A 264,872-nucleotide genomic window follows, 5' to 3' on the forward strand; every position below is an offset into this window, starting at 1 on the left:
TATTCAAAGAGGAGACGGCAATTCCGCTGATAGTATCTGCCCAGATACAACGTTGGACCGTTCTGTTGGCGATCGACGAGTATGCGGATCACACACGCGGACGCGTTGATCTGACTCCCATTGCAGACATGCCCCCCACCATTCCCCGCCAGTGAGTGACAAAGGCCTTACATTTTGTGAATACCTTGCCGGTCACCACCCCACAGGTTTGCGACTGGACGCAGAAGGAACCGGTCTTGGAAAAGTTACGCCATGTCGTCTTACATGGGGATTGGCAAGGAAAACTGCCTGTGGAGCTGCGGGATTTTGAGACCAAGCAGCAAGAGTGCAACACGAGCTCCAGTGGGGGACTCACATTGTGATTCCGATTCAGGGCAGGACGTCTAGACTTCATGAGCTGCACAATGGAGAGCTGCGTGTGTCGCAGATGAAAATGCTCGCCACGAGCTACGTCTGGTGGCCAGGTTTGGATGGCATCATCAAGCGGATGGCATAGCAATGTACCATATGTTAGGAACATCAGAAGCTCCCACCAGTCCCACCACTCTACAGAATGGCCCGGCCGATCTTGGGTCTGACTGCATGCGGACTTCCCTGGACCTTTTCAAGGCTTGATGTTTGTTGTGTTATGTAATTTGGAATAACACAAGCTGCCACTTGATGCAGTTTTGTGTAAAAGGTGCTCCAGACTTTGAAGTGAGTTCAATGTGTTTTATTGAACTATTAGCACAGTTCTCAATGAGTTCGACTCTCTGCTAATCTAAATGTAGTAACTCAGTCTAACTGAACCAGCCTTGCTCTAAGCCACGTGCTGGGGTGTGATGCTGAGGATACACCCTGTCTCACTCTGTAGATGTTGGTCTGTGGAAAGAGACGGGGTGTGAGTGCCTCATCCCTTTTATAGTGAGATACCACCCCTTAGTGTCCTGACTGCTCATTGGTCGTGTCCTATTCTATGTGTTCATTAGCTGCATGTTTGCAGATCATGACATCGCCCCTTTTTTTTATGTTTTGTTGGCGTATGTGAATGTATTTACATGTGAATGAGTCTGTCTAATGTGACTGACGGAGGACAACAGAACAGAGCAAACAAAACAAACATTCATAAATCCAGTCTCTGAGGCTTCCTGAGGAGGTATAGGCGCTGTTGTGCTTTCTTGGTGGTAGCGCGACGTGGGTGGATCAGGACAGATTTTTGGGCAGGGCTATGATGCCCATGCCACCGATCTAGCCGTGCTATCCCCGGCAGACACTGTCAGGATCAAGATACCGGGTGGTGCGTGGTTTGCCCCGGCTGTCGTTGTTCGCGCCCCACTCTTATGTTGTACGTATGGCTGATGGCGCCATCGTGCAAAGGAATTGACGGGCATTGCGCAAAGTTGCCTGCCCGTAACCACTTTCTCCTCCATTTCCATATGTTGAATTGCCACCTCCTGATACCTCGCACATGAGGCCACCAGTCAGGCTTGCATCCCGCCTGTGAGGCTTGCGTCTGATCCTGGTCGACCGCCGGAGAGGTGGCGGAGGGGACAACAGCACCTTGACAGGCGGGATGCAAGCCTGACTGGTGCGACATAGAAAGCATCCTATCTGGCTGCATCACAGCCTGGTATGGCAACTGCTCGGCCCAGGACCGCAAGAAACTTCAGAGAGTCGTGAACACAGCCCAGTCCATCACACAAACCTGCCTCCATCCATTGACTCCATCTACACCTCCCGCTGCCTGGGGAAAGCGGGCAGTATAATCAAAGATCCCTCCCACCCGGCTTACTCACTCTTCCAACTTCTTCCATCGGGCAGGAGATACAGAAGTCTGAGAACATGCACGAACAGACTCAAAAACAGCTTCATCCCCACTGTCACCAGACTCCTAAATGACCCTCTGATGGACTGACCTCATTAACACTACACCCTGTATGCTTCATCCGATGCCAGTGCTTATGTAGTTACATTGTATATGTGGTGTTGCCCTATTATGTATTTTCTTTTATTCCCCTTTCTTCCCATGTAGTTAATGATCTGTTGAGCTGCTCGCAGAAAAATACTTTTCACTGTACCTCGGTACACGTGACAATAAACAAATCCAATCCAATCCAATCCTTTTGACGGTCTCTGAGCTGCTGCAGTTTCTGCAGCACCGGGAGGTGATTCAGGTTGGGCAGGTGCATGGCTGGCAGCGTCGTCCGCCAGTGGACAATGGAGTCGCCCTGTACGCGAGCAGTGCAAGGTGTATGTCGGAAGCAGAGTCCACAGCCATGCAGATGAGCTGTTTCACAATGTGCACCCCTTTCTCGACTTTTCCATTGGACTGCGGATAGTGCGGACTGGAGGTGACATGCTGGAAATTGTATGACCCGGCAAATGTGGACCATTCTCGACTGCTAAAGCACGGGCCATTGTCGCTCATGACGGTGATTGGGATGCCATGCCTTGAGAACGCCTCCTTACAGGCTTTGATGACGGTCCGAGAGGGGCGGTCCGGGAGCTTCAGCACCTCAGGATAATTCGAGAAATAGTCGATGATCAATATGTAGTTGCGACCATTCGCATGAAAGCGGTCGATGCCAGCCTTGGACCACAGAGAGGTCACTATGTCATGCTGTTTGGGCATCTCCTTGCTCTGCGCTGGCTGGAACCGCTGACAGGTAGCACAGTTCTGGACTATGGTCGTGATGTCCTGGCTGATGCCGGGCCAGTAGACAGCTTGCCTGGCTCTGCGTCTGCACTTCTCGATGCCCCAGGTGTCCCTCATGAATCTGGCGCAGCACCAAGCTCTACAGACTGAGCGGAATGACAATCCTGTCCAGCTTGAGGAGGATACCATCAATCACCTTCAGGTCATCCTTCACATTGTAAAATTGTGGGCACTGCCCTTTCTGCCAGCCATTGGTGAGGTTGTGGATGATGCGCTGCAAGAGGGGGTCTTTGGCTGTCTCATCACGGATGAGAACTACCTTCTCATCTGTCGCCGGGAGCGTGCTAGCACACAGCTGCACCTGCGATTCGATGTGCTGGATGATCTCCAGCGGCTCACTGGGCGAGGTGACGGAGCGGGACAATGTATCAGCGATGATGAGCTCCTTGCCAGGTGTGTGCACCAAGTTGAAGTCATACCTCCTAAGTTTAAGCAGGATTCTCTGCAACCGAGGCATCATGTCGTTCAGGTCCTTGTGGATGATGTGGACCAGAGGCCTATGATCCGTCTCGACAGTGAATGTCGGTAGGCCGTAGACATAATCATGAAATTTGAGGATCCCGGTGAGAAGACCCAAGCACTCCTTCTCAATCTGTGCATATTTGGTTTCAGTGGGCGTCATCGCCCTTGATGCGTAGGCTATTGGTGCCCAGGATGATGTGTCATCTCGTTGAAGCAACACCGCAACGATGCCATCCTGACTCGCATCTGTGGATATCTTTGTCTCCCAGTCCGGGTCGAAGAATGCCAGGTCTGGTTCAGTGGTGAGCTTGGCTTTCAGCTCCAGCCACTCTGTCTGGTGTGCCACCTTCCACTCAAAGGCAGTTGACTTTTTCACCAGGTTGCTTAGGGACGTTGTGTATGTGGCCATGTTTGGAATGAGCTTGCCCAGATAATTTGCCATACCCAAGAAGTGCAGCACCCACCGCCTTTTTGTCCTCAGGGACCTTCATCACCTCGATGGCCTTGATTTTGTCTGTGTCCGGGCGCACACTATGCTGTGAGTTCTGGTCGCCTAGGAACTTGAGCGTCGATGTGCCAAAACAACATTTGGACCTGTTTAACTTTAGGCCGCTGGCGGAATACCTTCTGGAGATGGGACACATGTTCTTCAGGGGTCGTGGACTATATGATGATGTCGTCTACGTACACACGAACCCCTTCAATGCCTTCCATCATCTACTCCATGATGCGATGGAATATCTCCAATGCCGAAATGATGCCAAATGGCATGCGATTGTAGCAGTATCTGCCAAAAAGCGTGTTGAAGGTGCAGAGCCTTCTCCTGGACTCTTTCAGCTGGATTTGCCAAAATCCCTGTGATGCATCCAATTTGGTGAAGAAACACACGTGTGCCATCTCACTCGTGAGTTCCTCCCACTTCGGGATGGGGTAGTGTTCCCGCATGATATTCATATTGAGATCCTTGGGATCAATGCAGATGCGCAGGTCCCCCGAAGGCTTCTTTACGCACACCATCGAGCTGACCCAGTCAGTCGGTGTCATGTGAGAGTACCTTTAAGAAATGGGTGTTTAAGAAATGTGCCTTTAAGAAATGGAACTGCTGATGTTACTGAAGTGATGTCAGAGTGTGGGGGGAGCTGAGCTGTACTTCTGCTTTTTTAGTTTCAGTTTGAGAGAGCAGCTTGGGTGTGTCTGCGTGTTTCCAGTGAGCTGCATGAAGAAAACAAAGGGGCTGCAGCTGAAGTAACCAAAAGCAGCAGCACGGCTGAACCCTTTCTCACTATATATATTGAATGTAACCTAATGTGCTCCTGTTTGAAGGTTGGTTAAGTCTTTTGGATGTTAAAAGGACAGCTGAAACGATGACTTAGTCTTTGGGGGTTATCTTTGAATTAATGGGTGTTAAGATATTCAATGGTTGTTTTAAAAAGGTTAACTTGAGTTGATAGAATAAACATTGTTTTGTTTTAAAAAACACTTGTCCATTTATGCTGTATCACACCTTTAGCGTGTGCCGTGTGCGCCCCACACCACAATCTATTAAAAGTTGTGGGTCAGTTGAACTCCATGCCACACTTTGGGGTTGTCCAGGGGTAGGCGTTGTCCAGGCATACATCATCTGGATCCATTGCACTGTCGGGATCAGAATCCTGTTGGCGTTGTTGCACACTCGGGATGCGCCGTCGTCGGAATTGGGAGCGCTGGCTCCTGACTGGTGGTGCAGATCTGCACAGGGCTGCATAGTGGCCTGGCTTCCCACAGTTTAAACAGTGTCTGCCTCTTGCAGAGCAGTGTTTCTTTAAATGGCCGATGACTGTTCGAACACGTCATGACGTCGGCGTCCTGAAGCTTCGTGCGTCGTTGCACATGCGCAATGCGGTTCTCAGAAGTCTGTGCCTGCACAGTGGGGGTTTCGGCCACTTCATTATCCTGTTCGCATCACGCATGCGTCAGGCCCCGGGAAGAGCGCGCAAAATGGCCGCTTTCGTCAATGTTGAGGCGCTGCATCTGGGAGATGACCTGCACACTCACTGACTCCGTTCATTAGCTGCATGTTTGCAAATCATGACAATGGGAGGCTAGTCTATCATTTTGTGCCGTTTTGTACTGGGAATAGCGATTTTCAGCGTGCTCATGCACTGTGCATGTTTTAATCGCGACTGGCCGGGTCATATGCTTGATCGTCAGTAACTGCTCTCTCAGTGGATCAGAGTGAACTCCAAAAACGATTTGGTCTCTGATCAATAAGTCAGTGATATCACCGAAGTTGCAGGATTGTGCTAGCAGTCTAAGGTTAGTCAAATATAAGGTGAAGGATTCGTCTTTACCTTGCAATCGCTACTTAAATATGCAGCGCTTAAAGATTTTGTTGGTGTCCACCTCACAGTGGCTGTCAAACTTGTCCAGGATGGTCTGAAACTTTGTCTTGTCCTAGTCTTCGGCGAAGTGAAAGGAGTTCAATATTTCCAAGGCTTGATCACCCGCTGTGGTGAAGAAAAGAGCTGTCTTCCGTGCATCAGATACACCATTGAGGTCTGTTGCTTCGACGTAAAGCTGAAATTTCTGCTTGAATGTCCGCCAGTTGGCACTGAGATTGCCGGAGGTCCTGAACTGGTGAGGAGCCGGAATCTTTTCCATTGTATACATTCGCTGGTCATCATGGATCTTGCTGAGTTGAACTAACTAGATTGAACAGACTCCTGGTATCATGTTGTGTTATGTAATTTGGAATAACACAAGCTGCCACTTGATGCAGTTTTGAGTAAAAGATGCTCCAGACTTTGAAGTGAGTTCAATGTGTTTTATTGAACTATTAGCACAGTTCTCAATGAGTTCGACTCTCTGCTAATCTAAATGTAGTAACTCAGTCTAACTGAACCAGCCTTGCTCTAAGCCACATGCTGGGGTGTGATGCTGAGGATACACCCTGTCTCACTCTGTAGATGCTGGTCTGTGGAAAGAGACGGGGTGTGAGTGCCTCATCTCTTTTATAGTGAGATACCACCCCTGAGTGTCCTGACTGCTCATTGGTCGTGTCCTATTCTATGTGTTCATTTGCTGCATGTTTGCATATCATGACAATGTTCTTGCTGATTGTGAACCATGTGACACATAATGACCGAAGTGGCATCGGTGGAAGAGGGAAGGGGGGGGGGGGGCTCTGTGTGTGTGGGGGTGGCGGGGGGGTGGGGGGAGATCTGTGGAGGAGGTCTCTTTAGGCAGGGGGCCCTTGTGAGGGGTCCGGCTATTACAGGGGTTCCTGGTGGATCCCCCTATTACAGGAGTCCGTGTGAGGTGTCTCCCTATTATAGGAGATCCTGTGGGGTCTCTTTATTCCAGGGGCCCCTGAGGGGGGTCTCCCTATTATAGGGATCCCTGTGATTCTTCTCTTCCGATGAGGCAAGTTCCCGATGGCGCGATACACTTGTGCTTTTAAAAGTCATGAAACCAGCGTGGTGCCTGCTGAGGGAGAGAGAGAGGTGGTAGGACACAGAGTGGAGTGACTGTGGGCTGCTGGACCAGACACTGCTCGGGCTGTCTGGGGTTAGTGGGGCCTTGCAAGGCAGCCACCTTGCTGCGCACCCAACGGGCCACCCACCCTGGCCTATGGTTCTGCAGAGTGACAACGACTGAATGGGTGCCCCCAACCCTGTACACCACACCCCGCTATACCCAACACCATGCTAACATGTCGACCTTACACCCACTGCAGACAATGGATATTGGGATTCAACCAGCATGGTGGCCTTCCTGCTAGTCGCGCAGTCCCGGGGCTGTACGAGCTGGCGCTGCCCGAAGAGGAGAAGGAAGCTGCAGCAGCTGGGCAGGCAGCAGTGGAGCGGGCAGCAGAGGGGTATGTGGCAGCCACGCAGGTTGAAGGCCCGACTGCCAACAGAGGAGGAGGAGGTGCCAAGGAGGCGCCACATGAAGCCTCGTGTGTACTGGCAGCGTCTGTCATTCGAGCACCTGCCGGACTGGGCATGCCAAAGACTCCAGCTGAGCAGGGAGACAATGCGACATATCTGGCAGATGATGGCGCACCTGGCACCGCGGGGATATGGGGAGGACACCCGCTCCCGGTTGCCGTCAAGGTGACAGTCGCCCTGAACCTTTATGCAACAGGGTCCTTCCAGGCACTGAGGGGGAGTTGTCCTGGATTTCACAGAACTCGGTGCACAGGTGCATCCACGCCATCACGGAGGGCCTATATGCACAGGCATCTCAGTACATCCATTTCAATGTGAACCGAGCCCACCAGGAGGCACGAGCAGCAGGAGTTCGACATCAACGACAGGATGCGCCGAATCCAGGGGGTGATCGAAGGGATGCATGTCCCCCTCTGGGTACTTGTGGATAACAGGCCGCTGTACACAAACCAAAAGGGGTTGCAGTCGATGAATGTGCAGCTGATATGTGACCATCAGCTGCGCATCATACACGTCTGTGCCCGGTAACCGGGCAATATGCATGACGCCTTCATCCTGGCACACTCAACGATTCCTGACATGTTCAAGACTCCCCCCGGGCTGGGGGGTTGGTTCTTGGGTGATAGAGGTTACCCGTTGCGGTTATTGCCGATGATGGATATCTGGAGGCCACAGGACAATGTGGAGACCCGCTACCAGGAGTGTGATTGAGCGGTGCTTTGGCATCCTAAAGATGCAGTTCAGGTGCCTGGAGAATTCCAGCGCCTCCCCTGTGGGAGTCACCGCACGGGCCCCATCACCTCCTCCTCCCTTAGGGTGCCCGATGGTCCCCGGGCTACTCCCTAGAATGGTGGTGTGAGGGGAGCTATCCCCTGAGGCTCTCCCACCACCTGACACTGCCAGTACTGGAGGCCCGCTCTGATCTCAACCAGGATCTGCATGCCCGCAGTCATGGAGCACAGGGAGTGAACCATCTCCGTCTGGAACTGCGCCACATTACACTGTGACTGTGCCACCACCTTCTCGGTCTGTTCGGCCACCTCCCTCCATGCCTGCGCCACGTCGGCCAGTGCCTGGGCAATGCCACCGACGTTCCCAGCCATGGCCAGCTGTGACTGGGACGCGCTCATGAACACTGCCACGATTTCCAGGTGGTTCTGGGACTTGGTGGCCTGTGAGGAGGCAACCCTGTCCTGGGCCTCGACCTGCCTGCACAGAATGTTCCAGGCCTTGGACATGCTGATCCATAGCCGAAACCGTCGCCCACAGTGCCTACACCGCGGACGCCACCCGTGCGGTGTTGGCCTAGGTGGTATGCATTGGCGGCACCACCTCCTGCTCCTGCAGGCAGTTGGACTCCTCAGCTGCACCAGCAGGTGCTGGATGCTCGCCGACAACCCCTCACGCAGTCCCTGGCTCGGCGACTGCATCTCCATGATTGATGGGACTGTCCGTTCCAGAAGCCCGAGACCCGTCTGGACGGCTGCTAGTCCCAGGAATTGGCCTGCCCTCCGACCGTCCACCCCTCGCGTGTTCCTACCTCCACCTGCTGTACCGGGCCAACTGTGTGGTGCGCACCAGATAGTGTCCCAGGAGCCTCTTCACTAAAGTGGTGCCCAACCGAGGTGATAGTCTGAGATGGTGGAGGGTGTTGGAGACAGCTGCGGCGGGAAGTCACTGTCATCCTCAGACTCGAGCTCCGAGATCTCCTGAGCCTCGGACGGAGGGCTGGCGTCAGTGCTCAGCTCATGGGGGGGCTCTGGCTGTGACACTGGCTGGGGGCGGGGACACCAGATGGACCCGCCCCATCTCCAGCAGCTCCTGCAAGACACAAGACGAGATGCATGATTAGACGCCAGGCCAGGGGGAGAGTGGGGCTCGGGGGTAGTGGTGTTGGCGTGATGGTGGTGTGGGGTGAGGTGGTGTGGGGGTGTGGTGGTATGGGGGTGGGGGTGGTGCGGAGGTTGGGGGGAGGGGTTTGGCACACATGTCAAACCCCTCTGCACTGTAAATTCTATTATTTAAAAAAATGTCATGTGGAACCGCAATTAAGCAGGGTCTCACTTCCTAGCCTGTGGCCGAGCTCCACCTCGGTGACCTCCCTTTCCTCCGGGCCGCAGAGTACATCTAGAGCCCTCTGCTCAGTCATGGTGAGGGACTGCAGGCCCGGCGGTCCACCTCCTGTCTTCGCCCACTCCTGGCAGTTGTGCGCGGCCTTCTCCTGTGGGGGGGGAACAGAAAACGGCAGTGTTAGTCAGACCGACGCATGCAGCCGAAAGGGTGGGTAGCTGGTGACCTCAGTGGCCAAGGTACCCGGCCAGGGCGGCCGGTATGGGTACCAGTATGTGGGGCAAGGTGGGGGTTCAGCCATCCTCCTGGTGAGGGGGGAGGGGGGGGGGGGTCGGGTTATGGGTGTGTCGGACGCGTGTTACTGCCAGGGACACAGTGCTGCCTCCTCATGCTCGCCGCACTGAGGAGAACGTGCAGAATCCCTTCCAACGCCCAAATCGGGGGCAGCGCTGGTTTGACTTTGGTTTTCTATTCTCCGCCCCCTCCGAAATGGCGTCATCGCGCCCCACACTGTTGGAATGACATTGGTGCATCATCAGAAGGCCCTCTCCCGATGCTCCACCCCCGGTGGGCCGTGTTCCCGACAGCGCGGGGGACCCTGCGTGGCAGCAGCGGACTATGTCCAGCGGCGCCACAGTCGGCCTGGAGCAGCGCTGCTGGCCGGGGGGGGCTTCCACAAGGGCTGGGGGGACTGGTAGGTGTGGTCAGGGTGTGGCCAAGGGGACAGTATTTGGCAGGTCGGGTCCACGCACAGTCGGAGCCATGTTTTACTGCGCGATTGCTGCAGGTCGACGCCGAGCGCATGCGCAGCCATGGACCCGGCCATTCTCCAGTGTTTTTGTCGTGTGAGCCTGGAGCCTGGAGCCCCTCATCAGTCCCAGAATCGGTGAGGGTTCAGCGCCGACTTTGGCGTCATAAAATGCCACAGTTCCCACACTGGCATCGGCACTTAGCCTCAATATTGGAGAATCCAGCCCTTCGTCTCCGAAACGGAAAATCCTGCCCATTGTCTCCCAAATGGAGAATCCAGCCCAAGATCTCCAGATGCAATACAGCAGCAGACGGACAGAGGATAGAGGTTTTTGACTGGGGGACATGGTATACGTATGGAACTTCGGCGATGGTGCCTGATGGATACTCGGGACCATGGTGGAATGGACTGGACTGGTGTCATACACGGTAAAAACACAAGAACAGATGGTGCGAAAGGAAGTGGGTCACTTCCAGAGCAGGGAGCCTACGTCAGGACTGGCCCCACCATATTAGTCATCTTTTCGTCCCGCGTGCCTGACACCCAAGGGCCATTTGGCAACACCTCCTAGGAGCCTAGACACAGAGATGCGTGATGTGCAAGACTCAGGGTCCGACTCAAGTGTCCATGGTTTCAGATAGCATCCTAGCCATTGGTGCTCCCAGATGATCGGCGCGAAAACAATGTTCCCCAAAAAGTTATACACCCCCTCGACCCAGCCCCGCAACAGCCAGAGCTGCAACCACGTGAAAGCAGAGAAGGAGGCCTCCTCCACCCTGTACGATGGGATGTAGGGATGTTGTAACCTCCACGAGATCCATGGGAACGACACGATTGATCTCCTTGTGAGGCTCATGAATACAGGCTTGCCCGTTGAGGGGTAGAGGCTCAACAGTGGGGCTTGTTAATTTCACCAAATAAAAACCAGCCCATAAGGGAACTGACATAATTGATGGTGTTGGCTGGGACCAGCTCTCAGTCGCTGTGCTAGAAAATAAACGTCTTAGACTTACCTTTACGGGACTCCTTGTGATTACTTCACATTCTCTGATCTTATATGAATCTATAATGTTGCACTTCTTCAAAGGCTTTTCGGAAATCTAGGTAAATTACATCATTAAATTACATCTACATAAATTACATTATCCTTAACTGGCACTGCTACCGTTTAAAATAATTCAATGAGGTTGATCAAGCAAGACCTTCCTATTAAAATATACGCTCGCTAGTTATTATTATATTTTTGTCTTTGAGATATTTTTCTATTTTCTCCTTTGGTAGGTGTTCTATTTTTCCTACCACTGATGTTAAACTGATTTATATTTCACTGAAGATGCTCTATCTCCCTTCTTAAATATAATTATACTTTCATGCTTTGCAGAGGGTGAGGCCACTTTTGGTTCTTTGGTAACAGGCAACCTCTTGATGAACGAGCACACACAGGGAAACGACAAGTCGGATGTCATCAACTCCTCACTGGAACTCGCTGTAGCACCGTGGGAGAACACAGCCAGAACACCTTTCACCAAAGCAGCGGTTCCGGTATACTATGTTACAAAATACTCCAATGCCTCGTGGCCCTGCAGCCATCACACAAGTATTGAGGACATACAGTTAAATGTCACTGTTAGGACAGTGTCAGTGATGCTTTAATGAGTAGCTCTTGACTCTGCCTCACAATGGCCCAACTGCCATTTGCCACAACATCATTGTTCTTGACATGATGGAAAAAGTCATGGACAACAGCAGCCTTCCCATTCACAAAGGTCTGAAAAACCTACCAAGAAATCACCTAAAGTTGCACTGGCCAAATGGGAAACAGCAACTAATACTTTTATAGCTGTTACCAACACACTGTCCAGAATGGATGGAATGGTGGAACACATGCAGCATGGAAAAAGCAGCACCTCATAGAGCACAAGAGCAGATGTTCCTGAATTTGACCTTGCTCAAAGACAGTGGAGAACACTCAAGCCAAAGTGCACAGACCATGGACAATTTTGCCGTCTGCTCTGTAGGTGAAAGATGAGGGATGACCCATAGCGTGATTGTGATCACTAATCCCAGACCATGAAACACATTATATTAATCTACCCATTAAAATCTGTCACAGATGGCACCTTAATTCTCGACTCAGCACCGCAAGAAACCACTGAATATATATTCAAACTAGATGTCACATTATCAGCTTTCCCTTAAATGATAGTAATAATAACATAAGTATAATGCCAGCTATCTGCCAGTCCTCTGGCACTACACTTTTTCTCTGATGAATTAATAAATATGCGTAATAGTGCCGCTGCTATGTATTCCTTTTAATCTTTTAAACTGCGTGGATGCAAGCCATCCAGACCAGGGGGTTTATCCTCCATTGAGTTTGCTTTGTACATCTCCTTTATATTTTAAATGTGTTATTTCAGTTGTCAAATCATTTTCTGATACAATGTCAATCTGATTTGTTTTCCTGCAAAGTAAGGAAGTAAAATAATTAATAAATTTTTCTGAGATTTCACTACTGTTGTTATGTGTAATTTTATTTTGTTCATCCCTTATTGACCGTATTTCCTTTGGAATTTCCTTTTTCTGTTTATGTTGTCCATGTATTTAATGTAAGCCTCTTTATTTAGTCTTCGGTTGGGATTTTCCAGCCAAGCCGTGGCAGGACCCGCCGTGGAGAGAGGGCTAGCCCAAAGCCCATCGACTTTCAGCAGGAGTGGATGATCCCGGTGGTGGGCGGGACCAGAGCGTCCTGGCGGCACAGTGGTTAGTACTGTTGCTTCACAGCTCCAGGGTCCCAAGTTCGATTCCCAGCTTGGTCACTGTCTATTTGGAGTTCTCCGGGTGTTCCGGTTTCCTCCCATAAGTCCCAAAAGATGTGCTGTTAGATAATTTGGACATTCTGAATTCTTCCTCCGTGTGCCCGCACAGGCGCTGGAGTGTGGCGACTAGGACCTTTTTACAGTAATTTCATTACAGTGTTAATGTAAGCTTACTTGTGACAATAAAGATTATTATTATTCATCCATGGTGTCTCAAAACTATCCAATTTGTTCTTGTTTTTTGAGGAAAATATTTTTTTTTCCTGGATTCTGTTAAGCAGTGCTTTAAAGGTTCCCTATTACTGTTCTACATTATTGATAATTGATATATAGTGGTCATTTTATTTTCTCAAGCTCTATTCTCAGACCCTCAAAATTGAGTTATCTCCAATCTATTACCTAGGCCATAATTCCCTTGTTATTCTCTTTTCACACCGGCAGTGTGCCTCCAACATCTTTCCCAGCGGCATGGGGTGGCTTCAATTGGAAATCCCATAGACAAGCGGTGGGAGTAGGGAATCCCACCGCCAGCGAATGGAGCACAGCTGAGAAATGTGGCTGGGGGACTGGAGAATCCCACCTCTGATCTTTGTCGTGCATATGGCTTTCTCAATTATTATCTCAAAGTATGTTATATTATGGTCACTATTGCCTAAATGTTCCCTATTTTGACTTCTCTTATCTACTTGGGATCCCCTTTGGATTTCAGCGGCAGCGGTGCGCAGGGGCCTTCTTGGAGGTGAGTAGTGAATTTAAAAAGCCTTACCTTTACAGGAGCAGCCCTTTGGATTTCGGCGGCAGCGGTGCACAGGGGCCTTCTGGGAGGTGAGTACTTACTTTAAAAAGTCTTGCCTTTACAGGAGCAGCCCTTTGGATTTCGGCGGCAGCGGTGCGCAGGTGCCTTCTTGGAGGTGAGTAGTGAATTTAAAAAGCCTTACCTTTACAGGAGAAGCCCTTTGGATTTCGGCGGCAGCGGTGCGCAGGGGCCTTCTGGGAGGTGAGTACTTACTTTAAAAAGCCTTGCCTTTACAGGAGAAGCCCTTTGGATTTCGGCGGCAGCGGTGCGCAGGGGCCTTCTTGGAGGTGAGTAGTGAATTTAAAAAGCCTTGCCTGGTCCCGTGTCTGTTCTTCTTTTCTGTTTTATTTGTTTTTATATAAGGCGAGAACCGGAAGTTCGACCCGCGGACCTCTGGCAAGTCCCCCCCCCTCCAACCAATAAATTCTGGTGGAGAGGTAACCCGAGACACTATACGTGTAGTGTCTCCCACCCGCCCTCCTCCTCTAACCTAATAATAAGACCCATTGGTGTAAGGTAAGTGCCATATTATATTATTAGCATTGTGCAGGTCAAGGTTCGGATGTGGAGGAGCAGTCTCTGTCAGCGAGAGAACCTGAGAACATCGAAGACACTCAGAAGGTAAGAAGGTAAGTAAGTGATTTTTACTTATTTTTACTTTTATACCTTTTTTCAAATTGTGTGTGTCGGGGGGAAACTGAAGTGAGATCACAGAAAAGCTGTGGCCAGAGTGGCTGGTTGGGATTCTAACCTAAATTTGAAAAAAATTGAGTATTTGGTAACTAATTAAACATAATAACTTAATTATAATTTAGAGGATATTTAAGCCAGAGATCGGGGAGTATTATAGTTAGCTATCGCATTTCTATTAGAAATCTAGTGCTAGGAAACAGATAGTTGACAGTAACTTTGAAATTTTAAAAAAAGTATTTAAAAAAAAGACAAATTTTAATTTTAATTAATTGACGCAATGTCAGTTAGAGGGGTGCTGTGCTCTGACTGTGAGATGTGGCAGGTCCGGGAGGCTTCCAGCATCCCGGATGGCTTCATCTGCAGAAAGTGCACCCAACTGGAGCTCCTCACAGACCGCATGGTTCGGTTGGAGCAGCAATTGGATGCACTTAGGAGCATGCAGGTGGCGGAAAGCGTCATAGATCGCAGTTATGTAAATGTGGTCACACCCAAGGTGCAGGCAGAGAAATGGGTGACCACCAGAAAGGGCAGGTAGTCAGTGCAGGAATCCCCTGTGGTTGTCCCCCTCTCGAACAGATATACCCCTTTGGATACTGTCGGGGGGGATAGCCTATCAGGGGAAAACAGCAGCAGCCAGAGCAGTGGCACCACGGCTGGCTCTGATGTTCAGAAGGGAGGGTCAAAGCGCAGAAGAGTAATAGTAATAGGGGACTCTATAGTCAGGGGCACAGATAGGCGCTTCTGTGGACGTGAAAGAGACTCCAGGATGGTATGTTGCCTCCCTGGTGCCAGGGTCCAGGATGTCTCCGAACGGGTAGAGGGAATCCTGAAGGGGGAGGGCAAACAGGCAGAGGTCGTTGTACATATTGGTACTAACGACATAGGCAGGAAGGGGCATGAGGTCCTGCAGCAGGAGTTCAGGGAGCTAGGCAGAAAGTTAAAAGACAGGACCTCGAGGGCTGTAATCTCGGGATTACTCCCTGTGCCACGTGCCAGTGAGGCTAGAAATAGGAAGATAGAGCAGATAAACACGTGGCTAAACAGCTGGTGTAGGAGGGAGGGTTTCCGTTATCTGGACCACTGGGAGCTCTTCCGGGGCAGGTGTGACCTGTATAAGAAGGACGGGTTGCATCTAAACCGGAGAGGCATAAATATCCTGGCCGAGAGGTTTGCTAGTGTCACACGGGAGGGTTTAAACTAGTATGGCAGGGGGGTGGGCACGGGAGCAATAGGTCAGAAGGTGAGAGCATTGAGGGAGAACTAGGGAATAGGGACAGTGTGGCTCTGAGGCAGAGCAGACGGGGAGAAGTTGCTGAACACAGCGGGTCTGGTGGCCTGAAGTGCATATGTTTTAATGCAAGGAGCATTACGGGTAAGGCAGATGAACTTAGAGCTTGGATTAGTACTTGGAACTATGATGTTGCCATTACAGAGACCTGGTTGAGGGAAGGGCAGGATTGGCAGCTAAACGTTCCAGGATTTAGATGTTTCAGGCGGGATAGAGGGGGATGTAAAAGGGGAGGCGGAGTTGCGCTACTTGTTCGGGAGAATATCACAGCTATACTGCGAGAGGACACCTCATAAGGCAGTGAGGCTATATGGGTAGAGATCAGGAATAAGAAGGGCGCAGTCACAATGTTGGGGGTATACTACAGGCCTCCCAACAGCCAGCGGGAGATAGAGGAGCAGATAGGTAGACAGATTTTGGAAAAGAGTAAAAACAACAGGGTTGTGGTGATGGGAGACTTCAACTTCCCCAATATTGACTGGGACTCACTTAGTGCCAGGGGCTTAGACGGGGCGGAATTTGTAAGGAGCATCCAGGAGGGCTTCTTAAAACAATATGTAAACAGTCCAACTAGAGAAGGGGCGGTGCTGGACCGGGTATTGGGGAATGAGCCCGGCCAAGTGGTAGATGTTTCAGTAGGGGAGAATTTCGGTAACAGTGCCCACAATTCAGTAAGTTTTAAAGTACTGGTGGACAAGGATAAGAGTGGTCCAAGGATGAATGTGCTAAATTGGGGGAAGGCTAATTATAACAATATTAGGCGGGATCTGAAGAACATAGATTGGGGGCGGATGTTTGAGGGCAAATCAACATCTGACATGTGGGAGGCTTTCAAGTGTCAGTTGAAAGGAATACAGGACCGGCATGTACCTGTGAGGAAGAAAGATAAATACGGCAATTTTCGGGAACCTTGGATGACGAGTGATATTGTAGGCCTCGTCAAAAAGAAAAAGGAGGCATTTGTCAGGGCTAAAAGGCTGGGAACAGACGAAGCCTGTGTGGCATATAAGGAAAGTAGGAAGGAACTTAAGCAAGGAGTCAGGAGGGCTAGAAGGGGTCACGAAAAGTCATTGGCAAATAGGGTTAAGGAAAATCCCAAGGCTTTTTACACGTACATAAAATGCAAGAGGGTAGCCAGGGAAAGGGTTGGCCCACTGAAGGATAGGCAAGGGAATCTATGTGTGGAGCCAGAGGAAATGGGCGAGGTACTAAATGAATACTTTGCATCAGTATTCACCAAAGAGAAGGAATTGGTAGATGTTGAGTCTGGAGAAGGGGGTGTAGATAGCCTGGGTCACATTGTGATCCAAAAAGACGAGGTGTTGGGTCTCTTAAAAATATTAAGGTAGATAAGTCCCCAGGGCCTGATGGGATCTACCCCAGAATACTGAAGGAGGCTGGAGAGGAAATTGCTGAGGCCCTGACAGAAATCTTTGGATCCTCGCTGTCTTCAGGGAATGTCCCGGAGGACTGGAGAATAGCCAATGTTGTTCCTCTGTTTAAGAAGGGTAGCAAGGATAATCCCGAGAACTACAGGCCGGTGAGCCTTACTTCAGTGGTAGGGAAATTACTGGAGAGAATTCTTCGAGACAGGATCTACTCCCATTTGGAAGCAAATGGACGTATTGGTGAGAGGCAGCACGGTTTTGTGAAGGGGAGGTCGTGTCTCACTAACTTGATAGAGTTTTTCGAGGAGGTCACTAAGATGATTGATGCAGGTAGGGCAGTAGATGTTGTCTATATGGACTTCAGTAAGGCCTTTGACAAGGTCCCTCATGGTAGACTAGTACAAAAGGTGAAGTCACACGGGATCAGGGGTGAGCTGGCAAGGTGGATACAGAACTGGCTAGGCCATAGAAGGCAGAGAGTAGCAATGGAGGGATGCTTTTCTAATTGGAGGGCTGTGACAAGTGGTGTTCCACAGGGATCAGTGCTGAGACCTTTGCTCTTTGTAGTATATATAAATGATTTGGAGGAAAATGTAACTGGTCTGATTAGTAAGTTTGCAGACGACACAAAGGTTGGTGGAATTGCGGTAGCGATGAGGACTGTCTGAGGATACAGCAGGATTTAGATTGTCTGGAGACTTGGGCGGAGAGATGGCAGATGGAGTTTAATCCGGACAAATGTCAGGTAATGCATTTTGGAAGGTCTAATGCAGGTAGGGAATATACAGTGAATGGTAGAACCCTCAAGAGTATTGAAAGTCAAAGAGATCTAGGAGTACAGTTCCACAGGTCATTGAAAGGGGCAACACAGGTGGAGAAGGTAGTCAAGAAGGCATACGGCTTGCTTGCCTTCATTGGCCGGGGCATTGAGTATAAGAACTGGCAAGTCATCTTGCAGCTGTATAGAACCTTAGTTAGGCCACACTTGGAGTATAGTGTTCAATTCTGGTCACCACACTACCAGAAGGATGTGGAGGCTTTAGAGAGGGTGCAGAAGAGATTTACCAGAATGTTGCCTGGTATGGAGGGCATAAGCTATGAGGAGCGATTGAATAAACTCGGTTTGTTCTCACTGGAACGAAGGAGGTTGAGGGGAGACCTGATAGAGGTATACAAAATTATGAGGGGCATAGACAGAGTGGATAGTCAGAGGCTTTTCCCCAGGGTAGAGGGGTAAATTACTAGGGGGCATAGGTTTAAGGTGAGAGGGGCAAGGTTTAGAGTAGATGTACGAGGCAAGTTTTTTACGCAGAGGGTAGTGGGTGCCTGGAACTCGCTACCGGAGGGCCGAAGGGCCTGTTCCTGTGCTGTACATTTCTTTGTTCTCTTTGTTCTTTGTACTTAGGTTCATTCCCCATGATTAGGTCCAGCAATGAATCTTCTCTTGTTGAGTTGCTTACATACTGGATTAGAAAATAAACAGATTTGAAAAAAGAATGGCAACTCTATTCCCTCAACCCCCTGGGTCATCCCTCTAGGAAATCAATTGTGGGGTAGTTGAAATTCCCCATGATTATTCTTCTATGATTTTCTTTTACTGATTTCTCTGATGAGTCACATATTTATTCCTTCGCCTCCCTTTCACCACTGGGTGCCCTGTAGTCTGCCCCTCTCAATATAATCCACCGTTTATTATCTTCTATCTTGGTCCACATTTATTCTGGGGGGAATCTTTGCAAAAATTACTAAGTTTCATTTTGGGTGCAAAAACTGGTGGGGATTCCATTCGACAGTCCGGCATGAATCAGATCGCAATCTGCCCACACTTGGTGCAATAAATTAATTCCCATGAGAATCACACTAAATTGGAGTTCCCTGGCGTCTAATTCGCCCAAGCTGAGGCTCAGCTGTACTGTGTTAACAAGGGGAGCTGTATTTAAATGGAACCTCTGCACTCACTCTCAGTCAAGACAGAAGGATAGCTGCAAGCAGACCAGCTCCATGTTTTGTTGAGGCAGATCTCAACAGGCTGTTGGATGCAGTGGAGGAGAAGCCAGCCAGCCTCCCAACCCCCAACCCCCCCCACCCTTTCCCTCCCCTCCCCCCCACCCCCCCGTGGGTAGAAGACTCAGAACTAGGCAGGCTAATCCCATCTGGGATGTGGTGACAGCCTGACAAGGAGGACCGGAGTCTAATGTGGGAAAAAAAATCAATGACCTCATGCGCTCTGCAAGGGTGAGTTCCCACCTGTCTCCTCGTGGCATCAGTCCCATCTGTCACCCCTGGATTGTCACCACTAATCCACTCACTGCAACCAGTATCTGACCACCTGGCACTCTCAACACAACCCCTTCCTTTCTGGGCAGGTGTCCACATATGGCACTTGCTATAGACCCCACCCCGCGAGGTATACGGCTCACAATGTCCTCTTTGTGTCCTTTCAGGAGAAGATAGCTCATGATAAAGGGGAGAGGGAGAAGACAGGCAGAGGAATTCCCTTATTGAGAGCCCTCATCCCCTATGAGGAAAGGGCTCTACAGATTTTGAGAGAGAGCACAGACAAAGCCATGATGGACAGCGACGTTGGCCTGTGCCAGAGAAGTGAGGATCCTCTGCACCTTCATCTCGATGACCAGTCTCAAGTGAGTTGTCTATTTCCTAGACCTTTGTCCCTCCCATTTTCGGAACCCACATCCATTGTCTTGTAGGATGACCATCAGAGGAGACTGGGTCATCCGGAGTCACCACTACCCCTGCAAACCTGGAGAGCACTGGAGAGCACCTGGAGAACATAGAACATAGAACAGTACAGCACAGTACAGGCCCTTCAGCTCATGATGTGCCGTCCATTTATCCTAATCTAAGATCAACACAGCCTACACCACTTCAATTTACTGCTGTCCATGTGAATGTCTAAGAGTCACTTAAATCTCCCTAATGATTCTGACTCCACCACCTCCGCTGGCAGTGCATTCCACACACCCACGACTCTCTGTGTAAAGAACTGACCTCAGACATCTCCTCCATACCTTCCTCCAATCACCTTAAAATTATGTCACCCTCTTGACAGCCATTACCGCCCTGGGGAAAAGTCTTTGGCTAGCCACTCGATCCATGCCTATCATCATCTTGTACACCTCTATCAAGTCACCTCTCTGCCTTCGCTCCAGTGAGAAAAGCCCTAGCTCCCTCAACCTTTCTTCATAAGACATGCCGTCCAGTCCAGGTAGCATCCTGGTAAATCTCCTCTGCACCTTCTCCAAAGCATCCACATCCTTCCTATAATGAGGCGATCAGAACTGGACACAATATTCCAAGTGTGGTCTAACTAGGGTTTTATAAAAGCTGCAGCAAAACCTTGCAGCTCTTAAACTCAATCCCCCTGTTAATGAAACCCAACACACCATACGCCTTCCTAACAACCCTATCAACCTGGGTGGCAACTTTGAGGGATCTATGTATGTGGACCTCAAGATCCCTCTATTCCTCCACACTTCCAAGAATCCTGCCTTTAACCCTGTATACAGCATTCAAATTCAACCTTCCAAAATGAATCACTTCACATTTATCAAGGTTGAACTCCATCTGCCACTTCTCAGCCCAGCTCTGCATCCTGTCAATGTCCTGTTGTAAACTGCAACATCCCTCAACACTATCTACAACTCCCCCAACCTTCGTGTCATCGGCAAACTTACTAACCCACCCTTCCACTTCCTCACCCAAGTCATTCATAAAAACCACAAAGAGCTGAGGTCCCAGAACAGATCCCTGCGGACCCCAGTGGTCACCGACCTCCAGGTGGAATACTTTCCATCCGCTACCACTCGCTGTCTTCTTTCTCCTCCCTCGCTTCCCGTAGTAACCTTGGGTATATCCCATCAGGCCCAGCGGACTTATCTTTCCTGATACTTTTCAAAATTGCCAGCACATCCTCCTTCTTAATATCAACCTGTTTGAATCTATTAACCTGGTTCACACTGTTCTCATGAGCAACAAGGTCCCTCTCTCTAGTGAATACTGAAACAAAATATTCATTTAGGCCTCCCCCATCTCCTCAGACTCTAGGCACAAGTTCCCTCCACTATCCCTGATCGACCCTACTCTCACTCTGATCATCCTCTTATTTCTCACATAAGTGTAGAACGCCTTTTCCCTAATCCTTCCCGCCAGGGCTTTTTCATGCCCCATTCTACTCGCCTCAGTCCATTTTTGAGTTCCTTCCTGGTTACCTTGTAACCCTCTAGAGCCGAGTCCGATCCTTGCTTCCTCAACCTTACGTAAGCTTCCTTCTTCCTCTTGACTAGAAGCTCCACTTCTCTTGTCATCCAAGGCTCCATCACCTTACCATTTCTTCCGTGTCTCAGTGGGACAAAACACTTAGAGGAGAACTTGGAGGCGGACACCAATCAGTAATCACAGCCATCACCTGCATCATCCACCAGCCCAGAGACGTGCATCTCAGTTTTATTAGCAGACTGGCTTCTATGTCACTATCTGTTAACCACCACACAGCTGCTGATGCTCAACAGGTGGAGGCATGAACTTCCGAGGGATCGGGCAGCCGGAGGTCTGCAAGACCCCAGGAAACAGCTGCCCCCCAGCCAAGTGTCAAGCCTCTGGAAAGGTGTCTCCCAGAGCTGCTGGAGATATAAAGGCTTTGACACCATGGTGCGAGAGTTTCAGGCCTCCAGGACTAGCAGCAACAGGTGGCGCTGAGGCTTCTGGAACTCACTCGAGCTGCCCCACCCACCCATGGAGTAGCTCACACGTACCCTGACGGAGAAGGAAGCACTGATGTCTGTCCTGGGACCTTCCATGCAAGAGACCATGGCAATTCCAACCCTTCTGAATCCATACGTCCTCAGGGGCAGCCGGCAGAACAGCATGGCACGGCAGTACGAGTGGCACCCGAAAGTCAGCTGGGTCCCTCTAGGTCCAGTCCTTCCAGAGGATGTCCGTCAAAGGTATCAGAGGCTCACTTCCGGTGGCGGCTATGAAGGAGTAGGTCGCACATTTGGTGGCTCCTGCTCGGGTAGGAACTTTGGACCTTTTTCCCCGATTTTTTGTCGGATCTGATTTGGAAAATTGATGTTGGATGCACCTGTGATGACGAATCCTACATCAGTGCATGGAGAGGTGGACCAGGAGTGCTCGCAAAGGAAGAAACAGGCGAACGGAGAAGGCTTGGGCTGAAGCTGCAGCGGGACAAAGCATGGCGGATGACCGGAATTCTGGCTCGACGACCCAGCGGTCGATGGAGCAGCTGATGCAGTTCATACTGGAGGGCTTCGCCAAGCAGAAACAGGAATGCTTGGACCCGATTAAGGAATTGATTGCGCGGCTGGAACTCAGACTGGATGCTCAAGACCGGGCGATCCAGAAAGTGGAGAAGGCATTGATTGAGCAGGAGGAACACCAAGGTGCAGTGGAGTTGGAGGTGGGATGTCGTCAGACCAACAGAAAAGGCTTCAGGAGAAGGTGGAGGATCTAGAAAACAGGTCCCGCCGGCAGAACCTGAGAATTGTGGGTCTCCCGGAGGGATCCGATGGAACGGACGCAGGGGTATACATAGCGGGTATGTTCGAGAAGTTACTGGGGGAGGGGACGTTCACCCAACCCTTGGAGATGGTCAGTGCGCACAGAGCACTGGGGAAGAAGCCGCGTGTAGGTGACCCCCCAAGAACAATGGTGGTGAGATTCCACAGGTACCTGGACAAGGAGTGTATCCTATGGTGGGCCAAGCAGACATGGAGCTGTAAATGGGAGAACAGCATCCTGCGTATATATCAGGATCTGAGCGCAGACGTGGCCAGGAGAAGAGCAGGGTTCAACTAGATAAAATCCACCCTTTTTAAGAAGAAGGTTAAGTTTGGACTGCTGTATCCGGCCATCATTGGGTCACTCACGAAGAGCAGCATTTCTACTTCGCGTCGCCCGAGGAAGCGATGGACTTCGCTAGAAGAAAAGGGCTGGTAGCGGACTGAGGTGTTTGGACTGAACTTTGCTGCAGCATTCATGTTTTTAAAAGTTTTTGTTTTTGGACGTTATCTGTAATGCCTTCTGTATCGGTTTGGGGCCTGCGGATAAGCTGTGTGAGTTAAAGTTTGCATTTGCAGTGATGGGGGTTGGAGGTGTGAATGTTAGATGTTGGATCTTCTTTTTGATTTTCTTTGTGTTTCTTTTGGGCAATTGGGTTGGGATTGTTTTAATTTGCATATATGTGTCCCAGTGGGGGAGAGGGGGGTAGGGAACAATAGGTGGGAAAATGTCTGGCGCCATGCGTGGGGGCCACCAAGCTAGCTGGGTAGGCTAGCTCACGGAAGCACAGTGGGGGTTGAGCAGATGTTATGCTTGTTGAAGGGGGTTGTTTATATAGTGCTGTTACTGGGGGGGAGGGGGGGAATGTTCTGCTGATGGGGGACGGACATTTGCTGTGGGACAATAGGGAGGTCAGGGATGTAGGCTGTCTGGGGGCGGGCCTGTGGATGCTTGAGCCGCGGGCTGGAGACTGGCCCAAGAAAGGTGATGGCTGATCAGCGGAGGGGGGGCCAAGAAGCCCCCCAACCAGGTTGATCACATGGAACGTAAGAAGGCTAAATGGGCCGGTTAAGAGGGCACACGTGTTCGCACATTTGAGGGGACTGAAGGCGGACGTGGCAATGTTGCAGAAGGGCAGTTGGGTAAAGCCCCGGATCCCGACAGGTACCCAGTGGAGTTTTACAAAACGTTCTCTGGGATACTGGTGTCACTGCTGATGCGGAAATTTAATGAGGCAAGGGAGAGAGAGGGCCTTCCCCCGACGATGTCACAGGCCACTATCTCATTGATCCGGAAGCGGGTAGGGACCCGGAGCTATGCGGGTCCTACAGACCGATCTCCCTACTAAATGTAGACGGCAAACTGTTGGCTAAGATCCTGTTCTCAAGGATTAAAGACTGCGTTCCGGACGTGATTGGGGAAGACCCGACAGGATTTGTTCGGGGAGGCAGTTGGCGGCCAACGTAAGAAGGCTGTTGAATGTTATCATGATGCCCCCAGAGGGTAGGGACGTGGAGGTAGTGTTCGCAATGGACGCAGAGAAGGCATTTGATCGGGTGGAATGGGAATATCTGTGGGAGGTATTGGTGCTGTTTGGGTTTGGGCGGGGCTTCATTGACTGGGTCAGGCTGCTGTATCAGGCGCCTGTGGCGAGTGTTCGGATGAACAGGCTGACATGGGCTGTTTTAGGCTGCACCGGGGGACGAGGCAGGGATGCCCCCTCTCTCTACTGCTGTTTGCGCTGGCCATAGAGCCGCTGGCAATTGCGCTGAGAGCCTCAAGGAGCTGGAAGGGGCTGCTTCGAGGAGGAGTGGAACACAGATTCTCGCTATACGCAGACGATCTGCTCTTATATGTGTCGGATCCACTGGAAGGGATGGAAGAAATTATGAGGATTCTGGGGGATTTTGGCCGGTTTTCAGGTTATAAATTGAACATGGGGGAAAGTGAGATATTCGCGATCCAGGCAAGGGGGCAGGAGAGGCGATTGGGGGACCTGCCGTTTAGAGTGGTGGGGGAAGCTTCCGGTACCTAGGCATCCAGGTGGCACGGGAATGGAAACGGCTGCACAAGCTAAATCTGGCCTGACTAGTAGACCAAATAAAGGAGGATTTTTGAAGGTGGGATGTGCTCCCACTGTCAATAGCTGGGAGGGTACAGACAGTGAAAATGACGGTCCTCCCGAGATTCCTGTTTGTGTTTCAGTGTCTCCCCACCTTTATTCCACGGTCCTTCTTTAAACGGGTCAATAAGGTGATCTCAGGCTTTGTATGGGCGGGTAAGACCCCGCGAGCTAAAAAGTGGATGATGGAGCGCAGCTGGGGGGAGGGTGGGCTGGTGCTGCCAAACTTTAGTAATTATTATTGGGTGGCGAATATAGCCATGATTCGGAAGTGGATGGCGGTGGGGGGTCGATGTGGGAGCGGGTAGAGGTGCCATCGTGCAAAGGCACTAGTTTGGGGCATTGGTAACAGCACCTCTGCCATTCCCGCCAGCACGCTACTCCACCAGCCCTGTGGTGGTCGTGGCCCCGAGAGTCTGGGGGCAATGGAGGAGACATGCGGGAGCAGAGGGAGCATCGGTCTGGTCACCAATCTGCAATAATCACCGGTTATTATCACAGGCTAGATGGAAGATTCCAGGGATGGCAGAGAGCAGTGTTCGAGAGGATGGGCGATATGTTTATAGAGGGGAGCTTTCACAGCCTGAGGGAGTTGGAGGAGAAATTTGAATTGACGGGAGGGAACGAGTTTAGGTACCTGCAGGCGTGGGACTTCCTACGCAGGCAAGTCTCAACCTTCCCGCTCCTACCACCAAGGGGATACAGGGCAGAGTAGTTTCCAGAATGTGGCTGGGAAAAGGGAGGATTTTGGACATTAATAAGGAACTTATGATGTCAGAGGAATCGCAGATCGAGGAGCTGAATTACAAATGGGAAGAGGCGTTAGGAGAGATAAAGGACGGTCTCTGGGCGGACGCGTTGAGCAGAGTCAAAGCATCCGCATCATGTGCCAGGCTCAGCCTGATACAGTTCAAGGTCATTCACTGGGCCCACATGATAGTGGCCCGGATGAGCAGGTTCTTTGGGGTAGAAGATAGGTGCGCAAGATGTGCGGGAGGGCCAGCGAACCATGTCCACATGTTCTGGGCATGCCCGAAGCTCAGGGGATTCTGGCAGGGGATTGCAGATGTCATGTCCAAGGTGTTGAAAACAAGGGTGGCACTGAGTCCAGGGGTGGCGATTTTTGGGGTATCGGAAGATCCGGGAATCCAGGAGGAGAAAGAGGCAGACGTGCTGGCCTTTACCTCTCTGGAAGCCCGGAGACGCATATTATTAGCTTGGAGGGACTCAAAGCCCCCGAAGTCGGAGGCCTGGCTAACTGACATGGCTAGCTTTCTCTGTCGGGAGAACATCAAGTTCGCCCTGAGAGGGTCAATGTTAGGGTTCGTCCGGCGGTGGCGGCCATTCGTCGACTTCTTTGGGGAAAATTAACCATCAGCAGAAGGGGGGGAGGGTGGTTTAATTTAGTTTAGAGTAGGGTCTTTGAAAAGGTGGGACCTGTGAGGGAGGAAGATGGCTTTTGCACTATGTTTATATTTGTATGTACACTGTTTCTTCTGTTACTATAAAACCATAAATATCTCGATAAAATGTTTATTAAAAAAAAGGCATCAGAGGCTACAACGCACAGAAGGCAGCAGGCCACCTCCACCTCCGATGTGCATCCTGGGGAGGCACCCAGATGTAGCGCTGGACCTCATAAGGTGCAGCACCAAGTGGACATGGTTGAAAGCAGATGCCATCGATATCATTTCCTGCACCTAACGGATTTGGGACAACAGCCAGCAGCCTTGCGGTTGCTGGAATGCCACTGACATTTCCTCCTGAATTTGCCGGCTCTGCCTTTGCATGTCCAGCAGCTCTGGGAGACACCTTTCGACAGGCTCTCAAGGCTATGGGGCAAGTGTTGGCAAATGGGATTAGGTGGGCTTTTCCGGGCCTTTCATGAGTCGGTGCAGACTCGATGGGCCGAAGGGCCTCTTCTGTGCTGTAGTGTTTTGTGATTCTGTAATTTATAATTAGGGATAGGATAATTGTAACTAATCAACATGAAAGAACCGTGCAACTCAAAGCTGCAACTACTTTGTGTTTTATCCATTTCTCACAAGGCGCTCATCCCCCATCTAAACTGCAGACCATCTAAGCAATCCCAACTGTGAGGGCCCTTGATACCCAGTGATAGACATGCTGGAATGATAGCCTCATCACTCTCTGGACCCGAGGCCATGTCCCTCTTTCACCCTCAACCCTCCTCAGTCAGAAGCATCAATCCTTCCCACCTCCCCCCCCCCCCCCCCCCCCCCCACCCCCCACCCCACCCCCCCAACCCTCACCCATAAGAGAGGGAAATTCCTATTTGGGATCACCAATGACCCGCCCCCTGCGGACTCCCGTCAGGCACCAACTCTTTGCGGTGTCAATGCCAGAGTGACAGGGGGTAGAGCCAGGGTACTGTCCGGCTGTATCCCTGACCTCTGGGGGACTCCAAAGGCCTCCAAGCTCCCCGGCATGGTCATAATGCCTCTTCAGAGAAACAGTGGATTCGAGAAGGTCCTCTATGAGGACCCCTTGGAGTTTCTGAGTGGTGCCAGCTTCTTATTTGGCTGAAAACAATCTCCAGTACAAGCATGTTCTGGCATAAGAGGTTGAAAAATACCCATTATGAAAAAGAGAGCAGTCGGATTGAGGACCTGGTATTCCTAGGAAGGTCTTCAGAACAAAGGGAACCCCTGTTTTAAAAGACTGTGGCTAGAAACTACAGCAACTGAAATGTGCAAGTGCATACAAGTGTACATACAAATCAGATTGCATTGATAATGGAGAGCAATAAAAACAACCAAAGCTGGTCCCTTCTTTGAAACAGGGTGGACCTGACAATCAAATGGCTTGTAAAATATAATGAAGTGTGAAATTTAAAGTAAAAAGTACAGTTCAAAGCTTTTAGGCTGACCAGCATGGCCAGAGGCTTGAAAATGTTAAAGGGGAATACAATTGCATGTGAAATAAGCGCTGCAAACATTCCCACCACATCAGAGAGAAGCCTTTCATCTTTATCTGACAGATCTTTCAATTTGACATGCTGGGAGACATATCAAAGAGTTGTACGGTTACAAAGGGATGACTTGCCACACAACCCCCATGCCTTGGAAAAGACCCCCGACCTGAGTCCTTCCAGACAAGCCCGAGCGACCCTCCTCCACTCCCTCCCTTGAAGGACACCCCTAGGCACCCTGGAGATAAGTGTAAAGGGAGATATCAACCCAGTTCTCCCTCTCGGAGTCCATCGTGCCTGGTCTACACTTGTCAGGACAACTCGTAATCTCGCTGGTGGGCGGGAAAATTGTGTGAGGCCGGAGATCTGACTTTAAACTCGCTATTGATATTTGAATGTGTTCAAATACACACTAATCACCTTCTCACTCTCTATTGGTGTGATCCGGGTTCAAGCCGGCGGGAAGAGACCCGGCATGGTAGCACAGTGGTTAGCATTGTTGCTTCACAGAGCCTGGGTCCCAGGTTCGATTCCCGGCTTGGGTCACTGTCTGTGCGGAGCTGCACGTTCAAAAATGTTAATAAAAAGTGAAAGAAGGGGAAAGAAGGAGAACCTCCTTGATTTCCTTCCTTGTCCAGATTTGAAGGAGGCATTGCTAAATCTGGTGTTTGGGAAGAGGTGAGTCAAATGGACCAAGTGTCTGTGGGAGAACACTTGGGTAAGAGTGATCATTGTCTCCGAAGGATCTGAAAGTTATAATCCTGAATTTCGACATGTCAGGCTCATTGCAGAGACCTACTGGAGAAATGTGCAGCATCCCCTGATCATCACTGCATCAAAGTAATGAGTGATCCCCACTTCAGAAGGGCCAACCAGTACATGAAGTTTATTACCAGTGTAGACAGTCAGGCTGAGAGAGTCAGAGGCTTCAGCTCCATAGATGTATTCCCCCATGTGCTGGGTCTTATAGAGAGTATGCGTGTGGCCATTAGGGCTCCTGCCAGTGGCATTCATTAACAGAAAGCAATTTAATCCTCTCGATGTCTAACTCATCTTGAAGTGTTATCCTGGAGCAGTCATGAAGCTTACATTCTCTGGCACTGTTGGCTTTTCATAGCCGCTCTGCATCCTGCCCTTGCCCCCTTGCCCCCCCTCCCCCCACACCACACCCACCTCCAGACCTCACATTACTGCAAAGATGGAATCTCATCAATAAAGGTTACCCACTGAAGACCTGGCTGATGACACAGGTGAAGAACTTGAGAGATGAGGTAGAGGAGCGCTATAACACAAGCCACAAAAGTGACTAGTTGATGTCTTCAAAATGAAATTCAGCAACCTGAAGCAATCAGGTGCTGCTCTTCAATATGCCCCAGGTGTTCTGTTCTGCTTAACACAATCTGGCTGCAGAGGAGTGAGGCCCAGGCTTCTGAACACGTGGAGCACAACGCATCTTCAAACATCCCCAGTGTGCTATTTGACAGTTGAAGGGTGACAAGAGGCTAAAGAGGGGGTGATCTGAGGCAGACGAGGGAGTTGCCCGAGGCAGATGAGTGGGTGATCAAAGCCAGCGGAGGTGTTGCAGGTTCCTGTTGGTTGGGGAAGACGAAGGGGTGGCCTGAAGCTGAGGATCTGTTATCAAGAGCAACTTAGGTGTATTCTTCAACACATTTTAACACAAAATTCAAATAATCTTCTCCAGCTAAATGCTACCTCCTCCAGCCAACAACTTTAAAAAACAATAGGTGCTGTCTTTTAAAAAAGTTGCCTTCACCTTCTTCTAGGTCACAAAACACCCTCGCTGCTGCCTGTTATGACCCTAGTTGATGTTATAACTGGATGGGAAGATCGGATGGAACCCCGGCTGAAAAGGCCAGGATGGTAGCATGTGGTTAGCACTGCTGCCTCACAGCACCAGAGACTCAAGTTCAATTGCAGCCTTGGGTGACTGAGTGGAGTTTGCATTTCTCCCATGTCTGCATGGGTTTCCTCCGGGTGCTCCGGTTTCCTCCCACAGTCCAAAGATGTGCAGGTTAGGTGGATTGGCCATGCTAAATTGCTATTAGTGTCCAAAAAGGTTAGTTACTGGGTTACGGGGATAGGGTGGATGCATGGGCTTAAGTGGGGTGCTCTTTCCAAGGACCGGTGCAGACTCGATGGGCTGAATGGCCTACTTCTGCACTGTAAATTCTACCACTCATCTTAAAATTCTTTCTGTCCCAATTCCCTTGTTAGCTGGACTGTGACTTGTACATTAGGAAGCATGCCTTTTTGCTGGTCCAGTCTTTCTTCTGGTAGAGTTAAGAGATGTTCACTCCCCGATGTACTGTCTCCATCTGCAATCAAATTAGCTAAATAAAACTGAAAAGCTTATCTACCTTAGAAGGCCCTAGTTGCTAAGCAACCACTTCTGGCTTGTTTACCCTTCCCATCATAGTCCTCTCTACCACAGTGGAATCACAGTTGAAATTGAAACCAACCCACACAAACATCTTTGTCCAGCATGAATCTAACTATAGAAATTACTCTTCCAGGCACAGAAATATTAATTAAACTAAAAAGAAAAATTAAACCCACTTAAAATTATACCATATTTCTAACAATTACCAGTAAAATGAACCTTGCCGACTAGCTCCTGATTGTTTGGCCTGTGAGGGATTGTGATGGAAGTGGAAGTTGGAGAAGGAGAGGCTGCTTCTGCCCCCATTTCTTTGAATTACAGCCACTGTTGTGATGTACATAGATACATAGATACGTAGAAGATAGGAGCAGGAGGAGGCCTTTTGGCCCTTCGAGCCTGCTCCGCCATTCATCACGATCATTGCTGATCATCCAACTCAATAGCCTAATCCTGCTTTGTCCCCATAGCCTTTAATCCCATTCTCCTCAAGTGCAATATCTAGCCGCCTCTTGAATATATTCAGTGTTTCAGCATCAACTACTTCCTGTGGTAATGAATTCCACAGGTTCACTACTCTTTGTGTGAAGAAATGTCTCCTTATCTCTGTCCGAAATGGTTTACCCTGAATCTTCAGGCTGTGACCCCTGGTTCTGGACACACCCATCATTGGTAACATCTTCCCTGAATCTACCCTGTCTAGTCCTGTTTGAATTTTATAAGTATCTCGATAAGAAGCATATAAAAGAACAAAAGAACAAAGAAATGTACAGCACAGGAACAGGCCCTTCGGCCCTCCAAGCCCGTGCCGACCATACTGCCCGACTAAACTACAATCTTCTACACTTCCTGGGTCCGTATCCTTCTATTCCCATCCTATTCATATATTTGTCAAGATGCCCCTTAAATGTCCCTATCGTCCCTGCCTCCACTACCTCCTCCGGTAGTGAGTTCCAGGCACCCACTACCCTCTGCGTAAAAAACTTGCCTCGTACATCTACTCTAAACTTTGCCCCTCTCACCTTAAACCTATGCCCCCTAGTAATTGACCCCTCTACCCTGGGGAAAAGCCTCTGACTATCCACTCTGTCTATGCCCCTCATAATTTTGTATACCTCTATCAGGTCGCCCCTCAACCTCCTTCGTTCCAGTGAGAACAAACCGAGTTTATTCAATCGCTCCTCATAGCTTATGCCCTCCATACCAGGCAACATTCTGGTAAATCTCTTCTGCACCCTCTCTAAAGCCTCCACATCCTTCTGGTAGTGTGGCGACCAGAATTGAACACTATACTCCAAGTGTGGCCTAACTAAGGTTCGAGACAGCTGCAACATGACTTGCCAATTCTTATACTCAATGCCCCGGCCAATGAAGGCAAGCATGCCGTATGCCTTCTTGACTACCTTCTCCACCTGTGTAGCCCCTTTCAGTGATCTGTGGACCTGTACTCCTAGATCTCTTTGACTTTCAATACTCTTGAGGGTTCTACCATTCACTGTATATTCCCTCCCTGCATTAGCCCTTCCAAAATGCATTACCTCACATTTGTCCAGGTTAAACTCCATCTGCCATCTCTCCGCCCAAGTCTCCAGACAATCTATATCCTGCTGTATCCTCAGACAGTCCTCATCGCTATCCGCAATTCCACCAACCTTTGTGTCGTCTGCAAACTTACTAATCAGACCAGTTACATTTTCCTCCAAATCATTTATATATACTACAAAGAGCAAAGGTCCCAGCACTGATCCCTGTGGAACACCACTGGTCACAGCCCTCCAATTAGAAAAGCATCCCTCCATTGCTACCCTCTGCCTTCTATGGCCTAGCCAGTTCTGTATCCACCTTGCCAGTTCACCCCTGATCCCGTGTGACTTCACCTTTTGTACTAGTCTACCATGAGGGACCTTGTCAAAGGCCTTACTGAAGTCCATATAGACAACATCTACTGCCCTACCTGCATCAATCATCTTAGTGACCTCCTCGAAAAACTCTATCAAGTTAGTGAGACACGACCTCCCCTTCACAAAACCGTGCTGCCTCTCACTAATACGTCCATTTGCTTCCAAATGGGAGTAGATCCTGTCTCGAAGAATTCTCTCCAGTAATTTCCCTACCACTGAAGTAAGGCTCACCGGCCTGTAGTTCCCGGGATTATCCCTGCCACCCTTCTTAAACAGAGGAACAACATTGGCTATTCTCCAGTCCTCCGGGACATCCCCTGAAGACAGCGAGGATCCAAAGATTTCTGTCAAGGCCTCAGCAATTTCCTCTCCAGCCTCCTTCAGTATTCTGGGGTAGATCCCATCCGGGATAATATTCTCAAGGAAAATGACAAAATTCAGAGCCTGTGGACATTTAAAATTCACCTTACATCATAGACATAGATATAATTTAAAATTATTCAAAATAAATGATTCTGCATTTAATTTTGTACATTTGCTCTTAAAATATTTCTGAATGATAACTTAGACATTAATATGTTGAAAAACAGATTTCTACATTTCTTCCTAGTAATTTGATGATAACTTACTTTGTAATTTTGCTGGTGTACATTAAATCTCCTTGTGCCTTTTTGGGTCAGAAGAGTGTATCAAATTTGGACTTGGCATTTGAGAATAAAAGTCACCATAGTCACGAAGGAGCTGCTCTCTTTTGAGAGGGAGCTGGCTGGTGGTGATTTAACCTGAGGGTCATCACACCTCAGGCAAGGGGCAAGGTTAAGAAGGTGGGGCTTTCATGAAGAACCTCAAGCGGAACAGGAATTGAACTTGAATTGTTGGCATCGCTCCGCATTACAAATCAGCCAACTGAACTAACCAATTTACTTGCTATATACCATTCATTCGATGATTTTTTTTTAAAAACTGGGTCAAATTGGGGCCTTTTAATTATTGAAAGCTTCAGCCCATTAAATATTTTGTACAAAGATGCTAATATATTTTTAAACCATTTTTTGAACAAAACCATCTGCATTCCATGGCAGTATCTCAAATGTCAATCCTAACCTTACGGATCAGAATGGCTAACAGTGGCTTTAGACCTTCCAGAGGAATCTCCAATTCGAGTTTGACCATCCCCAAGAGCAATTAGGCAATTAGCCTTTTGGTGTATCTTTGGCATATGAATATAGAATTTACAGTGCAGAAGGAGGCCATTCGGCCCATCGAGTCTTCACCGGCTCTTGGAAAGAGCACCCTACCCAAGGTCAACACCTCCACCCTATCCCCATAACCCAGTAACCCCACCCACCACTAAGGGCAATTTTGGACACTAAGGGCAATTTATCATGGCCAATCCACCTAACCTGCGCATCTTTGGATTGTGGGAGGAAACTGGTGCACCCGGAAGAACCCACGCATATATGGGGAGGACGTGCAGACTCCGCACAGACAGTGACCCAAGCCAGAATCGAACCTGGGAGCTGTGAAGTAATTGTGCTATCCACAATGCTACTGTGCTGCCCATTGCAATATTTGGCATATGCAATATGACACGGAGAGCCTGCTACATGGCGACCATGGGTTGTAGTATACCTTGTTGATGTCCTTATAACTGGATCGCCAGAGGCCGAGCATCTAGCAAATGTAGAGGAGTATTAAAGTATTTCAAGAGGCTGTATATAGATACATAGAAGATAGGAGCAGGAGGAGGCCTTTTGGCCCTTCGAGCCTGCTCCGCCATTCATCACGATCATGGCTGATCATCCAACTCAATAGCCTATTCCTGCTTTCTCCCCATAGCCTTTGATCCCATTCTCCCCAAGAGCTATATTTAGCCGTCTCTTGAATATATTCAATGTTTTGACATCAACTACTTCCTGTGGTAATGAATTCCACAGGCTCACCACTCTTTGGGTGAAGAAATGTCTCCTTATATCTGTCCGAAATGGTTTACCCTGAATCCTCAGACTGTGATCCCTGGTTCTGGACACACCCTCCATAGGGAACATCTTACCTGCATCTACCCTGTCTAGTCACATTAAAATTTTATAAGTCTCTATGAGATTCCCCCTCATTCTTCTGAACTCCAGCGAGAACAATCCCAACCTAGTCAATCTCTCCTCATATCACAGTCCCGCCATCCCTGGAATCAGTCTGGTCAACCTTCGCTGCACTCCACCGAGAGCAAGAACATCCTTCCTTAGAAGAGGAGACCAAAATTGCACACAATACTCTGGGTGTGGCCTCACCAAGGCCTGTATAATTGCAGCCATGGGGACCAAATTCGCACCCCAATACGCCAACATCTTCATGCACAAGCTCAAACAAGACCTACTCACCACACAGGACCTTCAACCGACTTTATACACCAGATACATCAATGACATTTATTTCCTTTGGACCCACGGCTACACGATGACATCAATAAGTGCCATCCAACCATCAGACTCACCATGGACTACTCTCCAAAATCAGTTGCATTCTTGGACACACTCGTCTCCATCAAGGACGGTCACCTCAGCACTTTGCTTTAACGCAAACCCACAGATAACCTCACGATGCTCCACTTCTCCATTAAAGAAGCCATCCCCTATGGACAAGCTCTCCGTATACACAGGATCTGCTCAGACGAGGAGGAGCGTAACAGACATCTGCAGACGTTGAAAGATGCTCTCGTACGAATGGGATATAGCGCTCGACTCATCGATCGACGGTTCCAACGCGCCACAGCAAAAAACCGCACCGACCTCCTCAGGAGACAAACATGGGACACAACCGACAGAATATCCTTCGTCGTCAAGTACTTTCCCGGAGCGGAGAAACTACGACATCTTCTTCACAGCCTTCAACACGTCATCGATGAAGATGAACATCTTGCTAAGGTCATCCCCACACCCCCACTACTTGCCTTCAAACAACCGCGCAACCTCAAACAAACCACTGTTTGCAGCAAACAACCCAGCCTTCAGAACAGTGACCACGACACCACACAACCCTGTCATGGCAATCTCTGCAAAACGTGCCAGATCATCGACATGGATACCACCATTACACGTGAGAACACCACCCACCAGGTACGCGGTACATACTCGTGCGACTCGGCCAACGTTGTCTACCTCATACGCTGCAGGAAAGGATGTCCCGAAGCGTGGTACATTGGCGAGACCATGCAGACGCTGCGACAACGAATGAACGGGGAACACTTCAACAGTCAAGGGCATTCAGCCTCTGATCTACGGGTTAGCGTTTTCCAAGGCGGCCTTCAGGACGCGCGACAACGCAGAATCGCAGAGCAGAATCTTATAGCCAAGTTCCGCACACATGAGTGCGGCCTCAACCGGGACCTGGGATTCATGTTGCATTACATTCATCCCCCACCATCTGGCCTGCGAAATCCTACCAACTGTCCCGGCTTGACTCTATTCACACCTCTTTAACCTGGGGTTCCCCCATCTCTGGATCTGTAAAGACTTAATCACCTGCTAATGCTCGCATTCCAAGCATTGTCTGGCATCTTTGAATCCGTCTATATATATGTTTCTGGAACATACCCCTTCATTCACCTGAGGAAGGCGCAGCGCTCCGAAAGCTAGTGACATCGAAACAAACATAAGAACATAAGAACATAAGAACGAGGAGCAGGAGTAGGCCATCTGGCCCCTCGAGCCTGCTCCACCATTCAATGAGATCATGGCTGATCTTTTGTGGACTCAGCTCCACTTTCCGGTCCGAACACCATAACCCTTAATCCCTTTATTCTTCAAAAAACTATCTATCTTTATCTTTAAAACATTTAATGAAGGAGCCTCTACTGCTTCACTGGGCAAGGAATTCCATAGATTCACAACCCTTTGGGTGAAGAAGTTCCTCCTAAACTCAGTCCTAAATCTACTTCCCCTTATTTTGAGGCTATGCCCCCTAGTTCTGCTTTTACCCGCCAGTGGAAACAACCTGCCCGCATCTATCCTATCTATTCCCTTCATAATCTTATATGTTTCTATAAGATCCCCCCTCATCCTTCTAAATTCCAACGAGTACAGTCCCAGTCTACTCAACCTCTCCTCATAATCCAACCCCTTCAGCTCTGGGATTAACCTAGTGAATCTCCTCTGCACACCCTCCAGTGCCAGTACGTCCTTTCTCAAGTAAGGAGACCAAAACTGAACACAATACTCCAGGTGTGGCCTCACTAACACCTTAACACTAAAACCTGTTGGAATTTAACCTGGTGTTGTAAGACTTCTTACTGTATAATTGCAGCAACGCACCCCTGCTTCTATCCTCGAAACCTCTCGTAATGAAGGCCAGCATACCATTAGCCTTCTTTACCTTCAGCGACTGGTGCACAAGGACACCCAGGTCCCGCTGCACACTCCCATCTCCCAATTTCCAACCATTCAGGTAGTAATCTGCCCTCCTGTTTTTCCTTCCAAAGTGAATAACCTCACACTTATCCAAATTATACTGCATCTGTCATTGATTTGCCCACTCGCCCAACCTGTCCAGATCATGCTGTAGTATCCCTGCATCTTCCTCACAGTTCACCCTCCCCACCCAAATTGGTATCATCTGCAAACTTTGAGATGTTACATTTTGCTCCCTCATCCAAATCATTAATATATATTGTGAATAGCTGGGGTCTCTGCACCGATTCCTGTGGTACCCCACTAGTTACTGCCTGCCAATTTGAAAAGGACCCATTAATCCCTACTCTTTGTTTCCTCTCTGCCAACCAGTTTTCTATCCACCGCAATACATTTCCCCCAATCCCATGCACTTTCATTTTGCAGAATAATCTCTTATGCAGTACTTTGTCAAACGCCTTCTGGAAGTCCAAATATACCACATTGACTGACTCCCCCAGTAGTTCGCCTCAAGAAAGAGAAGTGCATCTTTCAAGCCACTGAGGTGACCTACCTAGGGCACCATGTAGATACACAGGGATTGCACCCAAAAGAAGACAATGCCAAGGCAATAGAGAAGGAGCCTGCTCCACAAACACAACTGAACTCAATTTTGGGGGAGGATGGTAAACAACTATGGATGTTTATCAAACTTATCAATAGTATTGACACCCTTGCATATTCTGCTGAAGATATACAATGTTAGACTTTGTAGGCTCACCAGGAGGAAGCTTTCAACAGTGTAAAGCAATTGCTGCATTCTTCAAACCTGTTAATACACTTATGAACTGATAGTGACCTGCAATACCTCTCCATATGGTGTTGGTGCGGTGTTGTCGCATGAGATGGACAACGGCTCTGAAAGGCCAATAGGTATGCATCAAGGGCTCTCTCAGAGACCGAAAAAGGCTACTCACAAATCAAGAAGAAAGGACTACCAAAGTCTTTGGTGTCAAGAAATGCCACAGTACTTACATAGTAGACACTTTACCATCGTTTCTGACCACAAACCGCTTTTGGGTCTTTTCAAAGAGGACAAGGTTATACTGTCGATCACCTTGGTAAGAATTCAACAATGGGCGATGTAGCCACCTAAATTGGCCAACTCCCGATTTAAAATGGCGAACAGCAAAGACTGATGGGAAAGTCAGCCAACACAGACAGAAACCAGCAGGTGCAGGTTTACTGTGTATTTAACTCTGCAAAAGCCCAGACAGCATCGATACCAGCGACCATCAGCATAACAATGTAGCAGCCATCTACATACTGATGAGCAATCCCCGGGAACAATAGCAACATTTGGGACACTCAAAACTAAGCCAGACTCCCCGGCGCCAGCAGGGGCAAACACAAAAGAGGTTAACGAACACCTCAAGACCGCCCATCGATCAGGGAACCGCTCCAGTATTGGAGAAATCGAACCAAGCAATTGGAACGAAGTCCAATCATCTAGAACCAGTTACAGGGTCCGCCGCGAAAGGCGGGAAGCCCCTGGGGACTATAAGAGTTAAGCCCCAAGTTCAAATCGCTCTCTTCGTCCTGCCCGGGTCACCCAGCAACGCAAACCAACCTTGACCGTGACCGGTGCAGTGACCACCAAAATAAGTAAGTCTTAATTCAACGCTCGCTATGAGATAGGCGCTCCTAGCTACCAACCGTACCAAATTCGAATCCCGCAGACTCAGAACCTGAACGAAAGGCCATTTGTTCCCCTGACCTGGTGGGCCAGTCCGAAGTTAAGTATAGGCCTGTTAGTTGTAGAAGTAGCTTAGACGTATAATTTGTGCATGAGTAGCGATTACTGTGTATAATAAATATGCTTTGATTTGAATCTTACTAATCGGTGTATTGAGTTATTGATAATTACTTGGACTTGAACCTCGTGGCAGTATCATAAAGATACCCGGCGACTATGGAAATGTGGAGCTTGTTCAAGGAACAGCTACTGCGTGTCCTTGATAAGTATGTACCTGTCAGGCAGGGAGGAAGTGGTCGAGCAAGGGAACCGTGGTTTACTAAGGCAGTCAAAACACTCGTCAAGAGGAAGAAGGAGGCTTATGTAAAGATGAGACATGAAGGTTCAGTTAGGGCGCTCGAGAGTTACAAGTTAGCGAGGAAGGACCTAAAGAGAGAGCTAAGAAGAGCCAGGAGCGGACATGAGAAGTCTTTGGCAGGTAGGATCAAGGATAACCTTAAAGCTTTCTATAAATATGTCAGGAATAAAAGAATGACTAGGGTAAGAGTTGGGCCAGTCATGGACAGCAGTGGGAAGTTGTGCTTGGAGTCCGAGGAGATAGGAGAGGTGCTAAATAAATATTTTTCATCAGTATTCACACAGGAGAAAGACAATGTTGTCGAGGAGAATACTGAGATTCAGGCTATTATAGACTAGAAGGGCTTGAGGTTCATAAGGAGAAGGTGTTAGCAATTCTGAAAAGTGTGAAAATAGATAAGTCCCCTAGGCCGGATGCAATTTATCCTAGGATTCTCTGGGAAGCTAGGGAGGAGATTGCTGAGCCTTTGGCTTTGATCTTTGAGTCACCTTTGTCTGCAGGAATAGTGCCAGAAGACTGGAGGATTGCAAATGTTGTCCCCTTGTTCAAGAAGGGGAGTAGAGACAACCCTGGTAACTATAGATCAGTGGGCCTTACTTCTGTTGTGGGCAAAATCTTGGAAAGGTTTATAAGAGATAGGGTGTATAATCATCTGGAAAGGAATAATTTGATTAGAGATAGTTAACACGGTTTTGTGAAGGGTAGGTCGTGCAGCACGGTAGCCTTGTGGATAGCTCAATTGCTTCACAGCTCCAGGGTCCAAGGTTCGATTCCGGCTTGGGTCACTGTCTGTGCGGAGTCTGCACATCCTCCCCGTGTGTGCGTGGATTTCCTCCGGGTGCTCCGGTTTCCTCCCACAGTCCAAAAATGTGCAGGTTAGGTGGATTGGCCATGATAAATTGCCCTTAGTGTCCAAAATTGCCCTTAGTGTTGGGTGGGGTTACTGGGTTATGGGGATCGGGTGGAGGTGTTGACCTTGAGTAGGGTGCTCTTTCCAAGAACTGGTGCAGACTCGATGGGCCGAATGGCCTCCTTCTGCACTGTAAATTCTATGATAATCTATGAAACCTTATTGAGTTCTTTGAGAAGGTGACAAAACAGGTGGGTGAGGGTAAAGCAGTTGATGTGGTGTATATGGATTTCAGTAAAGCATTTGATAAGGTTAGGCTACTGCAGAAAATACGGAAGCATGGGATTCAGGGAGATTTAGCAGTTTGGATCAGAAATTGGCTAGCTGGAAGAAGACAAAGGGTGGTGGTTGATGGGAAGTGTTCAGACTGGAGTCCAGTTACTAGTGGTGTGCCACAAGGATCTGTTTTGGGGCCACTGCTGTTTGTCATTTTTATAAATGACCTGGAGGAGGACATAGAAGGATGACTGAGAAAATTTGCAGATGACACTAAAGTCGGTGGAGTTGTGGACAGTGCGGAAGGATGTTACAAGTTACAGATGGACATAGATAAGCTGCAGCGCTGGGCTGAGAGGTGGCAAATGGAGTTTAATGCAGAAAAGTGTGAGGTGATTCATTTTGGAAGGAATAACAGGAAGACAGAGTACTGGGCTAATGGTAAGATTCTTGGCAGTGTGGATGAGCAGAGAGATCTCGGTGTCCATGTACATAGATCCCTGAAAATTGCCACTCCGGTTGAGAGGGTTGTTAAGAAGGTGTACGGTGTGTTAGCTTTTATTGGTAGAGGGATTGAGTGTCGGAGCCATGAGGTCATGTTGCAGCTGTACAAAACTCTGGTACGGCCGCATTTGGAGTATTGCGTGCAATTCTGGTCGCCGCATTATAGGAAGGATGTGGAAGCATTGGAAAGGGTGTAGAGGAGATTCACCAGAATGTTGCCTGGTATGGAGGGAAGATCTTATGAGGAAAGGCTGAGGGACCTGAAGCTGTTTTCATTAGAGAGAAGAAGATTAAGAGGTGACTTAATTGAGGCATATAAGATGATCAGAGAATTGGATAGGGTGGACAGTGAGAGCCTTTTTCCTCGGATGGTGATGTCTAGCACGAGGGGACATAGCTTTAAATTGAGGGGAGATAGATATAGGACAGATGTCAGAGGTAGGTTCTTTACTCAGAGAGTAGTAAGGGCGTGGAATTCCCTGCCTGCAACAGTAGTGGACTCGCCAACACTAAGGGCATTCAAATGGTCATTGGATAGACATATGGACGATAAGGGAAGAGTGTAGATGGGCTTTAGAGTGGTTTCACAGGTCGGCGCAACATCGGGGGCCGAAGGGCCTGTACTGCGCTGTTATGTTCTATGTTCTATGACTCGAGAGCAAAGGTAATAAAACAGAGCAATTGAACCAACTGGAAAGTTAGCAACAGCGAAAATTCTGTCCGCCAATGCAAGAAATGACCACCTTTACCCTGGTACAACAGGAAATCAGCACGGCATTAAATGTTTTAGACAAATTGCCAGTCTCTGTGAAGTAAATCAGGAACTGAACCCATTTAGATCTATTTCTGTGCAAAGTGAGAGACAAATACTTATAGGATGGATAAATGAGTTAGTTTTCGAAGAAATTTAACTATTCTGTTTCTTTAAAAAGGCCAGTCAGTGTCTGGTTTCAATTAGAAAACTAAAAGGGTTTGGAGTGAGTCAAGATGTTTTAGAGAAGAGTACTTTAACGTTCAACATTGCAGTCTGGTATGGTAACCTGAGTGTGAAATGCAAAAGTAAGCTGACCAGAATTGTCAACACTGCAGGTAAAATCACTGGTAGACAGCAGGCACAGCTCGATAATTTATTTAGCAGTTAAGAGGCAAGCTCAGACCATCATCAATGATCCTTCCCACTCTGGGTGGGATTCTCGTTCGACGATCGGCCGGAGAATCCACGTTGGTGCCGAAATCAGGACAGACGCCGCTTTTGCGATGCTCAGCCCCCTCCAAAACACGCTGTATGGACGGCCTCAGGACGTTACCTGAGGCCCTCCCCCTGATGCTCCGCACCCGATGGGCCGGGTTCCCGACTGCGTGGGTCTCGCGTGCCATTTTTTGTTGGGAATTCGGCCTGGCAGGCTGCGGACTGATTCCAGCACCACCACAGTCGGGGGAGAGCCGATCCGCGGGCAGGGGGGGCCTTGGCAGGGGCTGGGGGCACTGGTGGGGGTTGGTCCAGGGGCGGCGAGCCTGGCCTAAGGGGGACACTATTTGGCAGGCCGGATTCACGCACGGCCGGCGCCACGTTGCACGGCGCAACACCTGCAGGCCACCGCCGTGTGCATGCGCGACCACGGACCCGACAATTCTCCGGCCATATCGTCAGCTAGAGCTGGGTGCTCTACACTGCCTGCCTGCTCGCCCCCCACCATACAAGGGATCGGTGGCCGTTTTACGTCATTTTTTTTCGGTCGTCAGCACAGTCTCAGAATCTGAGAAACCAGCCCTCTATATTTCATCAATTTTAAAGGCTCTCTTCTGGCCGACACTTTAGAATACCTATTGCCAGGAAAAATATGTTCAAGTGGTCCTTTGTTCCCAGTGCCATAAGCTTACTAAATAACATAATGTGACTTCACTTGCTGTTTTTATTTATTTTTACTGCAGTAAATGCTTTAATGGCAGAGTGCAATATGATATGTTTGTATGGTATGGATGTATGATATATATGCACAAATGTATGAATGTAGATATTCATGAAGTATTTACTGTTTTTAACTCATGATTGTAAGTTTATATATTGTATTGCAGACAAAGCCAAAGTTCTATTCTTTTTTTTTAATTTAGAGTACCCAATTATTTTTTTCCAATTAAGGGGCAATTTAGCATGGCCAATCCACCCTGCACATCTTTGAGTTGTGGGGGTGAAACCCACGCAGACACGAGGAGAATGTGCAAACTCCACACGGACAGTGACCCAGGGCTGGGATTCGAACCTTGGTCCTCAGTGCCGTAGGCAGCAATGCTAACCATTGTGCCACATGCCGCCCCCAAAGTTCTATTCTTTACCTGCAAGAATGAATTGAGTTGCCAGGATGGCATCATACTCTGGAGAGCAAGAGTAGTCATTTCTCTACCAGACAGAGAGTTGCTCCTAACTGAATTATACAGCGCTCATCCTGGCATCTCTAAGATGAAGATGCTCACCAGGAGTTATGTGTGGTGGCCTGGTATTGATCCTGCTGTCGAGAAGCTAGTTAAGCACTGTCAACAGTGCCAATTGCGAAAAAGGTTGCCTGCTACAGCTCCACTGCAACCCTGGGGATAGCTTGACTGGCCATGGGTTTGAATCCATATCAATTATGTTGGTCCATTCCTGGGCACAATGCTTTTTCTCATGATTGATGCACGCTCTAAATGGATGGACATTGTAGAAATAAAGTCACCTACATTGCATGCTACCACCAAAAGATTATACCAATGCTTTTCAACTCACCGATTACCTGAAGTCATGATATCAGACAACGGAACCGTATTCACAAATGCTGAGTTTCAAATCTTCACCACTCTCAACATATTAAACATTGTGTCTTACCGCCCAGTATCACATGGCCCAGCTGAGAGAGTCATCCGAACTTTCAAGTCCAGCCTAAAGAAACTGTCAGGAAGAACCTTGGAGAACAAAATCTCATGATTCCTCCTTAGTTATCATACTACTCCAAATGCAACAATGGGGGTTCCACCAGCAGAACTGGTAATGAAACATCATCGCAGAACAAGACTGAGCCTTGTTTTTCCAAATTTGTCAGGGAGAGTTGAAGCCAGCTAAACTAATCAGAAAACAAGCTATGATTCACATAGTACAGCACAATCATTTATGGTAAATTAAACCGTATATGTGAGAAACTTCAGTAGTGGATCAAGTTGGATATCCAGAATTATTTTCTCTAAGGCTGTATCCTTTTTAGACCAAGTGGATGTGGAGGGATGGATTGTTCATAAACATGTGAACCACGTGAGGAGTAGAGATGCTCCAGCAGTCAGTGTTGCCATCAAGAAATGTTTTTGAACCCATCAGCATCAAAGTACCTGATGGACCTGTTATTGGCATAGGTCTCTGTGGAAGCTAATAGTGATGAATCGCCTGTGCTAGAAGAGGTACCCAATATTGCAGTTCCGGTTAATGTAAATCCTGTGGAAGGACTACAAAAGTACGCCACTCTGCATGGAACAGAAAACCCCCTCAAAGATTCGATATGTAGTTGCCCAACTCATGTACATAATGTTTAGTTAATATTTAGGACTGAGTAAACTAGTTATTGAAGATTGCACGGTGGCGCAATGGTTAGCACTGCTGCCTCACTGCGCTGAGGACCCGGGTTCAATTCCATCCCCGGGTCACTGTCCGTGTGAACTTTGCACATTCGCCCCGTGTTTGCGTGGGTCTCACCCTCACAATCCAAAGACGTGCAGGCCATGCTAAATCACCCTGTAATTGGAAAAAAATAATAATTGCATAATTTAATTTTTTTTTTAAAGGACTTAAAGGGGGAGGGATGTAGTGATTGTCCCTTTAAGGGCAACACAGCAGAGTAATGATCACATGGCCTGTGTAACCAATTGGCCCTCAGAGTGTGACATCAGTTCATGGTGAGAGAGGCTCCGAGGAAGAGACATTTTTGGAGAAAGCCACAGCCATGAGGCTGTTGAACATTTTAAATTAATTACTACCTTTCGTATTCACGAATGAAGTCTGTGAAAGTGCATCTTTACACCAGCGAAATCCATATCCCCTGAATGAATAAATAAATAAAAAGATCTTTATTGTCAGGAATCCAAGAAAAATGTTGAGAATATCATCAGGAACTCTTAATTGCATTCATCAACCTGACCAGTAAAATGAAAGGCTCGATTGTGTGGCCCCCTTCCTGTTGATTCCCTTAGTTCCTATTTCTTTCACATTGTCTTCATTGTATTTGTTCCATGGATCGTTAATGGAGACATACCTTTAATTCGAGCAGAGGAAGTAAGGAAATCAAAAGTGTCAAAATAGTACACTGTGTTATAAAGTTTTGTATTTTGGGCAGAATAACACAGACTTTACAGCACTCAAGGTATTGGGGGTGTTTGTTTCCATTGATTCGTTCGCAGCCAATGGATTGGCCAGGGACAGTATTCTGCCCGAGATAAAATCAAATGAATGCGGAAGCTAGAATTTGAAATACAAACGGAAAATACAGGATAATTTCAGCAGGTCTGACAGCATCTGTGGAGAGAGAATGGAGCTAATGTTTTGGGAATACTCATTGCCAAATCAAGAGAGAACTGGAAATGGGATAAGATTTTTACTATTGTGGGAGAAGGTGGGAGGGATGGAGTTTGGGGGCTGGGTAGAGGGCAAGCGATAGGTGGAGATTGACAAAGTTGTCATGGACAGAAAGACAAAGGGAATGGAAATGGCAATCACGGCTAAGGTGGGTACTGAAAGTGGCACATTAAGAGATCAGAATGTGTTAATGGCAGAACAAAGGTAAGCGGTGTGTCAAAGGACAACTAGGAACAAGGAACTGCTGGCTCAAGTGGGATGGGGATGGGGTAGGGGACAATGGTGAGGCAAAAATGGATTGATGGAAGAAATGAAAATAAATTGATTGAAATAAAAATGGGGTGAAGGTGGAGGAGAGAGTTCACAATCTGAAGTTGTTGAACTCAGTGTTCAGTCTGGAAGGCTGTAATATGCCTAATCGGAAGAGGAGTTGCTGTTCCTCCAGTTTCCTTTGAGTTTCACTGGAACATTGCAGCAGGCCAAGGACAGACATGTGAACATGAGAGCAGGACGGTGAATTAAACTGGCAAGCGACAGGACGGTCTGGGTTCTGCTTGCAGACGGACGGGAGGTGTTCTGCGCAGCGGTCACCTAGCCTGCATTTAGTCTCCAATGTAGAGTAAACCGCATTGGGAACAGCGAATGCAATAGGTCAGATTGAAGGAGGTGCACATGAAGAGCTGCCTCACCAGCAACCGACAGTGCCTGGTTCCTGTCAGGTGGGGTTTTTCGGAGAGAATCCGGGAGAAGCCCCTGGGCCCTCAAGGGGCCCTCAAGTTCTCGCTCTCTGCTGCCTACTGTCTGAAGGCAGAAACTTCTAGACCCTGAAAGAAGATGCTGTCTTTCTCTCTCTGGCCTGAATTCTTACGACCAGAAAGTCGGTGCCGCCCCTGCACCGATCCTCCTCCCGGTGGGGGGCTAGCAGTCGTACAGCGTAAAGCCCTCGGTTTTACCTGCGGATATGGCCACAGAATGGCTGGGTCCGTGGCCGCGCATGTGCACGGCAGCAGCCTGCGCGGCCATGCCGTTCAACATGGCACCGGCCATGTGTGTAGTGATCTGTACATCTGTACATACATCTGCACATACACCAAGGACTGCAGACAGATGTAACAGCCACAGCATCACTCGAGGGCATCGGAAATGGGTATAAAGGGTCGAGCCCAAGGTAGGATCCGCCTCTTTCAGAAGCACAGGGCTAGTGAGCAGCAGCAGACAGAGACAGCTCAGCATAGGCAGTTTACCTTAGCTTCACTGGTGACACCTCTTGACTGTATTATATCTAGTTAAGTTCTGGAAACAGAACAAACCCATTGAATAAAGTATTTGTGTTAACTGGAAGTCTACAATCTTTATTCAGACTTAGAGAATAACATATGATACCAGCAGTGATTTCAGAGAGTTAGCTACACATCAGCAAGAGAAGAGAAACTTAAACCGAATATTCGACTGTGGAAGACTTTGCAGCAAATGGATCCTCGACGACTAACTGATTCGATGGAACCTGTTGGAACTCCATGGCAGCTGGAAACAGCGGTTAATTTAAGTTATAACTGGAAAATGTTTGAACAGCTGTTCCAAATATTTATTACAGCTAATGATGTAAGCGCTGCCTCTGGCGCAACGAAAATAGCCCTACTGCTCTCAACAGGAGGACATGAAGCTAGAGAAATCTTATGGTAGTCGGTATTAGGGGTATTACGGTACCTAGGTTGAGGCTGCAAGATCATTGGTGTGGGAGGTACCTGAGACAGGAAGATCATTGGTGAAGCCTGCCTGCTGGTTCCGCCCAGTAAGGCGGAGTATAAGAGCCTGTGGCTCCCTAGCAGCTGCATTCTGTACCTGCACTGCTGGGGGAAACATCTAGTCCAAGAAAGCCTTCAATTGTCATCCAATCTCGCTTCTGGAGTCATTGACGGAGCATCAATTTATTGGACTAGATTTTAAAGAATGGAGCTCCGAATCAAGCAGGAGTGTCTGCAACTCAGCCCCCATGTGGCAAACTCAGCGGCAACCTTCAAACACTGGCTGCCGTGCTTCAAACGGCACCTCAGGACGGCCTCGACTGCACCCACGGAGGACCAGAAACTGCAAGTTCTCCACTCAAGGGTGAGCCCAGAGATCTACACCCTCATCGAAGATGCGGACGATTTCGAGGCCGCGATGGCCCTGTTGAAAGGGCACTACATTCGCCCAGTAAACCAGGTTTACGCCCGACATCTGCTAGCGACAAGGCGACAAATCCCAGGGGAGTCACTGGATGAATTCTACCGCGCGCTCCTGGTACTGGTTAGGAACTGTGACTGCCCGCAAGTTTCAGCCAGCGACCGCACAGAACTTTTAATCCGGGGCGCATTCGTTGCAGGTATGGTGTCCTCCCAAATCCATCAGCGGCTGCTGGAGAAAGAGACACTAGGCCTCAAGGAGGCACGGGCCCTTGCTAGGTCCCTGGATGTGGCCTCCCGAAACGCCCGCGCATACGTCCCCGACCGCGTGGCAACCCCTTGGGCAGCGTGGAACCCACCCGCGGCCTACCCCGATGCATCCCCCCACAAGCTTGTGCCGCGCTGCTACCAGGCAACCCCGGGGGGCCCCGCTGTTATTTTTGCGGGCAAGCCAAGCAATTCCGGCAGCGCTGCCCGGCCCGCTCCTCGACTTGCAAAGTTTGTGGCAAAAAGGGACATTTTGTGGCGGTATGCCAGGCCCGGGCGGTCGCCACTGTCTCCGGGGGCGAACCGGGGCCGCCACCACAACTCTCTCCATGGGCCACGTATGGGCTGCGGGCGCCGCCATCTTCATTTTCACAGCCATGCGCGGTCCCCGGCCGCCGCCATCTTGTTCCCCAGGGACCACGTGCGATGCATCGGCGCCGCCATCTTGCCCACCCCCAGCCATGTGCGACCCGTGGGCGCCGACATCTTGGCTGGAGTCTCAGGACCCCGATTCGGATGACCACACATCACCCGAGGAAAATCTTCAACTTTTGCCACAACTCGCCTTGGTGACTCTGGACCAGTCTCGGCCCCGAACGCTCTCAACCGCGACTATGACCGTGCTCATCAACGGGTGAAAAACATCCTGCCTGATCGACTCCGGGAGCACAGCGAGCTTCATACACCCCAACACGGAAATCCTCCTCCGGGACCACTTTCCCAACCTGGCTGGCAGCTCCTGGACCCATTCTGCTCCGCAAACACGTGTGGGTGCACAAGTCGGACCCATTGGTAGAGAGGGTCCACCTCCTTCACGCTAACCCTCAGTACGCCTACGTGGCGTACCCCGAAGGCCGGCAGGATACGGTCTCCCTACGGGACCTGGTGCCCGCTGGATCCCCACCCACACCCCCCACACCAACCCCACCCTCCCTCCCACCGGCGCACTCCATGGTTGCCCCCTTCCCAGGTGTATTGGTTCTTCCACTGGTCCCATCCAGGGATGATGAAGCTACCGAAGAAGCCAAAGTCATGCTCCCGGAGTCACAGATGCCCGAGCCGGCGCCTGCTTCACCGCTGAAACTACGATGATCACAGAGGATGACCAGGGCCCACGATCGACACACAGAGAGCACAGAATGACTCAGTTGAGAGAGCACAGATCGATTCTACAGTGAGAACACTGCACGACTCCACAAAGAGAGGGATGACAGACTCCACAGAGAGAGTGATGACAAACTCCACAGAGAGAGAGATGAAGGACTCCACAGAGAGCGCAATGAAGGACTCCACAGAGAGAGCGATGACAAACTCCACAGAGAGAGAGATGAAGGACTCCACAGAGAGAGAGATGAAGGACTCCACAGAGAGAGTGATGACAAACTCCACAGAGAGCGCGATGAAGGACTCCACAGAGAGAGCGATGACAAACTCCACAGAGAGAGAGATGAAGGACTCCACAGAGAGAGCGATGACAAACTCCACAGAGAGAGAGATGAAGGACTCCACAGAGAGCGCGATGAAGGACTCCACAGAGAGAGCGATGACAAACTCCACAGAGAGAGAGATGAAGGACTCCACAGAGAGAGCGATGAAGGACTCCACAAAGAGAGCGACACAAGCCTCCACAAAGAGAGCAATGCAAGCCTACACAAAGAGAGTGACGCAAGCCTCCACAGACAGCCCGGTGACAGACTCAAAAATGGAAGCAAGCAAACACTCCATAGCGAACGCCATGCATGTACAAGACCATGAATATCTATCAAGCTTATTTGAGCCACCAGAAGAAGACACTGAATGTCTACTCACTGTTTGTGAGACAAGTGACGAAGAGATCACAATTCCCATACAGGATGTTCAGGATCACAGCGAGACTGACATATCTCAGCTCGTCTGCACAGGCGTACTCAACAATCAGAGGACGGCCACCCATGAGTCCAGAGAGACCGCGTCAATTGAAATCTTGAAGATTTTGACTCCAGAAGAAGAGCACCAAGAGTCCAGAGAGACCACGTCAATAAAAATCCTGAAGATTTTGACTCCAGAAGAAGAACACCAAGAGTCCAGAAAGACCACGTCATTAGGAATCGTGAAGATTTTGACTCCAGAAGAAGAGCACCAAGAGTCCAGAAAGACTACGTCATTAGGAATCGTGAAAATTTTGACTCCAGAAGAGGAGCACTAAGAGTCCAGAGAGACCACGTCAATAAAAATCCTGAAGATTTTGACTCCAGAAAAGGAGCACAAAGAGATCACAGATTATTCAAATGAACCTGAAATTACTCTAAAAGAGAAGCACCAAGAAATCAATGATAATTCAAGTGACCCTGAAATGACTCCAAAAGAGGACTACCTAGAAATCAATGATGATTCAAGTGAACCAGAAATGACTCTAGAAGAGGAGTACCAAGTAGGCAAAGAAGAGGAATGGAATCCACCACAAATGACTGATGTCACCAACATCATGCAACATCAGATCATTCTCACAATTCTCAAGAAGAAACGCTCAATGTAGCAGATACCACAAAGGACACTGACACCAATAACTGTGACAATGACTCAAATCATCCACATGGCACACTCATTGAGCATAACAAGAACAACAAAAACCGCAAGAAGCACAGCAGAAACAAGAACAACAGCAACAACAAAAACAACATGCAGTGCAACAAGAACGACAAAAGCAACAAGAAGCATCCCAGAAACAACAAGCACGACAAGAAAAAGAACAAGAATAAAAGCGAAAACAACGAAAACAGAATCAACAAGCGCGACAAAAAGAACAACAAGAACGACAACAACAAGAACGACAACGAAAACAACAAAGACAGAAACAACAGAATCAACAATAATGAAACAACGACCTATATAACATGGTACAACTCTGCACGTGAAGGACAATGCCACAGCACACTGCAAAACAATGACAAGACTACAAACATGCCATGGCATGATAAAGAATCTCACAAATTCACATTGGCCCCAGAACAAACAAGCAAAACAGCTTTCACGAACGATGACATACAGAATCAATACCACAAACACAGGAAAAAGTCGAGGTCAGACAACGGTGTGACACAGAATCGCAACCCGCAATCAAATGGAACAGGGGAAAAAGGTGTCCACATCATTAAACGACTCATCAGCAAAGCAGCCGAGTCACGTTCCGACATCAGGACTGTCGCCACGCAAATGCTCTTCGGCAGAGACATCCGGACAACCCTACCGGCAAAGCAATTCCAAGACCCCGGCAACACCGGTTCTCGACGACATGCGGGCACTATGCTCCAAACAAAAACTATACTACGATCAACATGCGACCCCACTCAAGCCACTGACAATGGGTGACACCATCAGAATCATGGACCCAGAAGGCGGATGGTCTGAGTCAGCCACAGTGATCAGGCAGGTGCACCGCAGTCCTATATTGTCAGATCGTCTGCGGGAGTACTTTTTTGCTGTAATCACCGGGATCTACGAGAGATTCGACCTACAACGCCAGTATTTCCCACACTGGACCTGACTGAGTCCATTTGTCCACAGGACGTTCCTCGCCACACAACGCCAGACAGTACTCTGGATGACATCAAACCATCATCCCTACTACCACCGTTAAGACGTTCCAGCAGAAGCCGTAAGGCACCCGACCAGCTAGATTTGTGACAACACTTCAACACACGCACAAGACGAATATGGAAATTTCTCACGATGGACCCACAACACAGTTAATTGTTTCTGTATTAATTTTATCATTTTCACAGTGTGCAGGTTTGCATATTCTCAACACTTGTTATGTAAAGTTTTCTTGAGGCCAGTCTAGAAAACATGTCCAATAAAAGGGGGGGTGGATGTAGTGATCTGTACATCTGTACATACATCTGCACATACACCAGGGACTGCAGACAGATGTAACAGCCACAGCATCACTAGAGGGCATCAGAGACGGGTATAAAGGGTCCGGCCCAAGGTAGGATCCGCCTCTTTCAGAAGCACAGGGCTTGTGAGCAGCAGCACACAGAGACAGCTCAGCATAGGCAGTTTACCTTAGCTTCACTGGTGACTCCTCTTGACTGTATTATATCTAGTTAAGCTCTGGAAACAGAACAAACCCATTGACTAAAGTAATTGTGTTAACTGGAAGTCTACAAACTTTATTCAGACTTAGAGAATAACATAGCGCGCATTCGGCCTGTCGGAAACTGCCCCCCGTAACTCCCCTCGCCACCCCCAGACCACCACCCACCAGTGCCCCCAGCCCTCCCTGCCAGCGGAACAGCTCCCCCGTCTGTGGCAACGCTGGACACAGTCCACAGCCGCCATCCGAGATCCCCGAAGAGTGTGAGCACACATGAGTGACGCCGTCGGGGACTCGGCCCATCTGGGGCGGAGCATCGGGTGATGGCCTCAGGTGACGGTGGTGTGCGAGTACGCCATTTTTGAGGGGACGGGGCATTGCAAAAATGGCGCCGCCCCCGATTCCAGTGTAAAAGTGGATTCTCCGGACGATTTCGACATCGCCGATCAGAGAATCCAGCTCTCTCTCTCTCTCTCTCACATGCTGGCTGCCTGTCATTCCTGTGAGTCTACAGTGAAAACCATTACAAGCTGAAAGGAAAGATAACCTCCATCTGGAAGCCTTGACTGAAGAAGACGTCCATCTGAAACCAAGATTCTTATCCTTTTGCTTCCAACATCATTTTACACCCCTCTGTATTTGTTTGTCTGTGTGTGTGTGCAGTGAGTTAAAAGTGGTGGTGGTGGGGGGTGCTAGAGGTTAGATAGTATTTAACCAGTTGCACTTGTTGCCTATTAAATTATACTTACTGTTCATAATAAAACGTTAATTGTGTTTAAATTCGCAAACCTTGTGACCGTAGTTATTGGACAGCCGAAAACCTTGGGTATTTTAAAATAAAAATGAATTACAACCGTTTTGCAACTCAGGGTCAAGTGGGGCCAGAATTGGCTGCACACAGGCTCAAGGTGTCGTTACACTATGAACTGTGCTCCAAAAATTTAGATGTCAGACAAATTTCATCACAATTCTTCAATTGCTTCATGATGATATAACTGCAACTGTCTGAAGTGGGAGATCCGAAACAAGTGCCTTCGAAGTCCAGACTGGGATCATAAAAGACCGTGCGATATCTCCCATACTATTTACAATCTGTTTGAGAGCGGAAATTCACCTCCTCAAAGATCTGCCCTCTGGTGTCAGTATTAAATATTGTCTCATGGAACAAAATTTAATTTCAGTGCCAAAACTAAACTCACCACCACAGGCAAATGTGATCTGCAATTTGTCGATTATTTCAGCGTGGTCACCCAATCTGCACCAGATTTTCAAGCCACTCCCAATCTCTTCAATTCTGCATGCAAGAAACTCGTTTTTCCCTTGAATGTTGCCAAAATAAAACTCATTCATTAACCCACTAATTAATACATTAATCGAGTCAGCCAAATATTCCATCTCCCATATATGTTGAAGGAGAGACTCCAAAATATGTTAAGCACACCCCGTGCCTTGGCCAGATGCCTCTCAAGGCTGGCATTGATGAGGAGTTCAATATCAGATGAGCTTCATGAGCTCAGCCTCCTACAAACTACAGCAACTAGTGTTTGACAACAAAGACATCCGCAACAGGAGTCCTAATGTATAGAGCAGTTGTCATCACCACATTCCTGTGCTACTGGGAGATTGTATATCAGTAACACATTAGAATGCTAAAGATTTTCCATCAGCAATGCCAATGCACATCCTCCAGATTCAGTAGGACAGTCGAACACATGCCACTTTCCTTCTTGAAGTCAGCTCTGCAAGCATTCAGGCAAAAGGCCTGCAAAACTCAATTTCAATGGACTGGGCACTGTTTCTGAATGGCCAAAAAATGTCTTCCTGCTCGATCCGGTTTGTTCAACCTTCCAGAGACGGACTAAGAAGGGCTTCCAGGCCACTCTGAAGCTCCTCTTGAAGTATGGCAGCATTGACATTAGTGACTGGGTGGAACTTCTGTCCATTGTTCAGAATGATGACACTTGTCTATCTAGCTGCATCATCCTTCGAGTCTCAACATTTTAATGATGAGGCAGAGCAGCAGCAGCAATGAGGAAAAGGAAGCAAAGCCTGTGCTCCACAGCTCATTATTTTGTGGGAAATTCATCCCCATGTGCCCAAAGATGTGGGTTGAGAATTGGCCTGTTTATTCCCATGAAGACTCATTGCGCAAACCCTTGACCCAGAGAAGACGACATCCTCGAAACGAGTGGCAAATCCATTGCTGTCGTCAGAGACAGTAGTGGGCGCGATCCAATAGCCACACTGTGCCAGAAAACCAGAAAACCAGCGCAATGTGGCCAATGAAAGCCGGGAGATGCCGTTCAGGGGATCTACCCGGCTTGCTATGCCTTGCGAGATCCAATGCGATCTCATGAGATGTTGCGAAGTAAATCCCGCCCACAATGGGAGGATCACTTTTTGGCAAATCTGCATATTAAAGAGAGGCAGTTATTGCGGCTTTGGGATTTGACCCCTTCACCTCAGAGACCTTGGGCGGGTATTCTCCCGAATCCCCTGATGGCCCGATGGCGGCGTAAAAAAATGGCGGCAATCACTCCAGCGTCGGGCCAACCAGAAGTTGCGGAATCCTACACACCTCTGGGGGTTATGCCGGCGACGGAGGGGTTGCCGCCCGGCCAACCAGCGGCAAAGGGCCGGCGCTAGTTAGCGCATGCGCAGAACCGGTGGCATGGTTCCACGCATGCGCAGGCCGGCCGGCGTATTCTTGCGCATACACAGGGGGGTGTCTTCAACGCGACGGCCATGGCGGAGCCCTACAGAGGCCGGAGCGGAAGGAAGGAGCGCCCCCACGGCATAGGCCCGCCCGCAGATCGGTGGGCCCCGACTGCGGGCCAGGCCACTGTGGGGGCCCCCCAGGGTCGGATCCCCTATGTCCATTTCACGCCGGCGGGACTGGCCAGGAACCGACGGCCGCTCGGCCCATTGGGGCCCGGAGAATTGCCGGGGGGGCCGCTGCCAACGGCCACCGACTGGTGTGGCGTGTTCCCTGCCCTGCCTGAAAATCGGCGCACGAGAATACGTCAGCCAGGGTCGGAGCGGCGGTGCAGGATTCACGGCGCCCCCCCCCCGGGATTCTCTGACCCGGCGGGGGCTGGAGTATCTCACTTCTTGGGCGAGCGCCATTCAGCACTGGTCCCCACAAACGGGGACCAGACGGAACGGCACTCGTGGAGGTCTCCCAGGGGATCGGAGGTGCCAGGTTGCATGCACTTTGGGCAGGGTGGTGCCCTGGCACTGCTGGTGCAATCTGGGCACCCTGGCAGTGCCACCTGGGCACCTTGACAGTGCCAGCCTGGCACCTTGGCAGTGCTACCTGGGTGCCAGTCTGGCACTTCCACCTGGCATGGGAACTGCCAGGGTGCCAGGTTGCCTGTCGTGGGAGTTGGAGTGGGGGGTCGAGGACTCTTCCATAGTGCATTCAGGATTGGGCGGAAGTTGTGATTGTTTCAGGGGCCTTGGAGATCGGGACGCCATTTAAAAATGGTATCACGATCTCTTGCTACCATGGGGAGCTCCGGCGAGTGGAGCTACCCACTGTACAAGATGGGGTTATATGTGGCCTCAGCGAGTTGCGTTGAATAGCCATGTGCTTCTCGGCACTGCAAACACCAGGAAACATGCAGCTAAACATGCTCGTTGGTGACTTTATTCCCTTTCGGCAGAATCACGCCCATTTCCCTCAATATTCACTGGTCAGGGGTTGGGTATGTTGGAATGTTTTAAATCATCCAACCTGCCATGTGCACACCTGCTTCCATTTTTAGGTTGACAAGTTGTGAGACGTTTGTCTGTCTGGCCTTGGATTCCTCATTAATATAGTTAAATCAGGCTCCCATTGCATAGTTTGGAGTTCGATCATCACTCACCAACTGCCGGCTGGAATTTGCAGAGCATAAGGAGACTTAGCAACAAAAGGGTGGCTCCAACCACTTAGTGCTTTGCAGAGCACTTATTGAGGGCCGGGGGGCGCTGGCCTCCTCACCTCAGTCCCTGAAGGACGTTTTCAGGATCTATTCTGCTGATCCTGCCATTCCTCAATGTGGAAATCACACCTTTCCCCCAACACCCCCCCCGCACTCACAACCCCACCCCCACTGCAGATCAATCCTTGTTGCAAAGATCCGTCGCTAATGGTTCCTGGCTGTGTACTCCCATCACTGGTTGTCTGGCTGAACAATTAGTCATTCAGTTGATTTATCAGGTGGGAATTGGAAGAAGGAAAAGTTCAGGAGGTCCTGCTGTTACTATTAGCAGCACCTTGATGACTGCAAACTTTTCAACTTTTAGATGCATAACCCTGCACCCTCCCAATAAATATAGAGCGGGATTCTCCGCTTCTGAGACTAAGTGTTGACGCCAATACAGAATTTGTCGACTTTCATGACAGAAAAACTGGCTCCATACTGTGGAGGGGCTAGCACCAGCGCCATGTGGAACACAATTGATTCCAATGAGAAATGGTGCAACAGGTGATTAAGAAGGCTAATTGAGTTTTGTCTTTCATTGCTAGAGGGATGGAGTTCAAGACTAGGGAGGTTATGCTGCAATTGTATAAGGTGTTGGTGAGGCCACACCTGGAGTATTGTGTTCAGTTTTGGTCTCCTTACCTGAGAAAGGACATATTGGCACTGGAGGGAGTGCAGAGGAGATTCGCTAGGTTAATCCCAGAGTTGAGGGGATTAGATTATGATGAGAGGTTGAGTAGACTGGGACTGTACTCATTGGAGTTTCGAAGGATGCGGGGGGATCTTATTGAAACATATAAAATTATGAAGGGAATAGATAGGATAGATGCGGGCAGGTTGTTTCCACTGGTCGGAGAAAGCAGAACTAGGGGGCATAGCCTCAAAATAAGGGGAAGTAGATTTAGGACCGAGTTTAGGAGGAACTTCTTCACCCAAAGGGTTGTGAATCTCTGGAATTCCTTGCCCAGTGAAGCAGTTGAGGCTCCTTCTTTAAACGTTTTTAAGAAAAAAATAGATACCTTTCTAAAGAATAAAGGGATTCGGGGATATGGTGTACGGGCTGGAGAGTGGAGCTGAGTCCACAAAGATCAGCCATGATCTCATTGAATGGCGGAGCAGGCTCAAGGGGCCAGGTGGCCTACTCCTGTTCCTAGTTCTTATGTTCTTATGTAAATGGTGCGGAGATTCGCCGGGTCTGTGAGTGACACTTGGGAGGCTGACAAGCTGTAGCCGCAAATATACATTGCAATCCCCACACACACTATCCCAGCCAACAAGATGGCACTGGTGGCACTGGAGTGTGCCCATATAGCTGATGGGTCAGCTGGGGCCGGATGGCCCCCAGGGGGGTGCCCTGGTGGGACACCTATATGACCCATGGTACTAAGCTCACAGTGGGCTGTTAGCGGCGTGCACAGCTGCATGGCTGCATGGCTGCTTTGGCACCTACAGAAATGGTGTTCTGTGCCCGTCCACCCTGACCCCACAGCCCACCTCCTGGACACCCCCGTTACTCCCCCTCTGCCCTGGCAGAAGCCCCATGACCAGCAGCACAATTGTCTGCAAACTATGGCGATGTTGGATACTTTCCGTAACCCCTCTCCCTCCCTCAGCAGCCACCATGCCGGTTTCATAATTTTTAAAAGCGCAAGTGAAGCGCGCCATTGGGAACTCGGCCCATCAATGGTGAAGAATCATGGAGGCTCCGGAGAATCGGGTCAGGACCGCTAATGATATGCAAACCGTGTTTACTGTATGTGCTTTCCGGAATGCATTGACGCCACTGTCGAGGTGATGGAGAATTGCGATTTTGGCAAAACCAGAGAGCAGGGATTTGATGCCCTGTCAGTGACCTTGAGAAGTAGGAAGTATGGCACCTGTGAAAGCACTATATTGCATTGTCAAAGAACTGACCATAAGATCTCTACTAATTGAATCACTTGAATGGTTACAGCAACAGGTAAGCCTAGTTCATGAACTGAAAGTTTATGCAGTCACACCAAGTCCTTACTGGTGCTGTTACCTTAAACACCTGTATAACATGGTACTTTCTTCAAGTATTTTGTTTTTGAGGTGTTCAACAAGAATAGTTCCAGATATTGAATGATCTACAGTTGGATTTACAACTTATGGATCCTTTGCATGCAGTTTCTTTTCCATCATTTGTAAAGGGAGAGGTGGAAACATTAGGATTCTTTCTTTTCTGGGCTTTTCTTCTGTCTTGAGACAACAATGATCATTTGCAGCTCAGAAAACACAAGATTGGAAGGTATGGCTTACCAAGAAATTTCATAGAATTTACAGTGCAGAAGGAGGCCATTCGGCCCATCGAGTCTGCACCGGCTCTTGGAAAGAGCACCCTACCCAAGGTCCACACCTCCATCCTATCCCCATAACCCAGTAACCCCACCCAACACTAAGGGCAATTTTGGACACTAAAGGCAATTTATCATGGCCAATCCCACCTAACCTGCACATCTTTGGACTGTGGGAAGAAACCGGAGCACCCGGAGGAAACCCACACACACACGGGGGGGATGTGCAGACTCCGTACAGACAGTGACCCAAGCCGGAATCGAACCTGGGACCCAAGAGCTGTGAAGCAATTATGCTATCCACAATGCAGATAATTAAAGCAGATACATATAAAAAATAAAAACTACATAAAGCATTACCAGCTTTCCATGTGTGTTTACAAAGTTAACAATCCTGTGTAAATTTATGTGATGCCTCATGTTGCAGATAGTAGAATGCAAGAGCTGAATAAGACTCAAGTTCTCAGGCAGCTTCATGTATGTCAGAAAACAGCTCCACTGTCGTGCTGACCAATGCTTCAATCCCTCCATATTTGTCCACCTGAGGGGTTCATCAGCTGATTGAAGACACTAACCAGATGACCAACTCAATGGTCTCATTTAAATAAGGCCCAAAGCCAAATATCAATTGTACTTTGGGTTTACTTATTCCAGGGCCGAGATTTTTCCCTCATGTAGTTTGCAGCAGCTGGTCAGAGAAAACTTTCAATTCATTCCTGAAGAGGAAGGATTTTCTATGAGGAAGTACTTACAATTCTATTCATTTGCTTTATGCATACATCATTTATAAGATATTTATATTTTTAAAACTGTCTTAAGTGGGGCTTTCCCAGTGGTTCAGTAGAATAATGTAGCACATACTTTGTATTGGATAGTAAAGAACATGCAGATCCCAAGTTTAGTGAAAGCAGTATAATTGTTCTCCAAGCCATTGGACAGAAGAAGGGGAAATTTCTTAACATTACCCTGTTGGAAAATAGACACTACAAAGGATAGATGTGATGCAGCACTTTTGTTCCTATTAGAGCACACATCTGAAATATATCCACTGAGGCAGAGTGCTGGATGGCTGCAGGCATCTCAAAAATAATAAACAAGGTTACTTGTGAAAATAAGGGGCTGGACTCTCCGTTCTAATTGCTAAGTCCTCCTGCCAGTGACGACTCGCTACTAGTCGCCGCAGGAACTAGGAGCGGTGCCCAGATGTGATCCCCTCTCCTTGACCATGCTAATTTATGCATGGAGAAGAGTTTGCCTGATTTTGTCAGAATCCCGGTATTGGACCGTCATTTTGTGCGCGTGGCCCATTACTGAGGTCCAGCGGGGGGGGGGGGGGGGGGGGGGGGGGCTCGCCCCCACAATGCAAATCCTGCCTCCCACTGAGAAATAGAGGCATCCTCCCCCCCACCCCCACAACCATGCAACCCTCCCCACAAACGCCCTCCTTTCCTCCATCAGTACCTCCCATCTGACCCCCAACCCCCATCAAACCCCACTATCAGAGACCATCATCAGAGACCACATCACAAACCCCCAAAAGAAATCCCCATCAAAGACCCCCATCAGAAACCGCCCAATAAATGCCCATCAGGCCCCCCATCAGAAACTCTAACTGAGACTCCCATCAGAGACCCACATCAGATTTCGATTCAGAGACCTCCCAACCGAGACCCCTATCGGACCCATCAAAAGGGACACTCAAACAGAGACCCCCATCAGAGACTCCCCAACTAGGACCCCCATCAGTCGCCCCCTTCAGATTCCCCATCAGAGACCCCCATCGGAGACCTCCATCAGTCTCCTCTTCCTGAAACTGAAGAGCAGTCCAAGCAGTACAGTGAAAGATCATTGCATTTTCACTTACCCTTCCCTAATATCTACTATCGCAGACAAAAGTGCGCAAAGCAGCAGCTGTTACAAGTGTCAGAGGTTTCCTTGAAAGTCAAGTACACCTCAGAGGGCTTCAAATCCATTGAAATGCAAATCTTCCATTCAATTTCACACAATACATTGCAAAAAAATTAATTGGGTATTCTAAATTTAAAAAAAACAATACATTGTATTAGCCAGTGATTGACAGTTTTATTACTGCAGAGACAGATGCTTGGTGTATTGTTGATCTGTTTTCCCTTCATGTTTGAATGCATCTCAAGAACCCTGTTTTGATGCTGCCAACAATGTTTATAAGCATTCTCGCTGTGATTGACATCACATCAAAAGTATCCAAGTGCTTTCACTTCCTCTTTTTAACAGCAAAAAGCTCTTAGCTGCTTTTGATGTGGTGATGACAGGGGGAAACCCTGTTGACAGCGATGGGACCAGTTGATCCTGCCACCGGCAATGGCGAGCCGCCACTGAAAAACGTGGGAAATCCTGCCCTTTATGTGACTTTCTTTCTTCATCTGTCGAGCTACAGCTCACACACCCTCATTAATATTGGTTTCGCGTGAAGCCCAATTGAAGAGCAACTTTGTGGATCATGCAGCATGTTGCAAAGAAGGAGATCTTTCAAGGGAGAGGGTGGAAAAGTCAAAAACATCAAGCTTTTCCTATCGACCAATGGTAATCTGAAGTTCAGCATCAAGGTGCCACTCTTTGCCTGATGACCATTAGAACCTCTTCCCACTTATTTATTTTCACCCTTTAAACATATCCTTCTACTTTTTTCTCCCTCATGTACTTGCCTAACCTGAAGTGTAGATATTTATTTGCTTCAACCGCTCCATATGGTACCACGTTCCAAATTCTCATTACTCTCTGATTGAAGAAATTTCTCCTGAAATCCCAATTGTATTTCCGAGTGATTAACTTATATTCATAACCTCTAGTTTTGGACTCCCCATGAGTTCTCCATCAAACAGAATCACAGAATTGTTACGGTGTGGAAGGAGGCTCTTCGACCCATCATGTCTGCACCTGCTCCCCGAATGAGCATTATGACTTCATACCATTTTCCCGCCTTTTGCCAATACCTCTGCACATTGTTTCTATTCAAATAATCATCTTGCCCTATCGAATGCCTCATAGAATCATAGAATTATAGAATTTACAGTGCAGAAGGAGGCCTCGATTGAACCTGCCTTCACTACTCTTCCAGGCAGTGCATTCCAGACCTGAAACACTTGCAGCGGATTCTATATTCCTGAGACAAAGTGTTGATGCTAGGGCAGGATTAGTGGAGTTCCATGACAGCAAAACTGGCACCGCACCTGGACCACTTCATCGATTATTAAGGACTAGCAACGACGCCACGTGGAACACAATCGATTCCAATGAAAAAGGGTGCTGGATTCGGGATTGACTCTCAGGAGGCTGATAAGCTGCAGCCGCATATACACACTTCACTCCTCACACACATCACCTCAGCCAATCAAGATGGCAGCAAGATGCACGGCACCGGGATTTACCGACATGGAACTGGAGGCGCTGCTGGATGCCATGGAGGAGAGATAGGCAACCCTGTACCCTGGGGTGGAAAGGAGGCTACCAGCCACCGCCATTCACCGGGCCTGGGTGCAGGTGGCAGAGGTCGTCAGCACCATGGGCAACAGTACGAGGATTGGCCAGCAGTGCCGAAAGAAAGCGCACAACCTCCTCAGGATGGCCAGGGTGAGTAGGCATTACTGTGCCCCTGACACTAGCCCCCATCCCACTCACCCGTAACCCCATCTCCCCGCACATGTAGGATAGCCAAAACCCCACCCTGCACCACATGCCGCAATCCATACTGGCCGCCATGGCGGATGCCCTGGCCACTGAAGCTACCAGCTACCCACCCCTTGAGCTGCATGTGTCGGAATGTCTAACACTGTGCATTGTCTGTTCCCCACCACCCCTTCTTCCACCCGTCCCCAGGAGATGGCCGTACACAACCGCTGACAGTAGGAGAAGACTGGAGGGGAAACGCTGGGCCTGCGGCCCCTCACCGGAGCAGAACTGGGGGCACTGGACGTGGTCGGAAGGCCCGAGGAAAGGCAGTTGCCAGGACCCAGGTCGGCATCTGGTGAGGAGGTGGGACCCCACTGAGTTGCGGTTCCTCATGCCATGTGTGTCACTCCCCCCAACACCACCCCCACCATACCACCCCCCAAACCCCTCTCCACCACCACTCCTACATCCTCTCCCCACACATCCCCCCACCCCACCCCCCACCCCAGCCCGTGATGCAATCATGCGTCTTGCCTTGGGTCTTGCAGGAGCTGCTGGTGATGGCGCGGGCCCTTATGGTGTCCCCTGCCCTCGACCCCAGCCACAACCAGAACCCCGTATGTCGACCAGTGATGACGACGAAACCGACACGGACGGGAGCCCTCGACCCGCATCCCGAGACACCCCCGGAGCACCAGTCTGGGGATGACACTGACTTCCCATCACAGCTGACACCAACAACCTCCATCATCTCAGAGACACTCACCTTGGTTGGCCAATTTAGTGAAGGGGCTCATGGACACTATCTAGTGTGCACCACACACATGCCCCAGTACACAGGTGGAGATAGGAACACCTGAGGAGACAGAAGGTCAGAGGGTGGGCCGACCCCAGGAACTAGCTGCAGTCCAGATGGGCTTCTGGAACGGATGGTCCCATCGATTGTGGGACACGGTAAGCAACAGCCTGACATAATCATGCTCACAGAATCATACCTTACAGACAATGTCCCAGACACCACTTTCACCATTCCTGGGTATGTCCTGTTTCATGGTGGCACAGTGGGATACAGTCGGGAGGCAGTTACCCTGGGAGGCCTCAACATCGACTCTGTCCCATGAAGTCGATTGGCTTCAGGTTAAACATGGGCAAGGAAATCTCCTGCTGATTACCACGTACCATCCACCATCAACTGATGAATCACTACTCCTCCATGTTGAACAGCACTTGGAGGAAGGGCTGAGGGTGGCAAGGGCACAGAATATGCTCTGGGTGGGGGCCTTCAATGTCCATCACCAAGAGTGGCTCGATAGTACCACCACAGACCGAGCTAGCCGGGTCCTAAAGGATATAGCTGCTAGACTGGGACTGCAGCAGGTGGTGAGGGAACCAGCAAGAGGGAAAAACATACTTGACCTTATCCTCACCAACCTGCCTGCTGCAGATGCATCTGTCCATGACAGTATCAGTAGAAATGACCACCACACAGTCCTTGTGGAGACCAAGTCCTGTCTTCACATTGAGGATACCCTCTATTGTGTTGTGTGGCCCTACCACCATGGTAAATGGGATAGACTTCAGACAGATTTAGCAACTCAAGACTGAGCATCCATGAGGCGCTGGAACTGTCAGCAGCAGCAGAATTGTATTCACCCACAATCTGCAACCTCATGGCCCAGCATATATATATTTTTATTCATTAATGGGATGTGGGTGTCGCTGGTTATGCCAAAATGTATTGCTCATCCCTTGTTGCCCTCTAGAAGGTGGTGGTGAGTTGCTTTCTTAAACCGTTGCACTCCCTGAGGTGTAGGTATACCCATTGTGCTGTTAGGGAAGAATTTCACGGATGTTGCCTCAGCGACAGTGAAAGAACAGCGATATATTTACAAATCAGGGTGGTGAGTGCCTTAGAGGAGACCGCTATGTGGTGGGGGTCCGAGGTATCTGCTGCTCTTGTCCTTCTAGATGGTAGTAGTCGTAGGTTTGAAGGAGGTGTCGAAGGAATCTTGGTGGGTTACTGCAGTGTATCTTGTAGACGGTACACACGGCTGCCACTGTTTGGCGGTGGTGGAGGGATTGAATATTTGTGGAGGGGGAGCAATCAAGCGGCTGCTTTGCCCTGGGTGATGTTGAACTTCTTGAGTGTTGTTGGAGCTGCACTCATCCAGGCAAGCGGAGATTATTCCATTACACTCCTGACTTGTGCATTGTAGATAGTGGACAGGCTTCAGGAGGATCAGGAGGTGAGTTACTCGCTGTAGGAGTCCTAGCCTTTGACCTGCTCCGGTAGCCACAGTATTGATATCCAACCATGAATGGTGGTGGACAGTTTTTAAAAAAAATAACTTTTATTAAAGTTTTCGCAAAATATCAACAACAAAATGTAAAAGGAATCCAATAGACTTAAATACAAAACAAAACAAAACACCCCAGTGCCCCCCTCCCCCTATATATAAATAATAAATTAACACCCGCCGAAACACATAGCAAACATAGCAAATATATACACCCCCTCAGATCCCCCAGTATAGACAAACAAAAATATAATAGCAGCCCCCCCCCCCCCGGGTTGCTGCTGCTGCTAACCATTGTCTACCGTTCTGCCAGGAAGTCTAAGAACGGTTGCCACCGCCTGAAAACCCCTTGCACCGATCCCCTCTAGGCAAATTTCACCCTCTCCAACTTAATAAACCCCGTCATATCGTTGATCTAGGATTCCACGCTTGGGGGCCTTGCATCCTTCCACTGAAGAAGAATCCTTCGCCGGGCTTCCAGGGACGCAAAGGCCAGAATAATGGCCTCTTTCGCCCCCTGCACTCCCGGCTCCTCTGCAACACCAAATATTGCGAGCCCCCAGCCCGGTTTGACCCTGGATCCTACCACCCTCGACACTGTCCTCGCTACGTCCTTCCAAAATTCCTCCAGCGCTGGGCATACCCAGAACATATGGGTGTGATTTGTTGGGCTCCCTGAGCACCTAACACACCTGTCCTCACCCCCCAAAAAACGGCTCATCCTTGTCCCGGTCATGCGTGCCCTGTGCAGCACCTTAAACTGTATGAGGCTGAGCCTCACGCACAAAGAGGAAGAGTTCACCCTCCCTAGGGCATCTGCCCACGTCCTCTCCTTGATCTCCTCCCCCAACTCCTCCTCCCACTTACCTTTCAGCTCCTCCACCGAGGCCTCCTCCTCCTCCTGCATCACCTGGTATGTTGCCAAAATCTTCCCCTCTCCAACTCACCCCCCCGAGAGCACCCTGTCCTGTACCGTGCGTGGCGGCAGCAGCGGGAATTCCACCACTTGCCGCCTGGCAAACGCCCTTACCTGTAGATACCTAAAGGTGTTTCCCGGGGGGTGCCCGTACTTCTCCTCCAGCTCACCCAGGCTCGCGAAATTCCCGTCCATCAACAGGTCCTCCAATCTTCTTATCCCTGCCCTGTGCCACCCCGAAAACCCTCCATCTATTCTCCCTGGGACAAACCGGTGGTTCCCCCATATCGGGGTCCACACCGAGGCCCCCACTTCCCCGCTGTGCCGCCTCCATTGCCCCCAAATTTTGAGTGTAGCCGCCATCACCGGGCTCGTGGTATACCTCATTGGAGGGAGCGGCAGCGGCGCCGTTGCCAGCGCCTCCAGACTCGTACCCTCACAAGACACCATCTCCAACCTCTTCCATCATCCCCTCCCCGTCCATCACCCACTTGCGCACCATCGCCGCATTGGCGGCCTAGTAGTACCCACAGAGGTTGGGCATTGCCAGCCCCTCCCCCCCATTCCTACTCTGCTCCAGGAACTGCCTTCTCACCCTCGGAGTCCCTCGCGCCCACACAGACCCCGTTATGCTCCTGTTGACCCGCCTAAAGAAGGCATTCGGGATAAGAATGGGGAGGCACTGGAACAGGAACAAAATCCTTGGGAGCACCGTCATCTTGACAGACTGCACCCTACCCGCCAGGGACAGCGGCAACTCCTCCTCCATTTGCTCCACCAGCCTCGTGAAATTAAGTCTATGCAGGGCCCCCCAGATCCTGGCCACCTGGACCCCCAAATACCTGCCCTTTTTAGTGGAAGCTCGCCAATCCCCCTCTCCTGGTCCCCTGGGTGAACCACGAACAACTCGCTCTTCCCCATGTTGAGCTTGTACCCTGAGAAATCCCCGAACTCCCTGAGGATCCTCATTACCTTCGGCATTCCCCACACCGGGTCCGCCATATATAGCAGCAAGTCGTCCGCATAGAGCGACATCCTATGCTCCTCCCCACCCCGCACCAGCCCCCTCCAATTCCTCGACTCGCTCAATGCCATAGCCAGGGGTTCAATCGCCAGTGCGAAGAGCAGGGGGGACAGGGGACACCCCTGCCTCGTCCCTCGATGCAACCCGAAGTACAGGAGGGGACATGAGAAGTCTTTGGCAGGTAGGATCAAGGATAACCCTAAAGCTTTCTGTAGATATGTCAGGAATAAACGAATGACTAGGGTAAGAGTAGGGCCAGTCAAGGACAGTAGTGGGAAGTTGTGCTTGGAGTCCGAGGGGATAGGAGAGGTGCTAAATGAATATTTCTCGTCAGTATTCACACAGGAAAAATAAAATGTTGTGAAGGAGAATACTGAGATTCAGGCTACTAGACTAGAAGTGCTTGAGGTTCATAAGGAGGAGGTGTTAGCAATTCTGGAAAGTGTGAAAATAGATAAGTCCCCTGGCCAGATGGGATTTATCCTAGGATTCTCTGGGAAGCTAGGGAGGAAATTGCTGAGCCTTTGGCTTTGATCTTTAAGTCATCTTTGCCTACAGGAATAGTGCCAGAAGACTGGAGGATCGCAAATGTCCTCTTGTTCAAGAAGGGGAGTAGAGACAACCCCGGTAACTATAGACCAGTGAGCCTTACTTCTGTTGTGGGCAAAATCTTGGAAAGGTTTATAAGAGATAGGATGTATAATCATCCGGAAAGGAATAATTTGATTAGAGATAGTCAACACGGTTTTGTGAAGGGTAGGTCGTGCCTCACAAAGCTTATTGAGTTCTTTGAGAAGGTGACCAAACAGGTGGATGAGGGTAAAGCAGTTGGTGTGGTGTATATGGATTTCAGTAAAGCGTTTGATAAGGTTCCTCACGGTAGGCTACTGCACGGAGGCATGGGATTCAGGATGATTTAGCAGTTTGGATCAGAAATTGGCTAGCTGGAAGAAGACAAAAGGTGGTGGTTGATGGGAAATGTTCAGACTGGAGTCCATTTACTAGTGGTGTACCACAAGGATCTGTTTTGGGGCCACTGCTGTTTGTCATTTTTATAAATGACCTGGAGGAGGGCGTAGAAGGATGGGTGAGTAAATTTGCAGATGACACTAAAGTCGGTGGAGTTGTGGACAGTGCGGAAGGATGACACAAGTTACAGAGGGACATAGATAAGCTGTAGCGCTGGGCTGAGAGGTGGCAAATGGAGTTTAATGCAGAAAAGTGTGAGGTGATTCATTTTGGAAGGTATAACAGGAAGACAGAGTACTGGGCAAATGATAAGATTCTTGGCAGTGTGGATGAGCAGAGAGATCTCGGTGTCCATGTACATAGATCCCTGAAAGTTGCCACCCAGGTTGAGAGGGTTGTTAAGAAGGTGTACGGTGTGTTAGCCTTTATTGGTAGAGGGATTGAGTTTCGGAGCCATGAGGTCATGTTGCAGCTGTACAAAACTCTGGTGCGGCCGCATTTGGAGTATTGCGTGCAATTCTGGTCGCCGCATTATAGGAAGGATGTGGAAGCATTGGAAAGGGTGCAGAGGAGATTTACCAGAATGTTGCCTGGTATGGAGGGAAAATCTTATGAGGAAAGACTGAGGGACCTGAGGCTGTTTTCGTTAGAGAGAAGAAGATTAAGAGGTGACTTAATTGAGGCATACAAGATGATCAGAGGATTGGATAGGGTGGACAGTGAGAACCTTTTTCCTCAGATGGTGATGTCTAGCATGAGGGGACATAGCTTTAAATTGAGGGGAGATAGATATAGGACAGATGTCAGAGGTAGGTTCTTTACTCAGAGAGTAGTAAGGGCGTGGAATGCCCTGCCTGCAACAGTAGTGGACTCGCCAACACTAAGGGCATTCAAATGGTCATTGGATAGATATATGGACGATAAGGGAATAGTGCAGATGGGTTTTAGAGTGGTTTCACAGGTCGGCGCAACATCGAGGGCCGAAGGGCCTGTACTGCGCTGTAGTGTTCTATATGGTCTATATGTACTCAGACCTCCTCTTGTTCGTGGCCACACTCGCCCTCGGGACCTTGTACAACAGCCTAACCCACCTGACGAACCCCTCCCCAAACCCGAACCTCTTCAGCACCTCCCACAAGTATCCCCACTCTACCCTATCGAAGGCCTTCTCAGCAACCATCGCCGCCACTATCTCCGCCTCCCCATCCCTCGCCGGCATCATGATAACGTTCAGGAGCCTCCGCACATTCGCGATCAACTTCCTCCCCTTCCTGAACCCCGTCTGGTCTTCTTGGATGACCTGCGGCACCCCATCCTCAATTCTCGTGGCTAAGACCTTCGCTAGCACCTTGGCATCTACATTTAACAACAAAATCGGCCCGTAAGACCCACACTGCAGGCGATCCTTGTCCCGCTTCAGGATCAAGAAGATCAGTGCCCGGGACATCGTCGGGGGCAAAGCTCCCTCTCCCTTGCCCCATTCAAGGACCTAACCAGCAACGGGCCCAACAGGTCCACATATTTTTTGTAAAATTCGACCGGGAAACCGTCCGGCTCTGGTGCCTTCCCCGCCTGTATGCTCCCTATCCCTTTGGCCAGCTCCTCCAGCCCAAATGGGGCCCCTAATCCCACCACCAGTCCCTCCTTCACCTTCGGGAACCTCAGTTGGTCCAGAAAGCGGCCCATCCATCCCTCCTCCAGTGGGGGCTCGGACCGATACAATTCCTCATAAAAATTCCTGAAAACCCCATTGATGCCAACCCCACTCCGCACCACACTCCCTCCCCTATTCTTAACTGCCCCGATCTCGCTAGCTGCATCCCGCTTCCGAAGCTGATGCGCCAGCATCCGACTTGCCTTTTCCCCATATTCATAAATCGCCCCCTGGGCCTTCCTCCACTGCGCCTCCGCCTTCCTGGTGGTCAACAGGTCGAATTCGGCCTGGGGGCTACGCCTCTCCCTCAACAGTCCCTCCTCCGGCACCTCCGTGTACCTCCTGTCTACCCTTTCTACTCGCTCCAGCTCCCCCTTGACCATACCAGCAGGGTCCCCTGGAAGGACCCCGCTCCCATCAGCGAGTTTAGCATGGTGACCACATAGGCCCCCACGTCCGACCCCTCCAGCCCCTCCAGGAGGCCCAGGATCCGCAGATTCTCCCGCCTCGACCGATTCTCCATCTCCTCGAACCATTCCTGCCATTTCTTGTGGAGCGCCTCGGGCGCCTCCACCTTTACCGCCAGGCCTAAGATCTCATCCTCGTTATCTGAGATCTTTTGTCGGACCTCGCAGATCGCCACACCCTGGGCCGTCTGGGTCTCCAGCAGCTTATCAATAGAAGCCTTCATCGGCTCCAGCAGGTCCGCTTTGAGCTCCCTGAAGCAGCTCTGGATAACCTCCTGCTGCTCCTGCGCCCACTGCATCCATGCTGCCTGGTCCCTGCCTGCCGCCATCTTGCTCTTCTTCCCTCGCACTTTCTTTGGCTTCACCACCACTTGTTTAGTCGCCCCGCTCCTGGTCCAAGCCATACACCATCGAGGGAATGTTGCAGTCTTTTTCCCACACCGGGAAATGTCGGAAAAATGCCGTTGGGGGCCCTGAAAAGATCCCAAAAGTCCGTTCCAAGCGGGAGCTGCCGAACGTGTGACTTAGCTCTGCATAGCCGCAACCGGAAGTCCCGGTGGTGGACAGTCAAACAACTCACTGGAGGAGGAGGCTCTACAAATATCCCCATCCCCAATGATGGAGGAGCCCAGCACATATGTTCAGAAGACACGTCTGAAGCACTCGCAACAATCTTCAGCCAGAAGTGCCAAGTGGATGATCCATCTCGGTCTCCTCCAGAGGTTCCCAGGATCACAGATGTCAGCCATCAGCCAACACAATTCACTCCACATGATATCAAGAAACAGCTGAAGACGCTTGGTGCTGCAAAGTCTTTGTTCTTCACTGATAGCATGCTCTCCCACACCATGAACGTGAGTGTAACGTGAGTGTCCTTACCCAACCTATATGTGCATCTTTGAATGGCCTTTTCCCTTCCTCCGGTTTCTCTTCTGCCACATGACGTATTCAGGCTACTGTAACACAACACATTCGCTTATTCTCAAGTTAATTTTACAATCCTGTGTTGTCTCCACGCAAATCTAAAATGTTTGTTTGAAGTGATTGTTCTCCACATTCAGGAGTTGGGATGAAAATCCTCATCAGTGCCTTGCAGATGGGCAGAAGAATAAAGTCAGAATTTTGAGTGCACAACGAACGGAGATGATCAATGCTTGACACTGACAATTAACGTGCATTAACTGCAACACAGAGTAATTTCTTTCTGTGCATAAGTGTACTTAAAACATAATGTGGAATTGTACTTGCCTCTTCTTAAAATATCTTGGATATATATTGGCAATTTCTTCCTTCCCTTCCCTATTTAATCTGAGAGGCCTGAAAGAATATTAGCTTTTCTTCTTTGTAAGTATTTCAAAAGATGGCTGTACATTTCTACAATGATTAATGCCATATTTTCCTTACTAGAAACACTCACAATGCTGATTGCTGCTTCACCTGAAATGAAATGAAAAATGAATGAAATGAAATGAAAATCGCTTATTGTCACAAGTAGGCTTCAAATGAAGTTACTGTGAAAAGCCCCTAGTCGCCACATTCCGGCGCCTGTTCGGGGAGGCTAGTACCTGAGCCGAAGGACATCAAGGAGCATCAAAAAGAAATAACTGTATTCAGTCCAAGTAATTACTAGGTATTGTGGATTGACCTGCTTTTTAAAATTTAATTTGATACAAGTTTTAATCATCCTCTGATGGCTGTTTCCTTCAAAAACATGAAAGGAGCAAATTAGGCCACTAAATTCAGCTCTGTAGCATCATTAGTGCCATGTTCCAGAAGCTCTGAACCCAGGTTTGTTGGCCGGAATGCGTTCAGCTACTTCTGGTATGGCCCACTTGGTAGGGCCCGACGGAAAGGCCATGAGCATGAGTGTGCCGTGCATATGATGGAAGCATGCAGAATGGACAGCGAATTGTGACACCAAACAGTCTCCAATGCTGATTTGGCACACAATTTGCCATCTTGGATCACACAGACCCCCATTAATGGCCTCACTCCCAGCTGAAAATGTGATGAGCTGCACAAAGAACCTCCCACTAATGTCATTTACAGGCCCAATTATCCAAATTCCAGGTGAGGTGCTTCTGACTTGTATATTTTTTGGTTTGTATGTTCTGCATTATTGGAAATTTCTAAAGATGAGATTTTCAGGAAACGGTGCTGGATCTTAACGAGGAGATTCGAGGAGTTGAAAGGCCTGTCACGAGAAGGTCTACTTCAGTAATGAGGGCTATCATTGCAGTTCTCCTTGGACTGCAAGATGGTTTGAAAATGGAGAAATGGCAACAGGGGGGAAAACAGTGCACAGAAAGAGAAGGTGGCTCTCCACCCGGTGTCTTTATGGGACATTTCTCCTACTTCCATCTCCACCCTGAGCAGTGTCTGTGCCACCTGCATTTCACCAAGGAGTTACTGACTGAATTGTGCCACCTCCTACAACCCAACCTTCAGGGCCGGGCGAAGATGGTGTTGCGAGTGGCTGTCAAGGTGTGGTGAACCACTGTAATAGGAGATGTAAGGTAGGACCTGCACTACAGGTTCACTGGTAGCTCCTGCCAGCTGGCTCCGCCCACGGAGAACTGTATACATATGTATGACCTCCAGTGCCCTGCCATTTCGCCAGCTGCAACAGGAGGCCACACCTCTGACTGTAATAAAGCCACAGTTGTACCCAACTTTAGTCTTTGTGCAATTGATCGTGCATCAAATTATTACAGTCAGATTTCGCCAGCTGCAGCAGGAGGCCACACATCTGACTGTAAAAAATTGATGCACGATCAATTGCACAAAGACCACAGAATCGATATTCGAATTAAGCCCGATCACCTGCAGCTGGATCCGCACTCGCCCAATGGCAGGAAAGACTTTGCTCACTGGCTAGCATGTTTCGAGGTTTACATCAACGCGGCGGACCCCGCGCCAACGGAGGCTCAGAAGATAAATGTCCTGTACTCCAGACTGAGCGTGTTCCCATTGATCCAAGATGCCACGAATTACACAAAAGCAATGGAACTCCTCAAAGAACACTATGCGCAGAAGACGAACACGCTCTTCGCCAGGCATGTACTTGCCATCCGCTCGCAACTACCTGGTGAGTCCATCGAAGACTTCTGGCGGGCCCTAATCCCACTCATCCGGGACTGTGACTGCCAGGCCGTCACGGCCGCCGAACACTCGAATCTCCTCATGCGGGATGCCTTCGTGACGGGGATTGCGTCGGACCTCATCCGAGAGCGATTCCTGGAAGGGGCCACGCTCGAACTGGCGGAGACGAAAACCTTGGCGCTCTCCATGACGGTCGCATCCTGTAACGTACAATCGTACCTCTCCCGCCGCGCTGCCCACCTTTTTACTCCTTCCTGCCCCTCCTGGTCCCCGCCGATGACCTCCTCAGCAATTGACCTGATATCTGCCAACCATCAGCTCCCCATCTGGAAGTCGGACCGGCCATACACTGTCTTCGAGGTGGACGGTCGCCTCTACAACTTCCTTAGGGTCCCTTTCGGTGTCACAAATGGGGTCTCGGTCTTCCAAAGAGAGATGGACCGAATGATCGACCAGTACGGTTTGAGGACCACCTTTCTGTACTTAGATAATAGAACAAAGAACAAAGAAATGTACAGCACAGGAACAGGCCCTTCGGCCCTCCAAGCCCATGCCGACCATGCTGCCCGACTAAACTACAATCTTCTATACTTCCTGGGTCCGTATCCCTCTATTCCCATCCTATTCATGTATTTGTCAAGATGCCCCTTAAATGTCACTATCGTCCCTGCTTCCACCACCTCCTCCGGTAGCGAGTTCCAGGCACCCACTACCCTCTGCGTAAAAAACTTGCCTCGTACATCTACTCTAAACCTTGCCCCTCTCACCTTAAACCTATGCCCCCTAGTAATTGACCCCTCTACCCTGGGGAAAAGCCTCTGACTATCCACTCTGTCTATGCCCCTCATAATTTTGTATACCTCTATCAGGTCTCCCCTCAACCTCCTTCGTTCCAGTGAGAACAAACCGAGTTTATTCAACCGCTCCTCATAGCTAATGCCCTCCATACCAGGCAACATTCTGGTAAATCTCTTCTGCACCCTCTCTAAAGCCTCCACATCCTTCTGGTAGCGTGGCGACCAGAATTGAACACTATACTCGAAGTGTGGCCTAACTAAGGTTCTATACAGCTGCAACATGACTTGCCAATTCTTATACTCAATGCCCCGGCCAATGAAGGCAAGCATGCCGTATGCCTTCTTGACTACCTTCTCCACCTGTGTTGCCCCTTTCAATGACCTGTGGACCTGTACTCCTAGATCTCTTTGACTTTCAATACTCTTGAGGGTTCTACCATTCACTGTATATTCCCTACTTGCATTAGACCTTCCAAAATGCATTACCTCACATTTGTCCGGATTAAACTCCATCTGCCATCTCTCCGCCCAAGTCTCCAAACAATCTAAATCCTGCTGTATCCTCCAACAGTCCTCATCGCTATCCGCAATTCCACCAACCTTTGTGTCGTCTGCAAACTTACTAATCAGACCAGTTACATTTTCCTCCAAATCATTTATATATACTACAAAGAGCAAAGGTCCCAGCACTGATCCCTGTGGAACACCACTGGTCACAGCCCTCCAATGAGAAAAGCATCCTTCCATTGCTACTCTCTGCCTTCTATGGCCTAGCCAGTTCTGTATCCATCTTGCCAGCTCACCCCTGATCCCGTGTGACTTCACCTTTTGTACTAGTCTACCATGAGGGACCTTGTCAAAGGCCTTACTGAAGTCCATATAGACAACATCCACTGCCCTACCTGCATCAATCATCTTAGTGACCTCCTCGAAAAACTCTATCAAGTTAGTGAGACACGACCTCCCCTTCACAAAACCGTGCTGCCTCTCACTAATACGTCCATTTGCTTCCAAATGGGAGTAGATCCTGTCTCGAAGAATTCTCTCCAGTAATTTCCCTACCACTGAAGTAAGGCTCACCGGCCTGTAGTTCCCGGGATTATCCTTGCTACCCTTCTTAAACAGAGGAACAACATTGGCTATTCTCCAGTCCTACGTGACATCCCCTGAAGACAACGAGGATCCAAAGATTTCTGTCAAGGCCTCAGCAATTTCCGCTCCAACCTCCTTCAGTATTCTGGGGTAGATCCCATCAGGCCCTGGGGACTTATCTACCTTAATATTTTTTAAGACACCCAACACCTCGTCTTTTTGGATCTCAATGTGACCCAGGCTATCTGCACACCCTTCTCCAGACTCAACATCTACCAATTTCTTCTCTTTGGTGAATACTGATGCAAAGTATTCATTTAGTACCTCGCCCATTTCCTCTGGCTCCACACATAGATTCCCTTGCCTATCCTTCAGTGGGCCAACCCTTTCCCTGGCTACCCTCTTGCTTTTTATGTACGTGTAAAAAGCCTTGGGATTTTCCTTAACCCTATTTGCCAATGACTTTTCGTGACCCCTTCTAGCCCTCCTGACTCCTTGCTTAAGTTCCTTCCTACTTTCCTTATATTCCACGCAGGCTTCGTCTGTTCCCAGCCTTTTAGCCCTGACAAATGGCTCCTTTTTCTTTTTGACGAGGCCTACAATATCTCTTGTCATCCAAGGTTCCCGAAAATTGCCGTATTTATCCTTCTTCCTCACAGGAACATGCCGGTCCTGAATTCCTTTCAACTTCCACTTGAAAGCCTCCCACATGTCAGATGTTGATTTGCCCTCAAACATCCACCCCCAATCTATGTTCTTCAGTTCCCGCCTAATATTGTTATAATAAGCCTTCCCCCAATTTAGCACATTCATCCTAGGACCACTCTTATCCTTGGTCACCATCTGCGACCATGATCAGCAGGACCACGATGCCAACCTCGATAAATTCCTCCGCACTGCCACTCTTCTCAACCTGACCTACAACAAAGTGTGTCAGCACAACCCGGTTAGCCATTCTCGGCTATATAGTCCAAAACGGACTTCTCATGCCCGACCCCGAGCGCATGCGCCCCCTCATGGAACTTCCCCTCGCCCACTGCCCCAAGGCCCTCAAACGCTGCCTGGCGTTCTTTTCCTACTACGCTCATAGAACATAGAACATAGAACGATACAGCGCAGTACAGGCCCTTCGGCCCACGATGTTGCACCGAAACAAAAGCCATCTAACCTACACTATGCCATTATCATCCATATGCTTATCCAATAAACTTTTAAATGCCCTCAATGTTGGCGAGTTCACTACTGTTGCAGGTAGGGCATTCCACGGCCTCACCACTCTTTGTGTAAAGAACCTACCTCTGACCTCTGTCCTATATCTATTACCCCTCAGTTTAAAGCTATGTCCCCTCGTGCTAGCCATTTCCATCCGCGGGAGAAGGCTCTCACTGTCCACCCTATCTAACCCCCTGATCATTTTGTATGCCTCTATTAAGTCTCCTCTTAACCTTCTTCTCTCTAACGAAAACAACCTCAAGTCCATCAGCCTTTCCTCATAAGATTTTCCCTCCATACCCGGCAACATCCTGGTAAATCTCCTCTGCACCCGCTCCAAAGCTTCCACGTCCTTCCTATAATGCGGTGACCAGAACTGTACGCAATACTCCAAATGCGGCCGTACCAGAGTTCTGTACAGCTGCAACATGACCTCATGACTCCGGAACTCAATCCCTCTACCAATAAAGGCCAACACTCCATAGGCCTTCTTCACAACCCTATCAACCTGGGTGGCAACTTTCAGGGATCTATGTACATGGACACCTAGATCCCTCTGCTCATCCACACTTCCAAGAACTTTACCATTAGCCAAATATTCCGCATTCCTGTTATTCCTTCCAAAGTGAATCACCTCACACTTCTCTACATTAAACTCCATTTGCCACCTCTCAGCCCAGTTCTGCAGCTTATCTATGTCCCTCTGTAACCTGCTACATCCTTCCGCACTGTCGACAACACCACCGACTTTAGTGTCGTCTGCAAATTTACTCACCCATCCTTCTGCGCCCTCCTCTAGGTCATTGATAAAAATGACAAACAGCAACAGCCCCAGAACAGATCCTTGTGGTACGCCACTTTTAACTGAACTCCATTCTGAACATTTCCCATCAACCACCACCCTCTGTCTTCTTTCAGCTAGCCAATTTCTGATCCACATCTCTAAATCACCCTCAATCCCCAGCCTCCATATTTTCTGCAATAGCCTACCGTGGGGAACCTTATCAAACGCTTTACTGAAATCCATATACACCACATCAACTGCTCTACCCTCGTCTACCTGTTCAGTCACCTTCTCAAAGAACCCGATAAGGTTTGCTCAGTGGGGCCCAAATTATGCGGACAAGGCCCGCCCACTCATCCAGTCCACCCAATTCCCCCTTGCGGCCGAGGCACAACATGCTTTCGCCCGCATCAGAGCAGACATCGCCAAGGCCGGGATGCGCGCAGTGGACAAGTCACTGCCTTTCCAAGCAGTAAGCGACGCTTCAGACGTCACCCTTGCCAGCATTCTAAACCAGGCAGGCAGGCCCATGGCATTCTTTTCCCGCACCTTTCATGCCTCTGAAATTCAACTCTCATCCGTCGAGAAGGAGACCCAAGCTATCGTTGAAGCGGTGCGGCATTGGAGGCATTACCTGGCCGGTGAGAGATTCACTCTCCTTACGGACCAACGGTCGGTAGCCTTCATGTTCAATAACACACAGCGGGGCAAGATCAAAATGATAAAATCTTGCGGTGGAGAATCGACCACTCCACCTATAATTACGAAATCTTGTATCGCCCCGGTAAACTCAACGAGCCCCCAGACCCCCTCTCCCAAGGTACATGTGCCAGCGCACAAGTGGACCAACTCCTGACCCTACATGACAGGCTTTGTCACCCGGGGGTCACTCGATTGTACCATCTGGTCAAAGCTCGCAATCTGCCCTACTCCGTCGAGGAAGTAAGGACAGTCACCAGGGACTGCCAGGTCTGTGCGGAGTGCAAGCCGCACTTCTACCGGCCGGACCGTGCGCGCCTGGTGAAGGCTTCCTGCCCCTTTGAAAGCCTCAGCGTGGATTGCAAAGGGCCCCTCCCCTCCACCGACCGTAACACATACATTCTCAGTGTGGTCGATGAGTACTCCAGATTCCCCTTTGCCATCCCATGCCCCGATATGACGTCTGCCACCATCATCTAGGCCCTCAGCACCATCTTCGCTCTGTTCGGTTTCCCCGCCTACATCCACAGTGACAGGGGATCCTCATTCATGAGGGATCAGCTGCATCAGTTCCTGCTCAGCAGGGGTATAGCCTCCAGCAGGACGACTAGCTACAACCCCCGGGGAAACGGACAAGTAGAACGGGAGAATGGGACAGTTTGGAGGGCTGTCCAGCTGGCCCTACGGTCCACGAACCTCCCAGCCTCTCGCTGGCAAGAGGTCCTCCCTGACGCTCTACACTCCATCCAGTCACTACTGTGCACCGCCACTAATAACACACCCCATGAACATGTTTTTACCTTCCCCAGGAAGACAAATCCAGGGTGTCGCTCCCGACTTGGCTCGCTGCTCCAGGAACGGTCCTTCTCCGTAGGCACGTCCGACTCCACAAGGCGGACCCCTTGGTGGAGAGGGTTCACCTGCTCCACGCCAACCCTCAATATGCCTAACTTGAGTTCCCCGACGACCACCAAGATACTGTCTCACTCAGGGTCCTGGCACCGTCAGGTTCCACCCAACACACCCACCCAACCAATGCGCCCCCCCCCCCCCCACCTCCCACCACGCCGCCAATATTGACCCCATCAGGCCACCCCCCCCTCCCCTTTTCCGCACAAGAGGATGAAGAGGACTTCTGCACGCTCCCGGAGTTCCCCGATGACTGACCAACATCATCACCGCCACCACCGCCATCGGTGCCACCTCCACCACCGACTTCGCCACCACCATTATGCCGCTCCCAACGAAGCACCAAAGCACCGGACCGGCTGAACCTTTGACGGACTCCGGACCGTCAACATGGACTTTTCTTTCCCTACCACTGTACATAATTGCACTAATTGCATATAGTTTCACGTCACCCCCGCCGGATTCATTTTTAACAGGGAGCTGTTGCTAACTTTGGTTGGCTCTTAATTCGTTGCCCGTTGGGTCTTTACTGAATTTGCTCTGTTTCTATAACATTTGCTCTAGAGTCGCCAGGTATCTTTATGATACCGCCACGAGGTTCAAGTTCAAGTACTGATCAATAACTCAACACACCAATTAGTAAGATTAAAAATCAAAACACATTTATTATATACAGTAAATCACTACTCATACATAAACTCTACTTTCTAGACTATTCTCTATCACTAAAAGACCTCTACTTAGCTTCGGAAATGGCCCACCAGGTCAGGGGAACAAATGGCCTTTCATTCGATCTGAGTCTGCAGGATTCAAAAGCTGGTATGGACTGGTAGCTAGGAGCGCCTATCTCGTAGCGTGTGTTGACTGGAGACTTACTTGGTTGATGCGGCAGCTTAGGCAGTTCACTCTCAAGGGTTGATTCGGGTTGCTGAGTGACCCTGCCAAGAAGACCGATTTGTACTTGGGGGCTTTACTTTACAGTCCCCAGGGGCTTTGCGCCGTTCGGGGCGGAGCCCGTATCTGGTTCCAAGTGATTGGACTACGTTCCGATCACTTGGATCAATTTCTCCAATACTGGAGTTGTTCCCTGATCGCTGGGCGGTCCCTGAGTGTCCGTTGGCCTTCCTTTGTCTTGGCTCCTGCTGGCGCCGAGGTGTCTGGCTTGACCTTATTTTACTAAATGTTTCTAATTGTTCCCGGGGATCGGTCATTAGTATGCAGATGGCTGTGCGTTTCAGTGCTGTCTGGGCTTTTGCAAGTTCTAATACACAGGATTTCTGCACTTGCTAGTTTTTGTCTGTGTTGGCTGAATTTCCCTGTAGTCTTTGCGGACCTCCATTTTAAGTCGGGAAGTGGCCAACCCAGGTGGCTACACTTCCTCCTTGTGATCCCTAACGCGAAGCGTGAAGGATCACATAACTGCGTTGTTTCACTTCCTGACCCAGCGAGCACTCTTCCATGGTCTCGACACTGGCCATAACTATGTATGAAAATGTTTTTTTTTTATTAAATATTTTATTGAAAATTTTTGGTCAACCAACACAGTACATTGTGCATCCTTTACACAATATTATAACAACACAAATAACAATGACCTATTTTATAAACAAAAAATGAATAAATAATAAATAACAAAAATGAAAACTAGCCCTAATTGGCAACTGCCTTGTCACAAGTAACACTCTCCAAAAATATACTTTAACAGTCCAATATATAATTATCTGTAGCAACGACCTATACATACTATACAGTATATATTAACAACCCTGAGAGTCCTTCTGGTTCCTCCCCCCTCCCCCCCCCCCCCCCCCCGGTCCTGGGCTGCTGCTGCTGCCTTTTTCCCATTCCGTCTATCTTTCTGCGAGGTATTCGACGAACGGTTGCCACCGCCTGGTGAACCCTTGAGCCGACCCCCTTAGGACGAACTTAATCCGCTCTAGCTTTATAAACCCCGCCATGTCATTTATCCAGGTCTCCACCCCCGGGGGCTTGGCTTCTTTCCACATTAGCAATATCCTGCGCCGGGCTACTAGGGACGCAAAGGCCAAAACATCGGCCTCTCTCGCCTCCTGCACTCCCGGCTCTTGTGCAACCCCAAATATAGCCAACCCCCAGCTTGGTTCGACCCGGACTCCTACTACTTTTGAAAGCACCTTTGTCACCCCCATCCAAAACCCCTGTAGTGCCGGGCATGACCAAAACATATGGGTATGATTCGCTGGGCTTCTCGAGCACCTCGCACACCTACCCTCCACCCCAAAAAATTTACTGAGCCGTGCTCCAGTCATATGTGCCCTGTGTAATACCTTAAACTGAATCAGGCTTAGCCTGGCACACGAGGACGACGAGTTTACCCTGCTTAGGGCATCTGCCCACAGCCCCTCCTCGATCTCCTCCCCCAGCTCTTCTTCCCATTTCCCTTTTAGTTCATCTACCATAGTCTCCCCTTCGTCCCTCATTTCCCTATATATATCTGACACCTTACCATCCCCCACCCATGTCTTTGAGATCACTCTGTCCTGCACCTCTTGTGTCGGGAGCTGCGGGAATTCCCTCACCTGTTGCCTCGCAAAAGCCCTCAGTTGCATATACCTGAATGCATTCCCTTGGGGCAACCCATATTTCTCGGTCAGCGCTCCCAGACTCGCGAACTTCCCATCCACAAACAGATCTTTCAGTTGCGTTATTCCTGCTCTTTGCCACATTCCATATCCCCCATCCATTCCCCCCGGGGCAAACCTATGGTTGTTTCTTATCGGGGACCCCCCCAAGGCTCCAGTCTTTCCCCTATGCCGTCTCCACTGTCCCCAAATCTTCAGTGTAGCCACCACCACCGGGCTTGTGGTGTAGTTCCTCGGTGAGAACGGCAATGGGGCTGTCACCATAGCCTGTAGGCTAGTCCCCCTACAGGACGCCCTCTCTAATCTCTTCCACGCCGCTCCCTCCTCCTCTCCCATCCACTTACTCACCATTGAAATATTAGCGGCCCAATAATACTCACTTAGGCTCGGTAGTGCCCGCCCCCCCCTATCCCTGCTACGCTGTAAGAATCCCTTCCTCACTCTCGGGGTCTTCCCGGCCCACACAAAACCCATGATGCTCTTTTCAATCCTTTTAAAAAAAGCCTTCGTAATCACCACCGGGAGGCACTGAAACACAAAGAGGAATCTCGGGAGGACCACCATCTTAACCGCCTGCACCCTCCCTGCCATTGACAGGGATACCATATCCCATCTCTTGAAATCCTCCTCCATCTGTTCCACCAACCGCGTTAAATTTAACCTATGCAATGTGCCCCAATTCTTAGCTATCTGGATCCCCAGGTAACGAAAGTCCCTTGTTACCTTCCTCAACGGTAGGTCCTCTATTTCTCTACTCTGCTCCCCTGGATGCACCACAAACAACTCACTTTTCCCCATGTTCAATTTATACCCTGAAAAATCCCCAAACTCCCCAAGTATCCGCATTATTTCTGGCATCCCCTCCGCCGGGTCCGCCACGTATAGTAGCAAATCGTCCGCATACAAAGATACCCGGTGCTCTTCTCCTCCCCTAAGTACTCCCCTCCACTTCTTGGAACCCCTCAACGCTATCGCCAGGGGCTCAATCGCCAGTGCAAACAATAATGGGGACAGAGGGCATCCCTGCCTTGTCCCTCTATGGAGCCGAAAATATGCAGATCCCCGTCCATTCGTGACCACGCTCGCCACTGGGGCCCTATACAACAGCTGCACCCATCTAACATACCCCTCTCCAAAACCAAATCTCCTCAACACCTCCCACAAATAATCCCACTCCACTCTATCAAATGCTTTCTCGGCATCCATCGCCACTACTATCTCCGTTTCTCCCTCTGGTGGGGCCATCATCATTACCCCTAACAACCTCCGTATATTCGTCTTCAGCTGTCTCCCCTTCACAAACCCAGTTTGGTCCTCGTGGACCACCCCCGGGACACATTCCTCTATTCTCATTGCCATTACCTTGGCCAGGACCTTGGCATCTACATTTAGGAGGGAAATAGGTCTATAGGACCCGCATTGTAGCGGGTCCTTTTCCTTCTTTAAGAGAAGCGATATCGTTGCTTCAGACATAGTCGGGGGCAGTTGTCCCCTTTCCTTTGCCTCATTAAAGGTCCTCGTCAATACCGGGGCGAGCAAGTCCACATATTTTCTATAGAATTCGACTGGGAATCCATCCGGTCCCGGGGCCTTTCCCGCCTGCATGCTCCTAATTCCTTTCACCACTTCTTCTACCTCGATCTGTGCTCCCAGTCCCACCCTTTCCTGCTCTTCCACCTTGGGAAATTCCAGCCGATCCAAGAAGCCCATCATTCTCTCCCTCCCATCCGGGGGTTGAGCTTCATATAATTTTTTATAAAATGTCTTGAACACTCCATTCACTCTCTCCGCTCCCCGCTCCATCTCTCCTTCCTCATCCCTCACTCCCCCTATTTCCCTCGCTGCTCCCCTTTTCCTCAATTGGTGTGCCAGCAACCTGCTCGCCTTCTCCCCATATTCGTACTGTACACCCTGTGCCTTCCTCCATTGTGCCTCTGCAGTGCCTGTAGTCAGCAAGTCAAATTCTACATGTAGCCTTTGCCTTTCCCTGTACAGTCCCTCCTCCGGTGCTTCCGCATATTGTCTGTCCACCCTCAAAAGTTCTTGCAGCAACCGCTCCCGTTCCTTACTCTCCTGCTTCCCTTTATGTGCCCTTATTGATATCAGCTCCCCTCTAACCACCGCCTTCAACGCCTCCCAGACCACTCCCACCTGGACCTCCCCATTATCATTGAGTTCCAAGTACTTTTCAATGCACCCCCTCACCCTTAGACACACCCCCTCATCTGCCATTAGTCCCATGTCCATTCTCCAGGCTGGGCGCCCTCCTGTTTCCTCCCCTATCTCCAAGTCCACCCAGTGTGGAGCGTGATCCGAAATGGCTATAGCCGTATACTCCGTTCCCCTCACCTTCGGGATCAATGCCCTACCCAGCACAAAAAAGTCTATTCGCGAGTAGACTTTATGGACATAGGAGAAAAACGAGAACTCCTTACTCCTAGGTCTGCTAAATCTCCACGGGTCTACACCTCCCATCTGCTCCATAAAATCTTTAAGTACCTTGGCTGCTGCCGGCCTCCTTCCAGTCCTGGACTTCGACCTATCCAGCCCTGGTTCCAACACCGTATTAAAATCTCCCCCCATTATCAGCTTTCCCATCTCTAGGTCCGGAATGCGTCCTAGCATCCGCCTCATAAAATTGGCATCATCCCAGTTCGGGGCATATACGTTTACCAAAACCACCGTCTCCCCCTGTAGTTTGCCACTCACCATCACGTATCTGCCCCCGTTATCCGCCACTATAGTCTTTGCCTCGAACATTACCCGCTTCCCCACTAATATAGCCACCCCCCTGTTTTTCGCATCTAGCCCCGAATGAAACACCTGCCCCACCCATCCTTTGCGTAGCCTAACCTGGTCTATCAGTTTCAGGTGCGTTTCCTGTAACATAACCACACCTGCCTTAAGTTTCTTAAGGTGTGCGAGTACCCGTGCCCTCTTTATCGGCCCGTTCAGCCCTCTCACGTTCCACGTGATCAGCCGAGTTGGGGGGCTTCCTACCCCCCCCTCCTTGTCGATTAGCCATCACCTTTTTCCAGCTCCTCACCCGGTTCCCACGCAGCTGTATCTCCCCCAGGCGGTGCCCCCCCGCCCATCCTCTCCCATACCAGCTCCCCCCTCTCCCCAGCAGCAGCAACCCAGTAATTCCCCCCTCCCACCCCCCCCCGCTAGATCCCCCGCTAGCGTAATTACTCCCCCCATGTTGCTCCCAGAAGTCAGCAAACTCTGGCTGACCTCGGCTTCCCCCCGTGACCTCGGCTCGCACCGTGCGATGCCCCCTCCTTCCTGCTTCTCTATTCCCGCCATGATTATCATAGCGCGGGAACCAAGCCCGCGCTTCTCCCTTGGCCCCGCCCCCAATGGCCAACGCCCCATCTCCTCCACCTCCCCTCCTCCCCCCATCACCACCTGTGGGAGAGAGAAAAGTTACCACATCGCAGGATTAGTACATAAAACCCCTCTTTGCCCCCCACATTCTCCCCACCGCTTTGTTCGAACGTTCTTTTTAATAACCCGCTCATTCCAGTTTTTCTTCCACAATAAAAGTCCACGCTTCATCCGCCGTCTCAAAGTAGTGGTGCCTCTCTCGATATGTGACCCACAGTCTTGCCGGTTGCAGCATTCCAAATTTTATCTTCTTTTTATGAAGCACCGCCTTGGCCCGATTAAAGCTCGCCCTCCTTCTCGCCACCTCCGCACTCCAGTCTTGATAAACGCGGATCACCGCGTTCTCCCATTTACTGCTCCGAGTTTTCTTCGCCCATCTAAGGACCATTTCTCTATCCTTAAAACGGAGGAATCTCACCACTATGGCTCTGGGAATTTCTCCTGCTCTCGGTCCTCGCGCCATCACTCGGTATGCTCCCTCCACCTCCAACGGACCCGCCGGGGCCTCCGCTCCCATTAACGAGTGCAGCATCGTGCTCACATATGCCCCGACGTCCGCTCCCTCCACACCTTCAGGAAGACCAAGAATCCTCAGGTTGTTCCTCCTTGCGTTGTTTTCCAGTGCCTCCAACCTTTCCACACATCGTTTCTGATGTGCCTCCTGCGTCTCCGTCTTCACCACCAGGCCCTGTATATCGTCCTCATTCTCGGCTGCCTTTGCCTTCACGACCCGAAGCTCCCGCTCCTGGGTCTTTTGTTCCTCCTTTAGCCCTTCGATTGCCTGTAGTATCGGGGCCAACAGCTCTTTCTTCATTTCCTTTTTGATCTCTTCCACACAGCATTTCAAGAACTCTTGTTGTTCAGGGCCCCATGTTAAACTGCCACCTTCCGACGCCATCTTGGTTTTTGCTTGCCTTCCTTGCCGCTGTTCTAAAGGATCCACTGCAATCTGGCCACTTCCCTCTCCTTTTTCCATCCGTATCCAGGGGGGATTCCCTTCTGGTTTACCGCACAGTGTTTTTAGCCGTCAAAATTGCCGTTGGGGCTCCTATCAAGAGCCCAAAAGTCCGTTTCACAGGGAGCTGTCGAAACGTGCGACTCAGCTGGTCATCGCCGCACCCGGAAGTCCTATGAAAATGTTTTAACTAACAATTTTAAGTGGTGCTATGTCAGACCGGGACATGCATTACAACAAAAAAAACGGTACCTCTAACTATCTCTTTTTCACTACACTCACTCAAACATTCAATCATATTAACTTCCTAACAATACAAAAATAATAGCAGCATTCACATTTTTCCTCTGGCTTGGCAGTCAAGCACAGAGGTGTACAATATTTCTGTTGTAAACGAAACACATTTCTTAAACAAAACACATTTATTTACAAAAGATGCAACACAAATGTCCTTTATTGTAGATCAAGGGGTTCGGGGTCCTGGTGATAACCAAAAATAGGGGATCTTATCCTGTATACCGGGGTGCGAGAGCGGTAGGCTCTCCTTCGCCATTTCCTCATGCGGATAGTCTGCACGATGCTGCAGAGTATCGCCAATACTAGTAGGGATTCTATTACGTATGATAGTGAATACCAGGTTATGAACGTATCACACCATGATGGTGTGTCGGTGACTATCTCGGGGTTAACTATTTCAGGGTGTAGTGTATGGTAGGGGTGGGAATCATTCACGGCCTGTGTGGTAGGGGTCAGGGGGTTCGCATTCATGCGGAACCGGATACAAATTACAATAACGACGAAAAACACGTATGACATCTTCATTGTTGTCTTCTTTCCTTTTCGTCTCTTCCTTTCCGTTTCTTCTCTCTTCCTGGAGCTTCTGGAATTCTGTGGATCAAGCATAGTTTCTGTTACTATCTTGGTTAATATCTTGTGTGTTAGCATCTCTGGCTTGTAGTGCCAATTTCCCTTTATAATTTGTCACCGTGTGTGACTCCCTCATTTTTTTTTAAACGAAAATTTGGACTAGACATCTAAGAAAATACTGCCATACTGCGAGCCGTCTCGCAGCCTGTGTCATTTACCATCCGAGTGTTTGAGGATGTAAATAGCATAGGGCTGGCAACCTAAGGGTTGCCCGAAAACAAAACAAAACTTTTTGAACCAAGAGTGCCAAAATAAGGTGCGTATGGGCCGTGACGGGTAAGATTTGGATGGAATCCCCGGGTAGGACGGTGATCAATGCCGTATGTGCTCTACCCGAGTGTAGCTGACCAGAGGGGGGGATCCTCAGGCAGGGCGGAGACCAATGCCGTTTCTCCACTGCCTGAGCAACCGGCAAGAACGGGCAAAAAATGTAATCATCGGGGGGGGTTGCTGTAAAGGTTCTACCGTCGAACCAGAAGAGCAGTTATGAACGGGGGCTGGCGAGCTCTCAGCGGTTTCTGCCGAAAAGCGTGCTGGCAAGTTTTCACAGGTTTCTGCCGACAAATATAGCGTGTGGCCGTGGAACCTCCGAGTGTACAAACAACACTTAACAATAACACTAACAAACAACATTAAACAACATGCTGCAGGTTCCATCAGAAAGGATACCGTTTCTCCCAAGCGGTTCCTTTTTAAAACATCATCTGGACACCTCAGTTATCAGGTGAGAACAGGGTCGTAAAGGGGTTCTCGTTTTGGGAGTCAGACTCAAAGTCGTCCTCTTCTCCCGGATGCCATACTCTGGAATGGATAAGGGTTGATAAAGCTGCATGGTGCGATTTGGGGTCCATCTCGTCGTTTCGGGCGAGCCTGTATGAATTATCCTGGTGCCAAAAGGTGGCGTCTAATTCTGTGGGGATGGAGTCGGGGTCATCATCGTAGAGCGGTGGTCTTTGGTGGGGTTTGTTGAGGAATGTGATCAGGAAGGGATCACTAGAATCATATTCAGATTCACTGGGTGTGGGTCTTGTTGCATGGGGATAGTAGGGAGGCGAGCTGTGGCTATTGTCTGTGTCACAGTCACTGTCTCTGCTGCTGCTGTCTGTGGGCGTTCCGGGGCGGAGTCTAGAGTTCAGGGGTGGAGTCGAGGGCGAGTCCGTGGGTGGGTGGACGTGTTGGGGGAGGGGAGGGATACGTTGGGTGTGGGCGGGGTGTGGTCTGCTGTGTCGAGCATGACATGGTGTGTGTGGTTAGACTGTGGGCCATATGCCTTAAGCTGGTTAATATGGAACCACGCAGTCTTTCCATTGGGGTACTTAATTTTATACACGGAGGGGCTTACTTTGTCCGCAATGGAGTACGGACCCGAAGACTTCGGTGACAGGAATGTGCTGGGGTTGTAAATGGAGAGCATGACCTGCTGTGCTACTTCAAACTCAGTCGCATGCACTGTCTTGTCGAAACAGGCCTTGCTCTGTTTCTTTCTAGTGCCTAATCTTACTGCGGCTGCTAGCTGAGCCGTTTTTACATTTTCGACTAACTGTTTGACTGCATTCTCGTGTGTGAGGGCCGTCACTTCGGGGCTGGTCAAGTCAAGTCCTAATAAAAATTCTGTGCCTTTCATGGGGTGTCCGGTCATGAGAGTGTGTGGGGTGTATCCTGTGGATGTCGAAACAGTATTTCTCAAAAACATCAGCGCAAAAGGGAGGACTGAATCTCAAGTGGTGCTGTTTTGTTGGACCATTTTCCTGAGGGTTGCTTTTAGGGTCCGATTCATTCGCTCCACGATACCACTTGACTGGGGGTGGTATGCGATGTGGAACTTTTGGGTAATGCCAAATATCGTGAGGACGTTCTTCATGACACGTCCCGTAAAATGGGAACCTTGGTCGGATTCAATGCTGCGGGGGAGTCCCCATCTCGTAAAGATGTGGTGGGTTAAGATCTTGATGTGGTCTTTGCCGTGTTCGTTCTGGATGGGAATGCCTCTACCCATTTCGTAAAAGTGTCTATGACGACTAATACGTATTTGTAACCATTCCTGCAAGGGGGCAATGGTCCTATAAAATCGATCTGGAGGTTAGTCCAGGAGCCGTTAACGGGGTGGGTGTGGCTAAGCTGAGCTTTCTTTGCGTATCTGTCCGGATTGTTTTGGGCACAGATAAGGCAATTCTCAACGTAGTGCGTTACATCTTCTTTTAAACTTGGCCACCAGCAGAGCTGCCTGAGGTGGGCTGTGGTGGGATCAATTCCCTGATGCCCATGACTGTCATGGAACAAACAAATAAGCTGATTCCTGTCCTGTTCAGGAACCACATAAAGGGTGACTTTTAGCACCACACCGTCATGTGTGGTCAGTGCATTTTTAAATCTAACGTAAGGTGCTGGAAATTTTCCTTTCAAAATCTTCCTGAGATTGCTATCTTGCTTCTGGGCTTGCACTAAATCCTCGATATTAGTCTGTGAGACCTGAACTGCATTCACTGGGGCGCTTTTGGGGGGGTGTCCAAAAATATCCATGCCTGGAACCTGCTTTAGCCGGTGCGTTGGCTTTTACATTTCCAGGTTGGGAGGAACGGTGGTGACTTCGAACTTTAACAATTCCAAATGCCCTGTCCTGTGTTTTCTCTAAAATGTGGCAGAGCAATGGGGCTGAAGGGAGGGGTTTTCCGTCTGCGGAAACAAATCCTCTTGCTTTCCACAAGGGTAGGAATTCTTTAAGGCTGTTGCAGAGAGAGAGGCTGTCCGAGTATATGTCTGCTGGGCTGGGGAAGGAATCTGGGTGATCCACAATGTACGCAATAGCTGCTAGTTCTGCTGCCTGCGTGCCTAAGTGTCCTGGTCGTTTTCAGGAGATTTCTTCTAGGGCGCGCCCTGCACGTCCTCGACATAAATGCCGCATCCTGTAATGTGCTTCCCATCTAATACAGTGGAAGAACCACCCACATATATCCTGAAGGGTTCGCACGTGTCTGTGTGCTGGGGGCTCTGGGGTGAACTACCTATCTTTTTGGGGGGTGTTTTTGCGATCAAGGGGCCTGTGTTGTGGTGCGGTGAGATGATTTCACATTCTTGGCGGGTGCCTGGGTACTGAAGGTTGTCGGCTAGGAAAGTGTGGGTCTTGGTCTTTTTAACAGTGATGTCCCGTCCCTGCAAAAGAAGGGTCCATCTGGCTGCTCTAATCTGGCTTACTGTACCGTCCTTAAGTTGTCCTTCTAGTAAAAGTTGGGTGGGGGGGTGTTCTGTGAGGATTGTGATGGGGTTTAGTCCGGTTATGTAGGAAAAATACTGAACCGCCCAGAAAACTGCGAGCAGGTGCCTTTCACAGGCCGAAAATCCCTGCTCCACAGGATCTAAAAGTCTGGAGGCGTAAGCCATGGGTCTTAACTGTTTGTGCCGTTCCTGGAGGAGCACGGCCGAAAGGGTGCGGTCTGTGCTAGCTATCTCTATAGCATAGGGGGAAAGCGGGTCTTGAACCTGTAGTGCGGGGGCTGCAATGAGGGCTCTTTTCAAAGCATCCACAGCATCCGTATGCTGCGGAAGCCATTCCCAAAGGGCTCCTTTCTTTAGGAGTTCCGAGAGGGGTGCTGCTTTGGTGGCGAAACCGTCAATATGGTTTCGGCAGTAGCCAACCAGTCCTAAAAACGACCGGAGGGCTGAAACATTCTGGGGAAGGGGCAATTTGGCAATCAAGTCAATTCTTTTGTGCTCGATCTCGCGTTTACCATGCGTGACAATCATACCCAAATACATCACTTTGTTTTCCAAAATTTGGGCCTTTTTGGGGTTTACTTTGCATCCAATTTGCTGTAGGAGTTCCAGGAGTTCGGACAGAAGCAAGATGCGCTCTGCCTTTGTGTCTGTCTGCAGTAATAGGTTGTCCACATACTGGACCAGACATTCGGGGCGAGAAAATTTTGATAATCCATTTGCCAGCTGTCGGTGGAAAATGGAGGGGGAGTTGTGGAATCCTTGTGGAAGGCATGTCCACGTGTACTGCTGACCTTTAAAAGTGAAGGCAAATTTGTATTGGCACGCTTTTGCCAATGGAATGGACCAGAATCCGTTACTGACGTCCAAAACCGCAAAATATCGTGAGTTGAGTCCCTGTTTGAGCATGGTCTCGGGACTTGTGGCTACCGTGGGGGCTGCTGTAGGGGTGACTTTGTTGAGTTCCCGGTAATCGATGGTCAGTCACCATGTTCTATCGGACTTTCTCACTGGCCAAATCGGGGCATTATTAGTAGAGGCTACTGATCTAAGTATGCCCTGCTCTAATAAGCTATCGATAACTTTTGAGATTTCTCCCTCTGCCTCCTGGGGAAATCCGTATTGCTTTTGGGGTCGAGGGTCAGGTCCTGTGATTTGAACGGAACCAGTCATCCGGCCACAGTCGTGATTGTGGGTCACGAATGCTGTCCTGTGCTTCTGCAGAACTGCCCTAACCTGCTTGTCTGTGCTAATTGTGGTCGGGTCAAACCAGAAATCGCCGACTGCGCTAATCTTGTTTGCGTATTCACCTATTGTGAGCGTTGCGGGGGCTCTTGCGGATTTTGCCATTCTCCAAACGCATTGGTTTACCGGATCAAATGAAAGGTGGTGGGAGTTCATAAAATCAATGCCCAAAATGTGTCCTGCTGTGTGGGGTAGACCGACTAAAACTATGGGGTGTTTTGTTGTAATGTTGCCAATTTGAATGGGTCCAGGGGCTGTGATGTGTCCGTGCTGTGTGTGGCCTGTGAAGCTGCTGAGGGTGATTGTGGCTGTAGTGGGCCACGTATCTTTTTGGAACATGGTGGAGGAATTAATTGTGGTGCAGGACCCTCCTGTGTCACAGAGAAATTCGATGGGCTGCCCCCGTATCTTTGCTGCAACTACTGGTCGGCCGGACCTATCCCAAAGGGTGTCGCAGACCCAACTGGGGGAGCCCGAACACCGTCAGTCAGTTCCGTTCATGTCTGTCTGCTCTGAACGGGTGCTCACACTATGTGTGGGCTCTGTCCTATTCTTATTCAGAGTGCCTGTCTGCTGGGCTCTCTGTGGCTTTCGTGGGGCATTGCACTCTCGTGCAAAGTGACCTAATTGTCCACAGTTGTAACACTCCTGTGGTTTCTGTGGGGGGCTGTTCCTGCCTTTGTTCACCCATGCGGGGTTCTGGTGCATCGGAACTGCGTGGATATCCGCCACTGCCTGCTGTTATTCGGGTTTCTTAATTACGGGTTTGTTTTGGACAGATTGTTCCCAGGTGCGGGACAGTCCTTTTAAAACCCACTTTTCATTGTGCGCTTCTTCTGAGGGGTCATAGTTGGTACAGGCCTTTTGTCCTGCCTCTGTGGCATGGGAGATAAGGGTGTGGGTCCATTTGGCCATACCATCTTGGGACAAATGGGCGCATTCTAAGGTTCCAAAAACTGCTGTAAAATGAATCCACAGGCGTCCAGCAAACGCTGTGGGGTGTTCGGTTTTCTTCTGCCTGCACTTATTCAGGCCTTCTACTGGGTCACCTCTGTGGTAACCGATCGCGTCTAGGATCGCTGTCTGCATCTCTGCAAGGTTGCCTCCTCCTACATTCTGTGGATCGGGAAGGGCTGCTACGACCGAAGGGTCTAAACTCAAAACTGTGAGCTTCACTTGCTCACGCTCATCCAGGCCGTTCATGGTCGCCTGCTGCTTCACTCTAGCAAAGAAGTGGTGGGGGTCTGATGTGGGGAGGAACAGTGTGATCTTTTTGCACGTGTCCCATAATTGGGTCACGGTTAAGGTGGTGGTGTAAAGGAATTCTGCGTCTCCTTCTGATGTGACTGTGCAATGGGTCGTGACTGGATTCATGGGTGCCTGATCTATCTGCTCTGTGGGGGATTGGTGTGCTTTTCTCTTTTGGGGCTTTCCTTGCGCACATGTTCCCTGAACATACCTATGTGCGGTTTCATTTAATTCTTGCCAATCAGGTCCGTCTTCCTCATCTAATTGGGATCCAAAGGTGCTCTGAAACCCATTTCGCACTGAAAGCAAAGACTGCAGTTCCGCAATCTGCTTCCTGCATTTCGCATGATCTAATGAGCTTTGTCTGTGCTCCGTGGTGGCAGCATGGAGTGCTCTTAACGCTGCCTTTAAATCGCTGCACTGCCTTTGCAATGCCTCTACCTGTTTCTCTGTCTCTTCTCTTACCAGGACTGCACGTTGCGTGTCCTGATAGGCCTTTTCGTATTGGGTTTGGAAGCTGCTCAATTGTGCCAGACAAGACTGGTGTGCCCACTTAGCATCATTCACCTCTCCGTCCTTTGCTGCCAACTTCCTTCTTAATTCTATATTCTCTTTCTCGATCTCGCTAACATCGACCTTGCTCATTCGATGTGCCTCCTCTATCTCTTTGCGGAGCATCCGAACGACCTCCTCTGTGCCTCGCAATTGTGCCAAACAGGACATGATTGCCATCGGCTTGCGAGCTTTTACCAAGCTTTTCTTATGGATCTCTGACAAGTTCTTCCAGCAAGTATGTCCTATACTCCCGGGTCCTGTTTCCTTATTATCACAGAATTCACTCCAAAGGGGCCATCCCTTCCCTTTGAGATATTTCCTATCTCTTCTTCCCAAACGGGACACTGACCTACTCTCCTGCTGGTCGCTGCGACCACGAATTCTTCAGGGTTCATGAGGCGTTGCATTGCCTGCATTGGCCTCTTTTCTCTCTAAATACTCTCTTAAAATTTGGAACAAGGGGTACTAAGGCGGTGCTGTAATTACGGGTACGGCTTTCGCTATTTTCCGGAATACATTGTCGCAACAAAAATCTATCAGTTTTACCTTATAGCCCTGTTAGTTACGCATGCATTAACACACTTCCGAATTACGAGGATTGATCAGAACTGCTTGAACACTTGTGGTTTTCCTGTTCCCAATTGGATTCTAATTCAAATTTTGGGTTCTCCCGGAGTGGTTAGGCCACATCTAAGTCGGGTCCCGGCGGAGTCGCCAGTAATATGTTGGTAACTTTGGTTGGCTCTTAATTCGTTGCCCGTTGGGTCTTTACTGAATTTGCTCTGTTTCTATAACCTTTGCTCTAGAGTCACGAGGTATCTTTATGATACTGCCACAAGGTTCAAGTTCAAGTACTGATCAATAACTCAACACACCAAATTAGTAAGATTCAAATCAAAGCACATTTATTATACACAGTAAATCACTACTCATGCATAAACTCTACCTTCTAGACTATTCTCTATCACTAAAAGGCCTATACTTAGCTTCGGAACTGGCCCATCAGGTCAGGGGAACAAATGGCCTTTCATTCAATCTGAGTTTGCAGGATTCAAAACCTGGTATGGACTGGTAGCTGAGAGCGCCTATCTCGTAGTGTGTGTTGACGGGAGACTTACTTGGTTGATGCGGCAGCTAGGCAGGTCACTGTCAAGGGTTGTTTCACGCTGCTGAGTGACCCTGCCAAGAAGACCGATTTGAACTTGGGTGCTTTACTTTATAGTCCCCAGGGGCTTTGCGTCGTTCGGGGCGGTGCCCGTATCGGGTTCCAAGTGTTTGGACTACGCTCCGATCACTTGGATCGATTTCTCCAATACTCGAATTGTTCCCTGATCGCTGGGCGGTCCCTGAGTGTCCTTTGGCCTTCCTTTGTCTTGACTCCTGCTGGCGCCGAGGAGTCTGGCTTGACCTTGTTTTACTAAATGTTTCTAATTGTACCCGGGGATCGCTCATTAGTATGCAGATGGCTGTGAGTTTCAGTGCTGTCTGGGCTTTTGCAAGTTCCAATACACAGGATTTCTGCACTTGCTAGTTTTTGCCTGTGTTGGCTGAATTTCCCTGTAGTCTTTGAGGATCTCCATTTTAAGTCGGGAAGTGGCCAACCCAGGTGGCTACAGGGTGAATGTGGTGAACCACTGTATTAGGAGATGTAAGGTAGGACCTGCACTACAGGTTCACCGGTAGCTCCTGCCGGCTGGCTCCGCCCAGGGAGAACTGTATAAATATGTATGACCTCCAGTGCCCTGCCATTTCGCCAGCTGCAGCAGGAGGCCACACATCTGACTGCAATAAAGCCACAGTTGTACCTAACTTTAGTCTTTGTGCAATTGATCGTGCATCACAAGGTCACTGTGGTCTCAAACTTCTTCAATAGTTGATTCTTCCAGGTGCAGGCCGGTGACATCAGCAACATCTCACAGTTTGCTGTCCATCACTGCATAAGGGATATGAAAGAAGCCTCTTCCTGGAGAGGGGACTTCATTGTTTTCTTGCTGATCAGAAAGAAGCAGGAGGAGGGAGCACCATGGATTTCCAAGCCTGGTGCTGGTATCGAGTGCAATGGACTGCACGCAAGTAGCTAGGTGGTCTCCACATGTTAACAGGGTGGTGTTCCATAACCATGCAGCAACAGTTGGCATGTGACCATTCCTCTTGGCAAATGCTCACTATCTTGGCAGTGGCCACAATGTAATTATCCTGCACTAGTTAGCCATACCTGCCATCTTTAGTCCCCATCGGAGTTGACTGCTGGGTAACAAGGAATATTCACTGTACACCTGGCTCATGGCTCTCCTCTGTCACCTGTTATGAAGCTGTGTGTATGTCAAAAACTGATTTTTAATTCACTGGCTAGAAACAGGAAAGGTGCTTCTAAAAAGACAGACGGTGGGATTCCCCATTTCTGAGACAAGGGCTGGATTCGCCGTCGGCCGAGGCCGAAATCGCAAAACCCGATTGGACGGAGAATTGCTCTGATGCCAAAATCGTGGTAGGCGCTGGTCTGATGCCAAATCGGGATCTTTTGGCATCCCGAAAATGGCGTAAATGTGTCATCGGCACGTGGCGTTCAAGCACCGTTGGCATATCATTAACGGGCTTGACCCTCTATTCTCCGGTGCCTCTGCGATTCACTGCTGCCGATGGACTGAGCTCCTCAAGGCGTGCTTCACTTGTGGTCTCAGTTGCTGGGAATCGGCGTGGCGGCTGCGGACGGTGTCCAGCGGCGCCACAGCCAGCCGGGAGCTGTGCTACTGGCCAGGGAGGCTTCCGCAAGGGCTGGGGGACTGGTGGGGGGAGGCCAGGGGGCGGCCAGGGGGGCAGTTTTTGGCAGATCGGGTCCGCGCACGGCTGGCGCCATGTTTTATGCGTGACCGCTGCTGGTTGTTGTCGTGCGCAGGCGCGGCCATGGACCTGGCCATTCTCCAGCCGTTTTTGTCATGGGAGCTGCGAGTTTTACTCAGCACGGCTGCTAGCCCCTCATCGGTTGCAGGATCGGCCAGGGTTCGGTGCCAATTTTTCCATCGTAAAACGCCACAGTTCCCACGCCGGCGTTAGCCTCCAAATCGGTGAATCCAGCCTGAAGTGTTGATGCCAATGCAGAATTCGTGGACAACAGAAAAACTGGCATCTCACCTGGACTGATTGAGCGACCGTTAAGGGGCTAGCACCAACGCCACATGGAACACAATCGATTCCAATGAGAAATGGTACCGGATTCGCCGGTTTCACGATTAACACTCAGGAGGTTGACAAGCTGCAGCCGCATCTCCACACACCCCACACACACCATCCCAGCCAACAAGATGGCAGCGAGGAAAGCAGCCTCGAGGTTTACGGATGCCCGAGCTGGAGAATCTCTTGGACGCGGTGGAGGAGCGGCGGATGACCCTGTACCCTGGCCCGGGAAGGAAGCTGCCAGATGCTGCCATTCGCCATGCCTGGGCATGGGTGGCTGAGGCTGTGAGTGCCATGGGCAACACTGTCCTGACCGGCCACCAGTGCCGCAAAAATCTGTGCAACCTCCTCAGGGTGAGTCGGCAGCACCGTGCCTCTGGCCATGTCCCACACACCCGTAACCCCCCCCAATCCGGAAGCAGACTAATGCACTGGTTCAATAAGAAGTGCACCAGGTATACTATTAATGCAGTATCACTCTGGTGAAGTTACAACACAGGGCCACATGGTGAGGTTGTTGATGAGCGAGCAGTTATTGTTTAAAATTAAGGGGTTTCCCATTTAAAAGATGAAGCGTGTCTTTGGAACTCTCTTCGTGAAAAGGTGGTGAAAGCAGATACTTGAAATGAAATGAAATGAAAATTGCTTATTGTCACAAGTAGGCTTCAATGAAGTAACTGTGAAAAGCCCCTAGTCGCCACATTCCGGCGCCTGTTTGGGGAGGCTGGTACGGGAATCGAACCGTGCTGCTGGCCTGCCTTGAAAGCCAGCGATTTAGCCCAGTGTGCTAAACCAGCCCCTTGAATATTTTAAAGTAGATGTGAATAGATTCTTGGTTAGCGAGGGGCGACAGATTATCAGGGGTTATCAGGGGTAGGCAGGATGCAGATTTGAGGTTACTGTCAGATCAGCCACGCTCTTAATAAATTGTGGAGCAGGCTCAAAGGGCTGAATAGCCGGCTCCTGCTCTTTCTTTCGATGTTTGTATGTGTGATGAATGGTTACTGCCTTATCATCATGTAAGGTGATGTCCCCTTTAAGTCCGGGCTTGTAACCCTGGGGACTCCGCCTCTGGCTCCGCCCATCTGGGAGCCATACATAAGGGCTACCTCATGGTCTGTAACAGTCAGCTCTCGTCTCTAGCTCTAGCATAGTTATTAGTCTAATAAAGCCTTCTTTACAGTTTAATCTCTAAGTGTCATTATTGAGGGTACCTCAGTATGTTAAACAGCAGAAGTGGCCTGAGATAAACACCGGGCTAAGGGATCCCGCAACCAATGAATCAGATCAAAGCTCAGCAGTCCCCCATGTCCAACCATGTTTGGAGCTGGACAATGAAACTAACTGGAGGTGGGGACTCCACAAATATCCCCATCATCAAAGATGGTGGATCTCAGCACCATCTTCAGTCAGATCCCTCGTGGCCTCCCCCTGAGGTTCCCAGTATCACAGATACTAGTGATATCAAGAAATTACTGAAGGCACTAGATACAGCAAACGCTGTGGGTCCTGACAACATCCCGGCTGTTGCACTGAAGGCTTGTGCTCCAGAACTTGCCCCACCCCTAACCAAGCTGTTCCAGTACAGCTACAACACTGGCATCCACTCAGCAATGTGAAATATTGCCCGGGTATGTCCTGTCCACAAAAAGCAGGACAAATCCAACCCGGCCAACTACCACCTCATCAGCCTACTCTTGACCATCAGCAAAGTGATGGAAATTGTCATTGACGGTGCTATCAAATGGCACTTACTCAGAAATAACCTGCTTACCGTTGCTCCGTTTGATTTCTGCCAGGGCCACACAGCTCCAGAGCTCATTACAGCCGGTCGAAAGATGGACAAAAGTACTTCATTTGAGATTTAAGGTGAAAGTGTCTGCCCTTGACACAGGCAACATTTGACTGGGCGAAGCATCAAGGAACACTAACAAAATTGATGCAATGGAAATTGTGGGAAAACTTTCCACATTGGAGCCATGCCCAGCACAAAGGAAGGTCGTAATGGTAATTAGAGTCCAATCATCTCAGCCCCGGGAAATTGCTGCAAGAATTGCTCAGGGTAGGGTTCCAATGCTAAAGAATTGAAAACTTCAGAAACATGTATTCGGTCGTGTGATGTGGGCATGCTGGCAAAGCCAGAATTGATGGCACACCCCTAACTGCTTTGAGCAGGTGGTGGTGAGCCACCCCTGCAGTGAGCTTCCTTTCAACATTAGGTCAGAAGTGGAGATGTTCGCTGATGATTGCAGTGTTCAGTATCATTCACTTCGTCTCAGATACGGTATCAGTATCCGCATGCAACAAGGCTGGAGCTGAAAAGTGACATGAATCATTCATGCAAAAATGACCATCTCCACCAAGCGGGAATCTAACCATCTCCCCTTCACATTCGACAATATTATCATCATTGAATGCTCCCTATCAACATCCTGAGAGCCGCCATTCACCAGAAATTTAACTGAACCAGCCTTACGAAGACTGTGACTCTGGGCTAGAGAATTCCAAAGTTTTACCACCCTTTGACTGAAGAAATTCTTCTCACCCCGTCCTAAAGGGCCTATCTCTTCTTGAAAGACTGTGTTCCCTGGTTCTAGACTGCCCCCTGCATCTTCACCCACCAGGGCAAACCAGCCTAGGAAGCCAGGACCTCATTTTATGGTGTCAGGCAGTTATGAGAATTAAGATTGCAGTTATGGGTATCTCACTCGATTAGCTCTTTGTGAACAGCCTGGCTAGAATTGGACAGTCTTAGTTGTCTTCTCTTTCCTCCACTCCCTTTTCTCCCACAGGCTCCTGCTCCTCAGCCCCTCACAGTAGAGCTGGCTCCTCGTGAAGGCGAGGTTGTGAAGCTTGCATCTGACCATCATGAATCTTGATGCCTATTCTGCTGGGTACTGCATGGTTCCTATTGAATAGTCAAGATAGAGAAAGCATGCCAATAGTCTACTCTGTCATCTTTCATGTGGCAGCATTGCTTTCATTGTATGCTTGTAATGGACATGTACATTTGAACATATGAATTAGGATCAGGAGTACGCCATTCGGCCCCTCGAGCCTACTCCGCCATTCAAAAGATCATGGCTGATCTGATTGTGACCTCAACTCCATACCGGTCTCCGTTAACCTTTGATTCCTTGTTAATCAAGAATCTACCTACCTCTGCCTTAAAAATGTTCCCAGCTTTCACCACTCTCCAGAGCAGAGAGTTCAAAGACTCAACCACCTGAGAGAAAAAAATCTTCCCATCTCTATCTGAAGTGTGGAGACCTCTTCGGAGGAATTCTCCATTCGTAAGGCTGTGCTGATGCCGGGGCAGGATTCGTGGAGTTCTACGACAGCAAAACTGGACCGATTCAATGACCGTGAAGGAGCTAGCACCGGCGTCACATGGGACACAATCGTTTCCAATGGGAAATGGTGCCGGATTCGCCAGTTTCACGATTGATGCTCAGGAGGCTGACAAGCTGCAGTCGCATTTACACACTTCAATCCCCACACACACCAGCCCAGCCGACAAGATGGCAGCGAGGAGAGTACCCCCCCCCGTTTTATGGACGGTGAGCACAAGACCCTGCTCGATGCCGTGGAAGATAGGTGGGCGACCCTGTACCCCAGCCCAGGAAGGAGGCTGCCAGCTGCCGCCATTTGTCATGCCTGGGTGCAGTGACAGAGGTCGTCAGCGCTGTGAGCAACACAGACCCGACCTGCCTGCGGTGCAGTAAAGAACAGCATGACCTCCTCAGGGCGACCAGGGTGAGTAGTCAGCACTGTGCCCCGAGCACCAATCCCTGACCCACACATGTAACCACAACCCACCATCCCTCCTCCACACAGAGGGCAGCTGAACCTGCACCACATGCCGGCACCACCCATATCGGTCGCTATGGCCAGGTGCCCTGGTCACTAGAGCCATCAGCAACCCACCCCCTGGGCTGCATGCATTGGACTGTCTAACACTGTCCGTTTTCTGTTCCCCGCCCCCCTTGGGTAGGCTGCCCATAACGGAGAAGACTGTAAGAGGACCACGGGACTTGCGACCACTCACCGCGGCAGTGCAGAGGGCTCTGGAGGTGGTTGGCGGGCCTGAGAAAGGGCAGTTGCCGAGGCAGAGGTCGACATTGGGCGAGGAAGTGAGACCCCGCTGAGTTGCGGTTCCCCCCTCACACGTGTATAACCCCCCTCCCCACACAGCACTCTCACCCCCACACCACCCCCACACCACCATCACACCACTGCTGCACTACCACCACCACCTCTACTCCCCCCTCCCAAACACCCCCTTCTCCACCATCCCCCACCAACCCCACACCCCTCTGCCTGCGGTATAATCATGCATCTTGTCTTGTGTCTTGCAGGAGCTGCTGGTGATGTGGTGGGCCCTTCTGGTGTCCCCTGCCCCTGATCCCAGCCACAGCCACAGCCAGAACCCCAGGCAAGAACCCTTGACCCGAAATCCAGGAAACCCTGGAGCTCGAGTCTGAGGATAATACAGATGTACCATGATCTGGCAGATATGTCGCACTGTCCCCATGCTCCGCTGGAATCTTCGACGTCATGCCCGGTCCGGCAGGTCCTCGAATGTGCGATACACACAAGGCCTCAATGCGGCGCTTCCTTTGCACTTTCTCCTCTTCGGCCTGTTGGGCGGCCGGACTCCATCCTCTGCTGCACGCTCCGCTGCTGCACGCTCCGCTGCTGCACGCTCCGCTGCTGCACGCTCCGTGCTGCACGCTCCGCTGCTGCACGCTCCGCTGCTGCACGCTCCGCTGCTGCACGCTCCGTGCTGCACGCTCCGCTGCTGCACGCTCCGCTGCTGCACGCTCTGCTGCTGCACACTCCAATGCTGCACGCTCCGCAGCTGCATGCTCCACTGCTGCACGCTCCACTGCTGCACGCTCCGCTGCTGCACGCTCCGTGCTGCACGCTCCGCTGCTGCACGCTCCGTGCTGCACGCTCCGCTGCTGCACGCTCCGCTGCTGCACGCTCCGTGCTGCACGCTCCGCTGCTGCACGCTCCGATGCTGCACGCTCCGTGCTGCACGCTCCGCTGCTGCACGCTCCGCTGCTGCACGCTCCGCTGCTGCACGCTCCGTGCTGCACGCTCCGCTGCTGCACGCTCCGCTGCTGCACGCTCTGCTGCTGCACACTCCAATGCTGCACGCTCCGCAGCTGCATGCTCCACTGCTGCACGCTCCACTGCTGCACGCTCCGCTGCTGCACGCTCCGTGCTGCACGCTCCGCTGCTGCACGCTCCGATGCTGCACGCTCTGCTGCTGCACGCTCCGCTGCTGCACGCTCCGATGCTGCACGCTCCGCAGCTGCACGCTCCGCTGCTGCACGCTCCACTGCTGCACGCTCTGCTGCTGCACGCTCCGCTGCTGCACTCTCCGATGCTGCACGCTCCGCAGCTGCACGCTCTGCTGCTGCACGCTCCGCAGCTGCACGCTCTGCTGCTGCACGCTCCGCTGCTGCACGCTCCGATGCTGCACGCTCCACTGCTGCACGCTCTGCTGCTGCACGCTCCGATGCTGCACGCTCCGCAGCTGCACGCTCCGCTGCTGCACGCTCCACTGCTGCACGCTCTGCTGCTGCACGCTCCGCTGCTGCACTCTCCGATGCTGCACGCTCCGCAGCTGCATGCTCTGCTGCTGCACGCTCCCCTGCTGCACGCTCCGATGCTGCATGCTCCGCTGCTGCACGCTCCGCTGCTGCACGCTCCGATGCTGCACGCTCCGCTGCTGCACGCTCGCTGCTGCACGCTCCGCTGCTGCACACTCCGCTGCTGCACGCTCGCTGCTGCACGCTCCGCTGCTGCACGCTCGCTGCTGCATGCTCCGCAGCTGCAGCTTCCTCCTCCTCGAGCAGCTCCAGTTCATACAACCGCAGGGAATCCCCCAGGGCTGTGGCGACTCGGAGGAAGCCACTGTTGCTGGTTGAATTCCAATATCAAGTCATAGGTCGACATGTTATCATGGTGCATACCCCCATGCCCAACCAGATCCACTGGGCTGCAGGGTGACCCTGGTTGACACTGTGGACTCTGCCGACGCATGTCCCCCCCCATCCCCGCACACCTGGCCCGTCAGTGCCTGGCACCGTGGGGCCTCTGGCTTTGGCGCCCATCCCTGCTGCCAAGGGTACCATCGGCTGCCGCTGCTGATGCCAGCGGTACGCTCTGCGGCCACAGTCTGGCGCCCTCTGTACAGACTACTGTGGGCTTTGCCCTTGGCTGGGCAGCGTGATGCCCTGCCGGTGGGTGGTAGCTGGTTGGGGGTATGGTCTGGTGGAAGGTGGGGTGTGGAGGTGGTGAGGTATGGGCACCCATATGGCCGGTGGCACTCTGCAGAACCAGGGGCCAAGAAGGATGCACAGTAAGATGGCTGCATTACAGGCCACGGCCATGGCAGTCCATGCACCACCTCAGTCCCGTGGGGGGTCACAGCAGCCCAAGGCCCTATCCACCCATCACCCCCCCTCCCCAGCCCTAGCGACCTCTCCGCCCATCCCAGCCAGCCTGACCAGTGTGCTGCTCAGCAGCCAAGGTCGTGCTTCCCCATATCCTTCCTCCTCTCCCTCCCTCATCAGCCACGATGCCTGGTTCTCAACTTTTAAAAGCACAAGTGAACCTCGCCATCGGGAATTCCCCCCAGTGGAGGCGAAGAATTGTGGATGCCCCAAAGAATACCGGGTCAGGCCCACTGATGATATGCAATGGACGTTTACTGTACTTGTGGAGTGGAATGCATTGACGCCACTGTTGAGGCATCGGAGAATTATGATTCGGCGTGAACCCAGCATCTGCCACGATTTGGGGGTCAAAAACGATTCTCCGCCCAAATGCCTTTCCCAATTTTGGCGTCGGCCGACAGAGAATCCTGCCCCTGTGTGTGTGTGAGGATTATGCCCCATGTCACCAGCAGATGTCATCAGCAGATAGCCTTTGTCACTCAGTGACCACCCTTTGGTTTTCTGCAGTAAATCAAATCCTGTCACATATAACTGCTGCAGAATAAAGTCACCATGACCAATGTACCCTCCAACTATTTTGTCCAGTACGCTGGTGGTTTGTATAAGTGTGTGAGCCCTTCAAATGTTTTTGTGGGACATTGCATATACAGTAACTGAAAAGGGATTATTTATGCCGGACCTGCAGGGGAACTTTGAGGTTGCCATCTTCAGGGAAACCCAATCTCCTGGCGTCATTGATCCCTGACCTGAATGGTTTGCTGCCTTTGGTCATGCACCAGATGAATGTTGAGAGAGTGGAATCCCTTTTGCTTCTGGCACAGGACATTGCTGATATGCAGTGCGTGTTAAGCGATGTAGGTGCAGCCACTGGCATCCTGCACCATGGGGAAGCCCACATTTCTACCGCAGCCAAGTGTTTGTTTCATCTGCTTGTCTCTGGCAAAAGAGAATAAAATGCAACAAAAACAGAAAATACTCGACAACCTCAACAGGTCTGACAGCATCTGTGGAGAGAAAAGGGAGCTAACGTCTGTATGACTCATTGTCAAAGCTAGAGAGATCTGAAAATAGGGTTGGATGTATACTGTAGTGTGGGGTGGGGGTGGGGTGTGGAGCAGTGTGGCTGGATAGGAGGCTATTTCACTGGGCAAGTGGCGAGGAATAAAGCAAAAGTTCTGCACTTCCTACCGTCCACCAAAGCTCAGGGATAGTCGAACGAATGATCAGCACAGTAAAGAAAGTATTAGCCAAGGACTTCCAGGACACAAGGCGAGGCTGGGCAGGGCAGGGTTTGTTTGGGAGCTGTGCAAAAAGTTGCATGGGCTGAGACAGGAGCTGAGTCCAGCAGATCAATAGAAGTGGAAGCTACATTGGAACAGACTGAAGTGCCCAGTATTGGGGAGAAGATAATGGTGAAGGTCACGCCAGACCAGCTCAAATGGATAGGTCCGCCCGAGGTTATTATGGCCAGTGATACATGTGCTTGTGTGAACATTAGGGGTGGGTGGCGCTGGAAGCACTGGTCACAACTGAAGCATTTTACGAATTGATTCTGTTTTACAGAATCTAACCTCAACCGACCGGTGACGACTGGGACAGTTATTTGCTTCATTTACAGAATATCAACGGCTTTGAGGGGCTGATGGCCATGGACACAGGAAGAGGCACTGCAGCTTGGACACCACAGGCAGGACTCTGGTACACCCTGAACAGTGCTGAGTGTGACACACAGCATGACAGGTTGAACCTGCCAGTCGGAGAACAAATGACTTTAAATTGCAGTTTGGGTTTGTTTCAGCTCGGATGGGGAAGCATCAGGGACCTGACACACATTCAGCTGGTGGGGAATGTCTGGGGGGGCATTCAGCTTATTTATTACATTTCCAGATTTAAACCTGTGTGTATGAACATGAGGAGTGGGAAGAGGAGTTGGAGTTTGTTTGTGAAAAAGCGAGCCACGTTTATGCAATGTGTTTAATGATGTATGCCCAGGTTATAAACTCTCATCACAAGAATTCTGGGTGGGACGTTTTTGACCCAAACAATAACTACCTACTCATACTGACCTGGGCAAATGGCGATAGAAAGTGGATTGTATTCAATTCAGGGACAACAATGGTTAATTCTATAGATCTGGTTGCTGTAGACCAAAAGATCCAGACCCCGAGCTTACAACTTAAGTCAATATTAGCAAAAGGACAAGGGATTCAGGACACCATCCAAGACATGGCATGGTTATTTCAGAATCTGACCACTGTCCCAGAAAGCCATGCGGGTACCATTCATAAACCAATTAGGATAGGAAAAGTATTTTGGTGACGCAAGCAAGAATATGTGTGTGGTACCCATGGGCCATGGGTGCTTGAACAGACACTAGAGAACTGAAGGCAAAGTGGTGAACAATGGGTAGCAATCTGCACAACTGGTCAAACTTTCATGAAACAAGGATCACGATTTAACCAATTGCCAGCTCAGGGTCTTAACACTTGTATATTGCACCCTGCTTTTCACAGTAACTTCATTGCAGTAATAAAGATTATTATCATTATTATGATGTAGAATGTATTATGGATAGTAACATGTTAGTAGGTATTGTATTGGTGATAACTATTATATCTATTTCAACAAGGGTGTTATATCGAGTCGAGAATATTGCGGTAATATGGGGAAATAATTATGTTTGATATCATAACGTCCTGTCGTATGCTGTCGAGATATAGGGAAACATGATTAGCACAGCTTTAGGTTGGTGCAATGCAGAAGCCAGCTCAGTAATGTGTGCACATCCGAAAACAGTAGAGGCAAGGTGAGGGTTTAATGCTGCAGCAAATTGTATGGGCGGCATGGTCGCACAATGGTTAGCACTGTTGCTTCACAGCGCCAGGGTCCTAGGTTTGAATCCCGACTTGGGTCACTGTCTGTGCGGACTCTCCACGTTCTCCCTGTGTCTGCGTGGGTTTCCTCCGGGTGCTCCGGTTTCCTCCCACAAGTCCCGAAGACGTGCTGTTAGGCAATTTGAACATTCTGAATTCTCCGTCTGTGTACCAGAACAGGCGCCGGAGTGTGGCGATGAGGGGATTTTCACAGTAACTTCATTACAGTGTTAATGTAAGCCTACTTGTGACAATAAAGATTATTATGATTATAATATAAGCCCCGTGGGCTGCAAAGAAGACAACCCACACCACATACCTGGGTGAGGGGGCACAGCAACACCACGTGCCAGCAGAACCTTTGATATGTGAACAATTGGTTCTGCCCCACCATTAATCATACTGCATGTTTCAACCCACAAGTGTAGGCAAGGTAGGGAAGATGGAACTGATAGAAGTATAAAGGAGAGGAACAGATGATATGCAAGTCATAGAAAGCATAAGGATAATCTAAAGCAATACTTGAGCTATTTATCCTCTGCAATCCTCCTCTTGCTGGAACATCTGGCTACAATTTTGAGGCTGGCTCAGAGAATATACAGAACATACTATATACTTCAACAACAAGCCGGAGACTTAGAGAATAATGCTGAACAAACAGATACCTCTATGTAGTGGGAGGATCTTTGGAATTGGGACTCAATCATACAGATACACCCATGGATTCAAATTATTTCCCATGCCCTGGTTATAGTTCAGTTGATATTAATTCTATGTTTAACATGCCTAATTTACCACACCCGAAGATCACACAAGAGATGGCATTTGGGATTTACATTTAGCAATTGAAGTAATAGGATGATAGATCAGGGGCTAGATCCTCCTGTTCCCCAGCCGATTGTTTCTCAGTGGTGCGCTGTTCACTGGCAGCGGGATTCTCTACTCCCGCTACTTGTCAATGGTATTTCCCATTGAAGCCACCCCATGCCACCAGGAAACCCATGGGCGGGGGTGCGCTACCAGCGGTAAAAGTGAATCGTAATGGCCAGAGAATTACAGCCCAGATGCCTGGATGGAAAGACCGATTCATACCGATGGTTTGACTCAGCGCTTTTATGACCCTAAGCTGGATACCTGGTCAGTATTAGTGGGCAGTGGAGAGTAAAGTTAACAGACAGTAGTTTGTAAGTTTGAAAGTTGGCTACCTTGGGCAAGGCCAAGAGCCAAAATGGGAGACTGTTAAGAATTAAAAATGAATTAAACTAATATGAATTTATTAAATGCATTTATAAAAGGGACTAATTAAATTAATGTGTAATTTATAAAAAAGGATTATAACTAATCTTCATGCACTTAAAGTAAAAGACACTACTGTCTTGTTTACGTAGGCAGTCAACTTCACACCATTGAACCTTCACTACACAAGCTCATATCAGTAGAATGCATTTGCCAGAGAAGCCTTGGACTCTGCACAGATCTGAGTGGCTGTTTCTTGCAGAAGGAACAGGTGCAGAACGGCAGACATCAAAACAGAGATTTGCCAGTATTTATTGCCCACCCCTAATTGCCCTTGAAGGAGCAGTTAAGAGTCAACCACATTGCTGTGGGTCTGGAGTCACATGTAGGCCTGACCAGATAAGGACAGCAGATTTCCTTCCCTAAAGGACATTAGTGAACCAGATGGGTTTTTACGACAATTGACAATGGTTTTGTGGTTATCATTAGACGTTTCTTTAATTCAAGATTTTTATTGAATTCAAATGTCACCATCTGCAGTGGCGGGATTTGACATTGGGTCCCCAGAGCATTCCTCTAGGTCTCTGGTTTACTAGTCCAGTGACATTACCACTACATCACCATCACCCCCTATATGCAGGCAGTACTGGAAACTAAACAATGTTCTGTATACATGGCAATGTATAAGGATGCTTGCAGGTCTGTAGGTTGGCAGAGTGCTGCCTCGAAGATCCCTCTGATGTAGCTCTCCCCCACCATATGCTGGAAGAATACACAATCGTGCTGTACCCGAGACCGCTGAGATCATTTTGTACAAGCTTCACAACAACAATCTTGCAAATACTTCCACACTAGCCTGGAAGAAACCCGATGCATAAAATTTAATAGCCATGGTCACCTTCAAAGTCACCCGAAGTCCTTGCACTGCTATGAGGTTGCGGCACGTGACACAGACATCTGATACCTTGTTGGTGGTTGAGATTCACCTCAGAGAATGTCACCCTGAACACCCTGGACTGATTGGCCTTTGGCCAGGAGCCTTTCTCCCTTTGCTCCCTCACCTAGCAACTTGACCTGCATGGTGACTGCTGTTCATTCTCCAACTCAAGTTGGACACTAAGGGGAACACCTTCTAGTTCGTACATGTCTGGGAGCAACTTGTTTTTGCAGAAGTCAACAAAAAGTCCTTCAGCACCTGTCACAGTAATCCCTGTCGATTTGTGCATCTTGAAATACAGTATACAATGCATACATTTATGGGCAGCATGGTAGCATAGTGGTTAGCACAATTGCTTCACAGCTCCAGGGTGCCAGGTTCGATTCCCGGCTTGGGTCACTGTCTGTGCGGAGTCTGCATGTTCTCCCCGTGTGTGCGTGGGTTTCCTCCGGGTGCTCCGGTTTCCTCCCACAGTCCAAAGATGTGCAGGTTAGGTGGATTGGCCATGCTAAATTGCCCTTAGTGTCCAAAATTGCCCTTAGTGTTGGGTTGGATTACGGGGATAGGGTGGGGGTGTGGGCTTGGGTAGTGTGCTCTTTCCAAGAGCCGGTGCAGACTCGATGGGCCGAATGGCCTCCTTCTGCACTGTAAATTCTATGATAACACACTTATAGAATCAAAGGAACAGCCAGAAGCAATCAGCCTGTAACTACCCTGTATGTTGTTTATGATCCCTTGAAATAGTGCCAACTGGTGGGGGAGGGGTGGAGATTTACGCTGCTGAATGTAACCTCATTCGCCAAATAGCATCAATTGCGTCAAATCCAGTGATTGACAATGATATCTGTCTGCTCCGCATTGTTCTGGTAAGTATTCACTAACCATTGCAGAACACCCAACAATATGATGTGTAATCGGACCAATGACCATGTAGGCGCAACATGGATGGGGTGGCCTTGTGCTGGCATTTGGCAGTGGGAAACTGATGCCAGCATTGGGGCAGGTGCTGATGCCGGTGAGGATGGGGAGGGGGAGGTTGAGTCACTTAGATGTCCACTTTTTGTCTTTGTTTCTTTATGAAGAGTGGCCATTAGCAATTAAACTTGGGTTTAATAACCAATGGTACAAGTTTGTAGGCGAGTAGTTTATCAACAGGGTTCTGTACATTTGATTCATTATAATAAATAGATGACTACATTATAATGTCAAAATAACTTAATTGATTTAATTTACAATTTGTGATTTTAAAAAGGAGCACCACTAACAACATTAGTTCAGTGACAAATGATGATCTTTGAAACTCATGGCCTGGAAATGGCTACAAACACCATTGTGTTCACAATGCTCCTTTGCAAATTTATGGCAAAATTTGCCGGAGATCCAATTAGAATATGGCGCCGTGGAGCTAGTAGAGAATCAGAGCAGGCAATGGCCAATGTACCTTTCTTGCGTGAACACTGCAATTTGTCCTTCAACTCAACAGCAATACCACAAAAAAATGTTGTTCCCCCCCCCAAATCATGATACAATATAAAACTAATGCATAAACACTAAAGCAGTTTGTTTACCCTGCTAGTTTTAAAATATACCGGCATATTGTGTGAACAGAGCACCTATGGCTGAGCAGTTGGCAGTCTCTAACTTTCAGTAGGTGCCTCGTTAGGTTGTGAAAAGCAGCTGAAATCTTCCAGTTCGAGAGCACTGGTATTGACAACAGGTTCAGTGTTAAAGGTAGGTTCAACTGTCTTATTTATGGCTGCTTAAAATATAGGCTTTGTTCGATAGGAAGTTAATATTCAATCAGAAAAAACAAAGACTAGTTTGTTAATCCAGCTAATTTTATTCCAGTTTTAAAGCTTTAGCTATAGTCATTGAAAATGCACTACCTAAATTTAGTTTGTGGATATTATTTTAGAGATAAATAATTCAATTTTGTTACAATGGTAATTTGTATCTTTATTCATTGGATATTACATCGTTTTATGTAGAGTCATTTGGTACAGAACTTGAGTATTGCTGCAAAAATACATTTTGTCAAAGCTTTTAGTCTTGCATTCATCAGGACAATTACAAGATTACCTGTTGCATCAGCTAATGATGCCTGACAGTTAACTGCTCAGCATTGGTTTGAAAATTTAAACCAGACAGCAGGACACTAGTTGGTTAAGGCATTGCCCTGAGGGATAAACCAGAAAATGGCTGACACTTATTTTATTTAGCTAAAACAAGCACAATAAAGCGGTTGTTTTCACAATATTGGTATTATTGCAATGCTGAAAACAATTATTTATCTGCATGGGCCTTTAATTGCAGGTTATTCCCACCTGTGCATCAGGTCATCTAAAAAATATCTAAGGTCTCTTTGAAAGAATACGTTTAGTTGTCAGCAGTATAAAATTTACTGTCTATGATCAGGGTTTTTCATGGAATCAGGAGATGTGAACATATTCCGCAAAGGATCAAGCTACTTTCCAACTCAACAATTTGGATTGTTGAGGGAGAGATTAAGGAAGAGATCTGTATTATTTATACATGTTTCCAACTCCGTTCTTTCCAACCTGGTTTGAGTTAATAGGAAAGAGTTTGGGTGTGGCATGTGCTGAGCTTTGCAAAGACTTCCAAAGCCTGTGAATTAAACTAATCCCTTCCTCAAATTTCCTTCCTCAAATATAAGTCCCTCAGTTCACAACACTGCAAGGTCTCCAGCGCCACTGTTTTTCTGCCTATGTGGCAGTAAAATGAAGAATGGCTTAAGTGCAGCAAATTTGTGAATGCCATTGAGGTTACTGGGGCAGAGCAATGATAATTACCTTCTAGCTGTTTTCGACAAGGAGTGAAGGAAGAGTGTTGAAAAAGCCTATGGGGATGATGGAATGGTGTAAGGCGATAAGTTACTCGTGCCATTATTTTCTGAAACTTCTGCACTTGCTAAATGATGCACGGTGTTCTCAATAAATTCCAGGCTCATTTATATAATTAATATTGTCAAAATGAAAATCATATATGCTTTCTTAGGTGCATAAAAATAGGTTTGTCACTCAAAACAAAACCTCCCAATTAAACAGTGCATTTAAATAGGTGGATTAAGACAATGGTAATAAAGGAAATGTTGGCATAGTGTTTGTATGCTTATCATTTTTTTTACAAACCAATTATGGCAGGTTTTCCTAAGTAGTTGTTTTGAAGTAGTTGACTGTGACTAACAAAAGAAAAATTTAAACCATGTCCCAAATTCATTGCTCAAAGAGAACACAAAAAAAGTGATTTGATGTGTTATGACAAATATTATGAATATCGACACTTTCTGCATGTAGAGCAATTTGCTTTCAGTGTTCTGCATGTAAAAGATCTCAGAGGTGGTGCGGGCTTTTGAGTGGATCTAACATTACTTTGCACACAAATCACCTAGACAGCACAAGACTGGAAATATTTATTATCAAACCAAATTAAGGCTCTTCTACATTTTTACTACTAGCAAGTAACATAATCAGAGCTTAAAATACATCTTGAAATGGTACCATCGACAAAAATATTCATGGATGAGGAAAAAAGCACTTGGCAGTAAAGTAATAAATCTTTCTTTGGTATTGAGTATGAACCATTGCTGCTGTTGGTGAAGGTCACGCTGAGGTGTTTTATGACACATTTAATGTACTAAACTTCAATACATTTCAAGTTTTACCCATACTTGATGTCCAATTGTGCACTTGGGGAGTGGATGATATAGTAATTAGATACTCTTGCTTCTTTCTGAGGTCTGTATCCAACTACAGCCCAGGATGATGGGATGAATGACCAAACGTGAGAATATCTGTATGCAATTATTTCAGGTAGTTCCATCACAGCTTTTAGTCGGCGCTAGCCAGAGCATAAATATACTCAGTGTAACACAACTGGCAGTTTGATGCAGAAAGAGCAGAGAGACAGTTAGTGCGGCAAATAAAAAATTGATCCGTGCTATGGGAATCATTCTTTTCTGAATTGAATATTTCAACCCTGGCAACTCCCCTCTCTGTGTGCACATATTGTCAATATTTACCATTCTTACATCCAACCTTATAGTGTAAACTGCCTTTGTAAACTTGTCATAACCCAACTGCACATTTTCACCAGTGGGGCTGCGGCAACAATACTACTGGCAGGAGGATGAAATTGTGATGCGATGTGTTGGCATTGTTGCTCTTTTTAACCTTAGTCTATTTGCTCTGTTTACGTCACCTTTGCTCATGAGTCGCCAGGTATCTTTATGATACCGCCACATGGTTCAGGTTCAGGTTATGATTAATAACACAGCACACCGCTTAGTAAGGATTAAAACAACGGTCATTTATTATATACAACAAGCAATATTAATACCCTAATACTACTTTCTATATAATAAACCTATCACTACTGGCCAATACCTAACTTAGGAAGAGCCCACCAGGTCAGGGAAACGAATGGCTTGTCCAATCAAATCTGGCCCGTGGGATTCAAAAGGCTGCTACAGGTTGGTGGCTAGGTGTCTCTACCGGATAGCGATCGTTGGATTCAAACTTACAGTTGCTGGTGGCTGGTCTTGCGAAGGTCTCGAGCAGGCGAAGATGAGAGAGAGAGAGATCTGAACTTGGACCTTCACTTTTATAGGGCCCAGGGGCTTCCCGCCTCCCGGGGCGGCCCTTGACCCTGAGTCCCAAGTGATTGGATTCTGTCCCCAATCTCTGGGGTCGATGTGTCCAATGGTGAGGCGATTCCTCGATCGGGGGGTGGTCGCTCACCTGTCTTTGTTTCGGCCACTGCAGGCGCCGACAGGTCTGGCCCGGTATTCAATTGCTAATATGTTGCAATTGTTCCCGGGGATAGCCGATTTAACTGTGGATGTCTGAATAGATTAGCTGCAAACAGTCCTGAATGCAACTGCGAATACCTGGGTTGATGGGCTGTTCATAGCCCTGAGTATCGATCTGGGCTACCTTCCCAGAGCCGAATATGCAAAACTGTCTGCAGCTGCCTGCTTGTGTCTTCTTGGCTGCTTTTCACAGCAGTCTTTCTGGTTAGCCGTTTTAAACTGGGTTATGGCCAGATTAATCGGAACGCAGCCATTTTACATGGCTACAGCATTGGGTGTTTCCATTATATATGTGGACTTAGGAATACATGGGAATGAATTGAATATTGATTGTGACCCTAGTCCAATTATCAACCATTCTTGATCTAGACTTCCTGGATCATATCTTATGCCCTTTGAAAATTATCCAGGATTTTGGACTATTTTTGAGTTCTGACCTCGCTGACATGGAATGGTTGCACAGCATCACATTCCTCCGGGAGTTGGCTAATCAAGAGGCTGTCTCCATATTCACAATCCAGTTAAGGACGGCGGGTAGATTCGCAAGGCCGGAGGCCCAATCTGAGGACCCACAGCACTGGGTAGCTAGCAGCCCCACCGAGAGAGGTACGCACAGTTGAGGTGGTTGGGGACCCACAAGCACAAACTGAAGCCAGCAAATTAGAGGAAACTAGCATTGGTGATTGATTGGGACCGTGGCCAGTTTTGTGGTTGGGTCAACGCTAAAGCATCATTTTTTAAACTAGCACACAAGACCATGGAAACGTCAACTGTGCTGAATGTAAATTGCATGTAAATTTCTGGAATCTTTTGCATGGATTAAATTGACTTGAAGTTAATTGCTTTGAAAAAATCCAGCCCAACTGAGTGGAATGTATCCCAATATATGCGAGCATATTCAAACACATAACCATTATCTGAACTATATTTTAAGCATATAATGAAAATTAACGCTTAATATTTTCTTCATAATACTTTTCCCAATTGTGCATTTCTCATCTTTAAAAATAACCCCATTATCTTAATTTTCCTATTATGCTGTTTTGGACAGTTTCTAATTAACCTCCAATAACCTTTTTCCCAAAGCTATAATGACTCTTGAAATGAGTAACAAAGGCACTGATTCTTTCAAAATGCCAAAAGGTTGGTTCCTGTTGATTTACCATAACTACCTCCGATTTCCCTTTTCCTTTAATATCAAAAAGAGAGAAAGAAAAATAACTCTCACAATATTACATTCTTAGCGACTATCATCACCAGAGAAGTTGTTATAAAACGCAATCCAAAGAAAACAACAATGAATATACACCGAATGATTTGGCAAAACCATCCTTGGTACAACCTGGGAGGGGTGTTGGATCTTTGTGCAAGTTAGGGTGTGTCCCATTTCCACAAGGTCTCCATCCAATTTTGGATATTCTGATGATTCCTGCAAGGGAGGTGGGAATTTCAACATTTTTCTGCTCATTTAAAAACAATAGCCAGGAATAGCAGGAGTGTATCAAATGGAGAATTCCTGTTAATTCAACCTCTCATGCCTCTGTGTACTGTTTGTCTCCATGATGTGGGCATACGACACCTGTCAGATGATGGAAGTGGGGGGTCACCAAATGTGGCATTTCCTTATGGTACTCAGGTCAGATGCAAAGCAGTTGAATGCTGTAAGAACAGCTGCCTTCTCAGAAAGGACAAGGTCTCTCCTTTATGAAGTTTCCTCGGTCACAGCGTCTAGCACCCAGCTGTTCGCTGATGTACTGTTTCCTAGCTCTATTTATAAGGTACCCAGGTGCACTAATATGCCCACTTTGTGCAAATGTCTCAACAGCTGGAATTCCAACATGTGACCAGTGGGTAGAAATCTCATCCCACTGACATGCCACTTCTGCAGCCAATGAGGAAATTCAGCATCAATGTTAGCATAAGAACATATGAACTTGGCGCAGAAGTAGGCCATCTGGCCCTTCAAGCCTGCTCCGCCATTCAATGCGATCATGGCTGATCTTTTGTGGACTCAGCTCCACTTTCCCGCCCGAACACCATAACCTTTAATCCCTTTATTCTTCAAAAAACTATCTATCTTTATCTTAAAAACATTTAATGAAGGAGCCTCTACTGCTTCACTGGGCAAGGAATTCCATAGATTCACAACCCTTTGGGTGAAGACGTTCCTCCTAAACTCAGTCCTAAATCTACTTCCCCTTATTTTGAGGCTATGCCCCCTAGTTCTGCTTTCACCCGCCAGTGGAAACAACCTGCCCGCATCTATCCTATCTATTCCCTTCATAAATTTATATGTTTCTCTAAGATCCCCCCACATTCTTCTAAATTCTAATGAGTTCAGTCCCAGTCTACTCAACCTCTCCTTGTAATCCAACCCCCTCAACTCCGAGATTAACTTCATGAATCTCCTCTGCACACCCTCCAGCGCTAATATGTCCTTTCTCAGGTAAGGAGACCAAAACTGAACACAATACTCCAGGTGTGGCCTCACTAACACCTTATACAATTGCAGCATAACCTCCCTCGTCTTAAACTCCATCCCTCTAGCAATGAAGGACAAAATTCCATTTGCCTTCTTAATCACCTGTTGCACCTGTAAACCAACTTTTTGCGACTCATGCATTAGCACACCCAGGTCTCTCTGCACAGCAGCATGTTTTAGTATTTTATCATTTAAATAATAATCCCTTTTGCTGTTATTCCTACCAAAATGGATAACCTCACATTTGTCAACATTGTATTCCATCTGCCGGACCGTAGCCCATTCACTTAACCTATCCAAATCCCTCTGCAGACTTCCAGTATCCGCTGCACTTTTTGCTTCACCACTCATCTTAGTGTCATCTGCAAACTTGGACACATTGCCCTTGGTCCCCCAACTCCAAATCATCCATGCAAATTGTGAACAATTGTGGGCCCAAGACTGATCCCTGAGGGACACCACTAGCTTTGGCCCTTATCATACTCTAATATGAAAGAAGCTGTCTGAGGGACACCGACAGCTGGCAAAATGTGAATCAGAATGGAATAAATCCAACATCATGAACTTTTATAAATGTTAAATTATGCATGGATATGAATTTTACATTAAAAAGAAAATAATTTATGTGATGTGGACGTCACTGGCTAGGCCAGCATTTATTGCCCTTCAGAAGATGGTGGTGTGCCTTCTTGAACCGTCACAGTTCCTGAGGTGTAGGTACACCCACAGTGCTGTTAGGGAGTGGATTCCTTCCAAACTCCAATGGGTATTAGCCCACCCTGTTCAACATTTCTTCATAAGCTAGGCCCTTCATCCCAGGAATGATTTGAGTGACTCTTTGGCCCTTGGAGCCTCCTCCCTCCCCCAAACCGTCGCCCCGGGCCGGTGGCCTAGCTATCCAGTAGGAGGGTGGCCACGCCATCGGCAGAACGCTGACGGCAATGTAATTTGGCCCTTAATAGGGCCTTTAACTCTGTAAATTGGCTGACCGTTAAGTGCCTGAAGGGCATGTAATTTTGTCAAGCCATCCCACAGAAGCAAAGCAAGGTTCTCACTGGTTCTCGAACCATTTGATGAGGCCTCCATCATGCACATTAAATCCTTGCCTTTGTCTTATCGCAAACTGTTCGATATTTCCTTGTTCTGCAGCAGCTTTGCAGAGAATTGAAATCTCTAATGTTTCTGATTGATGCAAATGCTGTTTCAGAAGCTGGAGATTAATTGCCTACACTTGCCAACAGTGGGAAGACTGGTGGGTGGGGGAGCAAGATTTGGCAGGAGGCTAAAAATCGGTTTCCCAATGTGGGGAAATTAGTTTGGAATCTTGTCCCTCAGGCGTTCATGGCAGGTTAAAGATAGGTTACCATGATCACCATGCACATGATGCAAACATCAAAATTGACCTTGGAGGACGAAAGAAGAATAAAATCAAATCCTGGGCTGACGTGGAGGAGGCTTGCTATGCGGCCACAGCCATGGAGTTGGAAAAGAGGGGTGATTGTAAATTGCAAGGGAGTTATCCTCCTAAGGTGGCAGGGGAGGATGACTGGATTTCAGTGAGATTTAGGCCATGACAGTCAGAAATTCAGATGTTACCATTGCCATGGTAGCTTCCAACCAGTTGACTCATTTCCGGTCAAATTGCAATGCATGTGAGAAAGGCGGTCATATCCAGACGACATGCACGAGTAGGGAGACAGCAACACTCTAGGTCATGCAAAGCTCCACGTCAAAGCCATGATCCAGGCTGAGGGTGTGAGGATTTAAAGCTAGTTCAGGAGTCTGGATATCTTTAAATGTGCATATGATTGATGAGGAAATAGAAGTCAATGTTATCGAGCAGGTTCATCATGGTTGCACATGGTCAGAAGACAAGAAAAGCAGCCCATGGAAGATTGGAGTGAAAGGGCTGATGATATAATTCCAGTGAAAATGAAAGTTGGAGATTCTTTTTTTGCTGATACAGCTGCAGCCATGTCTGTTATCTCAAAAGGAGAATACAATAAGTCCTTAAGTCACATTCCCTTATGCAAAACTGGTATACTGACAAATTGCTCCAATAACAATATTGTTGTTGTAGGTGGTTAGTGCTATAGTGAAATATGATGATACAATCCTATTACTTGCCATTGTAGTTCCATTTGGTTCTATTTTTGGGCAGCACAGTAGCACATGTGGATAGCACTGTGGATTCACACTGCCATGTCAACACCTGGGAGACCCTTGCTCAGAAAATACTTAATTGGAACATCCTGACTGAAGGGACACAATTCTATGAGGACACCCGATGACAAGAGAAGGCCTGGGAAAGAAGCCTGAGAAAAATATACCAGAAATCTAGAGTTCAAGGACCGATTCCACCTCCCAGAAACACCCTCCGTGTGCGTGGTTGAAGACCCTGCTCTAGGATCGGGCTCATCAGCTGTGGAAGAACCCACAGAACCCATGACCAGTAATGTAGAGATTCTTTGGTGGACAACCCGTAAATGAATAATAGAAAAACACACTCATTAGTGAGTGATTGCCGAAGGGGAAGAAGAATGTTTTTTGTATTGGGGTGGTGTTTAAAAATGGCAGCCCAATCTTGAAAAAAATGAAATTGCTAGCCGGGCGAGCTCAATCAGTGTCCAACCTGCCAGCGTGCCATGGTGGGACCCCGCCCCTTAAATTTCTTTCCACTATCAGGCTAACAATACAGTGGAGAAAACGTTGTTTGGGCCGACACCTTAAATGCCTGCTGCGGCACCTGCTGCGACACTGCCGAAAAGTGAGAAAATTCCACCCTTCAAGTAGAGAGGGAATGTATTGTAATGCAGAGCTGCCCTCTCTGCTGCCCTCTCTGTTCTGTTTGGGAGGTGCAAACACAGATAGTTCAATAATGGCTGCCAGCAGCTGAGCATGTGTTAGTCTTACTCAGTGCAATGGACAACACAGGGTTCACACAGGTGATCTATTATTATTAATTTGACTTCACAAAAACACTCTGCATCGTCCTCTTGAGTGCCATCTACATTAATGCCAACTTGTTCAAAACGTGACTGCCATGTCCTTTCTCGCACAATCCTGCTTTCTGTCCCCTAACCGATTGAATTCATAATACAGCCATGTCAATACCTCATTTCTCTTCATCTCCTGACATTTTAATCCTCCAATTCTGACCTCACATGCAATGAAAATAACATTTTTAAATCTCTCAAAAAATTATTGACCATTTGGAGAACTGTTCAATTTCTGTCCCAGTGTGGTTGGCTGGCATTGCATTGTTAAAAATATATGTAAGCCGATCTATCAGAATTAGTATTATACTGTGGGTTTAATGCAATTTATGTGAAAACACATCAAGTTCCTAAAAATAATGGGGAAGCCAAGTACAAGATGCTACTTCAGAGAAGTAATAGAATGGCAGTGTCAATTGACCACAAGTTCTGGAGGCTTGCAACTGGTAGCATCTGTCCTAATTCCCCAAATTTACTGACTGATTTGCACATTAATGATTTGTGCATTGTTAACACACTATTATTTTTCTTGCAAGATTTAGCCCGATGTCTCTATGGTTTAGTTCAGACAGGGCCACCGCGTTTTAATGGCTCGTACTGTGACGTGCATATATATTTGGATCATCTGCCATGTCTCCAATTATTGAATAATCTACGAATGTCTGTCCATAACCTGGTAGAAGTCAATGTCTTCAGGAGGAATGGTAGAAAACTGATGGGACTAATAAGGCAATGTTTATAAAAAAGATTAATTTCATAATCTCGACTTAAAAAGAACAAAATCCATATCCAATCACAGCTTTCACACAGATCTCACATGCAAATATATTTATATATTTATTTACTTATAAAAGAAACGATTTGGATATTTTTGTATGAAAGGGGTTGTGAGGTGAAACTGTTGTCATCATCTTGGAAAAGGGGGACTGACGCTGATGTTCTAACAGCTTTTCAGTGCCGTGTGGAATTCTGGAAGAAAAAAGGGTCACGTTACAATTATGTTGAATCTTTGTACAACGCTTTGACTTCTCTCCCTGCACCTTCACCAGCATTTATTAATACTTCCTCTGTAAGACAGGAATCGGGGCAGGCCAAAGACAAATAAAAGAAAATAAATGCATATTTCCATGAAGGTACACTGATTAATTTTGTTTGACAAGGTGCATTTTGGTCATTTGGGTTGGCAGTTACACATCTTGCAGTAAGACCTACCATTGAAAAAAGTCAACTGACAAGTCACAAAGTAACATTTAGGTGGGATTGCTACATCAACTTATGAAAATTAGTGTTTTCAGTGAGACTGGATTCTTAAGGTGGGCAAGATTTAAATTACTTCAAGTCAAATTAACCAGTCATGGTGGAACTGGACACCTTTGATATCGAAAAAATCTTGTATAAATGATGTTCAGCTTTTTGATCAGCAGATGGCGGTAGTGGTCTTTGGAAAACTAACTTGTAATGAAACACAATGCATGATTCTCCCGATCGGCGACTAAGTACTCCTGCCAATGGGAAAACCAGCGTCATTCTTACTGGCACTAGGAGTGACCCTGATGTACCTGTGATATGGTACGAATTAAGTAATGGCATGATGGGAAAACTGATCAATGGGAAGACTGGTCAAAAGGTTTGATACAATGTAAGAAAGGCTGAAACTACTCATTCCAGCTCACCAGGTCCATGTAAAGAATGCTGCCCTAACCATTTTCAGACAGTAAGACTGATAAGGCCAACTCTGCATAACGTGAAGTCTGAAAAGATCAGCGAAGGTCGAGCCATTCCAAAACACCGGACCTCGGCAACTCCTGATAAAACTAACTCGTCATAACCCAGGGCCGTAGGAATTTAAAACAAGATAAGTTCAGGAAGAAACAAGTCTATTCCGACCTTTCAATGTTCCCTCCAAGGACTAAATAATGGTATGAGTGATGTGACCAAAAATGGTCTGTTCTATGCTGCCGTTTGTATTTCCGATCAAACTCCTGACTATACTGTTGTCACACAATCTTGATAATGATAATGTATAAATATTGAGATCATTCTCCGCGAAAGCGCGGAACTTGTGAAAGACTCAGCAGTTTTGTTGACTGCTCTCTGACTTCAAGTTTCAGCCATTACTGCATGCAGTTGTTTTCGAAAATAAAGCTTGTTATTCTGTCTTAACGAGTGTGTTGAATCTTTCTACTACAGAAGCGGGAAAATATTGACTTTGACATGCCATTCCACAGCACTTTGAAGAAATTTTACCCTCAATCGGGTTTTCAGTGGCAACCGGGATTCTCGCTGGAACTGAGAGTAGTGGAACTGAGTTTGTCTGATAGGTCTCGCTCTTCGCAAGTCAAAGCGCCATTTTTAAAGGGTGGTCTGATCTCAGAATGCTGGTGCAGCGCTCCTTCACCCTTCCAGATTGCTGGAAGTCCCCCCACACCCATGTTAACATTAACAAATGACAAAAAGGAATTAGGAATCACCCATAGTCACCATTAACACATACAGTTCCCCTCCCCCCAACCCTCCCAGCCCCTCCCCCCTAATGTTCGATGTAATCCAATTCTCGAAAGTGCATAATGAATAACACCCATGAATTGTAGAACCCCTCCATCCTTCCCCTCAGTTCAAATTTGACCTTCTCAAGCGTCAAGAATTCCAGCAGGTCCACCCGCCATGCCAAGGCACAGGGTGGAGGAGGTTGATCTCCACCCTAACAGGATCCGCCTTCGGGCGATCAACAAGGCGAAGACTACAACATCTGCCTCCGCACCCGTTTCCAACCCCGGCTAGTCCGGCACCCTGAATCTGGCCTCCCGAGGGCCCGGGTCCAGTTTCACGTGCACCACTTTAGAGATTACCCTAAATACCTCCTTCCAGTAATCCTCCAGCTTTGGACAGAACTAAAACATATGAACTTGGTTTATGGGGCCCCCCCCGCAACGTTCACACATATCTTCGACCCCCTCAAAGAGCCGGCTCATCCACGCCCTTGTAAGGTGTGCTCTATACACCACCTTCAGCTGTATCAACCCCAACCTCGCACACGAGGTGGAGGCGTTTGCCCTCCGGAGCACCTCACACCAGAACTCCTCCTCCATACCCTCTCCCAATTCTTCCTCCCACTTTGCCTTGATCCCTTCCAGCGGTGACTCCTCCTCTTCCAAAATAGCCCCGTAAAGGAATTAGGAATCACCCACTTGTCCAGTCCGCCTGTCGTCAGCACCTCCTCCAGCAATATGGAAGCCTGCTCTACTGGGAAACTCTGTATCTCCTTTCTCGCAAAGTCTTGAACCTGCATGTATCTAAACATTTCCCCCTGCTCCAGCCCATACTTCGCTCCCAGCTCCAGTCAATTTCATTTTTAAAGTATTGAAGACTGTTTGTATGCCTAGAAGGCTAAAAGCTTTGAACTGCATTTTTTACATTCAATTTCACGCAACAGTGCCGACTTAAGGCGTTTTGATTGACAGGTCGAGACAGTTTCAAAGGGGGATGAAGATTGTTGATTTATACAGCTCTGCTGAGATCCATTAACCCAGTGGAACAGGTGGTGTCGAACCACAGTTTTTTTTAAAGGCTGCCTCTTTGTTCTCAAGTGTTTCCTAGAAAGAGCAGGTACTGCCCCCACACCTTTTGTAAAGGCTCGCTGAATCCTGCAGCTAGCAAGCGGCCCGAGAATCCTGGCCACAGTTTATAGGTACACACACAGCCCTGGCATTTAGCTTTAGTTTAGTACCATACGTAACATTGACAAGGGGATGGGACATGCTGCTATTTGAAAAGTAATGAGATTTTCAAGGTGGTGCGAAGTTCTTCACCAGCAACTGGCCCCAGGATTCTGGCCCCTGAACCCTTTGATGTTTCCAATCTTATGGAGTTCCGCAAAAATCTTTAAATTAGTTGATCAGTCATTGTTGTGCAGGTTCAGCCCAGAGCGCCATGTGATATTGTAAAGTTAGCTCATTTCATGATTTTTGTTGCACTCCTGACGGGGTCATTTGCCCCTAAGAAAATGATGAACAACATAAATGAAGTGAACTACTTACCCATACACTCGTTGTGGAGGTGGATGGAACAGTCTTGAGAAGCTGGATTTTTTACTTTCCGTACCAGTCCATTGTCTTGTACCTGTATAACCAGGTATATTTGGGCAACTGAAGAAAGAAAAGTAACATAGACAATAAACCGCATTTCTGCTGAAAGAATAAACTGAAACAAATTCAAATGAAACTTATGGAAATACTGGGTGGCACGGTGGCACAGTAGTTAACACAGCTGCCTCACAGCGCCAGGGGCCTGGGTTCAATTCCGGCCTTGGGTGACTGTGTGGAGTTTTCACTTTCTCCCCGTGTCTGTGTGGGTTTCCTCCGGATGCTCTGGTTTCCTCCCATGACCCACAAATGTGCAGGTGAGGTGAATTGATCATGGTAAAATTGCCCTTTAGTGTCCAGAGCTGTGCAGGTTAAGTGGGGTTACAGGGATAGGGCGGGGGAGTGGGCCTTTGCAGGGTGTTCTTTCAGAGGGTCGGTGCTGACTCGATGGGCTGAATGGCCTCCTTCTGCACTGTAGGAATTCTATGATTCTACATGTAACCTCTCCGGTCTGGGAAACCGATTATTTGGAAACACCAAATTGTCCACAAATGTTTTGAGCAGCCCCAAGGATTGCCCGAAACTCACAGCACATATTTTAGTACTGTACTTTGGGAGGGGAAGCATGGAAGATCCAGTATTTGGATAAGAAAGCTAATTTTAATTTTGGCTTTATTGGTCGGGATTCTCAGTCCTGCGACGACAGAATCACGAATCGAGATCGGGTGGAGAATCAGGGGCGAAATTCTCCCCCAACGGCGCGATGTCCGCCGACTGGCGCCAAAGACGGCGCCAATCAGACGGGCATCGCGCCGGCCCAAAGGTGCGGAAGGCTCCGCATCTTTGGCGGCCTAGCCCCAACATTGAGGGGCTAGGCCGACGCCGGAGGGATTTCCGCCCCGCCAGCTGGCGGAAATGGCGTTTGTTGCCCCGCCAGCTGGCGCGGAAATGCGGCGCATGCGCGGGAGCGTCAGCGGCCGCTGTCAGTTTCCCGCGCATGCGCAGTGGGGAGAGTCTCTTCCGCCTCCGCCATGGTGGAGGCCGTAGCGGAGGCGGAAGGGAAAGAGTGCCCCCACGGCACAGGCCCGCCCGCGGATCGGTGGGCCCCGATCGCGGGCCAGGCCACCGTGGGGGCACCCCCGGGGTCAGATCGCCCCGCGCCTCCCCCCCAGGACCCCGGAGCCCGCCCACGCCGCCTGGTCCCGCCGGTAAATACCAGGTTTGATTTTCGCCGGCGGGACAGGCAATTTCTCGGCGGGACTTCGGCCCATCCGGGCCGGAGAATCCAGCGGGGGGTCCCGCCAACCGGCGCGGCCCGATTCCCGCCCCCGCCCAATCTCCGGTACCGGAGACTTTGGCGGGGGCGGGATTCACGGCGGCCAACGGCCATTCTCCGACCCGGCGGGGGGTCGGAGAATGACGCCCCAGGTGCCAGCCGAAAGTCGAGGTCGGTTGAGAGTGCCACCAGAGTGCCATGCTCTAGCGCCTTGATGGCGGTGTGTATGCATTCCACGCCCCACGCTAGCATGGGCATGGAAATCGTACAGTAACACTCATTAACATATCATTAATGGACCCGACCCGGTAGTCTCTGACCTCCCGCGATGCTTTGCCTCCCAGGTGGAGGTGACGCTGGCACGGTTCACTTGTGGTATTTAAAAATGGGGACCAGGCGCTGTGGCTGCTGAGGGAGAAAGAGGTCAGAAAAGTTTCCAATGGTGCTGTGATCAGGGGTAAAATTATAGCTTACAAAGCACGGAGAGATGGGAAGAGAGGGTGGTGAGGCAACAGCTAGTTGACTGCATTCTGGAGGTGGACCGGCGATACTCTGAGGCTCCGACTGTAGAGCTACTGGCTGAGAGGAAAAAGGTATAGATGGACTTTGACCTGCTCTCCATGAGGAAAGCAGAGCACCAACTCCGCCAGGCACGGGGGACCCTGTACTGAAGGTACGATTCAGGTGCCTGTACTGCTCTGGAGGGGCCCTGTTGGATAGCCTGGGAGGGACACCCACATCGTGGTGGCCTGCTGCGTCCTCCACAGTGCAGCCGAGAGGTGTCATGCTGGAAGAGGAGATTGAGGAACACCATGCATTGACCGACGAGGAGGGTGCAGAGGATAGCCAGGATGGGCAGGACATGGGGCTCGGGCAAGGATAGGAGGCCACACGATGTGCGCGCCAGGGTCGTTGTGCACGGGACAATCCAAAGGCCTTATGGTTCACCGACTAGGGTGCCTGGTCGCTGGCTGCCCAAACGTCCCGCCCACCCGCACAACCTGCACCCCCCACCATGGAAAGCCCCGTCCCCTTCCTGCACTCCATCCCCTCACTGCAGCACCCCCACCCCTTTCTGAGACCCCCACCAGCTGCGCCACAGTGTGTTGGCCTGAGTCAGCAGTATCAGGGTGGCTGGTCCATGGGGAAGAGGCTGATGTCGATCCGCTCCGTGGTGAGCTCTGGTGCTCCGTATTGTTTGACAATGTGTGATTTCCGCCCTGGTGTCATACCCCACTGCCCACCCGGGTGATCTCTGTAGACGTGCTGGCCATTCCATCTCACGGGCCCACAGACTTTCTGGGGGTGCGGGTGTGGTGTTTGGGTCTGGGGCAGGGGTGGTGAGCGGTAATGAAGTGGGCAGGCCCTACCACGAGGCGCCCCCGCATCTCTGGCCCAGTCCCCTGCGCCTCCGAGGGTGGCTACTGAATGTACTCCCAACAGCACTGGGGGCCCTGGCCCATGCCATCCTCCAACATCAGCAAGCCACACCGCCGGTCTCTCCCCCCCCACCCCTCGCCAATCATCCTACCCCCATCCAGCACACCCTCTGCAACCAGCCCAGCTCATCCCTCATATCCTCCCGATAAAGGGGCGAGGCAGTTTAGAACATTGGTGAACAGGTGTTTATTTGTGACAGCGCTCAGTACAATCAGAGAGGTAAGTGCATTCCAAGCACGAAGTACATTCCAATCACTCAAGTGTGTGATTTCACTGCACATACCTCTCTTTGATGTGGTCAATGTTTACAAACACTGGGGTTTCACCATTTAGGCGACTGAATCGTGAAAGGATAAAAATCGATGAAAGCTGCAGATGGTTTTTACGAGTTGTCAATCACAGACCACTACTCCAAAGGTATGAATGGATTGCAGCTAGTGGACCGGTGGGAGCCAGATGCAGACACAGCTGCTCTCCTTCGAGGAATAGACTCGTGGAGCTACAAGGTAAGTATTACAGCAATAATGCTTCCCACTGCTCCTGTTTGGACTGCTCTCTTGCTTGCAGACAGGAGTTCCATTTCTGGGGATCGGGGGGGGGGGGGGGGGCGCGATCTATGTTTAGGGGGTCTTTGTGTGTGTGGGGAGGTCCTTTAGGCAGGGGGTCTATGTGGAGGGGGCCCCTCTATTACTGGAGTCCTTGGGGAGATCCCCCTATTACCGAGGTCCCTGGGGTAGCGGCAGATCGGGTCACCCTATACTTGGGGGTGGGGGAGGCACCCAGTCACTCCGGGGGTGGGGGCTTCTGTGTGGTGGTGGGGGGGGGGGGGGAGGGGGGCGGTTAGGATCCAAACCCCATATCGCTGGGAATCCCTCATTTTTCACGCCATGCGTAAATTTGCATGACGTGGAACGCTGCGTTGCATCCCACTTTACGACCACAAGATCGTAAAACTGGTGCAATTCAGCTCCGGCACAAGAACATGGGATTCTCCGTCGGCCGATGCAGGAATTGGGAAACGCGATTGGGCGGAGAATCAGTTCCGACGCTGAAATCGTGCCGGGTGTCGATTTGATGCTAAATTGCAATTCTTCATCAGCTCGACAGCAGTGCCAATACATGAGAGTAAACACCGTTTGCACATCATTAACGGGCCTGACCCGGTATTCTCCGGGGCCGCCGCAATTCTCCGCCTCCGATGGGCTGAGTTCTCGACGGCGCGGTTCACTTGTTCTTTTAAAAATCATGAAACTGACGCGTGGCTGATGAGGGAGGGAGAGGAGGCAGGGCAGCGTGTGTGTATGTGTGTGTGTGTGTGTGTGTGGGGGGGGGGTGATGGGGGAACAGGCTGAGTGGCTGGGATGTCCCCCCACGTGACTGGGGCTGTGTCCAGGCACGGACCACGATTGCCGCAGCCTGCAAGGCAGCCACCTTGCTGCACACCCCACTGGACACTCACCTTAACCGCTGGTTCTGCAGAGTGACATCGGCCGTATGGGTGCCCCCAAACCTCCCCACTCCTACACCCCATCTTTTGCCATACGCCCACCACCCGGCCGCCACCCGCCACCCACCAGCAGGGCATCAGGTGGCCCACTGAAGGGCAACATCCAATGTAGCCCCTATTGGGTCCGTCAGGCGGAGGGCGCTGAGCATACCACTGGCTAAGGCAGCACCAGTCGACAGTACCCATGGCATCAGGGACAGGCACCAGGGCCAGAGGTCCCCACGGTGCCGGGCACCGTCAGGGCCAGGGTCGCGGAGATGGTGGGGAGTGGGACATGCGGGGGCAGAGCCCATGTAGCCTGGTGTGCCTGGTTGGGCACGGGGGCACACACCCAAGCCAACATGTCGGCCTTTCACCCCCTACAGACTATGGATATTGGAATTCAACCAGTAATGGTGGCCTACCTGCTAGTCACGCAGCTCTGGCGGATGCCCTGCAGTTGAATGAGCTGGAGCTGCTCGAGAAGGAGAAAGCTGCAGCAAAGGAGAGTGCAGCAGTGGAGCATACAGCAGAGGAACAGGAGGCTGCCACCCAGGATGGAGAGCCGGTTATCGGGCCCAACAGGCCGAGGAGGAAGAGGTACAAAGGAGATGCCGCATGAGGCCTTGCGTCTACTGGCTGCACCTGTCATTCGAGGACCTGCCGGACTGGGCAAGACTCCAGCTGAGCAGGGAGACAGTGCGACATATCTAGAAGATCACGGCACACCTGGCACCGCGGGGGTATGGGGAAGGCAGCCCAGTCCCGATGGTCGTCAAAGTGACGGTCGCTCTGAGCTTCTATGCCATGGGTCCTTCTGTGCAGCGAGTGGGGACCTGTCCAGGATCTCACAGACCTCAGTGCTCAGGTGCATCCCCGCTGTCACGGAGGCCCTATATGCCCAGTCGGCACAGTTCATCCATTTCAATGTGGACCGAGCCCACCAGGATGCCCGGGCAGCGGCGTTCGCCGCCACTGCCGGGATGCACCTGGTCCAGGGGGTGATCGACGGGATGCATGTTCCCCTACGAGCACCTGCAGATGACAGGCTGCTCTACACAAACCGAAAGGAGTTCAACTTGATGACTGTGCAGCTGATATGTGACCATGAGCTGTGCATCATGGGGGGGGGGGGGCGGATCACGCAACCCCCTCACCCCCCTTCCCCCACCCCCCTCCTGACACACCCTCGCCTGCAATCCCCTCTGTGATACATACCTGTTGTACAACAAGGTGTGGGCCCTGGGTTGGCAGTAACAGCGGGTCTAGTCCAGGGGATGGAGGATGATGACAACCCCTCTGCGATGAGCTCTGGTGCTCCAAATTGTTTGACAAAATCTGACTCCTGCCCACGGTAGCACTTTGCACCGACCACCTGGGTGATCACTGCATGCGAGCTGGCCACTCCATCACACTGTGCCATTGAATCCCTGGGGTGATGGTGGTGGGGACGGCCGGGGGGGTGCTGGTGGGGAGCGCAGACCACCCACAGCATCCGCCCATTCCCGCTTCCTCACTCCCGCCATGGCCAGCCCAGAAGAGCCCACCCCACTAACCAATCTGACAGAGCACTGAGGCAGATTGTAACAGTGTTAACAGGTGTTTAATGTGGCAAAATATATTCAGAGTTGTGTCCTGGCCCCTATAACTAAACTGTGCCCTGCCCCCGTGCCAACTTAACTGGTGTCTAAAATTCTGGCCTTGCGGGCTATATCTAGGTGGATCAGGAGTGAAGGTGGCGTGCTGTGATTCCTGCCCTGCGACCTGGGTCCCCATTGGCGAGCGTCTTCTAGGGCGATCGGGCCTGGATGAGCCCATCTGCTGCTTGGGTGTCCCAGGTGGCGTCGTGCTGCCCTGTTCTGCCTGCTGCCCATCAGATGCGCCAGGTATAGGAGTGGGGTGTCCGAGGTGCTGCGGTGTTCCGGCACTTCCCCCGTAGAGTCACCGGCATGGTCCCCATCACCTCCCCCTCCCTCGGGGTGCTCCATGGGATGGAGGTGCGAGCGGAGCTCTGCCCTGAGTCTCCCCCACCACCTGGCATTGCCAGTCCTGGGGGCCACTCTGGTCTTGATCAGTGTCCGCACGCTCGCGGCCATGGAGCACAGGGAGTGGACCATCCTCGTCTGGGACTGCGCCTCATCACCCATTGACTGCGCCACCACTTCTGGGTCTGTGTCACATCAGCCAGTGACTGCGTCACCTCCCTCTGGGACTGGGCCACCTCCCCCTGCATTGCGCCACGTCGACCAGTGCCTGGGCAATGCCGCCGATGTATCAGCCATGGCCTGCTGTGGCTGGGCCACGTTCAGAAGCTCCACTGCGAATTCCAGAAGGTTCCACATGGTTGCCTGTGAGGCGGCAACCCTGTCCTGGGCCTCGGCCAGCGCCTGCACAGAATGCACCAAGCTTTGGACGTGCCGATGCATAGCTGCAACCCTCACTTCGAATGCCTCCACCGTGGATGCCACCCGTGCGGTGTTGGCCTGGGTGGCATGCATGGCCGGCATCACCTCCTGCTCCTGCAAGCGGTTCGACTCCTAAAACTGCGCCTGCAGGTGCTGGATGCTCACCGACAGCCCCTCACGTCGTCCCTGGCTCGGCGGCTGCTGCTCCACGATCGATGGGACTGTCTATTCCAGAAGCCTGAAACCCGTCTGGATGGCAGCTAGTTCCTGGGGTCGGCCTGCCCCCAAACAGTCCATCCCCCGGGTGTTCATACCTCCCCCTGCTGTACCAGATCAGCTGTGTGGTGTGCACCAGACAGTGTCCCAGGTGTCTCTTTGGTGCCCAACCGAGTAGAGTGTCTCTGGGATGGTGGAGGATGTTTCCGGGAGCGGGAGAGAGAGAGGGAGCCGGTGTGCAGCTTGGGAATCAGGTAAGTGTTTAAACTTACTCCCAGGTTCCAGTGGCCTTCATTTCCGGGAGCGGGAGAGAGAGAGTGAGCCGGAGGGCAGCTTGTGAAGCAGGTAAGTGTTTAAACTTACCCCCCAGGTTCCAGCGGCCTTCATTTCCGGGAGCGGGAGAGAGAGAGGGAGCCGTTGTGCAGCTTGGGAATCAGGTAAGTGTTTAAACTTACTCCGAGGTTCCAGCGGCCTTCATTTCCGGGAGCGGGAGAGAGAGGGAGCCGGAGTGCAGCTTGTGAAGCAGGTAAGTGTTTAAACTTACCCCCAGGTTCCAGCGGCCTTCATTTCCGGGAGCAGGAGAGAGAGAGGGAGCCGGAGTGCAGCATGGGAATCAGGTAGGTTCTGTAGAAAAGTTGGGCGGTTGCTCTTCTTTTTGTTTTTTTTCTTCTTCCTTCTTCTTTCTTCTTGTTTATCTAGAGGGGATGGCAGGGACGGCAGTGCAATGTTCCTCCTGCAGAATGTTTGAGGTGAGGGACCCCGTCAGTGTCCTTGCTGATTTCATATGTGGGATGTGCACCCATTTCCAGCTCCTCAGAAACCGTGTTAGGGAACTGGAGCTGGAGTTGGATGAACTTCGGATCATTCGGGAGGCAGAGGTAGTCATAGATAGAAGCTTTTGGGATGTAGTTACTCCAAAGAATAAAGATAGATGGGTGACGGTGAGAGGGGCTGGGAGGAAGCAGTCAGTACAGGGATCCCCTGTGGTCGTTCCCCTGAATAACAATTATACTGCTTTGGATACTGTTGGGGGGATGACTTGCCAGGGGTACGCCATGGGGTACAGGTCTCTGACATAGAGTCTGTCCCTGTTGCTCAGAAGGGAAGGGGGAGAGGAGTAGAGCATTAGTCATTGGTGATTCTATAGTTCGGGGGATAGATAGGAGATTCTGTGGGAACGAGAGAGACTCGCGGTTGGTGTGTTGCCTCCCAGGTGCCAGGGTCCGCGATGTCTCGGATAGTTTTATCGGGATCCTTAAGAGGGATGGGGAGCATCCCCAAGTCGTGGTCCACATAGGCACCAACGACATAGGTAGGAAACGGGATAGGGATGTAAGGCAGGAATTCAGGGAGCTAGGGTGGAAACTTAGATCGAGAACAAACAGAGTTATTATCTCTGGGTTGTTACGCGTGCCACATGCTAGCGAGATGAGGAATAGGGAGAGAGAGCAGTTGATCACGTGGCTACAGAGATGCTGCAGGAGGGAGGGTTTCAGAAACCTGGATAATTGGGGCTCGTTCTGGGGTAGGTGGGACCTCTACAAATGGGATGGTCTACACCTGGACCAGGATACTAATATCCTGGGGGGAAATTTGCTAACGCTCTTCGGGAGGGTTTAAACTAGTTCAGCAGGGATCTGGGAACCTGAATTGTAGCTCCAATATACAGGAGGTTGAGAGTAGTGAGGTCAGGAGTAAGGTTTCAAAGTTGCAGGAGTCTACCGGCAGGCAGGAAAGTGGTTTAAAGTGTGTCTACTTTAATGCCAGGAGCATCCGAAATAAGGTGGGTGAACTTGCGGCATGGGTTGGTATCTGGGACTTCGATGTTGTGGCCATTTCGGAGACATGGATAGAGCAGGGACAGGAATGGTTGTTACATGTGCCGGGGCTTAGATATTTCAGTAAGCTCAGAGAAGGTGGTATAAGAGGGGGAGGGGTGGCGTTGTTAGTCAAGGACTGTGTTACGGTGGCAGAAAGGAGGTTCGATGAGGACTCGTCTACTGAGGTGGTATAGGCTGAGGTCAGAAACAGGAAAGCAGAGGTCACCCTGCTGGGAGTTATCTATAGGCCTCCGAAAAGTTCCAGAGATGTAGAGGAAAGGATTGCAAAGATGATTCTGGATAGGAGCGAAAGTAACAGGGTAGTTGTTATGGGGGACTTTGACTTTCCAAATATTGACTGGAAACGCTATAGTTCGAGCACGTTAGATGGGTCCGTTTTTGTTCAATGTGTGCAGGAGGGTTTCCTGACACAGTATGTAGATAGGCCAATGAGAGGCGAGGTCATATTTGAGTTGGTACTGGGAAATGAACTTGGACAGGTGTTAGATTTGGAGGTAGGTGAGCACTTTGGTGATAGTGACCACAATTCGATTACGTTTACTTTAGCGACGGAAAAGGATAGGTATATACCGCAGGGCAAGAGTTATAGCTGGGGGAAAGGCAATTATGATGCGATAAGGCAAGACTTAGGATGCATAGGATGTGGAGGGAAACTGCAGGGGATGGGCACAATTGAAATGTGGAGCTGGTTCAAGGAACAGCTACTGCGTGTCCTTGATAAGTATGTCCCTGTCAGGCAGGGTGGAAGTGGTTGAGCGAGGGACCCATGGTTTACTAAAGTAGTTGAATCACTTGTTAAGAGGAAGAAGGAGGCTTATGTAAAGATGAGACATGAAGGTTTAGTTAAGGCGCTCAAGAGTTACAAGTTAGCTAGGAAGGACCTAAAGAGAGAGCTAAGAAGAGCCAGGAGGGGACATGAGAATTTTTTGGCAGATAGGATCAAGGATAACCCTAAAGCTTTCTATAAATATGTCAGGAATAAAAGAATGACTAGGGTAAGAGTGGGGCCAGTCAAGAACAGTAGTGGGAAGTTGTGCGTGGAGTCCGAGGAGATAGGAGAGGTGCTAAATAAATATTTTTCGTCAGTATTCACACAGGAAAAAGACAATATTGTCGAGGAGAATACTGAGATTCAGGCTACTAGACTAGAAGGGCTTGAGGTTCTTAAGGAGGAGGTGTTAGCAATTCTGGAAAGTGTGAAAATAGTTAAGTCCCCTGGGCCGGATGGGTTTTATCCAAGGATTCTATGGGAAGCTAGGGAGGAGATTGCTGAGCCTTTGGCTTTGATCTTTATGTCATCATTGTCTACAGGAATAGTGCCAGAAGACTGGAGGATAGCAAATGTTGTCCCCTTGTTCAAGAAGGGGAGTAGAGACAAACCCGGTAACTATAGACCAGTGAGCATTCCTTCTGTTGTGGGCAAAGTCTTGGAAAGGTTTATATGAGATAGGATGTACAATCATCTGGAAAGGAATAATTTAATTAGAGATAGTCAACACGGATTTGTGAAGTGTAGGTTGTGCCTCACGAACCTTATTGAGTTCTTTGAGAAGGTGGCCAAACAGGTGGACGAGGGCAAAGCAGTTGATGTGGTGTATATGGATTTCAGTAAAGTGTTTGATAAGGTTCCCCACGGTAGGCTATTGCAGAAAATACAGAGGCATGGGATTCAGGGTGATTTAGCAGTTTGGATCAGAAATTGGCTAGCTGGAAGAAGGCAAAGGGTGGTGGTTGATGGGAAATGTTCAGCCTGGAGTCCAGTTACTAGTGGTGTACCACAAGGATCTGTTTTGGGGCCACTGCTGTTTGTCATTTTTATAAATGACCTGGAGGATGGCGTAGAAGGATGGGTGAGTAAATTTGCCGATGACACTAAAGTCGGTGGAGTTGTGGACAGTGCGGAAGGATGTAACACGTTACAGCGGGACATAGATAAGCTGCAGAGCTGGGCTGAGAGGTGGCAAATGGAGTTCAATGCAGAAAAATGTGAGGTAATTCATTTTGGAAGGAATAACAGGAAGACAGAGTACTGGGCAAATGGTAAGATTCTTGGCAGTGTGGATGAGCAGAGAGATCTCGGTGTCCATGTACATAGACACCAAGTCTGAAAGTTGCCACCCAGATTGAGAGGGTTGTTAAGAAGGCGTACGGTGTGTTAGCTTTTATTGGTAGAGGGATTGAGTTTCGGAGCCATGAGGTCATGTTGCAGCTGTACAAAACTCTGGTGTGGCCGCATTTGGAGTATTGCGTGCAGCTCTGGTCGCGCATTATAGGAAGGATGTGGAAGCATTGGAAAGGGTGCAGAGGAGATTTACCAGGATGTTGCCTTTCTGGAGGGAAGATCTTATGAGGGAAGGCTGAGGGACTTGAGGTTATTTTCTTTAGAAAGAAGAAGATTAAGAGGTGACTTAATTGAGGCATACAAGATGATCAGAGGATTGGATAGGGTGGACAGTGAGAGCCTTTTTCCTCAGATGGTGATGTTGAGCACGAGGGGACATAGCTTTAAATTGAGGGGAGATAGATATAGGACAGATGTCAGAGGTAGGTTCTTTACTCAGAGTGTAGTAAGGGTGTGGAATGCCCTGCCTGTAACAGTAGTGGACTCGCCAACATTAAGGGCATTTAAATGGTCATTGGATAAACATATGGATGATAAGGGAATAGTGTAGATGGGTTTTAGAGTGGTTTCAAAGGTCGGCGCAACGTCGAGGGCCAAAGGGCCTGTACTGCGCTGTAATGGTCTATGTTCTATGATGTTGGAGACAGCTGTGACGGGAAGTTAGTGTCATCCTTGGACTCAAGCTCTGGGGTCTCCTGAGTCTCAAGCCGAGGCCTGCGGGTGTCCGGGCTGCTCTCAGCATCACTGCTCAGCTCACGGAGTGTCTCAGCTGGGGCACTGGCTGGGGGCAGGGTACGCCAGATGTACGCTTCTCATCACCAGCAGGTCCTGCTGGACACAATACAAGATGCATGATTAGACTGCTGGCCGGGGGGTGGTGGGAGTGAGGGTGGCGTGGGGATGAGGGTGGTGTGGGGTGAGGAGGATGCTGAAGGTGAGGGTGGTGTGGGGGTGAAGGTGATGTGGGGGTGAGGGTGGTGTGGGGTGAGGAGGATGCTGAAGGTGAGGGTGGTGTGGGGGTGAAGGTGATGTGGGGGTGAGGGTGACGTGGGGTGAGGATGATGCTGAAGGTGAGGGTGGTGTGGGGGTGAGGGTTGGGGTGAGTGTGAGGGTGGTGTGGGGGTGAGGGTGACGTGGGGTGAGGATGATGCTGAAGGTGAGGGTGGTGTGGGGGTGAAGGTGATGTGGGGGTGAGGGTGGTGTGGGGTGAGGATGATGCTGAAGGTGAGGGTGGTGTGGGGGTGAGGGTTGGGGTGAGTGTGAGGGTGGTGTGGGGGTGAGGGTGATGTGGGGTGAGGATGATGCTGAAGGTGAGGGTGGTATGGGGGTGAGGGTTGGGGTGAGTGTGAGGGTGGCGTGGGGGTGGCGTTGGAGGTGGGTGACTGACACACGTGACATGGAGACCGCATCTTCACGGGGTCTCGCGTTTTTGCCCACGCAAGACCTCCATCTCAGTGACCTTTCTTTCCTCTGGGCCGCCGGCCATGCCCAGGGCCCTCCGCTCTACCAAGGTGCGGGATCACAGGTCCGGTGGTTCCCCTCCAGTTTTCTCCTGCTCCTAGCCGTTATGGGCGGCCTTTCCCTGGGGGGAAACAGAAAACGACAGTGTTAGATAGTCCGCCGCATGCAGCCCAGGGTCTGGGTAGCTGGTGGCTTCAGTGACCAGGGCATCTGACCTGTCGTCAGTATTGGTGCCGGCATGTGGTGTAGACTGGGTATTCGGCCACCATCTGGGTCGGGGGGATGTGGGTTAGTGCCAGGGGCACAATGTTATCCACTCACCCTGGCCACCCTGGATTTTTTTTCTGGCACTGCTGGCCTTTCCGGTGTTGCTGGTGATGCTAACCGCCTCTACCACCTGCACCCAGGCACAGCGAATGGTGGCAGCTGGAAGCCTCCTGCCCGGGCTGGGACACAGGGTTAACCAGCTCGGCATCGGTGAATCATGGGCCGCTCTGCTCGCTGCCATCTTGGTGGCTTGGATGATGTATGGGGAGTGAAGTGTGTATATGTAGCTGCAGCTTGTCAACCTCCTGAGTGTCAATCTCAGACCTGATGAATGATTGTGTTCCACGTGTCGCCCGGTGCTAGCCCCTTAACAGTCGCTGATCGGTCCAGATGCGTCGCCAGTTTTGCTGTCGTGGAACTTCACGAATCCTGCGCCGGCGTCAACACTTAGTCTCAGGAATGGAGAATCCGCCCATGGTGTTTTCTGGTTCTCACACCTGTGGTTAGACATTCGAAAGTCATTCCATAATCCAGAGAACTCCAAAATCCATAAAAGTCTTGGCTCCAAACATTGCGGATTGGAGACGTTGCTGTGTAGTTCTTTAAATTTAAAAATTCAGCAGATTTGTAAAATGTTTATGCATGATGCTATTAAAACCCCATCCTTCGACAAATATTAAGGAAACAATTGCAATATACACTAGAATTCCAGTTACTACTTCATGCTTTAAGTTTCTGCAGTTTTACTCTTAAAATTCTTCTAATTCTTTCATTAAATCCCTTTAAACTATACCATGTCCTGACAAACAGAATTATCACTTTAATAAATGCTGGATCCTGCATACACCTCAGTTAGTGCATAAAGGATTGAACAGTAAATTGGTACAGCACACTAGAATTAAAGTAAAGACAGCCTTTTGTAGTGCTTAAATAGGGCATATTTGCATACATACTGAGTTGTATCTGTATGTCGTGGCTTTTCGGTTCGAGGTACGGTGTAGGGGGTAAATTCAGTGTAAGGGTTATCTACATCCTCTAGGTTATTACCACCAACAGAACCACTATCAAAGACAAAGTGAAAAAGATGTTACTTTGAGCACACCATCAGGAAAATACTTTGCAATTATTGTGGAACTAGGTGCCTCACCTATATAGTGGAATTTGATGAATTCTGGGAAAAAGGCTTGAGCTGTAAAATATTACACCATCGTTAGTTCTGCAGAACTACATAAAAATTAGACTCTTCACTTACATAACTAACACAGTAGTAAGGTGCCTTTAATATGCTCGATCCAACCTACATTCTATTGACACACAGAGCGTCCAATACATATTGACGGCGCGATCTACCGACCGCGTTGCTTCCGAAACACGGTGCAGAACGGACGGTAGTTGCGGGGACATCCCTCTTCCGGGATCAACGTGGCTCGCCATGCCTTGAGAGATCTAATGCAATCTCACGAGATGTCGCGGTCTGAATTCCGTCCATTGTCGGCGATATCAATAGTTTGCAAATATGCATATTAGAGTGAGACAACTAGTATGCACTCCCTTGATCTATCTGATGCATTGGGATCTAACTCCTTCGCTTCGGAGACCTCAAACGAGTGTTGTTCGGTGCTGGTCCCCACAAGCGGAGACCAAATAGAATGACACTTGTGGGGGTCTCCCAGGGGATTGGAGGCTCCCAGGCCCTTGCCCTCTGGGCAGGGTGGCACGCTGGAACTGCTGGTGCCACCTGGGAACGTAGTCACTGCCAGTCTGGTACCCTGGCAGTGCCAAATGGATGCCAGCCTGGCATTTTTCCCACGGTGGGGATCGGGCCCCGGGGATGACCTGCGCGTGTGAGGTCAGGTGCGAGGGGGCCCAAAGACCCCCTTTTGGTGAGTTGGGGCTTTGGAGGGTTTCTGGGGTCGAGAGATTGGGACGCCATTTTAAAATGGCACTTCGATCTCTTCCTGCACTGAGAAGTTCCGGCGAGCGGAGCTCCTCAGTACAGGGAATGGGACTAAGTGTGGTCTCAGTGGGGAATTCCCTGCTGAGGCCCCAAATTGAAACAGAGTCCCGATAGGTAGCTTGTGTTTCTCAGTGCTCGGAGCGCCGGAAATACTCGGCTAAATGAGCTCGGCACGGGATTCTGTTCCAATTTGGTTCGATCATGCCCAGAAAGGTAAATGTCATTTTCTTGAAAATAGTTGCTGGAATCATATCAAGAGATTAGTTTGACAATTGAAGTAGAAGAGTTTAATTTAATAGATGGTAAAAAGAGAATTACTCACAAGGTGATTGGTTTAGCTACAGCACTCAAGGGTCGAGACTGAGTTTTGTCCCAGTATCCATGTCCACTCACGGCCTAGGAAGAAGGTTAAATAATGAAATAAATTTCCATGTTCGCAATAATCCTTTAGCAATTTACATTTTACTGCAGCAGGATGATGCACAATGAAAATTCTTCAGCGGCAAGCTTAGTCACGCAAATCAGTTGCAAATACGCTGAACAGCCTCCCGTAACAGCCTCCCCGAACAGGTGCCGGAATGTGGCGACTTGGGGCTTTTCACAGTAACTTCATTTGAAGCCTACTTGTGACAATAAGCAATTTTCATTTCATTTTCAACAGCTTAATTAAGTAAGTAAAAACAAACAGAATTTGGCTCAGTTTTAATTCTTGTACAACTAAACAATCCTAAATGTACCAGATCGATATATTGAAAGTTGGCAAACAAGATTTCAGCTCATAACTCACTCCAGTCTAGCTGGATTGAATTGGATTGGATTTGTTTATTGTCACGTGTACCGAGGTACAGTGAAAAGTATTTTTCTGCGAGCAGCTCAACAGATCATTAAGTACATGGGAAGAAAAGGAATAAAGGAAAATACATAATAGGGCAACACAAGGTACACAATGTAACTACATAAGCACCGGCATGGGATGAAGCATACCGGGTGTAGGGTTAATGAGGTCAGTCCATAAGAGGGTGATTTAGGAGTCTGGTAACAGAGGGGAAGAAGTTGTTTTTGAGTCTGTTCGTGCGTGTTCTCAGACTTCTGTATCTCCTGCCCGATGGAAGAAGTTGGAAGAGTGAGTAAGCCGGGTGGGAGGGGTGTTTGATTATGCTGTCCACTTTCCCCAGGCAGCGGGAGGTGTAGATGGAGTCAATGGATGGGAGGCAGGTTCGTGTGATGGACTGGGCGGTGTTCACGACTCTGAAGTTTCTTGCGGTCCTGGGCCGAGCAGTTGCCTTACCAGGCTGTGATGCAGCCCGATAGGATGCTTTCTATGGTGCATCTGTAAATGTTGGTAAGAGTTAATGTGGACATGCGGAATTTAGCTTAGTTTCCTGACGAAGTATAGGCACTGTTGTGCTTTCTTGGTGGTAGCGTCGACGTGGGTGGACCAGGACAGATTTTTGGAGATGTGCACCCCTAGGAATTTGAAACCGCTAACCATCTCCACCTCGGCCCCGTTGATGCTGACAGGGGTGTGTACAGTACTTTGCTTCCTGAAGTCAATGACCAGCTCTTTAGTTTTGCTGGCATTGCAGGAGAGATTGTTGTCGCTGCACCACTCCACTAGGTTCTCTATCTCCCTCCTGTATTCTGACTCGTCATTATTCGAGCTCCGGCCCACTATGGCCGTATCGTCAGCAAACTTGTAGATGGAGTTGGAAACAAATTTTGCAATGCAGTCGGGTGTGCACAGGGAGTATAGGAGGGGGCTAAGTACGCAGCCTTGCGGGGCCCCGGTATTGAGGACTATTGTGGAGGAGGTGTTGTTGTTCATTCTTACTGATTGTAGTCTGTTGGTCAGAAAATCGAGGATCCAGTTGCAGGGTGAAGAGCCAAGTCCTAGGTTTTGGAGCTTTGATATGAGTTTGGCTGGGATTAACAGTGTTGAAGGCGGAGCTGTAGTCAATAAATAGGAGTCTAATGTAGGAGTCCTTGTTGTCGAGATGCTCCAGGGATGCGTGTAGGGCCAGGGAAATAGCGTCTGCTGTGGACCGGTTGCGACGATATGCGAATTGCAGTGGATCTTGTATGTACTTGAGGAAAAATAGATAATCATCCTTAGATTAAACTGAAACAAACATGTGTGTGTTTGCCAAAAACATTTGAGTATCGCAATGGTGAAATTAAATAGTAATGTTTGATCAATATTCTCAGAGGATTCCATAGTTTTCTTACAGGTACTGCCAAGCGAAACAAGATGCAGGAATCCACATACTGTTAATGTAACAACTGAGATAAACTAAACTGAATTCCAGAAATTCTTGTTATTCAGATGGTAACAGTGAAGTACACACGCCATGAAACATTTAGCTATCCTCCCCTGTACGGAATATACTTCTCTTATCATCATAGGCAAACAATTGAAGGAGATACGGCGGCGCAGTGGCTAGCACTGCTGCCTCACGGCACCGAAGACCCGGGTTCGAACCCGGCCCTGGATCACTATCCGTGTGGAGTTTGCACATTCTCCCTGTGGGTCTCACCCCCACAACCCAAAGATGTGCAGGCAAGGTGGATTGGCCACGCTAAATTGCCCCTTAATTGGAGAAAAACAGAACTGGGTACTTTTTATTTATTTTGTAAAAATAGACAAATAATTGCGACAATTTTGTGACAGAAAGTCCCGGCGGACTCTGCTTAATGGCTTCAGATGGGTGGACAAGGGCAGTAAATGAGTTTTCGAACAATGTCTCTTCGCAACCTCTCATGCTGCTCACCCATACCCACCCAGCACTCACCCTAGTTCAGGAGTCAGGCTTACCATACAGAAATCCCACCTCATACATCTTCCACTATAAGACCATAAGACATAGGAGCAGAATTAGGCCACTGGGCCCATCGAGTCGGCACCGCCATTCAATCATGGCTGATATTTTCTCATCCCCATTCTCCTGCCTTCTCCCCATAACCCCTGATCCCCTTATTGATCAAAAACCTATCTATCGCTGTCTTAAAAACACTCAGTGATTTGGCCTCCACAGCCTTCTGCGGCAAAGAGTTTGACAGATTCACCACCCTCCGGCTGAAGAAATTCCTCCTCATCTCTGTTTTGAAGGATCGTCCCTTTAGTCTGAAATTGTGTCCTCTGCTTCTAGTTTTTCCTACAAGTGGAAACATCCTCTCCACGTCCACTCTATATAGGCCACGCAGTATCCTGTAAGTTTCAATAAGATCCCTCCTCATCCTTCCAAACTCCAACGAGTACAGACCCAGAGTCCTCAACCGTTTCTCATACGACAAGCTCTTCATTCCAGGGATCATACTTGTGAACCTCCTCAGGACCCTTTCCAAGGCCAGCACATCCTTCCTTAGGCCCAAAACTGCTCACAATACTCCAAATGAGGTCTGACCAGGGCCTTATATAGCCTCAGAAGTACATCCCTTGTCTTGCATTCTAGCCCTCTCGACATGAATGCTAACATTGCATTTGCCTTCTTAACTGCCGACTGAACCTGCAGGTTAACCTGAAGAGAATCGTAAACAAGGACTCCCAAATCCCTTTGTGCTTCTGATTTCCTCAGCATCTTCCCATGAAGAAAATAGTCTACGCCTCCATTTCTCCTTCCAAAGTGCATAACCTCACACTTTTCCAAATTGTATTCCATCTGCCACTTCTTTGCCCACTCTCCCAGCCTGTCCAAGTCCTTCTGCAGGCCGCCTGCTTCCTCAATACTACCTGCCCCTCTACAGATCTTTGTATTATCTGCAAACTTATCAACAGTGCCTTCAATTCCTTCTTCCAGATCATTCATGTATATTGTGAAAAGTTGTGGTCCCAGCACCGACCCCTGAGGTACACCACTAGTCACCGGCTGCCATCCTGAAAAATACCCCTTTATCCCTGCTCTCTGCCTTCTGCCAGTCAGCCAATCCTCTATCCATGCCCGGATCTTACCCTTAACATCAGGGGCTCCTAACTTCGTTAACAGTCTCCTATGCGTCACCTTGTCAAAGGCCTTCTGGAATTCTAAATAAATCACATCCACTGGTTCTCCTTTGTCTAACTTCCTTGTTACTTCCTCAAAGAACTCTAACAGATTTGTCAGACACAATCTCCCCTTGACAAAGCCGTAGTCACTCAGTCCTATTTTATCATGCACTTCCAAGTAATTCGCGATCTCATCTTTAATGACAGACACTAAAATCTTACCAATGACCGAAGTCAAGCTAACCGGCCTATGATTTCCCGTCTTCTGCCTCCCTTCTTCTTCAACAGTGGTGTTACATTAGCCACTTTCCAGTCCTCTGGGACCCTTCCTGCCTCCAGTGACTCCTGAAAGATCATCACCAATGCCTCCACAATCTCCTAAACTATCTCTTTTAGAACCCTGGGGTGTAGTCCATCTGGTCCAGGTGATTTATCCACCTTCAGACCTTTCAGTTTCCCCATAACATTCTCCTTAGTAATGGTCACTGCGCTCACCTCTGCTTCCTGGTTTTCCTGAAGCTCTGGCATCCCACGGGTGTCTTCCACCGTGAAGACTGATGCAAAGTACCGATTCAGTTCATCTGCCATTTCTTTGTTTCCTATTATCACTTCTCCAGCCACATTTTCCAGTGGTCCAATGTCTATTTTTGCCTCTCTCTTACCTTTTATATATTGAAAAAAACTCTTCCTATTTCCTTTATATTACTAGCTAGCTTGCACTCACATTTCATCTTCTCCCCCTTATTGCTTTTTTAGTTGTCCCCTGCTCGCTTTTAAAGACGTCCCAATCCTCTGGCTTCCCACTAATCCTCGCCATTTTGCATGCTTTTTCTTTAGCTTTTATGCTGTCCTTGACTTCTCTCATCAGCCATGGATGCTTGCCCTCCCCTTAGCATGTTTCCTCCTCCTTGGGATGAATTTCTGTTGTGCCTCCCGAATAATCCCCCAAAACTCCTGCCATTGCTGATCCACTGTCTTCCCTGCTAGGCTCCTTTTCCAATCAACTCTGGCCAGCTCCTCCCTCATGTCTTTGTAGTTACCCTTATTTAATTGTAATACCGTTACATCTCATTCCAGCTTCTCATTTCAAACTGCTCGGTAAATTTTATCATATTGTGGTCACTGCTCCTTAAGGGTTCCTTCACCTTAAGTTCCATAATCAAGTCTGCCTCATTACACATCACCAAATCCAGAATTGCCTGTTCCCTGGTTGGCTCTGTCACAAGTTGCTCCAAAAAAACATCTCTTAGACATTCCGCAAATTCCTTTTCTTGGGATCCACTACCAATCTGATTTTCCCAGTCCACCTGCATATTGAAGTACCCCACGATTATTATAATATTGTCTTTTTTTACATGCCTTTTCTATCTCCTGATTTATTTTTTGCCCCACATCCTGACTACTGCTATGGGGGCCTGTACATAACTCCCATCAGGGTGAAATGAAAAAAATGAAAATGAAAATCGCTTATTGTCACGAGTAGGCTTCAATGAAGTTACTGTGAAAAGTCCCTAGTTGCCACATTCCGGCGCCTGTTCGGGGAATCGAACCGTGCTGCTGGCCTGCCTTGGTCTGTTTTAAAAGCCAGCGATTTAGCCCAGTGAGCTAAACCAGCCCCTCTTTTTATCTTTGCAATTCCTCAATTCTACCCACAGATAGTCTATGCCTTCTGATCCTGTATCGCTCCTTGCTGTTATTTAACTTCATTCCTTACCAATAATGCAAACCCGCCCCCTTTTCCCATCTGCCTGTCCTTTCCATAGGACACATATCCTTGAATATTTAGATCCCAACCCTGATCCCCTTGCAGCCACGTCTCTGTGATGCCCACAACATAGTTTCTGCCGATCTCAATGTGCGCAACAAGCTCATTTACCTTGTTCCGTATACTACGCGCATTTAGGTACAACTCCCTGAATCCTGCATTGGCCACCTCCCTTTTCTCACTTGTCACCATTTTTGCTCTGCCTGAGGGTGATGTTTTTCTTTTATTTTGGTTCTCTATTTCCCCTTCAGTTATTGCACCTTCTAAACACACATTCTGGTTCCCGAGTGAATCTAGCAAACCTCCCAGCCAGGATATCGGTGACCCTCCAGTTTAGATGCAACCCATCCTTCTTGTACAGGTCCCACCTGCCCCGGAAGAGATCCCAATGGTCCAAAAATCTGAAACCCTCCCTCCTCCACCACCAGTTTAGCCACGTGGTCAGCTGCACTATCCTCCTATTTCTAGCCTCACTGGCACGTGTCACAGGGAGTAATCCTGAGATTACAATCCCGGAGGTCCTGCTTCTTAGTTTACTGCCTAACTCCCTGAACTCCTTCTGCAGGACCTCATCACTCTTGCTGCCTATATCGTTAGTACCTATATGTACTACGACCTCTGGCTGTTCCCCCTTCCTCTTCAGGGTGTCCTGTGTTCATTCAGAGACATCCTTGACCTTGCACCAAGGAGGCAACATACCATCCTGGAATCTCTTTCACTCCCACAGAAGAGCCTATCTGTGCCCCTTACTATAGAGTCCCCTATAACTATTGGTCTCCTGCTCTTTGCCCTCCCCTGCTGAGCAACAGAACCAGTTGTGGTGCCACTGTCTGGCTGCTGTTGTTTTCTGCTGACAGGCTATCGTCACAACAGTATCCAAAACGGTACACCTGTTAGAGAGGGGGACAGCCACAGGGGATTCCTGCGCTGACTGCCTGACCTTTCTAGTGGTCACCCATCTGTTTACCTGCACCTTGGGTGTGACGTCTCCATAACTCCTGTCTATTTCCATCCCCTGCATGCTCCTAAGTGCATCCAACTGCTGCTCCAACCGAACCACGCGGTCTGTGAGGAGCTGCCATTGGTTACACTTGCTGCAGACGTAGTCGACCGGAACGCTGGAAGCGTCACAGATCTGCCACGTCTCACAGTGGGTGCACTGCACCCCGCTGAGTGACATTTAAGCACTAGTTAATTAATTTAAATTAAACACTTGAATTATTGTGAGATTGAGTTACAATTAACTATATGGCCCTGAGGCTAGATTTATACTATAAAATTAAATGCAAAATACTAATCTCTGCCCTCAGGTTTAGTTACTGCTCTACCTAGCTACTTAATAAGGTTTAATTCGTTTTTTTCAATGTAATTTTTCTCAAATTGAACAGATTCCCTACCAGCCAATCAGATCACTGCTTTACTGTGATTTCACTTCAGTTTCCCCCCCCCCCCACAAATGATTTGACAGTCTCACACCCATTTCTCACTGTCTTCACATAGCTCCTGCTATTCAGTTACGACAGCAACATGAATCAAATGCATTAAAACACAATCAATGGCATTCTCCCCTCTCTCATCACAAAAAGGTTGCCCACAACAAAAAGTATCAAAATAGAACGAGTAGAGACAGCCTTTAATCTCTCAGCCCATCAGCGGGAATGGTGCTATGATCCATAGGGACAGCTGCAACAGAGCACGGAGCATTTGGAATTGCTGAGAGCATTTTGGATGATGATATGTCATTGCCAGATGCCCTTTCTCAACTCACACCGCATCACACATGTCATTTTGTTCAAGATGGTGTGACCATGGAGCTCCTGCTTTCCACACCAACTCCTCTCCCTCATCCTTGTTATTTCTATACCTCAGCTGATCAACATTCAAGACTTGCAGAGCTACATGCCCTACCCCATCAGAAATTCCACTATCCTGGCAAACATAGGAACATAGAAATTAGTGGCAGAAGTAGGCAATTCCGCCGTTCGAGTTTGCTCCACCATTTAATCATATCATCTTTTCCTGGTCTCAGATCCACCACCCCACCTGTTCCCCATATCCCTTTAACCCATTTTAAAAATTAAGAAGTATATCGACCTCCTTCTTGAAACCATTTAATGATTCAGACTCCACCGCACTATGGGCAGCGAGTTCCATAAATTCACCACCCTCTGCAAGAAGTAGTTCGCCCTCATCTCAGATTTAAATCTACTGCCTCTCAACCTCTCGTTCCAGATTACCCCATAAGGGGGAACATTTGGTCTACATTTACTTTATCAATCCCTCTTAATATTTTGTATACCTCGATCAGATTCCCTCTCATTCTTCTAAACTCCAGCGAGTATAAACCCAAACTGTTCAATCTCTCCTCATACAGCAACCCTTTCGTCCTCAGGATCAATCTGGTGAACCTCCTCTGATCTGTATCCAATGTCACTATATCCTTCCTTAAACAAGGAGACCAAAACTGGACACAATACTCCAGATGTGGTCTCACCAAAACCTTATACAATTGCAACAACACTTCTCTACTTTTGTACTCCAGTCCTTTTACAATAAATGCTAAAATTCCATTTGCCTTTTTAATTACATGCTATACCTGCATATTGCCTTTCTGTGATTCATGAACAAAGACTCCCAGATCTCTCTGCCCAGATGCATTTGTAATCTGGGGCGGGATTCTCCACAATCGGTGCGATGTCCGCCAACCGGCGCCAAAAATGGCACGAATCAGTCCGGCATCGTGCCGCCCCAAAGGTGCGGAATTCACCTTGAGGGGCTAGGCCCGCGCCGGACTGATTTCCGCCCCGCCGGCTGGCAGGAAAGGCCTTTGGTGCCCCGCCAGCTGGCGCGGAAATGACTTCACCGAGCGACGCATGCGCAGGAGCGTCAGCGGCCGCTCACAGCATCCCCGTGCATGCGCAGTGGAGGGGGTCTCTTCCGCCTCCGCCATAGTGAAGACCATGGCGAAGGCGGAAGGAAAAGAGTGCCCCCACGGCACAGGCCCACCCGCGGATCGGTGGGCCCCAATCTCGGCCCAGGCCACCATGGGGGCACCCCCGGGGCCAGATCGCCTCGCGCCCCCCCCTCCCCAGGACCCCGGAGCCCACCCGCGCCACCTTGTCCCGCCATTCGAAAGGTGGCTCAATCCACGCCGGCTGGCGTGGGTTGACAGCGGCGGGACTTCGGGCCATCGTGGACCGGAGAATCGCCGGGGGTGGGCCTGCCGACCGCCGCGGTTTCCGCCGACCGGCGCGATTCCCGCCCCCGCCGAATCTCTGGTGGCGGAGAATTCGGGACACGGCGGTGGCGGGATTCACGCCAGCCCCCGGCGATTCTCCAACCCGGTGGAGGGTCGGAGAATCGCGCCCCTGATTCCCATCTGGATAATAATTTGCCTTTCTATTTTTTTCAGCAAAATGGATAACCTCACATTAAACTCCATTTGCCAAATTTTGGTTCATTGTTCGAGCCTGTCTCTATCAGTTTGTAAACTCTTTATCTCCTCTTCACTGCCTGCTTTCCCACCTATTTTAGTGTTATCCACAACTTTTGCGATGTTACACTCTTCTCCTGCTTGCAGATCATTTATATAGATTGTAAACAGTTGAGGTCCTCGGACTGACGTCTGCGACACCCCGCTCGTTACAGTTTACCAGCCAGAGAAGGACCCACTTATCCTGACCCTCTGCTGTCTGTTAGTCAGCCAATCCTCAGTCCAAACTAACCCCAACTCCCTGCGATCTAACCTTCTGGATCAGTCTTTTATGCAGCACCTTGTCAAATGCCTTCTGAAAGTCTAGATATACCACATCCACAGGTTCCCCATTATCCACCTTGCTGGATACATCCCCAAAGGACTCAAGCACATTTTCCAAGCATGACTTACCCTTCATAAAACCATGCTGACATTGGTGGGTTGAGCTTTGTCTTTCCAAATGTTCAGTCATCTCCACCATAATGATTAATTCCAGCAACTTCCCCACCACAGAGATCAAGCTAACCAGTCTATAGTTTCATATTTTTGCCTCTCTCCCTTTCTGAATAGGGGCATCACATTTGTGTGTTTCCAATCCACCAGGACTTTTCCAGAATCCAGGCAATTTTGAAATATAATAACCAATGCATCCACTATCTCTGGTGCCACGTCCTTTAATACCCTAGGGTGCAAGTCATCAGGCCCCGGACACTTATCTGCCTTTAATCCTATTATTTATTCAATACCTTCTCCTGAGTGATGGCTATTGCACCAAGTTTCTCTGCATTAACTGCAGTTTTGGGAATGTTTTTATTATCGTCTACCGTGAAGACAGAGGCAAAATATTGGTTCAGTGCCTCAGCCATCTCTGTGCTCTCCATCATTATCTCACCAGTATCGACTTCTAAAGGGCCAACAATTACTTTAGCTATTCTCTTCCAACTTATAGATTTATAGAAGCTTTTGGTACCTATGTTTATGATCTCTGCTTTCATAGTTCATCTTAGCTCTTTTTACTTTATTTGTGGTAGTGTTTTGCTGAACCTTAAAGTTCTCCCAATCCTCAAGTTTACCACTACCGTTTGCAGTCTGGGATGCCCTAGTTTTCGCCTTTATGTCCTCTTTGAATTCCTTTTTTAGCCATGGAATATTTTTCTCCCTTTTACAATCTCATGTAGCAAAGCCACATGCCTTCTCATCCGACCTCTCCCTGCTTAGAGAGAACATGATGTAATTGTTTTGCCTTGAAGAGATGGCGCTGTTGGCCATCAGCAGGAACAGAATTGTACTCAGCCCCAATCTGTAACCTCATGGCCCGGCATATCACCCATTCTATCATTACCATCAAGCCAGGGGATCTAGCCTGGTTCAATGAAGCGTGTAGGAGAGCATGCCAGGTGCAGCACCAGACATACTGAAAAATGAGGTGTCAACCTGGTAAAACCACAACACAAGACTACCTGTATGTCAAACAGCATAAGCAGCAAGTGAGAGACAGAGCTGAGCAATTCCACAACCAACAATCGTATCTAAACTCTGCAGTCCTGCCACATCCAGTCGTGAATGGTGGTGGACAATTAAACAACTAATATCTGCATCCTCAATGATAGAGTAGTCCAGCAAAAGGTAAAGCTGAAACATTTACAATAACCTTCAGCTAGAAGTGTTGAGTAGATAATCTATCTTGGCCTCCTCCAGAGGTCACCAGCATCACATTTGTCAGTCTTCAGCCAATTCAATTCTTTCCACGTGATATCAACAAAAGGCTGAAGGCACTGGATACTGAAAACGTCCTGACAACATTCCAGCAATAGTAATGAAGATTTGTGCTCCAGAATTGACCACACCCTTAGCCAAGCTGTTCCAGTACAATTACAACACTGGCACCTACCCGGCAATGTGGAAAATTGTCCAGTACATAAAAAGTAGGACAAATCAAACCTGACCAATTACCACCCCATCAGTTTACTTTCTGTTGCCTAGGTGGTGGTTTAGTGGTGATGTCACGAGATTAGTAATCCGGAGGCCCAAGCGAATGTTCTGGGAACATGGGTTTAAATCGCACCATGACAGCTGGTGGGATTTAAATTCAATTGATAAATATGAAATATAAAAGTTATAGCCTCAGTAATGATGCTCATGAAACTGTCATTGAGTTTTCCACTAATGCTCTTTGGGGAAGGAAATCTGCTGTGCTTAATCTGAAATGGCCTAGCAAGGGAAATTCAAGAGCAATTAGGGGTGGACAATAAATGCTGGTCTTGTCAATAACACCCACATAATCAGAAATGACTGAAAACACTGGATAGAGCAGAGGCTATGGGCCAAAAAGCCATCCTGACTTGGCAATATATCATCATTCCTTCAAAATTACTGGGCCAAAGTCCTGAAACTCCCTATTGAACAGTTTCCAGCCGGAGAACCTGTCCGATTCATCAATAAGTCCAATAAAACTGCAAAAGGCTTGCAGCGGTTCAAGAAAGCGGCCCATCACCACTTTCTCAAGAGCAATTAGGGATGTTGGCCCCACCAGCAGAGCTGACACAGGCAACTTGGAGGCAGTCGCTGACCACTATAAAGTCTGGTGGCTGACTGTTTGGAGAGGCATTGGAAAAGGCGAGGAGAAACGGAAAGCCCAGTGGCGCGATTCTCCGACCCCCCACCAGGTCGGAGAATCGCCCGGGGGCTGGCGTGAATCCCGCCCCCACCGAGTCCCGAATTCTCCACCACTAGAGATTTGGCAGGGGTGGGAATCGCGCCGCGCCGGTCAGCGGGCCCACCCCCGGTGATTCTCCGGCCCACGATGGGCCGAAGTCCCGCCGCTGTCAACCCTCTCCCGCCAGCGTGGATTAAACCACCTTTTGAATGGCGGGACAAGGCGGCGTGGGCGGGCTCCGGGGTCCTGGGGGGGGGCGCGGGGCGATCTGGCCCCGGGGAGTGCCCCCACGGTGGCCTGGCCCGCGATCGGCGCCCACCGATCCGCGGGTGGGCCTGTGCCGTGATGGCACTCCTTTTCTTCCGCCTTCGCCATGGTCTTCACTATGGCGGAGGCGGAGGAGACCCCCTCCCCTGGGGATGACGTCAGCAGCCGCTGATGCTCCCGCGCATGCGTCGCCCGGTGAAGACCTTTCGGCGCAGGCTGGCGTGGCGCCAAAGGCCTTTCCCGCTAGCCGGCGGAGCAGAAACCACTCTGACGTGGGCCTAGCCCCTCAAGGAGAGGGCTTGGCCCCTAAAGGTGCGGAGATGTCCGCACCTTTGGGGCGGCCCGACGCCGGAGTGGTTCCCGCCACTCCATTACGCCGGAACCCCCCGCCCCGCCGGGTAGGGGAGAATCCCGCCCCTGATGTCTGAGAAGAGGACCCAGAGAAAACTCAGGCCAGTGAATCCTGCATCTTCTCAGCCCACTGCCTTCATTTGCAATAAATCTGGCAGAGACTGCCATGACAGAGTGAGGCTCCTTGAGCCACATCAGGCGTCATCTAACACATACTTGACCACTCAGGTACAAACCATCACAAGACGGAAGGCTGGCAAGCATGCCCTTGAATTAACAAAAAAATTATCATATCATGAAAGGACAGCTTCTTTTCTTTAGCTAAGTGTTATTTATGTTTCTTGAATTTATCACAGATTCATTTGGCTTACATTAAGAACGGGATTTTCCAGCCCTCCTACTGTGTGTTTTTTGGCATTGGAGTGGATTGCCATTGGCTGCTGTTGGGATTTTCCAGTCCCGACAGCAAACTATTTTTCACTATAATGTACATCCTCAGATTTGACATAAAGTAAGACAAGGAAGATTACCCAGTATGATGTTATGAAGCAAATGCTTATGATGCGATACAAAAATTTAAAATTACTGGGCAGGAATGAGGATGGGCGCTTTGAACTGGGCAACTTCACTCTCTTTTAGGTCTCTCAGAATGCCAGCTCTTTCTGTTTTGTCTCAATAGTTTTGCACACAAACTATTTTCATAGACATCACGTTCGTGATTTGGCCAAATGACAACTGCACATTCAAGTTGTGATCGTGTCAAGGGTGTACCACAATGGTCACATCAACTAACATCTACTTTGTGCCCTGAAAGTGCCGAGAGAGTTGTTAGTATTTATCCAGGAACTTCTTAATGGGTTTTAAAAATAATTACATGTTCCCACCTGGAATTTCTGTTGGCGATCGCCCACCGTGATTTTGGAAGAAAGCCAATAAAGTGAGATAAAACAGATGATGACAAGACATCGGGAGAAGCTATATAGTCGTTAGTTCTAGCCCTCTCTCAGGTGTCTCAACATCCCTATGGTGCCATGGCATGGCTACAATTACACATTGTTAAGTTTCAAGAGCTCCCAGAAGATAGCAGTATTGCATTGGGTAAGCATGACCTATTGCACGGCAAGTCTGTGACACATTCTAGATTGTGTTACTCAGGATTCAAGACTTGCACTCGATCCATGCAGTGATACAACCACTTCAGTTTTCCATTATTTAAATCTAGCTAGTACCATGGCATTTTTCTCTCAATTAGGATAAAAATATATATTTGCTCCCATAATGTAGGTGACCATAGCAAAACTGCATATTTTCTCACCGCTGGTTGCCCATAGGGAAGGCCCAGCATAACATTCTATGTGATACTGTAGTCTTTGTCATGTCTAGCTGCTGTTAAGGAATTCCAAATTTTTAACACAGCAACATGTCCAAGTCAGGACCGTTTGTAACTCGAAGGGGAATGAACAGGAATGGTGTTCACATATTGCTACTGTTTTTGTGCCTCTTGGTAGTAAAGGGGCTTGGGTTGTTGAAATTAATCTGGTGACTTGCTGCAGCAGATCCTGTAGTACTTTCTGATGCCACTGTGTGCTGTTGTTGATCGGGGTTGATCATGATTTCAGTGGTAGAGGTGCTATTTAAGCAATATGTTTTGTCCTTGGCTTAAGTATTGGAGCTACATTTACCCCTAAGGGAAATTTTTGTGCACTTGACTTAATGTATTGTCACAATCTATAAATTTTAAGAACAAATTTGGGCTGCCAGAGAGAGGATGAAAATACGAAGAGCTAAAATGACAAGACAATGAGATGGACATATCAAGGCAACACTTGAAAGACGTTAATCATATTAACAAGTAATCAAACAGAATTCATTTCCTAATATTAAATTCCACTCAAATATTCTGGCATTCTTTATAAAAATTCACTCACCTATTGTGGTTTTTAAGTCCTTAAAGGATAATAGGCATAATAATTTATCATTTAAATTGACATATAATAGAGAGACAGCCACACTATGCTTGGAGAACGTAACAATATTAAGATACGGGCTGATCTCCACTTTGATTAACTCCAGAATTCAATCATGAAGATATATTCTGGAGACAAATACTGTGGTTAAAAACTTGTGGCTGGATGTTTAAGCCCAGCCTGGGGTAAGAACAGAGGTGGGTGGTTACTAAAAATAGCATCGCTGGCCAGAATGACTGTTTGATGTTGATATTCCTGCCACCGGTGAGTCTCATCAACGTGGGGCAAGCTCTCCTTGAGAATCTGTCTGATTCACAAATATTCACAGAATCACAGAATAGTTACTGCATAGAAGGAGATCATTCGGCCCATCATGCCTGGACAAGCTCTCGGAATTATGACTTAGTGCCATTCCCTTGCCTTTTCCCTGGGCTCCTGCACATTGTTTGTATTCAAATAATCATCTAATTCCCTCTTGAAGTCCTATATTGAACCCGCCTCCAACACACTTCCAGGCAGTGCATTCCAGGCCTTAGCCACTTGCTGCGCAAAAAGGTTTTCTTCTGCAAATCACTTTACATTTGTCCCGTCATGTTCCTTTGCTCCCTGTCTATTCTGTCCAGCCCGCTCCTGATTTTGAGCACCTCCATCAAATCTCCTCATATGCCTCTCCTCTCCAAGGAGAACAGTCTCAACATTTCCAATCTATCTTCATACTTGAAGTTTCTCATCCCTGAAGCCATTCTTGTAAACCTCTTCCACACTCTCTCCAATACGTTCTCATCCTTCCGATAGTGTGGCATTATCAACTGTACACAATACTCCAGCTGAGGTCTAACCAGTGTTTTGTGAAAGTTCAGCATAACCTCTTGCTCTTGTTTTCTGTGCCTCTATAAATATGGATATCAATGAGAAGAGGATACCCTGGGAAAGACTAGAGAACATTTGGGACCAAGGGGACAATCTGTTGGTGAAGCCAGAGGACATTGGTAGTGTGTTGAACGAATACTTAACATCTGTCTTCACCCAAGAGAATGAGGAGGTAGATATAATAATAATAATTTTGATTGTCACAAGTAGGTTTAAATTAACACTGCAATAAAGTTACTGTGAAATGCCCCTAGTTGCCACATTCTGGCGCCTATTCGGGTACACAGAGGGAGAATTCAGAATGTCCAAATTACCTGACATCATGGGCGAACTTCTCCGTAATCGTCGCGATGTCCACCTACCGGTGCCAAAAACGGCGCAAATCAGTCCGGCATCGCACCGCATTTTGAGCGGCCGAGCCCTAACCTTGAGGGGCTAGGCCCGCGCTGGACTGATTTCCGCCCCGAAAGCTGGCGGGAAAGGCCTTTGGTGCCCCGCCAGCTGGCGCGGAAATGACATCAGCGGCCGCTCACGGCATCCCCACGCATGCACAGTGGAGGGGGTCTCTTCCGCCTCCGCCATGGTGGAGACCGTGCGAAGGCGGAAGGAAAAGAGTGCCCCCATGGCACAGGCCCGCCCGCGGATCGGTGGGCGCCGATCGCGGGCCAGGCCACCATGGGGGCACCTCCCGGGGCCAGATCGCCCCGCGCCCCCCCCAGGACCCCGGAGCCCGCCTGCGCCGCCTTGTCCCGCCGGTAAGAGAGGTGGTTTAATCCACGCCGGCGGGACAGGCATTCCAGCAGCAGGACTTCGGCCCATCCGGGCCGGAGAATCGCCCGGGGGGGGGACCCGCCAACCGGCACGGCGCGATTCCCGCCCCTGCCGAATCTCCGGTGCCGGAGAATTCGGCAACCGGCGGGGGCGGGATTCACGCCAGCCCCCAGCAATTCTCCGACCCGGCGACAGGGAGAACGTACAGACTCCGCACCAGACAGCCGGGAATCAAATCTGGGACCCTGGCGCTGTGAAGCAACAGTGCTAACCACTATGCTCCCTTGGCACCTAAGGGGAACTCAGGGTGAGAGACTGTGAGGTTCTTGAGCAAATCGACATAGGGAATGAGAAGGTATTGGAGGTGTTGGTAGGCTAAAAGTGGACAAATCTCCAGGTCCAGATGACTTGGGTCCCAGGATGCTGTGGGAGGTGAGGGAGGAGATTGCAGGGGCTCTGACACAAATTTTTAATTCTTCTCTGGCCAAGGGGGAGGTGCCAGAGGACTGGAGTACAGCTAGTGCGGTCCCACTATCTAAGAAAGGCTGTAGGGATAAGCCAGGGAACTACAGGCCAGTGATGGGGAAACTATTGGGAGAAATTTCTGAATGAGAGAATCTATCTCCGCTTGTAGAGGCAAAATTTGATCAGGAATAGTCAGCATGGCTCTGTCAAGAGGGAGGTCAAGCCTAATAAAGTTGATTGAATTTTTTGTGCATGCAACCAGGTGTGTAGATGAGAGTAGTACAGTTGATCTAGTTTACATGGATTTCAGCAAAGCCTTTGACACGGTCCCACATGGGAGACTTATAAAGAAGGCACATTGGATACAGGGTAACTTGATATGGTGGATTCAAAATTGGCTTAGCTGTAGGAGATAGATTGTGGTGACAGATGTCTGCTTTAGTGAGTGGAAGCCAGTGTCCTGTTGCGTACCACAGGGATCTGTGCTGGGTCCCCTATTATTTGCAATTTATTTAAACGACATAGATGACCGTGTGGGGGTAAGATCAGTCAGTTTGTGGATGACACAAAGATTAGCTGTGTGGTTAACAGTGAGGTTGAGTGTCTTGGGTTACAGGAAGATATAGACAGAGAGTCAAATGGGCAGAAAGCTTGCAGATGGAATTTAACCCTTAAAGGTGTGAGGTGATACATTTTGGAAGGAGTAATTTGACAAAGAAGCATTCAATGAATGGCCTAACAAAAGACGAGGAACAAAGAGACCTTGGCGTGTTTGTCCACAGATCTCTGAAGGCAGAAGGGTAGGTTAATAGGGTGGTGAAAAAGGCATATGGGGCACTTGCCTTTATCAATCGAGGCACAGATTACAAAAGCAGGGAGGTCATGTTGGAGTGATATAGAACTTTGGTGAAGCCACAACTGGAGTACTGTGTGCAATTCTGGTCACCACATAATAGGAAGGATACGATTGCACTCCCCTCCAGTGCACCAGAATTTTGCCTGGGATGGAACATTTAAATTATGACGAGAGGTTGGATAGGCTTGGGTTGTTTTCGCTGGAGCAGAGAAGACTGCGGGGCGACCTGATCGAGGTGTACAAGATTATGAGGGAATTGGATGAGGTGGATAGGGAGTAGCTGTTCCCCTTAGTTGAAGGGTCAGTTATGAGTGGACACAAGTTTAAGGTAAGGGGTGGGAGGTTTAGGGGGCATATGAGGAAAAACCTTTTTACCCAGAGGGTGATGACGGTCTGGAACGCACTACCTGGGAGGGTGGTAGGGACGGGTTGCCTCAAAAGTACCTGGATGAGCACTTGGCACAACATAACATTCAAGGCAATGGGCCAAGTGCTGGCAAATGGGATTAGGTAGGCAGTTCAGATGTCTTTCATGCGTCAGCGCAGTCTCGATGGGCCGAAGGGTCTCTTCTGCACTGTATTATTCTGTGATTCTGTAATCATGTCCAGAATACTGTGTTTTATTAACTGCTCTCTCTACCTGCTCTGCTGCCTTCAATGGTCTGAGCATATGGGGCAGCACAGTGGTGCAGGGGTTAGCACTGCTGCCTCATGGCGCCGAGGTCCCAGGTTCGATCCCGCCTCTGGGTCACTGTCCGTGTGGAGTTTGCACATTTTCCCCGTGTTTGTGTTGGTTTCGCCCCCAGAATCCAAAAGATGTGCAGGGTAGGTGGATTGGCCACTCTAAATTGCCCCTTAATTGGAAAAAATTAATTGGGTACTCTAAATTTTAAAAAATGATCTATGCATATGTACACGCAGGACCCTCTGCTCCTGCACCCCCTTAAGAATGTTATCCCTTATTTTTGTTATCTATGTTCTTTCTACCAAATTGCATAATTCCAAACTCTACACATTGAACCTCATCTGCCATCTACCTTCCCACTCCACCAACTTGTCTATGTCCTTTTGAAGTTCTACACCGTCCTCTTCACAGTTTGCGATGCTTTCAAGTTTTGTGTCATCCATAAACTTTGAAACTTTCCCCTGGACACCAAGATCTAGATCAATAGCATTTATCAGGAAAAGCAAGGGTTTCAATGTTGACCCCTGGGGGACACCACTACAAACCTTCCTCCAGCCCGAAAAATATCCATTGACCGCGGCTAACTGATTCCTATTATTCGGTCATTTTATATCCACATTGCTAGTGTCCCTTTTATTCTATGATCTGTAATTTTCCTCACAAGTCTGTTGTGTGGCATTGTATTGAATGCCTTCTGAAAGTCCAGTTAAATTATTTAGTGTTCATTGATTGTTCCGAGAGAACCAACTTGAGATTTTGGATCAGGGAAGCAGAGAGATTGCGGGAGACAGTCATGGCCACCCCACAAAATCAGGTGGGGGCCATGGGAGAGAGGACGGATGGAAAGGACACTCTGCTTTGGCACACAGGTGCTTTGTGTGTGCACATGTTGTGGGGAGAGTGTTGACCATGTGCTCAAGCATTACCCTCCTGGCATTGCAGGGGCAGGAGTGAGGGGGCAGGGCCTCCAGATACAATTGGGAAGCCACCTGATTGCAAGCAAGAGATCAGCTGGCAATAGGAGCATGACTCTCAGTTTTCACATCCAGTGGCAGTGAGGAGCAATATCCTTCACAGGAAGGGTAGATCACTGGGCATGAGGAGTGGTACAAGGGGCGGGAGGGCAGGTTAATAGGGTGGAAGGTCATGGAGGCCATGTTGACACCATGGTATTTACTGCCACAGATGGAGCTATCCGGTCATGTCAGAGAACCAATGCATCAGGGGACTCTGACATTCCCCCCAGATTATCTCAGAGGTTTGTGTCCATGTCACAGAATACCTCACGCCTTGCAGCACTACTTGTCATGCCCTGCTAGTAGCTATCAAGTCACTGTGTCCTTGAACTTTTGGTCTCTGGGTCTTTCCAAGGATCATCTGCAGACTTTGGAAGCAATTGCAATCGGCTGCACATCATGGCATCTGACAGGATAATGATGGTCTCTTTTACAGAACTGGACTGTACACTTAGCGCCCAGGTGAGGAGGGTCTGAATGGCTCCCCTCTTTTCCCTCTCCTTGTTTGAGTGAAACAGATGTTGTGGTTTGGAAAAGGATATACTTGACAATTTAGTGAGTATTGTTAATGTGCTGTGATCTTAAAATAACCAATGGGACAGGTATCCTTTGCTTTATCAAAGAAAGAGGTTAGCTTTATTATATTTAAACCGGTCCAAGTAAAATAAAATATACTGTCTGACTTATTTTCATTATCAATTCCCCAGACCCATTTTGTATAGGGCGAGTGCGCACTTTGCTAACTCTTTTATTTTTTTCAATATCTATTGGATCTCTTACCATTGTTTTTATGTTTTTATCCTTCTCTGGAAATCTAATATTTTCTCCTTATTAATCATTTATTTAATCCTTGCTGTTTTTTATATTTTGCCCAATCATCTGACGTGCCACCCACCTTTGCGCAATTATCTGGGGGGTTTTCAGTTCAATACTATCTTTTTTAGTTCACCGGGAATGGTGGGTCCTCCCCTTGGAATTTTTGTCATTGGAATTTATGTATTCTGTATATTCTGAAATATCCCTTTAAATGTTGGCTGCTGCATCTATTTTGACTTATCCATTAACCTAATTTGTCAGTTCAATTTAGCTAGCTCCAGGGAGGTCCTCACCATTGCTTGCTTCTCATAGGGCATTACTTCATCCGTCATCTCACCCCCTCTCCCCATTCCACCCACCATCGCCCTCTCCTCCCACCCGATCCACCTCACCTTCCGCCCTCAACCATTCCCCCACCCACCCATTCCCCACCTGCCCCGCCCACCACCCTCCCCCACCCTGCCAATCACCCTGTTCCGCCCTCCCTGGGTCTGTGTAACATCACTCCTGGGAGATGAGCCTGTGCCGGCATGCTCAGTGGGTCAATATACAAAGCAGGAGGGTGACGATAACCCGCTGTGAGATGAACTCTAGTACTCCTCAATATATGCCATGGGTTTATTCCTGTCTTTCTGCTGAGTTCAGGCTCACACCCATCACCTGTACGTGGTATGCCTCGGTGAGGGAGGGTGCAGATTCAGGACCATTGTGCCTTGGGGCTGGGGTTCGGGCCAGAGAGAGAGGACAACTGGGGAGTGGGGTGCAGGCCAGCCCGCATTGCGAATAACGTGGCAGAAATTTCACATGTTTCGGGTGTAATGTGTTTTCTGGTGAACAATAGTAACCTTAACTGTTCCTAGATGCCAATGGTGCCCCTCCCCCCCCCACCCCCCATGCCCTCTCAGTGATTCTGTATATGCTTCGCCTTCAGTGGTTTGCCACTATGTCTAGGATGCACATCAGAGGTGGAGGCAGCTTGCTGCTTACCATGCCCTGTGCATTTAATGCCCCTGGCGGGCGTTCACTGGAGGGTGTCGCTAGAGGGCCCTGGCTGACTTGCTTGTGGCACATACCTCAGTGTGCCACCCAGTTCCGCCCGCTGACCCCGGGAGGCGCCGTTATCAGTAGGGGAGTGGGGGGACTCAGGAGAGCTGGTGACTGCAATGTTCTTGTCGGATGGCCTTATTTATGTTACAAAAACACTTGCAGCTAAAGCTATAAACGATTTAACATTAACTGTGGGAAAACTATATACAAAACAACAGATGAATAACAGTATGATCATGCAAAAGCAACCTCTCTCTTCCAGCTCTCCAGGCAGTCTGCAGTCACCTGACTCTAACATTCACTTTTATACTAATGAGGCTCCTCATGGTCAGTCGGTGAATTACAACACAACCATGATATCATTACAGCGACTACCGCCACCTCCCTGTAAGGCAGCTCCGGGTTGTAATACCGGGAGCTCCAGGAGTGCTCTCTCCTCCTGGTCGGTGCCCGCAGAGCCCTGGGGGTCAACTTGGGATGGAGGGGCGCCTCGAGTGAGCTCCAGAGACCCCTGCATCATCTGACTCTGCCAGCCTGGCAACTCCCCACTCTCTGTACCATGGTGTCAACGCCCACAGTGATGTCCCCCTCTGACCAGGCCACACTCTGCAGTGCCTCGCCAATGTCCACCTGCATCTAGGACACATTCCTCATCAACTGGGATATTCTCTGTAGTGCCTCGGCAATGCCCATCTGAGGCTGGGCCATGTTCCACAGCGCCTTGGCAAGGTCCACCTGAGACTGGGACATGGTCCTCAGCGAATGGGATGTGCACCGGAGCACCTCGGCAATGCACACCTGAGACTGGGTCATGCTGTACAGCCCCTGCAAGGCCCACCTAAGTCATGTCCCTCAGCGACCGGGACATGCAGTTGAGGCCCTCAGCCATGGCCGTCACTGATTGAGCAACGGCTTGGACTCCACCACTCATGCTGCTGATGTTGTGCTCCAGGCTGTCCACTGTGGTTGCCACACTAGCACTGTTGGCCTCGGTGCGATGCATTGCCAGCACCATCTTCGGTAGCCTTTGGGAACCCTCCAATCGGCTATGGACTCGCTATGAATCTCACAGTCGCACCCTAACATCTGCATCAGCTCTGGGATAATCTAGTCCAGAGGCTTGATATCGGACTGATGCCCAGCTGGGTCCTGGGGTCCAGCAGACCTCTGACTGCTGTCACCCCTGGATGTTCCTGCCTCCTGTGTGGTGCTCACCAGATTGTGCCCCAGAAGCCTTTCCACTCCTTTAGCCCACCGAGGCATGTACCTTTGCGCTGGTGGAGGGTGGGGATGACAGCTGTGACGCCTCGATGTGGCATCCTCAGAGCTCTCCTCCGAGGTGTTCCCTTCGACGGCGTGGTGGGATGGGGGGACACCCCGACTGGGCCGGCACCATCGGGCAGAGATTCTATGGGAGAATAGACTTGTGGTCAGTGGGAGGGGAGGATCATTATTCTGGCATGAACAACATACGTGTGACAGGTCATCTGGGTGGGGGCTGGTGGATACTCACCTTTGTGCAGCAGGACAATCTCAAAGCCAGTGACTGCTCTGTTCTCCAGAGCCCGTTACTCATAGGGGATGAGGACTCTGATGTCCAGAACCCTGCCGCCCAGTCTGGGCCATTTCCTGCCTGTTATGGGCTAATATCTCCTGCGGGGACAAAGAGGGGGCATTATGAGCCGCACGCTTAATGCATCGCGGTGGGGGGGGGGGGTGTTAGGGTTAGGGTTAGGGTCAGAGGACAGGCGTGGGCACCGCTGCTGGTAATGGCGGGGGCTGTGCTGGTGGGTGCTAGGGTTTGCTGGGGCACAGGCATCGTATTGTGCTGGGGGAGGGGTGCGTGCCAACCACAGTGTCATCGGGGGGGGGGGCAGCTGGAGGTGGCAGGGGGCCGATGCCAACTCACCCATGCGGCCCGGTGGAGGTCGCTTAGCTTCTTTCAGCACTAGGTGGCAGCCCTCCTTGTGATACTCCCCGCACTGACGGCACTCCCAGGCGGCACTGGCTGATCTGTGGCTGATCTTCCAACCCTTTCTGGGGAACAGGGTAACCCGCATGGACTCCACCGCTCCAACAGTCTGGGCAGGTTGGCATCTCTGAAATGTGGAGTGGGTCTGCGGCAGTGGCCTGGTTGCGTGCTGTCTGGGGTTTTCTCTGGTGATTGGTAAGTGCTGCTCCCGCTCATTAGCAGGGAGCTGCCAGACGGGATCCATGCAAATCAGCTGCCGCTACAGTCCTTTCCGATGTGAAGCCTGTGGGCATCATTACTGGCCTAATTGTCTTTAGAAACAGGTAGTAGTCTTGCCGGATCGGCCATCGGGAAGCTCCCGGCAATTTCCGCTTGCTACCACACTTAGAAACGTTTCCGTTAGATCGCGCCCCATGTTTAACCAATTTATTGGAGATCTTTGAAGAAATACGTGTGTTGTGGATATACTAGTGAGTACTGTAATTAGATTCCCAGAAAGCATTTGATAAGATGCCGGGTCAAAGGTTACGGCAGAAAATAAAAGTTCATGGTGTAGGCAGTGACATATTGTCAAGATTGGCTAGCTGACAGAAAGGAGAGAATTGGCATAAATGGGTCTTTTTCTGATTGGCAAGGTGTAGTGAATGGTTTGCCACAGGGATTAGTGCTGGGGCCTCAACTTTTTATAGTTTATATAAATGACTTGGATGAAGTGACTGATAGTCTGGTTGTTAAATTTGCTGAAGACAGAAAGATAGATAGGAAAGTAAGTTGTGAAAAGGACATAAGGAGACTACAGAGGGATTCACATAGATTAAGTGAACGTTCCAAGATCTGCCAAATTGAGTATAATGTGGGAAAATGTGAAATTGTGTATTTTGGCAAGATGAATAAGAAAGAAGCTTATTACCTAAATATGATAAATTGCAGAGAACATAGAACATAGAAAATACAGCACAGAACAGGCCCTTCGGCTCACGATGTTGTGCCGAACCTTTGTCCTAGATTAATCATAGATTATCATTGAATTTACAGTGCAGAAGGAGGCCATTCGGCCCTTTGAGTCTGCACCGGCTCTTGGAAAGAGCACCCTACCCAAACTCAACACCTCCACCCAACACCAAGGGCAGTTTTGGACACTAAGGGCAATTTATCATGGCCAATCCACCTAACCTGCACATCTTTGGACTGTGGGAGGAAACCGGAGCACCCGGAGGAAACCCACGCAGACACGGGGAGGATGTGCAGACTCCGCACAGACAGTGATCCAAGCCGGAATCGAACCTGGGACCCTGGAGCTGTGAAGCAATTGTGCTATCCACAATGCTACCGTGCTGCCCTTAAGAACAAATAAATCTACACTATATCATTTTACCGTAATCCATGCACCTATCCAATAGCTGCTTGAAGGTCCCTAATGTTTCTGACTCAACTACTTCCACAGGCAGTGCATTCCATGCCCCCACTACTCTCTGGGTAAAGAACCTACCTCTGATATCCCTCCTCTCTCATCCACCTTTCACCTTAAATTTATGTCCCCTTGTAATGGTTTGTTCCACCCGGGGAAAAAGTCTCTGACTGTCTACTCTATCTATTCCCCTGATCATCTTATAAACCACTATCAAGTCGCCCCTCATCCTTCTCCGTTCTAATGAGAAAAGGCCTAGCACCCTCAACCTTTCCTCGTAAGACCTACTCTCCATTCCGGGCAACATCCTGGTAAATCTCCTTTGCCCTTTTCCAAAGCTTCCACATCCTTCCTAAAATGAGGCGACCAGAACTGTACACAGTACTCCAAATGTGGCCTTACCAAAGTTTTGTACAGCTGCATCATCACCTCACGGCTCTTAAATTCAATCCCTCTGTTAATGAACGCGAGCACACCATAGGCCTTCTTCACAGCTCTATCCACTTGAGTGGCAACTTTCAAAGATGTATGAACATAGACTCCAAGATCTCTCTGCTCCTCCACATTGCCAAGAACTCTACCGTTAACCCTGTATTCCGCATTCATATTTGTCCTTCCAAAATGGACAACCTCACACTTTTCAGGGTTAAACTCCATCTGCCACTTCTCAGTCCAGCTCTGTGTTTCAGAGGGATCTGGGTATCCCAGAGCATGAATTGCAAAAGGTTAAGCTTGCACAGCAATAGTGTATCAATGATGATAATCTCTGATCATTGTCTTGTATTATCCTCCACCCACATCCCCTTTCCAGTACCCAACCCTACTTCTTTCTGTGTCTGCTCCTTGTAAAAACAATCCTTCAATGCACTTACAACTGCACTTTCAAATCCCAGCTATCTAACCTTTGACTCTCTTCTACAATGACATTTCTGCAGCTACTGATATGTTCAACTGCACTCTCGTCCCTGATGCTCAGTCCCCAAAAAAACCATTATTCTCACTTACCTCAGTCGTTTCCCATGTACAGCCCTCATTTCTACTCATTTTAGTTAAAGGGATGCAGATTTCAATGAATATTGTAGGTAACTGGTCTTGTCATCCACCACTGCCAGTTTGGTCTGGACCACAGAAAGCACTATCGAATCCAGATCCAGCCTCTGAAAACTGATGAATATTCCAAATCTCTCAATCTTGTCTCCACTAAACAGCTGCCCAGCCAATGTTTCCTACTGCTCCTTGGCTTTGTCTTTCCCTATCCATACAGCCTCCTCCAGTCCTGCTTTGTGATCTCCGCACTCCTCCAATTTTGGCCTCTGTATCCTTGATTTTATTCACTCTCCCACTGGCGACGTTTTTCAGCTGACTAGGCCCTATCTTCTGGAATTCTTTCCCTAAACCTCCTGGCCTCCTTACCTCTTCCTTCCTCCTCTTAAACCCTGTCACTTTGATCAAACTTTTAACCACCTTTCCTGAAAACTCCTTCTGTAGCTATGTCAAAAAACATCAAGGGCGGGATTCTCTGTCGTCAGGACCATAAGGCATAGGAGCGGAAGTAAGGCCATTCGGCCCATCGAGTCCATGCCACCATTCAATCATGGCTGATTTCAACTCCATTTACCCGCTCTCTCTCCATAGCCCTTAATTCCTCGAGAAATCAAGAATTTATCAACTTCTGTCTTAAAGACACTCAACGTCCCGGCCTCCACCACCCTCTGTGGCAATGAATTCCACAGACACACCACTCTCTGGCTGAAGAAATTTCTCCTCATCTCTGTTCTAAAGTGACTCCCTTTTATTCTAAGGCTGTGCCCCCGGGTCCTAGTCTCCCCTGCTAATGGAAACAACTTCCCTACATCCACCCTATCTAAGCCATTCATTATCTTGTAAGTTTCTATTCGATCTCCCCTCAACCTCCTAAACTCCAATGAATATAATCCCAGGATCCTCAGACGTTCATCGTATATTAGGCCTACCATTCCTGGGATCATCCGTGTGAATCTCCGCTGGACCCGCTCCAGTGCCAGTATGTCATTCCTGAGGTGTGGGGCCCAAAATTGCTCACAGTATTCTAAATGGGGCCTAACTAATGCTTTATAAAGCTTCAGAAGTACATCCCTGCTTTTATATTCCAAGCCTCTTGAGATGAATGATAACATTGCATTTGCTTTCTTAATTACGGACTCAACCTGCAAGTTTACCTTTAGAGAATCCTGGACTAGGACTCCCAAGTCCCTTTGCACTTCAGCATTATGAATTTTGTCACCGTTTAGAAAATAGTCCATGCCTCTATTCTTTTTTCCAAAGTGCAAGACCTCGCACTTGCCCACGTTGAATTTCATCAGCCATTTCTTGGACCACTCTCCTAAACTGTCTAAATCTTTCTGCAGCCTCCCCACCTCCTCCATACTACCTGCCCCTCCACCTATCTTTGTATCATTGGCAAACTTAGCCAGAATGCCCCCAGTCCCGTCATCTAGATTGTTAATATATAAAGAGAACAGCTGTGGCCCCAACACTGAACCCTGCAGGACACCACTCGTCACCGGTTGCCATTCCGAAAAAGAACCTTTTATCCCAACTCTCTGCCTTAGTATCTTGCCTCGAATACCATGGGCCCTTATTTTACTCAGCAGTCTCCCGTGAGGCACCTTATCAAAGGCCTTTTGGAAGTCAAGATAGATAACATCCATTGGCTCTCTTTGGTCTAACCTATTTGTTATCTCTTCAAAGAACTCTAACAGGTTTGGCAGGCACGACCTATCCTTACTAAATCCATGCTGACTTGTCCTAATCCGACCCTGCACTTCCAAGAATTTAGAAATCTCATCCTTAACAATGGATTCTAGAATCTTGCCAACAACCGAGGTTAGGCTAATTGGCCTATAATTTTCCATATTTTTCCTTGTTCCCTTCTTGAACAGGGGGGTTACAACAGCGATTTTCCAATCCTCTGGGATTTTCCCTGACTCCAGTGACTTTTGAAAGATCATAACTAACGCCTGCACTATTTCTTCAGTTATCTCCTTTAGAACTCTAGGATGTAGCCCATCTGGGCCCGGAGATTTATCAATTTTTAGACCTCTTAGTTTCTCTAGCACTTTCTCCTTTGTGATGGCTACCATATTTAACTCTGCCCCCGGACTCTCCGGAATTGTTGGGATATTACTCATGTCTTCTACTGTGAAGACTGACGCAAAGTACTTATTCAGTTCCTCAGCTATTTCCTTGTCTCCCATCACAAAATTACCAGCGTCATTTTGGAGCGGCCCAATGTCAACTTTTGCCTCCCGTTTGTTTTTAATGTATTTAAATAAACTTTTACTATCATTCCTAATGTTACTGGCTAGCCTACCTTCAAATTTGATCCTCTCTTTCCTTATTTCTCTCTTTGTTATCCTGTTTGTTTTTGTAGTCTTCCCAATCTTCTGACTTCCCACTACTCTTTGCCACATTATAGGCTTTCTCTTTTGCTTTGATGCATCCCCTGACTTCCTTTGTCAGCCATGGCTGCCTAATCCCCCCTCTGATAACCTTTCTTTTCTTTGGGATGAACCTCTGTACTGTGTCCTCAATTACTCCCAGAAACTCCTGCCATTGCTGGTCTACTGTCTTTCCCACTAGGCTCTGCTCCCAGTCGATTTTCGTCAGTTCCTCCCTCATGCCCCTGTAGTTACCTTTATTTAACTGTAACACCTTTACATCTGATTCTACCTTCTTTCTTTCAAATTGGAGATTGAATTCGACCATATTATGATCACTGCCTCCTAAGTGCTCCCTTACTTTAAGATCTTTAATCAAGTCTGGCTCATTACATAACACTAAGTCCAGAATGGCCTGTTCCCTCGTGGGCTCCATCACAAGCTGTTCCAAAAAGCCCTCCTGTAAACATTCAATGAATTCCCTTTCCTTGGGTCCACTGGCAGCATTATTTACCCAGTCCACCTGCATATTGAACTCCCCCATGATCACTGTGACCTTGCCTTTCTGACATGCACTTTCTATTTCGTGGTGCATTTTGTGCCCCCGGTCCTGACCACTGTTAGGAGGCCTGTACATAACTCCCATTATGGTTTTTTTGCCTTTGTGGTTCCTCAACTCTACCCACACAGACTCCACATCATCCGACCCCATGTCGTTTAGTGCTATTGATTTAATTTCATTCCTAATTAACAAGGCAACCCCGCCCCCCCTGCCCACCTCTCTGTCTTTTCGATAGGTTGTGAATCCCTGGATGTTTAAATGCCAGTCCTGAACCCCCTGCAACCACGTCTCTGTGATGCCTACCACATCATACCTGCCAGTCACAATCTGGGCCACAAGCTCAATGCGCTTCGCCAGCAGCGCATTCACGCCAGTAGTTTTCCTGATGGCGTGGGGGTGGCCACAATGGGAAACCCCCATTGGCCGGCTGCAGGGCCGGAGGATCCCGCTGCCGACAGGCGTTCGCCAGAAAACGGGTCTGGCGGGATGGAGAATCCTGCCCCCCAAATATTTTTTTCTCTTGCTCTAGTTGAGAACTGTGGAATATTTAATGATGCTAAATGTGCTGCGTAAATCTAAGTTACCGTTCTTGCACTTTTATTTTGGTTACATGGTTTAGCAATTCATTTGATTGTTGGCTGCTGCTCCAGTGTTGAGTGTCCCACACCTTAGCCTGAGACTAGCAACCTAGTAGCCAAGACATCCAGGTATTAACCCATTTAACCCATGTTGGTGCAGAACTCTCATGGGGTGACATGGTGATAGAGTGAGGTAGAATGGTTTGAAAATTAGATCTTTTAAAACAGGAATTTGGTAAGAGTGCAGATTAGGTGCAGAGGTGGAAGAAGATGCCAAGTAGACTAATTAACATTATCAACAGGTTATCTAAACTAACTAAACCTATAAGAAGGGACAATTACCTGTTAGTGCAAGATGTCAAAGTTGAGCACCATGTGTTGACTTGAGCATCAATGTCTGTGAGGATGTCACCAACTTATATTGCGAAAACTCAAAATCTCAGAACCTGAGAAGGCGATGGAGGTAATATGGGTGACAGAAGAGTTTCTGGAGATTGAGAGAATTGTCACACCTATAAGAGAGAAGGAACAGACTGTGGAGGAAGCTGAATACCTGGGCAGTGGGGAAAAATAGGGCGGAAATGTTAAAGTGGAAAGGTTCAGTAAAACTTATGCTCTCAGATAGTTTTAGCTCTCTTGGGTAAACCAGGACTCTGGGGAGAACCATCACCTTGTTGCCACTTAACAAATAAGAAATCATCCAGGCAAAAGGGCTCCTCCCAGAAATAGTCCTTCGATAACTCACCTGGCACTGCATACTAAACTCACAGGCCAAATTCAAATATTACCCAAGTGGATCGAGAAAATCAATTTGAATATAGTTCATGAGATGCTGTATTGAGCACAGGTAAGCAGGAAAACATAAATTGTAGGAGGAGGAAATGGAGGTCCCTTCCAAAGAGGCAGAAAGTAATGTTAGATCCACTTGTGAAGTGGCAAGTGAAGCATGTTTCAGTGAATTAGCATCTAGGGAATAGCTGGTGATCATGGTATTATCAGATTTGATACAAATCTGATACACTGGCATTGGAGACAGTCCAGAAAAGGTTCACCAGGTTGATCTTAGTTATGGAAGGATTTTTTAATGAGAGTTTTAGTAGGTGGGGCCTCTACTCATTGTAGTTTAGAAGAATGAGAAGCGACACTGAGGCAGATAGGATTCTCAGGGATCTTGACAGGATAGATGCTGAGAGGTTATTTCCCCTTGTGGGGGAGTTTGGAACCAGAGGGCATAATCTCAAAGTAAGGGGTTGCCTATTTAAGACACTGATGAGGAGGGATTTCTTCTCTTAGAGGGTAGTGAATCTGTGGAATTCCTTACTGCAGAGGGCCACAGAGGAAGGTTTGTTAAGTATGTTCAAGGTTGAAATTAACAGATTTTTAACCAGTAAGGGAACCATGGCTGAAGGGGATAAGGCGGGAAAGTGGATCTGAGAATTATCAGATCAGTCATGATCTCATTGAACGGCGAAGCAGACTCGGTAAGCCAAATGGCCTACTTCTGTTCCTATGTCTTATGATCTTACGGTCTAAAAATTACAAGATACAATCAAATGTGAAAATACTTAAGTAGCGGAGGGCTAATTTCAGTGAGTTGTAAAGAGATCCAGCCCAGGGGGATTGGAATATAAAGTTGGTAGGCAAAACAGTAATTAAGCAATGGGAGACCTTCAAAGAGGAGATGGTTTGGATGAAGATTAGACACAGATCCATGAGGGGGAAAGGAAGAATATCCAAAGCTAGAGCTTTGCTGACTAAAGACAAAAGGATTAGAATTAAATATGAAAAGGATGCTAATGACAAATGTAAGATTCATGATAGAATAGAGAACCAAGCTAATTATAGGAAGTACAAAGGAAATTTCAAAAGGGAATAAGAGGGCCAAATAGAAATGCAAGAATAGGTTAGCAGGTAACATAAAAGGGAATCCAAACGTCTGTTATAAACATATAAATAATAAAACGATAGTCAAAGGAAGAATAGGACAATTCGGGAGCAAAAAGCAGTTTTTCTTGTGGAAACAGAGGGCATGCAAGGCTGAGGTACTAATCAGTGCTTTACTATTATCTTTATTACAGAAGGGAATAAAGTAATAATAATTGGAAGTCCCTCGAAGTGAGGGACCTCATTAATTATGCACCTGGGGGTTTAACTCCATATTCTGTCAGGGTGGGCATGATGCTGTGATGCGACCATCAATTCACACGAGACGGAGAGTTGAAGTGAACAGTGGTTTTAATCAGCTCGAACTGTGCCTGCCTGCGACTGCTCTGTACTGAGTGCCGCCTACTGGCTGCAGATCTATATACGTCCCCCGAGGGGGCAGGGCCAGAGGCGGAGCCCACAAGGGCACCAACATAAAACAATGTAATGTAATGTAATACAATGGTGGGCCATAGGCAGAGCCCACAAGGGCATCAACATAATACAATGTAATGTAATGTAATACAATGGTGAATGGTAGCAGTAATACATTCACCACATTCACCCCCTGTTAAAAATTAAAGTCCAGCCAGGGTGAAGTGGGCGCACAGGTTGAGTCTGTCCGGCACCTTGATTGTTCGCTGTGATCGCCTGAGCTCTGGTTTCGCTGCGGGCACGGGTGTTGAACTCGTCGCTGCGGGCATGGGTGTTGAACTCGTTGCTGTGGGCATGGGTGTTGACTCCGGGAGCGTGTCTTCTGGAGCTTCATCCCTGTAGGTTGGCAATGGGGAGAGGGGGGTGTAGGCCATGTAGGGGCAGGGGGGAGTGTTTGGTGTAGGGTGGGGGGGGATACGTGATGGTCGCAGGGGAACCAGCGGGTGCCAGGTCCCAGAGGGAGACTGTATCTTGTCGGCCGTCGTGGTGCACCACGTAGGCATACTGGGGGTTGGCGTGAAGGAGCTGGACCCTCTCGACCAAAGGGTCGGACTTATGGCTCCTCACGTGCGTTCGGAGGAGGATAGGCCCCGGTGTCGTCAGCCAGGGTGGAAGCGAGGCCCTGGAGGTGGATTTCCTGGGGAAAACAAATGGGCGGTCATGAGGGATCTCGTTCGTGGCTGTGCAAAGGAGTGACCTAATGGAATGGAGCTCGTCGGGGAGGACCTCCTGCCAGCGGGAAACTTGGAGTCCTAGAGCGTAGGGCCAGAAAGATGGCCTTCCATACCGTGGCGTTCTCCCTCTCCACCTGGCCGTTTCCCCGGAGGTTGTAACTGGTAGTCCTGCTCGAGGCGATGCCCTTACCGAGCAGGTACTGACGCAGTTTGTCGCTCATAAACGAGGAGCTCCGGTCACTGTGGACGTAAGTGGGGAAACCAAACAGGGTGAAGATGCTATGCAGGGTCTTAATGACAGTGGCCGCGGTCATGTCGGGGCAAGGGATTGCAAAAGGGAAGCAGGAGTACTCATCAACAACGTTAAGAAAATACGCGTTGCGGTCCGTGGAGGGGAGGGGCCCTTTGAAATCAATGCTGAGGCACTCAAAAGATCGGGATGCCTTCACCAGGTGGGTCTTATCTGGTCGATAGAAGTACGGCTTACACGCCGCGCAGATTTGGCAGTCCCTGATCATGGTCCTAACCTCCTCGGTTGAGTAGGGCAGGTTGTGGGCCTTGATGAAGTGGAGAAGCCGGGTGATCCCCAGATGACAGAGGTCATTGTGGATGGCCCCGAGTCGGTCATCTTGCGCGCTGGCACATGTGCCGCGGGACAGGGCATCTGGGGGCTCGTTGAGCTTCCCTGGACGATACACTATATCGTAGTTATAGGTGGAGAGTTCGATCCTCCACCTCAAGATTTTATCATTCTTGATCTTGCCCTGCTGTGTATTGTTGAACATGAAGGCTACCGACCGTTGGTCAGTGATGAGAGTGAGCCTCCTACCAGCCAGGTAGTGCCTCCAATGCCGCACAGCTTCCACAATGGCTTGAACGTCTTTTTTGACTGAGGAGTGTCGAATCTCGGAGGCGTTGAGGGTACAGGGGAAAAAAGGCTACGGGCCTGCCTGCCTGGTTAAGGGTAGCGACGAGGGCGACCTCTGACGCGGCGCTCTCCACCTAGAAGGGAATGGAATCGTCCACCGCGTACATCGCGGCTTTGGTAATATCTGCCTTGATGCGGCTGAAGGCCTGGTGGGCCTCAGTCATTAGGGGAAAGGTGGTGGCTTTGATAAGTGGGCGGGCTTTGTCTGCATAGTTGGGGACCCACTGGGCATGATACGAAAAGAACCCGAGGTATCTTTTCAGGGCCTTGGGGCATTGGGGGAGGGGGAGTTGCAGGAGGGGGTGCATGCGATCGGGGTCAGGCCTAGGTCTCCGTTTTCCACGACATAGCCGAGGATGGCCAGTCGGGTTGTGCGGAAAACGCATTTCTCCTTGCTATAGGTAAGATTGAGTGCTTGGGCGGTTTGGAGAAACTTCTGAAGATTGGCGTCGTGGTCCTGCTGATCATGGCCGCAGATGGTGAAATTGTCCAAGTATGGAAATGTGGCCCGCAGCCCGTACTGGTCCATCATTCAGTCCATCGTTCTTTGGAAGGCAGAGACCCCGTTGGTGACGCCGAAGGGGACCCGGAGGAAGTGGAAGAGGTGGCCGCCTGCCTCAAAAGGCCATGTAGGGGCGATCTTCTGGACAGATTGGAAGCTGGTGGGATGCGGACTTCAGATATACCATGGAGAACACCTGGTAGTGTGCAATCTGCCTCGCCATGTCCGCTATCCGGGGAAGGGGGTACGCATCGAGTTGCGTGTACCGGTTTATGGTTTGGCTGTAGTCTACAACCATCCGGTTCTTTCCCCCGGTCCTGACGACCACTACCTGGGCTCTCCATGGGCTATTACTGGCTTCGATGACCCCCTCCCTCAAGAGCCGCTGGACCTCTTATTTGATAAAAGTCCTGTCCTGGGCACTGTACCGCCTGCTCCTGGTGGCGATGGGTTTACAGTCGGCGGTGAGGTTCGCCAAGAGCGGGGGAGGAACGACCTGAAGGGTCGCGAGGCTACATACGGTGAGAGGGGGTAGGGGCCCACCGAACTTCAGGGTCAGGCTCGTGAGGTTGCACTGAAAGTCCAGTCCCAACAGGAGAGCACAGAGGTCAGGGAGGACATATAGTTTGAAATTGGCGTACTCGGTGCCCTGTATCGTGAGGTTCGCAACACAGTACCCCCAGATCTGCACCGAATGTGATCCGGAAGCGAGGGAGATTGTTTGGAATGCGGGGGAAATTTGGAGAGAACAGCGCCTTACCGTGTCTGGATGGACAAAGCTCTCCGTGCTCCCAGAGTCAAACAGGCAGGGCGTTTCGTGCCCATTGACCCGGACAGTCATCATCGAGTTCCTGAGGTGCTTGGGCCATGACTGGTCGAGAGTGACAGCGCCGAGCTGCGGATTGCCGTCGTAGTCGGAGGTGGTGTGGTGGTCCCAAGATGGCTGCCCCGTCGGTCGCACGTGTCGGGCGGCGTTGGAGATGGCGGCCAAGATGGCGGCCCCCGTCGGTTGCACGTGTCGGACAACGTTGAAGATGGCGGCCAAGATGGCGGCCCCCATGAGTCGCACGTGTTGGGTCGGGTTAAAGATGGCTGTCCTCACGGACAGCATGAGGCTGATGACGCGTCCAAAGGGGGCGGTACCGGCAGGCACGCCGCCACGCTGCGGGGTCTGCGGGCCTGTGAGTCTGAAAGTCGGGCCTGTGATTTAGAAGATTTGGATCTGGCTAGGCAGACTTTGGCAAAGTGTCCTTTCCTGCCGCAGTCTCTACAGGTCGCATTCCGAGCCAGGCAACACTGCCTGAGATGCTGGTTCTGGCCGCAGAAATAGCAGGGTAGCCCCCCGGGTTGGGTGGGCAGCCGCACGGCACAGGCCTGGGGCACCCCCTGGTCGGGTGTCCACGAGGGGATCGCGTGGTCGGAGGGGAAAGTATTGGGGCTCTGAAACGCTATTTCTAAGGAGGTGAATAGTTTAATCGTCTCTTCTAGGTCGAGGATGCCCTTTTCGAGCAAGCGCTGTCTGACGTAGTTGGACCGGACTCCAGCCACATAGGTGTCCCGGATGGCAAGTTCCAAATGCTGCGAGGCTGTGACGTCCTTATAATTGCAGTTTCGAGCGAGCACCTTCTGGTCGCGTAGGTATTCCTCCAGCGATTCCCTGGGGCGTTGACGACGAGTGGTGTGGAGATGCCACGCGAACACTTCGTTCACCGGCCTCACGTATTGCCTTTTCAGGATTGCGACCGCGTCTGCGTACGTGGTCGCTTCCTCGATCTGCATCGAGATTCTGTGGCTCACCCGGGTGTGGAGGAGACTCAGTTTCTGTTCCTCAGTGACGGCGGGCGAGGAGGAGGCGGCGAGGTAGGCCTCAAAACAGTGGAGCCAGTGCAAAAAAATGTGTTTGGCTTCTGCTGCCTGAGGGTCGAGTTCCAGTCGATCAGGTTTGAGGGCTGCTTCCATCGCGATGTTGTAGCTGATTAAATTGATGCAACCATCAATTCACGCGAGACGGAGAGTTGAAGTGAACAGTGGTTTTAATCAGCTAGACCTGTGCCTGCCTGCGACTGCTCTGTACTGAGTGCCACCTACAGGCTGCAGATCTATGTACCTCCCCCGAGGGGGCAGGGCCATAGGCGGAGCCCACAAGGGCACCAACATAATACAATGTAATGTAATGTAATACAATGGTGAATGGTAGCAATAATACATTCACCACATGCTGCACATCCTACCATCAAATCTGGATGCCGTATTTCAAAGGTGCCTAATTTCACTGTTGAATAAAGAAGATGGACTTCCTGAGAAAGAAGATGGATCATCAGGGAGATTCTGAGGCTGCACGATGGAGCTCCTCGATAACACTGAATCGGGAAGATCTACCTAGATGCTCCCCCCACCCACAGCTGTGGTGTTCCGGATCCAAGATTGCTGGCAGCCTAAATCCCAAACTCCGGACACAGCCACAGGCATTGTTCAGGTTAGTCTCAACTTTTGCACGCCACGTTGTCCCAGAAGTGTTTAGGATCGACATGTTTTCCCGCTGGTGACACTGAGACGCGGGTTTGGGTGGAAGATTGCAGTGAGGTCTCCACCTGCATCACATTAGCTCCTGAATATAGTTGTTGCCTTGTGTGAACAGGGCTTCTGTCACTTTCTGGGTGCATGAGCGCAGAGGAGTGACAAATATTCAAATCATTTTTGCAAAGCTGAAATGACCTTGGTGAAAAGATGTTCAATGCAATGGTAGGTTTCTTACATGGATTGTGCAAAAGGTCATCTTCTATTAGGGCCACTTCCTAGGCAAAATAGAGACATCAAATTCATTGCTGTCCAGATTAGGTTAAAAGTGTTCCAAAGAGTCACAAAATGTTGGGACACTAGTTAATGCCAGATAGATTCTCTCCACCTCCTTGTGCTGCCTCACACCTCTGACATCCAAATGTACGTTCTCCTCCAAATAAACTAGATACTATATGATTCTAAAATGTAATTTGCTATTACGATCTAGACCAGACCTCAACAATGGCTGATACTGGACAGGAACCGCAATATTTATTTTAATTTTGTAAGAATGTGAGGGAAGAGTACCTCACTCCAGGAGTCATTTCCCGCAAAATAGGGAAACGGCATATTAAAATTAAATGTATTACTAATTTTACGAGCAACATAAAAGTAAAAATGTTGTAACCCCAATACCAAACTCAATGTCTCCTTCTCGATGGTCAAATATTTATTTTGATGAATGTTTAGCTTCTGAGAAAAATAAAAAAGAGGCCGCACTATTCTTTTGTCACCTTCTTGGAACAGTACAACATCAACGGCCACATCACTTGCATCATTTGCCACCTTAAAATTCTTGGCATTCACTGGTGTGGTGGTTAACACAGTTTTAGATTGTCAAGCACTTCCTGACATTATGACATCCACTGAAATTTCCTGCGCTTTTTCAGAAGTTCAGTCAGAGGAGCAACCACACTGCTAACATTTGGCACAAATTTGCGGTAGAAATCACTCATGCCGAAAAATCTCCGAACTTCTTTCCTTGTTAATGGTATTGGAAACTACCCTGTAGCTTTGGTTTCCACATTCTTTGGGGTCAAATGTTACTTCCACGTTTGACTGAACACCACCAAATTGTCAATGTACGCTGCACAATTGTTAAGTCCAGAACCTTGTTAGGGTCAATAACTCTTTCAGGCCACTTTGATTTTCCTCTGGAAGGTAATTCAGTAATTTATCCCAATTACTTATCACTTCCGCATTGTCCAATCTGATTTGAGGAATGCCAAATTCTGCACCATCTTCTCCCTGAGTTACAATGACTAACACCTCCTCCTTCTTTCCTTCTCTATTAAAATACCTTTTGAGCATATTAACATGACACACTCTGTGAGTTTCTATCTGGCATTCTTATCAAATAATTCACCTCATTCAATTTCCTTCCAATTTGATAATGCCCACAAATCTTGCTTTTAATGGTTCACCACCACTGGTAACAGTACTAATACTTTCTTCCCATTAACAAAACTACATACTTTTGATTTCTTATCCACCTCTTTTTTTAAATCACAGATTGTGACAATTTTATATGTTTTCAAGCCAACTCATCAACCCTAGCTAATCTCTCCCTAATGTTCGCTACATGGTCCAATAACATAGGCCGAGATTCTCCCGCAATCGGTGGGGCGGGCCGTACTGGCGCCAAAGAGTGGCATGAACCACTCCGGCGTCGGGCCGCCTGGAAGTTGTGGAATCCTCCGCACGTCCGGGGGCTAGGCCAGCACTGGAGGGGTTGGCGCTACGGCAACCGGTGCCGAAGGGCCTCCAGGGGCCGGCGCGAGTTGGCGCATGCGCAGAACCGCTGGCGTGTTTCCTGCACATGCGCAGGGGGTTTCTTCTCCGCGCCGGCCATCGCGGAGCCTTACAGAGGACGGTGTGGAGGGAAAGAGTGCCCCCACGGCACAGGCCCGCCCGCAGATCGGTGGGCCCCGATCGCGGGCCAGGCCACCGTGCCCCCCCCCCGGGACCGTAACTCCCGCGCCCCCCCCCCCGAGGACTCTGCCAGCCACCCTCCGAGCCACATCCCGCCTGTATGGACCTTGGCTAATCCATGCCGGCGGGACTGGCCGAAAACGGGCGGCCGCTCGGCCCATCGGGGCCCGGACAATCACCGGGGGGGCCGCGACCAACGACCTCCGACCGGCGCGGCGCAGTCCCCGACCCCGCCCAAAAACCGGCGCCGGAGAATTTGGCAGCCGGCGTCGGAGCATCGGGGCGGGATTCACGCTGCCCCCCGGCAATTCTCCGACACAGCGGGGGGTCGGAGAATCCTGCCCCTTGTCTCTGAACGTTGACTTACCAATTTCTCTTTGATCTATTTAAATTGTCCTCTTGCCCAATAATCAAAAATCAATTCAAATGGACTGAATTTAGTTGATTCATTTGAGGCATCCTAATTCAAAATATTCCAATCCTCTGGATAATCCTGACTATAGGCCCTCAACATGGTCTTTAAAGTTTGTTGCCACCTTTCTAATTCTCCTTGTGATTCTGGTTGATACATAGTTGAATTAAATTGTTTTATTCTTAAGCTATATAACTTAATTGAATAACTTTGACAGGGGGCCAGCACGGTGCTGGAGCGGTTCACGCCGCACCAGCCTCCCTTCCCGGCACCAAATGGGCGCTGCGCCAACCTGCGAATGCGTGGGGGACATCTTTAGCGCGCCGGCCCCTAAGCAACATGGCATAGGGGTTCAGGGGCCGGCCGCGCCGGAAAGTAGGCCCGGGGGGGAGAGGCCGGCCCGCCGATTGGTGGGCCCTGATCATGGGCCAGACCCCATCAGAGCCCCTCCCCCCCCCCCCCCACCCACAGGCTGCCCCCCCGACCGTTCGTGTAGAGTTCCCGCCGGCAGCGACTAGGGGTGAACGGCGGCCCCGCCGATTCCAGTGGCCGGCGCCGCGCCAAAATGCGCCGGCGCAGATGGCGGCAATTCCCCACACCTCGGAGGATTGCGCGCCGGCGTCGGGGCACGGTTGCGCCGATTCTCCGGCCCAGCGCGGTGTTCGCAGAATCGCCCCTCCTGTCTTTGCAGCTCCAGTTTCCGAAGATCAAATTCTCCCTCTTTTCCCTTATCCCTTTTTTCCTTTACCATACTTTCCATTTCTACCTCAAGCTTCCTCCTTTCCATTTCCCATTCTTTATCATTTTCTGCACGCTCTCTTTCCTTTCCTTCTGCCATTGCCAATCTGGCCTTTTCTTTTTCCTCTGCCATCTCCGCATTCTCCTTTTCTTGTTACTGCATCCCCAATTGTTTAATTTGTCATTGAATTCTAGCTAATTCGGACTATGTCTCTGCAAATGCTGAACTATTGCTTGTATTCTCACCATCTTCCTCACCTTTTCAGATAAAGTTAACTGTAGGTTGTCCACCAAACCAAAACATTTTGTTTTGGCCACCCATTGTAAACCAGCCTGAGTAATCTCTTCAACACCCAGGAAACTTTTTGCACCTGAGAGAGTCATTATCATAGAATTTACAGAATCATAGAATTTACAGTGCAGAAGGAGGCCATTTGGCCCATCGAGTCTGCACCGGCTCTTGGAAAGAGCACCCTCCCCAAGGTCAACACCTCCACCCTATACCCATAACCCAGTAACCCCACCCAACACTAAGGGCAATTTTGGACAAGGGCAATTTACCACGGCCAATCCACCTAACCTGCACATCTTTGGACTGTGGGAGGAAACCGGAGCACCCGGAGGAAACCCACGCACACACGGGGAGAACGTGCAGACTCCGCACAGACAGTGACCCAAGCCGGAATCGAACCTGGGACCCTGGAGCTGTGAAGCAATTGTGCTAACCACTATGCTACCATGCTGCCTCATCTGCAGTCACTCCCTATTTAAACTGTACCACCTGAAAGAACGCACCCATTCCATACACACTCACTGTCTTTCAGTTCAATAATCCCACGCCAAACAAAGAATTATACTTTAAACTCCCAGAAAAGAGCCCCTAGTTTTATTTTGATCCCAGACCAGACCTCAACAGTGGCTTGGATACTGGACAGAAACCCTAATATTTTATTTTAATTTTGTAAGACTGTGAGGAAAGGATACCTCGCTCCAGGAATGTTTTCATGCAAAACAGGAATGCAGAATATGAATTCAAACATCATTCCTTTCCCAGTGTTAAAATAGCTTAAACATCACACAAGAAAATAGTATACAAATACCTGTTAAACAATGCTAATCACTACAGTGACACAATAACCCTTAACTGCTATCTTTCTTTCCACTCAAACGATAAAACCATCTCAGATCCACTTTTAAATACAGTTAGCACTCAGGACTACTTGCTGTACAGAGATATCTTTTGAGACTGTTTGAAAAGATAGATCTGAACCCTGTCAGAGCAAAGCAGAATCTCTAGCTGTATTTCTTCATAAACTTCTCAGCTTGCCTTCCAGCCACAAACTACAACTCTGAAAACTTCCAACTGACTGCTTCAACTCCTGGCTCCTCGCATTAACTACATAATCGTGCTAAACTGAACACAATGGGTGGGATTCTCCGACCTCCCGCCGGGTCGGAGAATCCCCGGGGGGCGGCGTGAATTCCGCCCCGCCGCTCCGGCGCCGGCCGCCGTATTCTCCGGCCGGCGAAAAACCCCGACGGGAAACGGGACGCACGTCTCACAGAATCGCGAGAATCGGTGCGACGCAATGGGCCCCAGGGCTGCTTCAAAGCACCAGCCCGGATGGGCTGAAGTCCTGCCGACGCCTGTGTAAATTAAACACGCTTTTTAACGGCATCAACCAGTCGTGCTGGCTGACGCCAGTGAGCATGGAGGTAGGGGTCGGCGTGGGGCGGCCGCCGGAGAGGAGACGGCATGGACTTAGGTGGGAGGGGTCGCGGGTGCCGGTGGAGGGTGCTCCCTAAGGCCAAGGGTGCGTGCCGGTGATCGTGGTCGATGCCGGGGGGGGGGGGGGTGGGTTGGGCTGGGGAGGGACTGGGGGCTGCCGTGGCTCGGGGGTGTCAGGGATCGGAGTGCCGGGGAGGGAGTTGCCGGGGAGGGCGGGTGGTGCCGGAGATGGGAATGTCGGGGATGGGGGGGGGGTGGGAGGGTATGCCTGGCCAGGTGCCAGCTGGCAACTGTGGCGACCATGCAGCCGATGGCACCTGGTTGCAGAGGGGGCTATGGGCAATGATGACATGTCGTCTACCTCCACCCCATGCAGACCGTTATGTTTGGGCATCACCCAGCGATGTTGGCTGCCGTGGCGGGAGCCGCTCCTATACATGTTGCCCTGTGGTAGCTGGAGCAGTGCCAGGGAGGCGGCGGAGGCTGCCGCAGAGGAGCGTGCCGTAGAGAGGCAGGTTGCAGCCACCCAGGCTGGAGAGCCACCCGCCCGACAGGACGAGGAGGAGGAGTAAGAGGTGGTGTTGCCACGGCGATGGAGACGCCCGATGAGGCCCCATGTTTACCGGCGCCGCTCGTCGTACCAGGACCTCACGGACCGGACATGCAGGAGAAGACTCAGGATGAGCCGGGAAACCGTCGCCCATATCTGCCATCTCATGGCACACCGGCACCGCATGGCACTGGGGGAGGACACCCTCGCCTGGTAGCCATCAAGGTTATGGTGGCCCTGAACGTCTATACTACGGGGTCGTTCCAGTCTCCGAGTGGGGACCTGTCCGGCATCTCCCAGGCATGGGTGCACCGGTGCATCCGTGCAGTGACTGACGCCCTGTATGCCATTGCGGACCGCAACATCAGTTCCCTGTAGACTGCGCCCACCAGGATACCCGGGCAGCGGGCTTCGCTGCCATGACTAGGATACCCATGGTCCAAGGGGTGATAGATGGGATGAATGTCGCCATGCGGCCACCAGCGGATAACAGGGCCGTGTTCATGAGCAGGAAGCGGTCCTACTCCATGAACATTCAGGTGGTCTGTGACCACCGCATGAGGATCATGCACGTCTGCGCCCGGTACCCGGGTAGTGTGCATGACTCGTTCATATTGGCACAATCGTTCATCCCTACCATGTTCGAGGGAAACCCCCCCTGGCTAAGGGGCTGATTGCTGGGCGACAAGGGTTACCCGTTGGGGTCGTGGCTGATGACGCCTATACGGAGGCCACAGACGGACGCGGAGGCCCGCTGCAACGAGGCCCATGCAGCGACCAGGGGTGTGATAGAGAGGTGCTTTGGGCTGCTAAAGATGCGCTTCAGGTGCCTGGACCGCTCTGTAGGGGCCCTCCAGTACCCGTTGGAGAGGGTCGGCCACATCGTTGTGGCCTGCTGCATCCTGCACAACATAGCCCAGCAGAGGGGCGATGTGCTGCACGCAGAGGAGGGGGAGGAGCAACACGAAGAAGGGCGGGCCTCCCCAAATGAGGAGGATGGGGGCAATGTACAGGATAGACGGGCTGGGCATGGACAGGAAGCTGCCCACCGTTACCGGCTGGGCTAGAGGGCACGGGACGGATGATAGCCGCCCTGTTCACGGACTAGGGGGGCGTGGGAATCGCCGAGTTTGGGCACGGACAGCTCAGTACGGCACCAGTCTACCACCCTCACCCCACCCACCACCAACCAGCCTCACCCCACCCACCACCAACCAACCTCACCCCGCCCACCACCAACCACCCTCACCCCACCCACCACCAACCACCCTCATCCCGCCCACCACCAACCACCCTCACCCTGCCCACCACCACACACCCTCCTCCCGCCCACCACCAACCACCCTCACCCCGCCCACCACCAACCAACCTCACCCCGCCCACCACCAACCACCCTCACCCAACCCACCACCAACCACCCTCACCCCGCCCACCACCAACCACCCTCACCCCGCCCACCACCAACCACCCTCACCCTGCCCACCACCAACCACCCTCACCCCACCGACCAAGCACCCTCACCCCACCCACTACCAACCACCCTCACCCCACCCACCACCAACCACCCTCACCCCACTCACCACCAACCACCTTCACCCCGCCCACCACCAACCACCCTCACCCCACCCACCACCAACCACCCTCATCACACACACCACCAGCCACCCTCACCCCACCCACCACCAACCACTCTCACCCCACCCACCACCAACCACCCTCACCCCACCCACCACCAACCACCCTCACCCCGCCCACCACCAACCACCCTCACCCCGCCCACCACCAACCACCCTCGCCCCACCCACCAACAACCACCCTCACCCCACCCACCACCAACCACCCTCACCCCACCCACCACCCTCATCCCACCCACCACCAACCACCCTCACCCCACCCACCACCAACTACCCTCACCCCACCCACCACCATCATCCCACCCACCACCAACCATCCTCACCCCACCCACCACCACCCACCCTCACCTCACCCACCACCCTCATCCCACCCACCACCAACCACCCTCACCCACCCACCACCAACCACCCTCACCCCACCCACCACCAAACACCGTCACCCCACCCACCACACACCACCCTCACCCCACACACCACCAACCACCCTAACCCCGCCCACCACCAACCACCCTCACCCCACCCACCACCAACCACCCTCACCCCGCCCACCACCAACCACCCTCACCCCACCCACCACCAACCACCCTCACCCCACCCATCACCCTCATCCCACCACCAACCAACCTCACCCCACCCACCACCAACCACTCTGTCCCCACCCACCACCAACCACTCTCACCCCACCCACCACCAACCACCCTCACCCCACCCATCACCCTCATCCCACCACCAACCACCCTCACCCCACCCACCACCAACCACTCTGACCCCACCCACACCAACCACTCTGACCCCACCCACCACCAACCACTCTCACCCCACCCACCACCAACCACCCTCACCCCACCCACCACCAACCACCCTCACCCCACCCACCACCAACCACCCTCACCCCGCCCACCACCAACCACCCTCACCCCACCCACCACCAACCACCCTCACCCCACCCACCACCAACCACCCTCACCCCACCCGCCACCAACCACCCTCACCCCGCCCACCACAAACCACCCTCACCCCACCCACCACCAACCACCCTCACCCCACCCACCACCAACCACCCTCACTCCGCCCACCACCAACCACCCTCACCCCACCCGCCACCAACCACCCTCACCCCGCCCACCACCAACCACCCTCACCCCACCCGCCACCAACCACCCTCACCCCGCCCACCACCAACCACCCTCACCCCGCCCACCACCAACCACCCTCACCCCGCCCACCACCAACCACCCTCACCCCACCCACCACCAACCACCCTCACCCCGCCCACCACCAACCACCCTCACCCCACCCACCACCAACCACCCTCACCCCACCCGCCACCAACCACCCTCACCCCACCCACCACCAACCACCCTCACCCCGCCCACCACCAACAGCCCTCACCCCGCCCACCACCAACCGCCCTCACCCCACCCACCACACACCACCCTCACCCCACCCACCACCAACCACCCTCACCCCGCCCACCACCAACCACCTTCACCTCACCCACCACCAACCACCCTCACCCCACCCACCCTCATCCCACCCACCACCAACCACCCTCACCCCGCCCACCACCAACCACCCTCACGTCGTCCACCACCAACCACCCTCACCCCGCCCACCACCAACCACCCTCACCCCACCCACCACCAACCACCCTCACCCCGCCCACCACCAACCACCCTCACCCCACCCACCACCAACCACCCTCACCCCGCCCACCACCAACCACCAGCCACCCTCACCCTGCCCACCACCAACCACCCTCACCCCACCCACCACCAACCACACTCACCCCACCCACCACCAACCACCCTCACCCCGCCCACCACCAACCACCCTCACCCCACCCGCCACCAACCACCCTCAGCCACCACCAACCACCCCACCCACCACCAACCACCCTCACCCTGCACACCACCAACCACCCTCACCCCACCCACCACCAAGCACCCTCACCCCACCCACCACCAACCACCCTCACCCCACCCACCAACCACCCTCACCCCACCCACCACCAACTACCCTCACCCCACCCACCACCCTCATCCCACCCACCACCAACCACCCTCACCCCACCCACCACCAACCACCCTCTCCCCACCCACCACCCTCATCCCACCCACCACCAACCAGCCTCACCCCACCCACCACCAACCACCCTCATCCCACCCACCACCAAACACCCTCACCCCACCCACCACACACCACCCTCACCCCACCCACCACCAACCACCCTAACCCCGCCCACCACCAACCACCCTCACCCCGCCCACCACCAACCACCCTCACCCCACCCACCACCAACCACCCTCACCCCACCCATCACCCTCATCCCACCAATAACCACCCTCACCCCACCCACCACCAACCACTCTGACCCCACCCACCACCAACCACTCTGACCCCACCCACCACCAACCACCCTCACCCCACCCATCACCCTCATCCCACCACACACCACCCTCACCCCACCCACCACCAACCACCCTCACCCTACCCACCACCAACCACCCTCCCCCACCCACCACCAACCACCCTCCCCCACCCACCACCAACCACCCTCACCCCACCCACCACCAACCACCCTCACCCCACCCACCGCCAATCACCCTCACCCCACCCACCACCAACCACCCTCACCCCACCCACCACCAACCACCCTCACCACACCCACCACCAACCACCCTCACCCCACCCACCACCAACCACCCTCACCCCACCCACCTGTCTACCACCCTCACCCCGCCCACCACCAACCACCCTCACCCCACCCACCACCAACCACCCTCACCCCACCCACCACCAATCACCCTCACCCCGCCCACCACCAACCACCCTCACCCCACCCACCACGAACCACCCTCACCTCACCCACCCTCACCCCGCCCACCACCAACCGCCCTCACCCCACCCGCCACCAACCACCCTCACCCACCACCAACCACCACCAACCACCCTCACCCTGCCCACCACCAACCACCCTCACCCCACCCACCACCAACCACCCTCACCCCACCCACATGTCTACCACCCTCACCCTGCCCACCACCAACCACCCTCACCCCACCCACCACCAACCACCCTCACCCCACCCACCACCAACCACCCTCATCCCACCCACCTACCAACCACCCTCATCCCACCCACCACCAACCACCCTCACCCCGCCCACCACCAACCACCCTCATCCCACCCACCGCCAACCACTCTCACCCCACCCACCACCAACCACCCTCATGCCGCCCACCACCAACCACCCTCACCCCACCCACCATCAACCACCCTCATGCCGCCCACCACCAACCACCCTCACCCCGCCCACCACCAACCACCCTCACCTCATCCACCACCAACCACCCTCACCCCGCCCACCACCAACCACCCTCACCCCACCCACCACCAACCACCCTCACCCCACCCACCACCAACCACCCTCATGCCGCCCACCACCAACCACCCTCACCTCACCCACCCTCACCCCGCCCACCACCAACCGCCCTCACCCCACCCGCCACCAACCACCCTCACCCACCACCAACCACCACCAACCACCCTCACCCTGCCCACCACCAACCACCCTCACCCCACCCACCACCAACCACCCTCACCCCACCCACATGTCTACCACCCTCACCCTGCCCACCACCAACCACCCTCACCCCACCCACCACCAACCACCCTCACCCCACCCACCACCAACCACCCTCATCCCACCCACCTACCAACCACCCTCATCCCACCCACCACCAACCACCCTCACCCCGCCCACCACCAACCACCCTCATCCCACCCACCGCCAACCACTCTCACCCCACCCACCACCAACCACCCTCATGCCGCCCACCACCAACCACCCTCACCCCACCCACCACCAACCACCCTCATGCCGCCCACCACCAACCACCCTCACCCCGCCCACCACCAACCACCCTCACCTCATCCACCACCAACCACCCTCACCCCGCCCACCACCAACCACCCTCACCCCACCCACCACCAACCACCCTCACCCCACCCACCACCAACCACCCTCATGCCGCCCACCACCAACCACCCTCACCTCATCCACCACCAACCACCCTCACCCCGCCCACCACCAACCACCCTCACCTCGCCCACCACCAACCACCCTCACCCCCGCCCATCACCAACCACCCTCACCCCACCCACCACCAACCACCCTCACCCTACCTACCACCAACCACCCTCACCCACCCACCGCCAACCACCCTCACCCCACCCACCACCAACCACCGTCACCCCACCCACCACCAACCACCCTCACCTCACCCCACCCACCACCAACCTCTCTCACCCCACCCACCACTAACCACCCTCACCCCACCCACCACCAACCACCCTCACCCCACCCACCACCAACCACCCTCACCCCACCCACCACCCTCACCCCACCCACCGCCAACCACCCTCACCTCGCCCACCACCAACCACTCTCACCCCACCCACCACCAACCACCCTCACCTCGCCCACCGCCAACCACTCTCACCCCACCCACCACCAACCACCCTCACCCCACCCACCACCAACCACCCTCACCCCACCCACCACCAACCACCCTCACCCCACCCACCACCAACCACCCTCACCTCGCCCACCGCCAACCACTCTCACCCCACCCACCACCAACCACCCTCACCCCACCCACCACAAACCACCCTCACCGCATCCACCACCAACCACCCTCACCCCACCCATCACTAACCACCCTCACCTCGCCCACCACCGCATCACCCCTCCATTGCACATCCACCTGCGGCACAACGGGCAGGGCTCAAATGGTCACCAGTGGAAGCGGGTCTATTGCATGCCATGGAGGATGATGACAGCCCGCTCTGCGATGAGCTCCAGGCTCTACATCGTTAGACAATGTCTGACTCATGGTCACAGTAACACCCTCTGATACACAATCAATACGCTGGAGTCCACGTGGAGTCATATCGGTTCAGCTTTAATCAGATAGAACTGTACCCAGCAGCGACGTTACAGAAGTGAAGGCTGCTGGGATGGCATTGGTTTTTATACCCCGCCTCTCAGGGCGGGGCTATGTACATTGCCCAATGGTAGAGCCCGCGGTCTAGCTAATGGTTATTCCTTCTCTCTGGTACCGCAATACCTGGTATTACCACATTCACCCCCGTTAAAAAAAGAGCCAGTATTACTGTTGCCTTTTCATGGTAGGACCAGGTATTGCAGGTACCATGCTATCGAGGGTTGCGGAGAAAGTTCTTGTGTTGTCAATTTTCTTCATGGTGCTGCAATCAGACGATCGGGTGCCTGGTCGTCCTACTGGAGCGTCTAAGTTTCGGCGGCGATCCTGGTGAGGGCACCGGCAGTAGTGACTCCGGGAACGTGGTGTCTTCCTCCCAGGCAGTTTCGTCACCCCTAGGCGGCGCTGTAAGGGCGAAAAATGGGCAGAAGGAAGGGGTGCCTGTAGGGGGCGTCGGTGCCTGCTCGGCTCTGGGTCGGGGTTCTGGCGGCAGTACTGACCGTCCGGTCAGGTACAGAGGGGGAGGGGGGGGGGGTGGGGGCAGTGGCTCGGGCGCGCGTGGGGCTCCGGCGGGCGCCAGGTCCCGGAGGAAGACCGTATCTTGGCGTCCGTCGGGGAACGCTACGTAGGCGTACTGGGGGTAGGCATGCAGCAGGTGGACCCTTTCGACCAGCGGGTCCGACTTGTGCGCCCTCGCATGTTTCCGCAGCAGGACGGTTCCGGGTGTTGCTAGCCAGGTTGGGAGCGAGGTCCCCGAGGAGGACTTCCGTGTCGGGGTGGACGAAGCTCTCCGTGCTCCCGGAGTCGATGAGGCATGACGTCACGTGGCCGTTGTTGCCGATCGTCGTGGTGGCCTTTGCTAGCGTTCGGGGCCGACTCTGGTCCAGGGTAATGGATGCCAGCTGCAGCAAGGAGTGAAGATCGGGCAGTGCATCGTCAGCCATGTTGGGGCCTTGAGGCCCCATCCAAGATGGCGCCGTCCATGGATCGCACATGGAGTCCGGGGACTCCGAAGATGGCGGTGGGGAGAAACAAAATGGCGCGGGGAGGGACAAAATGGGGAGCACTCTGCTCCCACGAGGTGGAGGCCAGCTGCAACAAAGGGTTTTGGTCGGGCAGCGTGTAGCCAGCCGCGCTGGGGGCTTGAGGCCCCATCCAAGATGGCGCCGGCCATGGATCGCACGTGGAGTCCGGGGACTCGGAAGATGGCGGCGGGGAGGAACAAACCGGCGGCGCACGCTGCTCCAGCGTAGCGGAGGCCAGCTGCAGCAAGGGGTTTTGGTCCGGCAACGCGTAGCCAGCCGTGCTGGGGGCTTGAGGCCCCATCCATGATGGTGCCGGCCATGGATCGCACGTGGAGTCCGGGGACTCCTGAGATGGCGGCGGGGAGGAGTAAACTGGCGGCGCATGCTGCTCCAGTATGGCGGAGGCCAGCTGCAGCAAGGGGTTTTGTTCCGGCAGCACGTAGCCAGCCGCGCTGGGCGCTTGAGGCCCCATCCAAGATGGCGCTGGCCAGGGATCGCCCATGGAGTTCGGGGACGGAGACCCCGACGATTGGACCGGCGACCAACAAAATGGCTGCGCGTACTCCTCCAGCATGGTTGCCGGGGGGAAGAATGGCTGCGGCTGAAACGCTGCCTGGCGGGGCAAAGGCTGCGGTGCGCGTTGGGCCGGCGGGGCTGGGAAAAGGGAGTGCGGCGGTGGGCCTGGGACGGTCGGGACGTGGAAGAACGGCTGTGGTTGCGCAGCGGGCGGCTGGAGGAATGGCTGAGGGTAGTCGCTGGACACCGCGTTCACCGCGCGGGCGAGGCAGACCGCAGCGTAGTGGCCGTTCTTGCCGCACCCTTTGCAGGTGATGGTGCGGGCCGGGCAGCGTGCGCGCGTGTGATTCGCCTGGCCGCAGAAGAAGCAGCGTTGGCCGGCGGCGGTAGCGGGGCGCCTTGCCGCGCAGGCCTGCGGAGTTAGAGGGTAAGTCTGGGGGTTAAGCGGGTAAGTCTGGGGGGCTGCCACAGCGGGGTGCCATGCAGCCCAGGGGGGTGCGGTGCACGGGGGGGGCGTACGCAAGGGCGTTTTTGTATGCCACGTCCATGGACCCTGCCATTGCCTGGTCCTCGGTGAGGCCCAGTGTGTCCATTTCGAGGAGCCTTCGGCGAATGTCGGGCGAGATCATACCTGCCACGAAAGCGACTTGAATTAAAAGTTCGGAGTGCTCGTTCGCCGTCACCGCTGGGCAGCCGCAGTTTTGGCCCAGCACGATCAGCGCCCTGTAGAAATCTTCTAGCGTCTCATCTGGGCTCTGCCGTCTCGTTGCCAGCAGGTGATGGGCGTAGACCTGATTAAGTGGATGAATGTAGTGTCTTTCCAGCAGTTCCATGGCTTTATCATAGTTCGCCCCCGCTTCGATCAGGGGGTAGATCGCCAGGCCGACCCGCGAGCGTAGGAGGTGCATTTTCTGCCTTTCAGTGGGGGTGTCGGCAGCCGTCTCGAGGTAGCTCTGGAAGCATGCCAGCCAACGCTTAAAAATCGCGGCAGGGTTTTCTGCGTGCGGGCTGAGCTGAAGGCACGCCGGCTTGATGCGGAGATCCATCCTTCAGAAGTACTTATCTGATTAAATTGATGCACAATCAATACGCTTGAGTCCACGTGGAGTCATATCGATTCAGCTTTAATCAGATAGAACTGTACCCAGCAGCGAAGTTACAGAAGTGAAGGCTGCTGGGACAGCATTGGTTCTTATACCCCGCCACTCAGGGCGGGGCTATGTACATTGCCCAATGGTAGACCCCACGGTCTAGCCAATGGTTATTCCTCTCTCTGGTAACGCAATACCTGGTATTACCACACCCTCCACCTGGACCGTCCTGCCAACGGCCTGGACACTGCAGCGCACGGACCTGTTGTCTGCCCGGGGAGATGGCGATGGCGACCCGGGGAGGGAGGGGGGGTGGGGCGCTCACTCACCTTAGCTCGACGTCCTGTCACCCCTCACACACTCACTGGCGCTCATCTCACCCCCACCCCCACACTTATCGGACAGAGCACAGAGGCAGCTTCTGTAGGTGTGAAAGTGATTTTAATGACAAACAGTTCATACAAGTGTCCTAGCCCCTATAACTAATCTGTGCCCTGCACCCATGCCAGCTTACTCAGTGTCTAAATTTTTGGCCTTAAGGGCCCTTTGACTACGTCTAGGTGCTTCCCCAGACGGTACAGCAGAACTGGAGGTGCACTACTGTGATTCCTGCCCTGTGACTAGGGACCCCTTTGGCGGCCGTTCCCTAGGGCGGCCCGGCCTGGATGGGCCAGGCTGCGGCTCAGGTGACTGGGATGGCAAGCTGCCAGCCTTTCTTTCCCGTTGCCCACCAGATGCACCTGGGACGGGGGGTCCGAGGTGTCATGGAGTTCCGGGACCTCCCCTGCAGGGGGACCTGGAACGGGCCCCAGCACCTCCTCCTCCCTCGGGGTGCCCGATGACCCCCGGGCCTCTCCATGGGTCAGGGATGAGAACGGATCCAGCACCCTATGCACCCCTGGCACCTGGCGCTGCCAGTCCTTGAGGCCGCCCTGGTATCAACAAGAGTTTGCAAGTTTGCAGCCATGGAGCTCAGGGAGTTGGCCATCCCTGTCTGTGTCTGAGCGACGCCGGCCAGCAACTGGGCAATGGTGTCGATGCCCTCAGCGATGGCCTGCTGGGACTGCGCCATGGCCTGCTGGGACTGTGCCATGGCCTGCTGGGACTGCGCCATGGCCTGCTGGGACTGCGCCATGGCCTGCTGGGACTGTGCCATGGCCTGCTGGGACTGCGCCATGGCCTGCTGAGACTGGGCCACGGCGTTGAGCGCCGCTGTGATCTGCAGCTGGCTCTGGCTCATGGCTTCCTGTGAGAGGGCAGCCGTATCCTGGGCCACGGACGCTGGCTGCACGGAAAACCCCAGGCCTTGCATACTGCTCCCCATGTCTGACACCGTCGCACCCATTGCCTCCACTGCGGATGCCACTCATGCGGTTTCAGCCTGGGTGGCACACATGACCAGCATCACTCCTTGCTCCTGCACGCAGGTGGACTCCTCCACCTGCGTCTGCAGCTGCTGCAAGCCGGCCGTCACCCACTTCGGTCGTCCCTGGGTCCGTGACTGCATCGGGTCTATGGGTGGGTGTGGGAACTCCAGGAACCCGGGTCCTGTCTGGGCGGCAGCTGGTTGCTGGAGCCGGGCTGCCCTCCGATCGTCCGGCTCCTCAGCTGCTCCAAACTCCACCTGCTGTACCGGGACGGCTGTGTAGTGCGCACCAGTGAGTGTACCAGAAGCCTCATCGCTAAAGTGCCCAACCGAGGTGAGTGTCTCTGCGATGGTGGAAGGTGTAGGAGATAGCAGTGGCGTAATGTCGAGGTCCTCATCCGACCCGAAGTCCGGGGTCCCCTGGAGTAGTGTTTCCTGTCCGTCCGTCCGCTGTGTGTGGGTGTCCTGGGTGGTTGTGTCCTGTGTGTCAGTGCCCTGGGTGGGTGTGTCCTGTGTGTCAGTGCCCTGGGTGGGTGTGTCCTGTGTCTCAGTGCCCTGGGTGGGTGTGTCCTGTGTGTCAGTGCCCTGGGTGGGTGTGTCCTGTGTGTCAGTGCCCTGGGTGGGTGTGTCCTGTGTGTCAGTGTCCTGGGTGGGTGTGACCTGTATGTGGATGTCCTGGGTGGTTGTGTCCTGTGTGTCAGTGCCCTGGGTGGGTGTGTCCTGTGTGTCAGTGCCCTGGGTGGGTGTGTCCTGTGTGTCAGTGTCCTGGGTGGGTGTGACCTGTATGTGGGTGTCCTGGGTGGTTGTGTCCTGTGTGTCAGTGCCCTGGGTGGGTGTGTCCTGTGTGTCAGTGTCCTGGGTGGGTGTGACCTGTATGTGGGTGTCCTGGGTGGTTGTGTCCTGTGTGTCAGTGCCCTGGGTGGGTGTGTCCTGTGTGTCAGTGTCCTGGGTGGGTGTGTTCTGTATGTGGGTGTCCTGGGTGCTTGTGTCTTGTGTGTCAGTGTCCTGGGTCGACTGGGATGGGGGCCTGTTGGTGTAGCTGCGCACACCCGTCGCTGGGTGTGGCCTTCCGGCGTCGTTGTACTGGCACTAGACGAGATGGGAGAAGGGGGAGGGGTGGATAGGGGGGAAGGGGGAGAGGGGATGGGACAAGGGGGAAGGGGGAGGGGATGGGGGCAAGGGAGAACGGGGGATGGGGGGACGGTGGAGGGGTGGATGGGGGAAGGAGGGATGAGCAGAAGGGGGAAGGGATGGATGGGGGGAAGGGGCAATGGGGAAGGGGGGTATGGGGGAAATGGGGGAAGACGGGCTGGGGAAAATGGGGGGAAGGGGAGGGGGAATGGGGAAGGGGAGTGGATGGGGGGAAGTGGGAGGGGGGATGGGGAAGGGGAGGGGGAATGGGGAAGGGGAGTGGACGGGGGTAAGGTGGAGGGGTGAGGGGATGGGACAAGGGGGGAGGGGATGGGGGCAAGGGGGAACGGGGGATGGGGGAAGGTGGAGGGGTGGATGGGGAAGGGGGTGAGCAGAAGGGGGAAGGGGTGGATGGGGGAAGGGGAAGGGGCAATGGGGAAGGGGGGAATGGGGGAAGACGGGGTGGGGGAAAGGGGGGGAAGGGGAGGGGGAATGGGGAAGGGGAGTGGATGGGGGAAGTGGGGGAAGTGGGAGGGGGGATGGGGAAGGGGAGGGGTCATGGGGGAAGGTGGGTGGGTGGGGTAAGGGGGAGGGGTGAGGGTGGGTGGGGTAAGGGGAGGGGGGATAGGGGAAGGGGGAAGCGGGAGAATGGGGGAAGGGGGAAGAGGGGGGAAGGGTGGAAGGGGGATGGGTGGGGGAAGGTGGATGGAGGGAAGACGGGCAGGCAATGGGGGGTCTCACTTGGTGCTGCGCCCCCGACCTCTGCATCTGCAACCTCCCGGTCCTCGCGTCTGCCTGCAAGGTCCAGGGCCCTCTCCTCATGAACGGTGAGGGGGCGCAATTCAGGTGGACCCCCTCCGGTCCTCTCACGCTCCCGGTTGTTATGAGCGCGCTTATCCCCTTGTCGGGGGGGAAACGGGGTGACAGAGAGAAAGAGCAACAGTGTTAGGCAGACATATACTTGCAGCCCAGTGGTTATGTGTATGTTGGCATAGGTTCACACCCTATCCTGCCAATGCAGCCTGCATGGGTGGGTGCAGCCATGTCAGTTTCAGCTAGGGCTGTGTCGCCCATCCTTGGGGGGGGGGGGGGGAGGAGGGGGGGTGGAATGGGAGTGGGGGTACTCACCGTGGCTGCCCTGACAAGGTCATTGACCTTCTTGTGGCACTGGATGCCTGTCCTGGCTGTTACGGCCACGCCGCTGACGGCCTCTGCCACCTCCCTCCACCAGCGCCACCTGAGGTGTGGTGCACCCCTGCGGCCGTGTCCGGGGTACAAGGCCACCCTCCTCTGCTCCACTACGTCCAGGAGCGCCTCGATGTCCCGCTCCTGGAACCTCGGCGCTGCGCGGCAGGCAGCCATTTTGCCGAGTCTCCGGTGGTGGCGCCTTTTGTGCTGCAACGCCGCACGGCATCAATGACGGCGCACACGTCTGTTACGGGTGACGCCGTCGCGATTGCTGTCTCGCCGCTGCTAGCCCCTTCTGGGTCGGAGGTTTCCTGAAGTTCCGGTTTGCCCGATGCCCGAGTGATCCGAACCATTCTTGGCGCTGGCGTCGGGCTATCCCGCTGATTGCGGGAGAATCCCGTCCAATTTATCTAATTAACTACTCTGCAGGGACCCTCTTAATACAAACAGTCATTCATTGGCCCAAACTTTTACGATACTTTAATTGCACTGATGGTTCCCAAAACGCCCAGCTGTCTTGTAAGCATGATTTTCAAAAACACTACAGCAGCAGTCATACACTCACTAACCCTAGGCTTTTAACCCTTGCTGCACCAAATACATATAATACAATATGTATTATATCATTGCACTTGCATTGTGGCCTGCATCTGCAAATGCCTCACAAAATTAAGTTGGCTTTTAAAGACATTCGCCTCTGAGCAGAAGTCAAACATCTTTACCAGCACTCACACAGCTGATGTACACTCTCCTGAGAAGTACGCTGTAAGAACACTGCCTGTAAAAAAAACCTCTGCATTCTGCTTTTACAAAATAAAAAACAATTTACGTGATTAAATTTTAAAGGCTTCTCTACTAAAGCTTTAATACATATATAAATACTTACTTGCCACATATGAGGGCTTGGATCGTATCGCTTGAGAGTAGCATGTCGTGACATGGGGTCGGCTATTTTGTCCTGTATTGTGTCTGATTTAATTTTAGGTCCCAACTTACAATCCCAGTTAACATCTTCATAACTCCTATACATTTAGGAAAAATATATATTACAGTCCACGTAAAAATGTGATAGACAGGCATAGATAACCCTCATCAATTGAGAAACAATAATGGCAATACGTGCAAGTGATTTCAAATTGGGAGCTGATTATTTTAAAGACTAATTAGAAGTCGGGAAACAGAAAGCATAATTATTATAATATAGATGCATAAATCTAGCTGCAGGATATTCTGATGTGTTCCAAAAATCTCAATACGTGGAATTTTGTGGTATACAGAGTGTGGTAAAATATCTCCTGATTATGTAGCAAATGAGGAATGGTCAATTACTAAATATAAAGCAAGTGATATTGAAGACTTAAAACTGTATAAACTCCATAATTTACTTAAAACTAAAAAGTTATAGATTATGTACTCGAGTAAAGATTGATCTTGTGTACAAGTCGACTTCTGATGTTTGGCCAAAAATCCAAACTTTTTCTACTTACCAAGGTTACGTAATCATAGAATTATAGACTAGCACAGCATCAAAGTTGTGCAGTTCTCGTGTCTGCACATGCCAACATGTGCTGTCAAGGCTACTGCCTCACTGGTACACATTGGTGCCACCATCCCACCCTGTAATATGGTAGCATGGTATCAAAAAGAAATGGCAGGTACACAGCCCAGTTCAAACTTCGAATCATTGAGGTTGCAAAGCAGACTAATAATTGTGCAGCAGCGCGAGAATTCACAATATCAGATAAGAACATTGGGGATTGGAGGAAGCTCCCCACACAGCTTAAGCAAATGCCAAAGAAAAAAATGTGCAAACGGAGGAAAGCATTGTATGGGACAGCGGTTGGAAAATGAAGGTGCACAGTACGTCAATGAAAATTATTCAAATGGACTTTTAATTTATTGTGGATCTGTCCGAAGCTTCGTCATGAAACCAGCAAGAAAATGAGGTGTTGCAGATTTCAAAGTCAGCCCTGATGGTGCACTGTGACAAAAGACTTAAATGTCACAACATCACCCAGTAAAACGCAGTGATAGATTTATAGCATCTCGGCAATTTATCATCAAACATCGACAACAGAATATAGGCAGGTTGGTTGTATTGGAAACATGGATGAGACTCCCATGAATTTTCACATGTCAGCCAATCATAGAGTGAGCAAAGCTGGAGAGAAATAGTGTTAGTAAAGATAACTGGTCAGAAAAGAGTAGATTCATCATCCTGTTGTGTAGGTCCAATGGGACAAAACTTAAGCCAATGCTGATATTCAAGAGAATCATAGAATTTACAATGCAGTAGGAGGTCATTCGGTCCATCAAGTCTGCACTGGCTCTTGGTAAGAGCACCCTACTTAAGCCCATGGCTCCACCCTATCCCTGTAAGCCAGTAACCCCACCTAATCTTTTTTTTTGGACACTAAGGGCAATTTATCATGGCCAATCCACCTAACCTGCACATCTTTGGACTGTGGGAGGAAACCGGAGCACCCGGAGGAAACCCACGCAGACACGGGGAGAAGGTGCAGACTCCGCACAGACCGTGACCCAAGCCAGGATTCGAACATGGGATGCTGGAGCTGTGTCGCAACTGTGCTGACCACTGTGCTACGGTGCTGCCCCTCAAAACAATCTCAAAATAGCAATTCACAAAAGGAATCCACATCGCAATAATGGATGGATGGATGATGGTGGCTGGAAAATATGGCTTAGGAATGTTTGGAGCTTCCGACCAGAAGGATCTCTAAAGAAAAAAAACTCTTCCCATTTGGGATATGTTCAGATCACATCTTGTCAATAATGTTGTTGCTGAAGTTGGATCATAAAACAGTGATATTGTAGTGATTCCTGGTGGTCTAACTAACTATTTTCAACCATTGGATGTCCCTCTAAACAACTCCTTCAAGGATAGCATGAGAAAAAAGTGGAATGGCTGAGTGATTGAAGGGGGTAAGATATTCACCGGGAGAAGACATTTACCAAGGCAGGCAGCATACTGATTTGACTTTAGCAACCTTGTGTGAATGGGTTGCAGAGGTCAGGGATGAAATCAGAATGGAGATTCTCAGGGTGGTTAGCGCTGCTGCCTCACAGCGCCAGGGACCCAGGTTCGATTCCAACCTTGGGTAACTGTCTGTGTGGAGTTTGCAGGTTCTCACCTTGTCTGGGTGGATTTCCTCCGGGTGCTCCGGTTTCCCTCCACAATCCAAATTTGTGCAGCTTAGGTAGTTTTGCCATGTTTATTGTCCCTTAGTGTCCAAGGATGGTGAGGTTCGGTGGATTGTCCGTGAACAACGTGCAGAGTTGCGGGGATAGGACAAGAGGGTTGGGCCTCTTGGGCCTTTCGGAGGGTCAGTGCATACTCGGAGGGCCAAAAGGCCTCCTGCTGCACTGCAGGGATTCTATGAATTCTACAAAATCATTCAAAAAATGGACGATATCCAAAGCACTTGATAGCACCGAAGATAATTATTTGTGGAATGATATAGCTGATGATAACTTTATTGCTGATCAAGTTTGGGACATTTCATTTGGTTCTGAAGACATGGAGGAGAGTGATTTTTATGGATTTTAATACACATTCAGTGCTTGCTCAGTTGATAAGAAGTATTTGTTTTCTGTTGCCATGACACCCTGGACTATTGTGGCCAATTCTAGCCCCACTTGACCCTGAATCACAACACTCATGGTCTTTGGTTGAGCTCAATAAACCACAATAAACGGCAATTACCAAGTTTGTAACATTAAAACACAAATAACCTTTTATTATGTATAGGGGCTGGTTTAGCACAGTGGGCTAAATAGCTGGCTTGCAATGCAGGACAATGCCAGCAGTGCGTGTTCAATTCCCGTATCGACATCCCCGAACAGGTGCCGGAATGTGGCAACTAAGGGCTTTTCACAGTAACTTCATTGAAGCCTACTTGTGACAATAAGCGATTATTATTGATACTATAATTAAACAGACAGAAAATGTAACTACCTACTTCCCTTTCTTAACCCCCCCCCCCCCCTTTCTAATTCACCCCACTCTCTACACACATATACAAACACAAACCACACAGAGGTGATAGGGTGGTGGAAAGGATGGAGGAAAGAGAAAGAAAAAATATTAACAAAGATAAAAGAATGACTGCCCGGCAATGTCTTTCTGAAGTTCAGAGTTTCGTTTTGTTACTTCTTCCTTTCTGGATTAGTGGTTTTCTCTGGCAAGGTGGCTGCTTTCTCTGCAGACTCTGCATCAGTTCAGGTTTACAGCAAATGATGTGCAAGGCACTCACTGCTTTCAGAACAATACAGCAGTTCATTCACTTCAGCAAGCAGGAGAGAGGGAGAGAGTATTCCTTACACTTCAAAGGCCTAAACACTTCTGCTCAGTTCTCTCAGAAAGCATAAAGCAGGGCTTCCGGTTGCGGCTATGCCTAGGTAGGTCGCACGTTCGGCAGCTCCCGCCGGGAACGGACTTTTGGGCTCTTCAGAGGGGCCCCAACGGCAATTGTTCGACGGCTTCCAGTGTGGGAAGGTGACAGCAAGGTTCCCCCCGACATTATATGGATTGGACCAGGAGTGGAGCGGTTAAAAATGTGATCCTGGTGCAGCGGAAAGTGCGAGGGAGAAAAAGCAAGATGGCGGCGGGTGGAGACCAAGCAGCGTGGGCGCAGTGGTCGCAGGAGCAGCAGGAGTTTCTTAAATGCTGCTTTGAGGAGCTGAGGACAGAAATGCTGGCGCCAATGAAGGCGGCGATTGAGAAGCTTGTGGAGACCCAGAAGGCCCAAGGGGCGGCGATCCGGGAGGTTCGGCAAAAAGCCTCGGAGAACGAGGACAAGATCTTGGGCCTGGCGGTGAAGGTGGAGGCGCACGAGGTGCTGCACAAGAGGTGGGCGGAAAAATTTGAGGACCTGGAGAATAGGTCGAGGAGGAAGAATCTTTGGATTCTGGGTCTCCCTGAAGGAGTGGAGGGGCCCAATGCCGGGGCATATATGAGCACGATGCTCAATTCGCTGATGGGCACGGGAGCTTTCCTGAGGCCCCTGGAGCTGGATGGGGTTCATCGGGTCCTGGCAAGGAGACCCAAAGACAACAAGCCGCCAAGGGCTGTAGTGGTGCTTTATGGACAGAGAGTGTGTCCTGAGATGGGCCAAAAAAGAGCGGAGCAGCAGGTGGGAGAACACGGAGATCCGAATTTATCAGGACTGGAGTGCAGAGGTGGCTAAGAAGAGAGCTGGTTTTAACCGGGCTAAGGGGTGCTCCATCGGAAGGGGGTGAGGTTCGGGATGCTGCAGCCAGCGCGATTGTGGGTCACGTTCGAAGATCAGCACCACTATTTTGAAATGCCTGATGAGGCATGGAACTTTATCCAGACGGAAATGTTGGACTCAAACTGAGGGTTTGTCGTGGGGGGATGTTTACTGTGTTTACTGCGATTGGGGAATGTCCTTTTTGTTTTGGTGCTGGGTGGGGATGGGTGAATGGATTTGATGTGGGGCTGTGGGAGAGTGTGGGCGTTGATGTTGGAGGGGCAGGGCCCCGCGGAGGAAGAGGGGGGTGGAGGCCCGGGGATGGGGTGTTGGGGTAAGGCCGCAAAAAGGAGCTGCGCCAGAGGGGGCGGGGCTGGCTCAGGAAAGCGCGGGCTTTTTCCCGCGTTAGGGAAGGATGGGGGCGGGGCCGGAGGGGAAGGGCGGTGCTGGAGAGGAGCGCACGCTGACTGCCAAGGGGTGGGGGGATTCTCACACTGGGGGGTCGATGGAATGGAGGAAGAGGCCGGGGTCAGCAGGAGTCAGCTGACTTACGGGAGTGTCATAGGGGGAGCAAAGTGGCTAGATGAGGATCTAGCGGGGGGGGGGAACTGGGTTGCTGCTGCATTGGCCAAAGGGGAGCTGGAAGTAGGAGAGGTAGTCTGGGGGACTGGAGGGTGCGGGAGGCGCGGGCACGTGGCTGGCCTAGAAAAGGAGATGGCTAGTCGGCAAGGGGGGTGGGTGGTGAGTCGCCCCCCGATCCGGCTGATAACTTGGAATGTGAGGGGCCTGAACAGGCCGGTCAAGAGGGCCTGGGTGTTCGCGCACTTAAAGGGACTGAAGGCAGACGTGGTTATGCTCCAGGAGACACATCTGAAGATGGCAGATCAGGTTAGGCTGAGAAAGGGATGGGTAGGGCAGGTCTTTCATTCATGGCTGGATGCGAAGAACAGAGGGGTTGCAATACTGGTGGGGAAGCGGGTGTCGTTCGAGGCGCTGAATATTGTGGCGGATAATGGAGGTCGATACGTGATGGTGAGTGATAGGTTGCAGGGGGTGCGGGTGGTACTGGTGAACGTATATGCCCCGAATTGGGATGATGCCGGATTTATGAAACGCATGCTGGGTCGGATTCCGGACCTGGAGGTAGGAAGCTTGATCATGCGGGGGGATTTCAACACGGTGCTGGACCCAGCACTGGACCATTCTAGGTCCAGGACGGGTAAGAGGCCGGCTGCGGCCAAGGTGCTCAGGGGGTTTATGGACCAGATGGGGGGAGTGGATCCGTGGAGGTTTGCCAGGCCGCTGGCCAGGGAATTTTCCTTCTTTTCCCACGTCCATAGAGCCTACTCCCGGATAGATTTTTTCATTTTGAGTAGGGCGCTAATCCCGAAAGTGGAGGGAACGGAACATTCGGCCATAGCCATCTCGGACCACGCCCCGCATTGGGTGGAGCTGGAGTTGGGGGAGGAGAGGGACCAGCGCCCGCTGTGGCACCTCGATGTGGGACTGTAGGCGGATGAGGGGGTGTGCGGGCGGGTGCGGGGGTGTATTGAAAGATACCTGGAGGCCAACGACAACGGGGAGCTGCAGGTGGGGGTAGTCTGGGGTAGTTGAAGGCAGTGGTCAGGGGAGAGCTAATCTCCATTAGGGCCCACAGGGAGAAGAGAGAGGGGAGGGAGCGGGAGAGGCTGGTGGGGGAGATTTTAAGGGTGGACTGGAGGTACGCAGAGGCCCCTGAGGAGGGGCTACTTAGGGAGCGACGGAGCCTCCAGACGGAGTTCGACCTGTTGACCACGGGGAAAGCAGAGGCACAGTGGAGGAAAGCGCAGGGGGCGGTGTATGAGTCTGGGGAGAAGGCGCGTCGGATGCTGGCACATCAGCTTCGTAAGAGGGAGGCAGCGAGGGATATTGGCGGAGTTAGGGATAGAGGGGGGAATACGGTGCAGTGTGCGGTGAGAATAAATGAGGTATTTCGGGACTTCTATGGGGATCTGTACAGGTCTGAGCCCCCAGCGGGGGAGGAGGGGATGCGACGATTCCTAGATCAGCTGTGGTTCCCGAGGGTGGAGGAGGAGGAGGTGGCTGGTTTGGGGGTGCCGATTGGGCTGGAGGAGCTGGTTAAAGGATTGGGGAGCATGCAGGCAGGGAATGCCCCGGGGCCGGAATGGGTTCCCAGTTGAATTTTACAGGAAATACGTGGACCTGCTGGGCCCATTGCTAGTGAGGACTTTTAATAAGGCGAGGGAGGGGGGGACCTTGCCCCGACAATGTCCAGGGCGCTGATTTCCTTGATCTTGAAGCGGGACAAGAATCCATTGCAATGTGGGTCGTATAGACCGATCTCGCTCCTCAATGTTGACGCTAAGTTGCTGGCGAAGGTGCTGGCTACGAGAATTGAGGACTGTGACCCGGGGGTGATTCAAGAGGACCAGACGGGATTTGTGAAGGGTAGGCAGCGACATACAAATGTGCGGAGGCTCCTCAATGTGATTATGATGCCCTCGGTGGAGGGGGTAGAGGAGGTAGTGGCAGCTGTGGACGTGGAGAAGGCCTTTGATCGGGTGGACTGGGAGTATCTTTGGGAAGTGTTGCGGAGGTTTGGGTTCGGGGAGGGGTTCATCAGTTGGGTCAGGCTGCTATATAGAGCCCCGGTGGCGAGTGTGGCTATGAACCGGCGGAGGTTGGAGTACTTTCGGCTGCACCGGGGGACGAGGCAGGTACTTATCCGCCTTATCCCCCTTGTTGTATGCACTGGCAATTGAGCCGCTGGCCATGGCACTGAGGGAGTCCAGGAAATGGAGGGGATTGGTTCGGGGGGGAGAGGAACACAGGGTGTCGTTGTATGTCGATGACCTGTTGTTGCATGTTGCGGATCCAGTGGAGGGGATGGCGGAGGTCATGCGGATCCTTAGGGAGTTTGGGGACTTTTCGGGGTATAAACTCAACGTAGGGAAGAGTGAGCTCTTTGTGGTGCATTCAGGGTACCAGGGAAGGGGGATAGATGAGCTACCGCTGAAGAGGGCGGAAAGGAGCTTTCGGTACCTAGGGATCCAAGGAGCTAGGAGTTGGGGGGTCCTGCATAAGCTCAATTTGACTCAGTTGGTGGAGCAGATGGAGGAGGATTTAAAAGATGGGATATGCTGCCACTCTCACTAGCGGGTAGGGTGCAGTCGGTCAAAATGACGGTCCTCCCGAGGTTTCTCTTTGTGTTCCAGTGCCTTTCCATTTTGATCCCCAAGGCCTTTCTCAAACAGGAAAGCAGGAGCATCATGGGATTTGTGTGGGCGAATAAGAACCCGAGGGTGAAGAGAGTGTTTCTGGAGTGTAGCAGGGACAGGGCGGGGCTGGCGCTGCCGAATTTGTGTGGCTATTATTGGGCAGCCAATGTGGCGATGATCCGCAAGTGGATAATGGAGGGAGAGGGGGCGGCGTGGAAGAGGCTAGAGGTGGCGTCCTGTGTGGGCACGAGCCTGAGGGCGCTGGTGACGGCACCGCTGCCGCTCTCGCCGACAAGGTACACCACGAGTCCGGTGGTAGCGGCGACGCTGAAGGTCTGGGGGCAGTGGAGGCGACACAGGGGCGAGGTGGGAGCCTCGGTTTGGTCCCCAATTCGGGAGAACCATCGGTTCGTCCCGGGAAGGATGGATGGGGGGTTTCGGAGCTGGCATCGGGCAGGGATTAGAAGAATGGGGGACCTGTTCTTCGATGGGACGTTTGAGGCCTGGGGGCGCTGGAGACGTTCGGGCTTCCCCCGGGAAACGCTTTCAGGTACATGCAAGTGAGGGCATTTGTGAGGCGGCAGGTGAGGGAATTCCCGCTGCTTCCGGCACGTGGGATTCAGGATAGGGTGATTTCGGGTGTATGGGTTGGAGAAAGCAAGGTTTCGGCGATTTACCAGGAGCTGAAGGAAGAGGAGGAGGCCTCGGTGGAGAAGTTAAAGGGCAAGTGGGAGGAGGAGCTTGGGGAGGAGATAGATGAGGGTCTGTGGGCTGATGCCCTGAGTAGGGTTAATTCTTCTTGCGCCAGGCTCAGCCTAATACAGTTCAAAGTTACTCACAGAGCGCATATGACAGGGGCGAGGTTGAGTGGGTTCTTTGGGGTGGAGGACAGATGTGGGAGGTGCTCGGGGAGCCCGGCAAACCATGTCCATATGTTCTGGTCGTGCCCGGCGCTGGATGGGTTTTGGAGGGGTTTAGCGAGGACTATGTCCAAGGTGGTGAAAGCCCGGGTCAAGCCGAGCTGGGGATTGGCATTATTTGGGGTATCGGACGGGTCGGGAGTGCAGGAGGCAAAAGAGGCCGGTATTCTGGCCTTTGCGTCCCTGGTAGCCCGGCGGAGGATTTTGCTATTATGGAAAGATGTGAAGCCCCCGAGTGTGGAAGCTTGGATCAATGACATGGCAGGGTTCATCAAGCTGGAGAGAATAAAGTTTGCATTGCGAGGGACTGTCAAGGGTTCCTCAGGCGGTGGCAACCATTCCTAGACTATCTCGCGGTGCGTTAGGAGGAGGTCAGCAGCAGCAGCAACCCAGGGGCAGGGGGGGGCGGAAGGGGGGGGGAGGGAGGGGGGGGTTCTTTTGGGGTGGCGTTTGGGTGAAGGTGTTTTTTTTTTTTCCTTTTTGTGTTTTTAAATGTTATATGGGGGGTTATTGTACATGGGGGAAATCCAATGTATAATTTCTGATTGTTGTGTTCTTGTTTCTTTCTTCTTGTTGGGGGGGGGTTTGTTGAAAATTTGTTGAAAAATTTGAATAAATATATTTTTTTAAAAGAAAGCATAATGCAGGAACAAATCACTGACCACTGCCAGGCAGAACACTAATCCTGGCGAGCCTCGTGATGCCCTGCTGGTGGGTCACATGTGTTCGAACACTTGAGGAGCTTGAGATGGAAGTGGCCTTTCTGCAAGAAACGCATTTGAAGATTCGGGATCAGACTAGGCTAAGGAAAGGGTGGGTAGGGAAAGTCTTCCATTCAGGATTAGATATGAAGATGCGGGTGATGGCAGTGCTGATAAATAAGCAGGTAGCGTTTGAGGTGGGGAATATAGTGGCAGATTCGGGAGGAGGTTCGTGATGGTGAACGGGAATCTGTAGGGGCTGCCGGTGGTCTTGGTGAATGTCTATGCCCCAAACTGGGGCGATGTAGAGTGTATTATTACATGATTGTAGAACGTTGTTACTTCTTGCTTACTTCCAGAACGGTCTGATGGTTATCGTTCAATGAAACATATCAGTTTTCAATGTAAAGCAAATAACATTTAATAAATAACAAATATAAATACTAATGAGTTTGTTCACTCTTCACAACTGTTACTGATGATCAAGTAAATCAGAAGAAGTATTAACTATGTTTAACTACATGTGCCAACTAAGCTATATCTCTCTAACACTCTGCTATCTAGTCACTCCTGGTTCAAAGAGACCCAATATCTTCTGAGTTCAGTTTATGTACCTGAATCTAGTGCTGCCATCTAGTGGTTGTCTAACATTATGATGCAGTAGTTAACCCTTTACATACCAGCAGATATATGGATCACTACATCCCCCTTTTTTAAATAATATTTTTGTGGTGTAATAAAGAAAAATGTATAACCATGTTACAATAAATTATGAGATGTATATCTGTACAAAGCAAAAACGAGTAATGCCTATACACAACAATTAATATATTACAAGTTCAGTCTGTTTGATTTCTTTCATCGTTGTCGATCTTCTGAGTTGACAAGGTGGAGATAATGAAATTGTAACTGGTTTGTGTATTTCATCATTACTTCTGGTATTTAAGTACCAACAAGTCATCATGAGGTGTTTGAATAGTTGAACCACTTTCGTTGTCTGACCTGGTCCATTTTCTGTGCCTGTGGCATCGATTTTGTCTGTCATCTGCCTTAAAAAATGGTTTGCTTGTTTGTCTTGAAGCAAATACGAATGCATGAAATTCATTGGCATGACATTTGTTTTGTCTGAACAATGTCCATGTGATGTTTCTACTCTTGGCATTGCTTTGGACTGTTCTGTTAAGTTGTCCTTTAGTTGCAGAGTTGTACGATTGTGTACAGTTTGTTGTTTTGTTGTTTCTGTTGTTACTGTGCTCAATAACTGTTCCCTGTGGATAGTTTGAGTCATTCTCAAAGTTATTAGTATCAGTGTCCTTTGTGGTATCTGCGCCGGGATTCTCCAAGCCTCCGCCCCGAAATCGCGCTCGGCGCAGGGGGAGGCGAATGGGGCGTCAGACCCGTGATCGGGACCGACGCCAAGACGCAAACCTCCATCGAGCCGGAGAATCGCCGCCAGCCGTGCGAGCGGGCAACACAGCGCCGGTTGGGGGCCGTTGAAAGAGGCCCCTACGGCGATTCTCCGCGGTCAACCGGCCGAGTTCCCGCTGGCGTGGGTCCCGTATGGTTCCACCCGGCGGGAGTACGGCGTCGCAGCTGCAGTGGCCGTCCTGGTGGGGGGTAGGGGGATCAGTCTCCAGGGGGGCTTCCACAATGGCCAGGCCCGCGGTCGGGGGCCTCTGATCGGCAGGCACGCACAGCCCACTGTGGTGGGTCTGCCATGTTGCGCGGGGCCGCCGCCGCAGCAGCTGCTGCGTGCATGCGCAGACCCGCGGCCGGAAGTGCCTGGCCCCGTATCGGCAGCAGGAGCTGCGTGGCGCACGCCGGGGCCCTGCTAGCCCTCTTAAAACCAGAGAATCACTCTGGACTTTTCTGGCATGCGTGGGGTCATAGTCCCATTATCGGAGAATCTCGGCCCTGATGTTTCATTGAGCTTTATGATTTCAGGTTCACTTGAATGATTTGATGCTGCATTGATCTTGGTGACATCAGTCATTTCTGGTTGATTTGATTCATCTTTGACCTCTTGGTGCTCCTCTTCTGGAGTCAACTTCTCCAAGATTTCATTTTCTTGTAGGTTGTTTAGAGTAGATGTGGTTTCAATTGATGTGGTCTCAATGGACTCATTTATCGTTTGACGCTGATTGTCATGTTCTTTTGTACAGTCAAGCTGAGATCTGTCACTCTCGCTATGGTCTTCCACATCTTGTATGCTAATTGTGATCACTATTCTCACATACATTGGGTAGGCATTCATAGTCTCCTTGATGTTGATCAAATAAGGTGGATTGACCTTCATAGTCTTCTTCTTATTGGTTGTCACTCTGGAGTATTTAATTGCTTCCATTCTGGAGTCTGTCAACAATCTCTCTGTGGAGGCTTCCATCGCTCTCTCTGTGGAGTCTTTCATCGCTCTCTGTGTGGAGTTGTGCAGCGTTCTCTCTGTGGAGACGATCAGTGCTTTCTAAGGAGTCGTTCAGTGATCTCTGTGTGAAGTCTTTCTCTTCTTGTTCAATTGACAGGTTTCTATCATCCATTGTATCAACGATCTGTCATTCCATCAAGGTATTGGATTCATCTACCATGAGTAGAGTGGTATTGAGCTTTTCAACCGTGTTGCTGATGCTATGATTATCATATCCAAATATCTCAGCCATGTCTGAGTCGTATTTTTCAATAAACAAATCATCTTCTTTAGTTATGGATTTGTTATTATGCTCTTCATGTTGAATGCTGCAAACTTCTTGTGCTGCCATCTAGTGGCTGCCTAACACAATGATGCAATTGTTAACCCTTTACATACCAGCAGATATCGATCACTACATGGAGTTTATGCGGCGGGTGCTGAGGAAGATCCCGGACCTGGACTCACACTGGCTGACTACGGGAGGGGACTTCAATATGGTTACAGAGCCAAGTTTTGACCGGTTGAGTCCACGGTCGGGGAGGGCGTTGGCTGTGGTGAAGGAGCTTAAGGGGTTCATGGAGCGCATGGGGTGTAGACCCATGGAGGTTTGGGGGGGCCGAGGGCGAAGAGATTTGCTTACTTCTCCCATAAGCACAGGGTGTATTCGCGGATCGATTATTTTGTGGTGGATAAAACGATGCTGGCAGGAATGGTTGATTCGGGGTATTCGGCGATCGTGGTTTCGGACCACGTGCCGTACTGGGTGGACCTGCAAGTGGATCGGGGGGGGGGGGGGGGGGGGGTAATGGTGCCCAGCGCCCACAGTGGAGACTAGATGGGGGTTGCTAGAAGATGAGGAGGTCTATGAGCAGGTGAGGGTCGCCATCCGGGGGTATGTGGAGTTAAATGATACAGGTGAGGTCTTGGCTCACCTCGGTATGGGAGGTGCTTAAGGCAGTGGTCAAGAGGAATTTATATCAATCTGGGTGCATAGAGACAAGCTGGGATGAGCAGAGATGGCTAGGCTGGTGGACAAGATTCTGCAGGTGGATAGGAGATACACAGAGGCCCCGGAGGCAGGGTTGTTGAAGGAGCGGCAGAAGTTCCAGATGGAGTTCGGGTTGGTGCCCACGGGGAAGGCAGTGGGGCAGTTGCAGAGAGACAGGGGGGCAATTTACGAATATGGGGAGAAGGCGAGCAGGATGTTAGTTACCAATTTAGAAAGCAGAAGACAGCAAGGGAGTTCGGAAGGGTGAGGTTCGGGAGGGAAAGAGTGGTACTGGATCCGGTGGGGGCCTGATGGAGGGGCTGGGAGCCACCACTGGATTGGTGGAGGTGATGGAGGGTTTGTGGGCGATGCAGGTAGGGAAGGCCCCTGGCCCGGATGGGTTTCCTGTAGAATTTTCTGCATAACTGGGGCCCCTGTTGCTAGCAGCATACAACGAGGCGAGGAATAAGGGGGAACTTCCCCGTACATTATCGCAGGCTTCGATATCCTTAATACTGAAGAAGGATATGGACCCAGAGCAGTGTGGGTCCTACCACCCGATATCGTTTCTAAATGTGGATGCCAAACTGCTGCAAAGATTTTGGAGTCGCAGATTGAGGACTGTGTACCTGGGGTGATAGGGGAAGACCAGCCGGGGTTTGTAAAGGGGAGGCATCTGTGGGCGAACGTTAGGCGATTATTAAATATGATGTCTCCAGAGGGCCAGGATGTGGTGGTGCCGGTCGCTATGAACGCAGAGAAGGCGTTCGATTGGGTGGAGTGGGATTAACTATGGGAAGTGCTGGAACGGTTCAAGTTTGGGTGGGGGCGAGTGGATTGAGTCCGGTTGTTATATAGGGCGTCTGTAGCGAGCGCATGGACGAATTGGGTGAGTTGGGGGAACATCGGACTACATCATAGGACAAGGCAGGAATGCCCACTTTTCCTGTTTTGTCTTGGCAATAGAGCCGCTGGCAAAGGCGCTTAGAGCATCAAGGAGTTGGGGAGCGATAGTGCGAGGTGGGAGTGGAGCACAGGTTCTCGCTATATGCAGATGATCTGCTGCTTTATATATCGAATCCACTGGGAGGTATTGGGGGAATTATGAACATTTTAGAGGAGTTTAGCCGGTTTCCCGGATATATGTTCAACATCGAGACAAGGGGGCAGGAAAGGAGGTTGGACAAGCTGCCGTTTAAGGTGATGGGGGCGGGCTTTAGGTATTTGGGTATCCAGGTAGTGCAGGATTCGAACAACTACATAAATTGAATTTGGCGTGATTGGTGGAACAACTGCGGGGAGATTTGCAGAGGTGGGGCGTGCTCCCATTATCACTGGCAGGGCGGGTGCAGACAGTGAAAATGATGGTACTCCAGGGGCTCTTATTTGTTTTCCAGAACCTCCTGATCGTCATTCCAAAATCTTTTTTCATATAAATTAATGATCTGATTTGGGGGTTTGTGCGGGCAGGGAAATCCCCATGGATAAAGAAGGTGCTGTTGGAACGAGCATGCGGGGGTGGGAGGAGCGTGCTGGCCTTGCCAAATATAATGAATTATTAGTGGCCAGCGAATATCGCCATGGAATCGGGTGGTGGGGGAGGGGTTGGCGCGGGAGTGGTTGGAGGCTGCCTCTTGTTAAGGCACAAGCTTAGGGGCATAGTTGACGGCGCCTCTGCCATTCTTGCTGGTAAAGTACTCCACGAGCCCGGTGGTGGTGGCAGACCTGCGGGTATGGGGTCAGTGGTGGCAGCATCTGAAGCTGGAAGGTGCATCGGTGCGGGCACCGATTTGTGGGAATCATAGATTTGCACCGGTGGGGGGTTGGAATCACTGTTTTGGGGGGATGACAGGCAGGGATTGAGCGGTTTGGGGACCTGTTTGTGGGGGGCAGCTTTTTGAGTTTAGAGGATCTGGAGGAGGAGTATGAGCTGCCCAGTGGAAACGGGTTCCGGTACTTACATGTGCAGGATTATGTGAGGAAGCAGACGTTGTCCTTTCCCGATCTGCCATCCCCGGGGCTACAGGATAAGGTGGTATCGAAAGCAGGAGTGGGTGAGGGTAAGGGATCCAAGATATACAAAGAGGCCCGCGAACCATGTCCACGTGTTTCGGGCATGTCCGAAGCTGAGGGGGTTTTGGCAGGGGTTCGCAGATGTAATGTCTGAAGTGTTGAAGGTGAAGGTGGCTGTAACGAGGCCAGGAGCCGAGTGACCCTGCCAGAATCCAAACTGAGCTGGTTGTCACAGTGCAAGTGCTGTTTGATAACACTGTCGACAACAACTTCCATTACTTTGCTGAAGATTGACAGTAGACCAGCAATTGAGGGATTAATTTTGCCCTGCTTTCATGTACAGGCCATACCTGGGCAATTTGCTTCATTGTCAAGTTGGTGCTGGTGCACAGGAACAGCTTGGCTAGGGGTACAGATAGTTTTGGGCACAAGCGCCGGACCCCTGCTCGTCGGGCACCTCATCTGGCCGTTCATCGCCCGCCACCGCTGCCGACCAGCCCGGGGCCCACCAACACCAGCCGCAACTCGCCTCCACCACGCTCGACCAGACCCGGCCGCACAACCTCGCAACCGCGACGACGACGGTGAAAGTCGATGGCCACAAGACACCTTGCCTTCTCGACTCCGGGAGCACGGAGAGCTTTATCCACACCGCTACGGTAAGGCGCTGCTCCCTCGCAGTACACCCCGTTACCCGAGAATCTCCCTGGCCTCCGGATCCCACTCCGTGGAAATCCGGGGGTACTGCATCGCCACCCGCACCGTCCAGGGCATGGGTTCAGCAACTTCCGGCTCTACGTCCTCCTCAACCTCTGCGCTGCCTTGCGACTCGGCCTGGACTTCCAGTGCAACCTCCAAAGTCTAACTCTAAAATTCGGCGGACCCCTACCACCCCTCACCCTATGCGGCCTCACGACCCTTAAGGTCGACGCCCCTTTCCTGTTTGCAAACCTCACCCCGGATTGCAAACCCGTCGCCACCAGGAGCAGACGGCACAGTGCCCAAGACAGGACCTTCATCAGGTCGGAGGTCCAGCGGCTACTGCGGGAAGGCATCATTGAGCCCAGCAACAGCCCCTAGAGAGCCCAAGTGGTAGTTGTAAAGACTGGGGAGAAACACAGGATGGTTGTTGACTACAGTCAGACCATCAATCGGTACACGCAGCTCGACGCGTACCCCTTCCCACGCATATCTGATATGGTCAATCAGATTGCACAGAACCGGGTCTTCTCTAGAGTGGAACTGAAATCTCCCCATCCGCAAGGCGGACCGCCAATACACTGCATTCGAAACAGACGGCCGTCTTTACCACTTCCTTAGGGTTCCTTTCGGTGTCACTAATGGGGTCTCGGCCTTCCAACGGGAGATGGACCGAATGGTTGACCGGTACAGACTGCGGGCCACCTTCTCTTACCTAGGTAACGTCACCATTTGCGGCCACAACCAGCAGGACCACGACGCTAACCTTTTCAAATTTCTCCACACCGCCAAACTCCTGAACCTCACGTATAAACAAGCAGAAAGTCAGCACCAACTGCTTAGCCATCCTTGGCTATGTTGTGCAAAATGGAGTTCTAGGGTCCGACCCCGACCGCATGCGCCCACTCATGGAACTCCCCCTCCCCCACTGCCCCAAGGCCCTCAAACGATGCCTGGGGTTCTTCTCCTTTATGCCCAGTGGGTCCCTAACTATGCAGACAAGGCCCGCCCACTCATCCACTCCACAGTTTTCCCCCTGGCAGCTGAGGCCCACCAGGCCTTCAACCGTATCATGGCTGACATCGCCAAAGCCGCAATGCACGCGGTCGACAAGACCCTCCCCTTTCAGGTCGAGAGCGATGCATCAGACATCGCTCAGGCCGCCACCCTCAACCAGGCAGGCAGACCCGTGGCATTCTTTTCCCGCACCCTCCATGCCTCCGAAATTCGGCACTCCTCTGTCGAAAAGGAGGCCCAAGCTATCGTAGAAGTTGTGCGGCATTGGAGACATGACCTGGCCGGCAGGAGATTCACTCTCCGCACTGACCAACGGTCGGTTGCCTTCATATTCAATAATACACAGCGGGGCAAGATCGAGCTCTCCACCTACAATTACGAGATTTTGTATCGCCCCGGTTAGCTCAACGAGCCCCCCGATGCCCTATCCCGAGGTACATGTGCCAGCGCACAAGTGGATCGACTCCGGGCCCTACACGATGGTCTCTGTCACCCAGGGGTCACCCGGTTTGTTCACTTCATAAAGGCCCGCAACCTACCCTACTCCATTGCAGAAGTCAGGGCTGTCACCAGAGACTGCCAGGTCTGCGCGGAGTGCAAACCGCACTTCTACCGGCCAGACCGAGCGCACCTGGTGAAGGCCTCCCGTCCCTTTGAACGCCTCAGCATGGACGTCAAAGGTCCCCTCCCCTCTTCCGACCGAAACACGTACTTCCTGAACGTGGTCGATGAATACTCCAGATTCCCCTTCGCCATCCCATGCCCCGATATGACATCTGCCACAGTCATCAAAGCCCTCAATAGCATCTTCACCCAGTTTGGTTTCCCCGCTTACGTCCACAGCGACCGGGGATCCTCCTTTATGAGTGATGAGCTGCGACAGTTCCTGCTCAGCAAAGGCATTGCCTCGAGCAGGACGACCAGCTACAACCCCTGGGGAAACAGGCAGGTGGAGATGAAGAATGGGACGGTCTGGATGGCCGTCCTGCTGGCCCTACGGTCTAAACATCTCCCAGTCTCCCGCTGGCAGGAGGTCCTCCCCGACGCGCTCCACTCCATCCGATCGCTACTTTGCACTGTGACTAATGAAACCCCCCATGAACGTCTCCTTGCCTTCCCCAGGAAGTCCACCTCCGGGGTTTCGCTCCCAACGTGGCTGGCAGCTCCAGGACCCGTCCTCCTCCGCAAACATGTGCCGCTTCACAAGATGGACGCGTTGGTCGAAAGGGTACAGCTGCTGTATGCGAACCCGCAGTACGCCTACGTGGCGTACCCCGACGGCCGCCAAGACACAGTCTCCCTCAGGGACTGGCACCAGCTGGTTCTCCACCCCCCCCCTCTGATTGCCCCGGTGCCACCCATCCTCCCCCCCAGTGCACCTCACTACAGCCCCCGCCCAGGACGATCCGTCCTCCCATTGGTTCCACTCGGAGATGAAGATGAGGACTACACGCTCCCGGAGTCACAGGCGACCAAGCCGGCGCCTGCATCACCACCGGGACTGCGGCGCTCACAGCGGAGGATCAAGGCACCCGACCGGCTAAATTTGTAAACTTCCACCAAACTGTACACTTTAAAAATTCTCGCATACCTGTAAATAGTTTTTCCACCACCCCCGCTGGACTCCTTTTTTTAACAGGGGGTGAATGTGGTAGTCACCACTGTTTGTATAATACGTGTATTAGAGGTAATACGGTAAGGCTCCTGTACTACAGGTACGGGGGTAGATCCCTGCCTGCTGGCTCCGCCCAGTAGGCGGAGTATAAATGTGTGTGCTCACCGAGCTGCTGCCATTTCGGTAGCAGCTGGTGGAGGCAACACATATCTGCTTAATAAAGCCTCGATTACTCTCTACTCTCGTCTCGTCGTAATTGACAGTGCATCAAGTTGCTACATATTTCTTAACAAAAACATGTATGTAAATTAAACAGTCAATCTTATAGAATAAAATGTCAAATCTGACACAGAAATTTCAACAACATTTATCATCAGAGATAAATAAATAAAACAACATCTGCTCACCTCTGGGTGGTTGTTGTGAACATATATTTTCTTGCTGTTGCATCTCTCGCACTTTCAGGTGTTGCATCATATGAAGTCTATGATACAATACAGATACTGCACATTTTACAATACAAAAGACAAGGATTAAAAACTGCATAATTAATTTTAGATTGACAGCCAAACACAACATGAAACTTTACACTAAAGTATCTGTGTTCTAATACTATATTGGCTGGTCATACCTGAACCGAAGGATCCACATTGAAGTTAAAATTGTGGGTTTTGAGGGAATCCGGAACTGAGTGTGGTGGTGGTGTCACTCTGACTGGACTTGTCCAACCTAAAAAATATATTTATTTTGCTTCAATCAGTAATTCTCCACGGAATGTGTTGCTAATGCATTCAGTTCTCCATCTTTACTTTACATTCTCAAACTGATGGATTGTCGCCATATTCCGGCGCCTGTTCGGGGAGGCTGGTACGGGAATTTATATGCAATTTATTCTCTTATGGAAGTGACTTGACCACCTGAAGGGAAGTTCACTATAACCAATCTGTAATTTCCAAACGTAATCAAACAAAACTCCACAATATTGACAAAGCCACTATTTAACCATGCATCCTGCAATCAACAAAAGTTGCTTCCATCTTCTCCCCTCAGCCCCACTCCTGGCCTTAGCAAAATTATTACTGCATGCTTATTAACAGACCCCATACTGGATAAGTGAAATAGAATCATCCCAGAAACACTCAACAGGTCAAGCAGCTTCTGTGGAGGCAAAGAGTGTTAACATTATCTTTCTTCAGTGCGGCGAGATATTGAAAGAAACAGCTTTTAAGCTAATGCGGAGCTGTGGAGAAGGGGCCAGGGAAGGAACAAAAGGGTAGAGGATAGGAATGATTTAATTGCAAAAGTGAAGATGGTGCAAGGCAAAAAGATATGATAATGAGACAAATGTAGAAACATAGATGGGACCAAAACAGAACATAGGGAAAGGTAAGTAAGGAAAACTGGCAAAGAAAAGACGCACGTGGCTCAGGAAAGTGATGGATGAGACAACTAGACCTCAGGGTTGTGGGTCACCCTGGTGGCTTTATAGGGGATCTGCACTCCAACACTCAAGCAAGAGTGGGCGCTGAATTCTCCGATCACGTTCAGCGATCGGCCAAAGAATCCATTTTTACGCTGGAATCGGGGGCAGCGCCGTTTTACAGATGCTCCACCCGCTCAAAAATGACCACATGCCATCGGGATGGCCTCAGGAAATCACCGGAGGCCCTCGCCCCGATGCTCCGCCCCTAATGGACTGAGTCCCCCATGGCGTGGGACACGTGTCCTCACAACTTTCGGGACCTCGAGTGGCTGCTGCAGACTGCGTCCAGCACCGCCAGTCGGGGGCAGGGGGAGGGGGGACGGGGGGGAACCGCTCCGCTGGCTGGGGGCTTCGCCAGGGGCTGGGGGGACTGGTGGGTGTTGGTCCAGGGGTGGCGATGGGTTTACTTGGGGGCACTCTTTGGCAGGCCGGGTCTGCCCGGCCGACGTCATGTTGTACGGCGCAGCCGCCGGAGGCCGCTGCCGTACGCATGCGCAGCCACAGACCCGACCATTCTGCGGCCGTATCCGCAGGTAAAGCCGGGGGCTATATGCGGCGCAGCTTCTAGCCCCCCACTGGGCGGAAGACCGGTGCGGGGGCGGCACCAACTTTTTGTTCATAAGACCAGACGGATCCTGTGGACATAGCCGCAGAATCGGAGAATCCAGCCCTGGAGGTATAAATATTTAATAATAATAATCTTTATTAGTGTCACAAATAGGCTTCCATTAACACTGCAATGAAGTTAATGTGAAAATCCCCTTGTCGCCACACTTTGGCCCCTGTTCGGGTTCACTGAGGGAGAATTCAGAATGTCAAATTCACCTAAACTCACCTAACTTGTGGGAAGAAACCGAAGCACCCAGAAGAAATCCATGTAGACACGGGGATAACGTGCAGATTCCACACAAAAGTTCAACATTTACCAAGGGAGGAGGTGTATTAAGATTGCTGCCATTCATTTCAGTTCTATGTTGACTGTTGCATGCAATTCAGAACAGCCATGGTTACACCATCAACAAAGTAATTTCCAAGAACATACTGAGAGAAAAATGGGGGTAAGTTTTAATGAGGCTGAGTGCATGGGTTTGGGTCAGGTGAGGATTGAAATCCTGGGAAATCACACGGTCCTGGTTTCTCCGTCGGCGAGATCCTCCGTTTCGCCGGCAACGCATCACACGCGCGGATTTCCCGACAGTGTGGGGGTGCCTACAATGGGAAACCCCATTGGCCGGCTGCCAGGACAGAGGATCCAGTGCTGGCGGGGGGGCGGTGCATCAGAAAACGGGTGCAGCGAGGCGGAGCATCCCACTCAGGGCCTTTGGGAAACCAGCTAAACCAGTTTTGGCTTGGGTTTAGGGCCTAGATAGGGTTTCTTTGGGTTTAACTCTTACTCTAAGAATGTTACTGTAGATTGTCATTCATAAACACTGTTCTTGTTTATTTACAAATATATATCTGCATCTCAGTAACCCTACACCAGGTTGTACTTCTGCTTCCCTCCAGATATCAGTCTCTTAGTCATCTGACTTTGCAATGTGAAAGTGTTAACAGTTGAATATTCGGAGACAATGGATACCATAAGATCCTCTCAGAGGTCCAGAGAGGCCCAGGCCACTTCCAGCTTTTGAGGCCCCTCGCCATCAGAAGAAAATGAAGATTCATGAAAAAATAGGGCACCAAAAAAGAGACCTAATTTTTTTTCTTTTTTGACAAATGTTTTCCTAGCCTTTTTCTATGCAAAGGCACTAATTATTGAGGAAAAATCTAGCTTTTGTGCAATGTCACAGTTGATATTAAGCATGGCAAAATCATTCAAATGCTCCTGTCGCATTGTTGAACGGTGATAGTTCTTCATCTGCTTCAACACATTGAAAGTGCGTTCATCTGAAGCTACTGATACAGGCAAACTGACAAAAGTACACAATGCAATTGTGATATTTGGAAACACTCCAGAGAGTCCAAGTTTGAGTATTTCTTGAAGCAATTCCTTTGACTTGCAATCCAGAGAAGAGTGTTGTAATGAAAGCCACATGACCACTAGATGAGTCATTGAGCAACTCACCGGTGTGTTGAAGCTGCACTTCAGGCGTCTGGACAGATCTGGAACCTTCCTTCATGAGAAACTAGCCAGTACCTCCAGAATAGCTGTGGGAAACTGGGCTCAGTGCAGTAGTGGGGTTTAGACCTCAAGAGCAACGAAGTTCAGAACACAGAGCCTTTTCAGACAATCTCATACAGGAGGAGGAACATAAAGCGGGCAAGAGAGGAGGAATGTAATGCACGCAATATGCCACCAGCTGTGCACATTGCTGCCTGGGAGTCCTAAGGTTAACTTCGATTCCACCAGTCCACCATCTAACAACCACAAGCGAAAGCCATTTCTGTTCCTCTCTCATCAATATTACTATCACACAGCAGTCTGCAAACAACCAAGTCTCTCTTCACAGCCCCTCCCTGCTCAGCATCAATTCATGTCTTCCCATTCATCATCACACATCAGAAATAGCCAATTCAAGCCAGAAAGCAAGGAGAGTGGGACATAAAAATAATATTTATGTGGCTCACAAATAAAAAAGATACACACGCTGTGGCACTCTGTCTTGCCAACCTGCAGTGGCAGGAGTTTCCAGTGGAAGGTGCTCTACATGGGAGTCCTCCTCTTCGCCATTAGGGACCTGGCGTGGAAGATGTGTATGCAGTAGTCCCATGCAATGTAATTTTGCAGCCCTGAAAAGTGCATGTTTACATAGGGGGACAGAGGTCGCAACCCTGATTTGATTATTTGAAGGAGCTCCTTCGCAAATTATGGTTACACTTCAGTTCCACGCTGCTGATCTTTGGTCACCCGATGTGGAGGTTCAATTTAAGGTGATTCATAATGTGTGAGCCATTGATGAATGGCAACATGTTATTACCATGTTTAAGGCTATTCTTCCAAAGGCAAAGGCATCATCGCAAAAGACTGTGATATAAGAACAGAAACATCTTGATACACACTCCTCCAGTTTCTCTGCGAGCGTGCACTGTTTGGCTGGAATGTCTGGCAGTACATTGGACACTTTCTGTTACTACGTCCGAAGCAGCCTGCTCATCAACAGCTCAAGAGGTAAAGCATCTGTGTCCAGCTGAGCAGAGCTTGGAATACCTTGCCCCCTCCAACACAGACTCTGTCCTTGTCTCCACCATCTGTTCCTGCTCACTTGAGCATGAACTGCCAACCAGCGTCCTTCCTGGTCCCACTAAACTGAGCTGGTGCATGGTCTGCAGTGTCTTCTGTTGGTGCACCCCGAGAGGGAGTGACTTCCTCTGAGGAGTCAATGCCAGCATGCAGCCAGCAGGGTCACCTGATGTGGCACATTTGAAGGGCCTGTGGGCGATAAAGGGCATAAATGATAATGTTGGCAAATTTGATGTCATCATTATGCCGACTATCTTATTTCATTCACTGATGAAATCAAGTCAACTTGAGTGAGTGTTGTATGTCATGTGGCTATAAGAGTCTTAATTTTGCCACCAAGTAGCTGGGGAGTTCAGCTCTCCAAATCCGACAAACAGGCATTCTGGGATTCCACTTATTTCTAGTGCTTTCACCTTGCATATGGTAATTGTGAGATACGGAATGGGTCTATCTCAGGTTTGCACTTTCCCTCATTATCTGTGCTCTCGTTCCCTGTAATGAGTGAAGAAGGGATCTGTGAGTGAGAGTGTGGTATGTGTTGAATTAAAGTATGGAAAGTATTTGCTGAGGGTGACTATAAGGGAAAGAATGACAGGGAAGGCCAGTGGGAGACAAACAGGTGGGGATGCGAGGAAGTGTGCATATAGAGAAGGATGAGTGTATTTCCATAGTAGGTATGGTTAGGGATTGATATGCAGAAGGAGGTTTGAGATGGTTGAGTGAGGAGGTTAATGTGATACACTCAGGATGAAATTTAATGCACTGTTGATCTCACCTATTCTGCCCTGCTTGGGTCTTTGAATTTCTTTCTAATGTATCCATGAATATCGTACCGTACTTCTGCTGGAGACCACCTCCACCACCACCAACCATGCCATCTTTTCTCCATCACCCTGGCTCCTCATAACACCCAGCACCCAGAAGCACATCCAGGGAGACATCACTCAACATCCAGGGAGGCCTTGGACCAGCCCTTGACCTCCTTGACTCGATTCTCCTAATTTCTTCTCCTTGGCTCCTAAATCCAAACTCATTCAAATTGCACACTTAGAGTGTCCCTTTGAATCCTGAAGTTGAAGATGTACCATGGGAGACGTCATCACGCCCACTGACACTAATTGGTCTGGAAACCTGTGAGTGTCATGGCAATGCTGCGACTAAGTTAAAATCCCGCTGACAGACACCCTGCACTGACATCTGGCCCTTCCTCAAACTACTGAAGCACTTCGCCCCTAGCATGTCGTGATCTTTAAATCCAGCCCCATGTGTGTCAAAAGTGGCTTTGAATCGTGTGAGAGCCTGTTTCTGCTACAGTTAGAGTGAGAATATCTCTTTGCACATCAGCATCAGCAGTGGTTTTGTTTCCTTGCTTAACTGATTCTCTTTTATACATTTGTATAACTTCGCAGGAGTAATGCAATTTTTGGAAAGTAATAGCCAACCATTCTAAATATTTGATGATTGGGTGTTTGTTTACACAACCCTTAAGTTACAAAGAATGGTAGAAGTCACAATGAGACCTGTTTCTGACAAAGCAAATGTATTTTTGTTGAAGTTACAATAACGTCATTGGACAGGATAGTATTAAAAATGAATGAAAAGGGTAATGTGATATCCCCTGCTGAGCGTCTTGTCTCACTTCATTCTCAGTTGCCTGATTCCTATTGTCCAATTCTGTGGAACTGGTTTTGTGGTGAACATCCGGTCACTGCAGTCACCTCCAGAATTCAATATGGATTCAATCTTCGATTCCCCCACTCACCCCATCCTCAAAGCCTGCCCACATCTCTTTGATGAGATGCTATGGGCCTGTGGGCGATAAAGGGCATAAATGATAATGTTGGCAGATTTGATGTGGCGAAGGTACTTTCACAACATTTTTAGGTGGGTTGTTCCAGAACTTTGCATCAGGGGCAATGAAGGAATGGTGATATATGTCAAAAACGAGATGGTGTGTGACTTCGGTGTAATACTGCTCTCATCCATCCAGGTAGTGGAGATTATGTTTTGGGAGGTTCTGCCAAAGAAACCTTGGTGACATGCTGCAGTGATTCCTGTGGATAGTACACACAGCAGCCTCAGTATGCCCATGGTGGAGTGAGTGGATGTTTAAGTTGGTGGATACAATGACCATCAGGTGGGGTTACTTTTTCTGGATGGTGTCATGTCACTTTAGTGTTGTTGTAATGAGCCCATCCAGGCAAGTAGAGAATTTCTGGCTGAAACCTTGAAATGGTGAGAGAATCTGGGGAGTCAGAAGTTGAGCCACTCTTCACAGAATACTTAACCTCAGATCTACTATAACAACCATTAATCTGGCTAGTCCAGCTAAGTTTCTTCACAATGGTGACCCAAGGGTACTGATAGTAAATGACACTGCATGGCGATGCTGGTGGCAGAGGCTGGGGGCAGCAGGGCGGTTACCATTTTGAAGTAGAATACACGAGAGCACTTCCAAACCTAAAAATCCTAATTTCTATAATAATCTTTATTAGTGCCACAAGTAGGCTTACATTAACTCTGCAATGATGTTACTGTGAAAATCACCTGGTCACCACACTCCGGCGCCTGTTCGGATACACTGAGTGAGAATTCAGAATGCTTAATTCACCAAACAAGCATGTCTTTCGGGACTTGTGGGAGGAAACCGGAGCACCCGGAGGAAACCCATGCAGACACATGGAGAACGTGCAGACCTCACACAGACAGTGACCCAAGCCGGGAATCGAACCCCAGTCCCTGGCGCTGTGAAACAACAGTGCTAACCACTGTGCTACCGTGCCGCCCTTGAGCCGGTGGTGACAGAGACCTACTCTACCCTTGACACAATTAGCTGTACATGATGTGAAATCCATTCTTATACCAAAAATGTCACAATATATATAAACATAAAGTATGAACACTAATGTGGGGAACACACAGCATCGTTGGGCGGAATGGTTCCAGATTCATGGTGAATGTGACCATGGTCATTCATTAAAGTAAATACTACCCACATTTCTCACACAAGGCACTGCCCCAGTGATACTGTTTCATTCCCCCTCCAAGGTTCTGGCCTTCATACCATTCCCAACATACTGCTCTCAGACTCCAATAACAGCTTCCAGCCCCTACACTACCTCCTGTTTTCCAGACCTTAGAATCAATCCTCAAACCTATTTTCACCATTTAGTCCCTACCCCTTCCCGAACACCCAGTTCTACCCTTCCGATTGACCAGTGCCCATTAAGAAGTCCCATTCCCATTATCTAGTCTATCCCTATCCCCATCCCCACTACCCAGTCCCTCCCATAAGAACATAAGATATAGAAGAAGAATTAGGCCATTCGGCCCATCGGGTCTGCTCTGCCATTCAATCATGGCTGCTATGTTCCTCATCCCTCTTCCCCTGCCTTCTCCCAAAATCTCTGATCCCCATATTAATCAAGATTGCCAGATTTGTGCTTAAGAGGTGCAGATACGTACAGGGCTTCAGACCAAGAGCTGGAAGGTGGAATTAGACAGAATAGTTATTTCTTGGAACACAAAGGCAGCACGGTGACGCAGTGGTTAGATCTGCTGCCTCACAGTACCAGGGACCTGGTTTCAATTCAGGCCCCGGGTGACTGTCTGTGCGGAGTTTTCATTTCTCCCCGTGTCTGCGTGGGTTTCCTCCGGGTGCTCCAGTTTCCTCCCACAGTCCAAAGATATGCAGGTTAGGTGGATTGGCCATGCTAAATTGCCCCTTAGTGTCCATAAGGTTGGTGGGGTTACGGGGATAGGGTTGGTGCAGACCCGATGGGTCGATTGACCTCCTTCTGCACTTTCGAGATTCTATGATTCTATAAGAACTATGTGCAGGAGTAGGCAATTTAGCCTCTCGAGCCTGCTCCACCATTCAGTGCAGCTCATCTCATCATGGCCAAATCTCTACCATCCTGCCCGTTCTCCATAACCCTTCAACCCATGGCTTGTTAAAGATCTGTCCAACTCTTCCTTAAATGTCTTCACTTTTCTAATCCACCGTACTCTGGGGTAGTGAATTCCACAGATTCACAACCCTTTGGGAGAAGTAGTTTCTCCTCAACTCTGTTTTAAATTTGCTATCCCGTAATCTATTTTTATTCTTCTCTTAAAATTTAGAGTACCCAATTCATTTTTTCCAATTAAGGGGCAATTTAGCGTGGCCAATCCACCTACGCTGCACATCTTTTGGGTTGTGGGGGCGAAACCCACGCAGACACGGGGAGAATGTGCAAACTCTACACGGACAGTGACCCAGAGCCGGGATTGAAACTGGGACCTCGGCGCCATGAGGCAGCAGTGCTATGCACTGCGCCACCATGCTGCCTATCTATCCCGTATTCTGAGACTATGACCTCTCGTTCTAGAATGCCCCACAAGAGGAAGCATCAGCTCCAAGTATACTTTACCCATACCTTTTGTCAGTTTGTATACCTCAATTTGATCTCCCCTCATTCTTCTAAACTCCAGAGAGTATAGGCCTAAACTGCTCAATCTCTATTCAGAAGACAAACCCTAATTTCTGGAATCAACCCAGTGAACCTCCTCCGAACTGCTTCCAATGTCACTACATCTTTCCTCAAATAAGGGAACCAAAACTGCGCACAATGCTCCATGTGTGGTCTCACCAATGCCTTGTACAGTTGCAACAACACTTCCTTACGTTAATACTCTATTACTTTGGCTATAAATGCAAACATTCCATTCGCTTTCTTTATTATCTGCTGCACCTACTGTACCTGTATGCTAGTTTACTGTGACTCATGCACAAAGACACCCAGATCCCTCTGCATTCCGCAGAGCACCTCAAAGTCTCTCCCCATTTAGATAATAAGTTGTCTTTCCAAAATGGATGACCTCACAACTATCCACATTAAACTCCATCTGCCACATTTTGGCCCACTTACCTAACCTATCTATATCCATTTGTAAGGTTCTTACTTCCTCATTACAACTTCCTGTCCCACCTATTTTAGTGTCATCTGCATATTTGGCAATAGAACCATCTATCCCTGTATCTGAGTCATTAATATAGATTATAAATAGTTGGGGCCCAAGGACTAAACCCTGTGGCACCTCATTAGTTACAACTTTCTACCCAGAAAATGACCGATTTATCCCAGCTCTCTGTCTTCTGTCCATCAGCCAGTCTTCTGTCCAAGCTAATAAATCACACCTAATCCTATGTGATCTAATCTTGTGTATTAATCTTCTGTGCGGCACCTTATAAAACGCCTTCTGGAAGTCCAGATACACTACATCTACAGGATCCCCATTATCCACTTGGCTTGTTACATCTTCGAAGAACTCTAGTAAGTTAGTCAAACATGATTTACCCTTCATAAAATCATGCTGATTCTGATGAGTTGCGTTTGACTTTCCAACTGTCCCGATATTATTTCCTTAATAATTGATTCTACCAATTTTCCAACAACAGGAGCGCGATTCTCCACTCCCACGCCAGTTGGGAGAATTGCCTGGGCCGCCAAAATTTCCGGGGATGCCGGTCCGAAGCCCTCCCACGATTCTCCCAAGCGGCGGGAACGGCACGGTCGAGTTTCGCGGGCCGCAGGCCGGAGAATCGACGGCGATACCAGAAATGGCGATTCTCCGGCACCCCCGCTATTCTGAGGCCCGGATGGGCCGAGCAGCCAGGCCAAAACGGCGGGTTCCCGCCGGCACCGTCAACACCTGGTCGCTGCAGTCGTGGACGGTGCGTGAACGCTGGGGGGGCGGCCTGTGGGGGGGCGAGGGGGGATCCTGCACCGGGCTTCACCTGGAATGTGGGGTGGCCCGCGATCGGTGCCACCCTATCCTCATAACCCAGTAACCCCTCCCAACACTAAGGGCAATTCTGGACACTAAGGACAATTTAGTATGGCCAATCCACCTAACCTGCACATCTTTGGACTGTGGGAGGAAACCGGAGCACCCGGAGGAAACTCACGCACACACGGGGAGGATGTGCAGACTCCGCACAGCGTCATCTATGCGGCGCCGCTTTTACGCGGGCGACAAGGCCTGGCGCGTGTAGATGACGCGGCCCCGATACTGGCCCATTGTCAGGGCCTGAATCGGTCGGGACCAGGGCCGTTCCACGCCGTCGTGAACCTCGACGGCGTTCACGACGGCGCGGCCACTTCGGCGTGGGGGTGGAGAATCCCACCCCAGATGTCAAACTAACTGGTCTGTAATTTACTACATTCTGCCTCCCTCCCATTTTGAAGGGTGTTACATTAGCATCTTTCACAATCTCCCTGTGTCTGCCTGGTTCTGGCCACCACAACCCAAAGATGTGCAGGGTTGATCATGCGAAATTGCCCCTTAATTGAAAAAAAAAATAGTTGGATACTTTAAATTTTTTAAAAATAGCATTTTTCCAATCCACTGGAACCTATCTCCACTGCCACTTCCTATTTCACCTGCGGAAGGAGCAGCGCTCCGAAAGCTAGTGACATTGAAACAAACCTGTTGGACTTTAACCTGGTGTTGTAAGACTTCGTACTGTGCTCACCCCAGTCCAACGCCGGCATCTCCACATCATGACTTCCTTTAACACCTGAGGATGTAGGCCATGAGGCCCTGGGGACTTGTCTGCCCAAATCCAATAGTCTGTTGAGTATTGTTTCCTTATTGATGCTGATTGTTCTAAGTTCCACCCTTTCTATTACCTCAGAATTACCCTTTCCTACAAGGATGTTACTGGTGTCCTCTACCATGGGGCAAAATACTGATTTTGCATCTCCGCCTATTCTGTGTACCCACTATTAACTCTCCGGTTTCACCTTCCAGATCAACATTCAGTTTAATGACTCTTCTCTTTTATGCACCTTATAGAAGCTTTTGCTATCCTTCTTGATATTTTGTGCGAGCTTTCTTTTGTAATTTACCTTTGTTCTTTTTATTACTTCTTTAGTAACCCTTTGTTTAAAGTTTCCCAATATTCCAGCCTGCCACTGGCCTTTGCAACATGGTATACCTTAGTTTTTGCCTTTATATCATCCTTAACCTCTTTGCTTAGTCGTGGATGTTTTTCACCCCTCTTACCGTTTTTCTTCCTCTCTGGAATATAATTTAGTTGTGAGGAATTGAGCATCTCCTTAAACAACGGCCACTGCTCATCAGCTGACCAACCTTTTAACCTTCCTGCCCATTCTACTCGGGCCAAATCTGTCCTTATGCCTATGTAATTTCCTTTGTTTAATTCCAGAATGTTAGTGTGGGAGGGACTCCACTTTCTCACCCCGAGACTGAATTTTGAATTTGATCACTATTCCATCGAGGATCCATAACTACAAGATCATCTATTAATCCCTCCTCATTCCTGGTTGGTTCCACAACATAATGTTCCAAGAAACAATCTCTAATACATTCAATGAACTCTCCCTCGAGGTGACCCTTGCCAATTTGATTAATCCAGTCGATGTGCATATTAAAATCACTCATGATTATTTTTGTACCTTTCTTCGAAGATGTAACAAGCCAAGTGGATAATGGGGATCCTGTAGGTGTAGTGTATCTGGACTTCCAGAAGGTGTTTTATAAGGTGCCGCACAGAAGGTTAATACACAAGATTAGATCACATGGGATTAGAGGTGATTCATCAGCTTGGACAGAAGACTGGCTGATGGACAGAAGACAGAGAGCTGGGATAAATCGGTCATTTTCTGGGTCGAAAGTTGTAACTAGTGGGGTGCCACAGGGTTCAGTCCTTGGGCCCCAACTATTTATAATCTATATTAAGCCCCCTGTATTTCCTGGTTTATACTGTGCCCCACTGTAGAACTACTTTTTGGGGACCTATAGATTACTCCTACCAGGGACTTCTTCCCTTTCCACATCTTGATCTCCAGTGCTTATATCATTTTTAATTACAGCACTGACCCCTTTCTTCACCAGCAAAGCTACACCACCTCCTTTTCCTTTTAATCTCTCTTTCCGAAATACTGAGTACCCTTGAATATTCGATTCCCAGACCTGGTCTCCTTGTAACCATGTCTTAGTAATCGCTACCAAATCATACCCTTTTGACTCTATTTATGCCGTTAACTCATTAATTTGGTTCTGAATGCTTCACGCATTTAGATACAAAGCTTTTAAATTTGTTTTATTGTCAAATTTTCCTATTCTTTTGTAATTCCATGTTGCAAAAAGACATTCACCCGTTCTGTCCCTCACCTTTATTTTCTGGTAACCATCTGCCACATCGCTAACGTGCACTTCTACTTCCTCCTTTTAATTTTAGTTTTCTAATTTGCCCTGCAACTGAACCCTCCCCCCTCCATTAACCAGTGCCAGTCTGTACCTCCCACCCTGGCATCCCCATCAGCCAGTGCCGGTCTGTACCTCCCACCCTGGCATCCCCATTAGCCAGTGCCGGTCTGTACCTCCCACCCTTGCATCCCCATTAGCCAGTGCTGGTCTGTACCTCCCACCCTGGCATCCCCATTAGCCAGTGCTGGTCTGTACCTCCCACCCTGGCATCCCCATCAGCCAGTGCCGGTCTGTACCTCCCACCCTGGCATCCCCATTAGCCAGTGCTGGTCTGTACCTCCCACCCTGGCATCCCCATCAGCCAGTGCCGGTCTGTACCTCCCACCCTGGCATCCCCATTAGCCAGTGCTGGTCTGTACCTCCCACCCTGGCATCCCCATCAGCCAGTGCCGGTCTGTACCTCCCACCCTGGCATCCCCATTAGCCAGTGCTGGTCTGTACCTCCCACCCTGGCTCGGATGGCTGCCGATGACACGGATCTGGAGTTCCAGCGTGAGCTCTGGCTTTGCTGCTGGATGTCGATGGGGATGGCGGTGCGAGCTCTGCACTCGCCGCCCGGCTCTCTGTAAAACGCCAAGTTGGGGATCCTCTTGGTGCAGCTCTCGGCGCTGTGCCCGGCGCTCTTGAAGCCGGAGCTGATGTCCAGAAGCTGCACCTCGTGTCGGTGCGGAGCCAGCGGGTAAAGGTCGTCCGGAGCGGACGAGTCCGGGCTCCAGCGGGCGAACGCGGCGTTATCCTGCTCCTGGAAACTGGTGAAGAAATGCCGGTCCTCGGGCCCCCTCACATAGGGAATGACAGTCTGACCCATGGCCGGCGCCGGCCGCGCCAGGCTGACAGCGGGAGCCATGGCGGCAGCTTCACCTTCAGCTTGCTCTGTGCAAAGCTCCGGATCGGGCAGGGAGAGAGCCAAGAGCGAGGGTCCGAGCTGCTCTGCTCCTGTGACCGGAACCTAGGAAGAGAGTCCGGCACCGGGGCCAAGAGCCGCGTCCTGTCGCTGCTCGGCAACCGAGATCATAGAGGCCGGAGCCGAGATCATAAAGGAGCCGGGATCACAGAGGAATCAGCCTCCAGCCCGCACAAGCAAGCTGAAGGAGAAAGTATAAAGGGCCGCGTCTCCAGGGTAACAGGCAGCACCAGAGGAACCTGAACCATCAGAGACAACACTCTCCCTCTGAGAATCTCTCCACATATCTCAATCCTCAGGCACCGCCACTTTGCCAATTTCCCCACTTCTCATCTTGGCGTGCTCACTCGAACTGCTTACCTTTGCTTTGCACTGGCTGCCATTAGGCAACTGAGCCATGTGGGATGGACAGCAGCTTCCAAGGGATGCTCGGTAACACCATGGTGCATTGTACAGCTCAATAAAATATGTGGATACACTTCAATTGCATTAAATGGTTGCACAGCCAGTTGGAGACAGGAGCTGAAGCAATATTGTTTGCCTCTGAAATCCAATTTTGGTAGACATGGGTATTTTAGGGCATGTTTCTCAGTCTGGAAGCAGTTTCTGCTTTCATCCAGATACACCTGGGCAACCTTCTGGCTTGAGTTGATAATTGGCAAGCAATATTGATGTTCAATGATGTTACCGTTGTTGAATCCCCCACCATCAATATCCTGGGGGTTACTGTTGACCATAAACTTAACTGGATCAGCCATATAAATACTGTGGCTACAAGAGCAAGTCAGATGTTTAATGTTCTGCAGCGAGTAGCTCACCTCCCAAAGTCTGTCCTCCATCTACAAGTTAGAAGTCAGGGGTGTGATGGAATACTTCCCACTGCCCTGCATGAATGCAGATCTAAACATACCCAAAATGTTTGGCAACTTCCAGGGCAAAGTAGCGCACTTCTCATAGAATCTCATAGAATCTGCAGCACAGAGATAAGCACTTCGGTCCAAACTTGTCCATGCCAACCAAAAAGCCCATACAAGTTAACCCCATTTGGCCCATATCCCTCTCAACCATTCCTACTCTCTACAGTTTAATAACATCTTTCCTATAGCACGGCGACCAAAACTGAACACAATATCCAGGTGCAGCCTCACCAATGTTCTGCACAACTGCAACATAACTTCCCAACTTCTATACTCAATGCCCTGACTGATGATGGCCAGCATGCCAAAAGCGTTCTTCATTGCCCTGTGGACCAGTGACTCCACCTTTAGGGAACTGCGCACTTGAACTCTGAGATCCCTCTGTTCCACAATGCTCCCTAAGGTCCTACCATTCAAAGTGAAAGTCCTACCTTGCTTTGACTTTCCAAAATGCAACACCGCACACTTATCTGTATTGAACTCCATTTGTTATTTCTTGGCCCACTTCCCCAGCTGATCAAGATCCTGCTGCAATTTTTGATAACCTTCCTGACTGTCTACAATACCACCTATTTTAGTATCGTCTGCAAACTTACTGATGAATGAAATGAAATGAAAATTGCTTATTGTCACAAGTAGGCTTCAAATGAAGTTACTGTGAAAAGCCCCTAGTCGCCACATTCCGGCGCCTGTTCGGGGATCACGCCTTGTACTTTATCATCCAAATCATTGATAAAGATAACAAACAGCAATGGGCCCAGCACTGCCCCCTGAAGTATACCACTGGTCACAGGCCTTCAGTCCAACAAACATCTTTCCACCATTACCTTTTTCTTCCAACCATTTAGCCAATTGTATGTCCAATTTACAAGCTCTCCCTGGATTTCATGTGATCTAACCTTCCAGAGCAGCCTACCATGTGGAACTTTATCAAAGGCCTTACTGAAGTCCATTTGGACTACGTCTACCGCCCTGCCGTCATCAACCTTCCTGGTCACTTCATCAAAGAACTCAAATTTGTAAGGCATGATCTCCCTTGCACAAAGCAGTGCTGACTACTCCGAATCAAACGCTGTCTTTCTAAATTCCTCTCGAGTAACATATGTGGTGGGTAAGTTACTCGAAAGTAAGCTTTCTTCCTTCTTCCTACTCAATAAGACAAATTGCATAATCCTGAAATCACCTGTGCCACTACTCTCTCCAAACTCATCTTAGTCCTGTTCCCCTGATCATGTTCCAACCAGATACATGTCAACCAATAAGTGTGATCATGTTGATTGAGTAACTTACCCACCACACATGTTAGGCTTACCGGTCTATAATTCCCAGGTTTTTCTTTGCAGCCCTTTTTAAATAAGGGCACAACATTTGCTACCCTCCAGTCTTCTGTCACCTGTGGCTAATGATGATGCAAATATCTCAGCCAGGGCTCCCGCAATTTCTTCTCTAGCCTCAAGCAGTGTTCTTGGATGTACCTGGTCAGGGCGAGGAGATTTATCCAACTTTATACATTTTAATGCATCCATCACCTCCTCTACTGTAATGCGAACTGTCCCCAATATATCGCCACTAACCTTCCCTGGTTCCCAAGTCTTCATGTCTTTCTCCATGGTAAACACAGAGGAGAAATATTCATTGAGAACTTCGCCATTTCCTGCGATCCCACACATATGTGTCCACTTTGGTTTAGTTATTCTTTTCCATTAAAATACTTAAAGAATCCCTTTGGATTCACCTGAATCCTCTCAACCAAAGCTACCTCATGCCCCCTTTTGCACTCCTAATTTCCTTCTTGAATATACTCCAATATCCCTGTATACCTCCAGGGAATCCTTTGATTCCAGCTGCTTGTACATGACCAATGCCTCCTTTTCCCTGGCCAAAACCTCAATATGTTTTGTTATCCAATGTTCCCTACTACTTCCAGCCTTGCCCTTCACCCTAACAGGAACGTATAGACCCTGAACTCTAGCTATTTCACTTTTAAAGGCCCCCCACTTGCCGGAGACCTCTTTGCCCTCAAACAAGCTCCTTCAGTAAACCCTTGCAAGCTCCTGTCTAATTCCATCAAAATTTGCCTTGCCCCAATTTAGAACTTGCACCTGTGGACCAGTTTTGTCCCTTTCCATAACTATTTTAAAATTAATAGAACTCTGGTCCCCCACCGTCACCTCAGTCACTTGCCCTGCCCTATTTCCCAAGAGTCGGTCAAGTTTTGCCCTTTCCCAAGTAGGACCCGCCACATACTGCCTGAGGAAACGTTCCTGAACACACTTAATAAATTCCTTCTCATCTAAGCCCTTAACACTATGGCAGTCCCAGTCTATGTTAGGAAAATTAAAATCCCCCACTGTGACAACCCTATTACTTCTGCAAGTCTCCACAATCTCCCTGCATATTTGTTCTTCTAATTCCCGTTGACTTTTTGGGGACCAATAGTACAACCCCTGTAAGGTCACCATCCCCTTCTTATTTCTTAGTTCCACCCACAAAGCCTCGCTGGATGATCCCTTGGTTATTTCATCTCTGATTACTGCTGTGATGTTCCCCTTAATCAAAAATGCAACTCCCCAACCTCTCTTTCCTCCACCGCTGTTCCGCCTAAACTGTACCCTGGAACATTAAGCTGCCAGTCCTGTCCCTCCCTTAGCCATGTTTCAGTTATGGCTGTACCCCAGTTCCACGTACATATCCATGCCCTGAGTTCATCAGCCTTACCTGTCAGCCCTCTTGCATTGAAATAGATGCAATTTAATCCAACAGATTTTCCCTGCTCCCTGCCGTGCTCTTGCCTATCAAGTCTATTAGCTTGCCATTGCTGAGTACTGCATCTACCTTCAGTCCCTCATTTGCTTCCCTGCCGCTGAGCATCCCATCCTCTCCTGCCAATCTAGTTTAAACCCTCCCTTGTAGCACTAGCAAATCTGCCTCCCAGAATATTGGCTCCCCTCCAGTTCAGACGCAAACTGTCCCTCTTAAACAGGTCATCTCTTCCCCAGAGAAGACCCCAATGATCTAAGAATCTGAATCCCTGCCCCCTGCACCAATTCCTCAGCCACGCATTCATCTGCCACTTGATTGGCATCTCCTTAAATATTTCACTCGCTCCACCTTTTGTGCATCGTAGCAGCAGCATGCATTATCTACAATACGTACTTCAGCAATTCGCCAAGGCTCCTTCCAAACCAGTGACCTCTACCAGCTAGAAGGACAAGGACAGCAGACACATGGAATATGTGTAACACTCTCTTGTCCTGGAATCATATTGCCATTTCTTCACTGTTACAGGGCTGAAACCTGGAATTCCCTCCCTACAGTACTGACACCAGACTGCAATAGGTTTGAGATGATGTTTCATCACCACCTTCTCAAGGGCCGTTGGGGATGAGAAATAAATGTTCACCTTTCCAGTAAGAGTCACATCCCATAAATTAATTTTTAAAATCAGCAGCTGTTGCCCCAAGTGTAAGCATTTTCTTATTGGCTACATGACACACAACTGCCTTCAGGAAATTGGAAGAGCCTATTTTGGTAGCTCATCAATTTTGATGTTTAGATACCTAAGCACACTACCAGAGGACTGGCTTAATCATTGACATAAAAGCAAATTACTGCGTGCTGGAATCTGAAACAAAAACAGAAAATGCTGGACAAGCTCAGCAGGTCTGGCGGCATCTGTGGAGAGAGAACGGAGCTTACATTTTCAATCTGGATGACTCTTTGCCAAAGCTGGAGAGAACTGGAAATAGAATTAGATTTATACTGTTGTGGGGGAGGGACGTGGAGCAGTGGGGCTGGATAGAAAGCCAGTTATAGGTGGAGAATAACAAAGATGTGGACAAAAAGACAAAGTGAATGTAAATGGCGCTGATCATGGCTAAGGAGGGTGCGGATAGTGGCACATTAAGAGATTAGAATGTGTTAATGGCAGAACAAAGGTAAGTGGTGTGTCAAAGGACAACTTGGAACAGATGACCTTAGTGCGGTGGGGTGGGGAAGCGGAGGTAATGGTGAGGGAAAAACATTGATGAAAAAAATGAAAATAAATTAACAGAAATAAAAATGGGGTGAAGGTGGAGGAGCGAGTTCACAGTCTGAAGTTGTTGAACTCAGTGTTAAGTCTGGAAGGCTGTAACATGTCTAATCGGAAGATGAGGCGGTGTTCCTCCAATTGCGTTGGGCTTCACTGGAATATTGCAGCAGACCAATAACAGACAAGTGGACATGAGAGCAGGACAATGAGTTGCACAGAAAGGTCTGGGTCCAGCTTGTGGGCAGACTGAACGTCCCAATGATCATAAAATGCTGCCTTGAGCATCGCAACTGTCTTGCCGCTCTATCTGTTGATAGCAAATCAAACTGTATCTGTAGCTTTTTCCTGCCCGCAAGTAACTCTGGAGCAGGGTCCAGCGAGTACTGGTAGTCCCCCTCCAGGATGGAGTCCACCAGCCTCTGCCGCTCCACCCTCGCAGACCTTTCCACGTGAGCCTTGTACAAAATTATCTCCCCTCTAATGATCACCTTAAGGGCTTCCCGCAGCATAGAAGGTGAGATAGACTCACTTATTGAATTTGATATACTTCCCAATAGCGGAGGATAAACGCTCGCAAATTTTTTTGTCCGCCAACAATGCTGTATCCAACCTTCATGGCGGGCATTGGGAGGTACCTGACTGTAAGGCCAAAACCAGTGCGGCATGGTAGTACAGTGGTTAGCACTGTTGTTTCACAGCGGCAGGGTCCCAGATTCGATTCCTGGGCTTGAGTCACTGTCTGTGCGGAGTCTGAACGTTCTCTCTATGTCTGCGTGAGTTGCCTTCAGGTCCTCTGGTTTCCTCCCACAAGTTCCGAAAGACGTGCTTGTTTGGTGTATTGGACATTCTGAATTCTCCCTCTATGTACCTGAACAGGTGCTGGAGTGTGGCAACTAGGGGCTTTTCACAGTGACTTCATTGCAGTGTTAATGTAAGCCTAGTCGTGACAACAATAAAGATTACTAATATTGTAAAATATGGAGCACGGTCAATATTACAATCGTCGAAAACCCTGCCTTCTGCACCAAGGAAGGAGAGACCTTCCCATCACAAAAATGTCAATCCATGAGTAGATCTGGTGGGCTTGGGAAAAAAAGAAAAAATCTTTATCCTTTGGTTGTAAAAAATGTCACGGATCAGGCCCCCGCATCTGTTCTATAAAAACCAATAACACCTTTGCCATCCCAGAAGGAGCCAGCGATTTGGTCCTGGATCGATCCATTCTCGGATCCAGAACGCAGTTTAAGTTCCCCCCAGGATTAGCTGAATGGAGTTGAAGTCAGGAACGGAGGCCAGAAACTTGTTAACAAAACCCATATCCAAATTTGGCACATAATATTAACCAGGACCACTAAGGTGCTCAACAATGCCCCACTAACAATCGTATATCTACCATTAGGATCCGCTAAGATCCTAGCAGCTGACAATTGAACCCTTTTATTGATCAGAATTTCTGCCCTCCGTGCCTTACCATCGAAACTCATGGGAAATACTTGACTTACCCATCCCTTCCGCAACCTGGTCCCTTACCCGCAAATGGGTCTCCTGCAGAAACACCACGCGGCGCTCAAACCTTCCAGATGCGCAGATACCCTAGTCCCTTTCATTGTGCCATTCAACCCCCTTACATTTCAGGTGATTAACCGAATTGGGGGCCTCACACCCCCCTCAATTCGGATTCAGCCATTTCCACCAAGAGTGGCCATCCAACAATTACTTAGACAGTACAAGCACCAGGCCCAACCAAGATGGCTGCCAAACATAATAAGATAAAACAAGGAAGAACCAGTAGTCACCATCAGCAAACTATCCCTATCCCAACTCCCCACCTTCCCACCCCCAAACACAACCACACCCAAAAGTATACACATAGCAAAGAGTCAAACCTAACCTCTGAAATCTTACTCCTAACCCTAACCCCAAACCTAACAAAAATACTAAGCTCATCATCCAAATCTAAACTAAGATAATGAGCTGCAGCTACCCCCCCCCCCCCAACTCCGCTCCCATTAACTAGCTAACAATTCAGCCAGCAGGGCGGCCCCACCCAGTCAAGAAAAATATTGACAACAGGAAAAAAGTAGAACTAAACCCCTTGCAACCACGAACTCCAACAGGAAGCCAACATTTATCCACAACAATTATAACACCAAGAACAAAACTGCCATACCTTGAGCCCCTCAACCAAAACTGACCTTTGAAACTATCAACCCACCCAAAAACAAAGAAATATAAACATGCATAAAAAACCCAACCACTTCCTACACTCACTTACCACCCCGAACTTCCAAATAGCACACATAAACACCGATCTATCCGCACCCAACCCATGCTTTTTTACAAATGCCTCTGTGTCCGCCGGCAGATCAAAAAATAGTTTTTAGATTCTAAAGTTACTCTGCGCCTCATGGGCTACACCACCCCAAATCAAACTCCCTTCTAAGATAGGGAAGCCTTAACTTTCTTCCTCACCAGCTCCGCTCCAATGTCTTGACACATCCTGATGGCGTGACCCATTTATAATCACAATTATGCTTTGCCCATCTCAGGACCCATTCCTTCTCTTGAAACCTGTTGTAGAAAATCTGGCAGCCAATTTACACACATACTGTGGAACGTACAATCACATCTGCGGTGGTTCACCAGGACGGGGCTTCTGCATGAGTGTCCGGTGCACTCAATCCAATTCAGGAGGAGACGTGAATCCACCCTCCCCCACCATCTTTCCAAACATCATTGAAAAGTATTCTGTGGGAGTTGGGCCTTCCATTCCCTCTCGCAACCCCATGATTCTGATGTTCTACCTCCTAGATCGATTCTCCAGATAGTCCACTTGGCCACCCGTGGCTTATGCACCTCAGGCAACTGTAACATCTCAGCTTCCAGAGAGGCAATCTGGTCACTGAGTTTCGTGAGAGCCTCCTCCACTCCCTTTAACGTGACACCATGTGCCTTTACCGACTTGTTGGTCTTTTCCTGCGCTGACCAAATGAGAGCCAGGGCCTCCTCTATCAACTGTTTCTGTTCTCAAATTCAGTTGCCAAGATGCCAGTAAGCTCCTCGGCCATTAGCAGAGTGGAAGGAGCCACTGCACCACCCTCCACCATTTCTCCACAGAAGAGCCTTGAGAAGCCTCTGACTCTGTTGACAAATTTTTGTCTTCAGTCTTCTTCAACTTGGTTCTTCTGGGCATTTCCCTAATGTGGGCACCTTATAACATCGAGTGGGTGGAATTTCAAACAAAATTCCCCCAAAACTTGGTGAAAAGGACCGGAAATACCGTACTCTGGCGGGAGCTATCTCGCGTGCATTCTTCCTCTACATACTGCCACCTGAAGTCTGCCCATGTTGACAGTGAGCTCCCAAGGTATGGAAAGTGGTCCACATTATCCATTTTGGATTTTGATAACCAGGGGGCAGTACTGTGTGACAGAGGTAGGTTGGTGGAGGCCCTTTGTCTTACCAATGTTTAGTGTAAGGTCCATGATCTTGCTTACTTTGGTGAAGGTGTTGGCGATTGTTTGGAGCTCGACCTCTGAGTGTGTGCAGATGCAAGTATCATCTGTATATTATAATGCAATGACAGAGGATGGGCTGACATTGGACCTGTCGGGGGCGGAAATTGAACAGGTTCCCATTTGTTCTATAGTTTAGCTTCATTCCAGCGGGGAATTTGCTGAGGCTGAGATGGAGCATTGCAGCAATGAGGATCAAGAAGAGTGTTGTTGTAATGACACACATTTGCTTGACACTAGTCCAAATGCTGTGATGGATTAATTGGTTAGGATCATGGCTTGCATGTCATCATGGAGCCAGCAAAGGTTGGTGATAAATGTTTGGAGGCAGGCAAAACAGAGGAGGGCGTTCCGTAATCCTGGAGGCAGAAAGTGATTAATAATGATCACTTATTGTCACAAGTAGGCTTCAATGAAGTAACTGTGAAAAGCCACTAGTCACCACATTCCGGCGCCTGTTCGGGGAAGCAGGCAAGGCAATTGAACCCGCGCTACTGGTCTTGTTCTGCATTACAAGCCAGCTGTTTAGCCCACTGTGCTAAACCAGCCCCTTAAAGAGGGCTCTTGCTGCGGGGATCTTCCCTGTGGCCAACTGCAGGGAAATTCCTATTTAGTTACTGGAGTTGGATGTTGCATTTCTTAAATATAGTCATGATTATGACATTTCTGAGATCGACAGGCATAACATTCTCCTTCCAGATAAGGGAAATGAGGTCATGTATTTGCGCCAATAGTGCTTCTCTGCCATGTTTTGGTGCTTGGACGGGGATTCTGTCTACTCCTGAAATCTTGTTATTCTTTCGTGTCAGATGACCTTTTCCACCTCATGGACGGTTGGGGTTGTGCTGAGGTGGTGGCGGGTAGCTATGGGATGTAATCCAGGACACTCCCATTGTGGACAAAGTCTCAGTTGAGATCTGTCCAGCGGGTGCTGACTTCCTCTCTGTTCTTGATGAGGACATTTCTATTCTTGGCCAGCAAAGGGGTGGGGCCTTGGGTGCTTGGGGCATCGGTGGTCTTGACTGCGTTAAAGAAACCTTGAACTTCATGGTTGTCAGCAAACTGCTGGATCTCCTGCGCTTCCTCCGGCCACCATCTGTTCTTTCGGCCGCGGGTTTTGTACTGGGCCTCAACTTTCAGCTGTCTGTAGAGCTTCTTTCTTGCTTTCAAGTTGGGTTGCCGTTTCCGGTTCGGTTGTGACTTATCAGGTCCTGGATCTCCTGATCTTTCTCATCGAACCATCTTGGTATTTCCTGTTTGCATGACCAAGCGTCTCTTTGCAGGTGCTGATTATGGGAGCCTTGAGGGCAGACCAGGTGCTGTGGACACTCTGCATCTCTGGGTCACTAGGATTTGTCAGATGGGCAGTAAGGCGCTGGCTGAATAGGGCTCTCTTGTCAGGGTCTTTGAGTGCCTCAGCATGTATTTTCCAGCAGCACTGTTTCTGTTGCAATTGCTGTTTTTGGGTTATATTGATGTTGATCACTGAATGGATTATATGGTGGTCCATCCAGCATTCGCCAGCTCCTGTGATGGTGCGGGTGACAGGCACATCATTGAGATCCCTTGCTCGGATGATGAGGCAGCTGAGCAGGTGTCAGTGCTTGGAGTGAGGGTGTTGCCATGAGGCCTTGTACTTGTCTCTCTAATGGAACAAGGCAGTGGTTATGACAAAGCCATGTTCTAGGCATTTTGTCAGGAGTGGGGTGTTGAATTTCCCTACCTGCTTCTGCCGATTACGCCTCCCCAGATGTCTGTGTCCTTTCCAACTCCATGTTGAAGTCACAAAGGAGGACCAGTTTGCCATCCGATTGGACTAGGAACAAGGATTGCTTGAGGCTGGAGTACGATTCCTCTTTGGACTCATCTGTAGCTTCCAGTATTAGGTGTATACGCTAAGGACTGCAGCACACTGGTTCTGGGCAGGGGTGAGCCAAAAGGTCATAAAGCATTTATTTATTCTGCAAGGGTCAAGTAGTTTGTTTTTAATGATGAAGCCAACCCCTGGAGATGACGATCTTCTACCGGTTTATCTTTCCAGGAGAAGGTGTAATTGCCACCTTGTTCCTTGAAGGTGTAATTGCCACCTTCCCTTGTCCGCCGGATCTCGCTTAGGGTGGCACAGTCAATGATGAAAGACCTTGGACGGGATTCTGCGGGAACAGGTGGGGCGGGCAACTCTGGCGGGAAGGAGTGGCGTGAACCATTCCGCCGCCGGGCCACCACAAAGGTGCGGAATCCTCCACACTGTCAGGGGCTAGGCTGGCGCCTGAGTGGTTTGCGCCATGCCGGCCGGTGGGCAAGGGCTTGCGCCAGGCCAACCGGCGCCGAAGGGCCTCCGCCGGCCGGCGCGAGTTGGCGGATGCGTGGGAGCGCCAGCCTGTGCTGGTGTCATCCCAGTGCATGCGCAGGGGGGGTTTATCTCCGCGTCAACTGTTACAGTGGCCGACATGGAAGAATAGAGTGCCCACACGGCACAGGCCCGCCCGCGGATCGGTGGGCCCCGATCACGGGCCAGGCCACCATGGGGGCACCTCCCGGGGACAGATCCCCCGCGCCCCCCGAGGACCCCTGAGGCCACCCACACAGTCAGGTCCCGCCGGCAAATTCCTGGTGTAACATACGCCGGCGGGACTGGCCGAATACGGGCAGCCACTCGGCCCATCGCGGGCCAGAGAATCGCCGGGGAGGACCGCTGCCAGCAGCTGCCAACCGGCGCGGCGCGATTCCTGCCCCAACCAAATCCCCGGCGCTGGAGAATTCGGCAGCCGGCAGGGGCGGGATTCACGCCGCCCCCCCCCCCCCCCCCCCCCCCACCAGCGATTCTCCGACCCCCCTCGCCTTCTGTTCCAGCTCCTGAGCTCAAGCGCAATAATAGCAGTACACCGTTCTGGTCTGTCACTGTTCGAGTTTCCCATCAGGGTCCTGATGTTCTCGGTTCCGAACTTAATTTTAAGGGATGGAAGATGCCTGTGTGTGAGTTCTTTTAATGTGGTCTGGCCATTTCACACCAGCTACCACATGAGCCTGACAGAGCAAGGCCTTGTTCCAGTGGCAAGGGAGACCAAGACAACTGGAGACCAAGCTCCGCTGTATGGGCCTATGATATACAAACACACATATACCTGTGGTGAACGTATTGTATTAACCATTCACCATTGTATTACACTGTATCATTCTGTTGCCCATGTGGGCTCCACCTATGGACCATTGTACGATATTGCACAGAACGTATCATGTTGGTGCCCTTGTGGGCTCCGCCCCTGGCTCCGCCCCTTGAGGGGAGATATAAAGAGCAACTGCCCTGTAGGCAGCCCTCACAGAGCAGTCGCAGGCAGGCACTGTTCTAGTCGATTAAAGCCACTGTTCACTTCAACTCTCTGTATCATGTGAATTGATGGTCGCATCAATTTAATCGACTACTCTACCAACCGCAACACGTATTTCCTAAACGTCGTTGACGAGTACTCCCGCTTCCCCTTTGCAATCCTTTGCCCCGACATGACCGCGGCCACTGTCATTAAGACCCTACATAGTATCTTCACCCTGTTCGGTTTCCCCACTTACGTCCACAGTGAACAGGGCTCCTCGTTTATGACGTTATATTGAGCATGGATCAAGCTGAACCTGCTCGATTGCTTCGATTAAAACATCAGACTTCGGATTTCTCCTGCTCTATAGTCCAGCCACCTGATTTCCCTAAAGTAGAAAACAATCTTTAGGTGCAAACACAATACTTCCGAACTAAATAGATTGACAATACATATCGCAATCTCCCCCCTGCCATCCCTGCCTTAGGCAAATGGCACAGCCAGAGAGGTAAAGCTGAAAACAGACAGCCAGGAAATCTTCATTTAAAATCAATGAGTGCAAAGACTAGCAGTATATAGGATTTCTAACATTACTATTAGAGCATTTTATTTAGGGATACTTATGTGTGGTTAGCAGCTCCTCACTTTGATGAAAGTTGTTCAATACTAACCTTCATATAATGGGAGACAGATCTTTTACAGTGGGCGAAGGTCAACAGAGTGGCAGGGCTTGTGTTCACTCTAGTGGCCTACTGCTGGCATTGTCAATTTGCCTAGAGTTACTTAACCAAATTCAGTCAGGTTCAGGCAGGATTGCTTCCTCCTTCAATTAACCTGGAAAGAAGGGGCAGGAAAATTGTTATGGCAGACCCCATCGCCCATTACAGCGTAATAGGCTGGTTACCTCTGGGTCAGCTGAAATAGAGCCTCGGAATTTTATTTGAGAACAGCAATGCTGTCGCCGCTCATTCCTGATGTGTCCAAAAAGCGACAGAGAGAAAATCTCCCCTCAAGTCACCAGTGTTAATATTATACATCATCGAAAGAAAAGCTATAATAATTCCAATTAAAAAGTGATACATAGACACAGGTCCATTATTAAGCACCTCAATGCATGTTGTGTATTTATATACAATAGTTTGATATGGTCTAAAGCCCATTTGACAGTATTGAGCAGTTAATATTGAGATCATAAATTAATTACTGTACAGTTAAAATCTGACTCTTGATATTGTATTCGATCCCCCTTGAGATAAAGGCCAACATTCCATTAGTCTTTCCTGATTACATTTTGTAGCTCGTATGTAGTGATTTCAGTATATTATTTTATTCTCTTTTTCCAAAGTGAAAATGAAAATCACTTAACAATCCTGCAATTTCCTTATTTTCCCCATTGTCGTTTCCCCCGCATCTCCCTTTAATGAACCCACATTCTCCTGTATCATTCTATTTCTCTTAATAAATTTACCAGAAAACCTTTGGCTGTTAGCATTGATATCTCTTGTATTTTTTTCATATTCCCTTTTTGAATGCTATATTACTTTATTTGTACTGCTTTTTAATAGCTCTCCCAGTGTGCTGTGCTGCAATTTTTTCATTGTATTTGCAGAGTCTTTTATTTTATTTGATACTGTCTCTGACTTTATTTGTTGACTATGGTTGCTAAACTAACAAGTGGAGCTTTGCCTTTCTCTTGAATGTACTGGTTTTGTGTTGTAGTAATAGTCCTTTGACTACTTGGTAGGTTTACCCATTAACAGCTCAGTCCAGTTTACTGTAATTAATTAATTGTTTAACTATCCAAAGTTTACTGTGCCTGAATTCAAAACCATGGTTTATAACTCTCTCTTTACCTTCTCAAGTTTAATATCAATTACAGTGCATATTATGCTCACAATTTGTGGCACGTTTCCTTGCTATCAAATTGTTAACTACTTCCAGTTTGTTACTCATTATTAAAATTTACGAAGGATATCTTGTCTGCTTTAAAAATTTTGTTCAAGAAAATTGTCCTGAATACATTCAACAAATTCATTGCCTTTGTTGCTTCTTTACCTGTTCTCCCAGTCAACATGAAAATTAAAATCTTCCATTACTGAATCATAGAGACAGTGCAGAAAGGGCTCTTCAGTCCATTGAGTCTGCACTGACAATAACTACCCCTAATCTCGTGCTAATCCCACTTACCAGCACTTGTCCCATTTCCTTGAATGTGATGGTGTTTCAAGTGCTCATCCAAGCCTCCAAAACCTTCCCAGGCAGTGCATTCCAGATTCTGAGTGAATTTTATTTTTCTCAAATCCCCTTGGATCTCCTGCCCCTCATCCTAAAACTACGCCCCCTTGTTATTGAGCCCTCAACCAAGGGGAACAGCTGCTTCCTATTTACCCTGTCCAAACCCAGGCGGGATTTGGACGGGCTGACTGAATGACATGCATGGCAGATGTGGATAAATGTGAGGTTATCTGCTTTGGTAGCAAAAAAGGAAGGCAAATTATTATTTGAATGGGTGTAAACTGAGAGAGATGGATATCAGCGAGACCTTGGTGTCCTCGTGCATCAGTCGCTGAAAGTAAGCGTGGAGGTACAGCAGGCAGTAAAGAAGACAAATGATCTGTTGGCCTTCACAGCAAGATGATTTGAGTATAGGAATAGAGATGTTTTGTTGGAATTATATAGCGCATTGGTGAGGCCACACCTGAAGTATTGTGTGCAGTTTTGGTCTCCTGATCTGAGGAAGAAATGTTCTTGCTGTGGAGGGAGTGCAGTAAAGGTTTACCAGGTTGATTCCTGAGATGGCGGGACTGTCGTATCAGGAGAGATTAAATCGGTCAGGATTATATTCATTGGAGTTTAGAAGAGTGAGAGGGGATCTCATAGAAACTTACAAAAGTCTAACAGGATTACACAGGGTAGATTCAGAAAGAATGTTCCCAATGGTGGGGGAGTCCAGAACTAAGGGTTATAGTTTGAGGATAAAGGGTAAACCTTTTAGGACTGAGGTGAGGAGAAATTTCTTCACCCGGAGAGTGGTGAATCTGTGGGATTTGCTACTACAGAAAGTAGTTGAGGCCAAAATGTTGTGTAATTTCAGAAAGGAATTAGATATAGCTCTCGGGACTAAAGGGATCAAGGGATATGGGGGAAGGCGGGATCAGGGTATTGAAATTGATGATCAGCCATGATCATAATGAATGGCAGAGTAGGCTCGAATGGCCAAATGGCCTCCTCCTGCTTCTATTTTCTATGTTTCTATGTAAACCCCTCATAATCTTATACACCTCAATAATATCCCCTCTCAGCCTTCTCTGCTCTAAAGAAAACAATCCAAGATTATCCAGTCCTTCCTTATAGCTCAGATGCTCCATCCCAGGCAACATCCTGGTGAATCTCCTCTGTACCCCCTCCAGTGCAATCACCTCCTTCCTATAATGAGGTGTCCAGAACTGCACACAGTACTCCAGGTGTGGTGTAACCAACATTCTACACAGCTCCAACATAACCTCCTTGCTCTTATGTTCTATGCTGCAATCGATAAAGGCAAGTGTCCCACATGCCTTCCTAACTACCCTATTCACCTGCTCTGTCGCCTTCAGGGATCTATGAACAAGTACCCCAAGATCCATCCGTTTTTCTGGGCTTTCTAGTGTCCTGCCACTCATTACATACTCCCTTGTTTTGTTTCATCTTCCAAAGTTCACCATCTCGCATTTCTCAGAGTTAAATACCATCTGCCACTGCTCTGCCCATCTGACCAACCCATCTACATCTTCCTGTTACCAACAAGCCTCTTCTTCACCGTTAACAACTCTACCAATCTAGGGGTCATCTGCAAATTTACCTATCATTCCCCAATGTTCTTATCTGTATCATTAAATATATAATAAACAAGGGGCCCAGCACTGATCACTGTGTATGCCGCTAGATACCAGCTTCCAGTTACTCATACAGCCTTCTACCGCCACCCTTTGTGTTCTGCTACTAAGCCAGTTTCAGATCCATCTTGACAAGTTTCCTTGAATTCGATGTACTTCAGCATTTTCAATCATTCTCTAATGTGGGACCTTGTCAAAGGCTTTGCTAAAACCCATATAAACTACATCAACTGCACTTCCTTCATTCACACACTCGGTCACTTAATCAAATAATTCTGTCAAATTTGTTAGCCGTGGCCTCCCTCTGACAAAGCCACGTTCACTATTCCTAATCAACTCAAACCTTTCCAAGTGGAAATTAATTCTCTCCTTCAGAATTTTCTCCAATCGTTTCCTTCCCACTGACGTGAGACTCACCGGTTTGTAATTCCCTGGTTTATCTCGACCACCCTACTTGAAAAGTGGAACAACATTCCCCAGTCCTCTGGCACTTCCCCTGTGGCTAGGGAGGAATTAAAAACTTGCGTCAGAGCCCCTGAGATTTCCTGCTTATGTCACATTGCTTTTGCTAAGTGCTATCCTGATTCCCATATTTACATATCTCCGCCATCCCCTACTTCCTCTTCATAACATCACCACTGTCAGGTCTATCAACTATTCCAACCCCACTTCTGATAGCTACCCTGCAGCCATTTAATGCTCTGCGAAAAGTCAGTTGGTTGGAGGCAGGCTCCAATTCAGGAAGAAGTCCTACTCAAAGAGCTTTGGAGGAATATTGGGAAAGTAGGACAAATCTCAAACGCGCAATAAAGAGGGCTAAAAGGGGTCATGAAATATCTTTGGCTAACAGGGTTAAGGAAAATCCCAAAGCCTTTTATTCGTATATAAGGAGCAAGAGGGTAACTAGAGAAAGGATTGGCCCAATCAAAGACAAAAGAGGGAATTTATGCGTGGCGTCAGAGGAAATGGGTGAGATTTTTAATGAGTACTTTGCATCGGTATTCACCAAGGAGAGGGACATGACGGATGTTGAGGATAGGGATGGATGTTTAAATACTCTAGGTCAAGTCGGCATAAGGAAGGGGGAAGTTTTGGGTTTTCTAAAAGGCATTAAGGTGGACAAGTCCCCAGGTCCGGATGGGATCTATCCCAGGTTACTGAGGGAAGCGAGGGACGAAATAGCTGGGGCCTTAACAGATATATTTGCAGCATCCTTGAGCACGGGTGAGGTCCCGGAGGACTGGAGAATTGCTAATGTTGTCCCTTTGTTTAAGAAGGGTAGCAGGAATAATCCAGGGAATTATAAACCTGTGATCTTGACGTCAGTGGTAGGCAAACTGTTGGAGAAGATACTGAGGGATAGGTTCTATTCACATTTGCAAGAAAATAGACTTATCAGTGATAGGCAGCATGGTTTTGTGCAGGGTAGGTCATGTCTTACAAATCTAATAGAATTCTTTGAGGATGTAACAAAGTTAATTGATGAGGGAAGGGCTGTAGATGTCATATACATGGACTTCAGTAAGGCGTTTGATAAAGTTTCCCATGGCAGGTTGATGGAAAAAGTGAAGTCGTATGGCGTTCAGGGTGTACTAGCTAGATGGATAAAGAACTGGCTGGGCAACAGGAGACGGAGAGTAGTAGTGGAAGGGAGTGTTTCAAAATGGAGAAAGGTGACTAGTGGTGTTCCACAGGGATCCGTGCTCGGATCACTGTTGTTTGTGATATACATAAATGATCTGGACGAAGGTATAGGTGGTCTGATTAGCAAGTTTGCAGATGATACTAAGATTGGTGGAGTTGCAGATAGCGAGGAGGAATGTCAGAGAATACAGCAAAATATAGATAGATTGGAGAGTTGGGCAGAGAAATGGCAGGTGGAGTTCAATCCAGGCAAATGCGAGGTGATGCATTTTGGATGATCTAATTCAAGAGCGGACTATACGGTCAATGGAAGAGTCCTTGGAAAATTGATGTACAGAGTGATCTGGGAGTTCAGGTCCATTGTACCCTGAAGGTGGCAACGCAGGTCGATAGAGTGGTCAAGAAGGCATACAGCATGCTTGCCTTCATCGGACGGGGTATTGAGTACAAGAGTCGGCAGGTCATGTTACAGTTGTATAGGACTTTGGTTAGGCCACATTTGGAATACTGCGTGCAGTTCTGGTCACCACATTACCAGAAGGATGTGGATGCTTTAGAGAGGGTGCAGAGGAGGTTCACCACGATGTTGCCTGGTATGGAGGGTGCTAGCTATGAAGAAAGGTTGAGTAGATTAGGATTGTTTTCGTTGGAAAGACGGAGGTTGAGGGGGGGACCTGATTGAGGTCGACAAAATTATGAGAGGTATGGACAGGGTGGATAGCAACAAGCTTTTTCCAAGAGTTGGGGTGTCAATTACAAGGGGTCACGATTTCAAGGTGAGAGGGGGAAAGTTTAAGGGAGATGTGCGTGGAAAGTTTTTTACGCAGAGGGTGGTGGGTGCCTGGAACGCTTTGCCAGCAGAGGTGGTAGAGGCGGGCACGATAGTATCATTTAAGATGCATCTAGACAGATATATGAACGGGCGGGGAACAGAGGGAAGTAGATCCTTGGAAAATAGAAGACAGGTTTAGATAAAGGATCTGGATCGGCGCAGGCTGGGAGGGCCAAAGGGCCTGTTCCTGTGCTGTAATTTTCTTTTTTTGTTCTAACTAACTGATTGCGCAACATGCATGCACAAGTCAAAAAAAGCTATGCCAATGGGTGCATTGGAAACTGCTGGGACTACATTGAGTCTCACTGAAAAAAGTACCATGAGCTCAGGATGGGGTGTAGGCCCTTGATGCACCATCAATAACTACTAAAACGAAGGTTGTAGTGCAACTGAAGGCTTTAATAAGTTAGAAGTATTCCCCAGCAGCTCAGGTACAGAATGAGGGCTGCTGGGATGGCACGAGTTCTTATACCCCGCCTATCGGGGCGGAGCTACCATGCTCTACAGCCAATGGTAAAACCCCTAGGTGTAACCAATTGTACGTCAGCCTCTCAGGTACTGTAATACCTGATAATACCACATTCACCCCCTGTTAAAAAAAGAGTCCGGCGGGGGTGGTGGTCAGCAACTACAAAATGTAACAACATGGTATAATCAGTTATGGAGGTACCGTGATACCTCCTTACAGTGTTTAGTGATTATTTACAAGTATGGCAGAAATATACACTCAGTGTTTAATATTTACAGGTCAGTTAAAATGTTGCAATCAGTCGGTCGGGCACCCTGGTCGTCCTCTGTGATCGTCTGAGCCTCAGTGGTGCCTCCGGTGGGGGCTCGGGCGTCTGCGATTCCGGGAGCGTGTCTTCGGCCTCCATGGCAGCTTCGTCACCCCTAGACGGCGCTGGTAGGAAAAATGGCTGACCCGGGAAGGGGGCGCCTGTAGGGGGCATCGGTGGGTGGGGGGGCCTAGGCAGGGGCGGCGGAAGGACTGATCCTCCTGTAAGGTGCTGCGGTGGAGGGGGGGTGGGGGGGGGGGGGACTGGTGGCTGGCATGTACGTGGAGTTCCAGCGGGCGCCAGGTCCCGTAGGGAGACCGTATCTTGTCGGCCATCAGGGAACGCCACGTAGGCGTATTAGGGGTTAGCGTGTAGCAGATGGACTCTCTCGACCAACGGGTCCGACTTGTGTGCCTGCACGTGTTTTCGGAGCAGGATGGGTCCGGGTGTTGCCAGCCAAGTCGGGAGCGAGATCCCGGAGGAGGACTTCCTGGGAAAGACAAGGAGACGTTCGTGAGGTGTCTGATTGGTGGTCATACAAAGCAGTGACCGGATGGAGCGGCGGGCATCCGGGAGGACTTCTTGCCAGCGGGAGACTGGGAGGTTCCTGGGCCGTAGGGCCAGTAGGACGGTCTTCCAGACCGTTCCGTTCTCCCTCTCTATCTGCCCGTTTCCCCGGGGGTTGTAACTGGTCGTCCTGCTCGAGGCGATGCCCTTGCTGAGCAGGAATTGACGCAGTTCGTCGCTCATAAAAGAGGACCCCCTATCACTGTGTATGTAAGCGGGGAACCCGAACAGTGCAAAGATGCTATGGAGGGCCTTGATGACGGTGGTTGCGGTCATGTCGGGGCAGGGACTGGCGAATGGGAACCGGGAGTACTCGTCAATCATGTTCAGGAAATACGTGTTGTGGTCGGTGGAGGGGAGGGGGCCTTTGAAGTCCATGGTGAGGCGTTCAAAGGGACGGGAAGCCTTAATCAGGTGCGTGCTCTCATGCCGGTAGAAGTGCGGTTTGCCCTCTGCGCTTTAAAACACGCCAGCCAGTGCTTAAAGATCACTGCTGAGTTCGCCGCATGGGGACTGAGTTGCAGACACTCCGGCTTGATTCGGAGATCCATCCTTTCTACTTAAATCGAGCTTATTAAATTGTTGCACGATCAATAACTACTAAAACAAGGTTGTAGTGGAACTGAAGGCTTTAATAAGCCAGAAATATTCCCCAGCAGCTCAGGTACAGAATGAGGGCTGCTGGGACGGCACGAGTTCTTATACCCCGCCTATCGGGGCAGAGCTACCATACTCTACAGCCAATGGTAAAACCCCTAGGTTTAGCCAATGGTACTTCAGCCTCTCAGGTACCGTAATACCTGATAATACCACAGCCCTGAGGGATGGTGAGAGGCTGCAGGAACTGTTTTGCAAATGCCAGGTATTGAGGGGATATCTGGGAGGAGGAGCAGAACTTGGGGGATTCTCCCTTAGGGCCTGAGCAGGTTAACCTGATGGACGTCCCCATGCCTTTCTGACCTCTTCTACCAGACTAAAAATTACTGGTTGATGGGACGTGGCTCTTAAGTGGCTATTCATTGACCACTTAAGTGCTTTAAATGGGGAAAAGGCAGGCACGCTGCACTCGACCCTGCTCCCCCTTCCCACCCACCCCCCACCCCATCTCACCATGCCACAAAATCATTGCCAGGTGGAGGACACATAAGCAGTGGGAAAGATGCTGGCAAAACCTTACAGGCCCCTATCTGCAAACAGGGGATGGATGACAGCTAAATTTTGTCTATGGTATTTTCATTGCCTGAATGCAGTTTAGTCGGGCAGCATGGTCGGCACGGGCTTGGAGGGCCGAAGGGCCTGTTCCTGTGCTGTACATTTCTTTGTTCTTTGTTCTTTGAAATCTCGTCTTCCTGTATTTGTACATATATTAACAATGCAACACCTTTCCTTATATTTTCTAAAGGTTCTGTGGCATGGAATATTTAGCTTCCACCAGTGGCTACCTTCCAGCCAGGCCCCTGCAATGATCACTACTTTAAATTATTACAAGACTCTTGTTCGGGTAATTGTCCCACTCTGCTAAGACTTCAGGAGACCAGCGACCACGACACCACACAACCTTGCCATGGGAACCTCTGCAAGACGTGCCAGGTCATTGACATGGATACCACCATTACACATGAGAACACCACCCACCAGGTATGCGGTACATACTCGTGCGACTCTGCCAATGTTGTCTCCCTCATACGCTGCAGGAAAGGATGTCCCGAGGCATGGTGCATTGGCCAGACCATACAGACGCTGCGATAATGGATGAACGGACATCACATGACAATCACCAGGCAGGAATGTTCCCTTCCAGTCGGGGAACATGTCAGCAGTCAAGGGCATTCAACCTCTGATCTTCGGGTAAGGGTTCTGCAAGGTGGCCTTCAGGACGCGTGACAACGCAGAATAGCCGAGCAGAAACTGATAGTCAAGTTCCGCACGCATGAGTACGGCTTCAACCGGGACCTCGGATTCATGTCTCATTACATTCCTCCCCCATCATCTGGCAAAATCCTACCAAACTGTCCTGGCTTGAAACAATTCACACCTCTTTAACCTGTGATTATCCTTCCATCCAGTCACACCATCTGGACCTGTGAAGACTTAATCACCTGCAAAGACTCGCATTCAAAGTATCATCTTGCATCATTGATTTTGTTTATATATGTGATTGTGGAACCCAACTCTTCACTCCCCTGATGAAGGAACTACGCTCTAAAAGCTAGTGATTCCAAATAAACCTGTTGGACTTTAACATGGTGTTGTAAGACTTCTTATTCTGCGTTTGGACAGCATTTTCGAACTAATCCTCAGTGTGTTAAAAATTACTTTGACAATCAATTTAAGGCTGTCAGTCAGGTTCGCAATGTGACACATTTGCGTGTACTGGAAACTACATATATAATAATAATATATAATATATTATATATATTATATTATATATATTATATTATATATAATAAATATATTAATGAACAGGGCCCTGTTCTTTGCAGACAGAAAGAACATGTATACATATTGTGCCTGTTTCAGCTCATCAAAATAAATGACAGCCATTTGCTGGTTCAGTCCTCATGGCATTATGTAAATACTATGAGCAATGCAAATACATGGTCATAATAGATGATCTCTTAATTTTTGATCACTGTTTAATGATTCCTAAATCGATGCAAGAAGAGATCCTCTACAGGCTCCATGGAGGCTGCCTAGTAGTTGCAGAATATACAGTATACACACTGCAATCCATGTGGTGGCTGGGAATCACACGCGCTATTTTAGATTTCGTCCTATCCTCTCACACCTGCCACATTAACAACCAGACACCCACAGAACTCGTGACATCCAATTTTCCACATTGACCTTAGCAGAAATTGAGCCTCGACCTCTTTGACCATGAAGGAAAGACATACGTCATTGCTGTGGATTATTAATCCAGATAGTTGGAAGTATTCAGACTCCATACCATTACAGTGGAGTTGGGGATCAGGATGCTACAGATCATCTTCTTCTGTACCCATGGCTTCCTGATAAGATCATCTCGGATAATGGTCCAACAATTGCTGATGGCAACTTCCGGAATTCACTGCTGACAATGGGATCACCCATATTACCACCTCCCCACTTCATCCTGAAACCAAGGAGGAAGCTGAATGAGCAGTCAGGAACAGCAGGACCCTGATGTCTAAGAATCCAGACTGATATTCAGTCCTGTTACATTATCGAAACACAGCTTTGTTAATAGATTTTTTCAAGCCAAATTACTCATGGGTTGACATCTAAAGAAACCTGTTCCTCTACTGCCCGGAGCATTCAATCTAATGGGGCTGTCACGTGTGGTCCTGAAGGATGGTGAAGGTTTCACAGACACGTAACCTTTAACTGGGGTACTCAGGTACTTTGTGGCAAAGGGAGAGAGGAGAGAGTGCGGGGATGTGTGGAACAGATGGAAGAGCTGCCAGAGCTACCCCAGCTTGCGATGGATGCTGGGACGGTGAATACATGTAAGGAGGTGATAGACAGATTTTTAATTGGTAATGGGTTGAAGGGTTATGGAGAACGGGCAAGGCAGTAGAGTTAAGGCCAGAATTAGATCAGCCATGATCGAATGGTGCAGCAAACTTGATGGGCCAAATGGCCCAATTCTGCTCCTATATCTTATGAACTAATGAACTTTGTAACATAAATATTTAAAAATAAAGGTTATGTAAATAGTTTAGTAAGAAGCCTTACAGCACCTGGTTAAAGTCCAACAGGTTTGTCTCGAATCACTAGCTTTCGGAGCACCGGTCCTTCCTCAGATGAATGAAGAGGTGGGTTCCAGAAACATAGATATGGACAAAGTCAACGATGCAAGACGATACTTTGAATGCGAGTCTTTGCAGGTAATTAAGTCTCTATAGGTCCAGACGGAGCGACTGGAGAGATGGATAATCATAGGTCCCTACTGCGCTCCCGAAACCCTCTCCTTGCCCTCGGGGTCCGATTCGCCCACACAAACCCCATAATACTCCTACCTACTCTCTTAAAAAAGGCCTTGGTGATCACGATGGGAAGGCACTGAAACACAAAGAGAAACCTCGGAAGGACCACCATTTTGACCGACTGCACTCTACCCTCTAGCGAGAGCGGTAACATGTCCCATCTTTTGAAGTCCTCCTCCATTTGCTCCACCAACCTCATCAGATTCAGTTTATGTAGGGCCCCCCAACTCCTGGCTATCTGGATCCCCAGGTACCGAAAGCTCCCCTCCGCCCTCCTCAGCGGTAGATCCCCTATCCCTCTTTCTTCGTCCCCTGCCTGTACTACAAAAAGCTCACTCTTCTCTACATTGAGCTTATAGCCCGAAAACTCCCCAAACTCCCTTAGAGTCTGCATGACCTCCACCATCCCCTCCATTGGATCCGCCACATACAGCAACAGGTCATCCGCATAAAGCGACACCCGATGCTCTTCTCCCCCTCGGACCACCCCCCTCCATTTCCTAGACTCCATCAATGACATGGCCAAGGGTTCGATCGTTAATGCAAACAGGGGGGACAGGGGGCACCCCTGCCTCGTCCCTCGGTACAGCCGAAAGTATTCCGACCTCCGCCGGTTCGTCACTACACTCGCCACTAGGGCTCTGTAAAGGAGCTTAACCCAACTGATAAACCCTCCCCCGAACCCAAACCTACGCAGCACTTCCCAGAGGTACTCCCACTCTACTCGGTCAAAGGCCTTCTCTGGGTCCATAGCTGCCACTATCTCCGCCTCTCCCTCCTCCAATGGCATCATTATGACGTTTAAGAGCCGCCGCACATTGGTGTTTAGTTGACTGCCCTTTACAAATCCCGTCTGGGCCTCGTGGATCACCCCCAGGACACAGTCCTCGATCCTCGTAGCCAGCACTTTTGCCAGCAACTTTGCATCCACATTGAGGAGCGAGATCGGCCTGTACGATCCACATTGCAGTGGGTCCTTGTCCCGCTTTGGGATCAAAAAAATCGTCGCCTCCGACATTGTCGGGGGCATGGTCCCCTCCTCTCTTGCCTCATTAAAGGTCCTCACTAGTAGCGGGGCCAACAGGTCTATGTACTTCCTGTAGAACTCCACCGGGAACCCGTTCGGTCCCGGGGCCTTCCCCGCCTGCATGCTCCCCAAACCCTTGCCCAGCTCCTCCAACCCAATTGGTGCCTCCAAACCAGCCACTTCTTGCTCCTCCACCCTCGGGAATCTCAGTTGGTCTAGGAATCGTCTCATCCCCTCTTCCCCCGCTGGGGGCTGGGACCTGTACAGCTCCTCATAGAAGGCCTTGAATACCTCGTTTGTTTTCATCGCACTCCACACCGTGGCTCCCCTTCCATCCTTGACTCCCCCTATTTCCCTCGCTGCCATCCTCTTAAGGAGCTGGTGTGCCAGCATCCGACTCGCCTTTTCCCCATACTCATAGGTCGCCCCCTGCGCCTTCCTCCACTGTGCCTCTGCCTTCCCTGTGGTCAACAGATCAAACTCCGTCTGGAGCCGTCGTCTTTCCCCAAGTAATCTCTCCTCAGGGGCATCTGCGTATCTCCTGTCCACTCTTAAAATCTCCCCCACTAACCTCTCCCTTTCCATGCCCTCTGTCTTCTCCCTATGAGCCCTGATGGAGATTAGCTCTCCCCTGATCACCACCTTCAACGCCTCCCTCCCACCCCCACCCGCACCTCCCGTTGGCGTTGGCTTCCAAGTACCTTTCGATGCACTCCCTCACCTTCCCACACACCACCTCATCTGCCAGCAGTCCCACATCCAGCCGCCACAGCGGGCGCTGGTCCCTCTCCTCTCCCAGCTCAAGTTCCACCCAGTGCGGGGCGTGATCCGAAATGGCTATGGTCGAATACTCCGTTCCCTCCACCCTCGGGATGAGCACCCTGCCCAGGACAAAGAAATCTATCCGGGAGTAGGCTTTGTGCACGTGGGAGAAAAAAGAAAATTCCCTGGCCTGCGGCCTTGCAAACCTCCATGGGTCCACTCCCCCCATCTGATCCATAGACTCCCTAAGCACCTTGGCCGCCGCCGGCCTCTTTCCAGTCCTTGATCTGGAGCGGTCCAGTACTGGGTCCAACACCGTATTGAGGTCCCCACCCATTATCAAGCCTCCTACCTCCAGGTCCGGAATGCGGCCCAACATGCGCTTCATGAATCCAACATCATCCCAGTTCGGGGCGTATACATTTACCAACACCACCCACGTCCCCTGCAACCTACCACTCACCATCACATATCGCCCTCCATTATCCACTACGATAGTCTTGGCCTCAAATGACACCCGCTTCCCCAACAATATTGCTACCCCTCTATTCTTCGCGTCCAGCCCCGAATGGAATACCTGTCCTACCCATCCCTTTCTTAACCTGACCTGGTCCGCCACCTTCAGATGTGTCTCTTGGAGCATGACCACGTCTGCCTTCAGCCCCTTTAAGTGCGCGGACACTCGGGCCCTCTTCACCGGTCCGTTCAGGCCCCTCACGTTCCACGTTATCAGCCGGATTGGAGGGACTCCCCCCCCCAACCCCCCCGCCGACTAGCCATATCCTTTTCTAGGCCTGTCCCGTGTCCGCGCCGCCCTCACCCTCCAGTCCGCCAGCCGGGAGACCCCCGCCCCGACCACCTCTTCTGTGTCCCATTCCCTTTCGGCCAGTGCAGCAGCAACCCTCCCCCCCCCCCTTCCCCACCTCTCCTCCCCCCGCTAGGCCCCTGTCTAGCTTTTTTGCTCCCCCCATATCACTCCCGTAAGTCAGCTGACACCTGCTGACCCCGGCTTCCCCGCCGTCCCATTGACCTCCCCGTGTGGGAGTGCCCCAATCAGTGTGCGTTCCTCCATTCCCCTTCCTGCCTTTCTTCCCTATCGCGGGAAAAACCCCGCGCTTTCCGAAGCCTACCCCGCCCCAGCTGGCGCAGCTCCTGTCGCAGCCTTGTCTCTCTCCCCCAGCCCATATAACATTTCCTGCGCGTGATTGACGCCCTATGTACAACAACCATCACACATCAAACCTCAAACATCCCCCCCACCCTCACAAACCCTCAGTTAGAGTCCAACTTTTCGGTTTGTATGAAGGTCCACGCCTCTTCAGGCGTTTCGAAGTAATAGTGTTGATCCTTGTGTGTGACCCACAGTCGCGCTGGCTGCAGCATTCCGAATCTCACTCCTTTCCGGTGCAACACCGCCTTGGCCCGGTTGAAACCCGCTCTCCTCTTTGCAACCTCCGTGCTCCAAGCCGGGTATATTCGGATCTCTGCATTGTCCCACTTGCTGCCCCGCTCCTTCTTGGCCCATTTCAGGACCTTCTCTCTGTCCGTGAACCGGTGAAATCTCACCACCATCACCCTTGGCGGCTCGTTTGCCTTGGGTCTCCTCGCCAGCACCCGGTGTGCCCCATCCAGCTCCAGCGGCCTCGAAGGGGCCTCCGCGCCCATCATCGCCCCGAGCATCGTGCTCGCGTATGCCCCGGCATCGGCCCCCTCCACTCCTTCAGGACGACCCAGGCTCCACAGGTTCTTTCTCCTCGACCTGTTCTCCAGGTCTTCGAGTCTTCCATCCCACCTCTTATGCAGCGCCTCGTGCTCCTCCACTCTCACCGCCAGGCCCAAGATCTCGTCCTCATTCTCACTGACTCTTTTCTGTACCTCCTGGATCTTTACCTCGTGGGCCTTCTGGGTCATCCCTAGTCCTTCAATTGCCGACAACATAGGCGCCAGCATCTCCTTCGCAGCTCCTCGAAGCAGCGCTTGATGAACTCCTGCAGCTCCTGCCCGCATTCCGCTTTGTCCCCGGCCGCCGCCATTTTGCTTTCCTTCCCTCGCTTCTCCCGCTGCTCCAATGCCGCTTTTTTGGCCGTTTCACTTCTGGTCCGGTCCATAAAAGTTGAAAGGGGACCTCTCTCTTCCCTTCCCCATGGGTTGTCTTCAAAAACATTTCCGTTGGGGCTCCTCTAAAGAGCCCGAAAGTCCGTGATAGCGGAAGCTGCCGAATCGTGCAGCTTAGCTCCTCATAGCCGCAACCGGAAGTCCCTTTTTTCACATTTTATATTGAAATAATATTCACGCAGTAAATTTAGGGAAATAGACAATTAAATGTCAGTAATTTGAAGAGATGATGTGACATTTCCACAAATTTTGATGTGAGGCAAAAGCAGTAAGATTTAGCTGATGTTTCCATTTGAGTAAATTTTTGGAGGACATCTCAACGAGCATGCAGATCAGATTAACACTATCAGCAGGGGTTTCAATTTCTGTTCCAGCTGAGATAGACTAAGGCCTGCCTCCTTGTTCTGCCCAGCATAAAATAAATCACATCTTCATGTCATGGTTCAGCAAGTCGTCACCGAGGACTGTCTTCAGCCAGAGAACTGAAGAAGAAGAAATTCATTGTAATGTCGACCTTATTTTAACCTCCATTTCTTGTTCACATTGTCTGAATGTAACACAGTGTAAGTAACAGATTTTTAAAAGGTATATCCTCAATGGAACATACGCCTATTTGCTTTCTAAATCTATTTTGTCAATCAGCATTACTGATAAGACAAAAATATACAATTGACAACAGAGAGTGTAGAGTTGCAGTACAAAGTGAATAAAGGCTGGCAACTGATTCCCTATTCATGCTGATAACTTTATAGTTTATCTATGAATTGTGTATGCATCCGCCACAAGTTTTTCATGCGTCTGCGCAGGACAACATTTGAGAAAATGATAGTCTGAGAGGCATCCCCATCTCTCGTGTTACATAAGGCAGACAAAGCAAATGCTTATGTATGTTTCCGTGGCTAGTTTTTCCTGGAACAGGTCATCAGCCTATCACCAGAGGCTACAGTTGGAATTCTACATCAAGCTGGGCTGACCAGGAGTCTCTTCTGCTCTTACCGCCTGGCAGAGACACATTGAAAGGATTAACAGCTTGATAATTAACTTGTCACGAATGTACCTTCCGTGGCCATCAAGTCCTGGCATGGAATCCGTACCAGGAGCTTCTGGTTCAGAAGCAGGGATGCTATCCACAGCCCCACAAGTCCATGGGAGAATGACAAGCCATGGTGATAAAACAGGAGCCAAGATTTTACTGTCCAGATGCGGCATCCACATAAATGGTACAAGGCTTCTATACAAACAATATTCATGTACCAATCTAGACTTTGTGCAAACGTCTGTGGAGTGATTCAGGGAGCTAACGTTTCGCGTCTGGATGGCTCTTTGTCAAAGCTGGAGAGAACTGGAAATAGGGTCAGGTTTATACTGTAGTGGGGGGCGAGGAGCGGTGGGGCTGGATAGGGGGCCAGCGATAGGTGGAGATTGACAAAGATGTCGAGGACAGAAAGGCAAAAGGAATGGAAAAGGCTAAGAGGGGTGCTGATAGTGGCACCCAAAGAGATTAAAATGTGTTAATGGCAGAACAAAGGGGAGCAATGTGTCAAAGGGAACTAGGAACAGTTGGCCCAAGTGGAGGAGGAAGAGGGGGCACAATGGTGAGGGAGAAATAGATCAATGGAAGAAATGAAAATAAAAATACAATGATAGAAATAAAAATGGGGTGAAGGTGGAGGAGAGAGCTCACAGTCTGAAGCTGTTGAACTCAGTGTTAAGTCTGGAAGGCTGTAACGTGTCTCATCGGAAGATGAGGCACTGTTCCTCCAGTTTGCGTGGGCTTCACTGGAACATTGCAGCAGGCCAAGGACAGACATGTGAATGTAGGGGCTGGTTTAGCACAGGGTTAAATCGCTGGCTTTGAATGCAGACCAAGGCAGGCCAGCAGCACGGTTCAATTCCCGTACCAGCCTCCCCGAACAGGCGCCGGAATGTGGCGACTAGGGGCTTTTTGCAGTAACTTCATTTGAAGCCTACTTGTGACAATAAGCAATTTTCATTTCATTTCATGTGAGAGCAGGACGGTGAGTTGAAATGGCGAGCGAGAGGAAGATCTGAGTCCTGCTTGCGGATGGACCGGAGGTGTTCTGCAAAGCGCTCACCTAGTCTGCGATTAGTCTCTCCAATGTAGAGTAGATGGACTGGAAGAAGCGAATGCAGTAGACCAGATTGAAGGAGGTGCACGTGAAGCGTTGGTTAGGGCCTGAGATGGTGAGCAGGGAGGAGGAAAAGTGGCAGGTGTTACATCTTCTGCGATTGCAGGGGAAGGAGCCGTGGGAAAAGGGTGATGTGTTGGGGGTGATGGTGGAGTGGACTGGGGTGAAACGTGAGAACAAGGGGGACCCTATCCTGGTTCTGGGAGGGAAGAGAGGGGTTGAGGGCAGGGGTGCGGGAGACGGTTAGACACAGTTGAAAGCCCTGTCGACCACAGTGGGTGGGAAACCACAGTTAAGGAAGAATGAAGACATGTCAGCGGCACCGTTTTGGTAAGTGGCATCATCAGAACAGATGCGACAGAGGCAACGGAACTGGGAGAATGGGATGGAGTCCTTACAGGGTGTGGGATGTGATGAGCTGTAGTTGAGGTTGCTATGGGAGTCAGTGGGTTTGTAATGGATATTAGTGGACAATCTGTCCCCAGAAATTGAAATAGAAAGGTCAAGGAAGGGAAAAGAAGTGCTGAAGAGGGACAATGTGAAGGTGATAGAGGGGTGGAAATTGGAAGCGAAAAGAATACATTTTTCCAGGTCCAGAGGGGAACATGAAGTGGCACCGAAAGAGACGTCGATGTACCGATAAAAGAGTTGTCAAATGGGGCCGGAGTAGGACTGGAACGAGGAATGTTCCACATACACCATAAAGAGACAGGCAAAACTGGGACCTATGCAAGTACCAACAGCCTCACCTTTGGTTTGAGACATGTCAATGGAGAAATTGTTCAGTAAGAGAATATGTTCAGCCAGATGGAGGAGAGTTATGGTGGATGGGGATTGTTTGGGCCTCTGTTTGAGGAAGAAGCGGGGAGCCCTCAGATTATCCTGCTGGGGAGTAGAGGAGTAGAGGGATTGGACATCCATAGTAAAAAGGATGCGGTTAGGGCCTGGAACTGGAAGTTGGTGATATGATGTAGGGCATCAGAGGAATCACGAATGTAGGTTGGAAGGGACTGGACAAGTGGAGAGAGTATGGAGTTAAGATAGGAAGAAATGAGTTTGGTGGAACAGGCTGACACAATGGGCTTACCGGGACAGTCCTGTTTTGTGGATTTTCGAAAGGGAGTAGAAGCTGCTATCCGGGGTTGGGAGACTGAGGTTGGACATTGGGAAGATCTGCAGAGGAGATGAGGTCAGTGACAGTCCTGGAAACAATGGCTTGATGCTCGGTGGTGGGGTCATGGTCCGGGGGAGGAAGGAGGAATGCCTGAGAGTTGGTGTTCAGCCTCTGTGATGTAGACATCAGTACGCCAGTCAACAAAAGCCCCACCCTTTTTGGCAGGTTTGATGACAAAATCAGGGTTGGTCCTGAGAGAGTGGAGTGCAGCAAGTTCAGAAGATGACAGGTTAGAGTGGGTGAGAGGAGCAGAGAAATTGAGATGGTCAATGTCACGCTGACAGTTAAGTTGCATTAAGTTGATCTTTCTTCATATTAAGTTGATCTTTTCTCTACACTCTAGCTATGACTGCAACATTACATTCTGCAGTCTCCCTAATGATCCCAGCAGAGGTCTGGGGTTTAAGTGCGCCTGCTGTGGCCGGGGGTGAATGTGCCGAGAGAGGTTCCCCAGCACCACAGGTTTGGTGGATGGCACTCTGAGAGTAGGCGGGTCACGTAAGTGTAGGTGAGGCTTGGGGGATTTGTGGGCCCCACGTGGAACCCCAAACTGTTTTTTTGGTCTCTCTCCTCCAATTCCTTTCATATACCACAATAGATGGCGGCCAGACATTGAAGAAGGCAGCAGCGTCGACTCGGCTGGAGTCGGCACTCCATGTGCAGGGGAATGCCGCACAACCTGCATCTGGCCACCCATCAGGCTGAGGAGGAACCCAGAGAAGGAGGGTGGTGACACAAGTTGCACAGGCGTCCTTGGTCTTACAACATGTGCCACAAGAGACTCCATCTCAACAAGGAGATCTGTGGCATGTCCTCGTGGACTTGGCACCCCGTGGAGGAGGACACCTGCTCCCAGTGGCCATGAAGGTCAACGCAGTCCTGAACATTTGTGCCACAGGATCATTCCAGGGCTCGAGTGGGGACTTGAGTGACATCTCTCAATCTGCATCCCACAAGTGCATCTGTGACCAGACTATATTAACTTTGAGGTGGATCAGGCTGACCAAGATGTCTGGGTTGCAGGATTCGCTGCCATCGCCGCTGTCATGATATTCAAACACACACATCATGATAGATAGACCAACAGACCAATTAGCACACATAACACGATAGCCAATCACAGACAAGAGCAGACACAGTATAAGACAAGAAACACGACACCTGGTGGCCAGTCCATCTGGAGACAAGGACAAGGACAGGACCTGATTAACAAAACACTCACACATTCACCACGTGCTGAGTACCAAGACAGATCTGTAAATAACAAGTTGGAATAAAACTGCGTTGTACCAATCGCAACCGTGTTGGTTCATCTGTACCTCACAGCACCCAACACCACAGCCGCGATGCCCCAGGTCCAGGGGGTGCACCATGTGCATCACGGGGTATCAGGGAGTGCCCTTCATTAAGAGGAAGGGGTTCCATTCCCTGAATGTTCAACTCATCTACGGCCACCACCTCCGGATCATGCACGTATGCGCGCACTTCCAGGGACCGTGCATGACAGCTACATCCTGGGAAACTTAGAGATGCATGGCGTCTTCAAGGAACACCCCAGGATGATAGGTTGGCTCTTGGAGGGTAAGGTGTTCCCACTGATGCCGTGGCTGATGATGTCAGTGCGGAGGCCGGGGCAAAGATCCGATATGATGAGGCCCATGTTGCCACCCGAGCTGTCATTGAGCATTGCATCGGGCTGCTGAAAACGCAGTTTTAATGCCTATAACGCTCAGGTGGTGCAGTGCAGTACACTCTCCGGAGGGTCTCCCACTTTGGTCTGCTGTGCTCTCCACAACTTAGCACAGCAGCGGAGCAACGTTATGGAGGAGGAGGAGGGACATGCAGCCTTGTCTGAGGGGGATGAGGAGGGGTCGAGCCAGGAGGGGCTGCAGGACGAGCCTGGGGAGGTCTAGTGGGAGCATTCGGAGGTTGAAGGATAGGCGGTGGCGAGAGTCCGGCATGCCTGGAGGGCCAGGGAGTCCCTTTACCTTGCCGGCTTCTCAAAGGACAAGGCTTTGTCCATCAGCTCACCCCTCCCCACCGTACCATCCCTCAAGTCGCCCCATTCTTCCCCTCCACCCATTGACCACCTCCAGCCCCAACCCCATCCTTGCCATCCATTCATTGATCCTCCCACATCCCCCGACTATTCTCTCCCACTCTCCAATCGTCTGTTTAGCATCACGCCAGGGTGATGAGCCTGTGCTGGCACTGTCAGTGGGTCACTATCCAAGGCAGGAGAGTGATGATCACTCAATGTAAGGTAAGATCTGGTGCTCCTCAGTTTATGCCAAAGTCTGACTCCTATCTTTCTGCTGACAGAGCGCTCACAGCCATCCTCTCAATGGGTGGTGCCAATGGGGCCCTGGGGGGTCTCCGTTGTTTAGAGGAGCAGCTGGTGTAAGATCCAGAGGCCCCTGAGTCATCTGGCAGCTCCCCACTGTCTGCACCATGACGTTGATGCCCTCAGTGATGGTCCTCATGCTCTATAGTGTCCTGCCATTGTCCACCTGCATTTGGATCATGTCCCTCAGTGATTGGGACATGCTCTACAGTGCCTCGACAATGTCCACCTGTATCTGCGACACGTCCCTCAGCGACTGGGACATGATGTCGAGGCCCTCAGTCCTGGCTGTCACAGAAAGAGCCATGACCTGGACACCACCACTCAAGATGCTGATGTGGTGCTCCAGGCCTTTTCATAGAATTTACAGTGCAGAAGAAGGCCATTCGGCCCATCGAGTCTGCACCGGCTCTTGGAAAGAGCACCCTACCCAAGGTCAACACCTCCACCCTATCCCCATAACCCAGTAACCCCACCCAACACTAAGCCAATTTTGGACACACTAAGGGCAATTTATCATGACCAATCCACCTAACCTGCACATTTTTGGACTGTGGGAGGAAACCGGAGCACCCGGAGGAAACCCACGCACACACGGGGAGGATGTGCAGACTCCGCACAGACAGTGACCCAAGCCGGAATCGAACCTGGGACGGGACCCTGGAGCTGTGAAGCAATTGTGCTATCCACAATGTTACCATGCTGCCCCGCTGTGGTCGCACCCCCAGCCCATTCCCCCCCCCCCCCCACCCACCCACCCCCCGCCCCCGGCAGTGTTTGCCTCAGTATCATGCATTTCCGGCACCATCTTTTGGCCCTGTAGCCTTTGGGTCCTCTCGTCGGCTGTGCACTCATTGGAGTGTTGGTGACATCCCCTCCTGAATTTCACGGCCGTGTCCTAGTATCTGCTTGTCCGAGACTTGGCATCTGACTGGGGGTCAGCTGGATCCTGAGATCCAGCAGAACTCCAACTGCTGACTCCCTTGGATTCTCCTGCCTCCACCTGATGTGCATCAGAAACTATATGGTGCTCACCAGATTGTGCTCCAGAAGCCTGTCCACTAATGTCCAGGGTCCCAGGTTCCCAGGTTCCAGGTCCCAGGTTCGATTCCCGGCTGGATCACTGTCTGTGCGGAGTCTGCACGTTCTCCCTATGTGTGTGTGGGTTTCCTCCGGGTGCTCCGGTTTCCTCCCACAGTCCAAAGATGTGCAGGTTCGGTGGATTGGCCATGCTAAATTGCCCTTAGTGTCCAAAATTGCCCTTAGTGTTGGTTGAGTGGGGTTACTGGGTTATGGGGATAGGGTGATGTGGGCTTGGGTAGGGTGCTCTTTCCAAGTGCCGGTGCAGACTCTACGGGCCGAATGGCCTCCTTCTGCACTGTAAATTCTATGATCTATGAATGTCATCCGCCGAGGTGCGTGTCTGCATTGGTGGAAGGTGGGGATGACAGCTGTGATCCCTTGATGGTGGTCGCCTTGGAGTGCTCCTCCAAGGTGTTCTCTTGGGTGGAGAGAGGGGTGCGGGGGCAGTGGAGGGAGGGGGAGTGACCCTGCATGGCCCAGCCCCATCAGATGGAGATCCTGTGAGATAATGGACATATGGTCAGTGAGGGAAGGATCATTTTATCTGACATGCAGAACTCACTTGAGGCAGGCCACCTGGGTAAAGGGGCAGTGTATCCTCATCTCTGCGACGCAGGCCAGCCTCACTGTCAGTGACTGCTATCCTGGGTCAACCCCGCGATGGCCAGGACCCATTCCTCACAGTGGTTGGGAACTCTGATATTGGGAACTCTGCCGCTTGTCTGGGCCCTTTCATGCCTATCATGGGCTAAAATCCCCTGTGGGTACAGATAGGTGGCCTTGTAAGCTGCACGCATGGTGCACCAGGGGGCCTATGGCAGATGCATGTGTGGGCACCGCACCTGGACATGGAGAGGTTATGTTAGTGGGTGCCAGGATGTGCTGGGGCACAAGCACAAGTTGTTGGATGTGGGGAGAGTGTGAGGTGCCAGTCATTGACTTGTTGGGTGAGGGGGGCAGCTTGGAGGATGGGAGGTGGGAGGCAGAACTGATGGCAGGAGGCTGGCATTAACTTACCGTTGTGGCTCGGTGGAGTTCATTGGCCTTCTTCCTGCACTGTACAGTGGTCCTCGTTGTCATGTTGCCCGAACTGACGGCTGCTGTCTGCCTCCGGGTGGCATTGGAGGCCCTAAACTGGTCCTCCGGCCCACTGGAGGGAACAGGATGTCCCGTCTTGCATCCACAGTGTCCAGAAGCCTGGCTAGATTGACATCCCTCAATGCGAGGATCAGGTCTGCGTCGTGCCATGCTTGTGTGCTGACTCGGAGTGAATTGTGAGGAAGCATTAGTGGAAAGTTGCCATGCGCCAGTCTGGTGAATCAGCTGGCAAGACAGCCAGTACTGGCGTGAAGCTCATGAGGGCTCATTTCCAGCACTAAGTGCCCTTAAATACGGGCTGCGATTTCGCCGGCGCTCCCATCAGGAAGCACCCCGCCAATCGCTCCTGAAATGACACTCAGGCCATTTTCCGTTAAATTGCACCCTTTATCTTTTCCACGGGGAAACATTCCCTTTGGTCCCAATGTTTGAAAACCTGAAATTTCCTTTCTACACCATTCCAGCCATTCACTGACAATCTTAATAGTTGGAATTCTCCCATTCAGGATTAAGTCCCGTGGTGGGGGCAGGCATGGGGAGTATTTCCTACTATGGAGGCCGGCAGCAAATATCACGGTACCTTCTGGCCGCAGCAGCATTTATAATGCAGCCAGGAGTTTCACAATGGCTTCTGTGGCTGGCGTGTCCCACTGTCATATTTGGGAGCAACATTTAAAAGGCGCCCAGAACACCTCACTATCATTACATACAGAGATATCTGGAAGGGGCGGTGAAGGCCCAGCAACAAGGTTTGGCTCCCTGCGCATCCTACCGAACATGTCTACATCGGAGGAATATACTTTACCTGCCTGATGGGAGGACCAGGCCCAGCAGGGAAACCAACCATAGACACAGGTGGCCAAGACCCTCAGTACCAGACTGTGCAGAAGAGGTCAGCAACACAGTGTCGAAGAGGATGAATCACCTAATTCGCTCTGCCAGGGTAACTCCCCAGCTGGTCGCATAGACCATAACAAGGCCATATGTCTGGGTACATGAGCCTCAATGGTAATGGAATAGTTGCCTGCCAGCCCCACTGCAGCACATTCATTGTGTGTTGGAGTGAACACTGTGCCTCCTTCACCTTTCAGCACACAGACAATACTGTATGGAAGCGGTGTGGAGGGAGGGGAGGGAAATGCGGCTACGGCACAGAGGACACCAGCAAACTCTGCAAATCAGATGCCTTCTCTTTGCATGTGGCTGGACTCAGTACTCTGGAGGGAGTTTTACCCACAACCCTTTCTGACAACTTGCAGTGCAGTTATGTCCTGCCACACAGCAATGGGCTATCTTACGAGTGGAAGTATGAGAATTGAACCAAATGACAATGTTCAAACGGATGCAACTCCTCTCAAACCCATATCCTGTTCTCTTTAAGCAAGAGAAGATGAGGCACAACCAGAGGGAATGGGAGAAGATAGGAGGGGACACTACGTTTGAGATACCTGACAGAGCTCGAAGAGAGGGCAGCTCAGCTGACAGGCGTGGAGTAGGACCAGACCAATGGCGATGAGGAGCTCAGAGATGGGCATCCACTACAGAAGGATCCATCCATTCTCTGGAAACCTGAGGTTCAGATGTGCCTCCATATTGGAGGTAGCTCTTGTTCTCTCACTCTCTCCTCTCTCACAGTGCCAAGAGGAAGAGACCAAGGTCTGAGAATGAGGACTCCCTTTCAGGCCTCAGCCTCAGTCCAGAGAGGAGAGATGCACAACTGCAGGGGCATCACCACCAGCAGCCTCCACCAGCCCAGGGACAAATATCTCGATGGGTATTAATTGTAGCTTTTGAAGGGTCTTATAATCTGATGGTCACCCCATGGACATGTTCCCGCAGCAGGAGGAGGCAGGGTCAGCAGAGCTCCCTGGCACTTGGAGGACTGCTGAAGAAGAGGCATCTGCAAGATCCAAGTCTGTTGACGAGCCTCTAGAACTGGCTTTCCAACTCATGATGGGGAGCCAGCAAATATCTGAGCGACATCAGGCAGAGCCTTTGGGTGTCCTCAACAGAGTGGCACTGAAGTCAGAGGAGTCCATCTGCCTGCTTTCTGGTGAAGTGGCGCCCACACATGCACATGTTGAGGTCATGGGGGGAGTGGCAGATGCCATAGAAAAGCTGGTCCAGCAGAATGCCCAGCTTCTGCTGGAAATGCTGCAGACCCACACTCCACCATGGCAACGCGAGAGGGGTACAGGTCACCTTGACCTCTCTACAAGTGCTCCTTGGCCTCAAGGGCTCACACCAGGCCCTCGGGCACACAAAGGGAGGTGCGGTGGCAGCTGAACACCCCTGGGTCATCCACTCAGGCAGCTCAGAGATTGTCTGCACCCTCCAAATCACCGCAGCTTGTGATCCCTTCAAACTGGCCCTCTGTCACTGCAGAGAGAGAGTAGCTGATCCACAGGAGGACAGGCAAAGCAAATTGTGGCCGTCAGGCCTCACCTCTCCAGAGGAAGCCATCAAAGGTAACAGGGCAAATTACTCAGCAGGCTGCCTCCTTCCCTGCTGGATGTCAGTGGAGCACCCAGAAAAATTGGTAAGCCACATAAAATAAAGACATTTTGATCACAACTGGTTATATGGGTGAACAAATTGTCACAAAGCTAACTACGACACCCCCTCCTCCTCCCACCCCACCTCTCCTGCAAGCACTCGGCTAATGAGTGATTCTGCAGTGAGAAGGGAATGTGGCAGGGCTTTTCAGAGCCGTATGCAAGCACTCTCCCATGCACACAGAGCCTTTATATACCAAACCCATCTCACTGGCCCCGAGCATAGTCAGTACTGCCTGCTTGGGTTCCCTTTCAGTTGTCCAGCTGAAATTACCTGCATCCTAGCCCATGCACTGATCCAGTTTCCAAGCAGCACCTATACCCGTCCAATATGAGGCCCTGTCCACTTTCACATTGACCAGCATGTTTGTTGTCACGAATCTTTTGTGCTCCCCAACCATTTTCCCACCTCCAGTAACTCACACCCCGTCCCCCATCGCCGTTGACACCCTGGCATCACATTCAACCTCCCACTGTAACCTTCCAACCTAACCCCTTTTTCTTTGAGAATGTCCAGGTGAATAACCTTCTTACCTCCCATGCCCGACTCATTGACCTAGCAGTCCCTCCTGCCCACACCACAGGTTTGTGTCTACCTCGGCACCCCCACCAATGAGTTTCGCCGCACCTTCACCAAACACCATCAAACCTTCACCTACCAGCTCTCTCTCTCTTGTAATCTTAACCATGCCCTCCTAACAACCATTTTAACAACCCCACCCCCATTTTATCCCCATGAAACAGCAATGAAATCCACTGAGCTCCTCCTTTGAGCACGTTCACCTTGACATTCAGCTGCTCCCTTCACACACCTGGACGTTCAACTCCCTGCCCAGCTACTAACATGTCCTTTTCTCAACCTCCCCTTCCATTCCCTGTCCTGCATTTCTACATCCCTTTAAAACCCTTTCCTGCACTCCCATAGACACAACTCCCCCCTTTTAGGCCCAACACCCCCACCACATCTGCAGTCCTCCTAGCCTTCCTTAACCACCAACCCCTGTCCACTCCAAACCCTCTTTCAATGCCCAACAGTACCTCCTGCTGCCTTCCACCCCACAGCTCGGTTATGTTTATTCAATATTGACACTGTCAGAAGTTCAAAAATATTAACATCCATAGTAGAATAAATATCTGATTTAGCATTAATTGTTGCAGTATGTCAGATTAACCTTAATGGACTTTATCTGGAATGTCAGGCCTCAGCCATCACTCCTCAGCTGGACAACGAGAAATATCAGTTACAGACAGATTAAGAAATACAAAATGAAATCTTTCAACTAAATGTAAACACAGGTACTTAGGTTGAAATGAGCTGGCAGGAATCTAATCAAAGCCATTTAAAAAATAGCTTGATAATTAACTTCTGCACAGTAAATACCATTTGGTAGTTAATTGGCAATTCTGAGCTCGCACGAGTGAAGCGAGAAACAGTTAACATGACCTGGAAGTTAATTCTGTTTCACAGCTGCAAATTGTATTTCCAGCATTTTCCGATTTTAAAAAAATTAGATAAATGTCTGATGCAATTTGCTGAATTGTACATTAGGAATTCTGTTCCTTCCATAAAGCCCCTTGAGGTGATAAGAATGCTCGTGTCAGAATGGAAACAAGCAAGTGATACTGTTGGTCTGCTCTTCTGAGATCCAAGTTGAGTTATGCTCTTGGGGTCAGTCAGAAAGCTCTGCGTATCAGACCAAACATGCTGTGGTGAACCACTGTAATAGGAGATGTAAGGTAGGACCTGCACTACAGGTTCGTCGGTAGCTCCTGCCGGCTGGCTACGCCCACGGAGAACTGTATAAATATGCATGACCTCCAGTGCCCTGCCATTTCGCCAGCTGCAGCAGGAGCCCACAGTTGTACCCCAACTTTAGTCTTTGTGCAATTGATCGTGCATCACATGTTGGGCTGGATTCTCCATTGGCGGGATCCTCTGCTTCGCCGGCAACGCATACACGCTCGCAGATTTCCCGACGGCGTGGGGGCATGCCCACAATGGGAAACCCCATTGGCCAACTGCCGGGACGGATGATCCCGCTGCCAGCGGGGACAAGCCGCATCAGAAAACGGGTGCGCGGGACAGAGAACCCCGCCTGCTATACTTGATTTGGGACCCTTTGATGCTGGAACTTGGTGCAGCGAAGGTTTACCAGGCTAATTCTTGGGATGGCAGGACTGACATACGAGGAGAGATTGAATCGGTTAGCATTGTATTCACAGCAGTTCATAAGAATGAGGGGGGATCGCATAGAAACCTATAAAATTGGAAAAGGACTGGACAGGGTAGATGCAGGAAGGATGTTCCTGATGGTGGTTGTGTCCAGAACCGGAAAGCACAGTCTGAGGACACGGGGTAAACCATATAGGACAGAGATGAGGAGAAATATCTTCAGCCAGAAAGTGGTCAGCTTGTGAAATTCGTTACCACAGGAAGTAGTTGAATCCAAAACATTGTATGGTTTCAAGAAGCCATTAGATATAGCACTTAGGACAAAGGGGATCAAAGGGTATGGGGGAAACAGGATTAGGCTATTGAGTTGGGTGATCAGCCATGATCATAATGAATGACGGAGCGAGCTTGAAGAGCCTAATGGTCTCCTCCTGCTCCTATTTTTTTTGTAAAATATGAGAAAGTTAATTTGCTAATGCTCCCTGTCTTTCCTTTGTGGTCATTGATAAAAGCACTTTCAAAAATAATATTGTGAGATTAATAAGAGGGGGGTTTCCACCCCCCTCCCCGCAGAGTGTTTCTGGTCCCACTGCTGCCAATGGGATTTCCCATTGAATCCACCCCCTGCCGCTGGGAAACCGGTGACAGGGGTTCGCCATCGGCGGGACCAAAATATCCAGAAAATCGGCCAGAAAATCCCTCCCCCAAAGTTTATATGTTAAACTATGACTATGCAATGTCATTACCGCAGGAAGTAGTTGATGCCAAAACATTGAATATATTCATGAGGTGGCTAGATATAGCACTTGGGGAGAATGGGATCAAAGGCTATGGGGAGAAAGCAGGATTAGGCTATTGAGTTGGTTGATCAGACATGATCGTGATTAATGGCGGAGCAGGCTCGAAGGGCCAAAAGGCCTCCTCCTGCTCCTATCTTCTATGTATCTATGTATGTACGCAATGTATAGTGATTGTAAGAAGTGACATGAATTGAAAGGTTTCAATAACACTGTTTTGTTTGTTAAAATGAATACTCAGTGAAAATTCCTCCACTGAGCTTTCCATCAAAGAGCATAAGGCAATCTGGGGGAAAGTGAATTGACATAAATTCCTATAATAGCAAAAGAAGACTGTGGACTAGAATTGTCAACTTCTAGATCAAGAGAAGTACAGAAATAAGTGAATTTTTCGAGTTTTTCTCTGAATTGCTTACTCGTTGACAGTTGCTTATGATGTGGTGTAATTTCAATGCTATTATCATCGTCTCAGTAAGGCTTTAGAAATACAAGCATATAGATTTAAATAAACCAAAAACAAAATATGGCAGATGATGAAAGTCTGAAGTAAAAACAAATTGGCTAGAGATATTCAACTGAGCTTGTACTAGTGAAGCGAGAAACAGTTAATGGCCTGGAAGTTAATTCTGTTTCACAGATGCCAATTGTATTTCCAGCATTTTCCAATTTAAAAAAATAGTTAAATGTCTGATGCAATTTGATAACTTGAACAATAGGATTTCAATTTCTTCCTCAAAGTCCCATTTGGAAGGAGTTGAAGAGAAATGGACTTTGTTTTGTTGCCCTCTTTGCAATATATTTTTAGCACTGTTTTTATTAGAGAGTTTTTTACAACAATTTTTATTTTGTATTGATTTTTATGAAGTTGCCGTATTATGTGTGGGAGCAATTTTTATTCACTGATTATAAGACATTTGGAACCATTTTTTTACAGGGCAGGTTAAATATGGGAGGATGGACGGAAACTTACCAAAAGATGGCAAAATGTTATTCTGCCAAGAAAGACGTAGTGAATCCCGCCAACTCTGGACAGTGCCATCCTGGCAGTTCCAACCTGGCAGTACCTACCTGGCAGTGCCGTCTTGTTCTAGGGGATAGTGCCAGGGCACTGCCCGGACATGTCTCTCAACTATACTTACCTCTGCACCCTCGGAGATATCCCCTCGACTGCCTCACGCTGACCAGACATGGTGTAAAAAATACCCGCGTAACGGCACGCTGGCACCAGGTCAAGATTCCGTGAGGGGGAGGTCTGGAAAGAATGCTCGCTAATGACATGGTAATGTTTTCAAGAGATATTCCCAGGCTCCTCTGGGCAGTTGCCGTGTCAGCAAACCCAAGAATTTTCAAGGTGTTTTATAGCCAATTAAGTACTTTTTGAAGTGTGTTCATATTTTCAATGTTTGAAATCCAGCCGACTTGCACACATTAAGCTCTCACAAACAGTGAGGCGATAATGGACAGAATATCTGATTTAGTGTTATTGGCCTGGATGCTCCGGTCTGCTAGGCATGCGTTTCTCGTTCGCACGCCATTCGCTGGTGGCAGGATTCTATCTTCCCGCCGCTTGTCAAAGGGATTTCCTATTGTAACCACCCCGCGCCACTGGGAATCCGGCAGGCTGGCGGGAAAAGTGAATCGCAACGACCAGAGAATTTTGGCCACTGTTTGAGGGACAAATGAATACTGTGGTTTTAAAAATAGTGCCATGAGATCTGTTATGTTTATTTGCGAGAGTGGACTTCTACTGTATAATCTATTTCTAAAATACAAGGGGCGGGATTCTCCGATCCCCCGCCGGGTCAGAGAATCGCCGGGGGGGGAACGTGGATCCCGCCCCGCCGGTTTTTGGACGGGGATCACGCCGCGCCAATCGGGGGCCATTGGCAGCGGCCCCCCCGGCAATTCCCTGGGCCCCGATGGGCCGAGCAACCGCCCGTTTTCGGCCAGTCCCGCCGGCGTGAAATGGACATGGTCCATCACGGTGGACCTGGCTTGTCGGCCATCTGCCGGAGTCCTCGGGGGACGCGGGGGGAGCCGGCCCCGTGGGGGGGGGGGGCCGCCACGGTGGCCTGGCCCGCAATCGGGGCCCACCGATCTGCGGGCGGGCCTTTGCCGGGGGAACACTCTTTCCCTCCATGCCGGCCTCTGTAGGGCTCTGCCATGGCCGGCGTGGAGCAGAAACCCCTGTGCATGCTCAGGAAACACGCCGGCGGTTCTGCACATGTGCCAACTCGCGCCGGCCCACGGCGGCCCCTCGGTGCTGGTTGGCGTGGCGCCAGCCTCTCCGGCGCCGGCCTAGCCCCCAGAAGTGCTGAGGATTCCGCAACTTCCGGGCGGCCTGACGCCGCAGTGCTTCACGCTGCTCTTGGTCCCGGCGCCGGGCCATCCGGCCAGTTGCAGGAGAATCCCGCCCCATGTTTCTCCTCAACTCTGTCTCAAATGATTAAATCCTTATTTGAGTCTATGCCCCCTTGGTCCAGATTCTCCAGCCAGGGGAAATATCCTCTCAGTACCAGTCCTGCCAAATACTCCAAGAACCTCACAAGTTTCAACGATTCTCTTTCTTGTGAATTCTAGAGACCATGGGCGCAATCTTCCCCCTTGTTACACTCTCACTCAAACATAACGAGGCAGGTAAATAGTGGGAGAGGCCAAAAATGAGATCCGCCTCGGGCGCAAACA

The 264,872-nt window shown here is 50.0% G+C and overlaps 1 protein-coding gene and 1 long non-coding RNA gene across 3 annotated transcripts in view; one reads left to right on the plus strand and one right to left on the minus strand.

Annotated features, from left to right (window-relative positions):
- LOC140425742 (uncharacterized) overlaps positions 1-12,419 on the plus strand; it is a 19,015-nt gene extending 6,596 nt beyond the window's left edge. The window contains exon 3 of the long non-coding RNA XR_011947970.1: positions 11,289-12,419. This is a non-coding gene — a long non-coding RNA (uncharacterized lncRNA). The remainder of the gene's footprint in view (positions 1-11,288) is intronic.
- A 104,397-nt stretch (positions 12,420-116,816) lies between these two features.
- On the minus strand, positions 116,817-221,977 carry LOC140425054 (protein SPMIP7). 2 transcript variants are annotated; one of them, XM_072508869.1, is made up of 9 exons: positions 221,009-221,976; positions 208,258-208,355; positions 208,034-208,110; positions 189,707-189,842; positions 134,879-134,952; positions 133,747-133,788; positions 133,553-133,660; positions 120,041-120,148; positions 116,817-116,972 (listed from the first exon to the last, which is right to left on the minus strand). In XM_072508869.1, the coding sequence occupies exons 1-9, from the start codon at positions 221,412-221,414 to the stop codon at positions 116,849-116,851; spliced, it is 1,173 nt and encodes a 390-aa protein (XP_072364970.1). In that variant the 5' UTR covers positions 221,415-221,976; the 3' UTR covers positions 116,817-116,848. The 2 variants fall into 2 exon arrangements, with proteins under 2 accessions (XP_072364970.1, XP_072364971.1); XM_072508870.1 differs by lacking the exons at positions 116,817-116,972; positions 120,041-120,148 and adding an exon at positions 132,930-133,096 and having other exon boundaries at positions 221,009-221,977.
- Between the last annotated feature and the right edge of the window lie 42,895 nt (positions 221,978-264,872).

This window comes from Scyliorhinus torazame, chromosome 6, assembly GCF_047496885.1.
Source record: "Scyliorhinus torazame isolate Kashiwa2021f chromosome 6, sScyTor2.1, whole genome shotgun sequence".
Lineage (NCBI taxonomy): Eukaryota > Metazoa > Chordata > Chondrichthyes > Carcharhiniformes > Scyliorhinidae > Scyliorhinus > Scyliorhinus torazame.

Excerpts from the sequence above, each read along its gene's own strand:
- LOC140425054 (XM_072508869.1), bottom strand. The coding sequence starts at position 221,414 with ATGGCTCCCGCTGTCAGCCTGGCGCGGCCGGCGCCGGCCATGGGTCAG. Across the intron at positions 189,843-208,033 it reads TTCACAACAACCACCCAGAG|GAGTTATGAAGATGTTAACT; the intron begins GTGAGCAGATGT and ends CTAAATGTATAG. Across the intron at positions 120,149-133,552 it reads CGACATACAGATACAACTCA|TTGCCCAAATATACCTGGTT; the intron begins GTATGTATGCAA and ends TTCTTTCTTCAG.